Genomic DNA, 288,358 nt, shown 5'->3' on the forward strand with positions numbered 1-288,358 from the left:
CTCTGGGTCTCTCAGCTCATCAATAGTCCTCAGTTTCTTATCATTTGCTATACATGTCCTGTCCCCATTTGACTTCCCAAAATGTATCACTTTGCATTTGTCAGGCTTAAATTCCACCAGTTGGTGGTCCCACCAACTTCCCATCTGATACATACTCTGCTGCAGCCTTGTTACTTACATCCTTCATATACATGGAGTAAAAATCTTTTTGTTATTTCTCTGTCTAAATGTGCAATTTATAGTACTTTATAATAAATATTATGTACAGCAGTATAGTCAATATAACATAGAAATACAACTGTGTTAGCATGAATTAATCAATCAGTTGATGGCCTGGTGGAAGCAGCTGACCTGGTGCCTGTTGGTCCTGGTTTTTATGCTGTAGTAACGTTTCCCAGATGGTAATCACTGGAACAGTTTGTGGTTAGGGCGACTCTGGTCCCCAATGATCCTTTGGGCCTTTTTTACACACCTGTCTTTCTAAATGTCCTGAATAGTTCACATCTACAGATGTCCTGGGCTGTCCACACCACTCTGCAGAGTCCTGCGATTGAGGGAAGAGCATTTCCCATACCAGACAGTAATGCAGCCGGTCAAGATTCTCTCAATTGTGCACTTGTAGAAAGTTCTTAGGATTTGGGGACCCATCCCAACTTCAACCGTCTGAGGTGAAAGAGGCGCAGTTGTGCCTTTTTCACCACACAGCCAGTATGTACAGACCACGAGATCCTCAGCGATGTTTATGCCAAGGAACTTAAAGCCGTTCACCCTCTCAACCCTAGATCCGTTGATGTCAATAGGGGTTAGCTTGTCTCCATTCCTCCTGTAGTCCACAACCAGCTCCTTTGTTTTTGCGACATTACTTACTCTACTTTAAACACTTAAAATTTAACTCCTTAAAGATTATAAAGTGAAGGTTTTGTTTTAAGTACTAAACTTCTGTGTAGGCAACATACATTTAATTAAATGAGAATGGTTAGGATAATATGATACTTTACATTGGCAGTATGAGATCCTTGTCAATGCATGATGATTCCAGTTCATTGATTTTACATAGGCTCAGCTATATCACTTTAAGTAGCAATATTGAACTCAAAATTTCCAGTATATGTCAGAAGTTCTGTTAATTTTAAGTCACTAGTTACAATTAGTGAGGCTAGTTTGACATTTTGCCTCTAACATATCTATAATGTCTGCCTCTAACCAAACCCAAGTGACTGCTAATTCTTTCCATTATCTAAACCAGGGGTGTCAAACTCATTTTAGGTCACGGGCTGGATTGGGCAAAATGCAGCTTCATGCGGGCCGGATCAGTTGGGTGCGTGTGAACGCAGCTTTCATTGCCTCCATTTTTTCAGCCTGTTCTCATGTGTCTCAGTCTCTGCTATAACTACGAAGTGTTTCACTTCACAAATTCCGTTTCTTATGAAGAAGACTGCTGAGCAAGCATTATTTTTATGATTGGTATTAATTTACAGTTATAGGCTTCATATTGCCAGGCCATTAATAATTAAAATAATAGATCCATCTAAAATGATCTCGCGGGCCGGATATAATTGTACGCCGGGCCGGATATGGCCCGTGGGCCTTGAGTTTGACACCTGTGATATAAACTCTTCTTCATTACTAGGGTTAAATGCACTGGCCTGCAGTTACTGGGTTAATTCTTACACATTTTTTTGAACAAGTGTGTAGTATTTGCAATTGTCCAGACTTCAGACACTGTCCCTGAATACTCATTTATGGCCATTGCTCTTGCTTCCTTTGACAAACTAAAGTGCATCAGATTTGGATCATGTGATTAAAACCCCAGGCTGACCAACTGCAGCTGTTTTTTAGCACTTCCCCTATCAATTTTAGCCCATTCAAAACCTCACATAACTTCCTTTGTGGGGACTCCAGCAATATCCTCTTCCTTGGTATAGGCTGATATCAAAAGCTTGTTTAGTGTCTCAGCTATGCCTACCGATTCCACGAATAGATTTCCTTTTTTGGTCCCCGATCTCCTCTCACAATCCTTTTCCTACTCATACCTATTTTTGGATTTCATGTTTGTAGAGTCTTTTGCCATGTCATCTCAGTTCCTTTTTTAACTTCCTCATTGAAGTTTCAGTAATCAGGGTGGTTTTGACTCATGATAACAACTTTGCATATGTAATGTCTTTTTTTATAATTGTGTGGCCATTTGCAGAGCTCTGGCACAAAGCTCTCTACCCTTCTCCCAAGGTATCTAGATTCTAGCTAAAACATTTACTCCTAAAGACTGACTATTTATTCATTTAACACTTCGTCTGCATAGATTTGATCCCTGTTTTCCCAGGGCAGTTCATTATTCATCGTATTAAAACTATCCCCACTCCAATAGACATCTTTCATCTTTAATTTGGTTGCTAACACAAAGATTTGTGGTGTTGATAGTGAGGATTCTCCAAGAGGACCACAACCTTGTCATGGTTTGGAGGCTTCCAGTCTCAGTGATCTGGAGAGCTGTTAGCCGGAGTCAGGGCCTTCTGCTTTGGCCCTTGGTAGGGTCACTCATGCCATACAGGTCAAAGGGTAGAGGTTTGTCCAGTGGTACTGTAGGTTTGGGGGTTCTGCTCAGGGCTAACAACTCTGACTGGTAAACAAAATTGTTACAGAAACAGCAATGAAGAATCCTTCTGCATTGACGGTATTCCTGAGTCCCCACCCATGCTTGCTTGTCTGACAGTAGTGAAAACCAAGCTACTGACACGATGAAGGAAGCCCTGAACCCCGCCAGAGTTGGAGGACCTTCATTGCTGCCCTGAATGCCAGCAGCGAAACAGGGGGTAGATAAGATAAATAAGTGAGATAACATAGATCAGTAAGGATAATCTTAGGTTACAGAATGTTATTGATCTACTTCCTCAAGAGGCTAAAGAAATTTGGGATGTTTCTGCCAAACCTTATCAATTTTTATTGTGCAGCACAGAAAACATCCTATCAGGATGTATCATGATTTGGTAAGTTAACTGCTCTGCCCCTGACCTCAAGAAACTGCAAAGAGTTGTGGGACATCATGGACACTAGATTCCTCTCCATGGAATCAGACTCACTGGCACGTGTCATGAAATTTGTTAACTTAGCAGCAGTTCAATGCTGAAGCAGAGAAAAAAGATCAATTACAGTATATGTATGTATATTGAATAGATTAAAAATTGTGCAAAATAGAGAAATAATATATATTTAAAAAGTGTGGTACTGTTCAAGGGTTCAATGTCCATTTAGAAATCGGATGGCAGAGAGGAGAAGCTGTTCCTGAAGCGCTGAGTGTGTGGCCTCCTACCTGATGGTGAAAGTGAGGAAAGGGCATGCCCTGGGTGCTGGAGTTCCTTAATAATGGATGCTGCCTTTTTGAGACACTGCACCCTAAAGATGCCCTAAGTACTTCGTAGGCTAGTCCCCAAGATGAAACCAAATAGATTTACAACCCTCTGCAGTTTCTTTCCCATACCCTCTCACATCAGACAGTGACACAGCCTGTCAGAATCCTCTTGACGGTACATCTATAGAAGATTCTGAGTGTATTTGTTGACATGCCAAATCTCTTCAAATTCCAAATGAAGTATAGTCACTGTCTTGTCTTCTTTATAACTGCATTGATATGTTGGGACCTAGGAACTTGAAACTGCTCACTCTCTCCACTTCTGATCCCTCTATGAGGATTGCTATGTGTTCCTTCATCTTACCCTTCCTTAAGTCCACAATCAATTCTTTTGTCTTACTGATGTTGAGTGCCAGGTTGTTGCTGTGACACCACTCCACTAGTTGGCATATCTCACTCCTGTAAGCCCTCTCATTACCATCTGAGATTCTACCAACAATGGTTGTATCATCATCAAATTCATAGATGGTATTTGAGCTATGCCTAACCACATAGTCCTTAGTATCGAGAGAGTAGAGCAGTGGGCTAAGCACACACCCCTGAGGTGCACCAGTGTTAATCATCAGCAATGTTATCACCAATCTGCACAGAATGTTGTATTCTGGTTAGGAAGTCGGGGATCCAATTGCAGAGGGAGGTACAGAGGCCCAGGTTCTGCAACTTCTCAATGAGGATTGTGTGAATGATGGTATTAAATGCTGAGCTATAGTCAAGTTTATTTATATAGCATACTGAAAAACAACCCACGTTGACCAAAGTGCTGTACAGATTTGAGCAAATAGCTAAAATCATAAATACAAGAAACACAGACATAATCAACAAGGCAAACAGCTTATAGGCACAAAAGAAACAACACCAGGGCCTAGGCACAAGCCACAAATCAGCCACATCAGAAGGATTCAAATGCTAGTGAATAAAAGTAAGTTTTGAGCCTGGACTTAAAAGAGTCAATGGAGTGGGCAGATCTGATCGGAAGGGAAATGTTGTTCTACACTCTAGGGCAGGCATGGGCAAACTGCGGCCCGTTAAGCTTTTTAATCCGGCCCGCGGAACTTGATGAAATTATATTAATAAACCTTGTTACGTTTTTCCCCGCAATTCTGGCGTTTTCCCAATAGATGACGCACTCTATATACATTGACCTTTGTTGAGGTGCAGCGTATTACTCCACATTTGCGCTTTACTTTGTGACCTTGTGGCGACCCATTTCCTGGCACATTCGAACCCGCTCACAATTAGCCAGCGTTCCGGCTAAGGGAGATAGCCTGCGGGGATTTGCGAGCACAGAGCTTCGCACACTGGCGCTCTTTCACTGTTCTGTCATTGTGCGGGTCGTTGTTGAGTTTTGGCACAGGGGACAATTGAATAAGAAGGAGCAGGACAAGTAGACCTGCATCTCCTACCGTTTTTGAAATAAAGACAGTCAGGAGGAGAGTGATGATGATAATATCTTGAAGGATAACAGAATTTTCAATGCTTTAAAATAATAACTGTTACTATTAAAAAAAGCTGTATTTTATTCATTTAATTTTCAGTGTTTTAAGACATTTCAATAAATAGCTAAATACCATGGGACTTCAAAGACAGATATTTTGTTGTAATGCATTTGTTCATTTTCAATTGAAATTAAAGCCCATGTTTTCTACAGATCCCATGATATTTTATTTTTTCTTATGAGGTGTATTACCAAAACACTCCGTCCATCTGCTCCTGGTCCGGCCCCCCTGTCAAATTTTAGAACCCTTTGTGGCCCTCGTCAAAAAGTTTGCCCACCCCTGCTCTAGGGGCTACAATAGCAAAGGGGCATTCACCTGAGCTTAAGTTTAGATCGCGGGACAGCCAGGAGCCCCAAGTCAGCCCACCTGAGTGACCTGGAAGTAGAATAAGGGGTTAGAAAGTCTGTGATATAAGAGGTGGAGGGCAGCCAGCCCATTTAGGGCTTTATAAACAAACAGGAGAATCTTAAAATCAATTCTGAACTGTACTGGCAGCCAGTGGAGGGAGGCCAGGATAGGAGTGATATAGTCCCTCTTCCGGGCACTTGTCAGAAGCCTGGCTGTGGTATTTTGGATCAGTTGCAGACGGGACAGGATCGATGAACAGCATCCTGACGTAGGTGTTTGTGTTGTTCAGGTGGTCTAACACTGTGTGAAGAGCCATTGAAATTGTGTCTGCTGTTGACCTACTGTGGCGATAGGCAAATTGAAATGGGGCCAGGTCCTTGCTGAGGCAGGAGTTCAGTCTAGTCATGACCAACCTCTCAAAGACACAGCCTCATAAAGACCCTACCCATCCCAGATATTTTCACTTCTCCCCTCTCATCGGTCAGAAGACACAAAAGCCTATAAGCATATACCACCATGCTCAAGGACAGCTTCTATCTCACTGTTAGAAGACTATAGAATGGTTCCCTAGTAAATTAAAGCCAACACTCTTGACCTCTCAAACTACCTCGTTATGTTCTTGCATCTTATTGTCTACTTGCACTCTACTTTCCTTATAGCTGTTGCATTTTATTCTGCATTCTATTGTGCTACCTCAATGCACTGTGTAATGATCTGATCTGCATGAACTGTATGCGAGACAGGCTTTACATGTGACAATAAACCAATTCCATATTGATCAGGTGGTAAACTGAGCAGAATAGCAGCAAATAGAATTTAATCCCAATAAGTGTGAAACAATGAATTTTGTGTGTTCCAATAGGACATAAACCATTAATGGTCCAATGGTGTTCAGGGGAACTGACAGACTGTGATGCATATCCTTAAATTCCTAAAAAATGGCAGCATGTGCCAATGGGTTGGTGAAGAAACCACACAGGATGTCAGGGCATGCAATACAAGAGCAGGAAGGTCATTGAACAGGAGAAACAAACACAGCTGTACATGCTGCAAGCTGAAACAGAAACAAAAATGATGGAAGAATTTAGCCAGCCAACTTGTAGCTGTGGAAAGAGAAACCAGTAAATGTTCCAGGTTAGAGACTCTTCCTCAGAATTTGGGAGAAAATGGTCAGTGTGGCTAATGTGCAACTTTACAGAACTTTGGTTGCACTACGGCATGATATTATGTACAGCTCTGATCACAACACTACAGGAGGGATGTGAAACATAGGTCATAGGTTTAAGATGGAGGTAGAAGTTTAGTGGGAGATTTTACCCCTTCAGAATGGTTGGCATTTGGAAAACTCCACTGAAAAGGGGTGAACACAGTAACTTCTGCAACATTTAAGCAGGATCTGAATGAGCACTTGAATTGCCCAGGCAGAGAACGTCAAGTGCTGGTGAATGGGTTTGGTATAGACGGATACTCAATGAACAGGTACAAACAAGCTGGATGAACTCAGCAGGTCGGGCAGCATCCATTGAAATGAGCAGTCAACGTTTCGGGCCAAGACCCTTCGTCAGGACTGAAGGAGGGGGCAGGGACCCTATAAAGAAAGTGGGGGGAGGGTGGAAGGTGCCAGGTGAAAAACCAATCAGAGGAAAGATCAAGGGGTGGGGGAGAGGAAGCAGGGAGGGGATTGGCCAGAGCGGTGAAGAAGGAATGTAGGGGAAAGCACTATGGGTAGCAGAAGAAGGCAGAATCATGAGGTGATAGGCAGCTAGAAGAGAAGGCAGACTGAACAGCATTGACACACTGAGCTGAAGGAATTGTTTTTGTGCTGCCGAACTCCATGAAAAACAACAGAACAGTTACAGCCTGTCTCTGGGTAACAAACAGGTTCTGGTTTCAGCTTTCCAGTCTGAAAATACACAAAAATCACTCAATGGCAACAAACCTCCTGTATTATTAGGAGTGACACTGAAAACACAAAGATTGATAATAAATAAATAATAATAATAAATATATATATGAATATCATGAACTCCAGAAAGTCATTAAGAGGCAATATCAAACCAAGTTGGAAGCCCAGGCTAACCAGAGGGATGCCAGTAGACTTTGGCAGGGTCTAAATGAGATCACTGGGCGCAAAGAAAAGGCTGGGAATATCAATAACTGTAGCACTTCTCTTCCTGATGAACTTAACGTATTTTACGAAGATTCGAACAGAAGAGGAGCATCCAGCCCCTCTGAATGAACCGGACCTGGTGGCATCAAGATTCATCATCACTGAGGAAGACGTTAGAAGAGCCTTCCTGAAGATAAATCCAAGGAAGGCGACGGGCCCAGATGGCATCCCGGGACGGGACTGTGCAAGTGAGCTAGCTGGAGTGTTTGCTGACATCTTCAACTGCTCCCTGCTTTAGTCTAAGATCCTCTCGTGTTTTAAGAAGGCAACGATAATTCCGGTACCGAAGAAAAGCAAGGTGGCATGCCTAAATGACTTTCGACCTGTGTCTCTAACATCAAATGCTATGAAGTGCTTCGAGCGATTGGTTATGGCACACATCAACCATAACCTACCGGTCAACATCGACGCTTTGCAATTCGCCTATCGGAGCAACAGGTCAACGACAGATGCCATCTCTCTGGCACTACATTCCTTCTCAGAACACCTGGTGAATAAAGACGCATATGTAAGGCTACTTTTCATCGACTACAGCTCTGCCTTTAATACCATCATCCCAAATAAACTGATTCCGAAGCTCCGGAACCTGGGTCTTAGCACTCAGATCTGCAGCTGGATCTTCAACTTCCTCACAGACAGGACCCAGGCTGTAAAAATAGGGGACAAGCTCTCCTCTACAATCACTCTGAGCACCGGTGTCCCACAAGGCTGCGTACTCAGCCCCCTGCTGTACTCACTGTACACCCGTGATTGTGTAGCCAAGTTTCCATCAAACTCAATTTACAAATTTGCTGATGACACCACAGTTGTAGGTCATATCTTGGGCAATGATGAGCTGAGTACAGAGAGGAAATTAAGAACCTGGAGGGATGGTGTGAAGACAATAACCTATCCCTCAATATCAGCAAGAGGAAGGAATTGGTTGTTGACTTCAGAGGGAGTAACGGACCGCACAACCCCATCTACATAGGTGATGCGCAGGTGGAACAGGTCAAAAGCTTTAAGTTCTTCGGAGTGAATATCACAAATGACCTAACTTGGTCTAACCAAACAGAGTCCACTGCCAAGGAGGCCCACCAGCGCCTTTACTACCTCAAGAAGCTGAGGAAATTTGGTCTGGCCCCTAAAACCCTAATTTTTTTTAGGTGCACCATAGAAAGCATTCTTCTAGGGTGCAACACAACCTGGTATGGAAGTTGTCCTGTCCAAGACTGGAATAAGCTACAGAAGATCGTGAACATAGCCCAGCACATCACACAAACCAATTTTCCATCCTTGGACTCACTTTACACCACACACCATCAGAGCAGTGCTGCCAGAATGATCAAGGACAAGACCCACCCAGCCAACACTTTTTGTCTGGGAGAAGGTTCAGGAGCATTAAGACTCATACGGCCAGATTTGGGAACAGCTTCTTTCCCACTGTGATAAGACTGCTGAACAGATCCTGACCCAGATCTGGGCTGTACCTTCCAAATATCTGGACCTGACTTGCACTACCTTACTTTTCTTTTTCTAATTATGATTTATAATTTAAATTTTTATTGTATTTACTTCGATTTGTACAAACGTACTTCAGGGAGCGTGAAACGCAGAAACAAACGTCACTGTGATGATCGTATGAATTGTTTGGTGACAATAAAGTATAATAATAATACCTTTATAGAGGTATACAGAATCATAAAGAGCAGAGATATGGTGAACGCTCACAGTCTTTTCCCCAGCACAGAGGAGACTAAAAGTAAAGAAGGTTCAAGGAAAAGGATTTAAAACAAACTTGTGGAGCAACCTTTTCCATACACAGTTTGGTGAGTATTTGGAATGAGCTGCCAGAGGAAATGATAGGTACAGGGACAATTGCAGTGTTTAAGAGACACCGAGACAAGTGGATGGATAGGGAAGGTTGAGGATATGGGCCAAACAGGATGGACTCAGGAAGGCAACCTTGATTGCCCTACAGGAGTCGGGCTGAAGAGCCTGATTCCATGCTGAGTGACTCTATAACAATTACCAATAGTTGACAGAGAAAAATAAACTAATTCTTGTATAACAGTAGAAGTGCCTTGCTCTAAAATCTTATTTCTGCAGATTTGGTTGTTGCTCCATCGTACAGCATAGAAACACCCACGTCCTTTTCCAGAGCTCCGCAAACAAGTCCACCATGAGTGCTCTTGGTGATTTCCCAGAGTTTCAATCACTTCCTACAGCAGCTTGATGCTTTTTGATATTTGCTCGTCCACAATCCTCCGAATGAACTAACCACCGATTTGTTAGCATTACCCGAGCAGGGCGATTTAAAAAAATCAAAACGTTTTATTCATAATAAAAATAAGCTGTATAATGTATTTTCCTTCTTACATTCATAGACAGTGCTTTAAGCAGTGTGCTCTTTCATTTTTTAAAGCTAACGCCAGTGTTGCCAAGCATGTGGTCCTACTGTTACCATAATCGAGGGCTTCTTCACCCAACCTGGACCCTCCGTGTCCTGTAGCGAATGAACCCTTCCCCAGCGGGTGCATCAGCCGAGGATGTGCCAGTTGGCTGCACTCCTCCACAGACATCTCGCTACGCTGGCAGAACAAGTTTCGGGTAGACCAAAGACCGTCTTTCACCTAGTTGGTAATCTTCCAGCACTCTGTGTACATCCCTGGGTATAGCCGTAGATCAGAGTTGTTCGGGACGAACCGTGACCCAGGCCCTCGGCATCCTTCGCCACACGCCGGGGCACCCCGGACCAATACCCCAGCCACACTACTAACCAAACCCGCAAACTTCCGGTCGGCGCCCTCCCAACGGCCCTGGAGCGCGTGATGGAAGTGACGTCCATGGCGACCAATCGGAACAGAGCTTCGGGCGGACCAATGAGAGTGGGGAAGGTGGGACTGGGCACGGCGGAGAGCGGCGGTCGCCGTGCGAGCCGCGGCGGGAGGACGGCCGGTTCTGGTGAGGTAAAGAAATAGCGGTGTGCACTCGGGAGGGTTTGCTTGGTTGTTGGAGGCTGTGGCAGATGAGCATTCGGTCCGGCCGCAGCAGGTTGGCAGACTTTCGGCTTCAGTGGAAGAGTTTGACAGTTAAAGTGCGACCACAAACCCCAGGCCCGGTTTCGCCCGCACCGTCCCGAGTTAGTTCTTTAACAGATGTTGCCCCCACCCCGATTTATCCTTGGCTTGCGGGTGGCAATAACACATGCTTGCAGTTATATTTTGCTATTTTCCTGCTGCCTGCTGTTAAATTTGTCCCATTTGCCTCATAATGAATAGTGTACAATAATAAGACGTGTGGTTGTCGGTGTCTAGCTGCCTTCTTCCACACAAAGTTCACTCAGCTTGCAAGAGAACTGATGTTAAGATCTTTCCCTCCCCTTTCCCCCACCTATGGTTGTCAACTAGTCTGAAATGAAAGAACCCCAGGTCACTGTTGAGCCTTCAAGTATAGAAGAATTTGAAGTTTGGGCGCTGGAGTGGGGGGAATGCTGGGACTTTTGATCCAATGAATTGATTTCCTCAGTGTTTTCTTACCTCGCTGCCTCCGCCCGCCTCCCCCCCCCCCGGTGTGGTTCACTTATAATAATTATTAATGAAAATTATTATGTCGATTTTTATCATGTAAACATGACTGCAATTTAGCTTTCTTACCACCGGGGGCGTGTCGAGGCTTGCCAGATCTGCTGGACAAGCTGCAAGTTTGTATGGACTGCAGTAAATGTAGGAATTTGTAACGAAAGTTATTCAAAATTGCCCGCAGTTTCCGTTTTAAGATGAGTTCATTTTATAATTGGGAATGAGCTGTTCTGTCACACAGTTTGTAAGTTGAAACAATATAAAAATATGAAGCTGCTTTCTGTCATGTTAAAACATACTGTTTAGAAACTAAATGCACATGTAGTAAAAAGTTAATTTAGTGATACAAATAAGGGTAAAATAGCTGCGTACACATTGTTGTGAGAACACAAGGAAAGCAGTAGTTGTGTACAACAAGGAAAACTATTTTTTCTGCAATTTATGTAATGTTTTCACATGTGTGTAACAGTTTTTGACTTTTTGAAAAACTATTGGGTCAGGTGTTTGATTTCAAAGAATTTTTACAATAGTATCAAAATTGGTAGGGGATATTTGCATGGAAGAGGTAATGTTTAGAAATGGAGAAATGTAGCATTTCCTCAACTGAGTCAGTGATTTCAGTGTGTTGCACAGTTGTATGGATCTGGAAGATTTTTATTTTGTGTAGAAATCAGCTGAGAACTGTTGTGACAGTTGAAGCAGAACAAAGTTATTTGACCATCCTGGTCAGATAATACCAGTTAAAACAGAAATTCCTGAAAGAGAGAGGATTAATATTACAGGTTCCTAACTTCCGCAATCCTATTAAAGGGTTCCAGACCTCAAATGTTAATCCAATTCCTTACAACAGGTGCTGCCTGATGACCTAAATGTTTCCAGCATTTTCTGTTTGTTTTATATTTTCATCATTGACAATTTTTGAATTTTCAGGATTTAGTTGGTCTGACTGCAAGATTTTAAGTAGTTCAGATTCATCTACTTTTCACATGTATATAGAAACTTGCAGTGAAATGTGTCATCTGTGTGAACGAACACAACCTAACGTTGTGCTGGAGTAGCCAGCAAATGTCACCACACATTCCAGTGCCAATATAACAGGCCCATAGTGCTTTGCAGAGCAACACAAAACACAATAAGCACCAAGAGCCAAACAGGCCACTTCCTTACCCTCACACCGACCCACCCACACACATGGACCATCCTCCAACCCCCAGAACAGGCCTGTGAGCCTCTAGTCTCCAGCTATCGGGCTGCGACTTCTGGACTTCTGAACAATATTCTGCCTAAAATCTTGGGAATGAACTCCCGGACAAGCTGATGATGGGTCCCTGAACTCCAAGCCTCTGGCTCATCTCAATGGCCCTTGTGCTTTCTGCTTGCACAGACATCAGATCGTGGGACCCACTGACCCGAGACAGCCCAATGTCTATGGATGTCCTTCGTCACACATCCACATCGTTGACCTTAGAGCTTGGGTGGGGGCCTGGACACTGGATGTCCTTCGACCTGTATCCACATAAGTGGAGATCTGGATTCCAGATGTCCTTAGCCAGCTGTCCATGTCGCTGGCCTTTGGAGTGGAGATTGCTGCTCAGCACCATCGTGACTGGAAGATAATGCCTTCATTATATATGGTTGAGGCGAAGATCTTTTGTGTTTAGAATGTTGAAGGAATTTGATAGGATAGACAAGATAATAGGCCATTGGTCAGACTCTTAGCTGACCTGTCTCATGTCCTCCCTCTTTCCTTGTATCTTATTCCCTCCTGAGCACCTTTTTTTTGCCACTTACGTCCATGTTTTCCAGTTACATGGAGAATGTGCCAATTCCAAACAGCCTGTGCCAGAGTCAGGATTGAGTTTGGGCCCCTGCCAACAGAATTAACTACTTAGGTCCTGATGAAGGGTCTTGGCCCAAAACATTGATCATTCATTTCCATAGATGCTGCCTGACCTGCTGAGTTCCTGTAGCATTTTGCTTTGAATTTCCAGCATCTGCAGATTTTTAGATAATATTACACTTTAATTTTGATCTACCTAGACATGTTTAATTCTTCCAACATTTTACCCCTTTAATGCTGTTTTCCGATGCTTTCCATCCCTTGTTCCTTCACCTTAATAGGTCTCAGTTGGTCCATGGCTTCATAACTTCATAACCCTACTAAATCTTGGTACCTGTTTTTTTTTCCTCATAAACTTCATAACCCTACTAAATCTTGGCACCTGTAGCGTAATTTCTCTGTGCCCATTTTGATGTTTTTCTATGATAGTACAGAACAACTAATTTTATATTTGAATCAGAAAGTTAAAAGTTCAACAATGATCAAATCTACCTATACAAAAATAAGTTTTCTGGTTTGTTTTATTTTAAGAAAATAATGCACATGAAAAGTTTTGTCATCCAAAGCCTTTTGAGTTGGGAAAAATAATATACATCTTTAGGCCTAACTGCTTATTTAGTTATTTTAAGCATCATTGCTTAGTAACTGGTATCTGTTTTATGATTGATGTATAGAAGTTTGAAGTGATTTTGCAGTTTTCTCATTTGGACTGTGGCAAACATGTAAAACAGAACCATCAGCTAATCAAATAAGTTTCAGAATTGCTGTAAAACTGCACCAGTTCTAGATATGAAGTGATCTTCTTCCTCTTTAAAATATCTTCAGTTTCCTCTACCCCTCCCTTATAAGTTGAAGTGATTTGTCACTGTTACTAAGCAACAGCAAGTAGCATTTGTGTAGAATTTGTATACTATTTTGCCTGTACAAAAGAAGCTTACCTGCATTATATATTTTTTTAAATATGATGGACTAAAAGGAAAATGTTGACATTGGGCAATTAAAGGATTGTCAGGGAGGACAAGCAAATGAGTCCCAGAATTGATTTGCAGAAGGTGAATTCAGCTCTCACTGATGGGAAGAGAGTGAGAATGTCAGGTTGTAGGGCTGGACGAAGTTCAGATACAAGAAGGGGAATGTCTGTGAAGACCTCAAAGGTTTGGAGACTGGCACAATACTGTCTTCCCATAGCTGAATACTAAAGTAGTATTTCAAGCCTTGCTAAGAAATATTAGTGAAAAGGTTAGACTGATGGTATTTCTTCCAGAGGCATCCATTTGAGTTGAAGATGGGCTTCTTTCACCAATTTAAAGAGTGGATGACTCCTGTACATATTTTTCTTAAATGTGGAGCGCTGTTGCAATGGAACCACCATATGGAGTTGTCAAGGGAATATCTGAAGCAATGGTTGGATATCCAAGATGATAGAAAACCATATCTAGCTACATGGGTTTAACATGTATTTATACCCACTCACTCTCACTTTTCCTCACCCTTCTTTCCTCGCACATCAAGGTTACGAAACACTGAAGGTGTGAAAGATCTTTGGCTATTTCATGGAGCATACCACTTGGTTTAGAGTTTGTTAACAAGAATTGCAGCAGTGAATGAGAATTTATGACAAAGTCTGTACTTAAAAAGGTAATTTATTTTGTTTGGAAATGCATCTTGAAACATTGAGGTTATATAATGTACTAAATAAATTCAAATCTATCATTTAAGATTTCGCACGCTGAATTTAAAGGTAAAATACAACTAGAACAGGGCCCCTTTTGGTATCTCAGCTACACAAAGTTCTTCCACTACTTGATCTTTAACATCAATGAGGTGTATCAAGATTGCAGAAACAGATGGCTTACAAATTGGCAGTTGTGGATTGATGGGATCAGGAGATCACAAAATATTCACAGAAGTATTAACTGCAGTGAACATCAATTCCATAAATGCCCTGAGGTAATACCCGCTCTAACATAGAAATAAATCATCTTTAAGTTTGAGGTAAAGGTGATAAAATAACTCTTGTTTTCCCAGAGTGAGGGACTGTTGAGGTAATTGCACTAAACAACGGTCTTTACACATGAGGTAAATGTTATAATTAGAAGGCAAGAGAGTGTGTCAGTGAAACCCCTTTTCATTTTGAAAGCAGTTCAACTGGCTGCTTGGAATTTACCTGAAAATGTATTGCCCATAATATGACCGTTGGTTGTAATTCCCTGATATAAACAACAAATTTTACCACATATGCCAGTGCTATTAAACCTGATTCTGAGTCTGAACTCTTAATAATCACAGCCAAGTGAATGCTCATTTGGCAATAATTTGAGATTTCTGCTCTATAATTCCAAATTTCAGATAAGGTCTTGTGACTATATGCTCAAAATGCAAAACAAGTGTATCATTTGGAGTAATGTCAGTTGGGTGATGTCTGCATGTATGCTGGATCCACTAGCTGATGCAGGGAATTTACATATGACTTACTCCACCTAAAATTAATGTATTAATCAAAACAATCAGGTTTAGTATACTTTTCTTTTTCAATCTCTTTATTGAATTTCATATATATATAAAAAATAACATAATAATGAATAGATTATGAATACAATAGACTTGAAATTACATTGGTAATAAGATAATAATATCCTATTAAACATCAACAGAAAAGAGTACATTAATCAATCAAGTCTATTTAACTATATATGAAAAAAAACAAAAAAAATCGTCAAAAGAAAAAAAAATGAAAATATGTAAAAGAAAATATATATTGAGAAAAAAAAAGAACTAAACTAAAACTAACATGGGCAATAATAACAGTTTATAAGTATATGATAGTGTCAAAGAACTCCAGAACTCCATAGCTGAACAAGAATAAACAGAGAGAAGGTCTGGAAAAGGCCAAATTAATTCATATGAAAATGTCGAATAAACGGTCTCCAAGTTTCTTCAAATTTAATTGATGAGTCAAAAATAGTGCTTCTAATTTTTTCCAAACTCAGATATGAAATAGTTTGGGAAAACCACTGAGACGTGGTAGGAGGATTTACTTCTTTCCAGTTTTGTAATATAGACCTTCTGGCCATTAATGTTACAAAAGCAATCATTCGTCTGATTGAAGGGGAGAACTGGTTACCATCCTCAATTGGTATACCAAAAATTGCAGTAATAAAATGAGGTTGTAAATCAATATTCCAAATTGAGGAAATGGTAACAAATATGTCCTTCCAATAGTTATGTAAAGTGGGACATGACCAAAACATGTGGGTCAATGAAGCCACTTCTAAATGATACCTGTCACATTGAGGGTTAATATGAGAGTAGAATCGAGCAAGCTTATCTTTAGACATATAAGCTCTATGTACAATTTTAAATTGTATTAAAGCATGTTTAGCACATATAGAAGAGGAATTAACCATTTGTAAAATTTTTTCCCATTTATCTGTTGATATATTATATCGAAGTTCTTTTTCCCATTCTTGTTTAATTCTATCTGATATTTCTGGTTGTATCTTCATAATCATATTATAAATAAAAGCTACTAATCCCTTCTGACAAGGATTTAAGGTAAAAATCAAATCTGGGAAATCCATTGAAGTTGAATTGGGAAAAGATGGTAGAACTTTATGTAAGAAATTTCTGATTTGTAGATATCTGAAAAAATTAGATTTAGGTAATTTAAATTTGTTGGAAAGTTGGTCAAAAGACATCAAAGTATCTTCGAAAAAAAGATCACAAGAACATTTTATACCTTTCCTTTTCCATATGCTAAAAGCTTGATCTGTCAAGGAAGGTTTGAAAAAAAAATTAAATAAGATAGGGCTATCAAGAACAAAGTTTTTCAGAGTAAAAAACTTACGAAATTGAAACCAAATTCGTAATGTATGTTTGATAACAGGATTAGATATCTGTTTATTGAATTTAACTAAATCAGCAGGAAGAAAAGAACAGAGAATAGAGAATATCCCTTTACCTCACTGCATTCCAAATTTACCCATTGCGGGCACAATGGTGAATCCAAATCTAATTTCCAATACATTAGGTTACGAATATTATTCGCCCAATAGTAAAATCTAAAGTTAGGTAAAGCTAAACCACCATCTTTTTTAGATTTTTGTAATTGCCTTTTACTTAACCTGGGGTTTTTATTTTGCCACACAAATGAGGAAATTTTTGAGTCAATGTTGTCAAAAAAAGATTTAGGAATAAAAATTGGTAAGGCTTGAAATAAATATAAAAATTTCGGTAAAATCATCATTTTAATAGCATTAATCCGACCAATTAATGATATGAATAAGGGAGACCATCTTGTAGTAAGTTGTTGAATCTGATGAAGCATAGGTAAAAAATTCAGTCTAAATAAACCTTTATATTTCTTGGTAATTTTTATACCTAAATAGATAAAGTTATCAGTAACAACTTTAAATGGTATCCTGCCATTCAATAAAGTTTGCGCGTTTAAAGGAAATAATTCACTCTTATCCAAGTTTAATTTATAACCAGAAAAGCTACCAAATTGAGCCAACAAGGATAAAATAGTGGGAATAGACCTGTCAGGATCAGAAATATATAACAGCAAGTCATCAGCATAAAGTGATTATTTTGTATACCTTCTCATTACGGGTAATACCAAAAATATTAGGAGATTCACGAATAGTAATGGCTAAAGGTTCTAATGCGATATTAAATAATAAAGGACTTAAGGGACAACCTTGTCTCGTACCACGAGATAATTGGAAAAAAGAGGATCTATAATTATTTGTAAGAACAGAAGCAACAGGTTTATAATATATTAATTTAATCCATGATATGAAATTAGGACTAAAATTAAAATTTCTCAATGTATTAAATAAGTATGTCCATTCAACTCTATCAAAAGCTTTTTCAGCATCTAATGAGATAACACATTCTGGAATTGTGGGTGATGAAGTATAGATTATATTAATCAATTTTCTAACATTAAAAAAGGAATACCTATTCCTAATGAAACCAGTTTGATCTTCTGAAATAATTTGTGATAGTACCTTTTCTAATCTAATGGCTAAAATTTTTGGAAGAATCTTAGAATCTACATTTAATAATGATATAGGGCGATAAGATGCACATAAAGTAGGATCTTTATCTTTTTTTAAGAATTAGAGAGATAATAGCTTCATAAAAAGATTGAGGTAATCTCTTCTTAGCAAACGCATCATTAAAGATTTCACATAACCAAGGGGAAAGCAAAGAAGAAAAAGTTTTAAAAAATTCTACAATATAACCATCAGGGCCAGGAGCTTTCCCTGAATTCATTGATGAGATAGCCTCTCCTATTTCGGCCATAGAAATAGGAGCATCGAACAAGCTACGATCTTCATCTATCAGTTTAGGAATATTCAAATTGTTAAAAAAATTATCCATCATGGACAGGTCACCATCAAATTCTGATTGATATAAAGATTTATAAAAATCTTAAAGTGTTATTGATTTCTTTATGATCAGTAGTTAAATTGCCGTCTTGTTTACGAATTTTAATAATTTGTCGCTTAGTCGAAATAGTTTTTAATTGATTAGCTAACAGTTTACCAGTTCGATCACTATGAATATAGAATTGAGCCCTGGTCCTAATCAATTGAATTTCAATTGAAGAAGATAATAATAAACTATGTTCCATTTGAAGCTCAATTCTCTTCTTATAAAGTTCTTTGGTAGGAGTCACAGAGTAAATCTTATCAATTTCCTTAATTTTATCCACTAATAAAGCGATATCTAAATATCTTTGTTTTCTTTTACCAACGGAATATGAGATAATTTGTCCACGGATAAAAGCCTTAAAAGAGTCCCAAAGTATTCCTCTGTCAATCTCTTCAGTGTAGTTTGTTGAGAAAAACAAGTCAATTTGCTGTTTTATGTAGGTGATAAATTCTGGGTCTTGAAGCAAAGTAGTGTTAAGTCTCCAAGATCTAATATTATTGGAAAAGTCCGAAATCTTAATAGATAACTTCAAAGGTGCATGATCCGAAATAGTGATAGAATCATATTTACAATCAATAACATCCGTTAATAACCGATGATCAATAAGAAAATAGTAAATTCTAGAATAGCTATGATATACATGTGAAAAAAATGAAAATTCTTTATCTTTAGGGTTCAAAAACCGCCATATTTCAGTAATTTCCGAATCAACCATAAAAGAATTAATAAGTGAGGCTGATCTATTCGGAAGAGTTCGGATAGGTTTAGATCTATCCATCGAAGGATTCAAACAACAATTAAAATCTCCACCCATTATCAACATATATTCATTTAGATTAGGAAGGGAAGTAAATAAACGTTTAAAAAATTCAGGGCAGTCAAAGTTTGGAGCATAAATATTAACTAGAACCACTTTTCGATTAAAAAGTGAACCAGTTATCAACAAAAATCTGCCCTGTGGGTCAGAAATAGTTTCATGATGTGTAAACGAAATTGAGGGGTCTATAAAAATAGAGACACCCCTAATTTTGGCGGTACAATTCGAGTGAAATTGTTGACCCTTCCATAACCTTAAAAAAGCGCTGATTATCCTCACCCCTAATATGGGTCTCCTGTGCAAAAATAATATTAGGGTTCAATCTATGGAATACTTTAAATATTTTTTTACGTTTAATCGGTTGATTTAAACCATTGGTATTCCAAGAGATAAAGTTAATAGATTTATCCATCATGCCAATATTAGTTATGTATATCATAAAAGGTTAAAAAGACACATAACCCATAATTCAGGAAGAAGGAAAATTGATTCAGGAGCAACCGGAGAACATGACACCTCAACAATATTAATAATTTAAAGTCGGCCCATAGACTAAAAGCAAAAAAATAAAAAGCAAAAGTGTGAAAAAAGATCCCTCCCCCTCCCCCCACCCTTTGAAAGAAAGCCAAGCGGCAGGCGCATAATCTAATACTAACATTACCCCCATTTCAAGATGGCAGCTCCATAAAAAGATTAAAAAAAAACTATGTAACACCCAGATTTAAATATAGGGTTGCAAAAAAAATATATATCAATCAGAATGAAAAAACTAATATAATAAAACAAACAATCATTAATAAAAAAAAGTATAAACATTAAAATTTGAAAGTGTAATATACCTTTAAAAAAATTCCATATTCAAATACAAGAAAGATGACGTTTCAAAAGCAAAGGCTTAAGGGAAGAAGAAACGACATTTTGAAAAAGCCATATTACAAAATACAAATGTAAGTTCAGCAATCTATTAAAAAAATTAATAAGAAAAAGTTATCAAAATAGGATTAAAAAAAAGATTTAATAGACACTACAATATATAAAAGAAAAAGGACCAAAAAATCCAAAACATTCGTCCCATTTCTAAGTACAGGCAAACAAATAAGTGCTTACAGAAAGCAAAGTCTTATGGGAAGAAGAAACGACATCTTGAAAAAAAGTAAATCATTATTACAAAATATAAACGTGTATATCCGAAACAGAAAAATGAATAAAAAAAAAGATATTATAAAAATTGAAAAGAGCATCTATAGACAATGATGATAGTAAAAAAAAAAGAACCAGACCCGTAGATCAGGATAAGAAGTTATAACCCAGCTTCATAGGTTAAAACTTAAAATGAAATGGCATCCTCTCTCCGAAAAATCTTCAACATAACACGTAGTTCAAGTTGCACTAGAAGATCGATACTCTTCAATAAATTTCTTCGCTTCTTCCGGAGTGTTAAAAAGTTGCTGACTGTTGTCATTCAGCGTAATTCTAAGCTTCGCTGGATACATTAAAGCTTGTTTAAGTCCATTCGAATGAATCTCTGCCATCACTGGTTTAAAAGCGATTCTCGCTTTCATTACTTCGAATGAATAATCTTCAACAATTCGAAATGTGTTGGTATTGTAAGAAATCATACCTTTTTTACGAGCTAATCGAATTAAAAGCTCTTTCTCCCGAGGATAATGAAGGCGAACAATCACCACTCGTGGTTTACCAGACACAGCCGAAAATCTCGCTACTCTGTGAGCAAGATCGATAACAGGTTTAGCTTGCAAACCTTCACCACTGAAAATTTCCCACAGTAATTTAGAGAAAAATTCAGTTAAATCACCGGACTCAACTTTTTCGGGGAACCCGATGATTCGCAAATTCTACCTGCGAGATCGGTTTTCGAGATCAGTAATTTTAAACTTATACTGATCTACTGTTTTAACAGTCGATTGTATCTTCTTGTCCAGTGCTTCAATTGTACGTACTTTTTCACAAATTAATTTTTCAAGAGTCGTAAACTTATCTTCATGCCGCTGAATATCCGATGCCTGCGATTGAAGCTTAGTATCAAGCGATCTAACAACTCCTTCAAGTTCAGACATTTTCGTGGTAAGCTTGTTTTCCAAACTTGCCAGTTTACTTTCCAAACTTGTTGCTTTACTTTCCATTTTACTTTCCAGCTTGCTTTCCAAACTTGCAAGTTTAGCATCCAGTTTAACGTCCAGAAGATTAGAAATTGAGTCGATGGATAAAGGCTCCTTAGGCGATTTCTTGCTTGTAGCCATTTTAAGTTTGACAAAATTAGATCAAATATAGTTTTAGGAAAAAAAAAAGTTAATCGAAAATATCAACTCATATGATTAAATTCGAAAAGATTTGATTAAAGGGTGATTATAGTTGAAAAAGTGAAGAGCGCCTAAAAGGCAGATGTTTACGTCGCCATCTTGAAACTCCACCCCCCCAGGTTTAGTATCACTGGCATTTGACATGAAATTTGCTGTTTTGCGGCCACAATACATGATAAAAACTATAATTTGCGATAGGTATATATATTTATAAAATATAAATTATGCAAAAAGAGAGGAAAAAATAGTGAGGTAGTGTTCTTAGGTTGCCCATTCAGAAATCTAATGGTTGAGGGGAAGATGTTCCTGAAACATTGAGTGTCTGTTTGCAGGCTCCTAGTGCCTCCTTGATGGTAGCAACATCCTGGATGATGGCCATCCATAATGATGGGTGCTGTCTTTTTGAGACATTACCTTTTGAAGGTGTCATGGATGCTGCTGAGGCTAGTGTCTGGTTGAGCTGGCTGAGTTTACAATCTTCTGCAGCTTTTTCTGATCCTGTGTAGTGGCACATCCAGACCAGATGGTGTACCAGACACTTGCAGACTTGCTGTGACTTCCCCAGTGAACTTCATACTCATATACTCAAATCTGTTGGATTGGAACAGTTTAAAATCTACAAATCCAGTTAGTGGGTCTATTGTTCAAATGTTGCATTTACAGTAAGGCCTATTTACATTACCATGTGTAGGGAGAATCTCCTGCATTATTTAAAAGTGAGCAGATGAAACTTCAATGTCTTCATCTATATTTATTCCTCACTGAACACCACAAACAGGATGTTTTAATTTTTTTCTTCTCCATTGGTGTTTGAGGGACTTGGGTGTGAGCAAAATATCTTGTGTATTTATTTTACAATAAGACCACAACAATAAGAAATATTTAACATAACTGTATTGGAACATTCTTACAACATGGAAGGGAGATATTTAATTGAAGTCTTTCTCTTTGATATTGAGGATTCGTGTAATGAAGGAGCAGTAATTGATGGATGTAGTGAGGAAACAATTTCAGAGGGTTAATGATGATTCTGTGATTATACTTGTATTTATTTTGATTTGTAACTTTTTGTTGAACCATGGAGTTTGAAATAGTCCATTACTGTCTGTTCCTAATAATGAGGAGTAATTTAATTGTCAGATTCAGATTAATTTATTTAGCATGTATGCATTGATATATTGAAAATGTATCATGTGTGATAACAACCAACATATCCGAAGAATGTGCTGGGAGTGTCCCACAAGTTTTGCCACATTCTGTTGTCAACATAGCAGGTGCACAATGCTTGCCACAACAACACAAAACACAACAGGCCCCTTTCCTCTCTCTTATCCACTTACAGACCCACACATACAGACAGTCATCCAACCCCAGGAAAGGCCCTTGGGCCTCCAGAAGACTTGCTGACAATGGACTTCCCCAGTGAACTGCAGACTCATAGACCCAGGGGTTTTGGCCATTGAACTTCGACTTCTAGACTTCCTATCAATCTTCGGGCTTTGATCTTTGGTGTCGATGTTCAGAGTAGCCAAATATGGGACCTCGAACTCAAGACTTGTCAGTAATAGAACCCCAAACTCCAGAACTCAAATTCTGGACTTGCATACCTTGTGGAAATCTGTAGCTGTGGTGCCTCCAGATTGCATGGATATCCAATCCCAGGGCCCACTAACCTGGTGGGCCACCAGCCTTGTTCTTGCTGTCCTGCTCCACAGCATTTACCAGCCTAACTTCACAGATATCCTTTGTGCATATTCGCATTACTGGTCTTTGAATATGGAGCAGAGGCCTCGACTGTGTCCTTCATCCCATGTCAACTTCGTTAGTGTTCAAGTGGAGATCTTGACTCCAGATGTCCTGTGTCACCTGCCCACATTGCTGCTGGCTTTTGAAGGTGGAGTGGAGGCCTAGAATCCGGCCTGACCCCTGGAAACTTAAAAAAAAACACCTAAATCTAAACCACAGCCTTGATGGAGACTGCAGCTCGCCACTACCTTGACCAGAAATCTATGGGTTTGTAGCTTTATTTGAACCATGGAATTTGTAATCGTCCATTACTGTGTATTTCTATTGACGATCAATGACTTAATTGTTTCCCTTCCATGAATAAACGGATTTTGCTATATATACACTTTAGAATCACTATCACTTCCATTATTGTTCATACAATTGTCATTGGATTACATTGTAGTTATAGATATTTTTTATTCCGTTTTAATCTTTGCTAAGTCACTTGATTGCTTAATGCCTTAGAAAATTTACTACCATTTTGTTGGAAATGTAGAAAGTGCCATCATATGAAACACACGTACTTACAGGAAATTTACTAATGCCTGACAGAGAGCTGTACAAGCACTATGTCTAGAGATAGGTGACGCAAACTAAGTTAGAAAATGTTGAGCTTTCATTCATTTTACAGATTAAAATATATAAATAAGACATGGGCTTTGTGAAGTTTAACCTTACATTTTTTTTCAAGTGCATTTTAGAGCTTGAGTTCAAGCTGGTGCATGTAGTTGCTGGCTTCGCACTTCTGATAAGTGGTTATCACTTTGACACCAGGCACACAGTGGTCTAGATCATCTGGAAGCTAGTGACTGAGCATTTACTGTTTCACACCAGACAGGAAGGTTTAAAATGCTGTTTTAAAAAGGAGCTTGTGGAGTTTTGCATTGTTGGAAGCAGATAGTTGCTTTATTTGGCTGATTTGGATGTTTCATCCTCAGTCTTCTCCATTTATTTGTTCCCAATGTCCTTTTGGTGCTCATTTCTTTTATTGTTCCCTGGAGCACATTCTCACACAATTTCAGACAGCTTTGTGTGAATTAATAGGCCTCTTATTTACTGTTCCTCTTTCACATTACTAAATAATTCAGTGAAAAGACTTGGAGTGAATAGTACATTACCTATTTTGCTATAACATTAAAGAGATGAAATCAGTGAGGGTTTGTTGGACTATTCAGAAGTTGTCAGTCTTGTTATAGATTCAAAGTATTGTTTCTTGAAAAATGAGACATGGAAGAAAATTGTGAAATTGTCTACCATGGGCTTTCTAGTCATATTAGAAGAGGTAATTCAGAAATGGCAGCCATTTGCAAAATGCTTACTTTCAATGACCCTAAACTTATTTCAAGTTTGAGTGATTAGCAAATAACTTCTCTTTCAGACATTGGCATAGTAAAAACCAAGTTAAGCTCCTACAAAGTAAGATCAAGTGACATATGTGACAAGGCTTCACTCCCAGATGAGCTCAATGCCTTTTGTGTTCACTTTGACTGACAAAACATGGAGACAACTTCACAAACTCCCACAGCACCTGACAACCTTGTGATTTCAATTTCTGAGGCTGATGTGAGATCTGAGTGAACCCACAGAAAGCACCTGGCCCAGATGGAGTACCTAGCCAAGCACTGAAGTCCTGTGTGAATCAACAGACTGGAGTGTATTATGACATATTTAACATCTCGCTTCAGTAGTCTGAGGTGCTCATATGCTTCATTCATACTGTGCTCATGAAGATCATGGTAACCTGCCTCAATAACTATTGTCCAGCAGCACTTACATCCACTATGATGAAGTGCTTTGAGAGATTGATCATAAAACAGATCTACTTCTGCCTGAGGAGTAACTTGGATCTGCTCAATTTTCCTACTGCCATAACAAATCAACAGCAGATGCTTTTTCATTGGCTCTTCACTCAGATATGGAACATCTTTCAGTGAAGATGCATACATCAGAATGTTCTTCATTAAGGTCAGCTCTGCATGGAACACAATTATCCCCTTGAAACTAATCAATAAACTCCAAGACTTATGCCTCACTAACTCCTTGTGCAACTAGATCCTTGATTTCCTCACTTGCGAATCCCTGTCAGACCCACAGTCACCATCAGCTCAAGTGCACCACAGGCTGTGAGCTTGGCTCACTGCTCTTCTCACTTTATACTTATGACTATGAGGCTAAGTTAAACTCCAGTGCAGTATTTAAGTTTGCTGATGACACCACTGCTTTTGGCCAAATCAAAGATGGTGATGAATTGGCATATATATAGGAGGGAGATTGAAAATCCCATTGAATGGTGTCACATCAACAACCTTTCACTCAAACCAGAGAGCTGATTCTTGACTATAGGAGGAAGAAGCCAGAGGTCCATGAGCCAGTCTTCAGCAGGAGATCAGAGGTGGAGAGGGTTAGCAACTTTAAATACCTTGGCATTATCATTTCAGAGGATTTGTCCTGGGAGTAACATGTAAGTGCCATTACAAAGAAGGCCTCATATTTTCTTAGAAGTTTGTGCAGATTTGCTTGTCATCTAAAACTTTAACAGACTTCTATAGATGCACAGAGGAGAGTATCCTGAGTTGTTGCATCATGGCCTGGTATAGCAATCTCAATGTTCATGAATGGAAAAGCCTACAAACAGTAGTGGATAAAGCTTAGTACATCACAGAAAAAGCCCTCCCCACCTTTGAACACATCTACGAGGAGCGCTGCCATAAGAAAGCAATATGTGCTGCCATTGCGAAGGAGCATAGGGTCCCATACCACCAGGTTCAAGGACAGCTTTTCCATTCATGGCTGTTGGTGTTTCCATACCAGACCTTGAAGCAACCAGTCAGGATACTCTTTACGTTGCATATTTAGAAGTTTTTCCAGAATTTCAGATGACATTCCGAATCTGCACAAACTGCTTTTCACTGAATTTATTGTATTTCATTGTCCTACTGCGAATGCTTGTAAAAAAAAAGAATCTCAGTGGAGTATATGGTGACATATACATACCTTGACAATAAATTTACTTTGAACTTTGATCTTTAAATATTTCTTTCATATTAGAAATAGCTGGTAATTCACTGGAGTGAGTACCAAATACAGGTTGTAAACCCTTTATCGGAAATGTTTGGTGCCAGAAGTGTTTTGGATTTCAGATTTTTTCGGATTTTGGGAAGATTGAGGATGAGACCCAGGTCTGAATAGAAAATCCATTTACATTACCTATACAGTTTAAACATATGCCCTGAAGGTGGTTTTATTATAATATTTTTAATAATCTTGTATATGAAACAATAAGAGGTGCATTGAACCATTAGAAAGGTAAGCTATCAATACCGAGACTGCCTTGGTGGACGGTCAGTGTCTTCAGCAACTCTGAAATTGTGTTACTGGTGAGCAGTCTTTGTTATACATTTGAAATTCTGCAGATGCTGGAAATCTAAAGCAACACACTCGCAACACTGGAGGAACTCGGCAGGTCAGGTCGATGGAAAAAAGTAAAGTTGACGTTTTATGTCAGATCCTCCTTCAGGACTGAGAAAGAAGGGGAAAGATACCTGAAAAAAGAGGTGGGCGGAGGGGATGGAGGATAGCTAGAAGTGAACCCAAGTGCGAAAGAAAAGGAGGATGGTACCCAGCGGAAGGTGAGATGAGGTAAGGGGCTGGAGTGGGGAATAGGAGAAGAGGGGAGGGAAAGGGAATTTTTTTTAACTGGATGGAGAAATCGATATGCATGCGATCAGGTTGGAGGCTACCCAAGTGGAATATGAAGTGTTGCTCCTCCAACCTGAGAGTGGCTGTATTGTAGGACAAGAGGAGGACATGAACTGAGAGGTTGGAACACAAATGGGGATTGGAATTAAGATGGCTGACCACTGGGAAATTCCAATTTTTCTGTATGGAATGGAGATACTTGCCAAAGTGGTCTTCTGATTTACGTTGGGTCTCTCCAGTGTAGAGGATGCTGCATTGGGAGCACTGGACAACATCAACAGATGCAGGTGAAATGTTGCCTCACCTGGAAGGACTGTTTGGGGCTCTGAATGGAGGAACGTGAGAGGGTGAATGGGCAGTGTAGTATTTCTGTTGCTTGTAGGGATTTGTGCCGGGAGGGAGAGTAGTGGGGACGAACAAATGAGCAAGGTAACCAGGGAGGGAATGACCTTTGTAGAAAGCATGGAGTAGGGGAGGGAAAGGTGAAAATGAGTTTGGTGGAAGTTGTGGAGAATGATGTGTTGGATGTAGAAACTCATGGGGTGGTAGTTGAGGACGAGAGGAACTGCATCCCTGTTAAGATGGCAAGAGGATGGAATGAGTGTGGATGTCTGGGAAATGGAGGAGGTGGGGGCAGCATCAGTGGTGGAGGAAGGAAGACCCCATTGTTGAAGAAGGAAGACATCTTTAATGTCCTAGAAAGGAAAGCCATGTCATGGGAACAGATGCGGTAGAGACGAAGGAACTGAGAAAAGGGAATAGCATTTTTATAGGAGCCGGGTGGGAAGAGGTAGAGTCAAGATAGTGGGAATCGATAGGTTTTTTAAAAGATATCGGTAGATGGTTTGTCTCCAGAGATGGAGACCAAGAGATCTAGAGTGGGGAGAGATGTGTCTGAAATGGGCCAAGTGAACTTGAGGGCAGGGTGGAAGTTGGAAGACAAAGTTCATGAAATTGACGAGCTCAGCATGTATGCATGAAGGAGCACCAATGTAATTGGCATTGTAGCGCAGAGAGAGTTGGGGAGCATTAACAAGGAAGGATTATTATTAAGCTTGAACAGTGATATACTGTATATTCCAACAAGAGGTGGAATGCATCTGCTCATTAATGGATATTAAATATAACTTAGTTCATTCATATTTCTATCATGATCAAAGATTGCTTTCTGCTTTATACTTAGTGTTTACCAGTTTTAGCAAGGAACAAGCTAAGGTTCAGTTAATCTTTTCAAACTAATTTAAATAGGAATTGATCTGAAGATGTGATTCCCTGTAGTGGCTTTGCCCATGCATTGGAATATCACGACTGCAGTTTCTTAACTTTGTTTTTGATATGTGTTGCCCATTGACAAATATATGCGAAAGGAGTTGAAACACAAAAGAAGATTTTCTAACCTTTTATTGCTAGTGACCTAGGTCTCAATTCACCATTGTTTAATAAGTGTCTGTTATGTTTAAAATTTTTGGTTGTGAAGCCTAGCAGAACCATTGGCAAACTATTAGAACATAGAAAACCTGCAGTGCAATACAGGCCCTTCGGCCCACAAAGCTGTGCCAAACATGTCCTTACCTTAGAAATTACCTAGGGTTACCCATAGCCCTCTATTTTTCTGAGCTTCATGTACCTCTCCAGGAGTGTCTTAAAAGGCCCTATCGTATCTGCCTCCACCACCATCGCTGGCAGCCCATTCCACGTGCTCACCACTCTGTGTTTAAAAAAAACTTACCCCTGACATCTCCTCTACCTATTTCCAAGCACCTTAAAACTGTGCCCTCTCGTGCTAGCCATTCCAGCCCTGGGGAAAAAACCTCCATCATCTTATACACCTCCATCAGGTCACCTCTAATCCTCCGTCGCTCCAAGGAAAAAACGCTGAGTTCACTCAACCTATTCTCATAAGGCATGCTCCCCAATCCAGGCAACATCCTTGTAAATCTCCTCTGCACCCTCACATCCTTCCTGTAGTGAGGTGACCTGAACTGAGCACAGTACTCCCCCAAGTGGTGTCTGACCAGGGACCTGCTTAGTTGTAGCATTACCTCTCATAAGTGCTTAAGTTATCTTGTACTTTCAGAGCACTTTCCAGTGTGATTGAGTGCGGAAAAGATGGCATACTATCTTGTCTTCTGCAATTGCTAATAAATCACATTGATGTTTGCAAAGAATGAAGTTTTGCTCTGACATTCCCAAAGGGTAGAGATTTTATGTATTTTATTTAGAGGTGCAGTGCAGAACAGGACTTACTAGCCCATCGAGCTTCACACCCAGCTCCCCAACCATTTAATCCTAGCTTAATCATAGGACAATTTACAATGACTAATTAACCTACTAACAGGTATGACTGTGGGATGAAACCCAGGTGGTTATAGGAAGAATGTGCAAACTTTGTTACAGAAGACATTGGAGTGAACTCTTGACAACTTGAGCTGTAATAGTGTTGTGCTAATCGCTAGGCTATCAGAGCACCCTAAAAATGGAAATATGAGGGGTATGTATCAGGTAAATGCAAGCAGTTTTGTTCTACTGAGGTCGTGTGAAACTGGAAGTAGAGAATATACGTTAAGGGTGAACTATTTAAGGGGAATCTGAGGGACAACAACTTTATTCAGTGAGGAATACAAGTGTGGAATGAGTTGCAAGTGAAAGTGGTGGATGTAGGTTTGATTGCAATTTTTAAGAGATGTTTGGGTAAGTACAGTACACAGCTGGGAGGGGTATGGAAGGCTATAGTCCAGCTGCAGGTTAATACGAGACAGAAGAATGGCAGTTTGGCAAGGACTGGATGCAAGGGCCTATATCTCTATATATCTATAGATGCAGTGCTCTATGACTATGACTCTTTCAGCAAAAAAAATCAAGATATTAACTTAATCTAATAAGGATCAGGATAACATCAGTTCTGGACCTTGGATGAATGGAAAGTTAGGATTGAGCTACTGGATAAGTATAAGAATCACATTGATTTAATTGAAAACCAATACATATCAGGGTCAGATTTATTATCACTGACTTGTGTGGTGAAATTTGTTGTTGTGCATTAGGAGTACTGTACTAAGTTATAAAATCACTATAAATTAAAATAAATAGTGCACCAAAAAAAGGAAGTAGTGTTCGTAGGTTTGATACACTGTTCAGAAATCTGATAGTGTAGGGTGAAGAAGCTGTTCCTGCATCATTGTGTGTGCACCTTCCAATTCCTCTAACTCCTGCCCAATGGTAGTAATGTGGAAATGAAAAAGAATTTACAGTTAATTAATCTAGTTATAAAATAATAGTTTGCACATATATCCACTGCGGACAAAATAAAAGATTGGAATAATAGTATACCTTTAAATCTTTTCATACTTTCATGAAATTTAGTCCCTTTTTCTCTCATTTTAAATTGGATCCATAGTTCCAAAAAAGAAACTCCTCCATGTATGAAATAAGCCAAGTGCTATATTGTTCTAAATTAGAATTATTTCATTCACAAAGTGAGTTTCTAATATCATGTCATGTCAGTAACAAAAAGTTTTTTCAAATTGCTTATGACTCTGCCACTCTTGGCTTAATGAAGACCAGGTAATGTTTTGGTACTGATTCATTTATATACTTTTTCATTTAAAATAACATCTACTCTTGCATAAAGAATCAACTCTGAAATAGAACTGTTTATTCAGTGCGAGTGGAACTATTTGCAGTTTACTGCTCAAGATAAGCAGAGTTAGCATATTTTCTTTAAGTCAATTGAAACTTGGAGAGAGATAAAGATAGAGAATTGTTTAATCAGATGCTGTTAGCATTAAAGCTAAGGCAAGGTGTGAAAGGAAAGAGTTAATGGGGTTGATTTTGACTTTTGGGCGATCAACAGGCGGAGCACAGCCAGGAGCTCACCCGTTCCCACAGAGAAGAGGCAGCCACGAATTTCAGGCACCGGCCTCTAACATCAGGCCAGCAAGTTGTGGGCATCAAGCAGGCGTCCTGATGCAGTTCGCAGGAATAAGGCTGGCCAATATCGGACCACCTCAACTGCCGTCAAGGTATGTATGGGTGAGGTTGGATTCTTAGAGCAGCTGTAGCACAATTTATTTTGTGAGATCTTCCAGAGGAGACCATTTTACTTTATCAATCTCTTAAATTATGTTCACCAAGTTCAAGTTGATGATTGCCAAGCTGAGTTAAATGTATTTGGAGCCAAGGTATATTATTAGAATCAGGTTTATTGTTACTGAAATTTGTTGTTTTGTGGCTAGAGTACAGTGCAAGATACAAGAAGTTATTATAAGTTACAGTAATGAAATGGTGTAAAAAAAAGATTTCAAAGGTACATTTAATGTCAGAGAAATGTATACAATATAGTTCCTGAAATGCTTTTCTTTGCAACTATCCACAAAAACAGAGGAGTGCTCCAAAGAACAAATGACAGTTAAATGTTAGAACCCCAAAGTCCCCCCCAACTACCCCCTCCGACGCATAAGCAGCAGCAAAGCAACGATTCTCCCTCCCCCACCAGCAAAAATAAGCAGCGGCACCCACCATTGAGCACTCAAACATGCAGCAAAGCAACAGCAAAGACAAAGACTACTACTTGTTTACCCGGTATTCAATATACCACAGGCTCTCCCTCTCTCTCTCTTCCCCCCCGCCCCCCAATAAGGGAGAAAGAGGTGTCTCAGTTTCACATAACAAACTACTCGCTGATTTACAATGTTTTAAGTCCATTGTGTCACTTTTTCCAAGCTCTGTGCCCAGATATCTCGTGTCTCTGAGCACACAGCCAGAGATCTACCATCTCCCACGACACACCGATTTCCTGCTGGCACATGTCCATCCATCTCCAGAGCCACGAGATCCTGGAACTCTGAAGGCGAGCTAATCTCTTAGGCCGCATCCTTGGCATATTGAATAATGGCCAGTCTTGAAACCCTGAGAGTGGGTTCCATTCCTGCAAAGAACTGAAGTCAGCATGTAACTCCAACTCAGCGTCTTCAAAACAACCCTGAAAGGGGAAAATAGAGATATTAAAGATGGAAATAGGGTTGTTTCCAAAGATGCAAGCAAAGGAGTCGCCGTTAGGTGCCATTGTCTCCTCCTGAGCTCATAGTAATAGCAACGTAATACTTATGGTGTCACGGACCGTCGATAAATCTGATGGCAGACGGGAACAAGCAGTTCACTGCATTTAGTCCCTGATGAGAATAATGAGAAGAAGGCAAGTCCCTATTGGTAAGGCTCCTTAATGATGGATACTGTCTTCTTGAGCTGCCAACTTCCTGAGGTACTGTCTTTTGTAGATATCCTTGATGGTGGAGGGGGAGGATGTGGGAGGGGGCTTGTGACAGTGCTGGCTGACCCTCTGCATCTGTTTTTTATTCTGTGTTTTGGAGCCTCTATACTAGACAGTCAGAACCAGTCAGAATGCCTTCCACAGTTTATATGTAGAGATTTGCCAGTTCTTTGGTGATATACCAAATATCCTCAAACTCCTAGAGCCTTTGTGATTGCATCAGTGTTTTGGGCCAGGATAGATCCTCTGAGATGTTGACATCCAAGAACTTGAAGCTGCTCACCCTTTCCACTACTGACTCAATGAGGATTGGTGTGTTTTCTCCCATCGTCCCCTTCATGAAGTCCACAATAAGTTATTGTTTTTCTTCTTAGTTACTCAGAATCATGCTTTGATTCTCCACAGTTAACCTTCTGTTTATCAATGTATACCAGATACATGCGTAGAACATAGTAGTGCCCTTCTTTTGGAATTTTGACTACCTTGCTCTGAATCCTAACTTTGAGCTGGGAAATTCGTGGCATTCCAAGGCCCATTGCATGTCAGCAGGAAATTTCTTTTGCTGTTCATTGTGTGAAATGAAATAGTTGTCTTTATTTCCTGACTCTGATTCTGTGAAATGTTGATTCCAAAAGATGTTCATGAGAGGTGTGTCTAAAGCTACTGTGTATTCAGCTGACCTAGAAGAGATGAGCAAGATAATTATATCAGAAATTTCCACTTCTCAGTTTTCCTTTATTTTAAGAAGTGTCCAGTGTCCTGCTTTTATCTGGTATCCTTTATTATCAAGGTCACTAAATTTGCCTATGGTGTTAATTGAGAATAAATGGAAGATAAATTAAGGACTGTAAAGTAGTGGGTAGTCTCGGATTTTCCATCAAATCCCCATGTCCTTATTTGCAAATGAAAGTTAGATCATTGATAAAATCATAAGGAGACGTATATTTGACAAACTTGGTAGTCAGGTTTTAAGTCAGTTTTGTTTTTCCTGTGTAACTTTGATTTTTGGATATAAGAATTTTTATTTTATTATAATTTTAGATTGCATGAGGTATTAAACTGAATAAAGTTTAATTGAATATAAAAGAGATACATTCATTCATAATTGAACTGCAGATTTAGTTTGTCAAAATAGGGTAGATTGAAGTACATCTGTAATACGACAATATTTATCTTGGAACTTGACTGATCTGAACCTATACGACTGATTATCTTCATTTGATATTGCAGGTTAGCACAATGACTTCCTAGTGCCATAATTCTTGATTTGAATGTTTTTCACAACTTATTTACTGTATTCTGTTACATTTTTTGAACTACGGAATTGTATATCAATGAACAAAATGCAGCCTGCAGAAGACATCAGAACTTAAGACTGGGACCAAATAACTGAGTTGGATTATTTTTTTTTGCATTTGTTATAGTCTGTGCTGGGACAATAGACTGAAGTTTATGTAATCAGTAGGAAATGCAAAAAATTGGTTGAGATTGTCTTGTTTTTAATCTTCACTAGTAAAAGATAAATGATGGATATGCTTTGGTGGAAAAAAAAACATGTGTTTATGTAGGTTAACTGCCAAATGATGTGGCCGTTGTTTTAAGATGGTGTTTTGCATGCAGTTTGGATGTCATATTGATTTGTTTATGTGTTCCTGATCTGGTTTGGTAGATGAATATTGGTCACTATAACGAGAACTCTTTTGGATTTTTTTTTGCTTGACCACTCTGAATGACAGCACCTCAAGCAGCATTTTGCAGTAGTGGGAAAGAAGACTCTAAACCAAGTGAGCAAATTTATAAGGAACTTTAACTGGGCTGCACTACCAGTTTAATTTGTTGAAAAATTTGCATTACACAGGTTTGTTCTGTAGGCACAATATGAATTTTACTTTTAATGCACTGTTTTGTTCCTGCCTTTGTTTAATATGGACAAGCAATGCAAGGTAACCAATGGTGGAAGCAACTAAGGATTTAGAGTGCCAAGATCCAGCAATTCAAAAGGGAGCCCTTTGGTGTTTTCTATTGTCAGTGCAACACATCTAAGCAAGTTCAAAACGTCTCAGGATGGAGACATGTCAGCCAAACAGCGTTTGAAAGCCGCAAAAAAGATAGCTTTGTAATTAAATCAAAATAAATATTATTTGTACTAAAAATATTTACAAAAATAAACCACGCAATGCCTTTATTCTTACATTCATGGTCAATGCATTACACATCTATTACATTCCTTAAAAGCAATAGGACTGTTGCCACTCGTGGCCAGCTGGGGTAGTTCACTACTACAATAATTGAGGGACCTCCTCACCCAACCCAGCCCTTTTTTGTGAAGTAGTAGAAGAACCCTATACTGTGGTGGTCCGACACTGGGCCCTTGCCATGGCGGCACCAAGCCTCAATGTATCCCTCATCATGTACTCCTGCAGCCTGGAATGTGCTAGGAGCATTACTCTATGGACATCTGGATGTGCTGGCAGACCAACAAGTTCCAGGCAGACCGAGTTGATGATCTGCAGCAGCACTTGATGTCCCTGGAAATAGATCATAGTCTGTCACACAGCTGTTTGTGATTAAACATGACCCAAGCTCTTGCATCTTTCTCCACACTCCTTTCGTAAACTTATGGCCCATAAAGAGGTGAGCAACCATCTTGTCCCCACTCTAGTCATCCCAAGGGCAGTGCATGGTGAGAGTGATGGTCCAGGAAGGATCTGACTGGGGGTGTCCCTCTGACTGCCATCCATGCATGGTCTTGGTGCCTGTTGGTGAGGTCTCACAATAAGGCACTCTGCCAGATGATTCAGACAGTCTGCTCAGGGAATCAGCCCACTGTGTCCCTTGAGTTCACTTGCTGTGTCTGTAGGATGTTCTGGGCTGACGACTGCCTGATGGACCTGACGGTGTTGCTTCGGAAGAACATTTCTCTTCTGGAGCAGATTGTGTGACAACGCCCATTTGACTGGGATACTGCACAGCAATGGGACCAAACCCATCCTTTACAACACTGAAGACAAAGAACCTTGGCACGTAATTGTACTTGGTACCTACATACATGGGTTTCACACACAGCCCAATACAACCACTCATGATCTTGAGTGGTCATCATCTTGAGGCTGACATTGGGTACATTTCCCCTCCTGTTATCCAGAGACTTGTGCATCATTACCCGTCTGATCCATTCCATCTTGGATACATCAAGTGTACCTGAAGATGGCTCAGGTGATTTCCAAGCTAAAGCAGTGGAGGACACCTGATGACCCTGTTCTTCCCAGTTATTGAGAGGGAACATCTTCCTCAGAGCTGTCGTTTCCAGGTGTGATATGGACTGCACTACAGATATCTGCGTAGAGCAGTGGATGCAATTCCTGATACCCTCTCCAAAACCCATTTTGGAGAGCACACCCGTCATGTACATATGTGTATCCTGTCAAAGGCATTCTCTTGGTCCAAGCTGACCAGGCAGGCATTCACCTGCATGTAGGCAATGGTATTCCTGAGCAGCATGAGGTTATCAATAATTTTCCTACCAGGTACAGCACAGGTTTGATCCAGGTGGATCACCAGTCCCAGAGCAAATCGTTGCTTCAGAAAATATTCTGTTTTGTAATTTGAGAAGTGAGAATATTATTTTATGTAGTTTAATAATTTTGCTGATGATGTTATTGTTTTCCTATTTTTTGTGTTTGCTGTATCAGTTATTTTCTGGTTCTCTTTTAATAGTATTGAACAGAATGAACATATAAAGGTAACTTAAAATCATCTTTCAGCTGATGACAGTGATGTAGAGTTTGCTTATAGTTTCTGAAGGAAGTGATTCTTTTTATTCTATTTTTAATGAGGTGGCAAAGGTGGACTGCAGCTTTTGTGAAACAAAGTAGGCAGTTAAGTGATGGCCACACATAGTAGGAAGTGGAATACTGTGGTGGTTAGACTGGCATGGAAGACAAATATCCTTCCTTAAATCTGGTTCATGAGCTGGTTAGATTTTTAATGACAATCTCATAGTTTCAAGGTTACTTTGCCATTAGCAGTTTTCTCAGGGGTAAAAAAACTGCAGTTAAATTTTGGAACTCTTGAGGGAGCGTGAATTGATAGTCTCTGGGTTATTAATCTGCGTCTTGGAGTTTTTAGACAGCAGGACCATATATAGTTACTTCCAGCTCTGTCAGATGGCAAAGGTAAGTCTGTAACTGACAATGGCAGATGAATCATTGTGCAATGGTTATCTAAAGCAGGGGTTCCTAACCTTTTTTATGCCATGGACCCATACCATTAACTAAGGTTGAGAACCCCTAATCTAAAGTGTTTGACTGCTTTGCTGAATGGTTGTGCACGTTAATTGTGTCTGTCTTTCCCCTTCTCCCTCCCACCTTCTTCCCCCCAATCTATTTTCTCTTCCTTGCCTTTGTCCTCATCCCTGTGAACACTACCTTATTATTCCATTTTTGCACTATTTATGTGGTAATTTATATTATTTGTATGACTTTGCACTAGACTTCTGCTGCAAAACAACAAATTTCACATCATGTAAGACAACGATGATAAACCTGAGTCTGATTCTGACCAAGAGAACAGTTCAGTGATCAGGACTCTATTTCAGATGTCAGGATCTGGTGTATTGATTGTATTTAAAGAGGAATAAAATATAAAGTCAATAATATGAATACAAAGATTATGTTTAAACTTTGTACATCACTGTGTAAAGGAGAGCCTCAGGTCTCAGTTGCTGTACTGTGATGATTCTGATCACATCATAGATTAGAAAAGATTTATAAAGATTGCCTAAGATTTACTTGTATCTTAAAGAATTGAGAAAATCTTATATGAGTAGAGGTTGAAGGTTTTTTAAAAAATGCTCCTGGGAAAAGAGAAATTTCACAGGTGATTCAATCGTTTTAAGTTGATGAGAACTTTGAGAAGGAGAAGCACTATTTTTGTGATTGGCTGGGTTAATAAAATAGTGATAATCATACTTAATAACCAATGAACCATATTCATTTGAAACTGAAATTGACTTACAGATAGGGGACATAATCAAATAATAAAGCTGAGCATTTTCCCTATTGTTTTTTCAAACTTTATAGAGGTATATTTGATGGTTACAATTTGAAAACATAAATTTAAAAAGTGACTTTAAAAGTAGGATAAGGAGACATAACCAAATCAGTTACACGTGAAATTATTGATTGGGAAGCTTTTGATATAAAGGTTGATTGTATGGAGTAGTACTTTGAGGTAAGAATGGTAATGGGAAATAAAATTTGAAATGGAATAATTGAGTTCCAATTGGGTTAGGGAAGACCTAACCCTTTATGGATTGTGAGTCAAGATTGGTCTTTAGTGTTGAAGACCAAAATAGATGGAAAGCGCTTCCATGGTTTCTTAATTACCAAGTGTTCTGAAATGGAGTACTCCAAATCAATCTTTGAGGATTGATTTGTGATTACTTAATGTTAGCATGTTAAAAGGATATTTGCTATGGTGTCCGGCTGTGAGAATATTCAGCTGCCTGCTAAAGTATTAAATGAAAAGGGAAGACACCTTGTTCTACTTAACTCTTTCATCCAAAGATTTTAATTTCATAGAAAGCTCATTTCAGATTTGAAAACTAAAAGCTAGTAATAATTGTGCATGGTTAGGAGGGTGAGAGGGAGGGAGGGAAATAGTAAATATGATTGTCAAAAACAAATTAGAAATTAAGTAGGGTAAAATCTGAAATGAAAGTAATTAGAGTTGACAACCTGAGAATGGAAAAAGCAATCTAGATTTCAAACTGGCAGCATGCATGTAAGAAAATAGCTTGATGGATCAGATTTTGAAACTGTATATACTGTGAAGATGTTAAAGAATGTTCCAGTGTGCCATTGTTAAAATTTGTGGTTGTCACTTTAAATATAATTTACTTGTTTTTAACCCTTATCGAGTTTAATTATTAACTGCAATGTTTCCTGTGGCTGTCCTAGTAGCTGCTTAGAAGCTTGTGCACTTCCTGCATTTTCACGCTGGAGCTTGGTTCAGACTAAAATTTCAACAAAATAGTCATAGTATTATTGCCATGTAAATGGCATGGATCAACATTTACTGACCAAGTAACAATTCCATGTCAAATGTATATTGGTGTACTTTCACTACACTGAAGCTCCAGCTCTAACCTAATTTTTTTTATTGTGACAGAGGAGGTGCTGGAGCTGAGAAAATGGATAACTCTCCACTCAGAGGGGATCTAATGGCAACAGGACTCCATGAGAGGTGTGTATGTACATGTGGTTGCTTATCACTCAGTAAACATTTGGATGTGGTTTGAAAGTGGTTTTTAATGTCCACATATCCTTACTTGGCTCAGTGTTATTGGTAATTAGATCAGATCTTGGCTAGATGATTTTGTCAGGCTTGTGGTAAACATTTGAAGATCCAACAAAAGATAAAAATCAAGTCAGTAGGTTGCATTTTTCCTTGATTAGAATCCATAAGTAATGTGCAATTAGCTCACCAGTAAAATCATTGGCATCAACAAATAAACTCTTGAAGAGAATTGGTACTTGGATATTGGAAATAATGTATTAAATGCAGTCATGAAATGTGAATATCTTGCTTACAAATGAAAAACTGATGTTATATTTTTATGGTACAATGTGTGTCCTCAGAATATAATTTTCAAATACAGTTAGAAATGGCAACTAGTTTTACATACCAAAATGGAGACGAAGTGCTGAATAAAATAATTTTTATGGTCTTTATAATGGTAAATCGTTAATAAAGGAAAACTGATTACCTTCTATCTCCATTGAATTGGAAGGTTAACTTGGATAGAAATGTGGAGACAACTGCTTTGAGTTTGATAAGATTCATATAATTTCTTTGCAATTAAAGATTGATTTAATTAAACTTTGGAAATAATTCTGACAAATAAGCAACGTGATGTCCAATATACTTGAGTTGATTACTGAGTGAAGTATTCAAGTCTTCAATGAATTATATCACAGTTTCAAAAAGCACATAAAAGTATCTTGGCCATTTTCCTTTTGAGAGCCATCTGACATCTGTGTGCAACAGCAAGTGTTCAAACTGTTCATCATTCTCAATAAAAAGCTTTTGAAATAGTTGAGAATTGAGAGCTTGAGACTTGATTTTGAGACTTGGGACTGTGATAACAGTGTTTAATGATTTCTGCATCCAATCACTTAAGTTTTTTTGCAAAAAGTTCTTGACGGTGAATTACACAGTGAATGATAAAACATGTTAGATACAGCTTTTTACTAAAAAGTAATAAACTCACGGTAGCATCTGTCATTGATGGTACTCCATTTGTTGCACAAGCAAGAATGTTGGTGAGTGGGATGTCATTCTGTTTGAAAAATTCCTCAACCACCTGAAATTTTGATTTCCCCTTCATACTGTTTCCAGTCTTCTTGAAAATAAATCTTGAACCATGCTTCCATGTTTTGTGAAGCAAACATAACCAAGAAGCACAGATTTGTTGTCTGACAAAGTTAATTTGCCTAACTGCACAGCAAATTCTGTTGACCTAGGTATAATGCACAGTGTGTCTTCCACGTTCTCAGGCATTTCATTTATTCATCTTTGAACAGGATTGTCACCGACCAGAATCACTTTAATTATTTGGTCTGGTGACTTATGCAAAAGTGTACTCAGAAGCTCCCTTACTGCTAGCAGAATTAGTTTTTCTCCAATTCTACAGGACTGTACAGATTTAGCAAAGGGCAATGATGTATGAAGCATGCAGACCGTCACTGTTTTGTTGTGAAGTGCTGGTAAACATGTTTTGAGGTGTTTTCAGTTTCTGAATGATTTTATGAAGTGACTGAAAATAAACCAAGCTCTTGTTTGCTTTATCAGAGTGGTTTCTCTTCAAATTTTCAAGGAGCCTGGATAGTTTCATTGCCTCATTTGAAAAAACTTTCACACACCAGACACATTGGCTGCTTTTGGTTGCTTGGTGCTGGTATAAATCCATATTTCAGATACTTCACAGTATGCTGTCTACACTTATTTTACATTAGGTATGCTTCTGCCATTGTCATGGATTAACGATCATGGTTAATCACCTATTGTTTAAGTCCAACCCCAAGCACTACGATCAATAAAGGGGAAAGCTATGATGTAATAGCTCACGCAAAGCCTGACTTTGGCTGAAGGTACATAAAGTGAGACATCAATATTCCGTGGGTTAGAGAAATATATTTAAGAGCTTTCAAAAGGATGGATTCTGAGCGTTACCCCATTGAATGCCATACCCTAATTCACAGAAAATGCATCACTGGATGATTAGTGTAAGGAAATTGTACTGGCTAATACTGTAGCACAGTAGTGAATGGTAATAATGGGAAGGCTGGTCCCGGAAATAACACCACTACTTCAGTCCAGATTTCTCATGATGTGCCAAATACAGAAGTGTCACATTGCTTTTCAACAACAACAACAATAACAATGCTCAAGCAATTTTTCAGAGAATGATGGATTAGCAAGAGATGAGGTGATTACGTGATTATTGCAACCCATTTTGAGGCACTGGGGATTAAATGCTTATAATTAGTAATTAACTTAAATTATGCCTGTAATCCCTCTGCTGCCCCTTTGCTAAACTCCCACTGCCTCCAGGGGACAGTATTGTCCACTTTGGGAACCACTGGTCTAGATTTGCCAGACCTTTTGAATTCCTCTAGTATTTTGTCTGTTCATTAGCCAATCTGCTGTTCATGTTGCTTCGCCATTAAATATGATTACAGCTGATCTGCCTTCTGCTGCTTTCCTCAAAAACTTTTATTCTCCAAATATCTAAAATTCCTTTTGTCTCTTTCTTGAATATACTTAATCTCCACATCTCTCTTTGTAATAAATTCCTCAATTCACTAACCTCTGAGTAAAGAAATTTCTCCCCATCTCAACCCTAAATGGTTAATCCTGTAATCTTTGCTTTTATGCATTACCCAGGAACATTTTTTCCTGGAACATTAGAGATAGAGGGGGGTGATTTGATTACACTATGAGATAGAGTAAATGGAAGAATGTTTTTTCCCCACTGAGGTTGGGTGAAACTAAACTGGAAATCATAGGTTAATAGTGTAAGGTGAAATGTTTAAGGAGAACTTGAGGATGGTGTCAGTGTGAAATGAGTTGCCAGTGGAAGTGGTAGATGCAAGTTCGATTGCAATATTTAAGAGCATTTTGGAGTAAAAATCGGCTTTATTTGAAAAATAAAACTAAATAATTAGCTTCATTGAAACATGCAGTGAAATGTCTTTTTTTTGTCAACAACAACAGTCAGAGGGTGTAGCCTGCAAGTGTTGCTACACTTCTGGTGCTCACAACTCACTAACCCTAACTGTATGCTTTGGATTGGTACCTGTCTAGGCAGGATATGGAGAGCTAGAATGGCTAGATGACTACATGAATAATGAAAAGATATTTAAATAAAAAAAGAAAAAAATTATTAGTGGGCTTGATAGGTTTAATACAGATAATGGGGCATTTCCTGACTGGAACTTCTAGATCAAGAAGTTACAATTTCAGAAAAAGAACTGATATTGGGAGAAATTTCTTCATGCAGAGGGAGGTAAATCTTCAGTTCAGGTCAAGGCTAATCTTGTTGATTAGATTGTCCATATGATTTCTTCTTTGGACAGATATCGTGTATGTGCTTGCTATCTTATATGTGCTATATGTGCCTTGTGCTGTGTGTGTCTGTTGGTACTGTGTTTTACACCTTGACCCTAGACCTTGACAGGGTTTTGTTTGGGTATTCATGTGTGGTTGAATAACAGTTGAACTTGAACAATGGAGTAACATGCTGGACTAGGACTCTTGTTTTTGACAGCAATAACTTGCATCTGTGAACATAAACACAAACACACACAAAATGCTGGAAGAACTGAGCAAGTCAGGCAGCATCAATGCAGGGGATATTTTGGGCCGTGACCCTTCATCAATTCACAATTGAAAAATATTTAATTTTATGTAATAGAGAATTGTTTAAACAACTGACGCTGAAGCAAATACAGAGCTACTAAGAGACTATAAGGACTTGTGCAAAGAGTTGGGCTTTAATTCGATATTGGGTTGGTATATTTTACTTGCAGACTACTCTCTCATCTCATGTTCTAATATTGTCAGAATTCAACAGCGTACACAGGGTTTCTGCAGTGTCTCTGGTTTGCACTTATAGAGTTTTGTATGATTTAACTCATCATTGGCCATCACAATTGAAGATGGGCATGCAATTCTGTGAAAAGAAAACTGTAGATGCCGGAAATCTGAAACAAACAGAGTGCTAAAAACTTAGCAAGTCAGACTTTATCTGTGGAAACAGGTAATGTTGCCAGTCTGCAAACCTTCATTAGCACTGGAAAAGAGAGATGCAAGTTTGTTGGCAGTAGCAGGGAGTTAGGGACATTCTGAGAAATGGTCGCAGAACTGACTGAGATGTTGACTGGTTGTCTTTCTGTAGATGTTCGTTGCCTGATTTGCTGAGTTCTTGCAGCATTTTCCTTTCTTTTTTGCAGCCTCATGAATTTCCTGACATAATTAAAAGCCGTGATATGTGATTCAAAGGAACCTGTAATATTGCAGGGTGGTCTTAGCTGACAATAGTAGAATTTTTCTGGCTGAGCGTTTTAAAACTTTATAGGAGTATACCAGTCAGTGCCTCAAGTCCAGTTCCTCCAGTCTTGATGTGCTGCCTAACAAAAATCAGTCAAGCTCAGTTTTAAAAAAAATCTGCTCTGCATTTTCTGATGGCTACCTTTCAGCATCAGCATCAGTTTTTTGATTGGTGGGATTATAGAGTGGCAAACTGAAAACCCCTGCTCAATAACAGTGAGTGACAAATCAGATCTTTGATCAGAAGCTCAAATATAAATTAACATTCAATTGTTCGACATCTTTAACATGTGAAAGCGTCATTGATTCATAGAAATGTAAATCACCAAAGACAATCAGATCTAATTTGTGTTCCATGTTCACAGCAAGAAGAACTATTCAGAACCAGCTCTTGCTGTATTAGACTTGTAGGCTACAGTATATCCAAGTACTTTTTAAATGTTCAGAAGCCTTTATGTTTTAATTTCTGTCAAGCTAGCATATTGTAAACCTCACTCCTAGAGTATTTTCCCTTCTCATTCTTGAATATGATGAGGATTCAAATTAGCATGTACTGATTCTCTGTAATATTGTTGGTGAAACAAATTGAACTCAACTGACCTAATTGTGCCATGAGCTAACTAGCTTACAAAAGGTTAAAAAATCTAGGTAATGATATGAATCTAGAAGATTATAAGGCTAGCAGAAAGGAGCTTAAAAATGAAATTAGGAAAGTCAGAACGGGCCACGAGAAGGCCTTGGTGGACAGGTTTAAGGAAAACCCCAAGGCTTTCTTCAAGTATGTGAAAAGCAAGAGGATAAGATGTGAAAGAATAGGACCTATCAAGTGTAACAATGGAAAAGTGTGTATGAAATTGGAGGTACTTAATGAATACTCTGCTTCAGTATTCACTACGGAAAAGGGTCTTGGCGATTATAGAGATGACTTGCAGTGGACTGGAAAGCTTGAGAATGTAGATATTAAGAAAGGATGTTCTGGAGCTTTTGGAAAGTTTCAAGTTGGATAAGTCACCGGGACCAGATGGGAGGTGCCCCAGGGTACTGTGGGAAGTGAGGGAGGAGATTGCTGAGCCTTTGACATTGATTTTTGCATCATTAATGAGGACGGAGAGGTTCTGGAGGATTGGAGGGTTGCAGATCTTGTTCCCTTATTCAAAAAAGGAAGTAGGGACAGCCTGGGAAATTATAGGCCAGTGAGTCTTTCTTCAGTGGTTGGTAAATAGATGGAGAAGATCCTGAGAGGCAGGATTTATGAACATTTGGAGAAGCATAATATGATTAGGAATAGTCAGCATGGCTTTGTCAAAGGCAGGTCATGCCCTACACGCCTGATTGAATTTTTTGAGGATGTGACTAAAGACATTGATGAAGGTAGAGCCGTAGATGTAGTGTATATAGATTTTAGTGAAGCATTTGATAAGGTACACCGTGCAAGACTTATTGAGAAAGTAAGGAGGCATGGGGGCCTTGCTTGGTGGATCCAGAACTGGCTTGCCCATAGAAGGCAAAAAGTGGTTGTAGACAAGTCATATTCTGCATGGAGGTCAGTGACCAGTGGTGTGCCTTAAGGGATCTGTTCTGGGACCCCCTACTCTTCGTGATTTTTATAAATGACCTGGATGAGGAAGTGGAGGGATGGATTAGTAAATTTGCTGATGGCACAAAGGTTGGGGGTTTTGTGGAGGACTGTCAGAAGTTACAAGAGGACATCGAAAGGATATAAAACTGGGCTGAGAAGTGGCAGATAAAGTTCAACCCAGATAAGTGTAAGGTGGTCCATTTTGGTAGGTCAAGTATGATGGCAGAATATAGTATTAATGGTAAGACTCTTTCCAGTGTTGAGGATCAGAGGATCTTGGGGTCCAAGTCCATAGGACACTCAAAGCTGCTAAGCAGGTTGACTCTGTGGTTAAGAAGGCATACGGTGCATTGGCCTTCATCAATCATGGGATTGAGTTTAAGAGCCAAGAGGTAATGTTGCAGCTATATAGGAGCATGGTCAGACCCCACTTGGAGAACTGTGCTCAATTCTGGTCGCCTCGCTATTTGAAGGACATGGAAACCACAGAAAGGGTGCAGAGGAGATTTACAAGGATGTTGCCTGAATTGGGGAGCATGCCTTATGACAGGGGTCAGCAACCTTTACCACTGAAAGAGCCACTTGGACCCGTTTCCCACAGAAAAGAAAACACTGGGAGCCGCAAAACCCATTTGACATTTAAACTGAAATAACACTGCATACAACGTTTTGTTTTGCCTTTATGCTATGTATAAACAAACTATAATGTGTTGCATATATGAAATTGATGAACTCCTGCAGAGAAAACAAAATTACATTTCTGCATGCAACAAAAACATTTTGAACTCCGAAAAAAAGACGTTGGGTTGAAGGTTACTTTTAAGTAAAATACTCAACGTCTATTTGAGTCCTTCTTGTATTTATGAAAAACGCCAAACTTAAATTTGCCGCCAGCAGCAAACCAAAAATAACGTCAGCCAGCTGTCAACCTGAAAAATAAAAGGACTATTTCACTGAACAATGAAAACATATGAATATACGTAAAATAATAGGCAATTAAAATATTTATCATACTTGTTCAGGTTGACTCACACCCGACAATGCAGTCGTATTCAGTAGGGATGGATCGATGCTTAGGGGAGTGACCGGGAAGGATAATGTGTTTTTTTCCTCTCTGAACTCACAGAAGCGTTTCCCAAACGATGTTTGCATTGCGATGATTGCAGAATGTAAATACTCCGAATTTATCATGTCGTGACCTTGTTTGAACTCTTTCAAATTGGGGAAGTGAGACAATGTGCCTTTCTGTAAATCTCTGGCAAGCAACGTCAACTTGCGCTCGAATGCCAAAACATCCTCCAACATGTGCAGGGCTGTACGTCCTTACCCCGTTGAAGAGCTGTGTTCAGTGTGTTCAGGTGCGCTGTCATGTCTACCATGAAGTGTAGCTTTTCCAGCCACTCTGGCTGTTCCAGCTCAGGAAAGTTGAGCCCTTTGCTGCCCAGGAAAGTTTTCACTTCTTCCAGACACGCGACAAAGCGTTTCAGCACCTCCCCTCTGGACAGCCAGCGATAAAAACACGTTGTAGCGGTGTGCTACACGCAGTCAGTAAACTGCAGTCAAAGATAGCTTTATTCGAACTAAACAGCCTTGCTTTTAAGCCTCCCTCAACCCGCCCCCCCATGGGCGCGGATGCTGCAAAAGACACGTACTCACAAACCCCCGTAGGCTATCTCCCTTAGCCTGAACGCTGGCTAATAGTGAGCCGGTTCGGATGTGTCAGGAAATGGGTCGCCACAACGTCTTATTTAGATTGTACAAGATCACCATAATCTTCAAATTTAGATTTACATTTCAAAAACTAACAAACTAACATAAAATACATTTTAATTAAATACTGACCATGTAACGGTGTGCTACACGCAGCGCTAAAATTACGACACGGAGTCGGTAACTGCAGTCGAAGGAAAAAACTTTATTCGAAATCTTCAGCCTCACTTTTAAGCCTCCCTCAACCTGCCCCCCATGGCGCAGAGGCTCCAAAGCTCTGTGCTCGCAAACCCCCGTAGGCTATCTAATTGTGAGTCGGTTCGGATGTGCCAGGAAAAGGGTCGCCACAACCAATTATTTCCCAAAGCAGCAGGGAGCCGCAGCACAGACGTAAAAGAGCCACATGTGGCTCCGGAGCCGCGGGTTGCCGACCCCCGCCTTATGAGAACAGGTTGAGTGAACTCAGCCATTTTTCCTTGGAGTGACGGATGATGAGAGGTGACTCAATAGAGGTGTACAAGATATTGAAAGGCATTGATCATGTGGATATTCAGAGGATTTTCCCAAGGGCTGAAGTGGCTAGCACAAGAAGGCATAGTTATAAGGTGCTTGGAAGTAGGTACAGAGGAGATGTCAGGGGTAAGTTCTTTACGCAGAGTAGTGAGTGCGTGGAATGAGCTGCTGGCGGCAGTGGTGGAGGCAGAAACGATATGGTCTTTCAAGAGACTTCTGGATGGCTGCATGGAGCTTAGAAAAATAGAAGGCTATGAGTAAAGCATAGGTAATTCTAATTTAGGGACAGGTTTGGCACAACTTTGTGGGCCGAAGGGCTTGTATTGTGCTGTAGGTTTTCTATGTTTCTATGTTAAATTTATGCTCCTCTTCCCTCAACATTTCTCTGCTAAAGTCTTTCCTGTTAACGGTATCTATGGTAGTCCTAATTTTATTTCCTCTATTCACTCTTTTAACTGTCTCATTCTCACAGCAAACAACCCCACCCTTGCCAAATATACTTGAAAATATTGCACAACTCTGGCAAGATTCTCTTTAATCTCTTCTGAGGTCTCTGAATTGTCTCCCCATAATATTATGACCAAGCAATGTGAAGAACTCCAGCTGTTTTGATTCCTGCTTAATGCAATTATAGAAAATTCTTGAATTTTTTGCCTCAAGCCATTAAAGAAAAGTTCCTGAACATTGTTTTCACCACCTAACTAAACTAGTATGTTTCCTTTTTTCTTTTCCCTTCAGGAGCCTGTTGATTGCATTTCAAAAGTCCTTTCCTTCCTCTTTGTTGCAATTGTAAGCAGCTTTAAACTCTGCTCGCAAATTGCACTCTGCTAATGTAAACTTCGTTTTGTTAATCTAGAAAGTAAGCAAAAAGATCAATCCTTTTAACATGTATTCCAAATGTGATGGTCTGTGTGAAGGTATATTTAAATGGTGAGATAGCTTCGAGCTCTGGGGTGCAATGGAAGCAGAGTCTGAATATTTTTAAGACTTTTTATTTTTCAAGGGGATGAAAATTTACTATGGGTAAATGGGATGCACTGCTGTGCTTACAAGCAAAACAGCTATGATCTTATTGATTTGGCTTAAACTAAATACATGCATTCAGACTTGAGGAATCGATGAGGAAGCAATTCTGAGTTATTTTTTATGAGCAAGTGCTACATGTTCAGCTTCGGAAGTTTTATTCTTGGTCTGTCTCTATTGACAGACCAAGAATCAACTGCTATGTACAACATAGACATATAAAAATAATCTCTGGTAAGAGTGAGTTTTATTAAGAAGTAAAATATTAAAGGCTTTCAGCCGTCTGGAAGAAAAATAAGTTAGTCATGTCTTTGTTGTAAATGGGCAGTATCTGGTATTTTAAACAGTGAAGCCTAATTCTAGCTTCTCCCGCAACAGGAAACATCTACTTCACATCCACCCTGTTGAAACCCTATTGGTCGTCAACATTTCCTCATAAGACAGATTTCCTGTTCCAGGTATTGGTCAAGTAAACCTTTTCTGAACCACTTGATTTGCATTAACGTCCTTCCTTAAATAAGGACGTCGACATGTTACAGAGTACAAGCAGTAGGTATACGAATGAGATCTGTTTTTGCAAAGGCCTGTAAACTGGTTTTGTCCATAAGTTGAAAAAAATTTAATACGGTAACCATTCAGCTATAGTATTGGAGTGAATGCCATCAAAATCACCTAAGAATGATGTGAAAAAACAATTACTAGAAGTGGAGAGAAAGGAAACTAGCTCTGCCATCTGTAGAAACAAATTCTGTACATATATCAGACTTTTGAACTAACTTGGCAATATTATGGGAGCTTGTTCGTTTGAACAGGTGTCCATAAGTCAGGCAGTTGTAGCCCAGGGGCAGCCTGTTCTATGTGTAGTCTCAGTAGATACCTAATGATAAACAAAACCTCTTACTTTGATATTGAATACACCAAACAATAGCCATGATGTTCTGCTGTCTTTCCTATTTACTTGTTGAACCCATCCCTCTGTAATCCAAATCTCTATTTTCTCTCACCTTTTAGATAATATGCCTTGTTCTTAATTTTCCCCGCAATACTTTTCACATTTTTTTCCACATTATACTTCAATTGCAAGAACTTTCCCCACTCATTTGACCTAGATTTCTTTGTAGCATCCTCATATATTTTATGTCATTTGTAAATTTAGGTGGTACTTTTAATCAAGTTATTGATATAAATTGTACAAATCTGACTCTGTAGTACCAGTTTTTGTAGCACGCAGCTTCTTATACAGTGGCATGCAAATGTTTGGGCACACATGGTCAAAATTTCTGTTACTGTGAATAGCTAAGCAAGTAAAAGATGAACTGATTTCCAGAAGGCATAAAGTTAAAGATGATACACTTTTTTTAATATTTTAAGCAAGAAAACTTTTTTATTTCCATCTTTTACAGTTTCAAAATAGCAGAAAAGGAAAAGGGCCCAAAGCAAATGTTTGGGCACCTTGCAGGCAGTACTTAGTAACACCCCCTTTGGCAAGTATCACAGCTTGTTGATGCTTTTTGTAGCCAGTTAAGAGTCTTTCAATTCTTGTTTGGGGGATTTTTGCCTATCTTCCTTGGAAAAGGCTTCTAGTTCTGTGAGATTCTTGGGCTGCCTTGCATGCACTGCTCTTTTGAGGTCTATCCACAGATGCTCGATGATGTTTTGGTCAGCGACTGTGAGAGCCATGGCAAAACCTTCAGCTTGCGCCTCTTGAGGCAGTCCATTGTGGATTTTGAGATGTGTTTAGGATCATTATCCTGTTGTAGAATCCATTCTCTTTTCATCTTCAGCTTTTTCACTGACTGTGTGATGTTTGCTTCCAGAATTTACTGGTATTTAATTGAATTAATTCTTCCCTCTACCAGTGAAATGTTCCCCATGTCACTGGCTGCAACACAAGCCCAAAGCATGATGGATCCACCCCCGAGCTTAGCAGTTGGAGAGGTGTTCTTGTCATGAAATTCTGCACCCTTTTTTCTTCAAACATACCTTTGCTCATTGCAGCCAAAAAGTTCTAATCAAAAGGTTCAAAGGAACATCTAAACAAGCCTGATGCATTTTGGAAACAAGTCCTGTGGACTGATGAAGTTAAAATAGAACTTCTTGGCTGCAATGAGCAAAGGTATGTTTGGAGAAAAAAGGGTGCAGAATTTCATGAAAAGAACTCCTCGCCAACTGTTAAGTACAGGGATGGATCGATCATGCTTTGGGCTTGTGTTGCAGCCAGTGGCAGGGGGAACATTTACTAGTAGAGGGAAGAATGAATTCAATTAAATGCCAGTAAATTCTGGAAGCAAACATCACACTGTCTGTAAAAAAAAAAGCGGAAGATGAGAAGAGGATGGCTTCTACAACAGGATAATGATCCTAAACACACCTCAAAATCCACAATGGTTACCTCAAGAGGCACAAACTGAAGGTTTTGCTGTGGCCCTCACAGTCCCCTGACCTAAACAATCTCACAGAACTCAAAGCCTTTTGCAAGGAAGAATGGGCGAAAATCCCCCAAGCAAGAAATGAAAGACTCTTAATTGGCTACAGAAAGCATTTACAAGCTGTGATACTTGCCAAAGTGGGTGTTACTAAGTACTGCCATGCAGGGTGCCCAAACATTTGCTTTGGGCCCTTTTCCTTTTCTGTTATTTTGAAACTGTAAAAGATGGAAATTTAAAAAGTTTTCTTGCTTAAGATATTAAAGAAATGTGTCATCTTTAACTTTGTGCCTTCTGGAAATCAGTTCATCTTTGACTCACTTAGCTATTCACAGTAACAGAAATTTTGACCGGGGTGCCCAAACTTTTGCATGCCACTGTATCTTGCTACCCAGAGGGAAATAAACATTTGTCTGTTTCTTGCTGCTTATTTTGGAAATCAGATCAGATCTTAGCATTTGCAAATAAAAAGATGTTTTGGAATCTTCAATAATACATAAATAGCCTTTCCTGTAGATGTTACAAAGAATATTTGAGCATACTCTTTTGTAATGTCCAGTAAGTTTTCTTCCAAAGCAGTTTAAAGCCAATAAATTCCTTTCTGTAACAGTCATTGTTGTAATGTCACCTCCCAATTTTCTAATGGCAAACTCAGCAAACAGCAGTTCATCCAGCCTCTTGACCCTGCTGTGAGCTATGGGAGGTTCCTTGATATAGACTAAATGGCCATGAGTAACTGGAAATACAATTTGCAAATCATAATGATTTAGGTTATCCCCAGGGTTCTGATCCTGTGAACTCCACTTAACTCAAACAACTTGCAAGTTGGGAATGAGGCTGGAAGCAGAGATGCCTGCAGCAGTGGGCAAATCTATCCTGCTCATCTCCCAAATGTTTGCTTGTATGTATAGGCTACACCTAAGTTGGGTATTTGAAAGCTGGGGAAGAATTGTGTGATTCAGAAGGCATCTTGCACCTGCTGCGCCTGTCCTTTTCAGTGGTAGGTGACACGGGTCTTGGAAGGTGGATATCTGCAGTGCATTTGATAGATTGTACAAGTTGTTGTCATAGTGCACCAGGACGAAGGGAATGATTTTTATGTTGGTTAATACATTACCATTTGAATAAGCTACTTTATCCTGGACTGAAGCCAAGCAATGAGAATAAATGGATTTTTCTCAGATTGGATTAAAGTTGGCCTTTCAAGAAATGTCAGATAATGTAATGATGACCATGAGGCTCTCAGTTTGTTATAAATTCACTTGTCTTTAGTCTTCTGCCTTTATGTGACTGTAGACCAGTCCACGTTGATGGTCCTTAATTGCTCATTGTGAATGAATAAAGAAAGAAACACACTGTTGTTGGAAAAAGACATTAAATTGCAAGAGTCAGCACCTATTTCTCCTGTACTAAAACACAGTGAAAGAGCCAGGAAATGGGGTTATTCATATGAGTATGCTACAGTGGCTGGTCCAGGCTTCCTGTTTCTTATTTCTTGATTGTTTGCTTGTGTTTGGGGAATTTACATTCATGTAATTAACTACATTTTAAATATATAAATATATATACATCATTTGCTGATTTTTTTGATTACACAGAAATTGCATGCATTAAATTTGATGTGTGAAGTTTGATGCCATGTGTTTTTATGGATGTAATGTTTATTTTTCTCTGCCTTCTCTTCCTGGTGGAGTGTTCCTCTCTGGGTTACTGCAGGAGATGATTTAGATTTGTTGAATTCCTTTTGAATCTTGAAGGTTGTTATGGCATGTATGAACTTTTCTTTGAGGTTCATTGGGACAGCTGAGGAAGAAAGTGGATTTGGATTAATTTGGGAAATAAATGTAAGCTCAAATTCATGCCGATGAAAAGTAAAGCAAAGTTCAGAAAAGCAATAATTCAGTCTGTTTGGGTGGGCTTGGCAGGTGAGGGAAATTGCATTATGAATAGCACATCTAATAAATTGATAGTAGAAATAAATAGCTGTTGCACACAGGAGCTTTATTTTTACTTTGGGAGCTGGAAAGGAGTGTGATTTAAAAAATACCAACAATAAAAATGCTGATGTTGCATATTCTACTGCTACATGAGATGGTGGTGTGGGAAGGGGAGAGGGTGATGAAGGGATTATAAAAATGCCCCCTGACGTCAAAGGGAGCAGGTGCATAAGAATGCTGAAAGAGCGGTGACGGTAAGATGCATAAATGTGGAAACGGCACTGGATGATCCAGCAAAAGTGCAGAAATAGGATGGATGTAGTCAAGAACCAACTCAATTGAAAAAGAATCCTTTGGTAAGGGAACATGAGTTGTTGGAAACACTGGCACAGAAAATAGATTTATCAAAGCTGTTGGCATGGAGAGGATTAATGGAATAGAGACCTTGCAGGATACATGGTAGGAGAAGCAATGAGTGTCTGATATTAACAAGACAAAATTTACAGATGCTGGAAATCCAAGTAACACACACAAAATTCTGCAGGAAATCAGCAGGCTAAGCAGCTTCTATGGAAAAAAAAGTATAGCTGATGTTTTGGGCTGAAACCCTTTGGTAGGATTGGAGAAACAAAGTTGAGTAGATTTGAAAGGTGGGGGGAGTGCAGAGAGAATGTCAGGCAATAGGTGAAACTCAGAGGGGGAGGGATGAAGCAAAGAGCTAGGATGTTGATTGGTGGAAGAGATAAAAGGCTATGAAAGAAAGAAAAAGTAGAGGGGGGAGAGGATCACCAAAGGGATGCGATGGGTGGGCAACATGATAGAGGGACAAGGGGATGGGAAATGGTGAAAGGGTGGGGGTGGAGGGGAGGAGGCATTACTAGAAGTTTGAGAAAACAATGTTCATGCCATCAGGTTGGAGGCTACCCAAATGGAATATAAGGTGTTGTTCTTCCAACCTAAGCATGGCCATATCTTGACAGTCGAGGAGGCCACAGATGGATATATCAGAATGTCTGACATTAGTTGTTTATTTTACATATAAATTAACAACAGGTTTATTATCACTGACATGTTGTGAAATTTGTTGTTTAGCAGCAGCAATTCATGAAAGTGAAGAAGGCGAATGTAATGTTGGCATTCATTTCTAGAGGAACAGAGTATAGGAGCAGGGATGTGATGTTGAGGCTCTATAAGGCACTGCTAAGACCTCACTTGGAATACTGTGTGCAGTTTTGGGCTCCTTATTTAAGAAAGGATGTGCTAACATTGGAGAGGGTTCAGAGAAGATTCACTGGAATGATTCTGGGAATGAGAGGTTAACATATGAGGAACGTTTGACTGCACTTGGACTGTACTCCTTGGAGTTTAGAAGAATGAGGGGGGACCTCATAGAAACATTTTGAATGTTGAAAGGCATGGACAGAGTGGATGTGGCAAAGTTGTTTCCCATGGTGGGGGAGTCTCGTACAAGAGGACATGACTTGAGGATTGCAGGGTGCCCATTCAGAACAGAGATGTGAAAAAAAAATTTTAGACAGAGGGTGTTGAATTTGTTGCCACGGGCGGCAGTGGAGGCCAGTATGTTGGGTGTACTTAAGGCAGAGATTGATAGGTATCTGAGTAGTCAGGGCTTCAAAGGTTATAGTGAGAAGGTGGGGCAATGGGACTAAAGGGGAGATTGGATCAGCTCACGATGAAATGGCTGAGCAGACTCGGTGGGCTGAATGGCTGACTTCTGCTCCTTTGTCTTATGGTCTTACTATAAATTACAAAGGAAAAGTAAAAAAAAACTCATGCAAAAAGGAGGCTCAGTGGTTGATGGTGGAGGGGAAGATGGTGTTTCTGAAACATTGAGTGTTTACCTACAGGCTCCTGTACCTCTTTTCTAATGGTAGAAATGAGAAGAAGTATGTCCTGGATGGCAGGTGTCCTTCATGATGGATGCCATCTTTTTGAGGCATCAGTGGTGTTTTAGCTGTGCCTAGCCACACAAGCACACTGATTTTTACATAATGGAAATAGATTTCAGTGTAAAAGACCAAAACTTTGGTTGTTGAGGTGATAAAGCATTTTTAAAGGGAGAAATGCTAGAGGTTTGAACAGGGAACTTCAAAGTACAACTGTTCATGCTGGAGGAGTTGACTTCTGGTCTGGTCAGGCAGCCAAATGTGGGGGTCTCCGGTGATGAGTCTGATACAAGTTAATACTTAGGAAATCAGGCTTTGGATGATCTCATTTAAGAGATCGGAACAAATGAGATCAATAATGAGAGCATGGAAATAGTTAGGTATACTGATAACAAGTCACGCTTGAGGGTGGAGGCAGCAGGTGAACTAAGGCATCCAAAGTTGGGCAATGTGTTATTAGACAATTTCCAGTTATAGAGTACTGCAGTTACAGAGGAGAAAGCATTTAACCTATAAAGTTCCAAAATGCAACATACTAAATCCTACTTCCCTTCTGGTGCTACATTTTTGTCCAAGTATTCAACCCAACAGCTTTTGCTCTCATTAGCTCAAAGCTCTTAGATCAAAGTCAGTCTGGCAAACCTGGAGAAAATATATTCGAATCACCATTTTCAGTTTTCAAACTCTGTACCCAGCATTGTTGGAACAGTTTCTATTCTGTAAGCATCCAAACAATTTAATTTAATTTTTTTAATCATCAGTGCTATAATCAGCACCTTTTGGAAGAACTTGGTTAAGAAAGCATGAAATTCTGCAACTGTTCCAAATCCTATACTCTGGGACATTAGTTAACAGCCTATGCCCCAGAACACAGGTGGAGGACTCAAAGGCTCGAGTCCTGTACAGGCAACGGAGTGATGGAAATAAGCGTGGTTTATAATATATTCCAGTTTGAAATATTGGTACATGGAAAAATGGTTGGTGAACTGAAAAGATTAAGACTGGATCAAAAAAGAAAGGACATGGAGGCAGGATCCATATATTTCCTTACCATTTATATTTGGAGGATATGAGTAGATCAAAGGAGCAGTTGATCAGTGTGAGAACTTTTGTTTTGAACAGCTCTAACATTAAATTGTTTTTCTCAGAAATTCACTTCTCCTTTTTCTCTTGTTTCTATCAAACGAGCAAATTATGAGAACATTAAGCAGGAACTAGGGAGAGTTAATTGGGAACAGCTATTTTTGGACAAGTCCACATTTGATATGTGGAGGGTGTTTAACGACCAACGATACAGAGTACAGGGCAGGTATGTTCCAGTCAGAAGGTAGGACAAGGATGACAAGGTAACAGAACCTTGATGTCAACAGACTTGATAAATTTAGTCAAGAAGAAAAAAGAAAAGCTTGTGGAGGTTAGGAAGCTGGAATCAAGCAGAGCCCCCGAGGATCATAAAGAAACAGAAAAGAGCTCGAGGAGAATTGGAATGCCAGGAGGGGCCATAAAAGTCCTTGATAAGTGTGATTAAGGTGAATCCCAAAACATTTTTTATATATATATATACATACATACTTACACACACACACACACACACACACACAAAATAAGAGGATAACTAGTGAGAGTTTCAGATCACTCAAGGATAAAGGGATTTGGCGAATGTGAGTGAGGTTCGTAGTGAGTACTTTACATTGGTCTTTGCCAGTGAGAAGGATAGGGAGATCAGTGCTGAGTGCATTAATATGCTTTGGACATTACGAGGTAAAGGAGGAGATTGTGTTGGGTCTCTTAGAGTATTAGTGGATCAGACCCCAGGACCTAATTTGATATACAAACACAAGGAAATCTGCAGATGCTGGAAATTCAAGCAACACATTCAAAATGCTGGTCGAACACAGCAGGCCAGGCAGCATCTATAGGAAGAAGCATTGTCGATGTTTTGGGCCGAGACCCTTCGTCAGGACTAACTGAGAGAAAAGATAGTAAGAGATTTAAAAGTGGGAGAGGGAGGGGGAAATGCAAAATGATAGGAGAAGACTGGAGGGGGTGGGATGAAGCTAAGAGTTGGAAAGGTGATTGGCAAAAGGGATACAGAGCTGGAGAAGGGAAAGGATCATGGGACAGGAGGCCTCGGGAGAAAGAAGAGGGCAGCACCAGAGGGAGATGGAGAACAGGCAGAGTGATAGGCAAAGAGAGATTTGATATGCCCAGGTTATTGAAAGAGGTGAGTGAAAAGACTGCTGGAGCCTTGACCAATATCTTTGTGTCCTCTCTAGCCACAGGTGAGGTCCCAGAGGACTGGTAAGTACCTAATGTTGTTTCATTGTTCAAGAAAGGTACCAAGGATAATCCTGGAAGCAATAGACTGATGAGTCACATGCCAATGGTTAGGAAAGTCACTGCAGAGAACTCTTAGGGATAGGATTTATGAATATTTGGAAATCCAGAGCATAATTAGGGAGAGTCATTGTGGCTTTGTATGGGGCAAGGTGTGTCTTACTGATTTGATTGAATTTTTTGATGATGTAACAAGGATCATTGATGAAGATAGAGCTGTGGGTGCTGTGTACATGGATTTTAAGGAGGCTCATCCAGAAGATTAAGATGCATGGGATCAGTGTTCCCTCTAAGGTGTGTACATGTGTGCACACACAGAATCTTTTGCTACCAGCACACAAAAGATTGTCACCCTCTACCTTGTTGGCATGGTAAGTATATTTCACGATTGTACGCAATCATATTTCCTTTTCTGGTTTTTAATGCTGACGGTATTGACAACATGGAGTTTATGTTGATTTGTCTACAGATTTTAGAACTGGCTACTTTATACTGTTTATGTGAAGAAGTTATTGATTCACAATGTTGAATTCCAAAGAACCAAAGGGTGTGAAGCGCAAAAGAACTGCGAGTTTATCTAAAATGTAATGGCTTAATGAAACAGTAGAAACTGCTGCACAGAAAGCTCATGAGGTCAGGAACGTGAAGCTATGAGAATTATTTGTGTACAGTGCAGAAACTGGTGTTACCTGTATTATTGTTGTGATACAAAAGTTGCTGGAGAATTTGCTAGTGGGAAGAAGTGGTGTGACATTTGGAAACTTGACTTTTTAAAGTGTTAGCAAGCAAATCATATGTGAATGGTGTGCAAAAGCTCCAGTGATAAAATCCTTCATTATCCACTACATGCCTGCTACATATGTTTTGTGGGAGTGCAAATGAACAAGAGTGAAAACGATCAAACCCAGATGAGATCGAAGTTTTATTGAGAGTGTTTTGCTAGCTGTTAAAATGAATAGCTCTATATATAAAATTCAGTGTGTACATTTTGTCACTGGGCAAAAAATTGCAGCACAAAACATGCGCACACTGGTCATTACAAATTAGAGGGAACATTGCATGGGATCCATGATGAATTGGCTCTTTGGATTCAGAACTGGCTTCCTCATAGAAGACTAGTTAGTGATTGAAGGGACTGATTCTAGCTGGAGGTCTGTGAGTAGTGGTGTTCTGCAGGGTTCTGTACTGGGACCTCTGCTGTTTATGATGTTTTTTAAATGACAGATGAAAATGTACTGCAGATGGTTGGGTTAGTAAGCTTGCAGATGATGTGAAGATTGATGATGTTCTGGATGTCGTAGAAGACTGGCAAAAATACGGTGGTATATATATCATTTGCAGATATGGGTGGAAAAATGGCAGATGGAATTTAACCCGATCAAATGTGAAGTTTTGCACTTTGGTAGGTCAAATGCAAAGAGGTAGTGCAATGTTAGAGGATGCAAAAGGATTTGAGTACAGGAGCAGGGAGGTTCTACTGCAGTTGTACAAGGCCTTGGTGAGACCGTACCTAGAATATTGTGTGCAGTTTTGGTCCCTTAATCTGAGGAAAGACATTCTTGCCATAGAGGAAGTACAGAGAAGGTTCACCTGATTGATCCCTGGGATGGCAGGACTTTCATATGAAGAAAGACTGGATCGACTAGGCCAGGGGTCAGCAACCTTTACCACTGAAAGAGCCACTTGGACCCGTTTCCCACAGAAAAGAAAACACTGGGAGCCGCAAAACCCGTTTGACATTTAAAATGAAATAACACTGCATACAACGTTTTGTTTTGCCTTTATGCTATGTATAAACAAACTATAATGTGTTGCATTTATGAAATTGATGAACTCCTGCAGAGAAAACGAAATTACATTTCTGCATGCAACAGAAACATTTTGAACTCCGAAAAAAAGACGTTAGGTTAAAGGTTACTTTTAAGTAAAATACTCAACGTCTATTTGAGTCCTTCTTGTATTTATGAAAAACGCCAAACTTAAATTGTCCGCCAGCAGCAAATCAAAAATAACATCAGCCAGCTGTCAGCCTGAAAAATAAAAGGACTATTTCACTGAACAATGAAAACATATGAATATATGTAAAATAATAGGCAATTAAAATATTTATCATACTTGTTCAGGTTGACTCACACCTGACAATGCAGTCGTATTCAGTAGGGATGGATCGATGCTTAGGGGAGTGACCGGGAAGGATAATGTGTTTTTTTCCTCTCTGAACTCACAGAAGCGTTTCCCAAACGATGTTTGCATTGCGATGATTGCAGAATGTAAATACTCCGAATTTATCATGTCGTGACATTGTTTGAACTCTCTCAAATTGGGCAAGTGAGACAATGTGCCTTTCTGTAAATCTCTGGCAAGCAACGTCAACTTGCGCTCGAATGCCAAAACATCCTCCAACATGTGCAGGGCTGTACGTCCTTACCCCGTTGAAGAGCTGTGTTCAGCGTGTTCAGGTGCGCTGTCATGTCTACCATGAAGTGTAGCTTTTCCAGCCACTCTGGCTGTTCCAGCTCAGGAAAGTTGAGCCCTTTGCTGCCCAGGAAAGTTTTCACTTCTTCCAGACACGCGACAAAGCGTTTCAGCACCTCCCCTCTGGACAGCCAGCGATAAAAACACGTAGCGGTTGCTACACGCAGTCAGTAAACTGCAGTCAAAGATAGCTTTATTCGAACTAAACAGCCTTGCTTTTAAGCCTCCCTCAACCCGCCCCCCATGGGCGCGGATGCTGCAAAAGACACGTACTCACAAACCCCCGTAGGCTATCTCCCTTAGCCTGAACGCTGGCTAATTGTGAGCCGGTTCGGATGTGTCAGGAAATGGGTCACCACAACATCTTATTTAGATTGTACAAGATCACCATAATCTTCAAATTTAGATTTACATTTCAAAAACTAACAAACTAACATAAAATACATTTTAATTAAATACTGACCATGTAGCGGTGTGCTACACGCAGCGCTAAAATTACGACACGGAGTCGGTAACTGCAGTCGAAGGAAAAAACCTTATTCGAAATCTTCAGCCTCACTTTTAAGCCTCCCTCAACCTGCCCCCCCCCCCCCCCCCCCCATGGCGCAGAGGCTCCAAAGCTCTGTGCTCGCAAACCCCCGTAGCTATCTAATTGTGAGTTGGTTCGGATGTGCCAGGAAAAGGGTCGCCACAACCAATTATTTCCCAAAGTAACAGGGAGCCGCAGCACAGACGTAAAAGAGCCACATGTGGCTCCGGAGCCGCGGGTTGCCGACCCCCGGACTAGGCTTATACTCACTGGAATTTAGAAGATTGAGGGGGGATCTTATTGAAACGTATAAAATTCTAAAGGGATTGTACAGGCTAGATGCAGAAAGATTGTTTCCGATGTTGGGGAAGTCCAGAACGAGGGGTCACAGTTTAAGGATAAAGGGGAAGCCTTTTAGGACTGAGTTGAGGAAAAACTTCTTCACACACAGAGTGGTGAATCTGTGGAATTCTCTGCCACAGGAAACAGTTGAGGCCAGTTCATTGGCTATATTTAAGAGGAAGTTAGATAGGGCCCTTTTGACTAAAGGGATCGGGGGTATGGAGAGAAAGCAGGTACAGGGTTCTGAGTTGGATGATCAGCCAGTGATCATACTGAATGGCAGTGCAGGCTCGAAGGGCTGAATGACCTACTACTGCACCTATTTTCTATATTTCTATGTTAAGGGCAATCCTTTTAACAGTGTTGATGAACAGAAGGATCTTGGGGTACAAGTTCATTGCTCCCTGAAAGTGGCTATACAGGTCAATAGGGTGGTTAAGAAGGCATATGGCATGCTTGCCTTTAATAGTTGAGACATTGAGTTCAGAAGTCGTGAAGATATGTCAGAACTTTATAAAGCTCTAGTTAGGACGCATCTGGAGTATTGCGTATAGTTCTGGTTGCTCCATTATAGGAAGGATGTTGAGGCTTTGGAGAGGATGCAGAAGAGGTTTACCAGAACGTTACTTGGATGAGAGGTCATATGCTATAATTAGAGGTTGGATAAACTTGGGCTGTTTTCTCTGGAGTGGCAGAGGCTGAGGCGAGATCTGATAGAAGTTTCTATGAGTATGAGAACCGTAGATAGAGCAGATAGACAATATCTTTCTCCAAAAATATTAATGTCTAATACCGGAGGGGATGGATTTAAGATGGGGGGGGGGGGGGGTAATTTAAAAGGAGATGTGAAGGGCAAGTTTTTTTTTTAACACAGAGATTGTGCATGGAGTGCACTGCCTGAACTGGTGGTGGAGGCAGATACATTAGAGCCTTTTAAGAGGTGTTTAGATGGACACATGACTGAGAAAAATGGACGGATATGGACCTTGTGTAGGCGGAAGGGATTAGTTTAGTTGGGCATTTGATTACTAACTTAATTGGTTTGGCACAACATTGTGGACTGAAGGGCCTGTTCCTGTGCACTACTGTTCTGTGTTCTAAGAGCTGGGAGGAGGCTTGGGTACCTATCGTTAGTAACCAAAGGTTGTAATATGTTTCAAGTGAATTCACAGTATAATTTTTCAAAGGTCAATATATGCTGAGTTTTGGAGCTTAAGTTGAATGCGGCATTTTGGAGAAAATAAACTTTTTATGTAATTGCAGAAGAATTTGTGTTGCCGAAGTATTTTTAGTTTGAAGCAGATGGGAATATGCAATGAATCACAGGACTTGCAACTACAATTCCAAATCACTTTTACGCTGCAACAAGGGGAATGGAAACATTTCATTTCAAAACTTCAAAGAGGATCATAAACTTCACTGTTATTGTGAAGAAATTATTTTCCAACCATGATACAAGTCCCACTTCATTTCATGAAAACAAAAAAAATGCTGGAAACACTCAGCAGATTGACCTGAAATATTAACCATTTCTCCTCTACAGATGCTGTGTTAACTACTGACCAGTTGTGTTTATACGAGGGGTGATTGATAAGTTCGTGGTCTAAGGTAGAAGGAATCAATTTTAGAAAACCTAGCACTTATATTTTTCAACATGGTCCCCTCCTACATGTACACACTTAGTCCAGCAGTTGTGGAACATACGAATCCCTTTGTAGAAGTGATCCACAGCAGGGCTGATTGATAAGTTCATGGCCTAAGGTTGAAGGAGATGAGTTATTAACTTAAGACTTTCTGCATTATCACTGAAAGAGTTGAACTGCATGTGCATGTAACAAGAGTGTCTTGGACCTCCAGGTGGTCCACAGCAGGGGTATGTGATAAGTTTGTGGCCTAAGGTAGAAGGAGATGAGTTGTACAGCTCTCGTTACATGCACGTGCAGTTCAACTCTGAGTGAAAATGCAGGAAGTTTGAAGTTAATAACATCTCTTTCTACCTTTGGCCACAAACTTATCAATCACTCCATACTGTGGACCACTTCTGGAGGTCCAAGACGCCGACTTCTACAAAGAAGGGAAGCATTCTTCTAGGGTGCAACACAACCTGGTATGGAAGTTGTCCTGTCCAAGACTGGAAGAAGCTGCAGAAGATCGTGAACCTAGCCCAGCACATCACACAAACCAATCTTCCATCCTTGGACTCACTTTACACCGCACGCTGTCGGAGCAGTGCTGCCAGGATAATCAAGGACACGACCCACCCAGCCAACACACTTTTTGTCCCACTTCCCTCCGGGAGAAAGTTCAGGAGCTTGAAGATTCGTATGGCCAGATTTGGGAACAGCTTCTTTTCAACTGTGATAAGACTGCTGAATGGATCCTGACCCGGGTCTGGGACGTACCTTCCAAATATCTGGACCTGACTTGCATTACCTTACTTTCCCTTTTCTATTTTCTAATTATGATTTATAATTTAAATATTGCTGTAATGATTGTATGCTCTAGTATCAATTGTTTGGTGACAATAATGTAAAGTATACATGCTCTACGGCCACTGGACTAACTGTGTAAATGTAGGAAAAATAAATGTGATAGGTTTTCTAAAATTGACTCCTACCTTAGGCCACAAACTTATCAATCACCCCTCATAACTTAGATTGATTTTTTTTGTTTTTTTGTTTGCTCTTCAATTACCTGTTGCTGCTATCCAAATTCCTGAATGATTGTTCACCTGGGCAATGAGTAGTTTGGGACAAACTATTTTCTTGTACAGTAATGTTTACTAGGTTTCAGAGGTTTGGAGTTCAAGCAGTGTTACATCGTTTCTCCTTGTTCATCTCCAAGTACAGCATGCAGATTTTCCAGATGTGATAATAGAGTTGAGTGAATTGTCGTTAATGAAGATGTTCTTCCAGATATTGTTCATGCTGGCACAGCTGCAGTGCTCAGACGAAGTATTAAGTAGTTCAGTAAGGCAATAAGATTGGAGCAGAATTAAGCCATTCATCCTATCGAGTCTGCTCCCCCATTCCATCATAGCTGATTTATTATCCCTTGCAACCCCATACTACTTCTCCCCATAACCTTTGATGCCCTGACTAACCAAGAACCTATCAAACTCTGCTTTAAATATATTCAATGAATTGGTCTCCAGAGCCATCCATGACGATAAATTCCACAGATTTATCACTGGCTAAAGAAATTCCTTATCTCCGTTCTAAATGAATGTCCCTCTATTTTGAGACTCTGCCATGTGCTCTTAGATTCATTGACTATAGAAAACATCCTCTCTAGGCCTTTCAATATTCAATAGATTTCAGTGAGATTCCCCCCCCCCCCCCAACCCATTCTTCTAAACTCCAGTGAGTACAGGCCCAGAGCCATCAAATCTCCTCACCCATTAACCCTTTCATTTCAGGAATTATTCTCTGAATTGCTCTGGACCCTCTTGAATGCCAGCATGACTTTTCTTAGATAAGGGGCCCAAGACTGCACACGGTACTCCAAGTATGCCTTCACCAGTGCCTTATAAAGCCTCGGCATTTGTTATGTACTGCTCAGCTAGGTCTTCTAATATACAGTAACAAACTACAATAAATTCAGACGTGGATCAATTTATAGGTACATTTTATTACGTACTTGCAAGGGAAGTCTACTTCCGTAGGTTATCTTCTGGAAAATAGCTTCAGTCTTACAGCTCAAACAACCCATTTTTAGACTTTTACAGAGAACAGTAATTAGGTTGTTCCATTCCATAATGGCATTTCTCCGTTATCTTTAAGTGTCTCTGGTTCCTGGCATCTATTCTTCATTTAGTTCATTTGTCTTTACTGCCATGATAGCTATATTCTGATTTTTTTTTTGTTGTCAAATCATCTCCCCCACCATAAAAACTTGATAAAACACACAAAAACAAATTTCTTGTAAGCATCCATCCAAACCAGTAAAGCATTTTGGTATCTCACAGGTGCCATTTTGTCACATTGCATTTTACAAAAGTTATAAATTTATAAGGTCTTAAGTGTTACATTACATCCTTGCTTTTATATTCTACACAATTCAAAATGCATTTGCCTTCCTGACCACTATTCAACGTACAAGCTAACCTTTAGGGAATCCTGCACAAGGACTCCAAGTCCCTTTGCACCTCTGATCTTTGAATCTTTTCCCCTGTTTAGGAAATATTCTACATTTGTTTTCCTTCTAGCAAAGTGCATGACCATACACTTCCTTACACTATATTCCATCTGCCGCCTCTTTGTGCATTCTCCCAATCTGTCCAAGACTTTCAACTTCCTCAGCAGTACCTTCCCTTCCATCTTTCTTCATATCATCCCCAAACTTTGCCATGAAGCCATCAATTCTGTCATCCAAATCATTAACATATAACCTGAAAAGAAGTGGTCCGAGTACTGACCCCTGCAGACACCCATAGTTACTGGCAAACAACTAGAATATGCCTCCTTTATTTTGACTCTTTGCTTCCTGCCAGTCAGCCAATCTTCTATCCATGCAGTTATCTTTTAAGGGGCTTTTATCTTGTTATGTAGCTTCATGTGCAGCACCTTGTCAAAGGCCTTTTGAAAACCAAAGTGAGCAACATCCACTGTCTCTCTTTTGTCTATTCTGCCTGCTGTTTCCTCTAAGAATTTGAACAGATTTGCCAGGCAGAATTTTCCCTTATGGAAGCCATGCTGACTTTGCCATACACCTCCAAGTACTCTGAAATGTTAAAATTAATTATAGACTCCAACATCTTCCCAACCTCTGAAGTCCTGCTAACTGACCTATAATCTCTGCTTCCCTCCCTTCTTAAAGAGTGGAGTGATACTTTGCAATTCTCCAGTCTTCCAACCATTCCAGAATCTAGTGTTTCTGGAAAGATCATTACTAATGTCTGCACACTCTCTTCAACTACCTCTTTCAGAACTCCAAGGTGTAGTCCATCTGGTTTGTGTCATTGATCTACTTTCAGACCTTTCAGCTTTCTAAGCACCTTCTCCTTAGTAACAACGACTGCATTTACTTCTGCCTCCTGACACTGCTTGCGTCTTCAACAGAGAAGACCGATGCAAAATACTTAAGTTCATCTGCCATTTCTTTGTACCCCATTATTACTTCTCCAGGTCATTTCCCAGAGTCCAATGTACACTCTTACCTGTATGAGTTTTACAGTTCTTGTTACATGCACGTGCAGTTCAACTCTTTGAGTGATTATGCAGAAAGTTTGAAGTTAATAACTCATCAAGGGTGATTGATAAGTTTGTGGCCTAAGGTAGTAGGAGCTGATTTATTAACTTCAAACTTTCTGCATAATCACTCAGAGTTGAACTGCATGTGCATATAACGAGAGCTGTATAACTTATCTCCTTCTGCTTCAGGCCACAAACTTATCACCCATCTGTGGACACTTTCTGGAGGTCAAAGATCTGTATGCTGCACGACCGCTGGACTAAGTGTGTACATGTAGGAGGGGACTATGTTGAAAATTAAATGTGCTAGGTTTTCTAAAATTGACTTGTTCTACCCTAGGCCGCATAATCACCCTTCATACTATTCACCATTGGGAGGTGTCTTGATGAATGTGAGGTCAGAGTAAAACAGGCTGGTATGGAAGTTGTCAATGTTAAGAAAGAGGATTTGCTGGAACTTTTGGAAAACATTAAGATGTATAAGTTGCTGAGGCTGGAATGGGATATACTCCAGGTTACCGGGGAAGCAAGAGAGAGACTGCTGCAGCATTGGCAATGATCTTTGCATCCTTATTGCCCACAGGAGTACCACCAGAAGGTTAGACAATGGCAAATATTATGCCTTTGTTCAAGGAAGGTAAGAGGGATAATTCTGGGAGTTATAGAAAGTCATACATCAGTGGTGGGCAAACTATTGGAGACGATTCTTAGAGACAATTCTTAGAGACAGGATTTATGAACATTTGGAGAAGCATAGTCTGATTAGGGTTAGTCATCATGAATTTGTGACTGGCAAATGAGAGCCTGATTGGCATTTTGAGGAAGTGACAAAACAAATTAATGAAGACAAAGTGATGGATGTGGTGTATTTTATTTTAGTAAGGCTTTTGGCTTGGTTCCTCATGGTAGGCTCATTTGGAAAGTGAAGAGCCATAGCATCTTGGGAAACTTAATTGCATGGATTCAGAATTCACTTGCCCAAAGAAGGAAGAGTGTGGTAGCAGATGGTGCATATTCTGCTTGGAGGTAAGTGACCAGTGGTGTTCTGCAGGGATCTGTTCTGGGACCACTGCTTGTGATGATTTTCTGTAAATGACTTGGATGAGGAAGCAACAGAGTGAGATAGTAAGTTTGCAGATGACATAAAAGGGGGTGGTATTGTGGATAGTGTAGAAGGTTATTGTAGGTTTGTGCGGGATATTGAGGGATGCAAAGTTAGGCTGAGAAATGGCAGGTGAAGTGAAATCCAGAAATGTGTGAAGTGATACGGTTTGGATGGTTGAATTGAAGTCAGAATACAAGGTTAATGGCAGGTTTCTTAGTGTGGAGAAACAGAGGGATCTTGGGATCCAATCCCTCAAGTCCCTCAAAGTTGCCATGCATGTTGATGGGGTGGTGTTGGCCTTCATTAGTTGGGGGATTGAGTTCAAGAGCTGCAAAGTAATGTTGCAACTCTATATAACTCTGGTTAGACCACGCTTGGAGCATTGTGTTTAGTTCTGGTCACTTCATTATAGGAAGGATGTAGAAGCTTTTGAAAGGGTGCAGAGGGTGCTGCTTGGATTAGAGAACATGTCTTATGAGGAAAGGTTGAGCAAGCCTGGGCTTTTCTATTTGGAGTGAATGAGGATGAGAAGAAACTCATGAAGGTGTACAAGATGTTAGGAGACATAGATAGTGTACACCCAGCCCCCTTTTTCCCAAGGCAGCAATGGTGAAAACAAGACGACATACTTCAGATGATTGGAGGGGAGTATGCAGGGGTGGGTATCAGGCCATTTTTAAAATATATATACAGACAGTGGTAAATATGTGGAACACACTGCCAGTGATGATGGTGGAGACATTTATAGTAGATTGGCATGTGGATGAAAGAAAAATGGAGGGCTTGTGAGACGGAAGTGTGAGATAGATCCTGGAATGGGTTAAAAGGTCAGCACAACATCCTAGATGGAACTACTTCTGAGTGGATCTGCAATCTTTTCATTTGGAAGTTCATGAGACAAGCCAGTTTAGTGCTGGTATATCTTCCAAAATCAACTTTGGGTACTGTACTTGATAGCTACTTGTTTTTTTTTAAACCCAGTCCAACACACTGCATGATTTGTTAAGTTGATTTTACAAATTGCTTTCAGCTATGGCAATGACATCATGCCTCAGCTGCACAATGCTCTTGCTGTCATTTGGATTCTGTTTTTGAACATCAATATTTAGGCCCTTTGTTATTGACAGCCAAATAGTTATTCATTAGAGCTTCCTAAAGGGGCTGGTTGTTGTGGCTTCAAACAGGCAAAATGTGTATTCTCTGTCTCTTCCTCACATAATCCATTCTGAGGTGATTTGCATTGAATAATTTAATTAGGCACAATCCAGAAGTGTGCATAGTAATTCCACCATAAATGAAGTGGAATATTTCAAAGTCTTCAGAAAGACATCACTGGAGTTACTCAGGGAGTTACTAAGGGGGCAGGTATTAAGGAATGCCTTAAAAGAGGTTTGGGAGGGAATTCAAAAGTTTCAGGGCCCTGGCACCTATTGGCATGACAACCAACAGGGAGAACATGCACTTGAAATTTGGCAATGTGGACGTAGGATCAAAGGACATCTGAAGACTACATGCTTGACAGAGGGATATTGAAGAGCCTCCATTGATAGTGGGCTGTCACAGATTGGTCCCAGGATCAGATGTCTGTGCGAGTAGGAGGCACTGGGGTTGATCAGTCGGCACAACCGGAATCTGAACCTGGAGTTACAAGTCCTGTCGTCAGTCCAGGGATCATTACGTAAGATTGAAGTCTGAAGGCTGGAAACTAGAGATTAGAGGCCTGGAGGCCTTTCCTGGAATTGGAGGATGGTATATATGGGTAGGTGGGACAGAGGAAAGAAGCTTGTTTTTTTGTTGTTTTGTTGCTTGTTGTGTTATGTGTTCTGTTAAGCATTGTGGGCATGCAATGTTGGCGCTGGAACGTGTGCCAACATTTGCAAGCTGCAAGTATGTTGGTTGTTAATGCAAACAACGCATTTCACTGTATGTTTCAGTGTACACTTCTGATAAATAAATCTGAATATATAACATGCAGTATTAATTTTGTGGATGCCAAGTGCTAGAAATGGAATAGAGCTATTTTAAGTGTTGCAAGTCTATAGGAGTTTTTGTAGGGATTAGAAAAACAGGATAAGAATTTAAATATTGATTCTTTGCTTAACCTGGAACAAACATTTTGACTATGCCCTCTTGGTTACTGCTCAAGGTGAATTTTGTGGAGTTGAACTGTAGCATCACATCTGCATTTACCAAAAAGCTGAAGATGTTGGGAAATTTGAAATAAAAGCAAATGTTATAAATACTCACAAAGCGAGTTAACAGTTCAGATCGATAGCATTTCATTAGAACAACCTTAGTTTGGGCTGAGAAATTTTAGAAAGTGAAGTTGAAGCAGAAAGGTTTGAAAATATATTATTTCTGGATGCTTTCTCTTTTTTCCTGATTATCACTTTGAATAAATGTAATCTATATTGTTTTCCATGTACAGAATTGTTGATATGATGGGTATGCATATCAACGTTCAGATTAGAACAGGAATGGGATATTCAACTCTTCAAGCAAATTGTGCCATTTAATAACAGGCAACCTAATCTTGCTTCGCATCAATTCTACATCCTGATGATCCATAGTAACCTTTCATTCCCATGTCAAATATTTATCTATCTCTGTTTCAAAAAAAACTTACTTTTACTCCCAACTAATTTTCAACTCTGAGGTGAGAAATGCTTACCTAGATTGGAAAACTTGCTGTAAGGAACAGGATAGGTAAGCTACATTTCTTTCATTGATACACGGTAGGTTTAGATGAGATGTAAAAAAATAAATGAAGTAAACAAAAGGATTTCTTTCCCTTAAGAGGTATGAAAACCAAGGCTATAGACTTTAATGATAAAGATCTTTATGGTTTGCTAATGTATTATAACCCCCTAACAGGGCTGCCTGGTTCCTAGTGAGTGACATGGCAAAGTACAAGGCTGAAATGTTCGGGTTTGTTTTTGCAGAGAGCAGCTGATCTGTTTTTAAATATAAACTTTTTTGAAGTAACCAACAGAACAGAACTGGAAATGTTAAGAAGTAGCTGGTGATATGGAGTCCAGTAGCAAAAGGTTTTGAAGTCCATTGGGATTTATTTTGGTGGTTGTCATCTACCTTCATATTCTGTCCGCCAGAGAAAGCAGGATCTCCCAGTGGCCACACATTTTAATTCCACGTCCCATTCCCATTCTGATATGTCTATTCATGGCCTCCTCTACTGTCAAGGTGAAGCCACACTCAGGTTGGAGGAACAGCACCTTATATACTGGCTGGGTAGCTCCGACCTGATGACATGAAAATTGACTTCTCTAACTTCCATTAATTCCCCCCCCTCCCCTTCTTACCCCATCCCTGACATATTGTTTGTTTTTTTCTCTCTCTCTCTGCCCATCATTCTGCCTGTTCTCCATCTCCCTCTGGTGCTCCCCTTCCCCTTTTTTTCTCCCTAGGCCTCCCGTCCCATGATCCTCCCTTCTCCAGCTCTGTATCACTTTTGCCAATCACCTTTCCAGCTTTCAGCTTCATCCCACCCCCTCCAGTCTTCTCCTATCATTTCACATTTTCCCCTCCCCCTCCTACTTTCAAATCTCTTAGTATTTATCCTTTCAGTTAGTCCTGGAATGTCAACAGTGCTTCTCCCTGTAGATGTTGCCTGGCCTGCTGTGTTCCACCAGCATTTTGTGTGTGTTGTTTTACCTTCATATTAGTTGGGATCGTGATGTCATTTTTTGTTAAATTTTTCATTGTGTAACAATTGTGAATGGGTGGAATGGGACATGGAATGTATTATTAAATATATATTGTGCTGCTTCACATCGTGACACTGTTTTTGCAAAGTCTACCACTTATAGAATTGGAACACATTAATAATCACACAGACCCCTCCCTGGCTTGCTAACATGTTTGTTCACTGCTTTGTGCCAGCCGTCTCACCACCTTCTTCCCAAATTCCATTTCATTTACCTTTAAGACAGTACAAGAACAGACTTGTCAGAGTAGTAAACAGAAATAATATGGACTTGTAGAAATGATAAAAGTCAATTTGAGAAAGGTAATGCTAGGTGTTATTTTGGGTTTTGTGTAATACCTAACAGTTGACTTTAAAGAAACAGCATTTTGCCTACAGTAGTATCTGAGTTCTTGCACAATATTAAGGCTAATGAAGTATACAAAAAGAGGGGTGAAGTACCAAGTATGTGTTATACATTAAACATTAAGTGTTTAACATTAACATTTGTGGTTTTATTGGTTTGGTGCCTGGTTAGTCAGTGAGCACAAATGTAATGGATGAACAAGACCTTGAAATATGCTGATATGAAGGTACCCAGCAGAATTGGCCTTCACAGCTGCCTGTGGCAATGAATTCAACAGATTCACAACTCTCTGGCAAAAGAAATTGCTCCTCATCTCTGTTCTAAGGATGTCCATCTATTCTACGCTGTGTCCTCTGGGTCTTGGACTGTCCCACCATAGGAAACATTCTCTCCACGTCCATTCTATCGAGGCTTTTCACCATTTGTTAGGTGTCAATGAGATCACCCCTCATTCTTCTGAATTCCAGTGAATACAAACTCAGAACCATCAAGCGCTCTTCATATGACAACCCATTCAAATCTGGAATCATTTTTGTGAGCCTCCTTTGAACCCTCTCCAGTTTTAGCATATCCTTTCTAAAATAAGGAGCCCAAAACTGCTCACAGTGCTGTATATTCTAGTACTCTTGAACTGAATGCTGACATTGCACTTGTCTTCCTCACTGCAAGCTGAACCTGCAAACTAGCCTTTAGGGAATCCTGCACAGGATTGCACCTCCATTTTTTGTGTTTTCTCTCCATTTAGAAGTGGTCAACCCTTTCACTTTTTATGCCAAATACTTCACGACACTGTATTCCATCTACCATTTCTTTGCCCACTCTCCGAATCTGTCTGAATTCTGTAACCTCCCGACTTCCTCAAAACTGCCTGCCTCTCTATCTATCTTCATATCGTCTGCGAACTCTGCAACAAAGCCATCAATTTCATCATCCAAATCATTGACATATAATGTAAAAGGAATCGGATGAATACAGACCCTGGTGGAACACTACTAATCACTGGCAGCCAACCAGAAAAGGCTCCCTTTATTCCCACCCTTTGCCTCCTGCCAATCAGCCACTGATTTATCCTTGTAGAATCTTTCCTGTATACCATAGGCTCTTAGCTTGTTAAGCAGCCTCATTTGTGGCACCTTGTCAAAGGCCTTTCAAAAATTCAAATACACAACATCAACCAATAGTTCTTTGTCTGTCCTACTTTCTTTAAAGAATTCCAATGGTTGCAGTTATGATTCAAGGATCATATGCTGTCTTGCTTGCGCTGGAAGTGGAGAGGTATTCCTTTAACAGAGGTGACAATTAGTGTCTATGTGGAATCTAGTGTGACAGTTGCTAAAGCTGCTGTAGGAGCTACAGAAGTAACGGTGTGAGGAAATCATATAATGTATGTCAATCTTATGAGCAGCCCTGCTGCAGTTTTAATTGTTATGATTCCAACCAATGTCACATAAAAGGACTGTTTCCAGAAATCTGGGACATCAATCTGCACCAGGCCCTTCACATGTTAATCAAGGCAGCAGGCTAGTTGCTAGTTAGAGCTTGAGTTCTTCTCACAAGAGATGGAGAAATGAATTGTTCAACTTATTTTCCTATTATCCAAGTTTTAATATTTTTGTTGATTTGGGATGCAAATTAAAATGAAAAACAGAAATGGGGTTTAATGACAATGAAGCTGAATTTTTTCATCTTTGTGATGGGGATTATACATGAAGCCCATGGTGTTGTGATTTCTCTCTCTCCCCCCACCCCCAGCCCTCCCAAAGCTCAAGATCCTTCCTAAATCAGCTTCATTCAAATCGAGCCTACCTCATGAACTGTGGTTTGCACTGAACTGGAAATTGGTTTTAAATCTCAATTCGGTGTACTTTGGAAACTCTTGTCTGATGCTGACTTGTTTACATTTACTGTTCATGTGTTTTCAATAGTATTGATGATGGTTAAGCAAGATTTATCAAGTAATTTTATCGCAGGGATTGCTGCTTGTCTACTACATTATTTTTCCAATAAGCATTTTCATTTATTGTGTAGTGTCAAACGACATTTCATATTCACTTGTTAGGTGGAACGAGATCAATTTTCACCATTGTGTAATTTTTCAATGAAGAGAAAAAAAATGTGGGTAGTTTTCCAAAGAAAAATATTAACCAGTTTATATATTTTCTGTTACGTTGGATTACACTAATAGTTGCTATTAAGCAATGTTAGAATATAATTCTTTCAATCAATGTTTGCTTATCTAATGCCTTGATAAGTGGTTTGTTTCTGATTGCTAACTAACATGGACAAATTTTTCAAGTCAGGACAAAGTGAACAGATGCACATGTTTTCCTGTTTTTATTGCTTATTGAATCTTACTCTTGAGTTGAAATATCCTTCTGGTAGTTAATACAATACAGATGGGGAATAAATGAATGGCATCATATTAAGTGAATATTATTAAAATACAAGAATAATATCTGAAGCCAAAGACACTGAGGTTAAGGAACAATGTAAAATTTTGATTGCAGTTTGGGAGAGAAGTCTTTGTAAAGGGTTGTAGCTTAAAAGAGTGGATAAGTGGCAGAGCCAAGTTCCATGTGCATTGGTTGCATAAGAGAAGCAAAGGAGGAAGTGAATAAGAGCATATCATGTTTAGGAGGTTGGCAAGATTTCAGAAATCATCAAAAGGCAAGTAAACAAAAATTAAGTTCAAATAGATTGAGGATAAACTAACAAGTAATATAAAGCCAAGCAGATTCTACAAATATAAAATGAGCATTGGTAAAATAAATTTGAATCTTTAGAGAAAAAGATGGAATTAATAATAAGAAGAATGAATGTTTTAAATCTATGTTCAGGGCAGAAGATACTTAAAATTTCTTGTTACAGCTGTTGTTTCTTGAAACAGTTTTAAACGTCCCTCTCCTTTTATAACCTCATCTCATTTGAAAGTACTGATGTCAAGAAAATTAAGTTGTCATTCACACTGCATTTTCATCTATATTTCTGCAATAGATGTGTCTTGTCATGCCTTCAGCTCATCTATCTTGTACGATATACTTTTGTATTTCGGTTATACCATTAACACAGGGAATTTTTTTTGTCTCTTAGAACCTTTGTTTGTCCTGCCTTCCATTTTAAAATCTGTCTTACTTCTCTTGAAATGTTTTACAGCTTTCCATCATCTTGACGACCTAGTTTAAAGCATCTTCAGTGGTATCAGCAAATCTGACTTTTAACAGGATATTGTTACTAGAGAACTGTGAAATAAACAAAGGAAATTTCTGATAAGAGCAAAGTTATTAGCATGGAAATTCTGTTATTCAAGCAATAGCTGGGATCCAGTCATATAGAGGACACAGATTACCTAAATTACCTTTTAGTGGGCAGGGGTGGGCATAGGTTGAATACAGGTCTGAGGTTATGTGCAATTCTGGATTGTTAAGGAATGAGCTTGCGCAGGTGGAATGAGTACTAATGGGAGAACAGCATTGTAGCAATGATCATTATTGTTAAATCAGTCTTGGAGTAATGAGATGTTCAAGAAGGCAATTCCAGAACTTCAGGGTAAATGTGTTCCCACAAGAATATGGGTAGGCCAGCCAAATGTTGAGGCCCTTGTTAATTAAATCCATAGAAGACAGTAGCTAAAAAAAGAGGAGATTATGTACTATTATTAAAGCTGAATACAGTATACAGCTCGAAAAGAGGACAGAAAATATAGAGGCCAAATTAAAATAGAAATTAGCAAAGCCAAGATATGAAAAAATTGGCAAGTAAAATTGAAGAAAATTCAAAGATATTTTGCATGTATAAAAAGAACAAGAGTAACCAAAGAACAAATAGGTCTGTTTGGAACTGAAAAGGTAACCTGCATGCATGAGCAGGGATATGGGTAGGGATGACTGTGAATGCTTTGTAGTTGTCTACAAAAGAAGAGGGCAATGCTGAAAAGAAGGAAGTATAAAGTAGTTGAACATCTTTGAAATTGAATGAATCTCGAGACCTGGATAAAATATAACCCAGGCTGTTAAAGGGAGCAATGGAGAAAATTGCAGAAGCTTGTGAATTCATTTTTCCCATTTGGGCTGTGAATGTATCATCATTTTTCTACCATTCCTGGCTAAAGAAAATAATAGACAATAGGTGTAGGAATAGGCCATTCAGCCCTTCGAGCCAGCACCGCCATTCAATGTGATCATGGCTGATCATGCACAATCAGTACCCCGTTCCTGCCTTCTCCCCATATCCCTTGACTCTGCTATCTTTAAGAGCTGTATCTAACTCTCTCTTGAAAGCATTCAGAGAATTGGCCTCCACAGTCTTCTGAGGCAGAGCATTCCATAGATCCATAACTCTCTGGTGAAAAAGTTTTTCCTGAACTCCGTTCTGAATGGCCTACCCCTTATTCTTAAACTGTGGCTTCTGGTCCTGGACTCCGTCAATATCGGGAACATGTTTCCTGCCTCTAGCTTGTCCAATCCCTTAATAATCTTATGTTCCAATCAGATACACTCTCATCCTTCTAAATTCCAGTGTATACAAGCCCAGTCACTCCAATCTTTCAACAGTCCCACCATCCCAGGAATGAACGTTGTGAACCTACGCTGCACTCCCTCAATAGCAAGAATGTCCTTCCTCAAATTTGGAGACCAAAACTGAACACAATTCTCTAGGTGTGGTCTCACCAGGGCCCTGTACAACTGCAGAAGGACCTCTTTGCTCATATACTCAACTCCCCTTGTTATGAAGGCCAACGTGCCATTAGCTTTCTTCACTGCCGGCTGTACCTGCATGCTTATTTTTAGTGACTGATGTACAAGAACACCTAGATCTCGTTGTACTTCCCCTTTTCTGAACTTGACACCATTCAAATAGTAATCTGCCTTCCTGTTCTTGCCACCAAAGTGGATAACCTCATATTTATCCACATTAAACTGCATCTTCCCACTCACCCAACCTGTCCCAAGTCACCTTACATTCTCCTAACATCCTCCTCATATTTCACACTGCCACCCAGCTGTGTGTCGTCTGCAAATTTGCTAATGTTACTTTTAATCCCTTCATCTAAATCATTAATGTATATTGTAAATAGCTGCGGTCCCAGCACTGAGCCTTGCGGTACCCCGCTAGTCACTGCCTGCCATTCTGAAAAGGACCCGTTGATCCCTACTCTTTGATTCCTGTCTGCCAAACAATTTTCTATCCATGTTAGTACCCGACCCCAATACCATGTGCTCTAATTTTGCCCACTAATCTCCTATGTGGGACCTGATCAAAGGCTTTCTGAAAGATATGCTAACATACCAGTGTAAGTAAAGGAAGATCAGGACAAATTGCATAATTACTAGCCACTTAGTTTAATTTGAGTAGGCAAATTATTGGATTCAGTTCTGATGCCCTCATTTAGAAAGACAAGGGCAGTCAGAATGGATTTGTTAGGGAAGGTCATGTCAAACTGAATTAATTTGAAAAGATAGCAAAGAGAAGTAGATATGCTTGATGTAGTCCATACTGATTTAAGCAAAATTTGCGACAAAGTTCTCTATGAGAAGCTGGTCAAAAAAGTAAAGATATGTGAAATCCAAGAGGCTGTAGCAGAGAAAGAAAGAGATTAGCTCCGTGGAATGAAGCAGATGGTCATATTTGTGACTGGAAGGCTGTTACCAATGAGGTTCCACAGAGTTGGTACTGTATATCCATGTAGTGTAGATGATGAAATTTATAAATTTTATAAAAAATAGCTGTGTGGTTGACTATAGTTTGCAGGAAGATATAGATATTACCAATTAAGCAGAAAATTGACAAATGGAATTTAATTCAGAGAAGTGGTCGGGAAGTGTAACAAAACAAGGGAATGTGATAAATTGGAATAGTGGAGGAACAGGGTATATATCAAACACAAAGTACACTGCAGATGCTGTGGTCAAATCAATACGTACAAACAAGCTAGGGGAACTCTGCAGGTCGGGCAGCATCCATTGAAATGAATAGTCAACATTTCGGGCCGAGACCTGATGAAGGGTCTCAGCCTGAAAGGTTGACTGCTGGTTTCAACTATGCTGCCTGACCTGCTGAATTCCTCCAGCTTGTTTGTAAGGGTATATATCAGCATACTCATTAATGTAATACTTTCCTTTTGTTTTCTGAAGCATACTGTATATGCATGGAGAATTATTTAGTTTGAACTATACATGGCACTTGATAGGCCAAGTTTGGTTACTGGGGCATGGGAAATTATGATTTTGCTGATTCTTTGCAGTTGATTCACTGCACATTCAGTTGCTGTATTGGGTTGTATTTTTGAAATCTGCATTGAAAATGCAGTATGTTCCCTTTTAATATTTCTACTCTATGTAGTCCTTGGTGTCATTTCAGTTCTGTGGCACCTGACACCGAATGGTTAATAAGGCCAAAGTAGGACCTGCCGATTCCAGTGGCACAGGAGATGCTTGATGGTGCATGCATCAAAAAAGTTTGTGAAGTGTTGTGCTGCCCCTTGTAATGATATTGGGATATCTGCTGCCAGTGAGTGGGCTAGGAACTCCCAATACCATCTTGAATGCTCTGTCTTTGGTTTAAGTGTCACAACTCTTGAACTTCCACAAGACTGTAGATATTGTATTCTTTTTGAGGTTTTGAGAATACTTAAAACCACTCTGAAAAAGCACAATATCAATTAGCGTTAAAGCTTACAGCTACATATATCAAAAACTGCAGCTGATGGATATGTGAAAGTGAAAACAGAAATTGCTGGAAATATTCAACAGGCACAGTCACATTGTGGAAAGAAAACCAGACCTAAGATTTCAGGTCAGAAATATTTTGTTAGAATGGATTGTCTGAATTTTAATCTAGTTGATCCAATTTGCTGTTTTTTTTGTTGATAATTAGTAATCCAGTTTATAATGAATCATCTGTGATGGCATTTACAGATCAGCCTTCGCTATTTAAAATTTGCATAGGGCTTTTTAACCTAACCTGTGAACTTCCTAAATTTTTGGTCAAGATGGTGCTGAGCTGCAGTCTCCATCAAGGTTGTTGTGCAGCTTTAGTTGTTTTGTACAGATCGTTTTGGGGATCGGTGGGGAATGGTGTTAGGAGTTAGGTTAGGGTTTAGGGACAGGGACGTGGAGGAATTAGTCTGGAGTCTAGGTCTCCACTCCCCATTCAAAATTCAGCAGAATGGATGTGTGGTGAATGTTATCTGTGATTAGATGTTGGGCTGGCAAACCAGCAAGGATGAGGGCTGGTACTCCCCCTGCCTCCCCCCCCCCCCCCAGATTAGCAAGCTGCTTGCGTGTTCCTGAGATTGGAGTTTCATGTGGGAAGGAAGCACGATGGTGATATGCTTCCCCTCCCCCCCCCCCGAACACATGAATTGGTGAGTCTGGTGTTTGGGGTCCTCATTCGTCATCATCGGTGAGTCCTGGGGTTAATACCAAAGATCGAATGGAAGTCTGGAAGTCGAAGACCAATGGCTGGAACCCTGAATTTGTAAGTCCACTGGGGAAGTCAAAGGCCCAATGTTTGCACATCTACAAATCCACCAAAGACTGCAGACAGCATGTACTATGGATTGGAGGACTCCTACACCCTGCACCCTGGAATGTGTCATTCTGCAGTAGTCCCTTAAAGACATCTCACTGTGCTGAAAAACCAAAATGTTTTGGGCAGACCAAAGGTTGACTTTCACTGACCAGCAGTATTTGATGTCTGTTTCAGTATGTAATCCTGGGAAAGCCCATCGATAAGAGAGTCAATCCCTTATAACATATCTTCAGATCCTTGCATTCTTCTCCACATAATCTTAGCAAATCTGTAGTCTGTAAAGAGATGGGTGAATGTCTCTTTCCTACCATAGCTGTTCTGGGGACAGCATGTATTTGGCATGTTGGGATATCTGTACAGGAAGGCTATGACTGTGAGGGCCCCTCTCACTGCCAGACAAATGAGGTTTTGGTTCTTGTTAAGATTAAGTGGTGAGGCATTGAGGCATTCTGCTGGATGGTTAGAACCGTTTGCTCAGCAAGTGCCTCTCATGCTTTGTTCATTCACGATGGGAAAATGTCAAAAAGTGGCATTTGAGTCAAAGTTGTGTAGGGAACCATAATATATTAGGGTTTGCAAATTTAAACCAAACCCACTGAAGAAAGAGAGAGTCTGCAGATGTTGGAAATCCAAGAAACACACACAAAATGCTGGAGGAACTCAGCAGGCCAGGCAGCATCTATGGAAAAAGTAACGTTTCAGGCCGAAACCCTTTGACAGGACTGGAGAAAAAAAGCTGAGGAGTAGAAGTGGGGGGAAAGGTGGGAGAAGGGGAGAGAGTAACACCAGCCAATAGGTAAAACTTGGAGGGGGAGTAGGTGAAGCAAAGAGCTAGGAAGTTGATTGGTGAAAAAGACAGAAGGCCATGGAAGAAAGAAGGGGTGGGAGGGAGGAGCACCAGAGGGAGGCGATGGGCGAACAGAGAGATAACATGAGAGAGGGACAAGGGAATGGGAAATGGTGAATGGAGGGGGGGGGGGGTGGAGGCATTACTGGAAATTTGAGAAATCGATGTTCATACCATCAGTTTGGAGACTACCCAAACGGAATGTAAGGTATTGTTCCTTCAAACTAAGCATAGCCTTATCCTGACAGTGGAGGAGGCCATGGATGGACATATTGGAATGGGAAGTGGAATTAAAATGGGTGACCACTGGGAGATCCCACTTGTTCTGGCAGATGGAGCGTAAATTCTCACCAGAGCGGTCTCCCAATCTACGTTGGGTGTCACCGATGTAAAAGACGCCTCACCATGAGTACCCCAACAGACTCGCACGTGAAGTGTCGCCTCACCTGGAAGGACTGTTTGGGGCCCTGAATGGTAGTGAGGAAGGGGGTGTAGGGGCAGGTGAAGCACTTGTTTCGCTTGCAAGGAGAAGTGGCAGGAGGGAGATCAGTCGGGAAGGACGAATGGACAAGGGAGTCGCACAGGGAGCGATCCCTGTGGAAAACAGAAAGTGGGGGGGGGGGGAAGGAAATAATGTGTTTGGTGGTGGGATCCCGTTGGAGGTGGTGGAGGTTTCAGAGAATTATGTGCTGGATGTGGAGGCTGGTTGGGTGGTAGCTGAAGCCAAAAGGAACCCTAACCCTGGTAGGGTGGTGGTAAGATGGGGTAAGAGGAGTTGTGTGTGAAATGGAAGAGATGTGGTTGAGGGCAGTCTTCATGGTGGAAGAAGGGAAGCCCCTTTCTTTGAAAAAGGAGGATATCTCCTTCATTCTAGAATAAAAAGCCTCATCCTGAGAGCAGATGTGGAGATGGAGGAATTGAGAGAAGGGGATGGTGTTTTTACAAGTAGCAGGGTGGGATGAGGTATAGTCCAGGTAGCTGTGAGAGGACGTTGTGTTATAACAGACATCAGTGGATAAGCTGTCTCCGGAGATAGAGACGGTGAGTGATCTGTTTAGGGAATATATTGCCATCATTCAAAACAACCTCATGGATATTTTGCATTGTACTTGGTACTTTTCATTTATCTGCATCGTATGCTATAGTTTAGGTCACAATGCTATCATACATTTCAAGCATTTATAGCAATTGTAGCATTCAAAATGCATTGTTTTTCTTGCATTTCTGATGCTGTCATGATCCACATAACTAAAACAATTAAGCCTTGTTTTTCACTTCTGCAAAATCAGCAATTACTGGGAAAAAACATCTATTTTAAATTTCTGATTATCTCATCCTTTATCAAGCCTTAATTAGAAAATATCTATTGCTAGTGCATTTTTTTAATAAAATAAAGGGTATTGTATAAAGCTCACCAGGAGCCTGTGGCTGGTTGTGGTTTAGTTGCTGACAACTTTTGCTGTTTAGTTTTTTCCCTATCTCAGACAGATGTTCCCATTCCTGAGCAGGTTAAAAGGGACACTGGATAAAATTGAATTACCTAATTCTCCTCAATTATTTGTTTTCTTTGTTCAGGTATACTTCAAAAGTGAATCTCCTGTAAATCTCATTCAAATAAAATCTAATACATGATAGAGATGTGCACTGATGTTCTTGTATTATCATTGTTCTGTAACACTAAACAGCAGTATACTTTATCTGGAATAATAATTTTGTGTATATTTTAAAATTTGAAACAGAACAACGTAATTAATTGAAGTTCAAAAATCGAAGTAAATTTTATTATCAAAGTACATATGTTTCAGCATTTGTTTTCTTTTGGGCATGCACAGTATATCCATAGAATAGTAACTAACTGAATCAGTGAAAGATCAACCAGAGTGCAGAAGACAACAAACTGTGCAAATGCAAGTATAAATAAATAGCAACAAATAATGAGAATGTGAGATAATGAGAGAAAGGTTGCTTAATGTGAGATCATTGGTTGTGGGAACATTTCAATGATGGGACAAGTGAGTGTAGTTACCCCCTTTTATTCAGGAGCTGGACAGTTGAGGGTTAGTAACTGTTTTTGAACCTGATGGTGTGAGTGTTGAGGCTCTTGTGCCTTCTACCGGATGGCAACAGCGAGAAGAGGGCCTGGCCTGGTGGGGGGAGGGGTGGGGAAGGGATTTCTGATGATGGATACTGCTTTCTTACAGTGTTTCATGTAGATGTGCTCAGTTGTTGGGAGGGCTCAGTACTCATGATGTACTGAGTCAAATCTACTATCTTTTGTATGATTTTCCGTCCAAAGGCATTTATGTTTCCATACCAGGCTTCGATACAGCTTGTCGACACACTCTCCACTAAACAGCTGTGGAAGTTTGTGATTGCATGCTGGGTCCAGGACAGGTCCACTGAAATAGGAACACCCAGGAATTTAAAGTTGCTAACCCTCTCTGGCTCTGATTCTCTGATAAGAACTGGCTCATGGACCTCTGGTTTCCCTCTTGGGAAGTCTCCTTGGTCTTTCTGACATTGAGTGAAAGGTTGTTGTTATGATGCCACTCATCCAAATTTTCAATCTCCCTGTTGCAAGCTGATTCATCACCACCTTTGATTCGACCCACAACAGGGGTGTCATCAGCAAAATTGAATATGGCATTGGAGCTGTGCTTAGCTACATAGTCATGGGTGTAAAATGAGTAGAGCAGGAGGATTAGCACACAACTCTGTGGTGCACCTGTGCTGATAGAGATCGTGGAGGATATGTTGCTAATCCAAACTGACTGGAGTTACAGGTGAGGAAATTCAGGATCCAATTGCATAAGGAGGTCTTGAGGCCAAGGCCTTGAAGCTTATTGATTAATTTTGAAGGGATGATGGCATTGAATGCTGAGTTGTAGCTGATAAAGAGCATCCTGAAGTATGCAACTTTGCTGTCCAGATGTTCCAGGATTGAGTGAAGAGCTAATGATATGGCATATGCTGTGGACTTGTTCTCAGGCAGGAGATGATGTTTCATCACCACAATCTCAGAACATTTCATCACTGTGGATGTTACTGTTACTGGGCGATAGACATTGAGGCAGGTCATATACAGTAACTTAAAAAAAAATCTTTAACATTGTCATTATTTTTTTTCAGAAATTGTAAATCCTTCGCCTCCTTTTGCTTGTGTTAACTCTTGGATTTTTGATTTATGTGCCCCAGGGAACATGTCAAGTGAAGGTGATTGGAATTACTTTGAAGCTTTTGTTCTTGTAGATTTAGGGCATTGTATTCCTCCAAATTCCATCAAGAGATTCAGCTCATGTTCAGTTCAGGAAAGAAGATCCTTTTAGATAATGCTGTCATAACGTATGTAAACTGAGAAGTGTTGTCAATATAGGCAATTTATTCACTGCAAAGTCCTACAAGCAGCAAATTAAATAAATTGTATATAGTTTTTGTCAGATTCGGTGAAGTACAAATTTAGGCCAGTTCACAGAAACTTCCGATTAGTTTAGGCCAGGGGTCGGCAACCCGCGGCTCCGGAGCCGCATGCGCCTCTTTCATCTCTGTGCTGCGGCTCCCTGTGGCTTTGGAAAATAAATGATGAGTACTTAATTAAAATGTATTTTATGTTAGTTTGTTAGTTTTTGAAATGTAATTCTAAATTTGAAGATTATGGTGATCTTGTACAATCTAAATAAAACGAGTTTTTTGTCGCTATTAATATACGTCTCCACTGCCAATGCCTGACTCCCGCCAATGCACGATTTCTTTAATTTTTCGATCCAAGGTAGGCTAACTATGGAGAATTCTAAAAAAAGAAAAGTGACTGAAGAAAACAGAACGTTTAATGATACGTGGGCAGATTCATCTGCTTTCACTGCTGACGAGACTGGTTGACCGGAATGCTTAATATGCAATGAGAAACTAGCAAACAACAAAAAGTCAAAAGCCGCAAGACATTTCCAGAATAAACACGCAGCCTTTGCTCAAAAATATCCGGATGGAGATGAGAGAAAAAAGCCGTTTCGGAACTGATGCGGAAGGTTGATCTGAGCAAAAATCATTTCAAGAAGTGGCTGAAGTCTAGAAAATCAACTACATATGCTAGTTTTGTTGCCGCTCAGGAAATAGTTAGGCACGGGAAGCAGTTTATAGATGGTGAATATATAAAAGAGTCTTTCATTAAGATTTCAGAACATCTATTCACGGACTTGAAAAACAAGAGTGAAATTGTGCAGAAAATCAGGGATATGCCCCTCTCTGCAAAGACTGTCAAAGACAGAACTATAAAAATGGCAGAAGACATCACAAGACAGCAAATTAAAGACATCAATTCAGCTGTGGCCTACTCGATTGCCTGTGACGAGTCTAAAGACAAAGGTGATATTGAACAAATAGCGCTGTTCTGCCGGTATGTAAACTCTGCCGGGCCACAGGAAGAAATGATTGAGTTGATACCTTTAAAAGGCCAAACACGGGGGGGGGAGGGGGGGAGGACATCTGTGAGGCTTCCTTGAATTGCTTAAGAGCAAAAGGAATAAAGACCACCCACCTGGTGTCAGTAGGTACTGATGGGGCACCAAGTATGACAGGAGCGCACAAGGGATTTGTGGCTTTACTGCAGAAGTCGCTAGACAGAAAGCTGCTGACTTTTCACTGCATCTTGCACCAAGAGGCACTGTGCGCTCAAACATTTCCTCCGGAATGCACAGAAGTAATGGATGTTGTCATTCAGATTGTCAATAAAATAATGGCAAAAAGTTTAAATCAGCGTCAATTTCGTTTGTTACTGGACGAGCTGGAAAGCGCATATTCTGATCTCCTGCTGCACAACAAAGTCCGGTGGCTGTCAAGAGGGGAGGTGCTGAAACGCTTTGTCGCGTGTCTGGAAGAAGTGAAAACTTTCCTGTGCAGCAAAGGGCTCACCTTTCCTGAGCTGGAACAGCCAGAGTGGCTGGAAAAGCTACACTTCATGGTAGACAGCGCACCTGAACACGGTGAACACAGCTCTTCAGGGGAAAGGACGCACAGCCCTGCACATGTTGGAGGATGTTTTGACATTCGAGTGCAAGTTGACAGTGCTTGCCAGAGATTTACAGAAAGGCACATTGACTCACTTCCCCAATTTGAGAGAGTTCAAACAAGCTCACGACATGATAAATTTGGAGTACTTACATTCTGCAATCATTGCAAAGCAAACATCGTTTGGGAAACGCTTCTGTGAGTTCAGCGAGGGGAAAAAAACACATTATCCTTTCCGGTCACTCCCCTAAGCATCGATCCATCCCTACTGAATACGACTGCATTGGCAGGTGTGAGTCAACCTGATCTTGAGATGGAACTGGCCGACATAGCTGACAAAGACATATGGGTGTCCAAGTTTAGACGCTTGACAGCAGACCTTGAAGATGTTGCCCGTCAGAAGGCCGTTCTTGCTCAGGATTATAAATGGAGTGATATTGAAAACCTCCCTATACCGGACAAACTTGTGTTCGAAACATGGAATGCTATCCCTGACATTTATGTAAACATTAAAAAGTATGCGCTTGGAGTCCTGTCGATCTTTGGATCCACATATGTATGTGAGCAGGTGTTCTCCAACATGAACTTTATTAAAAACAAACATCGCGCACGCCTCACAGATGACAGCTTGCGATCCTGTGTAAAGATGAAGGTGACGTCATACAGCCCTGATGTGCAGATGCTGTGCGCTGAGGTCCAGGAGCAGAAATCCCATTAACCAAGTATGATAAATATTTTAATTGGCTATTATTTTACGTATATTCATATTTTTTAATTGTTCAGTGAAATAGTCCTTTTATTTTTCAGGTTGACAGCTGGCTGACATTATTTTTGGTTTGCTGCTGGCGGACAATTTCAGTTCGGCGTTTTTCATAAATACAAGAAGGACTCAAATAGACATTGAGTATTTTACTTAAAAGTAATCTTCAACCCAACGTCTTGTTTTCAGAGTTCAAAATGTTTTTGTTGCATGCAGAAATGTAATTTCATTTTCTCTGCAGGAGTTCATCGATTTCATAAATGCAACACATTATAGTTTGTTTATACATAGCATAAAGGCAAAAAAAAAAACATTGTATGCAGTGTTATTTCATTTTAAATGTCAAACGGGTTTTGTGGCTCCCAATGTTTTCTTTTCTGTGGGAAACGGGTCCAAATGACTCTTTCAGTGTTAAAGGTTGCCGACCCCGGTTTAGGCAATGTTTTCTACGTATCTGAGAGTGCAGATGTAACCCTGGTTTTACACTTCATCAAAATATGTCATCTCCATTGTTTTCGTCTTCTGACTTTTAATGGCGATTGGCAGTCCAAATTAAACATACATTACTGTCACCAACTAGACTGGAGTGTGGTGTAGAGAATTGGGAAATAAAACTCATTCTGGTTCTTTATCAAGTGAAAACTAAATTACCCCAAAAAGCCCTATAGATTGTAAATAATAAAAGACAATTCTGTGGATTAAATTAAAGCCACTTCCATAACTTAATAAAATTTTTAAATGAAAACTATGAACCCCCAAAGATAGTAGTGAAGCTTGCATTTTATTTCTTTGATCTCCATTGTTGATCTAACCCTCAGTGCACTGTGGAATTGTCAGTCAATACTATATAATAATAATTTGCTGATAAATTCCAGTTCAAACTAACTGGTAGCTTTAAGTGATCTTACCCCCAAAAAAATGGTAATTTTATGTTCGAGATCTGAATGCACATGCTGAGCCTTTGAGTTTAAATTTGCTCATTCTTATACACTTCAGTCTAATTGATATTTTATGCCTCATTCATTTTCTTGTTTCCTAACAATATGCACTGCTGCATATGTTTGCATATATTTTAGTTAAAATTTATATCTGGCTACCTCGGAATTTATTTGCTACTGTTTCAGCAGTTTCACTTTCAGGATTTAGTTATACTTCAGGAGTTGATGCACCAAGTAAAGCACCAAATACTTGAAATTGTAACATTAAGGATGAAATGATTTGAAGTGAGGTGATAAGATGAACTATAGGTGTATGCAGTAGAACTGTACTTAATACCTGATAGATAAGAGACTCAAAAGTCACTTAATTATCAAAACAAACCATGAATCCTGAGCCAGTAGTAGAATAAACAATTACGTAACTGTCGATATGATCATTCCATAAATTCCATTGAAATATTCAACCAAAAAATGTTACTGTTGGGGTTGGGAGTGGACATTGTAGCAGGGCAGCAATGAAATGTCAATGTTAAGAGATCCAGCATTTTCTTCACTTTTGGAAATTAATGTTTGACACATCCAATTTTAATAATTTTTGTGGTCATTATTGGAGGAAAAGAATTAATCTACAAACATAGGAACAGATAAAGGAGCATCTGAATCTTTCCATATGACCCACATAACTGAACTGCCTTGTGAATTCCATATGGACTTTTCCCAATCCCCTTGAAAGCCAAGCACTCCTGCATGAGAAGTCAAAAACAGATGAAAAAATACTGGCCATTTAAGTGATGAAAATCTTGAATTCTTGCCATCTTTTTAGTGCCACACAGTCATAGGTGTAAAGTGAGTAGAGCAGGGGCTAAGCACATGGCCCTATTGTTCACCTGTGCTGATGGAGGTCATGGAGGAGAAGTATCTCAAATCTATGGAAATGTTGCCTTTTTTTATACATGGTCATGTCAGCCAACCACTTCACTCAGAAATAGAATTAGTTCTCACTTGAAGGAATTCAGCATCACATCAAGAGCCAGTAGTCTGTGCCACTGGTCCATTGTACACAGGAAAAGAGAATCACCACCAGACATTCAACATAGTCATGCATTACAAAACTTGACTCTTGGACTAGTAGTCCTTCTGAATTTGTGTTTGTAGAAAATAATCTGACCATCAGCTCTGTTTCACTATTGTAAAAGCAGTTGCCACTGAAATTGGTGGGACTTGAAGGGAAAATACCTATTCCTTTCTCCATCTCTGATCCCATGGAAGGGAAGACATGAGATATGGTCTGTCTCTTATTGTTAAGTACTCATTGAACAGACTTCTGAAAAAACAATTAAAGGGCACATTTATTTTATAACATTATGCCATTTTTAAATTATGTTACTCTGAAATTGGCCACACTAAAGGCTTGAGTTAAAGCGATCAGAAGGAGCAGAAACAGAAAATTAGTGTGAAGTATGTCTTGGCTGTTTGTATTTACAATAATAAGCAGATGTGTTGTGAATGAAAACTGGTGAGTTTTTAGAGAAAAAAGGGAAAGATACATGAGAATAAGAGTAGAACAAAGAATTAAATACATGGGAACAGTGCTCAGGTTGTGACTTTCCATTGAAAACTCTAGGGATTATGCTTTATATTTGCCTGTACTAATGAATCTAAATGTGGTAATAAGAATTTAAAGGAAATTAATTATTGTTAGAAACATTTCACGGATCTTTTGATAGAACCTCAACGTTTTATTGAGAGCAGAATGCAGCCAGTGCTGGAAATCTGAAATAAAAAGAGTAAATTGAACACTATCTCAAAGTAAAATTTATTATTAAAGTACTTATACCATATAATCCCATGAAATTCATTTACTTGCAGACATTTGCAGTAGAGCAAAGAAATAAAATAGAATTGATGGAAAAAAAAGACTGCAAACAACCGAAGTGCAAAAGAAGACAAACTCTGCAAACAAAAAAAAGATAATAAATAAATAATCTGAGTTGTTGAAAGTGAGTCTATAGATTGTGGAATCAGTTCAGTGTTGAGGTGAGTGAGTTATCCACACTGGTTCAGGAACCTGATGGTTAAGTGATGTTAACCGTTCCTGAACCTGGTGGTGTGGAACCTAAAGCTCCTGTACCACCTCCCTAATGGCAGCTGTGAAAAGAGAGCATGGCCTGGATGATGGGGGCTTTTTTGATGGATGCTGCTTTTTTGTGGCAATGCGCCTTGTAGATGAGCTCAATGGTGAGGAGGGCTTTCCTGTGATGGACTGGGCTACATCCACTACTTTTATGGGCATTGGTGTTTCCATATCCCAACTGATTTAGCCAGTTAGGTTACTTTCCACTATGCATCGATAGAGATTTGTCAAAGTTTTGGTGACATGCCAATTCTTTGCAAATTTCTAAGAAAATAGAGGTGTTGTACTGCCTTATTTTGTGTCGGTGCTTATGTGCTAGTCCTACAACAGATCCTCTGACTCCCTCTACCTCTGATCCTCTGATGTGGACTGGCTCATGGACCACAGGTTTCCTCCTCCTGAAGTCAATAATCAACTCTTTGGTTTTGCTAACTTTGATTGAGAGGTTATTATTGTGGTATAATTGAGTCAGGTTCTCAGTCTGCCCCCTATAGTATTCATTACAGAAAGGGACCTTCGTGATTGTAGGGATGACTTGTGGCAGACTAAAGAACTTGAGCATATAGACATTAAGAAAAAGGATGTGCTGGAGCCTTTGGAAAGCATCAAAATGGATAAGTCACCAGGACTGGATGAGATGTACCCCAGGCTACTGTGGGAGGCAAGGGAGGAGATTGCTGAGCCTCTGGCGATGATTTTTGCATCATCAATGGGGATGGGAAAGGTTCTGGAAGATTGAAGGGTGGCAGATGTTGTTCCCTTATTCAAGAAAGGGAGTAGAGATAGCCCAAGAAATTATAGACCAGTGAGTCTTACCTCAGTGGTTGGTAAGTTGATGGAGAAGATTCTGAGAGGCAGGATTTATGAACATTTGGAGAGGCATAATATGATTAGGAATAGTAAGCATGGCTTTGTCAAAGGCAGGTCATGCCTTACAAGCCTGATTGAATTTTTTGAGGATGTGACTAAAGACATTGTTGAAGGTAGAGCTATAGATGTAGTGTATATGGATTTCAGCAGGGCATTTGATAAGGTACCCCATGCAAGGTTTATTGAGAAAGTAAGTCGGCATGGGATCCAAGGGGGCCTTGCTTTGTGGATCCAGAACTGGCTTGCCCACAGAAGGCAAAGAGTGGTTATAGATGGGTCATATTCTACATGGAGGTCAGTGACCAGTGGTGTGCCTCAGGGATCTGTTCTGGCACCCCTTTGTTTCATGATTTTTATAAATGACCTGGATGAGGAAGTGGAGGGATGGGTTAGTAAATTTGCTGGTGGCACAAAGGTTGGGGGTGTTGTGGATAGCGTGGAAGGCTGTCAGAGGTTACAACAGGCATCGATAGGATGTAAAACTGGATCGAGAAGTGGGAGATGGAGTTCAACCCAGATAAGTGTGAGGTGGTTCACTTTGATAGGTCAAATGTGATGGCAGAATACAGTATAGTATTAATGGTAAGACTGTTAGAAGTGTGGAGGATTGGAAGGATCGTAGGGTCCGAGTCTATAGGATACTCGAAAGCTGCTATTGCAGGTTGACTGTCATTAAGAAGGCATACTGTGCAATAGCCTTTATCAACCGTGGGGTTGAGTTCAAGAGCCGAGAGGTAATGTTGCAGGACCCTGATCAGACCCCATTTGGAGTTCTGTACTCAGTTCTGGTCACCTCACTGCAGGAAGGATGTGGAAACTATGGAAGAGGCGGAGGAGATTTACAAGGATGCTGCCTAGATTGGGGAGCATGCCTTATGAGAATAGGTTGAGTGAACTTGGCTTTTTCTCCTTGGAGTGATGAAGGATAAGAGGTGACTTGATAGAGGTGTGTAAGATGATGAGAGGCATTGACTGTGTGGATAGTCAGAGGCTTTTCCTATGGCTGATATGGCCAGCACGAGAGGGCACAGTTTTAAGGTACTTAGAAATAGCTACAGAGGAGATGTCAGGAAGTTTTTTACACAAATAGTGGTGAGTGCATGGAATGCACTGCCAGCAACGGAGGTGGAGGCAGATACAATGGACTTTAAGAGACTTTTGGATAGGTACATGGAGCTTAGAAAAAGAGGGCTATGGATAACCCTAGGTTATTTTTAAAGTAAGTACATGTTGGGCACAGCATTGTGGGCGAAGGGTCTGTATTGTGCTGTAGGTTTTCTATGTTCTGTGAAAATATACATAAACAAAGATGGACAAAATCAATATGCAAAGGAAGTCAAATTGTAATATGATAAAACCAAGGAATTTTAATTTACTGACCTTCTCTACTTCTATTCACCTAATTAGAACTGGCTTATGGAACTCCGGTTTATTCCTCATGCATATGATAATCATCTCTTTTGTTTTACTGACCAAATCTGTGGAGAGAGAAATAGTTAACATTTTAGGCCAATTACTTGATGTTCAAATGGAAGATCATAAGAGTCTTTATTTTTTCAGCAATGCTGCTTGAACTACTGCACACTTCCAAGATTCATCTGATCCTTTTAATGTTCTGATGTGTTTAGAGCTTTGAGTCAACTCTTACTGTGGAGTGCTGAGTGCTTACATACAAAATAATGGAATCCACTAATTCGGGTTAAACTGAGGGCCAATGTATGACAAATCACAATTTAGTAGCCCCCAGGATTGTATGACTGCAGTTGATCCTGAGTTAACTGTTTAGTAGTATGCCTGGATGATGCATGAAGCAACCAATTTGTCTAGATGGCGCTAGAAGCAAATTCATGTCAGTCAGCTGGAAAACAAATTTGGCTTGGCAGATTTTTTTTCTGAATTTTTCATTTCAAAAGTAATTGACTCATTTATTGAAATAATATGGAATAATAGACATCAGTCTTGGTGTCCTCTCCATTTTTAACTATCTAGTTCTATTTAAAACTAGAATAGAAAAAATTCAGTTTAAATGTGTAATGCATAAGATCATAAGCCCTAAGATATAGGAACAAAATTAGACATTTGTCCCACTGAGTCTGCTCCGCCATTCCATTGTTGCTGATTTATTATCCCTCCTAACCCCATTCTCTTGCCTTCTCCCCTTACCATTTGATCCTTACAAATCAAACCTCTGCTTCACTAATTTGGCCTCCAGGGCCATCTGTGTCAATGAATTCCATGGATTCACACCCTCTGGCTGAAGAGATTTCTCCTTATTTCTGTTTTAAAGAGATGACCTTGTATTCTCAGGCACTGCCCATTGGTCCTAGGTTCCTCTACTATAGGAAACACTCTCCATGTCCACTTTATCCAGCCCTTTCAATATAGTTTTAATGAGATCCTCCCCTCGTTCTTCTAAACTACAGCGAGTACAGGCTGAGAACATCAAACACTTCTCATATATTAACCCATTCATTCTCTGGATTATTTTTGCAAGCCTTGTCTGGAGACTCTCCAATGCCTGCACATCCTTTCTTGGATAAGGGGCCGAAAACTGCTCACAGTACAATCTGACCAATGCCTTATTAAGCCTCAGCATTACATCCTTGTTTTTATATTCCAGTCCTCTCGAAGTGAATATTAATAGTGCATTTGCCTTTCTTATCATCAACTCAGTCTGCAAGTTAACCTTTTCGGAATCCTGAATGAGGACTCCCAAGTATTAATAAATGGTTATTCATATAAAGGCAATAGGGATAACTGCTTGTTGTTGCAAGACCACAGTGACACTCTGAGATAAAAGATTAATGAGAATACAAGTAGAACCAAATAAATTGAAATTGTCCCCTTCTAATTCTGGCAATGATTTCCTTCTGAATTAAAATAACTAAAAAGAGTATATTCTCTTGATTTCTTCAAAACTGACCAAAACCCAATTTAGCATTTTCAAATTTAGAAAAGCCTCAGTGCAGGTGCTGCAGTTGTGTCCGGTATTGTTTGATTCCAGCATTTGTGCCATGTATTAATCAGAAGGTTTTAGGTCTAAGTGTACCCAAAAATATTTGACACTGAACTACAATTTTGAGAAAGTGTTATATTGATGGAGGTGTCCTATTTCAAATGTTGCACCAAGGACCTTTTACTCCATTCAGATAGATTTCATGGATCTCAGGGCTCTATCTTGACGAGCAAGGAAACTCTTGTTGGTGTTCTGACCAGTGTTTTCCCCTTGGCCATTGTTAGGCAATGCTAGGTTATTTAATCATTAATATATTGCTGTTATTAGGAAGGTGCAATGTATAATTTGCCTGCTGTATTATATATATCTTACAATGGTTTCTACATTTCAAATGCACCCTGTTGCACATAAAGCCTTTCTTTGTTCTGAGCAATGAACATTTGCATTCCATCTGACTGCCTGTGGGTGGAGACAGAGCCCCAGAGGTTCCACAACAGACAACAGTTTTTATGATAAAAGATTTTCAGAGAATGTTGAGAGGCTGGAGAGTTAAGAAAGAGTTCAAAATTCAAAGGTTATTTATTATCAAAGTATCTGTAAATTATACAACCTTGAGATTCGGCTACTTTCAAACAGCAACAAAAAAAGCCCAAAAAAAAATTTAGAGAAAAAGACCAACAAACACGCAATGTGCAGAGAGGAAAAAGAACACATCGTGCAAGCAACAGCATTCAGAATGAAAGTGAATCCATGGACTTGAAGCCCAGAGCAGCCAAAACAGGCCCATAGCTTCAACTTCATTTTATCACACAGCAGGGTAAATTGTCAAAGAACTCGTAGGCACGAAATTTGGAGCAGTCTCACAGCTTTCGCCTTAGTGCAGTGAAGAGCAGAGCAGATGTCACGGAGTAGCGAGCAGAACCAGCCTGATCTTCATCCTGACACCCTGCCTTTCTAAACCATCTGACCCAACATATGAATCATCCAAACACCGGGTTGTTCCCCACACTAGGATCCGGATCCTGTCGTTTAGATAGATCCTGGGCCTGGACCCTGTCACTGCATTTCAGCTTGTATCCAACCTTTCCAAATCAGCCTGGCACTTTGCTCAGCCCAATCTCGCTTTTGGTTTAGGTGGATGGGTTCCTACTTTTCTCTGCATTGCATGCCCCGGCTTCATCTCAACTCTCTCCGACCACTTTTCAAACGTGCCTGAACTTTGCATTGATTTTGCATCTCATCCACATGCCTCAATCCTCGTATTGCCTTGTCTTCGCTCACCACTTCATTATTTGCAGTGATAATTTACCACAATTTTCCACATAAAAGTGTTATTAATAAAGTATTTAATTGTATTTCTTGGTTTATGAACTGCCAGTAAGCTGTCGCCCATCTTCAGTGGTACATCTTAAACTGGAAGGTATTGTCCCAGGATGAAGTAACTCTGGACTGAAATGAGTTGGAATCTCTTCATTTGCCAAGATCTAAACAGGGTTAGAGACTTACAACTGAGGAAACAGACCCTTTGACCTTTTGTGATCATGCCATCAATTTTTGCATCCTAACCCTCTTCATTCTGCTCGCATTCCTACTTATCACTCATCAATATACTAGGGCTAATTTAGTGCCCAATTAGCCTACCAATTGGCATCCCTTTGGTATGTTAGAAGAAACTGCAACACCCAGAGGTATGTGGTCACAGGAAAGAGTTGCAAACTCCACACAGACAGTTGAGGCTTGGATTGACCCAAGCTGTTGGAGCTGTGTGGCAGTAGCTGTACCAGATGTGCTGCCCATAATCTTTGAAATAAGCTATTCTAGGGGATTCCCAATGCTCATTCGTTGAGTTTTATCAACATTCAGGACAATAAATTTTGAACATCCTTGTTTATGTGGGCTTTGCTTTCTCAAGAGTCTAATATCAGTTATAACTCTTCAGAAATGTCACAAGAAGCCTTATTTGCTCTTGTGTACACCCAATTTTTTTATGTTCTTAATTGAAGATCTAGAAAAATAATTCAATGTGAGTTGTGCCTTTTCCATTATTTGTGTAGAGTGGAATCTATTTTGGAAATGAATGTTGCCAGTGCAATTGGGTAAGGCCAGTTGAACAAGGCTCTGGGTAAACTCATCTTCAGATTGTACAATTTTCAGAATATGTCACATGCTGCAATTCCACCTTGAAGGCATTTAAAATTTCTTAAAAGTGATATGCCAAACATAACATTGGCCACTTTCTTTCCAGTATGCTCCAGCAGTGTATCTTATCCCTTGGTTAATAATTCAACTTTCAAAGGTTGAATAAACCAGTAACCTTCTGATTCAGAGACAAGAGTGATATCACGTTATTGAAGTTCATGGTCCAGAACTCTGTTTTGCAAGTGTAGTAAAACATTTTGTACCTCTCTATACTGTACCCTAGTCAGAATGGTGTATTGCTGTGGCTTGTACTGAGAATATACTTGAGACTGAATTAGGGGTGCATATAATAAAACATGATGTGAATTGAATTTACTTTGCATCAAAATTAAGAAGCTATAAATCCTGACCTGATAGCAATGCAAGGAGAACTATTTTGGCTCTGATTGTTTTTATATAAATAATTTGTATTGAAATTGATTCATATCATAAGATAAAAAAAGATTCACAGGGAATCTAGGTATTGAATTGTAGAAATGGGGTGTGTAGCGGTGAACAAAAAAATCTAAGTGGAATAGGCTTGAAGACCTTGAGGGATGTTATCAAAGTAAAATTTCAGAATGAACTAATTTACCTTGAAGAATTAAACTCCTTTATGTCAGTGTGATCATGTGAATAGAGCCTTTCCAATTGTTTGTTATGCGCCTTTTTTGAAGTTCAAAATACATTACACAGTTTCTCTCGTCAAATTAATTTATATTTTAATGACCAATGGCAATTTCTGACTTAGGACTGTGAGAATTCTATAACTGCTGTGGCTCAGCAGTATTCATTACGAAAATTATAATATTTTTACATTGCATGCCTTTCAGTCTCACTGTGTGTACATGAAATGATGCAATGGACCCTCTGTATTAACAAGTCAAATGCATAAAATGTCATGCTAAAGTTCCCTAACATGCAGAATGAATCCTTAGAGCAATTGAGTTTTAGATGAAATTGTTAGCATTGTGCACAAAAATGTTGTGCTTTGCAATATAATTGCTAACCATTTCATTTAAAGCTAGCCTTTATACCGCCTCTTATTTGGGTTCTGTCAGACTGTGGTCCAGCTCATGGTGCTAATATTCATAAAACTTAACAGGTTGCAAGAATTTAGTTTGATACATGACTAATGATATCAAGGATTTGTGCAGGAATTTCATACAAAGATGGTTGCCTGTTACTACTGCTAAGAGTTTGAGGAAATGATCTCTGTGCAACCACACAAATTTTCTCTTAGTGAAGATTCTAGAATGTGGAACAGTACAGCACAGGGATAGGTCCTGCAATATTGGGCTGAACTAATTAAATTAGTAATCAGATGCCCAACTGATCTCTTCTGCCTATACAATGCTCATATCCTTCCATTTCCTGCCAATCTAAGAGGTTACCAGACAGCATATTTCAGGTGCCCAACACACTCTGTAAAATTAAAGTCTGTCCCACATATCTCCTTTGAACTTACTTCCTTTGATTTTAAATACATGCCCTCTGGTACTATATATTTCAGCTTTGAGACAAAGATCTGACTGTCTCTCATAATTTTATAAAGCTCTATCAGGTCTTCCCTCAGCCTCCATTTTTTTTTAAAAAGATATATTTGATGTCCTTTTTTTTGCACCCTCTGTTATAAAACATTAAAACAGCCAATTGAGTGTATTTGAAGTGTAGCTGTTGAAGAGCAGTAAGAAATGATTGGTTAATTCACAGTTCCTACAAATGATAAATGCTTCATTGAAATTCATTTGGGAAATAAACATCAGCCAAGGCAGCAGGATAATTCTCTTGCTTCCTTAACATATAATACCTTGGGATCCTTCACAGTTAATTAAGAGAGCAGATTGGACTCAACAAAAGACCTAGCTCATGGCAGCTCTTTCTACTACATAGCCTCCAACCTACGTTATTGTTCAATTTTAACTATGGTTTAAAACCCATATATTTTTATGTAAAGGTGACACACAGAATGTTTGCAACTTACAATGCACAAGGGGACCATTCAGCCTATTGTGTTCATCTGACCAAAAATTAACTTCATTGGTAACCCCCCTTTCTTGGTTCACACTCCATTGCCAACCAGTCTCTGACTTCTCAATTTGTCCTGATAACAATAATTCTCTAACTCTGGTAAAATTGTCATCTCATTAGCATCCTTTCTAGTATAATCAAAATCCTTCTGCAGCTCAGAAAACAGAACACTGCTCTGTATGCTAACCATGGCTTAAACTGGATTATGTGTTTCCAATTTGACTTTGTGCTCTTATATTTTTCTCTTTGATCAATGCAGGGCAGTGTTTGATAAGCTTTACTGATCATCTTTTCTTTGAGCCCTGCTACCTTCTGTGGCACTTACAGTGTCCTACCATTGATTGTGATTATTCTTGAAGTAACAACCTAGATTAGTAGGCATAAATACTTGTGTGGGATGAAGGAAAATGGCCAGCATTGGTTGAGTATACACTGATAATCTTGACAGTTAATGTGGATTATATTAAGGAGGCAGACCAAGCTATGAGGGTGGATTTGGACATATGAGACATTTGAATTTGGGGCATTACTGGTCTGCGGGCAGAGTTAAGGAGCAATGTAGGGGGATGAAACTCAGCTCATATTGGGATACTGTCAGGAGCGTTTTAGGTGAGATAAATCTATTGAAGATGGAATGTGGACATTGAATGATAGAACAGGAGTATTGGACAAATGTGGAGGCTGCATGTGGATAGCTCAAGGTTCATACAGAAGAGGGAGGATGTCAGTTTAAGATGTGGTGGTCTTATGATCAGGAGGACGATACATTGGCCAATGGAAGGACAGAATTAGTAATGAGGAATCTTTGATTTTAAGTCAGGTAATATAATGGAACCCACAAATTCTTAATCTAGTGATTGAAAAATATTTAAGGGGTTAAGCACATGAATAAAGAAAGGAGAGTGTGGGAGAGGCCAATGTCAGGAACTTTCAAAATGGGCTAGAAATATCTGATAATGATCAGCATCACATATCCTGTCAAATTTTCCTGCCATCTTTTGTAGCATGGTGATAATTCCAGTAAGTCAGCATATTGCCAGTTTTCACCATTGCAGTTATTTCTAATAATGGTCTTGACATTGACAACAGTGGAGACACCGTAGTGCAGCCGGTAGGGTTGCTGCTTCATAGCTCAGTACTCGATTTGATCACGATCTTTATTTCTTTGTGTGGAGTTTCATATTTCCCTCTGTGTGGGTTTCCCCTGGGTGTCCCATTTTCTTCCTGCATCCCAAAGACCTGCAAGTTAAGTCATCCTTGGTGTGGGTGAGTATAGAATTGGAGTTGGGGGGCAATGTGGTGTTGATGGGAGTATGGGGAGAATAAAAGAGGAATATTGTAGGCCATTGTGGAATTGATGGGATGAAAGACTTGTTTCTATTCTGTATGACCCCATGATATTTGGATTGACTTTATTTCTTGCATCCTTCACATACATGAGGAGTAAAAATCTTTACGTTACGCCTCTGTCTAAATGTGCAATGTGAAATCATAGTAAATGATAATAAATTATACCAGTCAATGTAATATAGAGTACACTCTAATCAGCGTGAGTTAATCAGTCTGACGGCCTGGTGGAAGAAGCTGTCCCCAGAGCCTGTTGGTCTTGGCTTTTATGCTGTGGTACCATTTCCCAGATGGTAGCAGCTGGAATAGATTATGGTTGGGGTTACTCGGGTCCCCAATGATCCTATGGGCCCTTTTTACACACCTGTCCTTGTAAGTGTCCTGAATCATGGGAAGTTCACAACTACAGATATGCTGGACTATCCGTACCACTCTCTGCAGAGTCCTGTGATTAAGGGAGGTACAGTTCCCATACCAAGCAGTGATGCAGCCAGTCAGGATGCTCTCAGTTGTGCCTCTGTAGAAAATTCTTGGGATTTGGGGGCCTATAACAAACTTCCTTAACTCTGAATTGAAAGAGGTGCTGATGTGACCTTTTCACCACAAATCCGGTATGTACAGACCACGTGATGTGGATCTGTGGATGTGGATGCCGAGGAACCTAAAGCTGTTTACCCTCTCAAATCCAGATCCATTGATGTCAATGCCTGACTCCATTCTTCCTGTAATCCACAACCAGCTCCTTTGTTTTTGTGACATTGAGGTAGAGGTTGTTTTCTTGACACCACTGTGTCAGAGAGGTGACTTCTTCCCAGTAGGTTATGATGTTGTTGTTTGAGATAAGGCCTATCAGTGTACTGTCATCTGCAAATGTAATTAGCAAATTAGAGCTGTAGGTGATGATACAGTCATGGGTATACAGGGAGTAAAGGAGCAGACTCAGTATGCAGCTCTGAGGGGCTCCTGAATTGAGAATCAGCAGGTTGGAAGTGAGGGTGCCCACTATTACAACCACCTGGCAATCTGACAAGAAGTCCTGGATCCAGCTGCATAAAGCAGGGTCAAGTTCGAAGTCTCTAACTTTCTTGTCGAGCCTGAATGAAACTATGGTGTTGAATGCTGAACTGTAGTCCAAGAACAGCATTCTCACATAAGCATCCTTCTTCTTCAGATTTGTAAGGACGGTATGTGGATGATTGCATCGTCTGTCAATCGTTTGTGTCAGTAGGCGAATTGTAGGGGGCCCAGTCTGGGTAGTAGCAAGCTGAAGATGTAATCATTGACCAGCCTCTCAAACATTTGCTTATTATTGAGGTGAGTGCAACAGGACGCCAGTCATTCAGGCATGTTACCTTGGTCTTTTTTGGTACAGGGACAATGGTGGATAATTTGGAGCAGGAGGGCACTGTACACTGGGAGAGGGAGAGATTAAAAATGTCAATAAACACACCTGCTAGTTGTGCTGTGCACAACCTGAATACCTGCCCTGGGATGCAGTCTGGTCCACGTACACTTTGGAAGGACAAACTCCAAGGCAGAGTACAAAGTAAATGACAGAATACTTGGTAGTGTGGAGGTAGTGTGGAGGAGCAGGGGATCTGTGGGAACATGTCCACAGATCCCTGAAAGTTGCCTCACAGGTAGATAGAGTAGTTAAGAAAGCTTATGAGGTGTATGCTTTCATAAGTCGAGGGATAGAGTTTAAGAGTCGCAAGACAATGATGCAGCTCTATAAAACTCTGTTTAGGCCACACTTGGAGTACTGTGTCCAGTTCTGGTCGCTTCACTATTGGAAGGATGTGGAAGCGTTGGAAAGGGCACAGAGGAGATTTACCAGAATGCTGCCTGGTTTAGAGAGTATGGATTATGATCAGAGATTAAGGGAGCTAGGGCTTTACTCTTTGGAAAGGAGGATGAGAGGAGACATGATAGAGGTATACAAGGTATTAAGAGGAATAGATAGAGTGGACAGCGAGCACTTCTTCCCCAGGGCACCACTGCTCAATACAAGAGAACATGGCTTTAAGGTAAGGGGAGGAAAGTTCAAAGGGGATATTAGAGGAAGGTTTTTCACTCAGAGAGTGGTTGGTGCGTGGAATGCACTGCCTGAGTCTGTTGTGGAGGCAGATGGACCAGTGAAATTTAAGAGACTACTAGACAGGCATATGGAGGAATTTAAGGTGGGGGGGATATATGGGAGGCAGGGTTTAAGAGTCGGCACAACATTGTGGGCTGAAGGGCCTGTACTGTGCTATGTCTAGCCTGTCTCCATTCCTCTTGTAGTCCACAACCAGCTCCTTTGTTTTTGCGACGTCAAGGGTGAGGTTGTTTTCTTGTAATGACTTCTCTTTAGGCTGTCCCATTATTATTTGAGATTAGGCCAATCAGTTTAGTGTCATCAACAATTTAATTAGCAGATTGGAGGTGTGGGTGGCAATACAATATTGGTGTGCAGAGAGTAAAGGAGCGGGCTTAATACACAGCCCTGAGGGGCAACTGTGTTGATGGTCAGAGGGGCAGAGGTGAGGGAGCCCACTCTTGCCCCTGCTGGCAATCTGACGGAAAGTACAGGATCCAGCTACACAAGGCAGGGTGAAAGCTGAGGGCTGAGGTATCTGAGCTTCTTGTGGAGTCTGGAGGGAATTATGGTTTTAAATGCTGAACTGTAGTCCAAGAATGGCATTCTCACATAAGCATCCTTCTTCTCCAGGTACGTAAGGACAGTGTGTAGAGCTGTGGCTATTGTGCTATCTGTCGATCTGTTGTGTCGGTAGGCGAATTGTGGGGGGTCCAGTGTGGGTGGCAGCATGCTGCAGATGTAGTCCTAATGAGATTTTGAAATGATATCTGATGTTTAGTTCCATTTGTGTATTTTCACTTGTAATGCAACTTGATATTACTGATTCTTTTTTCACTTGGATATAAATTCACCTATAGACAACTATATTTAGGCACCCTCCATAGCACAGCATGTGGAAAACCTTTGAATCTACATAGCATGTTGCTTTTTTATTTTCAAATAAAGTTTTATGCAGTCATTGAAAAATAAAACCTTACAGATGTGGGAATGCTGAAATTCAAATTGAAAATGCTGGGGATACTCGGGTAGACAGTATCTGTGGAAAAAGAAACAAGTAGCATTTCAGATTGGATCTGAGTATTCTTAGGTTTTCTCTCATCAATGCACAAACTCTGTTATTGTGAACCATTCAATTTTTTCAAAATGACCAAAAAATATATGTTTGTAGCAATTAATTAGATAATTTACCTCAACATACTGTGTTTCTAGTATCTTTATTAGCAAATGAAGAATCAAAATAGTGAAAGCTGGGAAGATCTACCAGCTGTCAAATAGATTTGTGGACTGAGAAAAGTAGAATTAATATTTTACATCTGATAAAAGCTAAAGTTAACCCAGTTCTTGCCCTGGTTGGAAATTGATACACAGCACTTATTATTCTGATTAGTAGTTCATTACCAAATAACAATATTGAAATGTAATATATGAGAATTTGAATTTTTAGCATTGACTTTCACTGGACAGGAACACTTGAAAGCCACCTAGAACTTAAAATTAGTGTGTCAGTACCCAGATTCCCAAAAAACGCACACCACGTCAACCCAGTGATGTAAAACTACACTAATATGTATCATCAATTCTGTTTACTGTGCTTTATATCCATAGTAACACACAGCAAAGAACGTAGGAACATAGAAGAATAGAAACAAGAGTAGACCATTTGGCCCTTACAAATGGTTCTGCCATTTATTGTGATCAGGCTGATTATCTGTCTTAATATTGTGTTGCTACTTCATCCCATGAATGGGAGGGTTATAGAGGAGTATGGTCCAGGTGTAGGTTGATTGCACTAGGCAGAATAATAGGTTGGCATGGACTAGATGGACCTAAGGGCCTGTTTCTGTGCCATTGTGCTCTATGACTTGATTACTATAGGAGCTAAGCCATTTTGTTTGAAATTTTTCTCATTGATAATTGTAAGTGTTTGGTATCTTCTATATCAGTGGACTGTGAACAGCCAATAGCTGACAGATTTTTAGACATTTCAGTAAAGAAGACAACTTGGAGATCAAGCTGAAGGGCTGAGAATGATGGATGTTTGGCCTCAAGTGAAATAGAGGGTAAGAAGAATGAATGGCAAAGTCAGCTGTAATGTTAACTGAATATTAAAGCAAGCTTGAGGGGAAGTAGAAGCTGTTCTTCAATTGCTTATACCAACAAAGATGAACATATTTCATTCTTCCTTGCTGGAGAGAGAAGGCAGAGTGAGCACACTTTGACACTTTTTTGTAGTATCCTCCTACACTGATGGCGAGTCAGTTGTTCACATCCCACATCTAAACTGCAGTGCAATTCACAACATACCTGCAGCTGAGCTAGTGTCAGATAGTGAATGACTTCAGTTTCACTCTCATTCTACTCTTCAATAATTACCTGACTTAGCTGCAGTTCTTGACTATCTTTAAGTACAAGTGTAGGGAAAAGTTGGCTGAAGGCAGAGGGATAGCAGAATACCAAACAATATCCATTGATTGCTTTTTGAATCTAGTCATCTCCATTAATACATTGAGTTACTTGGCTTTTATTGTTTAGTGAATTCTGTAATTTCACCATTTGAGTGAAGACATTTGTCCTAACCTCATTCCAAGTGTCTTAATGTAAAAACAGGTAGAGAACCCTCATTATGAGCACCTGAGTCCTTATCTAATCAGTCCATTTTCATTCTTCCCTAATGACTAGAAATCTAGTCAACGAATCTCTCCTTGTATGGCAGTCCTGCCTTTCTTAAAATCTGTCTGGTGAACCTGTTTGCCCTGCCTTTTTTTTTCTCTCTTCAAGGGGAAGTTATATTTTAAAAAAAGCACCATAATCTCAAACGATTCTTGTAAAAGCTGTGGTCCTAAACCTTAGGGAATGTAGTTTATTGTCATGATTATGTAATGTGAAGTGAATTTGTAAATAACTTGGTGCAAAATTATCCAAATTAGAATTTGGATAAAGTATTTTTTTGCTACTGTTGCAGTACACCAGTAGATTTTAGTTTTGTTTCCTCTTACAGTTATTCTTATTTTAGTTGATGCATGCAGAGTGAGCTTTATTTGTTGACTGTACTGCTGGAGTAAGCCTTGTCTCAGTACTAACTATGTTTTCTCATTCATGGGTACAGGACTGATTGCTGCAACTTAATACAACAACATACCAGGATGTGTACTAGCCCAATGTCAGTGTTTGCTCATGAAAAGATGCGTTGTATTTCTGAAATCTGTATTCCTTGGTTAGCATTGTCACTACTCGTGAAAACGATTTCTCCTTAATTTTGCTTTATGCCTCTCTCTTGCCCATTATTCCACTGCCATTTAGGGCAATAATGAAAGTCTGTGGCGACCCACTTTCTGCGCAGGCAAACCGGCTCACAAATAGCCAGCGCGCGGGGAGAGACTTTGGTAATGCACCTCTGACGTCATTTCCGCCAGAGAGCACGGGCGCTAGGGATTAAATGCCAGCGCCGCGAAGTTTGAATAAACTAGTCTCGAAACGACTTACCGACTGCATGTCGTTATTTCAGCACTGTGTGTAGCGCATCGCTACATTGGTGACCCCGGCGGTCCAAACGGGATTTGGACCAAAGATGACCGACTCTTCATCTGTTCACGTAGTTTCGCTAAAACTGCCGACTTTCTGGACGCTGCTACCACGCGTGTGGTTCAGCCAAGCAGAAGCCCAGTTCCAGATTCGGCAGATATGCTCTGATTCCACGTGTCACTACCATGTGGTGAGCGCCCTTGACCAGGAGACGGCTGCCCAGGTTGCGGATTTCATACAGTCTCCCCCGGAAGAAGGCAAATATGAAGCATTCAAGGCGCTGCTCATTGGGACCTTTGGCTTCTCACGGAGTGAGCGGGGTGCCCGCCTGCTTCACCTGGATGGTTTGGGAGACAGACTGCCATCAGCATTGATGAACGAGATGCTGTCCCTGGCTGACGGACAGAAGCCCTGCCTCCTGGTCGAGCAAGCGTTCCCAGAGCAACTGCCCGAGGACATACATCTGCTGCTGGCCAATGCAGACTTCAGCGACCCCCGGAAGGTGGCGGCCCGGGCAGACGTGCTGTGGAAAGCCAAAAGGGAGAGCGTGGCGTCCGTCAGTCAGGTTACCATGCCACGCACCCAATAGCGGATCAGACCAGGCCTGGCAGGGAGGTGCACACAACACAGAGGCAGAAGTGAGGAGGCCAGCAAACAGTGGTGTTTTTACCACCAGTGGTGGGGCACAAAAGCCCGCCCTTCAAGGGCCAGAGCCAGGGCCAGCTGCCGCTAATGACTATGACGGCTGGCCACCAGGACAGCCTCTTGTACGTCTGGGACAAACAGTCAGGACGCCGCTTCTTGGTCGACACCGGAGCGGAGATCAGCGTCTTGCCCCCAATGGGGTATGACACCTGCAACAGGAAGCCAGGACCCACCCTGAGGGCCGCATACGGCAGCATGATACGGACCTACGGCACCCGCACAGTGCAGCTGCAGTTCGGCACCAGCCGGTTCACGTGGGACTTCACACTGGCCGCCGTGGCCCAACCACTCCTGGGGACGGACTTCTTGCGAGCTCACAGCCTGCTGGTCGACTTGCAAGGGAAAAGACTGGTACATGCTGAGACTTTCCAGACGTTCTCCCTGGGTGAAGCCAAGTTGCCGGCCCCACACCTGAAATCCATCACTCTGTCGGACAACAAATTCACCAGAATCCTGGCGGACTTTCCATTGATTCTGGCACTGCAGTTCATGGCAGCCATGCCCAGACACTGGGTACAGCACCACACCCCTCTACGCCCACGGACTAAGGGTCCCCCGGGAAAAGCTCCGCCTGGCAAAGGAGGAGTTCAAGAGGATGGAGGAATTGAGGATCGTACGGAGGTCCGACAGCCCATGGTCCTCCCCCCTGCACATGGTGCCCAAAGCAGCTGGGGATTGGAGACCATGCAGCAACTACTGCAGACTGAATGAGGCTACAACTCCAGACCGCTACCCCGTGCCGCACATACAGGACTTTGCAGCAAACCTGCATGGGGCAAGAATCTTTTCCAAAGTAGACTTCATCTGGGGGTACCATCAAATCCCAGTGCACCCTGAAGACATCCCCAAAACAGCATTCATCACCCCGTTCAGCCTGTTCGAGTTCCTCCGAATGCCGTTCGGCCTGAAGAATGCCGCACAGATGTTCCAGCGGCTAATCATTAGCGCTGTGGGACGTGACCTGGACTTTGCGTTCATCTATTTGGACGTCATCCTTATAGCCAGCAGTTGTCATCAGGAGCATCTGTCCCACCTCCGCCAGCTCTATTCCCGCCTGAGTGATTTCGGCCTCACGATCAACCCGGCCAAATGCCAGTTCGGTCTCGATAACATCGACTTCCTGGGCCACAGGATTACCAAAGATGGGGCAACACCTCTGCCCGTCAAGGTAGACGCTATCCGCCACTTTGCCTGGTCCAACATGGTCAAAGGCCTGCAGGAGTTCGTTGGTATGGTGAACTTCTACCACCGTTTCCTCCCCTCAGCAGCCCGTATCATGCACCCTTTGTATGCCCTGATATTGGGTAAAGGCAAGGACAATACTTGGGATGAGGAGGCCGCGGCTGCTTTCGTTAGAGCCTTGGCAGATGCTGGAATGCTGGTGCACCCCAGAATGGACATTCCGACCGCTCTCACGGTGGACGCATCTGACACAGCAGTCGGTGGGGTGCTGGAGCAGCTCATCGAGGGGCGCTGGCAACCCCTGGAGTTCTTCAGCAAGCACCTACGGCCACCTGAACTCAAGTACAGTGCTTTTGACCGGGAGCTGTTGGCACTATATCTGGCAATCTGGCATTTCAGGTACTTCTTAGAAGGCAGGCTGTTCACCGCGTTCACGGACCACAAACCGTTGACCTTTGCATTCATGAAGGTGAACGTGTCCGATCCCTGGTCTGGAAGGTGTCCGATCCCTGGTCTGCTCGCCAGCAGCGACATCTGTCCTACATCTCCGAGTACACGACGGACATCCAGCATGTCTCGGGGAAGGATAACGTCGTGGCGGACGCACTCTCCCAACCAGCTGTCCAGGCCCTGTCCCTGGGGTGGACTATGCAGCACTGGCGGAGGCGCAGCAGGCAGACGACGAGATGCCCAGCTACAGGACCCCAGTCTCGGGTTTGCAGCTGCAAGACTTTCTTGCTGTTCCAGTCTGTGGACATTGGGGGGTGTATCACCAGTTCTGGGGGTGGGGGGGGGTGGTTGTGTGGCGACTCACTTTCTGCGCAGGCGAACCGGCTCACAAATAGCCAGGTGATAGGACCCTCCTGTGCAACGTGGCTACCGGCCAACCTCGCCCCATCGTCCTGGCAGCCTGGAGGCGGCGTGTTTTTGACTCCGTACACGGTTTGGCGCACCTAGCTATCAGGACAACCTTCCGGCTGGTCTCCAGCAAGTTCGCGTGGCACGGATTTCACAAGCAGGTCAGTGAATGGGCCAGAACGTGTGCGCAGTGCCAAACAGCCAAGGTGCAGCGGAACACTAAAGCCCCGCCGCAGCAGTTTGAACCCACCCACCGGAGGTTCGACCACATCCATGTGGATATCATGGGCCCCCTACCAGTGTCCCGAGGAGCGCGGTACCTCCTAACTATGGTAGACCGGTTCACGAGGTGGCCAGAGGCAGTCCCGCTCACCGACAATCTGCTGATTCCTGCGCCCGAGCACTGATCGCAACCTGGGTAGCACGCTTTGGGGTACCGGCCCACATTACCTCGGACAGAGGCGCCTGGTTCACCTCCCGCCTGTGGTCAGCAGCGGCCAGCCTGTTGGGAACGCAGCTACACCACACTACTGCCTACCACCCACAGTTGAACGGACTGGTGGAACGCTTCCACCATCACTTGAAGTCGGCTCTCATGGCCTGCCTGAGAGGACCTAACTGGGTAGACGAGCTTCCCTGGGTCCTGCTTGGAATTTGCACAGCGCCCAATGAGGATCTGCACGCCTCGTCGGCCGAGTTGGTGTACGGCGCGCCCCTGACCGTCCCAGGAGAGTTCATACCAGCCCCAAGGGGGCAAGATGGAAAACCTGCAGCAGTCCTGGACAGGCTACGCGATAGGCTCGGCAACCTGGCCCCCGTACTGACTTCACAGCATGAGCCACGTACCCAAAGATCTGCGGAACTGTAAGTTTGTGTTTGTACGAAGGGGCAGACACCGGGCACTGCTACAGCGGACGGATGAGGGGCTATTCAAGGTGATCAACAACAACGGGTCCACGTATGTTCTGGACATTGGGGGGAAAGAGGAGGTTTTCACGGTGGACCGACTCAAACCAGCCCATGTGGACTTGGCGCAGCCGGTCGAGGTTCAGGCACCGCAGCACAGAGGCTGTTCCAGTCTGTGGACATTGGGGGGTGTATCACCAGTTCTGGGGGTGGGGGGTGTGGTTGTGTGGCGACTCACTTTCTGCGCAGGCGAACCGGCTCACAAATAGCCAGCGCACAGGGAGAGACTTTGGTAATGCACCCTCTGATGTCATTTCCGCCAGAGAGGGCGGGCGCTAGGGATTAAATGCTAGCGCCGCGAAGTTTGAGTAAGCTAGTCTCGGAACGACTTACCGACTGCGTGTCGTCTCTAGTTCTGTATGTAGTACATCGCTAGTCTTTCATCTCTGGTGGTGTTCAGGGCTTCCGACATCATAAGAGTAGCTTCCTTTTGGTTTTCACCAGTGTCAGGTTCAGATTGGAGACTCAAGAATACCATTGCACTCAGATGTACAAGGAATCTTCATTAGTAACAATTTTGTTTTACTAGTCAGGGTTGTTAGCCCTGAACTGAACCCTAGAACCTGGAAGACTGATGGCCCCTTATTAGAAACAAGAGAAAATGTGCAGATGCTGGAAATCCTAGCAAAGAAATACACCCACACACACACACACACACAACCAGGCCAGGCAGCATCTATGGAAAAGTGTGCAGTCGGCATTTTAGGCCACGACCCCTCAGCAGGACTGGAGGAAAAAAAGATTGAGGAATGAATTTAAAAGGTGTGGGAGGGGAGTAAGAAACACAAGCTGATAGGTGAAACTGGGAGGGGGAGGGGTGAAGTAAAGAGCTGGGAAATTGATTGGTGAAAGAGATACTGGGCTAGAAAAGGAGGAATCTAATAGAGGACAGAAGGCCATGGAAGAAAGAAAGGGGGCGTGGAGGTGCACCAGAGGGAGTTGATGGGCAGGCAAGGAGATAAGGTGAGAGAGGGAAAAGGGGATGGGGAATGGTGAAGGAGAGGTGGGAGCCCATCACTGGAAGTGCGTGAAATCTACGTTCATGTTTTCAGGTTGGAGGCTACTCAGACGGAATATAATGCATTATTTCTCCAAGTTGAGTGTGGCCTCATGGGGACAGTAGAGGAGGCCATGGATTGACATATCGGAATGGGAACTGGAATTAAAACGGGTGGCCACTGGGAGATCCTGCTTGTTCTGATGGGTGGAGCGTTGGTGCTTGGATGAGAGACATGCATGAAAGAGAAACCCCTTCCTTTGAAAAAGGAGGACATCTCCTTCATCCTGGAATTAAAAGCCATCCTGAGAGCAGATGCAGCAGAGATGAAGGAGTTGAGAGAAAGGGATGGTGTTTTTACAAATAACAGGGTGGGAGGAGGTATAGTCCAGGTAGCTGTAAGAGTCCATGAGTTTCTGATGGACAGCAGTAGGTAAGCTGTCTCCAGGGATGGAGACAGAGATCGAGAAAGGGGAGGGAGGTGTCGGAAGTGGTCCAGGTAAATTTGAGGGCAGCATGGAAACTGGAGGAACCCTATTTATCTGGCCTCTACCCCTTAACCTGTTTGGCATGGGTGACCTTACCAAGAGCCAAAGCAAAAAACCCTAACTCCAACCGATATAGTTCCTGGGATCATTGAGCCACGCAAGCCTTCAAACTCTATGACAAGGTTGTGGTTCTCGGAGGTGACCCTTAAGTAATGTCTAATGATTTGGAACATCTGTATAAAATATCATTATCATCTGATCTATAAAAAAGTAACCAACTTCTCTGATCTTTGCATTTAACTGAAACTAGTAAGATACAGGACCTTTTTTTTTATCACAGGGATTCTTGTGTCACTTTGCATTATGTTGTTTTGCTTGATCCATTGCTTCCAGTTTGTCTTATAACCTGTACAAAATTCTTACTCAAAAAATCATGCATTAAGTTCAGTTGTGATACACTTATTGTTAAGTCACTACAGAATTGAGATCTGTAACTTTTATCTGTCAATATTACAATCTAAGAAAGGAAATAATAGCAGAATGGGGAAGAAAATAATCCTTTTCACATTCAGGTTAGCTTTGGATGCAGCTTTTATGGGAGAAAGTTAGGTTGTAGAATCAGAATTGTGTTTTTGTTTTTATTGCAGTTTGATGGAATAAATGTATTCATAATACAGTAAGTATCCATGCCAAGTGGTTTTAGCCTTGCACCAGTGTTGAACATGTGCAGTGTGGATTCAGCTTCAAACTAACTTTGATATCAGGTCATGATCTAATACCAGATTTGAGACACACTTGCACTACGTTGTTTGTCTGGAGTGAATGAACTTCTCACTGGTACTGCAGTTGTAGTGTAAGTGTAAGTCCATTATAATTATAAATTGTTATAAATTTGCTGAAATTGTACTTTGTTTTTGTGTTATAATGATTTCTTGTATTGGTCCTGATTAGTATAAACATTTCTTTTAGGACCAGTGGCAGATCAAAATTGTGGCTTTCTATTTCAGTTTATATTTCACAATAGGTATGGAAGTGAATTGTTGGAAATTTCATAATTATATTCTTTATTTAAAGGTTAAACATACATTAAAGAAATGTCTTGCAAAATACTTGCAGTAATCGTGGCTTTTTAAAAGCCAGTTCAGAGAGCTACATATTAATATTTGACTAGCCTCATTCTTTAAAAGAAAACGATTACTGAATCTGTTACTTTGAAAGGGGTTGTAACATCCCTCAGAATATTATGTACTATTTTTCAAGTATCTGTAAGGCATTTATTTAGTTGTATGATGCTGAGTGTTTTCACCAACCTTTGGATCACAACAGACCACGGAACAGCAGAGTGGTCCCAGGAGGCCACCTGCTTGACCAACTGCTCCGCCACAACTTCAAGTGCTCGATGAGCTATTCGAGAGCCGTTGAATCAGATCGTTAACAGCACTGCTGATTGTGACTGCTGGAACATACTGCAAGCAATCCATGTTCCCTGCAGAAGAGACAGAATGAGAGCCATATCATACAGCATGTTGTAAAATACTCGGGTGTTTGAGGACGGTGCTCAGCAAGCGATAAGGAAAAAATAAAATCAAACTGAACAGATACTAGCCGACATCCAGGAAATTGGATCAGTTCTGTTTTTTTGATATCTTGGACGCTACATTATGGCTGTGTGATGGACTATTAGAATGAGGAAAGGCTTTTTATCACAATAGCATTGATGCTATGTTTGGATGGAGCTTTCACGGGAGAAAATCAGGCTGCTGAATTTGTTCCCTGATGTCTATTAACAGTGGCCCAGGGCTATGCTGAAATTTATATCCTATTTGTATTGTTGCAGTCCAAAAGAAGAATTTACAGAGGATGACAAGTGTATTCTGAGTAGGTATGTTGATGACTCAGTTAAATCACATGATCCTTTTGTGTTTTCTTTAATCTTCTCTGGAGCTATTCAAAAATAATCTTACTAAAATAATAGGTATAATCTGTGAATAATTTACTGCTTCATTGCAGAGTATTGTACAGGTGGTATTGTTTATTGCAGCCCTTATCTTATTCTGGCTGTGTACTGGTAAACAAAGCCCTGATGTGCTGCTTCTGAGAATCGGTCTGCGTGTTGCATCGGAGCTTTTCTTGAATACGGAGGCACTGCTATTGACTTAGCGTGATAGAAACCATATCTTGTATGTTCAGGGAAACAAAGGGATTGGAAAAAGAGAATGTCTTTCAACCCTCTTTCACCAAATACAGCAATCAAAAACATTAGCTTAAGAGCAGTGCCAGAATTATTCACGTGTTCTAAGCAGCAGCCACTGTGATCAGTCTTATCTGGTATGGAGCTCATAGCTGTAAGTCTGTTTTGGAAATGCTTGTCTCTGGTATCGTAGTACTTTTATAACACCATGCCATTGAAATGGAAAACGAGCAACACCGCTAACTGGAAATTCCCAGTTTCTATGCTTAAGCCATCTAGGACGGCAACACTGACTCCGGCATACATGTAAGTTTGCAAATGCCAGCTTCTGAAAACATTATATGGTTTTGCAAAGCGGGTGCTCTGTAGTATAACGTCAATTATTCATTAATACATGTTCTTGTATTAATTACTGGGTTGATGGATTAGTACTGATCAACCAAAATGTTTCAAATTGTAGTAACTGGATACACTTGGTGTGCTTTTTGTGAGGGTTTACATTGCTGGATACCATTTAAGGTTACAGGGAAATGTACTAACTGCATTTGCAATGTGCTGCATTGTGTAGCGTCTAACACTTCATTATTTATTGCAACAATGCTATTAATTCACTCTTACTGTTACTGGCCTCAATCCCTGCATTCCGTTTTTTAAATTTTAGTTTTATTTTACCACTTAATGCCACCAGGTGTCCTGGTTGAATTGTTGAATTGGTTTCTTTATCCTTACTCATCTTCTGACACGTTGTATCTTGCTGCTTTGGCACGTGTGCATGCGAGAATTAAAGTTAAAAGCACCTTGAATGAGTTTTTATTAAACATTATTTAAATTTTAAAAATCGTGGTTGGATGTGAATCCTTTGGAAAAGTCAAGCAGCAGATTTCTACTAATAATTATTTGCTGATATAGGGAAGAGATGTCATGGGGTCATGACAAAGTGTCAGGTAATTTCTTGTAAATCCTTGGCTCAGCTTTCTTTCCTGACTCTAAATGCTGAAGGCCGTGACTTTCCTTGGACTCAGTATGAACAGTGTATAATAAGTGGGAGCCAGTTTCCATGAAACTGGGTTATTTTGTTTCCAATTTGTGGTTTGATTGCATCAAACTAAACTCATAATTTATTTGAACAATTTGTTTTTTAATAACTGATGTTTTATGTACAAATTTCCAATGTAACATTTCCTCCTTTGGAAATCTATGCAATAATGTATTGATCTAGGTGTGCTGGTGAATAGCAGATTGCAATATAGGCTTTCTTCCTTGGAAATTTTGGGAATTATAGAAATTTTTTATTAACTGACAAAAAGAATGGTTTGGCATTCATTTCACTAATAATGATTAGATGTGCAAAGCAGAAGTTGGGAGATAGAAAAATATCATATGGTCCATATTTTTCTCTTATCAGATGTCACAACAAGGTTTCTATGTATAATTTAGTCCAATGCAACAAGAACACTTTTATTTGGGTTCTTTCCTTCCATAAATACAATGAAGGCACATCTTTCTAGGAGAAGAATATTGAACATAGATCCTTGGATATCAACTCATTCAAGTCAAGTTGATGGGAGTGTGTTACGTATGATTTGCCTGTGACTTGTGCTGAGGGCTATTTATGACTGCAGTGTACCAGGAAACAAAGCATGGGATTGAATTTTGACGGTCAGGTGGAAATCTCAGATGTTAAAAGAATGCACTGATAGAAGTCAGGCACATTGCTAAGACAGAGCTGGAAGCAGAGTTAAAATATTAAATTGGTGCAATACGAAAAGTAAGAAGTGTTTCCTGGGAACTAATCAGAATTGGTGCACTTGAGGACGCTGAATGACTTCAGTATCTATTTTTATTAAATAGTCCAATATCTAAAGCATTCAGTTATACCTACCATTGTTATACAGATAATACATGGCATGAACTGTAATGGCAATTTGCTGCTGTTAATTGACTGTACCTTTTAGACATCCACATTATGTTCTTTTGCAGCTCTATTATCTACAAGCTGTCAAACCAAAATAGGGTTTTTTTTTAATGCAAATGATTTATTGCTGTCAGTTCTTACACTCAACATTTAGTGATCCATGTGGCCTGATTGTGAAGAGAGTTATAGTATAAGCTTGAAGCATGAAGGGTCGGAATACTCTTCCTTGTTGGATTGATTGATGGTCCTACAGATTGTCAATCTTTCTTTCATACATAATGTCTTTCTTCTACATGTGCCAAATTAAAAACTGGAAAGCTTAACTTAGTGATTACTCTTTTCTGATATTTATTTGTGGAATATTCCAGGGGAAAACATTAAGATGATGTCCCTTTTATTTTCAAAACTGCCAATCCAGTGATTTTGGACTAGTGTGGAATATAAAGCGTGATGTATTTTGGTAATCAGACTCATGAATAATAATTAATTTGTCTTAAGTATACCTGCAGAATAGAGAAGGTTCTTTGATTCTTCTGTTTGTAGAAAAAAATGATGTTTTTCCCTTGGATTCAAATAATATTTTCAAACGAAGCAACACTGCTTATCTGTGAAATCTTGTAATCAAATCTTAGTTTAATATTTTTAAAACCCCGTTTTGGCAGCTCATAATAATGTGGGCTGCCTTAATGACTATCACCCGGTAGCACTCATATTGACAGTGATGAAATGCTTTGAGAGGTTGGTCATGACTAAACTGATCTCCTGCCTCAGCAAGGACCTGGACCCATTGCTGTTTGCCTATCGCCACAATAGGTCAATGGCAGACGCAATCTCAATGGCTCTCCACATAGCTTTAGACCAGCTGGACAGCACAAACACCTATGTCAGGATGCTGTTCCTCGACTGTAGCTCAGCATTTAATAACGTCATCCCCACAATCCTGATTGAGAAGTTGCTGAACCTGGGCCTCTGTAGCTCCCTCTGAAATTGGATCCTCGACTTCCTAACCGGATTGGCTATAACACATCCTCCTCGCTGACTATCAACACTGGTGCACCTCAGGGTTGTGTGCTTAGCCCACTGCTTTACTCTCTATATACACATGACTGTGAGGCTAGGCATAGCTCAAATACCATTTATAAATTTGTTGACGATACAACCATTGCTGATAGAATCTCAGGTGGCGATCAGAGGGTGTACAGGATATGCCAACTAGTGGAATGGTGCCACAGCAACTACCTGGCATTCAACATTAGTAAGACGAAAGAGCTGATTGTGGACTTCAGGAAGGGTAAGATGAAAGATCACTTACCAATCCCCTAGAGGGTTCAGAAGTGGAGAGACTGAGCAGCTTCAAGTTCTTGGGTATTAAGATGTCTGATGATTTAACCTGGTCCCAACATAATCGATGTTGTTGTAAAGAGGGCAGGACAGTGGCTATATGTTATTAGGTATAAGGCATTAGGCATGTCATTAGGTATTAGGTATGTTATTAGGTATAAGGTATTAGGCATGTCAACACATACTCAAAAACTTCTGTATTAGGCATTAGGCATGTCATTAGGTATTAGGTATGTTATTAGGTATAAGGTATTAGGCATGTCAACACATACTCAAAAACTTCTGTAGTTGTACAGTGGAGAGCATTCTGACAGGCTGCATCACTGTCTGGTATGGAGGGGCTACTGCACAGAACTGACAGAGGCTGCAGAAGGTTGTAAATTGAGTCAGCTCCGTCTTGGGTACTTGCCGACAAAGTACTCAGGACATCTTTAGGGAGCGGTGTCTTAGAAAGACAGCGTTCATCATTAAGTACCTTCAGCACCCAGGGCATGCCCTTTTCTCACTGTTACCATCAGGTAGGAGGTACATAAGCCTGAAGACACACATTCCGGGATTCAGGAACAGCTTCTTCCCTTCTGGCATCTGATTCCTAAATGGACATTGAAACTTTGGACATGACCTCACTTGCATTTAAATATACAGCATTTCTGTTTTTGCACATTTTTAAGTCTATTCAAAATACATAATTGATTTACTTGTTTATTATTATTCTTTATTTAATTTTTTTTCTCTGCTAGTTTATGTATTCCATTAAACTGCTGCTGCTAAGTTAACAAATTTTACGTCACATGCCGGTGATAATAAACTTGATTCTGATTGTGATTGTGATTTAAAAACATAAAACCAAGAGTTTATGACAAGATTCTACAATTAGGCAGTGTTGCTTTGTTTGCATTAACTATTTGCAGAATCTTGTGCATTCTGACATAAATCTTCTGTAATGAATTAATTTTGCCGTTAAGAATATCATGTCGTCTTTTGAAATGATTGAATAAGTTAATATTCTATGCTGAAGCTACAATTCTGCTAAATCAGTCAATCCATTGTTCTAATAGCACCTTAGTAGATGTAACAAGCCAGGACATGCTTTAGAGAAGCAGATCAAATATTCATCGGCACAGGTTGAGTACCTCTTAATCTGAAATTCCAAAATCCGAATACCTCTGAATTCCGAAATTTTTTTAGCACTGCCGTAACTTCACAAATAGAATTTTCCTTAAGGCACCACAAAGGTTCTCTGGCGATACACAGGCCTCTGCACACCACAGGCAGTTCTGAGAAGAGACCTCACTTATGTAGTGAACAGAAGCTAATAAAAAATAGAAAAATACTCATAAGCTGAAAAATGAATAACTCGATTGTGTATGGAAAGAGCGGATTTGTCAGTGTCACGTAAATATATGCAGCTGAATTTGATGGACCAAATGGCCTAATTCTGCTCCAAACAGCTTTTTGATCCAAATTTTGATACCAAACAGCTACTGACTGTTCACCTGGGTGGCCAAGGTAGTGGTAGCTTACTTTTCTGATGGTTCAATGTACACACTATTGTTTTATGTACAAAATTATTTTAAAAATCTATATAACACTACCTTCATGGTATATGTCTAAGCTGTATATGTAATGTAAATGGATTTCATGCCCAGGCTATCTTGTATATGTGCAAATATTCCAAAATCAAAAAAATCCAAAGTCCAAAGCACCTTTGGCACCAAGTGTCTTGAATAAGGATGGCCTGCAGAGGTGTACTGCAGAGGTGATCTGAATGATAGTTGCAGTCTAAACTGGAAAGAAATCAGGCAGCCTTTCATTGCTGTTCAAGTTACAGGAAACCTCACTGAGTATGTGCTGCTTGGGAACAAGGCTAATTATATGTGAAGTCCTCCAGTCAAATAGCCAACTCACCCTACAACAATTAATGTTTGAACAGAATCAAAAGATCAAAAAATAGAGTAAACTCTCTTTCTGCCAAAAGATATTGTCTTCCTACTCATAAAGAACTCCTCTCTGAGAATTATATTATCTATTCTATTTATCCATTGAAAGAAATACCTACAAGATTACATCATAATTCTTTCATATGTTTACTGCACAGAATCACTTCCATTTTGAACTGAAACCTTCATGAGCCAACGAGTTGCAAAATTGTAATTTCATTGCAGCAGTATATTCCTTAATGTTATAGATCATAGCACAAAATGTATTTGCTCTTAAGTCTTTATGTTTCTACTTTTTTCTATACTTTTGTGGCCTACATTTTGCTGTGCCATACATGCAAGGGAGCGTAGGTCAATTCTCAGTTAACCATCATTATCTACGGGGAGTGAGCCATTTATGCTTTGTGACAGAGCTTCCATCATCTTTATGCATTTTTCATGTATGTCTATTACTGTCTTTGTTATTAATACTGCATTGGCTCTGTTGGGTTAATGTTGAATCCCACTGGGCATGGAAAAAAGGAAAGAAATGTAAAGAAAAGGCAACCTGGTTACTGGATTACAAGCCAGTAACAACAAACATGAGGTTGCATGGAAATAAAACAATAAGAGTAATCTACACAGAGCATGAAGGTAGAGAAGAAAATAGACAATGGAAGGGCAAACAATAAACATTACTGCAAATGGCATTCAATCTGGGGAATTGCATAGTCAACTATGTTTCTTTGAGAAATCTGTATACTTTGTCAGACTAAGAGCTGTGGAGGAATTGTATGTTTGTATACCCAAGCTACTAAAAGTGACAGTCAATGGGTGTAAAATAGAACCAGAAGAGTGAGTGCAATCTTGATCTATTTTTAACTGCAGACATGCATTTTGGGCATTTGACAATAAAGTCAACTGCTGACCCGTGTAGAGTGCAGGTGCTTCAAATGTGGGAAGTGGTGACTAATTTCAGTTGGATCACAAGGAACAATACCTTCAGCTTGATGTTGAATTGCTTGGACCACTTACAAAACATACGTTATATTCTTTTCTGTTAGACAGTTGATATGGTGCTGTAGTGTAGGTTCAGAAATGATGCATGGTAAGAATGAACAGAATCTATTTTCTGTGTTCGAATTTCTTAAACAAAAGTATATCAACATAAAAATATATCTAATGCATTTGTAACTGAAATCAGTAAGCCCAACATATAGTGTTGTAAAACTCCAAAGTCATGCTCTTCCACGTGACTCTGGTTGCTCAGTCATTTGACTGTTCTAAGATCAAGATGGATAGAGTTTGTTCTGCAAGAATATGATGAAATCTGTATCAAAAGTAGAGCTGAGAAACCCATATCAGCTGTCAACTGTTTGAAGGGGGGGAGGGAAAGACCCAGAGAGCAGGATGGTCAATATTTGTTTATTTTTTCTGACACATGGCTGCACTGCTAGATCCATTTCAAACTGAGTAATCAGGTAAGCTGATGACACAATAGTAGCTGGCCTCGTCAACAACGATGATGAGACAATGTGCAGAGAAGAGATTGAGCAGCTGGTAGATTGGTGTGAGCACAGCAACACGAGTCTCAAAGTGGACCAGACCAAAGAGATGATTGTGGATTTTGGGAAGGTGCACTCCTCACTGCACATAAGCAGCTCCTCTGTGGAGAGAATTAGGATTACAGGTGTTCCCCGTTTTTTTGAACGTTCGCTTTATGAAACCTCGCTGTTACGAAAGACCTACATTAGTTACCTGTTTTCGCTAACAGAAGGTGTTTTCACTGTTACGGAAAAAGCTAGCGTGTGTAAAAAGGCAAGCGCGCGCCCAGCAGCCAAGCTCCTCCGCCAGAACGGCATTCTAGCCGGCATTGCTTAATCGTGCCTGTGAGCATTTGTGCTTTACCACGATTTATTTTGTGCATCTGTTAGCAAGATGAGTTCTAAGGTATCAGATAAGCCTAAAAGAGCACGTAAGGGTGTTACACTTAGCGTAAAACTAGACATAATTAAGCGTTTAATTCGTGGTGAAAAAAGTAAGGATATAGTGAGTTTGACTAAGGGTTTGTGGGAATTGATGATGTTGAAGAGGTTTGGACATCCCATGACCAAGAACTAAGAGATGAAGAGCTGATGAAAAGGGAAGGATAACAATTGAAGCCGAACACAGTAACGAACTGAACAAAGTGAAGTCGTCCAGGAACAGAACGTGAAACAATTACATGAGATTTTTGCTGCGATTGTCATGCTGCAATTACAGAGAAGTATGACTTTAATTTTGAAAGGGTATGTAGACTTAGGGCCTATTTGCAGGATGGTTTGAGTGCTTACAAAGAACAATATGATAGAAAAATGTGTGAGGCTAAGCAGGCAAGCATACTGTTGTTTATCAAGCCTTCCATATCAGCCATAACAGATGACGAAACTTGACCTTCGACATCCAGGCAGGCAGACATAGAAGAAGGTGACCTGCCTGCCGTGATGGAAGCAGACAACAATGAGATGACACCCCAGTCTCCTCTACCTCCCACCACCCGAACCTCTGACAACTCAGCCTAACACACCATCATCAGTGTGCTCACTGACTTCCCAATTCCGCTAAGTGAAACTACACATTATTTCTACTTTATATAGGCTCTGTATTTTTATGTGTTATTTGGTGGTAGCTTCATTGCTTAAAGGTTACTGGAAAGAGTGCTTCTGCCGGGAGCGCTTGCACCGTGTGTTTTTGCCACGAGTGCTGCCAAGAGTGCTTGTGTGAGATTTTTGCTGCGGTGGACAGTGCTGCAATAATTGCAGAAAAGTATTCCTACTTCGTATGGGCTGTGTATTTATCAGATCATTACTGGAGAAGTTTTTTCCCTTCTGCGGTCACTTTGCTGAACAGTTAACTGCCGGTTAACTGTCAGCTAACTATTACTTGGATTGCACTACTTGTATGTATGATCTATATTTTCATTTATATTTATCATTATTACTGATATGAGCAGAGAGACAACATCTGCCGGAAGTAAATTCCTTGTATGTGCACAGGTACTTGGCGATTAAAGTCTGATTCTGATTTACTAGATGTTACTGCTATTGTAGGTTTTATGTGTTATTTGGCATGATTTGGTAGGTTATTTTTTGGGTCTGCGAACGCTCATAAGTTTTTTCCATATAAATAAATGGTAATTGCTTCTTCACTTTATGACATTCCAGCTTACGAACTGTTTCATAGGAATACTCTACCTTTGAATAGCGGTGGAAACCTGTACTAAGTTTCTGGGCGATCTTACCTGTTCCTGCAGTACCACCTCTTCAGTCAAGAAAGCACAACCACATCTCCACTTCATGAGGATATTGAAGTGAGCAAGGAGCTCCTCCTTCTCCCCCCCCCCCATACGCCCCATTCTAACCAGTTTTTACAGGACCACCATTGAGAGTGCTGTGACTACCTGCATCACCGCCTGGTACGGGAACTGCAAAGCCTCTGACCGCAAGTTCTTAAAAAGAATTATGACCGGTTCATAGAGATCCCCCTCCACCCATCAGAATCTCTGCACGCCAGGCTGTTAGAATTCAACTTAACATCCCAACAATCCAACAATCCCATTCATCCAACAAACTCTTTGACCACTTACCATCAGGCAGGAGGTACCGTAGCGTTAACTCAAGGATTATTGGGATGGGATACAGTTTCTTCCCCCAGACCATAAGACTACCGAATTTCTTGCCACCATGCAGGTCTCAACATGCATGAAGTGCCAGTAGCATTATACTGTTTTCCTTTTAACTTGGCTTGTGAATGCATCTTATTATTTGTGGTAATATTACTTTATGTGTAGTGCACCTTGTTCTGGAGGAACGTTGTTTCATTTTACTGTATACATGTGTATGGTTGAATGACAATAAACCTGAATTTGAACTTTAAAGATGTGGTAAATGTGCATTAAGTTTTAAACTTCTGAGTGAGCTGGAGAAATGGCAAGAAACTATAGGGGTCTTTGTTTCTTAACTTTATTGCTGTACTCAACCTATCAATTCTTGTTTAAAAATTAGATCATTTGCTAATATATTATTATGTCTGCCGACTTGTAATGTTATTCATTCAGTGCTGGGTTTGTTTGATAATACTATTTAATCATAAATATGTTTTTGTTAGAAGTTCCTTACTTGGTGGAAAGTCCTTTAGTCTCTGTGCATTGATTGCATAGGACATCCAGAAAACCATAGATTCAAAAGTCAATCATATCCTGTGTTAGTTTACTGATATATTTTATACTCAATTTTCATTCATTAAATTGAGGTTTTCCCAATTTTTTGGCTATTTTCTCATATACAAATGTATAAAAATATCAGCATTGTGGAGTTGTTCTGGCATTAGGACAATTTTGGCAAACTCATTAATGAAGTTCTCTGCGGCTTTGTGATCAGCAGATGATTTAAAAATTCAGTGCCATTCCTTTTCTCAAATTTTTGCACCAGCCTGCTGAATATTCACAATAGCCTTCAATTTTCAGTTCATCTTGATCAATCTTTGCTTGTTTCATGATCTGCGTATTGTTAGTGGAATATGTTCACTCTGATGTTGATCTTTCAATACATGATCAAGATCTTAAGTTTTTTGCTTTCTGCAGTAGTTTTCTATTTTTTATTAACCTCTGTTCATTACATGTATGAGGTCACATCTCAGAATTGTCTGTGGTGTGCAGAGACTTGTGCATCACCTGCGAAGCTTCCTAGCATCTTGTGGAATTTTCCATTTGTGATGTCATGTCAGTGCTCAAACTTCGGGATTTCGGATTTTGGTTTTTCAGACAAGGAGTACTCAACCTAAAATAGCAAATAGAAATACGTGGTTAACTGTTTCTGGATAGCTCTAAAGCAGAGGAACTTCCATTGAATTTTTTTTTAATGTATTGATTTTGGTCAAGGTAATTTCTAACTTCATGCGATGTTGTATTCTTTAAAAATGGCACTGCTTATGATTGATGTTGACTTAATATATTCTGTCTCCCTGGATAGACTAACAAATATTGCCCTTTAAAAATATATTCTTGGAGAAATGCAAGACAATAATGTCATTAGGTTGCAGACTCTCAATGTCTGACAAAAATGAGATGTGTAAAGAATATAATAAAAAGACATTTATGACAAGGCAGTCATCCAGTTAACTGAACACTGCTGTGCCTATGCAGACTTTGTCAACAGTATGTTGTCGGCATCGCCATTCCAATAGGACTACATTCTCTTATGCTGAGTGACAGTGGGTTGTATTATCATTTTTTCTTCTCAGTTATGATGTTTGGTAATCAGTATAGCGTACTCAATGTCAAAAAAAAACTTAGGACACCCCTGTACAGTGCAGGCCCTTCAGCTCATGATGTTGTACTGACTTTTTAACCTACTCTGAGATTAATCTAACCTTTTCTTATACCAGATAGCCTTCCATTTTCCTTTCATCCATGTGCCTACCTAAGTGTCTCTTAAATGTTCCTAATATCTGCCCTTACATTCTACACATCCACCATTCACGGTGCATAATAAAACTTACCCACATTTTCCCCCATACTTTCTTTAATTCATTTTAAAATTATCCCACCTCGTGTTAGCTATTTCTGCCCTAGAAAAATGTCTCTAGCTGTCTAATCTATGCCTGTTAGCATCTTGTATACCTCTATCAAGTCACCTCTCATCTTCCTTCATTCCAAGGAGAAAAGCCCTAGCTTGTTCAATCTATCCTCATAAGAAATGCTCTCGAATCAGGCAGCATCATCACAGATTTCCTCTGCAGGCTTCCTAAAGCTTTTGCATCCTTTTATAACAACCAAAACTGAACACAATGCTCTAAGTGTGGTCTAACCAGTGTTTTAAGAAGCTGCAACATTACCTTCCAGCTGTTGAACTGAATATCCAAACTAATGCAGGTCAACACACCATATGCCTTCTTAATCACTCTCAACTTATTTGGCAACTTTGATCTGTGGGCATGGACTCCAAATTCCTCTGTTCCTCTTTGCTGCTAAGAGTCCTGTCATTAATCCTGTACTCTGCCTTCAATTTCTCAAAGTGCATTACTTCATACATTTCCAAATTGAACTTCCCAGCTCTGCATCCTATCAATGTCCCACAGTAACTTACAACAATGTTCTGTACTATCTGCAGCACTACCAAACTTTGTGTCACTGGCAAACTTACTAACACACCTTTCCACTCAAAACAGATCCCTGCAGAACACTATTGGTCACTGCCCTTCTGGCAGTGCACACTCCATCTGCTATCACCCTCTGCCTTCTGTGGGCAAGCCAATTCTGAATTCACGCAGTCAGGTTTCCCTAGATTCCATTGTTCCTGACTTTCTGAATGTGCCTACCATGGGGAAACATTGTCATAAACCTTACTAAAGTCCATATACGCCACACCCATTGTTGTTTTGTCACTTCCTCAAATAATTCAATAAGATTCCTGAGTCACAACCTGGCCCTCAGAAAGCCATGATAATTATTTCTAATGAGATTTTCCAAATGCTATAAATTGGTCTCTAAGAATTGTCTTTAATAATATTCCCACCACTGAGCTAAGACTTGCTGGTCTGTCATTCTCAGGGTTATCTTTGAACAAAGAAATAATATTTGCCAGCCTCAAATCTTCTGGTAGTACTTCATCTCTGGAGACAGACTGTCCACTGACATATTCTATAAACCCACTGACTCTCATAACTACCTTGACTATACCTGTTCCCACCCTGCCAAATGCAAAAATGCTATTCCATATTCCCAGTTCCTCCGCCTCCACCGCATTGGCTCCCAGGATGAGGCTTTCCGTTTCAGGATATCTCAAGTGTCCTCTTTCTTTAACGATCGTGATTTCCCTTCTGTCGTCATCAGTGATGCCCTCACCATCATCTCCTTCACTTCCTGCACTTTGGTCCTCATCCCATCCTCCCGTCACCACAACAGGGACCGAGTTCCTCTTGTCCTCACCTACTGCCCCACCAGCCTCCAGATCCAGCACATTATCCTCTGCAACTTCCGCCACCTTCAACAGGACCCCACAACTAAGCACATCTTTCCCTCTCTACCCCTCTCCACTTTCTGCAGGGATCGTTCCCTCCGCGGCTCCCTGGTCCACACGTCCCACCCCACATATCTCCCACCTGGCACTTATCCCTGCAAGAGTAAGTGCTACACCTATCCCTACACCTTATCTCTTACCACCATTCAGGGCCTCAAACAGTCCTTCCAGGTGAGGCAACATTTCACTTGTGAGTCTGTTGGGGTCATCTGTTGCATCTGGTGCGGCCTCCTCTACATCGGCGAAACCCAACACAGATTGGGGGACTGTTTTGTTGAGCACCTCTGCTCTGTCTGCCACAACAGACAGGATCTCCTGGTTGCCACCCACTTCAACTCTGCTTTACATTCCCATTCGGATATGTCCATACATGGCCTCCTCTACTACCATGATGAGGCCAAACTGAGGTTGGAGGAGCAACACCTCACTTACCATCTGGGTAGTCTCCAGCCCCTTGGTATGAGCATCAATTTCTCCAACTTCCGCTAATTCCCTCACCCTTCCCTTCCCCATCACAGTTTCACTCTGCCTCCTGCTCCAGCTGCCTATCACCTCTCTCATGATTCCGCTTTCTACTAGTATAATTGTTGCCTTTTTGAAGTAAGTGGAAACTTCCGGCCATAGCAGTGAGAGGTTGAAAATATCCTTGAATACTCCCGCCAGTTGGTTGGCACAGGTTTTCAGAGCCTTACCAGGTACTTCATCGGGACCTTCCACCTCTTTAATGGCAGCCTACCATCAGCCTCTGAGACGGAGATCACAGGGTCATCAGGTGCAGCAGGGATCTTCACAGCTGTAGTTGTGTTCTCCCTTTCAAAGCAGGCATAGATGGTGTTGAGTTCATCTGGTAGTGAAGCATTGCAACCATTCATGCTTTTGGGTTTCGCTTTGTAGGAAGTAATGTCTTGCAGACCCTGCCAGAGTTGCCGTGCATCCGATGTCAGCTGCAACCTCGTTGGAAACGCCAAACTACCTCTTTTACCTTCCTCCCTATCCCCTTTGAAACATCTAAATCCTGGAACATCAGCTGCCATTCCTGCCCTTGTTTCAGTAATGCCACAATGTCTACGTTCAATGTACTGATCCATGTTCTAAGTTCTTCACCCTTGTTTCTGATACAGGTAGTCCCCGAGTTATGGAACAACTCATACTTACGAACCGAAGAAGGAGAATGTAGTCCACCATTTTAAGTCGGATCACGACACCTTCTGCCATTTTAAGTTTTTGCCGTTGACACTGTGTTGAGTGTGTAACTTTGCATTTGGCTTAAATTTTTCTTAGCAGGTTTCACCCTGATCCCCCCCCTCCCCCTGTTCCATTCGGCTGGTGGCGCAGTGAGATCAGCACCAGGCTCAAAAATGGAGGTTCCCGATTTCAATCCAGTGACAGACCACTCCCGAGTTGATGTCGAGCTCGCAAATCGACCTTGTAACAAAAAAAAAACTGTCACCTCCGGTTTAAATTCCCATGCGGATTATTGAGGAGGATCAAATACCCAAACCCAGCACAGCTCCCACTTGTCCCATTTAATCTGTCTCAGTGCAGTGGACTTCAGCACACAGCTAATTCAGTGCAGTGGTCCTTAGGACCCAGTGGACCTCAGGAGCCGGCGGAGGTCGGGACTCGCCGCCTGCAATTCCTGTTGACAGGAAGCGATCGCAATTGAAAATAAAGTGGAAATAATAAGGGACTGCACTGAGACAGGTTAAATAAGGGACTTAAGCGTCCCTGTATTTTGGTATCCGCGGGGAGTCCTGGAACCAATCCCCCGCGGATAAGGAGGGCCGTCTGTACTATATACTATGACAAACGTTTGACTAACTGACGCTAAATAATACCGGATGTACTTGTTCTGACTTAGGTACAAATCTGACTTAAAAACAGACTCAGGAATGGAACTTGTTCGTAACCCGGGGTCTGCCTGTATTTCTTGCATTAAAATAGTCACATTTTAACCCAAACATGAGGAAATCTGCAGATGCTGGAAATTCAAACAGCACATACAAAATGCTGGTGGAACATAGCAGGCCAGGCGGCATCTATAAGGAGAAGCACTGTCAACGTTGCGGGCCGAGACCCTTCATCAGGACTAACTGAAAGGAAAGATAGTAAGTTACTATCTTTCCTTTCAGTTAGTCCTGACGAAGGGTCTCGGCCTGAAACATCGACAGTGCTTCACATTTTAACTCATCAAGCTGACTATAATTATGCCCTTTCCTCTGCCTACTCTTCCTCACAGCTTATCTGCTGCTGCATCTATGTTTACACCAACTGCTCCATCTTCTGACCTACTACTCTAGTTCCTATTCCCCTGCCAATCTAGTTGAAAGCCTTCCCAACAGCTTGAGTAAATATGCATGTGAGGATTTTGGTCCATCTAGAGTTCAGTTGTATTCCATCCCCCTTTTGTACCTTCCATCTTCCAACAGCATCCAAAGGCCATATATTTATTATTGAGGGGAATGGCCACAGGTTTTCTCTACACTATACGCCTGTTCCCTTCCACCTCCTGACAGTGACCAAGTTACCTACCACCAGCAACTTAGTTGTGACTGCTTGCCTGTAGCTCCTATCAATTACTTCCTCATTCTCCCAAATAAAGTTTATTGATCATTATAGAATGTCTCTATGGTGTTTCCTGCTCCTTCCTCTCTCCCATTCCCTTTTCCCAACCATGAAATCTCTTTCCCTGCCCTTTTCCCTCTCTCAGTCCACATTAGAGGCCTATATCAGAATCAGCTTTATCATGAAATTTGTTTTTTTGTTGTAGCAGTACAGTGCAATACATAAAATTATCAGTGTTGTGCAAAAGTATACACACACACACATATATATATACTCAAGACATTTTGCACAGTACTATACTTACAGATGTAACATTGAGGGAGACAGGAGTTCTTCCAGATCTCCTACATCTTGCAGGAGGAGCAATCCACTAACCTGGGATCCATTCTTACTACTCTAGCTAGGCACTAATTGAAAGAGAAACTTGATGGAAAGCTCATCTTAGTCTCTGCCTCTCTTCACCTAAGTCTCTTCAACCACAGCCTCAATTCCCAGCTCTGCCCAGTCACACCATGGCCACTCCCATAATGGCTGCCCCACTTAAACCTAACTTTTTGTTGGTCCTTGCTAATAATCCAAAAGATCTCAAGCTCTGTAGAAAATGCTGACAGGCCCTATTTTGCTTCTTAAATCTGGGGTTAGTTTCCACAAGTGAAATCCAAGACTCATTTTAATTGTAACAGAGTCCACAATTAATGATTGGTACAGCAGCTATAAATTATTTTTCTGATCCTAGTTTTGTTCTGTGTTCTAAAAATCCATATTTTCCTATCCAGCATGATTTTCATCTAAAACCATTTTCATGAAACAGTTCTGAATTGTTTCGTGCATTACAAACTTCCCAGACTTATTTTTCTCCCACAATATTCATTGCTTCAGAATCAGAATCCTTTATTATCGCCAAGTATGAGGACACATACAGGGAATTTGATGCCGGTTTCCTGAGCGCTCTCTGTAAAGAATTAAAAGCAAACAAAACAATAATCATAAACTATATACAATGAGGTCCACCTCATTGAACGTACAGGTGGACTTGATTTATAATAGACTAAAATTCAAGTGTTCATAAGACTGATGGCATACGGAAATAAACTGTTCTTGTACCTATTTGTCCTGGCATACAGTGATCTAAAGCGCCTACCAGAAGGAAGGAGTTGTAACAGGTGATGGGTTTACAATAATGCTGCTTGCTCGCTTCCTGACTCTAGATGCATATAAGTCCTGGATCAAGGGCAGCTTCACACCAATAATCCTTTCCGCAGCCCTGACAGTTCTTTGGAGTCTGTTCTTGTCTTGTTTGGTAGCTGATCCAAACCAGACAGTGATGGACAAACAGAGAACAGACTGGATTATTCCTGAATAGAACTGAATCAGCAGCTCCTGAGGCAGGTTGTACTTCCTGAGTTGATGTAGGAAATACAACCTCTGCTGAGCCTTTTTGATAAGAGTGTCCGAGTTGGGTGTCCACTTCGGGTCCTGCGAGATTGTGACACCCAGAAATCTGAAGGTCTCCACAGCCTACACAACACTGTTGAGTATCGTGATTTGGGGGCTCCTCCTGAAGTCCACTGCCATCTCCACAGTCTTGAGCGTATTTAGCTCAGATTGTTCTGACCACACCAGAGGGCCGGCTGTTCCACCTCCAGTCTGTATGCAGACTCATCACCATCGTGGATAAGGCCAATGACAGTTGTGTCGTCTGCAAACTTCAGGAGTTAACAGATGGATCCTGTGAGGTGCAGTCATTAGTATAAAGGGAGAAGAACAGTGGGGAGAGCACACATCCCTGGGGGGTACCGGTGCTGATTGTCCGGGTGCTAGAGATGATGCTTCCCAGCCTCACTTGCTGCACCCTCTCAGTCAGGAAGCTTGTGATCCACTGACAGATGGCAGGAGAGACAGTAAGCTGGGTGAGTGGAGTGAAGAATTTCTGGGACGATGGTGTTAAACGCCGAGCTGAAGTCAATAAACAGGACCCTCACAGAAGTTCCTGGGTTGTTGAGGTGTTGTAGAATGTAATGCAGTCCCATGTTGACTGCATCATCCACTGACCTATTTGCCCGATAAGCAAACTGCAGGGGGTCCAGCAGGGGGCCTATGATGTACTTCAGGTGAGCTAACACGAGTCTCTCAAAGGACTCATGACCACAAATTGTCAAAGCAACAGGCCTGTAGTCATTTAGTCCCTTGATAGTGGGTTTCTTAGGGACTGTAATGATAATGGAGTGCTTGAAGCAATGAGGAACTTCACACAGCTCCAATGATCTGTTGAAGATCTGTGTGTAGATGGGGGCCAGCTGATCAGCACAGGTCTTCAGGTAGGTGGGCGACACACCATCTGGGCCTGGTGCTTTCCTGGTCTTCTGCCTCTGGAACAGCTGACTCACCTCCCTCTCACAGATCCTAAGTGCAGATACAAGGGAGTTGAAGTGAAGGGGGCAAGGGGGAGCAGTTTTTGTAATGTGGGGTGAGAAAGTGGATGCAGAGATGTCAGGGTGATGGATGATGGGGTTTTCAGGTATGTCTGTGTTTTGGCTGGGGGGAATGAAGCAAGTCTATATAGAAGATTTTTCTGGATTTCAGACAGGTGATTTTATCACGGGCAAGCTTCTTGTGCTAAAAATATTTATTTTCTTTTAATTAAACTTTGGTCCATTAACGTAGTAATTGAAGCTGAATTTGCTGGGAGAAGAGAACAAGCATGCTATCACTTTTAGCCCTTGAAAACCAGCTAAACTTGGTTGAGCTGAGTATTAGCCACAAGAAAAAGGGTCTTGTGTTTCTGGAACAGCATGTATCAATCACGTTGCTGAATCCATTTTGGCATCCAGGTCTTGTGGTATTCTGTGTAAGTGGTTGATATAGATAAAGCAACTTATCTTTATGAACCTGCTGGTTAGTCGCATGCCATGTACTTCAGTTCACAGGATGTTTGCAACAAGAAGTATATCCATCAAATCTTTTAGTTGCTTACCACTGTTTGATTGGGGTGTAGAGTTATTTTGATATAATTGCCCATATACATGTAATAGTTTGTGAATTCTCCAGTAATCACAGTGCAGCTGCTTCTGTATTTTCTTGAAACTAAGTTTTCAGTAGCAGATGTGACACCACTTGACTCTGGCTATTTTTTCAGTTATTTGTTATCACTGGAATTTTTGGTTATTGCTAATCTGTGTTTGAGATGACTATGACTAATTTTTCCTTTGTCTGTCTTTCTCCAAGAAATTTTATGCCTCATTCTTGACTTCTGTACAACCTCTGAATCACAAGAGCATCAGGATCCAACACCACCAATTGTAATGCAAACACAAGGAAAGCTGCAGATGCTGGAAATTCAATCAACACACATAAAATGCTGGTGGAACGCAGCAGGCCAGGCAACATCTATAGGAAGAAGTACAGTCGACGTTTCGGGCCGAGACCCTTCATCAGGACTAACAGGAAGAAGAGATGTGGGAGGGGGAGGAGTGAAGATAAGAGCTGGAAAGTAGATTGGCAAAAGGGATACAGAGCTGGAGAAGGGAGAGGATCATGGGACAGGAGGCCTAGGGAGAAAGAAAGGGGGAGGGGAGCACCAGAGGGAGCAGGAGAGCAGGCAAGGAGTGATTGCGGGAGGGACAGAGAGAGAAAAGGAAAGGAAAAAAATCATAATAAATAAATAAGGGATGGGGTAAGAAGGGGAGGGGGGCATTAATGGAAGTTAGAGAAATCAATGTTCATGCCTTCAGGTTGGAGGCTACCCAGACAGAATATAAGGTGTTGTTACTCCAAGGTGGGAAGGGATGGGGGGGGAACGGATGGACTAGGGAGTCGCTTAGGGAGCGATCCCTGCGGAAAGCAGAAGGGGGGGGGAGGGAAAGATGTGCTTGGTGGTGGGATCCCGTTGGAGGTGGTGGAAGTTACGGAGAATTATATGTTGGACCCGGAGGGTGGTGGGATGGTAGGTGAGGACAAGGGGAACCTTATCCCTAGTGGGGTGGCAGGAGGATGGGGTGAGAGCATATGTGCGTAAAATGGGAGAGATGCATTTGAGAGCAGAGTTGATAGTGAAGGAAGGGAAGCCCCTTTCTTTAAAAAAGGAGGACATCCTCCCACTTTCAAAATCTCTTACTATCTCTTCTTTCAGTTAGTCATGAGGAAGGGTCTCGGCCCGAAACGTAGACTGTACTTCTTTCTATAGATGCTGCTTGGCCTGCTGTGTTCCACCAGCATTTTGTGTGTGTTGCCACCAATTGTAACTTGGCCTTTAAACATCTTAAATTTTGGGCAATTGATGCCCACAATTTAAGGGTTAACTGTGATTATCAACCCCGTTCCCCAATGCAAATAAATCTTACAGAAATTGAAGGTGATATTCATTGACTATACCATGTACACGCAATCCTCTTCTCTGTTTCTTGTTATGCCTTATGTAATAATAGTAACTAAAGAGGGCACTTCCCAATTGAACCAATGTGGTTGGAACACCAAAGTCCTGCAGGTTATTTTTAAAAGAGTAATATGATGGTAAAGGTGTTGACATTAGTCCTCCCCCCCCCCCCCCCCCCCCCGCCAATTGTCACCAATTTAGTAAGGTGCAAATTGCGCTAATAAACAGAAACGGGTTTGAATTTTAATGTGTGTGATTTTGACTAGCGCTCTGTAAATAATTGTTGATTTTTGTTCAGAAAAGTTTTTGGAGCGAAGTTTCACCATTGCTGCAACAAAACATCAGCCCCCTTCCTTTCCAGCCCTGAAGAAAAGGTCTCAGCCCCAAACATTGACTCTTCATTTCATAGATGCTGCCTCACCTGCTGAGTTCCTTCAGCATTTTGTGTGTGTTGCTCTGCATTTAGGGAAAGAAATGGTTGAAAGACAAGAAATTGCAGAAATTTAAAGATGGCAATAGAAAATCTGTTTAGGCCAGAAAGACATACGCAGTGGAAACAAGCAAAAACAAAGTGCTATGTTCACCTATGTTCTTGATGAAGGGTCTCGGCCCGAAACGTCGACAGTGCTTCTCCCTATAGATGTTGCCTGGCCTGCTGTGTTCCACCAGCGTTTTGTGTCTGCTGTTTGAATTTCCAGCATCTGCAGATTTCCTCGTGTTTGCTATGTTCACCGGTTAGCTGTAGAACAAGCATTTATTTATGTTTGTTCTTGAGCAAAATAATAAAAGACAAAACATAAAATCAGTAGCAAGGAACTTTGTACAGAATGTACATCTTTTTACAAAATACTTTTTGTGTTTAATTATTGCATTTATGAGTTAATATAACAACCTGTTTTCAGAAATCAAACTAATTTTTAAATTGGAATAGTGTGAAATTACATGCAAATTTCATTATTCACTGAAGAAAACTCTCCATTGTCAAAGTGAGTAGTGCTGCATCATGTATTGCAACAAACATGTAATTCTATAAATAGCATCCATATAAGCAATGTGATAAGAAATTGCTTTCCATATATTTCACGTCAATGTGCATGAAGCACATTTTTCAGGAAACAAAGTGGCAATTTGCTATGTAGAGATTTATTAAAGGTTCAAAGGTCCAATTTGATGTCAGAGAAATGTATACAATATACATCCTGAAATACTTTTGCTTCGCAAACATCCACAAAAACAGAGAAGTGCCCCAAAGAATGATTGACAGTTAAACTTGAGAACCCCAACATCCCCTCCCCCCAGCTTTCCCCTCCCATGCACAAGTGGTGGCAAGCTACAATCCCCCCTCCTCCCACCGGCAAAAAAAAAGCAGTATCAGGCCCACCACCGAGCACTCAAGTGTGAGCAAAGCAGTAGCAAGATACAGACTTGCAGTTACCCCAAAGACTTTGTGTTTTACCCGGCATTCAGCATACCACAGGCTCGCTCTCTCCCTAATAAGGGAGAGGGAGTGTCCCCATTTTCCAGCGAGTGGGGAGACGTAACAAACAACTCGCTGCTTTACGATGTTAAAAAGTCTGTTTCGTTTCCTTTATCGAGCTCTGTGCCTGAAGATTGCAAAGATCCCAAGTCTTCAGGCACATAGCAGCAGTGATACCGATCCTCGATCTGCCCGTTTCCAGAGCCCCAAGATGTTAGGCTTCCAAATATGAGCCAGACTCTCAGGCCGAACCCTTGGTGTGCTGAACAATAGCCAGTCCTGAAACCCCAAGTACAAGAGTCATTCCCACAAAGAACTAAAGTCGTTGTGTAACTCCAGGTCAGGATCTTCAAAAGAATCCTGAAAGGGAAAAATAGAGATATTAAAAATGGAAATGGAACTGTTTCCAAAGATGCCAGCAAAGGAGTCACCATTTAGCGCCATCTTAACTCCACCTCCCATCTCCGTTACCTACATATTATGTCTGTAATCTCAATCTTGATACCCTAATGAGTTTTTTTGCAATTGAGTCATATGGTTATAGAATCATCCAACATGGAATACAAGCCCTGAGGTAGTTCCATTTCTTTATTTGGCTCATAACCCCCTTCTATCCATGTGCCTGTCCAAATGTCTTTATATTATTGTAATTGTTGTCACTTCTACAACTTCCTTTGGTAGCATGTTCAATATACTCACCACCCTCTGTGTGGGGGGGGGGGGGGGAGAAAAGCTTGACTCTCAGGTCCTTTTTAAATCTTTTCCCTCTCACCTTAAACCTACAGTGTGTCCTCTCAACTCCAGAATAATTTTCCGTGTAAAGAGATTGTATTTGCTTGCTGAGCTGTGGATAAGAAATGCTGCAGCACAACTGATTCTGTATCAGTGCAGCAAATGTTCAATTTTGTTTATTCATTGTTTCATTGCTTCTTGGATTAAGTACTCAGAATAGACATAGCCAAAGATAATTTGTTGGAAAGTCGCTCTGATCCTCTACTTTTTGGTTGAAGTTGTCAGCCAGATGCTAGATATTTGAAAATATTCGCAGATAGTTTGCTTTAGGTTATTTTGGGATTTACATAGCTTCTCAGTGTTGATTCATTGGGTCATAACATTTGTGACAACAATTGATTTACCTTTTGATGCATACTAGATTGTACCAAGGCCTCGATTCCCTGAAACCATTCTTATCATTATCAGACTAGCTTCAGCAGAATGTTGTGCTCATCACCTTTGTAATGGCTGGCAATGTAATGAATATGATATCCAAAGTGTTTCTGTCTTTGAGATAAGCCTTCCATTTTAGTATGAAAGCTGGTGGAACTGATCACTATTTTGGCAATTGGTTAGAGCCTTTTATGGAAAAGATATGCCTTGAGTTATTTTTGTGATCTCTAGAAGAACGTCCTGTTCCTCCAAAATAATGTAGGTTTCATGGATCCTTGCTTTCTCATTATTATCAGTTATTTTCCTTTTTGTGGGCAAAGCTGGAAGATCATCTCTAATTGGATAAGATTTTCATGCAGATCACCTGAAGAATTTTCAAGGTCAGCAGTTATTTGTGCTAGAACGGTCAACCAAGTCAAAGTCAAAATTCATTCTGACTGTTCAGATCATTTGCACAATAGTGCGTTGATTTAATGCATTTACTAATACTGCCACCTGGTAGCTGTCCCTTTTTGTATATAGCAGCAGCATTGCAGAGGCTCTCTTACTAATTTTTCTTGTAAACTCAGAAAGAGGAGACTTCACCAAGGTGCCTTCCTTGGTACACTGATTGGAACCTGAATTTCAGCGATTTGTGTTGGTGGATCTGATTTTTTTTTTCTCTCACCTTCGGGTGAGTCAGAGAATTATTGTCGAGAATGGGAGGTACTGAAGCCATGCATTTGTGGTCATCAACTTACTGTTTGAATTCATGATGGATGGTGTCATGGAATGTGCACATTTGAAGTTTGATGTAAATCGTGGAAAATGAGTCTTCTGTTACTTTTGCTCTACCTGTAGTAATTGTTCCCTTGCCTAAGAATTCTCTCAACTTCTCTTGCTTTCTCATATAGCTTGTTGCTTATCTCTTTGGCCAAACATTTGGGTATCTATCTTACTGTGTCATTATATGGTTCAGTGTTAAATTTTGCCTGATTACACGTAGGCAAGGTTGATTGAGATGGTTTATCATATAGTTTGTTCAGTTGAGAAAAATAGATCTATTTTGTGGTCAGGCAACGGTATGCCTAGATGTTAGGATACAGAATTATAAGTAAAAACTGAAAACTAACATTTCCAGCACAAAACCATTCATCAGAACAGTTCTGACAGACTAAGGACTTGATGTTGACTCTTGCTTCTTTCTCCAAATATGGTGTTTCAACTTTTGGGCATCAGCAACCTTTGTAGATTATATTTTGCATTTTCTTCATACTTTGTGTGACTGTAGATCTACAAACAGACTTAATATTGCCTTTAAAAACAAACTCCTTTAAAGCAAATTTGTAAAAATAACGCAGGTCCAAGTCCTTTCCATGGAGTCACGATTAATAAATCTTAAACCATGATGCAAGAGTTTTGCCAAGGCACTGATTTCCTTGTGGATAATAGCAAGAGATGAAGTTGCTATTTTGTTGAGACCATTTTTTATGGGTTTTTTCTTATCTCTCCACACCCTGGGTAGAGCTTGCGGCAATTCTAGAGGAAAGTTTCGAGGAGTAATCTTTAACCTTTTCCTCAATCTGCATTATATTCTTTTGTTAAGAAAAAATATTGGAGACTGTAAAAGCTGTTTAATAGACAGCCTGTTTGCCTTGAGATTATCAACTAGTTGCAAGAAAGGAGGCAGGTCAGTAATGTGATGATAGGTCTAGAAATGTGTAAAGTTGCTAACCCATGTTACTGTAACCTGGTTTAAGACTTGATTATGTTCTGTATTTTATTCGGAGCAAGCATAGTTTGTAATTGCAGCTATGAATTAAGGTACTTAAGCCTATATATCATCAAGAATTTTAATTCTTTACAGTGTCTCTGAAATTTAAATCTTCACTGGGTTGCGCAGTGCAGTATCCATCAAGTTAGCTTGCTACTAAGGGAGTAATACTCTTTCCAATTAATTGAGGTGATGAGGACAAAATTAGTTGGTAAAAAGGATGCATTAATAGAAAGAATATTTCTAATTCAAATGAGAAATTGCATGGTAGCGTGGTGGTTAGCACAAAGCTTTACAGTGCAGGGTTCAATTCCGTTGCTGCCTGTAAGAAGTTTATATGTTCTCCCCATAACCACATCAGTTTCCTCTGGGTGCTCTGGTTTCCTCCCACAGTCCAAAGGTGTACTGGTTGCTGGCCGGCATGACTTGAAGAGCAGGAGGGGCCTGTTCTGTGCTGTATCTGAATAAGTAACATTTCCAATATATTCTATGTAGATGTAATATGTGAGGTGTTGCTTCTTTGTTGGTTATTTCTGGAGTTGTGTATAGTAGAATAACTTGAGATGCAAGGAAATGAAGCTTCCTTCTTCAAAACAGGTGTGAGTTTTATGTACATGATTTATTTTTGTCCCAAATATTGTTTTTGCACCTGCTGTAATCATCAGAGCAAAACAGAAATCATAAAACCTTTAAGACAGTTATCTTTGAAGTGCTTATGTATTGATGCAGAAAGCAACAGGGGATCATTAAACATCAAGGAAACGAATTCAGGCTTTGCCTAATGACATTTCTTTTATATTGAAGAAGCAGTTCTGCTAAAAGGAAATAAACAAGTACAAATATAAACTGGCGCGCTGCAGCATCCTAACTTTAAAACTTTATAAGTAATTTAGTTAAAATTTGCAGGAATGCCATTGTTTAGGAGAAAATGAGAAGGTATGTATGAGGTTTCTAAAAGTTGGATATCAGTGGCCTAGTATTTCAATTTGATAAGCTGGTGCAATTCATTGTTAATCCAATTTATAAGTAGCCCAATTTACCTACAGTTATTCAGTATCCTTTAGTGATGTGGAATACAAACAAAATTCTAGAGCTTGTAACACAAATGGAGACCATTTAGGTTTAGTTTTTTTCATCAGGTTTGCTAGCTCTATTTCTTCCTCTGATTTTCCCTTAATAGGTTTTTAAGAAATGTGTTCAATCACGGGATATAGGAATCACCGGCATGCCCATCTTCAATTGGCTGTCCCAGTTAGCTTCTAAATTGGGTGACTGTTACGTACCTACAGTTAGTTCCTATATTTATTTGGTCAGTCAAGGAGTGATGTCTGAAATAACGCATTGTTAATATTCTGGATTGGGACAGTCTTGTCCCCATGGAAGGCAGTTGGAAAGTGTATTTCACCACATCATGCTGTATATTCCAGTATTGCATTCAGCTCTGCAGTACATCTCAAGTGGTGACTCAGAAAGATATGAAAGCAATTGTGAAAACACATGCTAACATTTTGCTGAAACCACCTTGAGGTGCTCTTACTTGTCAGCACCCCTTAGCAATGCTGTAGGCTTGTGCTGTTCGCATTTCAAATACTAATCATGTCATTTATGCAAGCTTGTCAATGGAGTCAACATGGTATGGTGGAAAGAAAATGTATTTGTGTCACTGCATTTCACATGTGCTTTTACCAGGTTAGATTCTGACTGTGGTGTATCACTAGACTACAGTGATGCTGGCGGAAAGGGGAGGCAGGTGATACAAGAGCAACAACCAGTTTTGCTGTAGATACACGAGATAAGGATCGTGATGGGGCACATACGAGCAAGTATACATGTCGAATTGATTAGGGCATCATCTAGTGCCTGTAAGCATGCATAGATGCTTAAACCTGTGGTTTTCGGTATATCTGGTGAACATTTCTGTAATGACACTCACAGATCCGTTGATAATGCATCCTATGGTAGAAGCTTCCACTGGAAAAAGAATGGAAACTCCCCAGCATTTGGTAGATGCAATGGAAGTTCTAATGACTGCCATCTAAATTTCTTGCCTTATTGATTCTGTTACTTTCAGTGTCTTTGAAACAAAGATGACAGACTGATCATAGTTGACCTTCAGCAAATTGTTGGCCAGTTTATACACAGCTGCAGTGACTCTGTGGAGAAGGAAATGTTAACCCCATGCAATTGCCTGTTGTATAGATTGCTGCTATTGGTGAGCAAATACAGTTGGACCCACAATTACTTGGATTCACCCATGATGGCTTGACCCATCTACTAGCTTGACTGCAGACAAGGGGTGAAACCAGTGTATCATCAATCGTCAAGCAAAATTGAGCCCTAAGAGAATTCATAAGAATGACTGGGCAGTGATTGTAGTTAAATTTCTCATTCCTTTGACTGTATCAAAGATGATTCATTGTCTTGACAGCTGCACTCGTTAGTAGTAGAGAAGTGTGTTCAGTTTTTTTTTTGAACTGTAATGAATTTGACCTGATATGAGCTTTGCATATGGTTTAATAGCTTTGCATTGGTGCAAGTGGAGCATTTACATGCAGCCACTGTAATTAGTGAATTGAGAGATACTGGCAATTTTCTGATTAATGGTAATTTTGGGACTTTTTTTATTGGGAGAATGAGTAATGATATTGAACATTGGTGGAAATGGAGAATCGTCCATGCTGCAGATCACAATGCCTTGGTGTAATTTGATGGTAATTAGTTCCTAATTAATTCAAATGTTCACAAGGTCTTGCTGAATTTGGGTAAAAGTTGTGTCACTGTGCCCATTGCTGGTTAAATAGGGTCATCAAATGAATCTTAACATTAGCAACTCAGTGTTAACACTATGTCTGGAATAGACCACGCTGTAACCTACCTATTGTCTTCCTCATGCTTCTACTCTTGAACAGGGAGCATTAGATCACAGTTCTTAAAGAAGCTCAGGGTTTGCATTTAGAGCTCTGAGCACTGTATGGGAATAGCCAATGAGACTTTTTGAAAGGTTGCAATACTGGCAATGTCTTCTGCTTTACTCCAGTATAATAAGATAGAATACCTTTGTGTAGAGATTATCCTTGACACCTTGCTGTCGAGTACTGTAAATTTGGTCAAGCAGAGCATATATCATCCACTACTGTCTGGAGTTGTACTGAAGTTCACAAGTTCATGGTGATACTAACTTTCATCTCTAAAGACCGATAAATGCAAACAGCTAACAAATCTGACTGAGAAAACCTTACCTTTCGATTCAGTTAGAGGTGGAGCTTGTCTCCCAAAAAATCCCAGGCAGATTTCTTCTTGCCTTTTCTATCAAATTGGTCGTGTCTTTTGTCCCCCCTTTCTGATCCTTACCGTACTTCCATCATATAGCGAAAAAAGTCACCTTGACCTCAACCCTCACAAGCCTTCTAAGATTTTTCAAATGCAGAATTCATCCATATTGAGCTCTTTTCTAAGCGATTTCCCCCCCCCCCATAAAACTGCAAGCAATTAATGATCCCACTTGTAGGGCTGGAACTGTCTGTGATCATTCAGTAGCATATTAAACTATGTTTCTCGTTCCATAGATGTTGCCTAATCTCTGATCTCCAGTGTTTTTTATTTTTATCTCTGTTGTTGACATTATATGAATAGTGTATCCATTTTCTGTGCTGTGTCAAGCAGATGTTTAATGTGCATTGACATTCCTCCCTGTACTGCCTGCATACTTTGTACATCAACGTAATGTGCACACAGAAGTTTACAGTCCAAGTTATATTCTGTAGTTAGAAATTCCCAGTATAATTTGGGGTCAATTTTATAATTTAATCCAATCACTTTGTTGATAATAAATGCATACCAGATGAATGGATTTTTTATGTTTTGAATTCCAGTGCTTGTCTGTAGCCAGATTTTAAAAATATCAGTAAGACAGATTCCCACTGGCACTTTAGTCAAGGAAATATTGTTGAGGTATCCAGGTTTAAAAAAAAATGAAAACAGAGCTTTGCAGGGGAATATTAGTACTGATTTGTTTTCTATATACTCATTGGACTATTGAAACAAAGTAGAAACTTTTATTTACATGTTGTTAAGAAATGAGTTTAATTGTTCATCAAAAGACATAATGGAACATCAAATTTATTGGTTCACTGCTGGCATTGTTTCACTAATCATGTTCTATTAATCTACCTGTAGAAGAACGGATTTGACCATGGGGAGAATTAGTATATAGAATGAAGGATTTTATTTTTACTGCCCCGATGATCCCTCTAATGCCACTGCTATGTCTTTTTCCACCGCTACCACTACCCTGGCAGCACACTCCAGCCACCTACTATTCTCTGTGGGGGGTGGGGGAACCTTATCTTACGCAGCGCCTTTCATTTTTTTCCCCTTTTACCCTAGAATACTCCCCTTGAACATTTGACATTTCTGCCCTGTGGGGGGAAAAGGTTCCTCCCCCTGCACCCAGCTTCTGATGCTCTGGAGAAAACTATCCAAGTTTGTCAGACGGCTCCTTATAGTTCATACTCTGTGATCCAGGCAGCATCCTGACGAACCATTTCTTGATCCTCTGCAATTTGACAGAGACCATGTAAACAACATCCACTCATCAGTCATGTATGTCACTTCTTCAAAGAACTCAATCAAGTTTGTAAGATGTGACCAGCCCTACACAAAGCCATGTCAATTGTCCTTTATAACCACATGCATTTCCAAATGTGAAAAATCCCATCCCTTGGAATCCTCTCCAGTAGCTTCCCTATCACTGATGTGAGGCTCACTGTCCTGTAGTTTCCTGAGTTAACCCTAGTGCTCTTTATAAAGAAAGGAGTAATGCTGTCTGCTCTCCAGACCTCTGAGACTTCGCCTGTGCTTGGCATGGATACAAAGATCCTTGTCATGATTCCACCAGTCTCTTGCCTCTCAATGACTGGGGATAGATCCATCAAGCCCTGGGAACATATCTACTTTTGTGTTCTTCAGTAGATCTGACAACAGCACCTTCTGGATCTGTGCCTATAAAAAGTATTCACACCCCCCCCCCCACCCCACCCTGAAGTTTTCATGTTGTATTGTCTTACAACATTGAATCACAATGAATTTAATTTGGCTTTTTTGTACATTGACCAACAGAAAAAGACTCTTCCATGTCAAAGTGAAAACAGATCTTTAAAAGTGAGCTATTATTGTAAGATAATAAAACATGAAAACTTCCAAGGGGAGTGGTTGAACACTATTTGTAGGGACTGAATTTATGTACTGATATCACTACCTCATGTCCTTTTCCTTGGCGAAGTATTCGTTCAGTATCTCAGCTACACCTTCTGTCTCCAGGAATAAATTCCATCCTTGTTCTTCTGTGGGGGTATTTTCTCCCTAGCTACCCTCTTGTTTTAAATGTATGTTTAAAATGTCTTTGGATTTTCCTTAATCTCACTTGCCAAAGACATTCCATGATCCTGTTTAGCCATTCTAATCCCCGTTTTTGTTCTTTCCTGCTTTCCCTTTGTTTCCTGAGGGTTGTCTGATTTTTAGGTTCCTAATCATACATACTTTAGTGCACCAGTCCCATTGAGCCCATTTACCTGGCTCTGGCAGGCTTACGTAGCCTAACCCCATGCCTGCCTTTTATTCCCTCCACTTGATGACTTGTTGCTTTGGTTCCTATTGTATGTTCTCATTCACCGAAGTCATGGAGTTCACATATTGGCCTAAGTAAGTTCTAGTGCACCCTGAAATCAGTCATTTTGAAGTTACTAAAAGCAAGTGAGTAGGTTTGTCTTTTAAGTATAAAATCAGGAAGCTGATGGTACGCCTGTGGATCATCTTTCACCTGAACTTCTAACAAAAATACTCTGTCAATTGAAGATGTCAGAAGTAAAGGGGGTGTATTAATTAGTAATGGCAAATAATTTGAAAATTAAGTTGTTAGGGTTTGATAGTCAAAATAGTTTGTCCTTTTTTGTTTGCTCAAGGTAAGTATAACCGAATGACCATTTTGGATCCATGCATGTGAAATGTAGGTAGAAATCTTATAATGACATAGGAGACGAGCCAACGCACTATTTAGAATCAGAATTAGGTTTAGTATCACTGGCATATGTTGTAAAATATGTTGTTTTCAGCAACAGTACATTGTGCATATAGTATATATATTTCTATTACATATACATATTATATAGAAATATACTAAATGGAGAAATATATATAAAATAAAATAAGTAGTGCAAAAAGAGATAAAAGAAGAAATACATAGAGGTAATGTACAAGTCCATTTGGAACTCTGATGGCGGTACAGAATAAGCTATTCCTAAAATGTTGAGTCTGTGTCTTCAGGCTCCCGTACCTCCTCTTTGATAGTAGCAATGAGAAGAGGGTATATCCTGGGTGATTGGAGTCTTTACTGAGGGGCCACCTTTTGAAGATGTCCTCGATGCTGGGAGGCTCATTCCCATGATGGAGCTGGCAGAGTCTGCATCTGTCTGCATCTTATTTTGATAATGTGCAGTGGCCCCTCCATGCCAGACAGTGATGCAGCCAGATAGGATACTGTCCATGGAACATCCACAGAAATATGCAAGAGTCTTTGGTGACCGATCAAATCTCCTCAAACTCCCAATGTAATACAGCTGCTGGCATGCCTTCTTCTAAACTGCATCAATATGTTGGGTCCAGGATCGATCTTTAGAAATGTTGATAACCAGGAACTTAGAACTGCTCACCTTTTACACTACTGATCCCTTGATGAGGACTGGTGTGTGTTCCCTCGACGACTTCTTTCTTAAGTCCACAAACAGTTCCTTGGTCTTACTGACGTTGAGGGCAAGGTTGTTGTTTCAACACAACTCAGCCAGCTGATCTAGCTTACTGCTCTACACCTCCTTGCCAGCATCTCAAATTCTGGCAGCAATAGTTGTGTCAACAGCAAACTTATAGATGACATTTGAGCTGTGCCTAATTACACAGTAATGGGTGTAGAGCAGGTCGAGCAGAGGGTTAAGCACACATCCTTGAGGTGCGCCAGTGTTGATTGTCAGTGAGGAGGAGCTGTTTTTTCTGATCTGCACTGACTGGTTTCCCAATGAGGAAGTCAAGGATCCAGCTCCAGAGGGAGAAACAGGTCCCAGGTTTTGCAGCTTGTTGATTAGTACTAAAGGTATGACGCTGTGTACGCTAAGCTGTAATCAATTAACATCAGCCAGATGTAGGTATTGCTGTTGTCTAGGTGATCTAAATCCAAGTGGAGAGCCAGAGAGATTACATCTGCTGTTGACTTATTGTGGCGATGGTCAAATTGCAGTGGGTCTAGGTCCTTGTTAGGTAGGTGATGATTCTGATCATGCCGAACCTGTCGGGTAGATGCAAGTACAATTAAGTGATAGTCCTTGCGGCAGCTTACCCTGCTCTTGTTGAGAACTGATTATGATCATCTCCTTTTTGAAGCAGAATGGAACCTCCGACTGCAGCAGTGTGAGATTAAAGATGTCCTTGAACACCCTGCCAGTTGGTTGGCACAGTTTTTCAGTGCCCTACCAGGTACAACATCAGGGCCTGACATTTTGCAACAGTTCACCCTCATGAAATATTTTCAAATGTCATCCTCCGAGACAGATTACAGAGTCACAAGATGCTTCAGTGATTCAGACAGGTGTAATTTTATTCTCCCTTTCAAAGTGCACATAAAAGTTGTTCAGCTTATTGGTTGACATCTTCCAGATAACCCACAAAAGTATCTATTTTACTTCTTTTACATCTGTTTTACAACTTAAGTGTGTTTCTGGAACTAGTTGGAGTCTGCAACTTACAGTCTGGAGATCAACTGAATAATGTAGTGCTTTGCTGTCTTCAATAAGATTCTGGGAAGAAAGCACGTACTTAGATGGTCTCGATGCAAAGTAACTTGGAGATGGGGTGTGAGCCAATGTTTGGCTCCATTTCACCAATTAAAGCGTGAAGGAAAATTGAGGCATTGAGGCAAATGCAGAAGGTGAGTGAGAGGCCAGCACCAGCTGCCTGCCTTTTGTTCGCTGCTGGAGGAGGAGTCTAAGTGGTGTATTGCTCTGTGGCTCTCTGTGACAGGCACGTAGGCTTCTGCTGTCATGTAATCTCTCTCACTTTCAATGATGAAAGAGAGTGTTACTGTGGTTCTGCGTTTACGGATTAGAGTCTTGCATTTATGGACATGGTCTTGTGATTTTTATATTCTGCGTTTTTCACCCATTTATTTCCATTTTGTTGTGCAGGGGGACAGTGTTTGGGGTTAATGTTCTTGTTGCTTTCTGTTTTTTGTTTGGGGGATGGTCGATGTTCTTGTGTTTTGTATGGGGTTGGGAGTTTGGGGATCTATGTTCTTCCGTTTTGTGCAGGGGGAGGTGTGTTTGGGGGCTTGATGTTCGGGATGCCATTCTTTTTTGGGCTGGGGGAGGGTTTGATGCTTCTCTGAATGACTTTAATGCTCTTTCTTTGTTTCTTGGCTACCTGGGGAAGATGAATTTCATAGTTGTATATGGATGCATACTTTGATAATAAGTTAAACTATTGAACCTTTGAATGTACACTGCTACCAGGATGATGGTGGAAAGCTTCCTTGGCAGATAAAATGGACATCTCAACCGCTAGGTTGGAGATTGGGTGAGCAGGACTGAGACAGAACTGTCACATCTGTTCACTACAATGAGTGAATCATGAAGCATACTCTTCTCCTCTACTTTTAAAAGTCTCAACTGACCTGTCTTTGTGGAGAATGATGAAGCTGATGTCCAAAATGGCAATGGTGAGCCATATTTCTGTGATGCAAAGTATACAGCAGTCCCTGATGTCTCTCTGGTACTGTAATCTTGCAGTAGAAGATGGTTGAGAGTAGGGTTTTAAGGCCTCTGTGCTTCAATTGTACCAGTGGCCCAGCAAAGCATTGCAGCTTTTTTTTCTTAAAGGCGAACTGCACTTGCATACTGAGTCTGCTGTCCAGCTTTTGTTAATTTTAAGGATCAATAGCTTTTTTAAATGCCTTAAAATGATGTTGCTTATTGAAGTAGCGATGTCTGTGGCTGTGGATTTCAGCTGTAGTCGTCTTAAATGGGAATGTTTGATGATTCCCTTTGGAGATGCATGTAAAAAGTTGCCCCTTATTGGTGCCATCTTTAAAGCTGACTCCCAAGAAACCAATGTCATTAATCCATTTCTCCAACCCCACCTCCTTTCTTATTCCCAAACATATGTTTATCAGTTTGGCTGTGATTCTTCTTGCACAATAATTTACTTAACAGCATGTCTTTGTGATAAGGGTTAAAATAGTGCCACTTGGAGAGAAGATGTGCAGTTATGAAGAGAATGTGTGAACTCCATGCAGACAGTGCCCAAAGTAAAGATCAACTTGGCTTCCATGAGCTGTAACTGTGGTGTCATTATGCCACTGAAATTCATGGCAGAATGTTAAGCATATCTCCATAAATATTGACATGTATGATGTTCAAGTTGTTTTGGGGTTTATGGTGCTGTTGGTACATCTGAAATCTTCTTGTTTAGTATTTCCTGGTTTCCTTCATTTTATTGAAGCTGTCATTGTGGTTCCAATGTACAAGTTCATACGTTTCTCAGTATTAAATATAACCAATGTCAATGTTGAGCATAAATTTTGAAAACAACTTAAGAATTTCACTTACGTTGTTGCACGTGTTCATTGTGTGTTTAAAGCAATGTAAATCTCAGAAACATAGCCAGCTGTCTTGTTAATTAAAATATTTTGAAATAAAGAAAAATATTTCTTAAGTCTTTTCATAAAATTCAAATTGGCTAAATTTTGGAAGGATTATCATTTACATTACAACCTTTTGTTGTGTAACAGAATTCATGAAAACAAATGAGATCACAGATGGCTTGATGATAGACAGATTGGCAGAACATTTCAAAAGCCTTGGAAGAACTGGAAACTGAGTAGCAAGTTTGTTAAATTTTATAGGAGTTAAACAAAAATCCCCAGCAATAAATGAAGTAATCATCAAAATTGTTGGAATTTACATAATCTTGAATAGCATATAATGTAAGCAAAATAAGTAATACAATAAATGAAATGACTAAAAATGCAGATTGTGTTTTGTAATTTTGTGCAATAATACATTTGGAACATGCAGTGGACTGAATTGGTACTCTTTTAATTGAAATGAAAAGCAAGTGAGCTGAGGCTTTTGAGTGTTGTCTGACCAGTCCCTCAGTTGTCCAGTACGCATCTTCATCCTAACAATCTCCTGTAGAGTTCAATGCCCTGGAGAAATAATTTGGCTCTTGTGTCTGCAGCCAGCACTTGGCTACTGGTGGATTTTGAGTTATTGTATTTGAATGACAATGGTGGGAGCTGGCCATCAGACCCAGGCTATTTCATCTTAATCCTGGGTTTTGGAGTTAGATAATGGAGGAGCAAAATTAATTTTATTTTGTGATGTTGGGGGGGGGGGGGGGGGAAATCATCTGTACAAAATGATAGTGAGACCACAGGGCAAGAAAGGGAATTATTGGAAGTGCTCTGATCGGCCCAGTAACAAAGATGAGCGTCTCTGTCATAGGGGTCTGGACATTGAAGTGAGATATGCAAAGCAATTTTATTTTTTAAACCAGCCAAGCAATTCACAAGGAATCCAGGGAAAGATCTTATGGCAAACACAGGCACAAGTTTGAGTAGCTATCAAAGCTTTCCTGGGTTGGAGCCATGTTGTTATTGTTAGAAAGTTCCTGACTATGCAGGCCTTATCAATCACTGGGGCTAGCCTCCCCTTCGAAGAATATATCTGAGCTCCTTGCATCCAGTGGCACAGCAGCCTTCAAACTTGTTGACTTGTCTGTCAATGAAACACCTGTCCAATTAATTTGTGGCAGGTAAAGTGTGTTGTGAGAAACTAAGGTATATGGAAAAAAGATCAATGATTCAAAGGTTAGGTTGATGGAAAAGTTATATTTAATGTTATAACATATGTGGAAATGCACAACAAAGTTTAGTGGCATATGTAATTAAAAATGAAAAGGAAGATTAAATATTTCCACAATGCCACCTGTTCACTAAATTTGGGAATTTCATTGTTAGTGTTGAGAACAGCACAGCTGAAGTCTGGGAATGCAAACAAAGGCTGCATAAATAGTGGAAAAATATTGGATATTTTTAACTGCTGAATTAAGGAAGACAGTAAGAGGCTACTGGTGTTTGCTGGGAATAGAGGGTGAATATTCTCTTCAGTCCCTAGAAGGTTCTGCTTTCATTGAGATGATAGCTGATGTGCATTTTAATGAAGCATCAAACCATTTTGTTTCCAGGATGGATAGGATACATGGGGGCACAAAGTATTTCTCTGAATGTGAAGGGGAGTTTATTGGATTTGTAGCAGTTCAATTAAACCTTTTTCATGTCCATTTGCAAAAACAGATAAAATGTTAATAGACAGAGCAGTCTGATTGCTGCATAGAAATTTCACTCTCTATAATTAAACGTTGATGCGATGAGCTAACCTGGCAGGGTGAGCAATGTTTATTCTGCGTACTCGGTACTGAACAGAATTACAGGCATTTTCAGTGAGATCATGAAATTTTCTGCTTCAGTATTGTTCAGTGCAAGATACTTAGTGTAACATGTAAAAAAATGTCTGTCGCAGTACAAAATTCAAGCTCCAGAATTACAGAATAAGCTCTAAAACAGAGGCCTCAATACCTCGTAACTGCATCTGCAATGTTCTCACTTGCAGACCCCAGGTCGTTTGGATTAGCAACAGCATCTCCTCCACAATCTCCATTAGCACAGATGCACCACAAGCCTGTGAGCTTAGCCCCCAGATTTCATCGCTTTTTACCTATGACTGTGAGGCTGCTCCAATGCCATATTTAAATTTCCTGACATTGTTGGCTGAAACAGAGGTGCTGATAAATCAGTGAGCAGGCAGGAGGTTGAAAATCTGGCTGAATGGTGCCATTTTATCAACCTCTCACTCAATGTTAGCAAAGCCAAACAGCTGATTATCACTATAGGAGGAGGAAACTGGAGGCCCTCATCAGAGGATCAGAGGTGGAGAGGATCAGCAACTTTAAATTCCTCTGTGTTATTATTTCAGAGAATCTGTCCTTGGTCCAGCACATAACTGCCATTACAAAGAAGGCATGACAGCATCTCTCTTTTCAGAGTTCGGCATATCATCTAAAAATTTGACAAACTTCCACACGTGGGTAGTGGAGAGTATGTTAATTGGTTGCATCACGGTCTAGTATGGAAACACCAATACCTTTACAGAAAAGCTTACAAAAAGTAATGGATACAACCCAGTACATCACGGGTTGTGTTCTCTCCACCATTGAGCACATCTATATTGAACGCTGTTGCTGGAAAGTAGCATCGATCATCAAGGACCCCCACCATCTAGGCCATGCTGTCTTCTTGCTACTGCCATCAGGAAGGAGGTACAGGAGCCTCAGGTCCCATACCACCAGGTTCAGGAACAGTTATTTCCCCTCAACCATCAGGTCGTGAACCAGAAGGAATAACCACTCAACTTCAGTCGTCCCAACACGGAACTGATTCCAGAACCTATGGACTCGCATTCAAGGACTCTCAACACATGTTCTTTATTTATTAATTATTGTTATTTTGTTTCTTTCTCTCCTTGTATTTGCATAGTTTGTTGTCTTTTGCACTTCGGTTGTTTGTCTGATTTTGTTTAGTTTTACATTGATTCTGTTGTGTTTCTTTGTATTTAGTTTGTAGATGCCCACAAGAACATGAACCTCAGGGTTGTATATGGTGACAGATACAGTACAGTCGGTCCTCCTTATCCACAAGTTCTGCATGCGCGAATTCAACCAACTGTGAATCGAGAAAACCCAGAAATGCTCTTCCAGCACTTGTTATTCGAGCATGTACAGATTTTTTTTCTTGTTATTATTCCCTAAACACTGCAATATAACAACAATTTTACATAACATTTACACTGTATTAGGTATGATAAGTAATCTAGAGATAATTTAAAGTATACAGGAGGATGTGCGTAGGTTATCGTGGATTGGGCTCGAAAAAAAATTGGAAGTTCTCTTACTAAGTAAGTCGGAACTGGTACATCCGATATTATTTAGTGTCAGTTAGTCAAACGTTTGTCGTAGTATATATTTTTATCTTTCTATGCATATAAAACACTTAAGAACATATGTTTCAGCGCTGGGCTCCGAAGCGCGCTGTCCATCCGTCCCTGGTTGATGTGGGGGAATCAAAAACCCAAAACCCAATAATTAAACCACTGCGTTGCTTAGTAATAATTGTAACTTTCATCGGGGCAGGGCCTTTCTTATTTTATCCTTTAAAATTATTCCGATCGTTGACCGACTGTAGCCTAACGCTTTTCCAATGACCGATGGCGTTTCATCTCTTTCTGATTGCTTCATTATTTCCACTTAACTTTCAATCGTGATCGTGATTATTTTCATGAACAGAAACGCTTTGGATTCAGAGCTTCGCCGCTGGGACCTAATGTCCACCGCACGGAGACAGGTTAAATAAGGTCTGGGGTTCCGCTGGGTCCTGAGGTCCACCGCATTGAGACAGGTTGAATAAGGGACTTGAGCATTCACATTCCCAGAACCAGTCCCTCGTGGATAAGGAGGGCTGACTATACTGTGCAAAAGTCTTAGTCACCCTAGATTTTTAATATAAATTTTGTTTTAGATGCTTACTTTTTTTGCCTTCTGCATGAGTGTCTCAGTAGACAAGAGCAAATTTTAGATTTCCAAACACTAATTTCCCAAAGAATTAAATGTTACAGAGAAATTTTTGTATTTCAAGAAAATAACATATTAAATAAAAGACCATTTTTCAGATAAAAACTTCATTACTTTGTAGGTATCCAGCCCAGTGCATGATGAAACAAACAAGTGCTAATGATCAATGACATAATGAGTTGAATGAACTAAACTGATTAACTAAACAAATAGGTGTGGAACAAATCAAACTGGGTGAAGGACAGTCAAACTAAAAGGTGAAGGTGTGGCACATGTGGCAGGTTAGCTTTCAAATGATCAAGACAAGAGTGAGCATAGTAACAAGACACAAGGTGGTCATCCTGCATCAGCAAGGTCTTTCCAGAGCAGACATTTTGCAGATTTTCAAGATATGCTGTCCGAGCTCTTCTGAAGGAACACAAAGAAACAAGCAAGGTTGAGGACCAGAACTGCAGTGTTCAGCCATGGAATCTGAATGCAGCAGACTAGAGATAAATCAAACTGATGTCCCTTCTAAATCAGAAGTAGTTCAGCACCTCTAAGCTCTCAGAAACTACTGAAACCCAAGTCCACCCCTCTATAGTCCAGAGAAGTCCTATCATAAGCGGTTTTCGTGGAAGAGTTGTTGCCAAAAAACCATTCCTCTGAAGTGGAAACAAAGCCAAGAGACTTGCCTATGCATAAAAACACAAGGACTGGGGCACTGAACAAATGGCAGCAAGTGCTGTGGACTGACGAGTCAAAATTTGAAATTATTGGCTCAAGCAGGAGGCAGTTTGTCTGGAGAAAAGCTGGAGAGCGATGAGTGTCTGCAGTCAACAGTGAAGTGCGATAGAGGATCCTTGCAGGTTTGGGCTGCATTTCTGAAAATAGCGATGGTGATCTGGTCAGGATTATTGGAATCCTTAATGCTGAGAAGTACAAGCAGAATCTCGTTTATCACACAGTACCATCAGGGAGGCGTCTGATTGATTCCACCTTCACTCTGCAGCATGACAGTGACCCCAAAAATGTAGCCAAGGTCATAAAGAACTATCTTCACCAAAGAGAAATACAGGGTGTTCTGCAACAGATGGTATGGACTCCACATTGTCAAGGCTCTCTGGGATTACTTGGAGAGACTGAAGCAAGCGAGACTCCCAAAGTCTCCATAAGAACTGTGGCAAGATCTCCAAAAATGATTAGAACAACCTCTCAGCCAATTTTCTTATAACACTGCATGACAGTGTATGTCAGAGAATTGTTGCAGTTTTACTGGCAAAGAGTGCCACACCAAATACTGATTTGATTTAGGTTTTTTTCACTATTTACTGCTTTATAGTAATCTTTTAGATATTTAAAAAATTTTCATTTCATCATATAAAGCACCTTTTGCTTTATGAAATTTTTTTTTGCACGTTCCCAAGACTTTTGCACAGTAATGTATGTACTTTGATAGTGAATCTACTTTAAACTTTGAATTCTTTCTGATTTTTACATTGGCATTCTTTTAATTGTTCCATCAGTGAGTGCACTTTGGATTTCGCATTGTGTTTCACGTCCCACAGTTTATTTCCACGTACCATAGACACTTTGCTTGTACATTTCTGAGCTAGATTGTGCGGGCTGAGTCAAGTTGCCAACTCTGCTTCTGCCGACTCTGCAGTACCGCTCTACCTTAGCTGGATGAAAGGGTACTGTCTCCTTGGTCCCCAAACCGTGCAATTCAGCACTGGGTCCTGGATGAAAATAGCACATTGAATGGTGTAATGTAGAGACCACACCAAAATGTGGAGCCAATTTTGATTGTGGTTTTTTTCCTATTTATCTTTATAGATTTATTGAATTAAATTTAGGACTTGCGACATAGGATTTCATCCCATCGTTTTAGGATTCACTGAGCAGGGTCATAACTTTTTAGTAACTATCTAAAGTGGTGGTACATTATAGCTCTATTACCATGTATATGCTCATGGTCATACCTGTAGAATGTTAAAGTTCTGCTATAAGTAATAAAATAATCTCTCTGTAATCCCCCTTCATTTTTGTAATTTTGAAAGGAAAAAATACTTCCAATTGAAACTATTTTGGAATTATAGTCACAAGCTTTGTTCTCAATGCTCACTGCCACAGGTAAAATTATATAGATATTTTTTTCCTTTGTTTCCATGACACAGACAACTGATTAATGCAATGTAAAAATATTTTTTGCTAACAGTAAATAGTTATTTAAAATTCATCCATCATTTGCATTAAAATTTTAATCAATGAATCTAGAGTCCTGTTGGATCAAAGTTTTGGAGTCAACAAGATGGAAGGAAAGAGTAAAAAAAAACATAATTAATGATGTAAAGCAAAACCTGCTAATGGAATAAAAAATATTGCATCTCTACATAGCTTTTCTAAAGACCATTAGACATCCTACAGCAGTTCCTAGCCAATGAATTCCATTTTGAAATTGTGCATTACTGTAATGTAGCAAATGTGGTGCAAAATAAATCTGCAAACAAGTGAAATAGTATTTTTGCATTTAGGTACTTTTGGGATACAAGTATTGGCCAGAATTCTAGAGGACCCACTTCCATTTATTTTGAGAAGGTGCATTGAAAACTTTTATGTCCATTTGCAAAAGTCACATTTTAGCATCAGTTTTGAAAGGCAGTATCTTTGGCATTGCTGGGGGGCAGGGGTGCCCATAAGACTTGGGAACAGAATTAGGCCATTTGGCCCATTGATTTTGCTCCGCCATTCCATCAATGCAGATTTATTATCCTTCTCAACCCCATTCTCCTGCCTTCTCTCTGCAACCTTTGATGCCCTTGCATATCAAGAACCAATCAACCTCCATTTTAAATACTGTATACCCAACGATTTGACCTCCACAAGAGTCTTGCAATGAATTCCATAGATTTTCTACCCTCTAGCTAAAGAAGTTCCTCCTCATCTCTTTTAAAGGGATGTTTTTCTATTCTGAGGCTCTGCTTTCTGGCTCTGGTTTCCCTCACTATAGGCCTTTCAGTATTCAATAGGGTTGACAACGTCCTCATTGCTGCCCAGGTATTTCAGCCTCTGTAGTGAATGTTAATGCACTGAATTTCTCTGGCAGGATGAGCAATATTCACTCAGCGCATTAATTTCTGAACAAAACTATTGGCTGTTATTCTATGGTAGATTCATAAGATTTTGCTGCTCCACTTGTTGCAGTAAGTTCATTATGAAGGTTCAGAGGGAACTAATTAAACAATATAAAACAACTTCCCACTCCAGTCATTCACTCTTTTCCCCTCAATAAGTCAGTCAGAAGATATAAAATCTTGAAAACATGTACCACCAGGATCAAAGATAGCTTTTATCCTGCTCATTCTCTTGGACCAGACCTAGTATGCAATAACAATGAATTATTTTTCTTTTAGTCTACCTCATGGCTCTGGCACCTTATTTGTCTACTCGCACTGCACTTTCTCTGTAACTCTAACACCATATTCTGCATTCTATTATTGTCCTTTTGTCTGTACTAGCCAGCTGTACTGATGTATAAATGATCTGTATGGATGGCATGCAAAAAAAAGCTGTTCAGTGTATCTCAGTACATATGGCAATAATAAACCAATTAGCAATTATTTTATTGCAAAATTCTCAGCACTCATGCAATTCACTGTTAAAATTAAGTTAAATCAGTCAAAATTTGAAACTTGAAGCTCCATTATTATTGAATAAATTACAAATAATACTACATCGAGTTTCACTGGTTAGATGCATAACAGGTCTGTTGGAAACAAAATATTGTCGTTTGAATATGAAGTGCATAATCTGATGTGCACTGGAAATGTATGATCCATTGCCATCCACTAGAAAATAATTTTCTAATTTTTTACTGATATCTGTTTTACAGAGCAGCAAGATCATTTTAGGGTATTTGTAACCATCCATTAAGTTTTTGCTGTTTTGTTTGTACATTTTAAGACTTTTTAAAGCCATATCATTCAACAAAAGTGCTTTTTGCCATATGGCAATTATTTGCCATATGGATCGATACAGTATAATTCTTCAAAAGTAGTTCACTGTAACTGGCCTACAAAGCTTGTTATAAACACTTCCTAGAAAAGTCTTTGAATATAATTCCTTTTCTTCTCAGAGTCTGGTCATCTATGATTTAAGGAATTTACCTTGTATCTTTTGACACATCAGCTCCAGTTCTGTTTCTGCAGATGTGTACCAATCTGCTGAGTTGCTCCAGCATTTTCTGTTTTTAGTCTTACTCTGTCCCACACCCTTGCAGAATTTTTCAAGTTCAAGATACAGGGCTGATAAAAGGTATTCACCCCTCTTGGAAGTTTTCATGTTTTTTCATTGGCATTCATAGCAAAAGGATTTGAGTACAGGAGCAGGGAGGTTCTACTGCAGTTGTACAAGGCCTTGGTGAGACCGCATCTGGAATATTATGTGCAGTTTTGGTCCCCTAATCTGAGGAAAGATATTCTTGCCGTAGAGGGAGTACAGAGAAGGTTCACCAGATTGATTCCTGGGATGGCAGGACTTTCATATGAAGAAAAACTGGATAGACTAGGCTTATACTCACTGGATTGAGGGGGGATCTTATTGAAACGTATAAAATTCTAAAGGGATTGGACAGGCTAGATGCAGGAAGATTGTTTCCGATGTTGGGGAAGTCTAGAATGAGGGGTCACAGTTTAAGGATAAAGGGGAAGCCTTTTAGGACCGAGATGAGGTAAAACTTCTTCACACAGAGAATGGTGAATCTATGGAATTCTCTGCCACAGGAAACAGTTGAGGCTGGTTCATTGGCTATATTTAAGAGGAAGTTAGATATGGCCCTAGTGGCTAAAGGGATCAGGGGTATGGAGTGAAAGCAGGTACAGGGTTCTGAGTTGGATGATCAGCCATGATCATACTGAATGGCAGTGCAGGCTTGAAGGTCCGAAGGGCCTACTCCTGCACCTATTTTCTATGTTTCTATGTTTTATTGTTGTACAACATTGAATCACAGTAGATTTAATTTGTTTTTTTTTGACAGTGATCAACAGGAAAAGGTGCTTTCGTATCAAAGTGAAAACTGATTTCAGCAAAGTGATCAGAATTAATTCAAATATAAAATACAAAGTAATTGCATAAATATTCACCTTCAGTATGACACATTAAATCATCACCGGTGTAGCCAATTGGTTTTAGAAGTCACATAATTAGTTAAGTAGAGATTACCACGTGCTGTCAAGGAGTTTCAATTGATTATAGTAAAAATACATAAGTATCTGGATGGTCCAGCTGCTGGTGAGTCAGTATTCTGACAAAAGCTACATCAAGAAGACAAAAGAACACTCCAAGCAACTCTGCAAAAAAGTTACTGAAGAACACATTACAAGTGATGAATAGCAGAAAATTTCCAAGTCACTGAATATCTCTTGGAGTACTGTTAAGCCAATTATCAATAAATGGAAAGAATATGGCACTACTGTAAATCTATCTAGAACAGGCTATCCTCAAAAACTGAGTGACTGTGCAAGAAGGGGACTAGTGAGGGGACCACCAAAAGACCTATGAGAACTCTGGAGGAGTTTTAGGCTTTAGTGGCTGAAATGGGAGAGACTGTGCATACAACAACTGTTGCCTGGGTACTTCACCAGTCGCAGCTTTATAGGAGAGCGGCAAAGAGAAAACCACTGTTTTAAAAAAACTCACGCAAAATCTCAGCTAGACTTTGCCAGAAGACGTGGGAGACTCTGAAGTCAGCTAGAAGATAGTTCTATGGTCTGATGAAAACAAACTTGAGCTTTTTGGTCATCAGACTAAATGCTATGTTTGGTGTAAGCTAAACAAAGCACATAGTCAAAAACACTCCATTCCTACCATGAAGCATGGTGGTGGCTACATCATTCTCTGGGGATGCTTCACTGCATCAGGCCCTGGAAAGTAGAGGGCAAAATGAATGCAGCAAAATACAGAAAAATCCTGGAGGAAAACCTGATGCCGTCTGCAAGAGAACTGCATGTTGGGAGAAGATTTGTTTTATAGCAAGACAATGACACTAAACATAAAACCAAAGCTACACAGGAATGGCTTAAAAACAACAAAGTTAATGTCCTGGAGTGGCCATATCAGAGTCCAGACCTCAATCCAATTGAGAATTTGTGGCTGGACTTGAAAAGGGCTGTTCACGCAGTATCCCCATGCAATCTGACAAAGTTTGAACAGTTTTGTAAAGAAGAATGGGAAAAAATTGCAATGTCCAGTTATGCAAAGCTGATAGAGACCGATCCACACAGACTCAAGGCAGTAATTGCTGCCTAAGGTACATCTACTAAATACTGACTTAAAGGGGATGAATTCTTGTGCAATCAATTATTTTGTGTTGTATATTTGTAATTAACTTAGATCACTGTAGAGATCTGTTTTCACTTTGATGCAAAGGAATCTTTTTTGTTGATCAGTGTCAAAAGAAATCAAATTAAATTCCACTGTGATTCAGTGTTGTAAAACAATAAAAGATGAAAACTTCTAAGTGGAGTGAATACTTTTTATAAGCACTGTACATGTTTACAGCCAAACAAAGCAACGTTCCTCCGGACCAATGTGCACAACACAGTACATATAACTCAACACATGAGGTAATATTTTCACAAATAAATTAACATAGTAAAATTTCCAGAGGATTGTCATTTAACAGAAGGTGCATTTACAGCACAAGTTTAAAAAGTAAACAATACTACACCGCTGCACTTCATTTGTGATGAGAACTGGGTGGTGGTAGAGTTCAATATTTTTACAGCCTGGGGGAAGAAGCTGTTTCCCATCCTAATCGTCCAATATAGCAGGAAGATGGGACTTAATGTGATTCATAACCAGCCGCTCAAAGCACTTCATTATTGTGAGGACAGTGCCACTGGACGGTAGTCATTAAGGCAGGTTACTGTCACTCTTTTAGGCTCTGGGATGATGGTGGCTGCCTTGAAGTAAACTGTTCCAGAGCGATGTTGAAGATGTCTGTTAGAACCTCTGTTAAATAGGCTGCACAGTACCTCAGCACCTGACCAGGTATGTTTTCAAGCCCCGTAGCTTTACATGGGTTGGCCCTGGCTAGAGTCACATCAGCTCTAGCCAGTCAGAGTGCCTACTCCTCTGGCCCACCTTCCCTCGCTGGCACATTGTTCCGTGCATAAAAGATACCCAGCCTATCAGAAAGAGCGATGTCATTGTCATTGATGTGCAACGTGGACTTGTTGCCAATTATGGTCTGACTGCCTTGCCAAATGTACTTTGTCTCTGGTGACACAGAAATGGCTGGATATTCACTGTGAATATTCCCACTTTGTCTTCATGCAGGAAAGCGCAGCTGTTGCTGATCCAAGAACTGTCATATCCCCCAAACTGAAGGCCTCATTCTGATCTTTCAACAGTGCCCCAATCTCTGCTGTCAGCCATGGCTTCTGATTTGCCCTCATAGATACGTGTTTAATAGTGGTGATGTCCTCAATACATTTTTCACTATAGCCATCATAGATCCCACATATTCATCGACGTTAATGTGATGGTCAAGGGTAGCCATATGTTCTAGTCTGTGTTTTCAAAACTGTCCTACAATGCTGAGGTTTCTTGTTCTGGACAGGTCTTTATCTCCCTTCGAACTGGTTTGACTGTTTATTTTGTATGTAAGAATTAGCATAACAGGTAAAGTAGTCAGATTATCCAAGGTAGGAGTGTGGAGCATCCTTGTATGCAAAATGGATGTTGCTATAAGCCAGGTCTAATGTGTTCTCACCTCTGGTATTAAAGTCAACATACTGATTGAATTTAATCAGGACCACTCTTAAGTCGGCATTGGTGAAGTCGGTATAGAAACATCAGGGTACATGGCTTGGAGGTCACTGGGACCGTCGAGCTGACGCAGTGCTTACCCAGCATTAGCGTGGGGGGTGCAGGTGTATACAGCCATAATCACAATGGCACTGAACTCCCTTGGGAAATAGAAGGGCCTGCACTTAACTGTTAAAGACTGTGGGTCGTCACCTCTGAAGCATTCACACACCAGTTCTTATTATGTAGGTACTCAGCCTTCCTCTGTCGGTCTTGCCAAAGGTCATGGGATTTCTGTCTGGCTCAAAAGAGATAAAATTTCTAGGTGGATTGCTGCTGCTTGAAGTCATGTTTCTGTCAGAAGGAGCGCGCAGCTGTCCATTTAAAGCTGATTGAATCGCAGATGCAGGAAATTTACTATAGTTTCCAACAATCAAACTTTTTAAAGCAGAATCGATGGGAGAGCTGGCCTGAAGGGTTTCACCTTTAGTCTTGCACGAATACCAGCACACTTCCTGTGCTTCCGTTTTTCCACACAGCGCTTCTGACGCCTTCTTCCCTGGGTGGCATAGCAATGATATGTTATACAATAATCCTATGCTACACAGTTCCTCTCCTATCGAGCATCTTGCTACTGAAATAGACTTGCAGTACTTGGTGTTCTTAATATCCAGCAGTGTCTTGCTGTCCGAAGAAAGACATAAAGGACAAACAATTACACCATAAGCAACCAGGCATGCTGCCACCTTGCTGAGAAAAGCCACCTTTGCAAGCCTCTCCAAGAGCTCTACCAACCCTCCAACTGCAACCTGCTCCCAACAATCATTTCTGTAAGGAAGTTGGACTTTCCCATTTGAGGTATACCCTGTCTGCTTTGTAAAGATCCAGGAATATAAAGTCCTCTCTCATACATCATTTCTTCAACCACTCATCCATTTACCCTCCATTCATCTATTCATTCACTGATTTCCATACTTGATACAAAGAGTTTTGTGATCCTGGTATTCCTACATCTGTGGCAATATTTTTGCTAATTGTAATTGCAGTCAAGTAGAAATGTTGAAATACTACTTTATTGTTTGCGGAGAGTTTCACCAGTCACTGATTCTGGCAGTATATGTCATATGTTATAACTAATATGTCTGAGCAAAATACAAAGCTTCACTTTTATAAATTCTGCATTTGTGCTTGATGGAAATGCGGCATCATTTATTTTGATTTGGAATAAATAAAGCTTGTGTTTTGTTAATGAACCATTAAATAAACTTGCTTTACAGTTAATGAGGTAGGTGATGTGTTTTATTTAGTGTGTTATGTTCTGAAATGCATTGTTTGAGTCGTTGGGAAAAAGAAATTCAAATGTTCACAAAGAAATTAAACAGTCTTTAAAAATTTTCAGGATGACACTGAAGAAACTCAGAGGTAGGAGAACTTTCAAAATGTTAAGAGTTTGGTGGGTTGAAAGGCAGTTGTCTGTTTTCTATTATATTTATGCCATTTTTGCAACCAAGTTGAACCATGTGTGCTATTATAGTTTTGAATGCCAAAATCATTTGGCTGTTGAATAAAGAACGATGTGCTGCTCAAAGCACTTTCTGGGGCTGTTTGAGTAACATTCTTACTCCATAAGCACAATGTGCAGCTATCAAAAGCCCAAGGTCTTGTTCAGTCCTAGAACACCTACCATATAACCATCAAATAGTTTTATCTTCATCCTATATTATGCTGTCTTTCACATCATTGTTAGTACTGCTCATTTTAACTTACTAACAATTCAGTCACCATTATGCTCAACATTATCCAGGAATATTTTAGGCCATGAATATAATGGAGTCTTTAAATCAAGATGAAAGCTATTCAGTTAATCTTTCCTAGGTTGGGTTCTAAGACTTTATGGAGTGAATGAAACTGGATATGGCCTGTTGCTTTCCATGCCTGCATTCCCACACTCACCAGGCCCAGGTGAGGTAGACTGCTATTGCCAAGCCTTCACATCGAGACACGACTAGAAGCTGTTGAAATGTTCCGACAGCCTAGCCTTTGATAAATGGCAAGCTAGGGTTGGAGCTTTGCTTTCAGTAAAGACTTCAGAGGTATTTTTTATAGTTATTGTATATTAAAACCTATTAAAATTTCTGCATATATTATTTATTTTTAAGCTAAAAATTACAACATGTTAAACACTATTAATGAAAAGTATTAAAACATATGTTTAAAAGAATAAATAATATGCTGTACCTACAGTAATTCCTATGAATTTTCACATCTGGAATTGCATATAAATCAACAAGGTCTCTATCTATATGCCCTGTATGATTGGCGTAGGATCAGAGATTTAGATTCCATAGTATAATACCAGGGAATCCCTGCAAGATGGAGCTTCACTTTGAAGTCCCCATGCTATCTGTTGACAGAAATAGTCATCAATCACTCAGCATGCCTTGGACTTAATGCAGGTTCTCCCAAGTCTGGACCAAGATGCTGAATGCCAGCAGTTTCCTTTGGAGCGACTGGTCCCATTCAGCTCAATTTGTTTTTTTAACTTGAAAACCGAACTGCATCAAATAGGAGGAGAGTGTTAGATTTGTAGGAGATCATCATTACTGCTGAATTACCTTGAGTACGTGTCATGGTCACACCAAATGCTATTGGGGAAAACTGGTCATCCAGTGTACTTCACATTTTTTTTGAAGAAATGTATTTCACTGAAAACTCTGGTGAAAATAACATACTGGAAGCTATACCTTGATTTATTGTACTGTACCAACCTTTCAAGTGCCTGAAAGTTGCTCTGGTAACTTGGAATGAACCGATGAGCAGAACAACCATTATCATTCAGTGAGATCCAACCAGTAGACATGCTGTAATAAAACTGTGTATAATTAAACTGTGATGTCCTTTGGAAGAGGAGCATTGGACAGAACATCAGGGAACTTCCTTCTTTTCTTTAGCCAAGAAATAAGTCTACATTGGTTACTCGGTGTTAAAGTGTCAAAAGATTTGGAAAGTTTAGAAAATATGGCATTGTCAGTTTGCTTCATGATTCAGAAATGGTGTGCATTACTGATAACATTTAGATACATAATTGAGAGCTCATCTTCCTGCCCTTATAAACTCACTTGAATATTATATCTATCAATATGATTTCTAGGTATAGGTGTTGAATCTACTTGTAGATAGCTGAACTAGTGATTTGTGAGATCAAGATCTCAGATTTCAATGTAAGTGATCTGGAGAAGCTGCTGAATCACATCATCACAGGAAGAGTGTCCTCTTTTCCAATGAACCGCATTGACTCTCCAGGTTCATAGACTTCACTCGTTTCCTTATAAAACTGCATTCAGAAACTTTGATTGCACTCATTTTCGTACAATTAATGCCTGCGTTTTGGGAAAGTCTGCAATGCACACAAGTGCTCATGACAGCTCTGACAGCAGGCAAAGTTCAGTGTTGAGTAGAGAATTCCACTGACTTCTGAATCCAATGCTAAGGTAGAATGTGGAGTTGAGGATAATGATGACTTTGAATTTAACTGAAAGCAACTCAGGTGTACGCTTGAGTTTAAGAGTTGATATGGCCACAGATGTGAGTCAGTGCTATCTTGTAGGAGTGTAAACTGTGTATAGGTCTCTTCTGTGGGAACATTTCACCTAGGATGAAATGTTGTAGTTATGGGGATAAAATGGAGAGGCGAGGTTTCTTTTATCCTGTAGCAGAGGAAGGAGGGACTTGTGTAAGGTAGATAAAAAGCTGAGTATTAGATATGGTTGTAACTTTCAACTTTGCAATATTTTGGTATAGAATAGAACATCCCTTTTGAACAGCGATAAAGTGGAATTTCTTTAGTCAGAGAGTGGTGAATCTGTGGAATTTGTTACCGCATAAAGAATAGCTGAGGTTGATAGAACCTTGATTACTTAGGGTATTAAAGGTTTCAGGGAGAAGGAAGGAGAATAGGGTTGAGAGGGAAAATAAATCAGCTTTAATTGAATAACAGAGCAGACTCAATGGGACAAATGGCTTAATGCTACTCCTATTTCTTATGGTATTGCTCAAGAAAAATGTTCAGCTTTTTATACCTCTAAAAAAGGCTTTGCCAGGAGTTAGGCAGCTCCTTTTGTTCTCCCCTGCAGTGCCAGCCTGGAATGGAACTTGAGCTCATTTACTAAGCCAACACCAAGTTATCAGTTCATTTATCCATAGCACAAATATGTTTGCTAAGAGACTAAATAGAAGCAATATTTAGGAGTATGTATAGTTTTCTTCTTGTGAAAGAAATTAGATCCTGCAGCAATGAAATCTTATTTTTTTTATATAAAAAGACATCTGTGGTCAACACCATATTAACAGATAAATTCAGGGGTTATTTTTGTAACCATGTCAGTACAGGAGTGACTTAGCATTTATTATGGCATTGGACAGATATATTGAGAAACTATATTTTTCATTTTAAAAGGTAGTGTTTTTATGCAATAGATGCCTATATCAGCTAGTTAATGATCCCATGTCCTGGCTAGAATTAAATAAAACCATTTATTGTCGTGAAGGTGCGACAAATGAATGCTTGTTAACTGTGGAAACTAGTATTAGAATTAATTTGCTTTGTTCTGAATGATAGGATAAGATGCTGTTACAGATTTGTGTTATTTTTTGGTTTTGCTGCTGATGTACAGTTTATAGTAGAGATTCTGGTGCTTTATTTTTACATTTCTGCTGCTTATACTTCAAAGAGGGCATCTAACAATTTTATTTCCAAATCTAAATACAAATAAACTGACAACCAGATTTAACCATTAAACTTGTGTTACCAGTTATGGATAATTATAGCTTGGACACAATATTCTTTATGTATTAGGAATTTCAATTCCTGCTTCATGTAGAGATACTGGGAAGATTGTCCTTGATGTGTATAAACATCATCCAGAAAATATAGCTTCATTGTAGAATTATTTTACACAAAATCTCGATGCTTTGAAACAGAATATTTTTCTTGGTTTAAACCCAAAACTGTCTGGCAATTTTCTGTACATTGCTGCTACCTGAACAAATGACCCTTCGGTGCTGGTAAAGTCTTTGGTAATGCATTTGCACAGAGGAGCATATGATTAAGAGCATTTAGAAAATCTTTACAAGTAAACTAATTTCCATCAGTTCAGAGCTGAGGGAATCTTTCAGCTACAAGACTTCAGTAGAATGTCACAAGGTACAATCAGATTGTTCATGTGTGATTTCAGTAGACTTTGTTTCTAGCCCCTCGCTCTTGTCATGTTCAGTTTTTATTTTTTCTAGCAGCAGAAGTTTTGGAAATTTGTTGAACAGAAGAGTGAATCAGATTCATACTATGCCAATTAATTTACACAAATGCTTCTACCTTGTGAAAGCAGAGCACTTTGTATGAATCAGTATGTTGTGGAGCAGGCACTCAGTGGACAAGGCAGCATTGTGGAAGGCCTGGTCAGTGTGGTGAGGCTGCAGTGGTTGTTGGTGGATAGAGTGATACTAATTTTGCTTGCTCGACTGTAGCCAGCCAAGTAGAGGCTGTTGAAATTGAAGGCCTAAATGAAACCTGAATATTGGTGTCTGAAGTTTGGGTAGTTGAGCTCTGATTTGAGCAGAGGCTGCATGCCGAACTTGAAGGCATATTAACGCCCACTGATTGGTTAAAGAACAGTGTTTATTGACAAATGAGCCCTAACTGGGATAATTGGTGATGAATGATCACATCAACGGTCCAATCATTGCCGGGGCTTAGGGTGGATATTATACAACCTAAGACTTATGAGCAGAATGAGGCTATTTGGCTCATCTAGACTGCTAGCCATCCCATCATGTCTTGATTTATTATCCCCCCTCAGCTCCATCCCATAACCTTTGACACCCTGACTAATCAAGTACCTATCAACCTCCGCTTTAAGTATACCCAATGACTTGTCCGTCAAAGACATACATGGCACTGAATTCCACAGATTCACTACCCTCTGGCTGCATCAATTTTTTCTCATCTCTGTTCTAAATGGACATAACTTCTATTCTGAGGTTCCTTCCTCTTTCTTCTAAACTCCAGTGAGTACAGACCCAGTGCCATTAAGCGTACCTCATATGTTTACACTTCATTTCCTGTAATCATTCTTGTGAACCTCTTCTGGACCCTTTCGAATGCTAGTACATCTTAGACCAGGGCCCAAAATTTCTCACAATATATGAAGTGCAGTCTGACTAATGTCTTATAAAGTCTCAACAACACATCCTTGCTATTATGTTCTAATTCTCTTGAAATGAATGCTAACGTTGTGTATGCTTTCCTTACCACTGACCAAACCTGCAAGTTGACCTTTAGGGAATTCAGTATGAGGATTCCCAAATTCCTTTGCACCTCCTGATTTTAAAAAAATTCTCCCCATTTAGAAAATAGTCTCTGGCTTTATTCCTTCTATCAAAGTGCATGAACATACACTTACCAACACTTCATTCCATCTGCCACTTCTTTACCTGTTCTCCCTATCTGTCCAAGTCCTTCTGTAGACTCTCTACTTCATTAACAATACCTGCCCCTCCACCTATCTTTGTATCATCTACAACTTGGCCACAAAGGCATCAATTCCATCATCCAAATTATTGGCATAAAATGTGAAAAGAAGCAGTCCCAACAATGACCCTTGTGGAACACCACTAGCCACTGACAGCCAATCAGAAAATGCCTTTTTAATTCCCACTCTTTGTGTCCTGCCAGTCAGCCAATGCTCTATCCATGCTTGTATTTTTCCTGTAATACAATAGGCTCTTATCTTGTTAAGTAGTCTCATGTGCAACACCTTGTCAAAAGCCTTTTGAAAATCCAAGTGTACAACATTCACTGACTCTCCTTTGTCTAATGTGCTTGTTATTTCCTCAAAGAATTCAAACAGATTTGTCAGACAAGATTTTCCCTTGAGAAAACCATGCTGACTTTGGTTTTATTTTATTATGTGTCTCTAAGTACCCCGAAACCACATCCTCAATAGTGGACTCCAACATCTTCCAACCACTGAAGTCAGACTAACTAGCTTATAATGTTCTTTTTTTCTGCTTCCCTTCCTCTTTATTGTGTGGAGTGACACTTGCAGTTTTCCAATCCGAGAGATCCATTCCAGAATCTAGTGATTCCTGAAAGATCATGACTAATGTCTGCACAGTCTTTTCACCTACCTCTTTCAGAATCCTGGGCTATACACCATCTTGTCCAACTGACTTATCCACCTTCAGACCTTTCAGTTTTCCAAGCACCTTCTTAGTAATAGCAACTACACTCACTCTGCCCTTGACGTTTTTGAGTTTCTAGCATACTGCTAGTGTCTTCCACAGTGACACAAAATACTTAAATTCAACCACCATTTCTTTGACTGCATTATTACCTTTCCAGATCATTTTCCAGTGGACTAATATCCAACCTCTTTTACTCTTGAAATACCTGAAAAAAATGGTATCCTCTTTGTTATTGGCTGGCTTGCCATATTTCAGCTTTTCTTTCTTTATGGTTCTTTTTTGTTTTTTTTTTGTTTTTAAGAACTTCCTGATCCTCTTAACTTCCCACTTATTTTTGCTATATTATTTGGCCCCTCTTCTGCTTTTATTTTGTCTTTGACTTTGCTTGTTAGCCATGGTTGTGTCATCCTCCCTTTAGAATACTAATTCATCTTTGGTATGTATTTATCGTACACCTTACGCATTGCTCCCAGAAGCTTCAACCATTGCTGATCTGCCATCATTCCTATGACCTCTTCCCTTTTCTTACCTATGTCATCGATACCAATATGCTCACTCTCCTCCTTTCAAATGCTGTAGACCTGATACTTGACATTTCTGACGTTGGCACCTGGGAGGCAACGCACCATCATATTATAGGGTCATATAACCATCTAACAATTACAGCGCAGACCATAGTCATACAGCAGGAAGCTGCCCCTTCTTCCCAGTCATTTCATGCCAACTATGTTGCTTAGCAAGCTACTCCCATCTGCCAACATTTAATCTGCAGTGCTCTAAACATCTATCCATGTTCTTGTCTAGATAGCTTTTAAAAGTTGCTAATGTGCCTGCCTCTGCCACTATTTCTGGCAGCTGATTCCAAATGCTCACTAATCTTTGCATGAAGAAGCAAGCTGATCCCGAAGTTCCTTTTAAATCTGTCAATCCTGATTTTAAACACACGATCTGTTGTTTTTAGTGTCCACTGCCCTGGAAAAAGGCAATGCATTTTTACCCTGTGTGTGATCCTCATGATCCTCTATATCTCTACCGGGTGACCCTTCAATCTCCTGGATTCCAAGGGAATGAAGCACTAGTCAATGAAACTTTTCCTGGTAAGGAGGCCATATTGGAGACTCAAGGATGTCCTGTGGTTAGGAGAGTGAATTTCTACTTATGTTGAAGAGTTGGAATTGGGACCTCCAGTGTGTTTAATAACTGGACTGTCAGTGTGCCTCTGGAGTAGTATTGGTGGGTTAGGAGAATGGGAAGGTGAGTTTGTTGTCTAAGGAGTGTGAATGGTGGTGTGTTTGGTCATGAGGATATAAGATAAATAATAGGACGTGGTTATTGAAGTTCCAGGCCAGCACACACAATAATTTTGGCAGTTACCAACAGATAGTCTAATTTCTTCAGCAATGTTTCAGGAGTTTTGAATGGGAATTGCCATCTGATATGTGTGGTTTGAAAGCAGGAAGTGTCCAGTAAAGTTTAGGGTTTTGTGAAAGACATGGGGAAAGTCCATTTAGTGCTCAAATAAACTGCAATGTAATCACATTGTTAAATCTCAGCACTTTTTGTAAATCCTTGCGAGGTCAAAAAAGTCACCCTGGTACTGTACAAAGAATATTACATGTTACTATCATTAATGACACACAGTAAGCAAATGTAAAAATGACTTTGCTTATTAGATTACACCAATAATATTGAGGTGAGTAACAAGATCATCTGTTTGTTCCTTGATGAATGAGAATTTTTCGGAGAAATGAGTTTCAGTTGTACAGCATTGCTTCTGATTGAAGGAGGAATGTAGATCAGGTATGCCTATGATTTTGTTTTTAAGGCCACAATATTTGAGTCCTCAGACAAAGGGATGGTATCAAAGGATAATAAGATGGGAAAAGTAATATACTAATTTAAAAATGAAGGGACGATGGTCAGCCAATCCAATAACAGTGACAGGAAAACTTAACAATAATTTCTTGCAGAATTCTATTGAGATCTTGAAAAATGAGCTATTAGATAGAAGTTGGTGTGCATGGAAAGACAAATTATGTTTTACCAATGTGATATCCTTTGATAAAAGGGTAGCCAGGTTGACCTACTTATATGAACTTTAAAAATACCTTAGTCAGAAGTACCACCTCATATAATTTAAAGAGTTTGGGGTTAAAATAGCAATGTACTGTAGTGTGAATACAAAACCAATAAGGGTAGAAAACAAAGCAGCATTAAGTATCAGCCTCCATGCAGGCTGAGAGTGCTGTTGTAGTCTGGTAGACTAACCTTTACCTTGCTGAAGCCAGATGCCACCTCTTACCCTTTGAAAAGTACCCCAGTAAGGAGCATTTGGAAATTGTCTCCTGCATCATCACCAATATCATTGATTCTGGAGATCTCCCATCCACTGCCACCAATTTCATATTTCTCTTACCCCACAATGCTTGTTTTCCCAAAGTCATGGGATAGCAATGGACACCCGCATGGACTTTGGCTAGGCTGGCATTTTCTTTTACTACATAGAACAGTTCATGTTCCCGGCCTTCCCTTGTCATGCTCCTCAACTCTATTGCGCTACACTGAAGACTGCATTGGTGCTGCTTCATGCATCTATGCTACTCTCGTCAATTTCATCAACTTTGCCTCCAATTTCCATGCTGCCCTTAATTCACTTGTTCCACCTTGACACCTCTCTCTCCTTTCCTGATCTCTCTGCCTCCATCTCTGGAAACAAACTGTTTACTATGTCCTTGTAAATCTACTGATTGTCTTGTCTAATTTGACTATACCTCTTCCTATCCTGTCTCCTGTAAAAATGCTATTCCCTTTTCTCAGTTCCTTTGCCTCTGCTGCATCTGTTCCCAGCATGAGACTTTTCCTTTCCAGGACATCAGAGATGTATTCCTTCTTCAAACAATGGGGATTTCCTTCCTCCATCATTAATGATGTACTTACCTATATCTCCGTTTCCCAGACATCTGTGCCTACCCCGTCTTCCCACCATCTTAACAGCGAACCTTAACAGTGTTCCTTTTGTTCTCAGCTACCACCCTATGATCTCTGCATTCAACACATCATTCTCCCCTACTTCCACCACCTCTAATGGGATCATAGCACCAAACACATCTTTATAATCCTCCTGATCTCTGCTTTCTTCAGGGATTGCCTTGTTCAGTTCTCTCTCCCCACTAATCTTCCTACCAACACATATGTTTGCAAGTGGCCAAATTGCTACACCTGCCCATTCACTTCCTTCCTTGCCTCCATTCAGGACCCCAAATAATTGTTCCGGGTGTGGCAGTATTTCATCTGAGAATCTGTTGGGGTAATCTGTTGTATCCAGAACTTCAAATGCAGCCTCCTCTGCACTGGTGAGACCTGATGTAGATTGGTGGACCACCTTGTCAAGCACCGCCAAAAGTGGAATTTCCCAGTGGTCAACCATCTTAATTCCTATCCCATTCCCATTCCATGATGTGTCCACTCCCAGGGTAGAGAAGCAACACCACATATTCCGTCTAGGTAGCCTCCAACCTGATGGCATGAACATTGATTTCTTCTTCCTGTAATTTTTTCCCTCCCCCTTCCCTCTTCTTCTATTCCCCACTCTGGCCTCTTACCTCTTCTCTTCACCTGCCTATCATGTCACCCTGGTTCCTCTTCCTCTTCCTTTCTCTCATGGTCCACTCCCCTCTCCTATCTGATTCCTTCTTCTGTAGCCTTTACCTTTTCCCACCCACTTGGAGTCATCTATCACCTTCTAGCTAGTCCTCCTTCCCCTCCCCACTCTGTTTTATTCTAGCAGTTTTCCCCCTTCCTTTCCAGTCCTGAAGAAGGGTTTTAGCCCAAAACATCAACTTTTTTCTTTTCCACTGATACTGCCTGCTCTGCTGAATTCCTCCTGTATTTTGTGTGTGTTGTATCCATGGAAAGGAATAAACAGTCGATATTTAGGGCCAAGAACCTTCATCAGGATTGGAAAGGAAAAGAGAAGAAGCCAGAATGTGATGGGGAGAGGGGAAGGAGTATAAAATAGCAGCTGATAGCTGAACCCAGGGGAGGGGGAAGGTGGGTGGGTGAAGAGGGTACAATGAAGTGAGAAGCTGGGGGGTGATAGGTGGAAGAGTTGAGGGGCTGAAGAAGAAGGAATCTGATAACAGAGAACAATAGAACTTTGTGGGGAGGAGGGGAAAGAGGAGATGCATGAGAGGGAGGTGATTGGCAGATGAGGACAAGGGGTAAAATGGGAGCCAGGTTGTGGAATGGAAAAAGAGAAGAATGATGAAGGAGAAATAGAGGTGAGAGAGGAATTAAGTGCCATCAGGGAGGAGTGGACAAAGTAGTAACGTAGAGAGCAAACCCCACAGAAAGCAGACAATTGGAGGGTGGAGGAGAAAGATGTGTTTAGTGGTAGGATCCTATTGCAGTCAGTGGAAATTACAGAGAATGATGTGCTGGATGTGGAAGCTCGTGAGCTGGTAGTTAAGGACAAGGGGAGCTCAATCCCAGTTATGGTGATGGAACTGTCAAGTGAGAGGGAATGTCCAGGAAATAGAGAAGATGCGAGTGAGCGAAGGGTAGATAGTAGAGGAAGAGAAACTCATTCTTTGAAAAAAGAGACCATCGCAGATGTTCTGGAATGGAAAGCTTCATACTGACAACAGGTGCAGTAGTGATGGAGGAACTGAGAAAACTGAATAGCATTTTTACAAGTGACATACTGGGAAGAGGTATGGACAAGGTAGCTGTGACATTCAGAGATTGAGATAAGAGAAATTGAGTAAGGGGGAGAGATATCATAGATGGACCAAGTAAATTTGAGGACAGGAGGCAAAATTGATGAAATTGGATGAGCAATGAAGCAGTATGTCATCAATGTACCAATGTAGTCATCCATTGAAGGACTTGGGGAACGTTCTAGTGTAGGTTTGAAGCATGCATTGTTCCATGTAGCCAATGGAAAGTCAGGCATAGTTGGGGCCCACGTAGGTGGAGAAAATGGGAGGAACTGAAAGAGAAATTGTTGTGCTTGGGGACTGGTTCTTCCAGATGGAGGAGGATAACTAGTTGGGTCTTTTGTTGAGAAAGGAGCGGAGTTAATTCGGTCTGTTGTCTAGAAAGAAGTGGGAGAGATTTAAGGCCTTCTTGATGGGGGATTGAATTGTATTGGGACTGCGTATCCATGGTGAAAATGATCCTATCACGGCCAGGGAATCGAAAAGTTGTTGAGGTTGAGAGCATGTAAAGTTTTACGGACCTTGGTGGGAAGGGACACCCAAGAGAGATGGAATAGAGTTGAGGTACTTGGACATGTCTTCCACGTGGTGGGAGCAGCCAGAGACAGTGGGCCTACCTGGACAGTCAGGTTTGGGGATCTTGAGTAGGGGCTAGAAATGATCAGTGCTGGGTAAGGGAACTATGAGTTTGTTGGCAGTAGATGGAAGTTCTCCAAAGTTGATGATATCAGAGACATTTTCTGAAGGTCCTGAGTGGAGTCCTTTTCAAGGTAACAAGTATCTGAGAGTAGCCACCCGGACTCAGCAAGGTGGAGATCAAACTGCCACACTGCATCAGCACCCCATTTCTCTGCAGGTTTGATGGTAAGGTTGGGATTGGTACAGAGAGAGTGGAGGGAAGTCCTTTTATCCTTTTTAAAGGGTTACAGTTCGAGCAGCATAGAAGAGTGCAGAAGTTGAGCCAGTTGATTTTTTGTGGGCAATTGGAGATGAAAAGATCCAGATCAGGCAGAAAACCAGAGTGGGGTGCTCCAAGAAATGGAGAAGGGTTGGAGACAGGAAAGAAATGATCGTGTGGGCTGGGGAATTGGGTGTGGAATTCACTGAGGTGCTGGCAAAGGGGGACAGAGGGAAGCTCCTTACTGAGGGCAGAGGGGAAAGTCAGAGGGAATGGTGAAGACACTGCAGGGATTAGAGCTGGGATCAGAGGTGGGAGGAGAGTTGGTGGCATTAGATGAAGCTGAGGGTTAGGCTGTACAGAGAATGTAGGGTGGGATGAAGTTAGTCTCTGAGGACTCAGAGAGCAAAGGGGAACCTGAGAGACCCAGGACTAGAGAGGGGTGGTGGGAGAAGGCGAGCCCAGTGGCCCAGTGACAGTGTCTCAGCTTGGAGTTGGTGCCCAATGTCGGGGCAGGAACCAGAGCTAGAAGCTGCATATTTTGCAGTCTAGAGTGGTTCGAACCAGAGTTGGCACTGGTGGGAGCTGCATGACATCTTTGAAGCTGAAGTTGGCGTCAGTGGTATCTACAGTCTGGTGTCGTTCAGGGCCTCACCGTAGATGACCTGCCTGACCTGAGTTCCTCTAGCATTTTGTGCATGTTGCTCTTGATTGTGAGCATCAGCAGAAGCTCTTGTGCTTATTAAAGTTGTGACCTGGTTTTGAGTAATTTTGAAAGTTTGTGGGTTAAGTAAATACCAGAAAAAGTATTGAGGTGTTTGGTAAAGACAAATGGATGTAAGTTAGTGATCAGGTGAAACTGGATAGTCTAGACAGTGTCTGGCTGCAATGATCACCATTCTACACAGCAGCGTAAAAATCAGATGCTCGGTAATCTGGGATTCAGTTTTGGCTGTCCAAGAAGCTGCTGAATTAAAGAACCAGATCCACTTCATAACTGACCTCTCTCCTGGCTGGAGAATCTAATGCATTCAAATGAGGTTTTGTATGGATAGTTTCAGACAATTTGTTATGTCCTAAGTCAGTTAATGGCTTCTCAATGTAATCTTTTTAAATTTTTAAAAAATGTACTTAATGTTTGTTTCTGTTTACCCCATTACTTTGGTCATGTGTGATCAGAGAGCTGTATAGGTGGTCAGTGGGTGGGACCCTAAGTTATACTGCATAAGGCATTGTCACTAAAACAATTCATAGCAACCACTTTGGCAATAACATCTAACTTCCCAGAATGCTGGTTTAAAAAAAGTCTTGGGGGGGGGGGGGGGGTTCTTGCCTGATCCTATCCAAGGCAGATGTGCCTTGTTGATGGGACAAGTAAGGAGAGACTATATAAATTAAGGTTTTTAAAGGGCTGGAAGAATGAAGAAGCAGGAATATGTGCCTTTTTTTTTCTAAAAGCATAGAAATGAAATGCAAGGATGGATTATTATGTTGCAACCTACACACCAGAAAAGTTGTAATTTTGCAGGTTGTGATCTGGAATACTCTGCTTGCAATGATGGTGCAAGCAGAGCTAATAATAACATTCAGAAAAGGGTCTGGGGGAATTGATGAGAATATGGAGAGAATTAAGTAGTTTGAGTTGAATTGGTGTTATTATGGGTGCTTGATGGTCAGCATTTATTCGATGAGCTGAAGGGCCTACTTTCATCCTGTACCTCTCTGATCATGAGAAATGGACAAATAAATGAAGGGATAGTGTTCACACAACTTTGGGAAAGAGAGGGAAATTTAATTATATGGATGGCTTAACAAGGAGAAGGCCAAATAGCTTCCTGTAAGCTTGTTTTTTTTGGATAATTCCACAAATATTAGTAATATTGATTAACTGATGACACTTTATCTATCGTGGCATCACAGTAGCATTGTGGTTAACACAATGCTATTACAGCTTGGGGTGTCGGAGTTTAATTCCAGCGCCCTCTGTAAACAAAGTAGGTATGTTCCTTCCTCTGTGTGTGGATTTTACCTGGTTGCTGTGATTAGTCTAGGGCAGGGGTCAGCAACCTTTACCACTGAAAGAGCCACTTGGACCCGTTTCCCACAGAAAAGAAAACACTGGGAGCCGCAAAACCCGTTTGACATTTAAAATGAAATAACACTGCATACAACGTTTTGTTTTGCCTTTATGCTATGTATAAACAAACTATAATGTGTTGCATTTATGAAATTGATGAACTCCTGCAGAGAAAACAAAATTACATTTCTGCATGCAACAAAAACATTCTGAACTCCGAAAAAAAGACGTTGGGTTGAAGGTTACTTTTAAGTAAAATACTCAACGTCTATTTGAGTCCTTCTTGTATTTATGAAAAACGCCAAACTTAAATTTGCCGCCAGCAGCAAACCAAAAATAACGTCAGCCAGCTGTCAACCTGAAAAATAAAAGGACTATTTCACTGAACAATGAAAACATATGAATATACGTAAAATAATAGGCAATTAAAATATTTATCATACTTGGTCAGGTTGACTCACACCCGACAATGCAGTTGTATTCAGTAGGGATGGATCGATGCTTAGGGGAGTGACCGGGAAGGATAATGTGTTTTTTTCCTCTCTGAACTCACAGAAGCATTTCCCAAACGATGTTTGCATTGCGATGATTGCAGAATGTAAATACTCCGAATTTATCATGTCGTGACCTTGTTTGAATTCTCTCAAATTGGGGAAGTGAGATAATGTGCCTTTCTGTAAATCTCTGGCAAGCACTGTCAACTTGCGCTCGAATGCCAAAACATCCTCCAACATGTGCAGGGCTGTACGTCCTTACCCCTGAAGAGCTGTGTTCAGCGTGTTCAGGTGCGCTGTCATGTCTACCATGAAGTGTAGCTTTTTCAGCCACTCTGGCTGTTCCAGCTCAGGAAAGGTGAGCCCTTTGCTGCCCAGGAAAGTTTTCACTTCTTCCAGACACGCGACAAAGCGTTTCAGTACCTCCCCTCTGGACAGCCAGCGATAAAAACACGTTGTAGCAGTGTGCTACGCGCAGTCAGTAAACTGCAGTCAAAGATAGCTTTATTCGAACTAAACAGCCTTGCTTTTAAGCCTCCCTCAACCCGCCCCCCATAGGCGCGGATGCTGCAAAAGACACGTACTCACAAACCCCCATAGGCTATCTTCCTTAGCCTGAACGCTGGCTAATTGTGAGCCGGTTCGGATGTGCCAGGAAATGGGTCGCCACAACGTCTTATTTAGATTGTACAAGATCACCATAATCTTCAAATTTAGAATTACATTTCAAAAACTAACAAACTAACATAAAATACATTTTAATTAAATACTGACCAATTATTTCCCAAAGCCACAGGGAGCCGCAGCACAGACGTAAAAGAGCCACATGTGGCTCCGGAGCCGCGGGTTGCCGACCCCCGGTCTAGGGTTAAAAAGATGGTGGCTTCAAAAAGCTCAAAGGGTCAGAAGGGCCTGTTCTGCAATGTATCTCTAAATAAAATAAATGTGACTTATTGTATAATAATCTATTTATGTTAGTAGCAGTTACTGCAAAACTGCATTGTCTTTGATTATCTATCTAGATCAAAGCTTTTGTGGCTCATTTTGATTTATTTTTCTTTTATATTGAAGAAACATTTCATTATTCAGGAAGTAAAATGTCCAATCTTCTGATGTCGTGGGCTATTTGAATGCCTTTAGAAATCTTTGTTCTACGATCCTGGTGTTCAGATTTTCATTCTAATCATCTGGGAGGTATAGCCCTGAGGAAACTGCTTATCAAACCTTCAGGTTCTCAAAACTGAAACAAAGTCAGTTTCTGTGTGCAAATTTTAAATTAAATTAATTAATAAAAATAAAACTAATAGTTTAATAAATTAAATAATAACTAATTTGAAATGATTTATAGTAAAAAAGTTAAATATAAGTGGTCCAGGTATGATCTCCAGAAAGTCATCTCAAGTAAGAAATGGCAATTCCAGACCAAACTTGAATCACTGAAGGATGCCCAATGTCTTTGACAGGTCTTGAATGCTATCACCTCCTATAAAATGAAAGCAAGCTGCATAAGATGACAACAAGGCTTCACTCCCAGATGAACTCAATGCCTTTTATACTTGTTTTGACCATTAAAACATGGAGGCACCTTTACAAACTCCCAGAGCCTCTATAATTCTGTGATTTCAGTCTTTGAGGTCAACGTGAGAGCATTCTTCAGGAGGTTGAGCCCAGAGAAAGCATCTGGCCCTGACTGAGTACTAAAGACTAGTGCTGATCAACTGGTTAGTATGTCCATTAATATCTTTAACTTCTTGCTTTGGCAGTCTGAGGTACCCACCAGCTTCAAGCTGGCCTCAGTTATACGGGGGCCTAAGAAGAATGTGGTAACTTGCCTCAAAGATTGTCATCCAGTAGCACTGACATCCACTGTGATTAAGTGGTTTGAAATGTGGATGATGAAGCATATCAACTCCTGCCAGAGAAGCAACTTGGATCCACTCCAATCTGCCTACTGTCATAATGGGTCAATAGCGGATGCCATTTCATTGGCTCTTTACTTAGTCATGGAATACCTGGACAGTGAAGATACATGCATCAGGATGTGCTTCATTGTCTACAGATCAGCATTTAATACATCATCCCCTCAAAACTAGACAAAAAAGCTTCCAGTCCTAGGCCTCAATACCCCCTTGTGCAACCAGATCCTCGATTTTTCTCATTTGCAGACTTGGCAATGCAAGACTGTTTGCTTAGCTCCCTGCTCTGCTTGCTTTACATCTATGCACAGCTCCAATGCAATATTCAAGTTTGCCAAATCACTGTCATTGGCCGAATCATGGGTGATGACAAATCAGCATATAGGATGGGGATTAAAAATCTGGTTGAGTAGTGTCACAACAATAACCTCTTATTCAATGTCACATGACCAAGAAAATGATTATTGACCAGGTGGAGGAAAATAGAGGTTCATGAGCCTCATAAGGAAATAAGAAGTGGAAAGGGTCAGCAATTTAAAATTTCTTGGTGTTATCATTTCAAAGGATCTGTCCTGGGTCCAGCACATAATGGCCATTCCATAGAAGACAAGGTAGCACCTCTACTTTGTTAGAAGTTTACATAGATTCGGCATATTATCTAAAACTTCGGCAAACTTCTATAGATGTGTGGTGGAGAGTATATTGACTGAGTGCATCATGGCCTGGTATGGAAACACTAATGTCCTTATGGAAGAACCTACAAAAAAAAAGTAGTGGATATAGCCCAGTCCATCACAGGTAAAGCTGTCCCCACTATTAAGCACATTTACACAGCGCTGTCCCAGGTAAGCAGCATCCATCAAAGACCCCCACCCCAACATCCAGGTCATGCTGTCTTCTCATTGTTACCATCAGAAAGGAGGTACAGGAGCCTCAGGTCCCACACCACCAGGTTCAGGAACAGTTATTAGCCCTCAATCACTAGGCACTTGAACCAGAAGGAATAACTTCACTCAACCCATCAATGAACTGTTTCCACTGAACAGGACTAATTTTCAAGGATTCTTTATCACATGTTCTTGATATTTATTACTTGTTTATTTATTAGTATTTTTTTTATTTGCAAGGTTAGGTTTGTATTTGCACATTGCTTGTTGTCCGCCCTGTTTGGGGTGGTCTTTCATTGATTTTATCATGTTTCTTATATTTATTTTGATTGCCTGCAAGAAAATGAATCTCAGGGTTGTATATGGTGACATATATGCATGTACTACGATAATAAATTTACTTGTAGTTTGAACTTATTTATCTTGTTGGTTAGACTGCAAGGACTCATAAATAGTAGGCGGTAAATTAGATGTCCCTGAATTGAGTTTCAAGTTTCTTTTCCTTTTCACTGTCCTTTTGATGTTGGAAAATTTCTATGCAGCAATTTCCATTGCTGCTGCTTACACAAAATTGTTTAGTACCAATTTGCTTTTATTCTCACAACACATTGTTCCTGCTGATGTGCACTTTTTCAAAATGATAATTGAAAAAACTTGCTTAATGTACATAATCTTGGTATGATTTACACATTTTTAAAGCTGCATTATGGAATAATGTAAAAATGCTGAGCCGCTGAAAGACTAATTAGTTGGATCGCTATACTGCCTTCTGTGGTATACAGGGCAACTTTCATTTAATTTTATTGTATTAATTTGTTCATTACTCTCTTTGCAGATCTCTAGTTGAAGAGGAGGATCCTCATCTAAAAGTGTCTTTGGCAAGTGGAGACATGGGTGTGACAACCCATTTGCAGTCTTCAAAGACAGGCAATACTCGCTTCTTCACGAGCAATACCCATAGTTCTGCAGTGCTACAGGTATCCCATTTAGAAATAGTTTTCACCAATAATGGTCTAACATTTATTATTTATGACCTCTTCTGGAGAATATTTATCACTGCATATTTCCTTATTCTTGGATAACTTCAACTTCAGAATCAAAATCAGATTCATTATCACTGACAAACCTGTTGTTTTCTGGCATCCTCATAATGCACAGACATTAAAACTACTATGCATTACAAAATACATAAATAGCGTCAAAAAAGGAATAATAACGTTATGTTCATGGGCTCAAGAACAATTGAGAAATATGATGGAGGGAAAGAAGCTGAATTGTTGAGTGTGGGTCTTCAGGCTCCCTTACTTACCCTTCTCCCTGATGGTAGTACAGGTAGCCCCCGTTTTTCAAACGTTCACTTTACGACAGCTCGCTGTTACAAAAGACCTACATTGGTACCTGTTTTCGCTAACCAAAATGGATTTTCACTTTTACAAAGAAAAGACGCCCGCTTTATACGTGTGTTTACCCCAAGAAAGACTACCATGACCGTGAAGCCTTGTGCGGGCAGTTGCGTGTGTAGGCGTGTACGTGCCAATTTTTTTTCTCCAGATAGATTTTGGCTCACTGTCTTCCCGATTTTGATAAATGAAACTACACGGTACATACAATATTTCTACTTTATATAGGCTATGTATTTATCATATCATTCCTGCTTTTACTATAGATTTGTGTTATTTTGGGTCTAATGTATTATTTGGTATGATTTGGTAGGTTATTTTTTGGGTCTTGGAACGCTCAAAAATTTTTCCCATATAAATTAATGGTAATTGCTTCTTTGCTTTATGACATTTCGGCTTACAAACGGTTTCATAGGAGCACTCTACTTTCGGAAAATGAAGGAAACCTGTAATGAGAAAAGAGCATATCCTTGATGGAAGAAAGAGTTGTGCCATGATGGAGTTGGCTGTCTATAACCCTCTGCAACCTCTCGTGATTCTGTGCACTGGTGGCTTCATACCAGACTGTCATGTAACCAATCAGAATATTCTCCAGTATACATCTATAGAAATTTGTGAGATTCCTTGATAACATACCAAATCTCCTCAAATTCCTAACACGGTAGAACCAGTGGTGTGTGTTCTTTATGATTGCATCAATATATTGGGTCCAGGATTAATCCTTTGAGATATTGCCACCCAGAAACTTGAAGCTACTCACCCTTTCCACTGCAGACCTGTGAGGACCTGTCTGTGTTCTCCTAGTTTCCCTTTTACAAAGTCTACAATCAGCTCCTTGCTCTTGTTGATGTTAAGTTTGAGGTTGTTGTTACTATCTATCTCTATCAGTTATCTCAATCCTGTACCAACATCTGAGATTCTGCCAATAACAGTGGTATCATCTGCATACAGTGCCTTGTAAGATTATTCAGCCCCAACCCTTTATTCACATAAATGAGTATTACAACCAGGGATTATGATCAATTTAACTGAGAATTTTATTTGTGAATTGGATTTTATTTGCTCCCAATTCTTCTTCCACTACATTGACAACTGAATTGGTACTGCTTCACGCACCTATGCTGAGCTTATCAGTTTTATGAACATTGCCTCTAACTTCCACGCTGCCCTTAAAATCACTCCGTCCATTTCTGACTCCTCTCTCCCCTTACTCGATCTCTCTATCTCTGAAGACAAACTATCAAGCAACATCTTTTATAAACCTACTATTCCTATGGTTATCCTGACAATACCTCTTCCCATCTCATCTCTTTTAAAAATGCTATTATCTTGTCTCAGTTTCTTTGTCTTCATTGCATCTGTTCCCAGAATGTGGCTTTCCTTTCCAGGACATTGGTGTCCTCCTCCTTCAAAGAACGGGGTTTCCCTTCCTCCACCATTGATACTGCCCTCACCCACATCTCTTCCACTTCCTGAATATCTGTAGTCACCCCATCTTCCTGCTGCCTCAACAGTGATAGAGCGCCTCATGTACTTACCTACCACCTCATGAGCCTCCACATCTAATACTTCAATCTCCAAATCTATTGCCATCTCCTAAGCAATCCTACCACCAAAATATCTTTACCCTCCTCCCCCCCCCCCCCCCCCACTGCCCCATTTTCTGCAAGGAATGTTCCCTCTGTGATTCATTTGTCCATTTGTTCTTCCCCACTGGTCTCCCTCCCAGAACTTGTCCCTGCAAGCAGTCAAAGTCTTCCATTTAGGGCCCACAAAAAAGTCCTTTCAGGTGAGTTAACACTTCACCTGTGAATCTTCTGGGTTGTTTGTTGTGTCTGTTGCTTCTGATGCAGTCTCCTCTACATTGATGAGACCTGTTGTAAAACTGGGGGATCACTTCATTGAGCACCTCTGCATCCACCAAAAGCAGAACTTACTGGTGGCTGAACACTTTAATTCCCATTCCCATTCTGACATGTCGATCCATGGCTGCTTGTTGTACCACGATGAGGCCATCCTCAGGGTAAAGGAGCAACACCTTATATTCTGTTTGCATAGCCTCCAGCCTAATGGCATGAATAGCAACTAGTTTTGGAAAAAATTCCCTTCCTCTCCCCGTTCTATTTCCCACCCTTATTTCTTCGCACCTATCACCTCCATCCTTTTCTGCCCCCTCCATGCTTCCTTCTCTTTACCTTTCTCCTGTGGTTCACCTCCTCTCCTATCAGATTCCTTCCTCTCCAGTCCTTTACCTTTCCTATCTACCTAGCTTCACCTATCACCTAGCTATCCTCCATCCCCTCTCTACCTTTTCTTTCTGGCATCTTCCCCTTTCCTGAAGAATGGTCTCGGTCCATGTTGACTATTTATTCATTTCCATGGATGCAACTTCACCTGCTAAGCTCCCGCAGCATTTTTTGTGTGTTATTTTGGATTTCCAGCATCTGTTGAATTTCTCATGTTTGTGTTATACTGTCAATGGTTGTTTCAACTGTTTGAGAACTATAATGCATGTAGTTTAATTGTTTCCACATAACTGGGCTGTGCCTAGTTTGGTCTTTGTGATTCTGAATTGATCCCAGTGATTATATATTCATAAATCAATGTTTTCATTTGTTTCGTGTGTCACTTCTTTGAGCTTTTTAAGAAATAAGAAGTGCATCAAGGATGGCCAGGTGGGAATACCTTTCATTTAGAGGCACTTGCAGAAAACCCTTGCTTTTATTAAAAATCAAGAATAATACTTATAGGTGTGAAATCATAATGTAGCTACAGATACATGTGTCAAATGATCATTATTCAGAAGCAAATGTGCAGATTGGACTGTAATGTTGATAAAAGTTGTAAAATTTGTCCGTTGGTACTGGTTAGAAGCTGGATGTACAGGGATTGTGAAAGCATATTTCCAATTGAGTCTTTTGTGTTAATGCAAAACAGGACATGTATTTGTGTGTTTTTCTGGCAGTCGAATGAATTGTCTTTGGCTGTTCTGGAAAAATGCACAAGATGAGAGCTAAGGTCTTCGTGCTTTTTTGTTTACTATCTAATTCAATCACTCGACCAATTCCCTAATTTGATCTTGATACAAAATCAAGCAGTGGACAAGCTACAAGGCAACCCCAAAACATTTCTTGCATATCTTGAAAGGATTTCCTTTGCATCTTTGTTCAACATCAACTTTAAGGGATGCAGTGCCAGAGCCAGATCAGCTGAAGCTTTGCATAATACTGTATCATTCCTAAAAAAGGAGCATAACACTGAAATATTTGCATATATCCTGATATTTATAAAGGCTTTCATTTTCTCCTTGACTTGACTCTGAAATTTGCGCAGTATCCAAGTCTGTACATCCATGTGTGCGAGAATGGAGCATGCTTTTGATTCCCCATGCCACTGGATCAAGATCTCACTCTATTAAATCCCTAGCAACGCACATAAAATGTGGGAGGAACAGCAGGCCAGGCAGCATCTATGGAAAAGAGTAAACGGTCAACATTTTAGGCCGAGACCCTTCATCGAAAGGGGACCAATCTTCTTCCGGGCAGATTCACTAGAGCTGTTGGGAGTGGTTTAAACTAATATGGCAGGGGATGGGAACCAGTATGATGAAGCTGAGGATGAGCCGGTAGGTTTACACGTAGATGATGGGTATAACATGAATTTAAGGAAGGACAAGCCAATGACTGAGTACAAATGCAGTCAGAGCAAAGAGTTAAATGGTATCACAGGGGCAAAATTGAAAAGGGTGAAGAATGCAGGACTGAAGGTGCTGTATTTAAATGTGCAGAACATTTGGAATAAGGTGGGCGAGCTTATGGTTCAATTAGAGATTGGTCAGTGTGACGTTGTGGACATCACTGAATCATGACTGAAGGAATGCCATGATTGGGAGCTTAACATCAAAGGTTATACTTTGTATCAAAAGGACAGACAGAAAGGCATAGGTGGTGGTGTGGCTCTGTTGGTAGGAGATGGAATGGCATCTTTGGAAAGAGGTGGACAGGTCAGAGAATGTTGAAACTTTGTGATGGAGTTAAGATTGCAAGCATAAAAAAAACATCATTATGGGAATCATATATGGGCCTCCAAATCATAGCCAAGATTGCAAGGGGAGCTGGAAAAGGCATATAATAAGGGTAATGACACAACTGTAATCGGAAACTTCAATATGCAAGGTGGTTGGGAAAATCAGGTTGGTATTGGATCACAAGTGAGGGAATTCGTTAAATACCTATGAGATGGCTTTTTGGAGCAGCTTGTGCTTGAGCCTACTTAGGGAAAGGCTATCTTAGATTGGATGTTCTGTAATAACCCAGATCTTATGAAAAAGCTTAACGTAAAGGAACCCATAGGAGGCAGTGATCATAATATGTTTGAATTCACACTGCAATTTGAGGAGGAGAAACACAAGTCAAATGTATCAGTTTTATAATGGAATAAAGGGAATTACAGAGGCATGAGAGAGGAGCTTGCCCAGGTGGATTAGAGGGAGATATTGGTTGGGATGACGGCACAGCAGAGGTGACTGAAGTTGCGGAGAATAGTTCATAAGGCGCAGGATGAATAGGTCCCACAGGAAAAAGTTGTTCTCAAATGGCAGGGCTAGGCAACTGTGGCTGACAAGGGAAGTTCATAATTGCATAAAAGCAAAGGAAAGTGCATATAAAGTAGCAAAAGTGAGTGGGAAATTGGATGATTGGGAAGCAATTAAAATACAACAAAAGGCAACTAAAAAGGCTATAATAAGGGAAAAGGTGAAATATGAGGGCACAGACTAGCCAATAACATAAAGTATGATACCAAAAGTTTTTTTCAGTTACATAAAGAGTAAAAGGGAGGTAAGAGTTGATGTTGGACCACTGAAAAATGATGCTGGTGAGGTAGGAATGGGAGGGGGGGGGCAAATAAATGGCAGATGAACTTAATGGATGCTTTGCATTTGTCTTCACTATGAAAGACACTAGCAGTGTGCCAGAGGTCCATGAATGTCGGAGCAGGAGTGAGTGCCATTGCTATTACAAAGGAAAAAGTGCTAGGCAAACTCAAAAGTCTTAAACAACACACACAAAATGCTGGTGGAACACAGCAGGCCAGGCAGCATCTAAAAGGAGAAGCACTGTCAACGTTTCGGGCTGAGACCCTTTGTCAGGACTAACTGAAAGGAGAGCTACTAAGAGATTTGAAAGTAGTGGGGGGAGGGGGAAATGCGAAATGATAGGAGAAGACCATTCTCCTCTACCACCACTCTCCTCCGTCTAGCAGAATTAGTTCTTACTCTCAATAATTTCTCCTTTGGCACCTCCCACTTCCTCCAAACCAAGGGTGTAGCCATGGGCACCCATATGGGTCCCAGTTATGCTTGTCTTTTTGTTGGCTTTGTGGAACAGTCCATGTTCCAAGTCTATACGGGTATCCGACCCTGCTTTTCCTTCACTGCATCGATTGCATTGGTGCTGCCTCCTGCACGCATGCTGAGCTCGTTGACTTCATTGACTTTGCCTCCAACTTTCACCTGCCCTCAAATTTACCTGGTCAATTTCTAACACCTCCCTCCCCTTTCTTGATCTTTCTGTCTCCATCTCTGGAGACGGCTTATCTACTGATACCTACTATAAGCCTACAGATTCTCACAGCTACCTGGACTATTCCTCTTCCCACCCTGCAAAAATTCCTTCTCACAATTCCTCCGTCTCCGCCACATCTGCTCTCAGGATGAGGCTTTTCATTCCAGGATGAAGGAGGTGTCTTCCTTTTTTAAACAAAGGGGCTTCCCTTCTTCCACCATCAACTCTGCTCTCAAACGCATCTCTCCCATTTCCCGTACATCTGCCCTCACCCTATCCACCCACCACCCCACTCGGGATAGGGTTCCCCTTGTCCTCACCTACCACCCCACCAGCCTCCGTAACTTCCGCCACCTCCAACGGGATCCCACTACCCAGCACATCTTTCCCTCCCCCCCCCCCCTTTCTGCTTTCCTCAGGGATCACCCTACACGACTCCCTTGTCCACTCGTCCCGCCCATCCCTTCCCACCGATCTCCCTCCTGGCACTTATCCTTGTAAACGGATCAGGTGCTACACCTGCCCTTACACTTCCTCCCTCACCACCATTCAGGGCCCCAGACAGTCCTTCCAGGTGAGGCGACACTTCACCTCTGAGTCGGCTGGTGTGGTATACTGCATCTGGTGCTCCTGGTGTGGCCTTTTATATATTGTTGAGACCCGACGCGGACTGGGAGACCGTTTTGCTGAACACCTGCACTTGGTCCACCAGAGAAAGCAGGATCTCCCATTGGCCACACATTTTAATTCCATGTCCCATTACCGTTTTGTTATATCTATCAATGGCCTCCTCTACTGTCAAAATGAATCCAAACTCAGGTAGTGCCCCTCCTCCCCTTCTTACCCCATTCCTGACATATTTAGTAGTGTTTTTTTTCTCTCTCTCTGCCCATCACTCTGCCTGTTCTCCATGTCCCTCTGGTGCTTCCCCACCTCTTCCCTTTCTCCTGAAGCCTCCCGTCCCATGATCCTTTCCCTTCTCCACCTCTTTATCACTTTCGCCAATCATCTTTCCAGCATTTTAGCTTCATCCCACCTCCTCCGGTCTTCTCCCGTCATTTTGCATTTCCCCCTCCCCCCACTACTTTCAAATCTCTTAGTATCTCTCCTTTCAGTTAGTCCTGACGAACGGTCTCGGCCTGAAACGCCGACAGTGCTTCTCCTTATAGATGCTGTCTGGCCTGCTGTGTTCCACCAGCATTTTGTGTATGTTGTTTGAATTTCCAGCATCTGCAGATTTCCTCGTTTTTGTTCTCAAAGGTCTTAAAGGTAGATAAGTCACCTGGACTGGATGGACTACAAGGAGTGATTGATGTTCGTGGCCTAAGATAGGCGTCAATTTTAGAAAATCTAGCACATTTACTTTTCAACATAGACCCCTCCTACATTTACAGACAGTCCAGCGGTCATAGAGCATTTGGAACCCTTCTTTATAGAAGTTAGCGTCTTGGACCTCCTTAAATGGTCGACAGCAGGGGTGATTGATAAGTTTGTGGCTTAAGGTAGGAGATGAGTTATTAACTTCAAACTTTCTGCATTATCACTCAAAGAGTTAAACTGCAATGCATGTAACGAGAGCTGTTTAACTCAAAGGGCTGAAGAAGGGGGAATCTGATAGGAGAGAATGGAAGACCATGGAAGAAAAGGAAGTGGGAGGAGTACCAGAGGGTGGTGATGAGCAGGTAAGGAAGATAAGGTTTTGCTCCTCCAACCTGAGTGTGCCTCATAGTGGCAGTAGAGGAGGCCATGGATTAACATATCAGAATGGGAAGTAGAATTGAAATGAGTGGCTACTGGAGATCCAGCTTTTTGTGGCAGATGGACTGAAGGTGCTTGGCGAAGCAGTCTCCTAAGCTACATTGGGTCTCACCAATATATAGGAGGCCACACTGAGAGCACCAGATACGGTAGACCCCAACAGACTAGCAGGTGAAGTGTCACTTTATTTGGATGGACTGTTTGGGGCCATGAATGGTTGTTTGTCCAACCTGTTGTATGAAGTTTTCATCGTTCCAAAATGTTGTTAAAATACATTAGGACGGATAAGTCCCCGGGGCCTGATGGAATATTCCCCAGGCTGCTCCACGAGGCAACGGAAGAGATTGCTGAACCTCTGGCTAGGATCTTTATGTTCTCGTTGTCCACGGGAATGGTACCGGAGGATTGGAGGGAGGGGAATGTTGTCCCCTTGTTCAAAGAAGGTAGTACGGATAGTCCAGGTAATCACGTCTGTGGTGGGAAAACTGTTGGAAAAGCTTCTTAGAGATAGGATCTATGGGCATTTAGAGAATTATGGTCTGATCAGGGACAGTCAGCATGGCTTTGTGAAGGGCAGATCGTGCCTAACAAGCCTGATAGAGTTCTTTGAGGAGGTGACCAGGCATATAGATGAGGGTAGTGCAGTGGATGTGATCTACATGGATTTTAGTAAGGCATTTGAAAAGGTTTCACATGGTAGGCTTATTCAGAAAGTCAGAAGGCATGGGATCCAGGGAAGTTTGGCCAGGTGGATTCAGAATTGGCTTGCCTGCAGAAGGCAGAGGGTCATGGTGGAGGGAATACATTCAGATTGAAGGGTTGTGATTAGTGGTGTCCCACAAGGATCTGTTCTGGGACCTCTACTTTTTATGATTTTTATTAGCGACCTGGATGAGGGGGTAGAAGGGTGGGTTGGCAAATTTGCAGATGACACAAAGGTTGGTGGTGTTGTAGATAGTGTAGAGGATTGTCGAAGATTGCAGAGAAACATTGATAGGATGCAGAAGTGGGCTGAGAAGTGGCAGATGGAGTTCAACCCAGAGAAGTGTGAGGTGGTACACTTTGGAAGGACAAACTCCAAGGCAGAGTACAAAGTAAATGGCAGGATACTTGGTAGTGTGGAGGAGCAGAGGGATCTGGGGTACATGTCCACAGATCCCTGAAAGTTGCCTCACAGGTAGATAGAGTAGTTAAGAAAGCTTATGAGGTGTATGCTTTCATAAGTCGAGGGATAGAGTTTAAGAGTCGCAAGACGATGATGCAGTTCTATAAAACTCTGTTTAGGCCACACTTGGAGTACTGTGTCCAGTTCTGGTCGCCTCACTATTGGAAGGATGTGGAAGCGTTGGAAAGGACACAGAGGAGATTTACCAGGATGCTGCCTGGTTTAGAGAGTATGGATTATGATCAGAGATTAAGGGAGCTAGGGCTTTACTCTTTGGAGAGAAGGAGGATGAGAGGAGAAATGATAGAGGTGTACAAGATATTAAGAGGAATAGACAGAGTGGACAGCCAGCGCCTCTTCCCCAGGGCACCACCTCTCAGTACAAGAGGACGTGGCTTTAAGGTAAGGGGAGGGAAGTTCAAGGGGGATATTAGAGGAAGGTTTTTCACTCAGAGAGTGGTTGATGCACGGAATGGACTGCCTGAGTCAGTGGTGGAGGCAGATACACTAGTGAAGTTTAAGATACTACTAGACAGGTATGTGGAGGAATTTAAAGTGGGGGGTTATATGGGAGGCAGGGTTTGAGGGTCGGCACAACATTGTGGGCCAAAGGGCCTGTAATGTCCTGTACTGTTCTATGTTCTATTTCTTGGATGTACTGTGTATAACCATATAACAATTACAGCACAGAAACAGGCCATCTCAATCCTTCTAGTCCGTGCTGAGTGCTTACTCTCACCTAGTCCCACTGACCTTCACTCAGCCCATAACCCTCCATTCCTTTCCTGTCCATATACCTATCCAATTTTACTTTAAATGACAATACCGAACCTGCCTCTACCACTTCTACTGGAAGCTCGTTCCACACAGCTACCATTCTCTGAGTAAAGAAATTCCCCCTCATGTTACCCTAAACTTTTACCCCCTAACTCTCAACTCATGTCCTCTTGTTTGAATCTCCCCTAGTCTCAATGGAAAAAGCCTATCCACGTCAACTCTATCTATCCCCCTCATAATTTTAAATACCTCTATCAAGTCCCTCCTTCAACCTTTACGCTCCAAAGAATGAAGACCTAACTTGTTTAACCTTTCCCTGTAACTTAGGTGCTGAAACCCAGGTAACATTCTAGTAAATCTTTTCTGTACTCTCTCTATTTCGTTGACAGCTTTCCTATAATTCGGTGACCAGAACTGTACACAATACTCCCAAGTTTGGCTTCACCAATGCCTTGTACAATTTTAACATTACGTCCCAAGTCCTATACTCAATGATCTAATTTATAAAGGCCAGCATACCAAAAGCTTTCTTCACCACCCTATCCACATGAGATTCCACCTTCAGGGAACTATGCACCATTATTCCTAGATCACTTTGTTCTACTGCATTCTTCAATGCCCTGCCATTTATGATGTATGTCCTATTTGGATTATTCCTACCAAAATGTAGCACCTCACATTTATCAGCATTAAACTCCATCTGCCATCGTTCAGCCCACTCTTCTAACTGGCCTAAATCTCTCTGCAAACTTTAAAAACTTACTTCATTATCCACAACACCACCTACCTTAGTATCATCTGCATATTTACTAATTCAATTTACCACCCCATCATCCAGATCATTAATGTATATGTCAAACAACATTGGAGCCAGTACAGATCCCTGAGGCACACCACTAGTCAGGGGCCTCCAACCTGACAAACAGTTATCCACCACTATTCTCTGGCATCTCCCATCCAGCCACTGTATGCCTGCAGAAAATGTGCTACTACAGTCAAAGACATAGGATCACCAAGAAGAAATTGAAGGCAAATGATATGCTTTTACCACAACAGGGTTTGAGTACAGAAACATTTTCTACAATTAAACTGTATCTTAGTAATACTGTACCTGAAGAAATGTGAAATTTTTCCTTTTAAGAACAAATGTACTCACCCGCAGAGGAAACACAACAAAGGTTCACCAGACTGCTGTGTGTTGGCAGGGCTGTAGTAGGAGTGGAGAATAGCTCAACTCGATTACTCTATATTTTGTAATACTCTTGTGTACAGCAAACTATCTGCCCTCTGCACTATTTAGCCGACCCTCACCTAAGGTGCTAAATAGGAGAATGAAGGGAAGGTCAATAAGATGTAAAGCAGATGGCGGGGGAGATGATCATTGTACCCATTACTGTGTGATGCTATGTTAATTTTTCCCTTAAACTTTGTAGTTCTTGCAAGCAGATATTACTGAAGGGCTTCAGCCTTTACAGGGAAGTGGATCAGCAAGATCATGGAAGGCTAGACTCATGAGGAGTTTCTTTTGTGTGCTGTGACAGTGCTGGACCCTTATTGTGGTTGGGAGCTGGAAACAGGGAGTGATGCATGCTAAACTAACTTTCTCTAAAATTTCCTTAAGGGTAGTTTGTAATGGTTCATCATACTCAGTGAGCAATTGACCCCATTTTATATTATCAATTGATTGACTTCTTAGCAAACAGCAGATTTATTCTTTATAAGTATTTGGTTCTGTTAAAGATTCTCACAGGTTTCAAATGTATTCACTACGAACTATTTCTGGCATCTCCAGTGGCTGATGTGTCAACACTTGCAAATTCCATGGCATCAGTATAATTGGCCGTAATGATTTTTGTGAAAGTTGTTTTCAGTACTTGATGAATTGCAGCCAGTTCTCACCACTCTGTTCAGCTGCTTGGCTCTGTAATCAGGAAAGATCTGGAGGGAATACAATCGATTCTCTCATCTGAAGGAATACGAGACAGAGGAACTTTGCTGTCCAAAAGCTTTTAAGAACCAATAGAAGCATTTGCATTACTAGCTATCTGGTATTTCATTCCAACACATGGCTTGAGGCAGGACAACTATTTACCTCAGCATTGGATAAATTCAATGCAAATAGGAAAGGTGGGCTTTAAGGTCCCAATATACACTGTTCATCTTTATAGGTGATGATATTGATCATAGACACATTTTGGAGGCCCTAGTATGTTGTACTGAGTTCTTCAGAGAATTACAAATATATGATCTTTATTTTTGGAAGTATTGGCATTGATAAGGTATTGATCAGACCATATTATGATAAATTTTGGGCCTCTTATCTGACATTGAAGAAGGTCCAGAAGAGGTTCATGAGAATGATCCTGGGAATGAAAGAAATGACATATGAAGAGTGTTTGGCTCTGGACCTGTATTCACTGGAGTTTATAAAAAATGAAGTGGGTGGGGAGAGGAGGAATCTCACTGAAACCTGTTGAATATTTTAAGGCCTATATGGAGTGAACATGAAGTTGATGTGTCCTATATTGGGAGAGTCTAGGACCAGAGGACACAGCTTCTGAATACATGGATGTCCATTTAGAACAGAGATGAGGAGGAATTTCTTAAGCCAGTGTTATGAACCCCGTAACTGGAGAACTTACCAGCAAAGATAGAGAGGTCCGTTGAAGTCTGATGTCACTATTCTCAAACGTTTTATTCGTAAAGGGACACAAAAGTAGGGTTAATACATACATTCAGATAGTGCACATTGTCAACACTCAATCTAAAGCGCAGGTATAGTAATAATCATCATTAAGAAGTGAGCTCTGCTGATGTCTAGGGGTTAATAGATTGTCCGTTGGAAATATAAAAGTCACTCAGAAGGCTGCCGGCCTCAGCCCTTTGAAAATCGCTGGGTTTCACGTGAGGCGACCGAGAGAGAGAGATTGGGGGAGAAGAGAAAGAACTTGCCGAGTCTTGATGAATCTTCTGTGAAATCGGGGGAGCGTTGGTTTCCTCTCCCCGATGTTAGTTAAAAGCGGTTTTCTGTGATTCCAGCCACAAATTCCAATCCCGTTATCTAACGCACGTGGCTTCCTTCAGAATGGCATCCCGCTGCTGCGGGATCACTCTCTCGTGTCTCCTGGGTGCGTCTGAGGGGCTGTCCCCCTGAGACTCTCCTTTATACTTCCTCACGGGGTCGCAGGTGTCAATCAGGTTGGGATGATGCAATCTCTCTCTCAACAACCCCACCTTGCCCGAGGGCTTTTCACGTGGTCTCCATGAGACAATAGTTTCTGGCATCTTATTCTGTATCCCTGGTGGGACGTGCAATTTTTCACGTTTCTCTCTCTCTCACTTCCTGGGTCTACTGACCCCCCCCCCACCCCCCCAAACGGGTGCTCTTGCGATTCTCACAAAGGAGGGGGCTGGGATCATAACACCAGAAAGTGATCAATCTATGAAATTCATTACCACAGGTGGTTATGGAGGCCAAGTCATTTGGTATATTGAAAGCTGAGGTTCATAGGTTCTTGATTAGGAAGGGCATCAAAATTACATGGAGAAGGCAGGAAAATGGGGTTGAGAGGAATAATGAATCAGCCATGGAATGCTGAAGTAAACTCAATAGTTTGAATGGACTAATTCTGTTCCTATGTCTTATGATCTGTGGTCTTCCCTTTGCCATGGACGTGCAAAACTCTCCAAGTACAATTGTCTCTGATGTGCAATACCTTTGATCTAACCACACTCTTATTTCTAAGCTATATTGACTATTCTGTTGTTTATCTTACTGTACATACTATTTATTATAAATTACTATAAACTGCATATTACACATTCAGACAGTGATTTTTACTCATTTATGTGAAGGATGTAAGAAGTAGTTAATTCAATATAATTCAATTTCATTCATGTCAGAATCAGAATTAGGATTATTATCATTGACATATGTCATTAAATATGTTGCTTTTTAGCTGATTACAGTGACAAACATGAAAATTACGATAAGCTACAAACATGAATAGTGTAAAAGAGGAATAGTGAGAGTGTTCATGGATCATTCAGAAATCTAATGGCAGAGGGAACAAAGCTGTTCATAAAATGTTGAATATGCATCTATAATCTCCTGCATCACTTTCGTGATCATAGTGATGAGAAGAGGGCATGTCCTGGATGTTGAGGGTCCTTATTAATGAATGCTGCCTTTTTGAGGCACTGCTTTTTTAAGATGCCCTTGGTGATGGGGAGGGTTGTGGTCCATGAAAGAGCTGGCTGAGTGTATCACCCTCTGCAGCCTTGTTCAATTTTGTGCATTATACTTTCATTCCTGACTGTGATGCAACCAGTCAGAATGCTCTACCATACATCTGTAGAAATTTGCAAGAGTCTTTGGTGACCTTCCAAATATCCTCAAGTTCCTAATGAATCAGAAATGAAGTCGTATATCAATGTGTTGGGTCCAGGATAGATTTTCTGAAATGTTGACACCCAAGAACTTGAATCTATTCTCCCTTTCCAGTGCTGACCCCTCAAGAGAACTGGTATTTGTTCTCCTATCTTCCTCTTCCTGAAGTTCACTGTGAAATCATTGGACTTGCTGACATTAATTGTAAAATTGTTATTGTGGTATCACTCAGCCAGGTGACCCATCTTACTTCTGTACAGCACCTCATAAACTATCTGACATTCTGCCAACAACAGTGGTGTCATTAGCAAATTTACAGATGGTTTTTGAGCTGTGCCTAGCCACAGACATGAGTGTAGAGAGAGTAGAGCAGTGGGCAAAACACACATCTTAGAAGTGCTCTGTGTTGATAATCAGTATGTTATTACCAATGTGTACTGACTGTAGTCTCCAAATGAGTAAGTTAAGGATCCAGTTACAGAGGCCTTGTTGGTTATTAGTGAGGATATGATGGTGTTGAATGCTAACCTATAATCAATAAGCAGCAGCCTGACATATGTGTTGTTGTTGTCCAGGCCGAGGAGAGAGCTAGTGAGATTGTGTTTGCTGTAGATTTGTTGTAGCTGTAGGCAAATTTCATAAGTCCAGGTCCTTGCTCAGGCTGGAGTTAATTCTAGCCATAACAAAATCTCAAAACATACCAGCTCATAATCTGAGCTGGTGCTTAATGGTGTGAGGTTCAATGATGTGTATCCTTTCTCATTTGGAATGATTTCTTATCATTTCCTCCCTGAATAGAAGAGCACATCTATAGTGTGCGCATATGGAGATATTTGTAGCATACGTGCAAATATGATGAAATATTCATTGCAGAGATGGAAATGGTATGTGCAGTCAAATATTAAAACACCAGAGAAGTTCAGTCCTTCAGTGATACAAGTGCCAAAGGCTGGGCTACTTCATGTACCCATCATGTGAAAGATGGATGGATTTTCCTGTTTGATCATGTAGTTCTTGCAATTAGCCTAGAAGAGAAAAGAGGAGATTCTTTAAAATACATCAATGGCATGGTTAACTTAATTGATATCTGTTCACTTGTCTGTCTTTCAAGTTTTGTATGAATGCAGCTGTGTGTGCCTTTTGAGGGGTCTGAGTGTTACACATAAGGCAAGAACAGTAGTTGTAAGTGTTAGAACTCTTATTTTAAGATTTCAATAGTCCATTTTAATATCAGAGAATGTATACAATATATAACCTGAAATTCTTACTCTCCACGGACATCCTCAAAACAGAAGAAAACCCCCCAAAGAAGGAATGACAGAAAAAAAAATTAAGAACCCCAAAGCCCTCCTCCCCCTCCAACACACAAGCAGAGGCAAGCAGCATCAACCCTCCCTCTTCCTTACCTATCCTAGTGCAGCGGTTCCCAACTTTTTCTGTGCCCCACACCCCAAGTAAATATTTGATTCATGTTCTCACCCCCTACAAAAGTAATATCACATTTGAAGATGAAGAAGTCTATTTTCTAATTTTTGATCCACAAATTGAACCACATACAATACTGCGGGTGAACAAATTGAACTTAAAAAAATAAGCTTTTAACTCAGTGCATAAAATGCAAATATAAATTGAGCAATTAGATTCTAATTTATTCAGAAAAAATTGTAAACAGTAAATTGACGAGACTCCTCAACTCTGAGGTATAACTCCCAAGTAACACTGATGAGAATCCTCAACGCTGACTCGGGCAGCAGGAGACTGGAGTGAGTTTACATCTCTCTCGACTCGGGCAGCAGGAGACTGGAGTGTGCTTGGGACAAACGTTACTACCACTTCTCAAGGCACACTGGCAGCTGGCTGAGTGATGACTCGTGACTTGTCACTCATGCATGCAAGCCACTCTTTGTTGCACCCCAGGTTGGGAACCCCTGTCCTAGCATAAAGCATCAACACTCCCACCACCCACCACCCAATAGCAAAGCCCCCAAAGAAAGACCATGGTCTACAGTACATCAAAAACTAACTGTTCACTCCAACATATGAACATCCCACAGGTTTTCTCTCTCACTAACAAGGAAGAGACAGATATCTAATGAGGTCATAATTCTACTCATGGTTCTATTGATGACATTTCTCCAGTATCCTTCGAAAGTCAGAGAGAAAGAACTATTCTGTGCTCACCTTTCAACTCCTCAGTGTAACCTAGACCCTATGGCACCTCAACTAGAATATGGAGGTTATAGTTTGATAAGCAATGTTCAAGTTCCATCCGCTCCACAGCATATATCTTAACTACTTCTGCAGAAGCATCAGCAGCATACAATACTTGCAGAAGTGCTTTGGCTGATGGCTTTGCAGAGAGCCTGTCAGTTCTTTGAAACAGGCATTATGATCTCTAAAATTGTATTTATGCTGCACGGCATGAATCAGACCCAAACCACAGTCTGCTTTCACTGATGAGTAAAAGAACTTTGGAGCTCTGGTTTTAACAGAGAGCCAAGTTCTCATTAACAGCATTCTTGTCAATAGTATTCAACGTATGCCATGCTCATAATGAACTTAAAGCTGTCAAGATCTCATATGCTATCTACCCCTCTGCTTTACTTCTGTACTGAATTTTCTTCTGAAGCCTATGTCTAAAGTCAAAGTCACTTCAATCAGGAAAATATTTTTAAACTTGTTATTGAAATTGTATCCATAAATATTTAAAGTGTTTTAGATTAATATTATGGTGAAAGTGGCTGATACTTACTGAAATCTAACATGAAATTTGGAGTCCAGAAAGAATGACAAAGTATCTTACCTTTACTATTGTGAATGACCAGTGTCATTGAAGCTTTCTTCGAAAATTATATCCAAAATTATCTTTTTGGTTCAAGCTTTAATAAATATGATATAATGGAAGGACCAATTAAGCATGTCAGTGCTACCAATCTCAGTGTTAATGTTGTGGTTCGGAACTTGTCTGTTTATCTTAAATACACAACTCCAGCTGTTCTGAATTTCTTTTGAGGTAGTTGTTGAAATTGAAACATAAGTGTATTAGTGATAGGATATAGATCATGCACAGAAGGAATCGGGTGCAAATAATGGGCCATTCTTGCAAAATCTTGTTGGAAAGTTTCTAAGAAAATATTGATTCATCTCTCGTGTTATAAGTACTTAGACTCAGTAGATGAATGCATCTACTTCTGAGAATAGTTAGGATATAGAACTTATTACTGCATGGAGTAGCTGGGACTTTAAGCAAAAGTTTGGTTTCCCCTGGAAAAAATGATTTAGGAGGACATCCAAAATGTTGAAATGAAGCAAGAGGAAGTTTATTGGACATTAGCACCACTGTGGGTGTAAAGATCTTGATGACTACTTGCTTAAAAGTGTACACCTGGGTTTTAGACTCACTTTACAATTTAAATTGAAACATTACTGTCACCAGAATGGTAATTGCCTATTAATATCTCTGAAAGACTTTGCATTGGAAAATAAAATTGTTCCCACAAGTACAGAAAAATGTTTCTCCTGGAAGAGAGGTAACAGATCTGATCATTCATCTAATGGACACAGGAATAACTGATGGTAGTTGCTTTTATTTCTGACCAGAAGTTACATGGATTACTAGTATACTGCTACTTGTCTTTTCTCGGTTGACTGCCCTCCAAATGAAACCAGTCCTCATGACACTGCTGCGAGGTGGAAACTCCCAATCTTTGTTGGCATGCAGCCACACCATTCAGCGTGTCTGGTCTGCTGAAATATTGTGATGAAGCTGAACAACTGGATGACAAGAGACCTCTAGCTGAGTTGATTCTTGAGTTTCTCAGACCTGGTCTGAAATTCTGGTTTGAGGAGCGGGGAGATGGTTATGATGGGACGTGAATTACCCATATGGTTTGCTGAAGGTATTAGCCAGCAAGACAGAGTCATTGTGGATAAGCAATAAAATAAATTCACAAATGGCAGTAATTAGTCCTACTTCATTCACATGGGTACAACTCCACCCCTAAGGTATTTCTCAGTATGAGGCCATCCCCACCACTAAGAAATAATCCGGCTAAGAGATGTCACCAGTGTTTGTAAATCACTTCAGAATAGTGAGAGCGAGATCTGTGTGAGAGTGGGAGCCATTCCAAAGTGGATGTAAAGTTGAATTGGGCCAATTAAATGAAGTGAGGTTTAAGGGAAGTGGCCATTATTGGAGTGGGATAGGGTTAGATTGGAGAACTGGGGTGTTGGTTCAAGCCTTTGGCAAGGAGGGGCAGAGACCAAAGTCCCAAATGGTTTCAGAGGACTGGGAAATCACAATTGTCACTCTTTGCTTTAAGAAGGAATGGAGGCAAAGGAAAGGAAATTATAAGCCAATTAAGCTGACTTCAATGTTTGGCAAGATTTTTGAGTCCGTTATTAAGAATCAGGTTTCAGGATGCTTGAAGGCACATGATAAAATATGCCAAAGTCAACATGGTTTCCTTAAGGGGGAATCTTGTCTAACAAATCTGTTGAAATTCTTTTAGGAAATAACAGAATAGACAAAAGAGTCGATGGATGTTTATTTGGCTTTTCAGAAACATTTGACAAGGTGGCACACATGAGGCAGCTAAACCACACAGGAGCCTATGTTGTCGCAGGAGAGGTACTAGCATGGACAGAAGATTGGCTGACTGGCAGGAGGCAAAGAGCGGGAATAGAAGGGGCCTTTTCTGATTGGCTGTTGGTGAATAGTGGTGTTCCACAGGGATAATTTCTTTTCACATTATATGGTAATGATCTGGACGCTGGAATTGATAGCTTTGTAGCCAAGTTTGGGGATGACACAAAGATAGGTGCAGGGGCAAGTAGTGTTCAGGAAACAGAGAATCTACAAGATGACTTTGACAGATTGGGAGAATGGGCAAAGAAAAGGCAAATGGAATATAGTGTAGAGGAAGTGTATGGTTGTGCTCTTTGGTAGAAGAAATAAAGGCATAGACTCTTTTCTAAACAAGGAGCAAATGCAGAAATCAGAGGTGAAAAGGGACTTGGGAGTTCTAGTGCAGGATTCCATAATGTTTAACTTGCAGCTTGAGTCAGTAGTAAAGAAGGCAAATGCAATTTTAGCGTTCATTTTGAGAGGACTGAAATATATATAATGCTCAAGCTTTGTAAGGTATTGGTCAGACTGCATTTGGAATATTGTGAGTAGTTTTGAGCTCCGTATCTAAGAAAGGATGTGCTGACATTGGAAAGGGTCGAGGAGAGTCGAGGACTAGAGTGCACAGCCTCAGTACAAGGATGTCCCTTTAGAACAGAGATGAGGAATCTCTTTAGCCAGAGGGTGGTGAATGAATGGAGTTCTTTTGGTATGGACACCTTTGGAGGTGAAGTCATTGAGTATATTTAAAATAGAGGTTGATAGTTTCTTGATTAGACAGGCTGTCAGGGGTTATGTGGAGAAGGCAGGAGAATGAGGTTGAGAGGGATAATAAAATCAACCATGATGAAATGGTGGAGCAAACTCTATTGGTGAGTGGCCTAATTCTGCTCTTATGGTCTGGAAGTCAAACTTGAAACTTTCCTGTTTTGAAACTGTTAGGGGATGCCATTTAAGCTAAACTGACATTTTTTTCCTGGCATTTTCAGTTAGTAATGAAGGGACCAAGATTTTTTAAAATTAATTGTTTACAACTTGTAACCTGATTTTTGAAATATCTATATTTTGTAGGGATTTGACCAACTCCGAATTGAAGGTTTACTCTGCGATGTTACCTTGGTGCCAGGGGACGGTGATGAAGTATTTCCAGTCCATAGAGCAATGATGGCCTCCGCCAGTGACTATTTTAAGGCAATGTTCACAGGTAAACCACAGAGACATCATGGCGTATGTGAAATGTAAATTTATTATATAATCATTCGACAACCACACAAGTACTCAGAGCACCCTCCTGAAAATATTGAAAATCTTCACACCTGTATTTGCCTGCACATTTTTCTCAAAGAACTATAATGTCCTAGTTGCAATGCATATACAGTAAGCACTTTGTGTTTAACACACTAATACCTTTAGGATTCATAAACCACCAAGATTGCTTTGGAGTCAGCAGGAATTAAAAATCGATTTCTAAAAAACTGCTGTAAACAAATTTGCAAAGAACATGAAGACACAAGAGACTGCAGAGGAGGATCTCGACTGAAATAATTGACCATTTCTCTGATCCATGGATTCTGCTTGACCCACTGAGTTCCTCCAGCAGTTTGTTTCTTGCAAGAATTTTACTTGGATGTCAAAAAAAAGTTTAGAAAGCATTTTTAAACTTTTGCTTGTTACAAAATCATTTGAAGATTGGAAAGGGTGTTAACTAATGACAGCATTGAAGAGTATGTTTGCATGTCCACTTACTTTCTGTAGTTCATCTTTGAATCTGTGCCCACATCTCAGCTTTCTCTACTTCTCCCATCAATTCCCAGTCTCTTCTCATTGTTTTTATCCAATCACCTTCAAAGTCCTGGGTAAAGATATGGTTTCCATTTTGTCAGAACTTAACTTCTGAGCTACTGAAGAAATCAGTTTGTATTTGTATTAATCAATTTACACACCAACTGGGTTGATGCATTTGAAGATTACAGACCATAAGTTGTTCATGATATTAATCACAAATTTAATATTTCATTATTCCATGCAGTTAAAGTGGGCTCATCACTCATTTCTGTCTCACTGGAAATGTTTACTTGTTAATGTTTGGACTTACCAACCTGAGGTTCATTTGTTTCCTTTGGTCAGGTGGAATGAAAGAGCAGGACCTGATGTGCATTAAACTTCATGGAGTGAATCAGATAGGGCTTAAGAAAATTATTGATTTTATTTATACTGCAAAGCTCTCCCTGAACATGGACAATCTCCAAGATACTTTGGAAGCAGCTAGCTTTCTGCAAATTTTGCCTGTCTTGGATTTCTGTAAAGTATTCCTTATATCAGGGGTAAGTTTGTGCTTGATTTTTCCCCATTATTAAAGCATTTAGTTTGCATTTTCTTAATACATTTAATGTTTGTTACCAGATTGATTTTGAAGCTAATTCCTGCAGTTATTTAATGACTTTTGTCAGTTTTCTGTGGCAGATTTCAAATGGTTGTTGTGTATCATTTCTGAAAAAATAAAAATGGTCATCAGTTTCTGTTTTGTATTTATTACATTCATCTTGTTTTATTTATGAATCTTTTTTCACAATACCTAATTTTATCTGTTCAATATACTGAATAATGCCTCAGATTTCATTCGGAACTCTGGAGATTGTCTGCTGTCCAAAGCTAGTTATTTCAGATTCTTTTTCTAGAAATTAGATCGCTTTTATCTATTAAAATCTTGGTTCTGAAAACTTCTTCCAAATGGAACTGCTTCCAAATTGATGTCTGATAGTTTTACCTCATTCACTCAAGCTTCAGCACATAGCTCTTCTTAATATGTTAAAAATTAGCAAAATTAGCTCCTTTATTCTTAAAAATGTTTCCTTCATGTCCATGATACTCTACTGAAGTAAAGTGTGTTGCATGTGTTGTTCAGTAAGATTCTAGTGGACAGCTTCAAGAAGAAATAAGAACTATCTCTATCAGTTCTTAAGAAAATAGTTAAGTATTTTCACTGATTGAAACTGAAATGCATTTGTGTACAAAAACATATATCTACTTTATTCTTGGGAAAACTGGTTGATATGAAGAGTTTTGTTTCCTCAATACAACCCTCTTTCAATTTGATGAGAATTTTTATGAAAGTACTCAAAATCTAAACTTTAAATCAGGGAAATAAGAAGTAATATGCTTGACTTTTTTCCCCCCCTCAGGTATCACTTGAAAATTGTGTTGAGGTTGGAAGAATCGCCAATACCTATAACTTGACAGAAGTAGATAAATATGTAAATAACTTCATTTTGAAGAATTTCCCAGCACTGCTGAGTACTGGTGAATTTATGAAACTTCCGTTTGAGCGACTTGCCTTTGTGCTTTCAAGCAACAGCCTCAAAAATTGCACTGAACTTGAACTTTTCAAGTCTGCCTGCCGTTGGTTGAGATATGAGGACACACGGATGGATTTTGCCTCAAAGATAATGAAGAATGTTAGGTTTCCACTAATGTCACCACAGGAGTTAATTAATCATGTTCAAACAGTGGATTTCATGAGAACAGACAACATTTGTGTCAATCTATTATTGGAAGCCAGTAACTATCAGATGATGCCATACATGCAACCTGTTATGCAGTCTGAGAGAACCTGTATCCGTTCAGATAACACACACTTAGTAACCTTGGGTGGAGTACTGAGACAACAGCTGGTTGTGAGCAAAGAGCTAAGATTGTATGATGAAAAGGCCCATGAGTGGAAATCATTAGCTCCTATGGATGCACCAAGATACCAGCATGGCATTGCAGTGATCGGAAACTTCCTTTACGTTGTAGGTGGGCAGAGCAATTACGATACAAAAGGAAAGACTGCAGTTGACACTGTCTTCAGATATGACCCTCGGTACAACAAATGGATGCAAGTAGCATCCTTAAATGAAAAGCGTACTTTCTTCCACCTAAGTGCTCTAAAAGGACACCTTTACGCAGTCGGTGGTAGAAATGCAGCTGGAGAATTGGGTAAGTATTTTTTCCTCCTTGGGATTTCTAAGATTCTTCCTGTTGAGTGCCATGGTAGCATTGCGGCTAGTGCAACACTACTACAGTTTAAGGCGTTGGACTTCAGAGTTCAGTTCCGGCACTGTCTGTAAGGAGACTCTGTACGTCCTCCATGTCAAATGCACGGGTGCTCCAGTTTCCTTCTGTGTACCAGGTAAATTAATTGGTCATTGCAAATTGTCCTGTGATTAGGTTAGAGTTAAATTGTTGTCAGAGGTTTTTAGGGCAGCCTGGCTCGAAAGCCACACTGTATTACTAAATAAATAAAATCAATAGATACCAGTTATTTTATGAAGAAATTCCTTTTATACGAGGCTGTTCTATTGAAGCAGAAGAAATCTCCACAGCACATAAAGGTTTATGTGTTTGTCCACTGAGTGGGGTAAACACTAAACCTATTAGGTTGGTGTCATTATAAGGAGCTTCTATTCCTAATCTAATTTTAAATTATTAAATTGATCCGTAATGTAAGAAAAACTGTAAACTACATTAAGAAATATATCTTATAAAAGAGCAAAAAAGAAATAAAAAAATATTGATGCAGTGTACATAGATCCATTGTCCATTCAGAAATCTGATGGTGGAAGGGAAGAAGCTGTTCCTAAAATGTTGCACATGTGCCATCAGGCTCCTGTACCTCCTCCCGAATTGTAGCAATGAGAAGAGGGCATATCCTGGGTGATGGGCATCCTTCATGATGGATGCAGTCTTTTTCAGGCATTGCCTTTTCAAGATGTTCTTGATGCTGGGGAAGCTAATGCTTATGATGGAACTGGCTGAGTTCATAGCTTTCTGCAGCTTTTGTTGGTCATATGCAACGGCCCCTTCATATCAGATATAACCGGTTAGAATGCTTTCCACGATACATGTGTGAGTGTCATACCAAGTCTCCTTAAGCACGTAATAAAATATAGCCACAATTGTGTTTTCTTTGTAATTGCATCAATGTGTTGGGCCCAGATTAGATCTTCAGAGATGTTGACACTAAGGAACTTGAAAATGAATATCCTTTCCACTGCTGATCTCTCAGTAATGTAAGTGTACATAGGTTCATTGTCCAATCAGAAATCTGATGGTGGAAGGGGAAATGTGTGTTCTCTCGATTTCCCCTTCCTGATGTCCACAATCATTTCATTGGTCTTACTGATATTGAGTGCAAGGTTGTTGCAACTCCACTTAACTAGCTGATCTATCACATTTTTGTATGTCTCCTCACCACCATCTAAAGTTCAGCCAACAATAGTTGTGTCACTGGCAAACATATAGATGGCATCTTAGCTACACAGTTGTGGGTACAAAGAGAGTAGAGCAATATGCTAAGCACATATCCTTCGGGTGCACCAATGTTGATAGTCAATGAGAAGGAGATGTTATTTCAGATCTGCACTCTGGTCTCCCAGTGAGGAAGTCAAGGATCCAGTTGTAGAGAGAGGTACAGAGGCCCGGGTTTTAGAACTTGTTGATTAGTACTAAGGGTATGATGGTTTTGAATGCTGAGCTATAATCAATAAACAGAAGTATGACGTGCATATTGATATTGTCCAAGGCTGAGTGGAGAGCCAGAGAGATTACATCTGCTGTAGACCTATTGTAGTGCTAAGCAAATGGCAGTGGGTAAAAGTCCTTGCTTAGGCAGTTGATTCTGACCATGACCAACCTCTCAAAGCACTTTATCACAGTAGATGTGGGTGCAACTGGGTGGATCATCATTGAAGCAGTTCATCCAGCTCTTCTTGAACACTGGTATGATTTCGACATTTTGAAGCTGGTGGGAACTTCTGATTGCAGCAATGAGAGTTTGAAGATGTCGTTGCCCACTCCCACCAGTTGGTTGGTGCAGGTTCTTAGTGCCCTACCAGGTACACCATCAGGGCTGACACCTTGTGAGGGTTCACCCTTTTAAAAGATGTTTTTACATCAGCCTCTGAGAGAGATCAGAGTCATAAAATGCTACAGGGATTCACACAGGTGTAATTTTAGAGAGTCATGGAGAAGTACAGCAGGGGAACAGGCCTTTTGGCCCATCTAGTTTATGCCAAAAACTTTAAACTGCCTAATCCCATAGTCCTCCATACCCCTATTATCCATGTACCTATCCAAATTTCTCTTAAATGTTGAAATTGAGTTTGCATGGCAGCTTATTCGACACTCTCATGACCCTCTGAGTGAAGGAGTTTCCCCTCATGTTCTCCTTGTGAAGTTTTTCTCACATTTCACTCTTAAGACATGACCTCTGGTTGTAGTCCCACCCAACTTCTGTGGAAAAAGCCTGGTTGTATTTACCCTATCTGTACCTCTCATAGCTTTGTTTACCTTTGTCAAATCTCTTCTCAATCTTCTGCGTTCTAAAAAATAAAAGTCCTAATCTATTCAACCTTGTAACTCAGGTCCTCCAGACTCAGCAACCTCCTTGTAAATTTTCTCTGCACTCTTTCATCCTTGTTTACAACTTTCCTGTAGGTAGGTGACCAAAATTGCACACTCCAGATTAGTCCTCACCAATGTCTTATATAACTTCAACATAACTTTCTTTCTTCTGTACTTGACTTTGATTTACAAAGCCCAATGTGCCAAAGGCTTTCTTTACATCCTATCTAACTGTGATGCCACTTACAGCGAATTCCATACCTGTATTCCCAGGTCCCTTTGTTCTCCCACACTCCTTAGTGCCCTAATGTTCACTGTGCAAGACCTACCCTGGTTTGTCATACCGAAGTGCAAAACCTTGAACTTGTCTGTATTGAATTCCATCTGCCATTTTTCAACCCCTTTTTTCCAGTTGGCACAGATCCCTCTGCAAGTCATGATGGCCCTCCTCACTGTCCACTACATCCCCAATCTTGGTGTCATCTGCACATTTGCTGATGCAGTTAACCATATTATCATCCAGATCATTGATATAGATGACATAACAACAAAGGACCCAGCACCAATCCCTGAGGACCACCACTAATCAGAGAAGCAATCCTCTACAACCACTCTCTGGCTTCTACCGCAAAACCATTGTCTAGCCCAATTTACTACCTCGTCTTGAATGCTAAATGACTGAATCTTCTTGACCAGCCTCTCTTGAGGGACCTTGTCAAGTGCCTTGTCCACGTAGACACCATCCACAGCCTTGCCTTCATCCACTTCCCTGGTAACTTCTTGGAAAACACTATCGTATTGGTTAGACATGACCTACCATGCATGAAGCCATGCTGATTGTCTTTAATCAGTCCACGTCTATCCAAATATTTACATATCCATTCCCTTAGAATACCTTCCAATAACTTTCCCACAACTGATGTCAGACTCACTGGCCTATAATTTCTTGATTTCTGTTTAGAGCCTTTTTTAAACAGTGGAACAACACTGGCTATCCTCCAATCCTCTGTTACCTTTTTTGTTGTTAAAGATGTTTTAAATATCTCTGCTAGGGCCCCAGCAATTTCTGCACCTGCTTCCCGTAGGGTCAAAGGGACACCTTGTTAGATCCTGAATTGTCTCAGGTTAGCAAATACCTCCTCATCTGTAATCTGTACAGGGTCCATGAAGTTGATGCCACTTCTATAGACTCTGTATCTGTCTCCCAAGTAAATAAAGATGCGAAGGATGCATTTAAGATCCTCCAATCTAATATGGCTCCACACATGGATTACCATTCTGCTCATCCACTGGGCCCCATTTTGTCCCTAGCAATCCTTTTGCTGTTAACATACCTTTAGAATTCCTTAGGATTCTCTTTCACCTTGTCTCATAGAGAAACATCATGCCTTCTTTTAGCTTCTGATTTCTTTCTTAAGTGATTTCTTGTACTCCGTAACCTCATTAGTTCTAACTTGTCTGTACCTGTTATGCATCTCCTTTTTTCTCTTAACCAGGGCCTCAATATCTCTTGAAAACCAAGGTTCCCTCCACTTGTTACCTTTACCTTTTTTCTGACGGACAAATAGAAGCTTTGTACTGTCGTTCATTGTAGTCTTCATTCATTGCTGTCTTCACAATTGGTGTGGTTCATTGAACATAGAACACTTTAACACAAGAGCAGGTTCTTCATCCCATGATGAAGAACCTAACTAATTAATAACACCTAATCCCTTCTGCCTGTAAATGATTTTTACCTCTCTGTTCTCTGAATTACTCCAGCTGAGGTTTCACCTGTGTTTTACAAAGTTGGAGTATAACTTCTGTATTCAATGTCATAATGAAGGCCCTTATCCCATATACTTTAATATCCACCTGTGTTAACACCTTCAGGGATCCACAGATATGAATCCTAGGTCCTTGTGTTCCTCAATATTTCCTAAAACCCCACCATTCATGAAATATGCTCTATTCTATTGGTGCTCCCAAGACACACCACTTCACATTTGTCTGAATTAAACCCCAACTGTCACTTTATAGCCCATTTCACTAGCATATCGATATCTCTCTGCAACTTTAGACCACCTTCCACACTTCAATAACTCTTGCCAATCTTTGTGTCATCCACAAACACCCACATACAAATCCAGGTTATTCACATACATTGCAAACATTAAGGATCCCAGCATTGATCCTTATGGTAAACCACTAGTCACTGGTGTCCAGAGATAAAAACAGCTCTGTCCTATCACCCACTGTCTCCACACCCAAGCCAATTTTGCATCCAGTGTGCCAACTTGCCTTAGATCTCAAAGGCCCTAACTTTTTGAAGCATGTGGGACCCTGTTCTCTGATCACTGGAGGGATTGAGAGGTGTGGTCTTTGGTGATTTTTAGAGTGTAGTTCATGTTGCAAATCAGTGAATCTTTATTTTGGGATGCAAAAATTGGTGCCTGATCCTAGTTTCACTAAGTGGCCTAAATTGAAGGAATCAGAGGAATCTGTTTCTTATGGTGGTTGTACATAATTAAAGTAATTGAAAAAAAGATTGCAGAAATGGCACATTTGAAATTAGGACATAATGTAGACAGTCAGCATTGAACCCATTACCTAAAATTACTGGTAAGCTTACTAAAATCTTGGGATGCTTATGGTATTTATGTGCATGATTTCTCCTAATGCACAGAGTGCATGGAACGTTGCAAATTTCTGCCAAATGTAGAGCATTGGTGAACAAAGAAATTTGATGAAGTAAGGTTGAGAAACTATTTTGGATATTTTTAAAAAGATTCAAATAATAAAGAATTCACAAGCTTAAACTCTGAATAACAATAAGAATATTTAGGTGTAATTCAACCAGCTATGTATGAATAACATCTGAAAAAGGAAGGAAGCAGAATAGCATGTTTTTTTTTTGTATAGATGCCTACAGTTTGTATACCATGGGAATTTCAGGATGCTTTATGAATCCTAAGGAACCATGTACACAGGGTGTACCTACACCAGTGTGCCAACTTGCCTTAGATCTCAAAGGCCCTAACTTTTTGAAGCATGTGAAAATGGGTATTACAGAATAGCCAAGAGATTATACAACAGAAGGAGGTAATTCAGTGAGTTGAGTCTATATGTAAGAACAATTAAACTGGTCCTATTCCCTTGACCTTTCCCCTTAGCAAAATGTTCTTTTGAGATGTTTATAAAGTCAGAGCAATACAACATAGATGCAGACCCTTTACCCCAGTGAATCCATACTAACCGTGGTGCTTACCCAGCTAGTTACAGTTTCCAGTATTTGGCCTATAGCTCTTCGACTGCTGCCCCTTCACATACCTATCCAAATGCTTCTTTATAATACTATTGTAACTGCCTCATTCACTTTTTCTAACAGCTCATTCAATATATGCTTACCATCCTCTATGTGAAAAAGTTGACCCTCAGGTCCCTTTTAATTCCACCTTATCTATGCTTCTCATAATAAGCATTTCCCTATAACTCAGACCTTCTAGCCCTGGCAACATCCTAGTAAGTCACTTTAGCACCTTTTCCAGTTTAATCACATCTTTCCAACAACAGGATGGCCAAAATTGTACAATATTCCAAGTGCAGCCTCACCAATAACTTAGATGTTAGTAGTTTGATTGTCACTACTGTCAGTCATGCAAGTTCCAGATGGAGACTCAGGAATACCATCACGCTGTAGAAGGATTCTTTATTGCTGTTTCCATAACAGTTTTGTTTTTACCAGTCAAGGTTATTAGCCCTGGGCTAAAGCCCCCAAACCTGGAGGACTGGTGGACCACTCAGTCTGGCCTCTATCCATTGACTTGTTGAGCATAGGTGACCCTACCAAAAGCTAAAGCATAAAGCCCTGACACCAGCCATCATAGCTCTCTGGGTTATGGAGGCATGCAAGCCTCCTAAACCTGCAACATGGTTGTGGTCTTCTTGGAGGAATTCCATCTGTAGCCTCCAATGAAGTCCAAGGATGCAAAAGTCTGGACATTTATACACCATCATTTACAAATACCTCCTGCTTGGTAATATGAATTTCTTCCAAAACATCTCGACTAGTTTCTCTTATCTCTTGGTGCAGTCATGATTTTTTTCTGCAGTAAATACTGAGGAGAAATATTAAAGATCCCACCCATCTCCTGTGGCTCAAGACATAAGACAGTCATGTTGAGCTCTAAGGGGGACTTATTCTCTCCCTAGCCAACATTTTACTTTCCTTATAGTTATTGAAACTCTTAACCATAGCTGCCAGATCTATCTCATACTGATTAACAAGGAATTCATCTGGCATTGTCCTTAAGAGATCCTGCTGTCCACCAAATCACAATTGTTCTTCCCCCCCTTTTTCATGACATATGTCAGTGTTATTAAACTGAATCCGTATTACTATTCTCTGAAGTTTAAAATTATGCTTGATTTCCAGTCTATATTGACTTTAAACATTAACTCAGGTACCCTCCCTGCAAGTGCTGCCTAAGGTGATGAGTATTTCCAACATTTTGTGTTTTCATTTCTAGTTTTCAGCATCAGCTATTTTCATTTTTTGCTTTGTAGAGAAAGTTGCCCTGTCCTGAGCATAAAAGGAATATTTCTAATCAGTACTGTCCTACCATTAACTACTTGAATTATGTATGTGGCTATAGAGTCCCTCAGAGTGTCAAACATTTTAAGTCTCTTGCAGAGGTTCAATTAGTTTGAACTGAAACCATTTAATCATTGAAGAAGTTTAGATAGAATAGGACTACAGTGTACATGGAACAGAAACAGTATAGTACTAGACAGGACATTTGGCCCATGATGTGCCGATCTTTATGCCAGTTTATACTAAGTTACCTTATCATCAATATTCCTACATTTTGTTCATATTCATTTGTCTATCAAATCCTGTTTCTTGTGTAATTTATCAGTTTTATAAATTCACAAATGGGAAAATAGATCATAGTAACCTGCTCTCTCTCTCTACCCTATATCTCTCCTACTGGTCTTCCTAAATCTGACTACATAGCAGCCCCCATCACCATATTTTCCGCTCCTCCACCTACAGCACCAGTCCATCGCCAGCACACTCCTTGCATTAGATTGCCTCCTCATCCCTCCACTTGCCTTATTTGGTTCCATGCTCTAATTCCCTCTCCTGTCAGATTCCATCATCCAGAGGCTTTATTGCCTTCATCTGTTCCCATAATTGTCATATTTCCACCCTTCCCTCCCACTTGCCAATCATCCCTCCTTAACTGGGTCCAGTTATTGCTTGCCAGTTCTTGTTCCTCTCCTTCCCTTCACCTCTTTATTCTGGCTATCTCCCCTCTATTTTTCAGTCCAAATGCTGCCTGACTCACTGAGTTCCTCAAAGCAGTTTGTTTGTTTTTTTCAGGTTCCAGTATCTGCAGCCTCTTATGTCTCCAAAAACAGATCATGTTAAATATCATCCCTTCCTTAAAATGAATTTTATAAATAAACTGTCTTATCAAAGGAGACATATTACAGAGCATTTGTCAAAATAGTTATTAAAAATAAACTCAGTAGATAGCACTTCACATTGACAAATGTGAAAGCTTATAAATTACTTCAAGTTTTTTTTTACTTTCACTATTTTTCAATTTATTTTTGTGTATTTGAGGAGATTTCAATATTGTTAGAATGGAAAGAAGGTAGGCAGATGCCATAAATAACACTGACATTACAGGCAGAGACTTCACGTAGTATGAAATTGAAAGACATTCAATATAGATAACCAGGGCATTGGGGAAATCTTTTCAGAACAAGGAACAGATAACTAAATACATTTTAAAAAGAAAAAAGACAAAATATGCAAGGAAGCTAGAAAGGAAAGTAGGAAGAAATTAAAAAATAAACAGTAAGAGCTTTTGCTAAAATGTAAAAAGGAAGATAGCAACTAAAGTGAACTTTTATACCTTGGTGGAAAGATGGGGGAATTGATGTGAAACGGCAGAAATTCTATATTGTGGGATTCATAGAAGACACAAAACGTTTGATAGGTTATCAGGGGTCTATGGGAAGGTAGGAAATTAAAATGGTTCTTTTTTGGCTCATGATGGAGATTTAGGCAAACTCATGGGACAAAAGGCTGACCACTCTTTTGAATCCACCAGCCTGCATCCAGGGTTTTAAAAGAAATATTGCAGAAATAAAAGGATGCATTGATTGTACTCTGGTAAAATGTCTCTCAAGAACTGCTAATGTAACACCATCATTCTACAAATGTGGAAGGCAAGGCACAAAACTGTAGGACACTTAAAACAGACAACTGTCATTTGGAAAATACTGGAATCCATTACTAAAAATGTAATATGGGATATCTGGAAAATCCAATCAAATAGAACATGATTGTTTTGTAGCAGAGAAATCATTCATGACAGAATTTGTTAGGGTGAACTGAGGACATAACAAGAAGGATGGCAGTTAAAGGGGAGCCAGTGAGTATGTGTGTTTAGATTCAGGAAATCAATCAGTAATAGGGCACATGAGAAGTCAATGTGCAAGATGGAATTGTATGGGCTTGGGTATTATATGGTGAGATGGATAAGGAAATGACTAATTAACAGAAAACATACTCAGTATAATTGGGTAATTTTCTAATTGGCAATCATTAACTAGTGTGGTACAACAGTAATCAGAGTGAGGCTTCCTTTATTTACAATTCACATTAACGTCTTGAATAAGGGGACTGAATGCAAACCTAGAAGAATTTGCTGATGGTGCAAAAGCAACTGGGTTGGCAACTTGTGAGAAAGGCACAGGGAGCCTGTTAAGGAATATAAATAGATATAGTTAGTGGGCAAGTTGTCAGATGAAAATTTATGATTTCCACTTAGATAGAAAGAATTTGAAAAACATTTAAACAATGAGACCAAAAAAGTTGATGCACAGAAAGACTTAAAGAAATCCTGGTATATGAAACACAAAATAGTATGCAGTTAAAGCAGATGATTAAAAAGTAATGGAGTATCGGTATTTATTGGAGGGTGGGGTAGGAGAGGTATGAATTATACACACAGGAAAGTTATGATGCAACTTGACAGGGTGCTGGGAAGACCTCATCTGGAGCAGTATATAAAGTTATGATCTCCATCTGAATCAAAAATATATATGCATATTGGCTGTGCAAGATTGCTTCCTGAAATGAAAGGATTGTAGAATGAAGAAAGGTTGAGCAGGCTGGACCTACACTCATTACTCACTCCTGACCTCCGGACTTGTCTGTGTGGAATTTGCACATTCTCTGTAATCCTATTGATCTCACCAGATAGAGCAGTTTCCAAGCTATGTGCTAGTTGGTAGATTAATTGGTTATTTTAAATTGTCCCAACCATAACTGGTTGGAGGACAACCAGAATAAAATTGAAAAAAAGTGAAAGAAACTAGGTTATAAGGAACCGAGTTGTGGAATTGGATTGATGTGATTGTTCTAAGAGCTGCCATACCCTTGATGGGCCAAATAGCTGCCTTCTATGTCATAAGAAAATGTGACTTACAGCTTTTGTAATTAACTTTCAACAAAGAGTGTCGTGCTGAAGATGGAGAGTCCTTCAAGCATTAAAGGAACATTTCTAAGACAGACTTTTCACTGCTAGAGTAGAGTACCAATTATTGTCTTTTTTTAATCTTCTACCTTACTACCATAATTTCAGAAGAAAATGCAAAGTGTTTGAAATTGTGTTTTTAAAATAAATAGGTGGATGCAAACAAAGTTAAATAACCAACCATAGGTGTAAATAGCCTGGAGAGCTATATACCACATGGGATATGGAAAGGATCTACAGTGAATGAAATATGTATTTATGAAAAATAATTGCTATGTGTATTGTCAGTATTGATATTAATAATTGGGTATTTCTCTATAATTATAAATTATTGGAAACTAAAATGCCTCCATAATCAATATTGATAATGGCACAGCAATTTTTAATAAAACTTTACAATGATGAGCATTTTTGTAACATTTCATAACTGTTTCTCATTTCTTTACAACAGCTACTGTGGAATGCTACAATCCAAGAACTAATGAATGGAATTATGTGGCTAAAATGAATGAACCTCATTATGGACATGCTGGAACTGTTTATGGCAGCTACATGTATATTTCAGGTAGTTAATAGCTCCAATTACTATTTGGGAGATTTTTAGCAAACATAATTAATGTACCTTCAATGTTTCTTGACCTCCATAAATCAATATAGAATGTAGACCTCCAATATAATTTCGCTCTGCTGTGTCACAAGTTTGCATATTTGTACCACATGCCTAGTTTTAAGAGCCCCCACCAATGGACCTCATTCATTTGAGTTTGTATAAATACAGCCAACAGCTCAGTGAATGCAGCAAGATCCCAGAATAGAAAAGACAATTGTCACTGTGCTCCAAGTTATTGGAGTAAATCATGAATATCATATAACTACCTTGGGAATGGTAAGAGGATTGAAGATGTGCTCTAACAGACCAAAACTCAAGCTTTGTCAAATAGTCGTGTATTTGTTTGATTAGATCCCCATTAATCATTCTTTTATTGCTGTCCTGACATTTTATCACAGGTTTTCACATTCCTGTGTGGTGTAATATTGAAGTCAGTAGTCATGCTGAGTTCATGAATATACTGTAAAATTTGTAATCTTCATGCTTTCTATCCAACGTACCTGAGTCAGCTTTCATTTCAGACTTATTTGTCAGTAAGATCTGCAACTTTTTGATTGTCTGAATGTCTTTTATGCTCAATTTGATGCATGGAGCAATGTGCTGGTGAGGAAGGGCCCACCCCCCTGAGGAGCAGGCCATAGCTGATATGAGGAAGATCCTAGCCAGGATCAAACCACGTAAACCTACAGGGCCTGATAACATACCAATTGGGTGCTGAGGGACTCTGCAGCCTTGTTAACTGAGGTTCTAACAGACATCTTCAGCATCTCTGGAACAGTCAACTGTCCCCACATGCTTCAAGGCAACCACCATCATCCATCACCCAAGAGGCCGACAGTAATCTGGCTCAATGACTACCGCCCATTGACACTGACCTCAACAGTAATGAAGTACTTTGATCACATTAAATCCCATCTTTCTGCTACCTTGGACTATTAGGATGGGAAACAGCTTCTTCCCCCAGGCTGTGAAACTATTGAATTCTCTGCTTTGGGCGGCTGGTTATGAATCGCATTAAGTCCCATCTTGCTGATACATTAGATGTTTTCCAGATCGCTTTACAGTCAAATTGGTCCACTGATGATGCCATAGCCTCTGCACTCCACTCCAACCTGTCCCACCTAGAAAATGGTGCTTCATGTACTAGGATGCTGTTTGTGAACTTTAGCTCGACTTTATTCCTCTAAAGCTGATCAGTGTACTACCTTTGCTGAGTCTCAACAGCTCTCTCTGTGACTGGATCCTAGACTTCTTGACAGAAAGACCACAGTTAGTTGTGTTGGCAGAAACATCTTGAGTGAATATAGTGTGAATATGGCCACTCAATTCACAAGTGTGTTCTATATTAAAGCATTTCCCCTTTTACATTAACAATTCAAACCTTAAGTTCCTAATCTTATTTGATTATGAGATTAATATTATTTTATTATTAAGTTTGTCATTCCTGAAAACTGATCTGTTCATTTTAAGACACTGCTGCCGCCGCATTTGCCAGTTTCCTTTTTCTGTAAGAGAGGTAGCACACTAAACGTTAGTTATTCATTATTTGATTTGATCTGCAATTGCTTTAAGTAGTGTTAGCACCTTTGCAATCTGATTAGTTTATTCAAAGTTTAAGTACATTTATTATCAAAGAATGTATAAGTTATGCAACTTTGAGATTGCTTGTTTTATTGGTTAAAGTTTGGCGGGGTTGACTTTGATCCTATTTGATGGAACTTTATTGGTCTAATTTCAGGGCAATGTATGCTTCTTCCATGTGAGAAGCCAAGCACATTGATAATTCCTATAATTTCTGGGATTAAGGATGTGAATAGAACATTCAGCTTTCTTCTCTCTAACATGGGTTTAGATTGGACTCATGTCCAGCCTTTGGATTTCAAATGTGTTTCCACAGTATATGGTTATCAAAATTTCTGATTGGCTCCTACTTATACCATCCGTGGTTTGGCCCTTTTGAGCAGATGTGAAATCAACTTCAGGATTTTCATTGGTAACTCTTTTGATGGTTTTGCATCCATCTTGGGAGTTTTCCCAGACAACTGTGTGGACCTATTTGTCTTTTCAATACCTTGATTTTTTTTTAAACACATTATTGCTTTTTACAGAAATAGGTAACCAATATACTCTCTTCATTCAACTAAACAATGGCCTTAAGGCAATAAATCAGTAGGAACAACATACCACTTAGATTTTTGACAACTCAGAACTTTATTAATCTATTTAAAAGCTAGTGATTATTCCCCAATCTCTACCATCTTTTGAAAGAAAATGGTGCAAATTTCTACTGAGCTCTGTACTTTGAAGGATTTTCTGATTTCATCATCAATTGTTAGAAATTTGCAGCAGTCCATGAATAAGGAAGGAAGGTCAAGTTTAAAGAAATGTGAGGATATGATCTGCAGAATAGTGAAAGGGCAGGGATATATTTGATACACTACATGTTAATAATTGTATTAGGTAACAGTACATGGGATTATAATTATGCAAAATTGTTATATCTGAGGAGAGGATTAGTTAGCAACAAATCATAGCTAATGATAATCAGGTTATTAACAGTTTTCTAGTCAGCTGACTTGGGGAATGTGTACAGCAGCCTCAGTTGTTTGCAGTCTATATTAATAACTGGGATGAAGAGGTAAGTGTAAACAATTTGATGACACAAAGATAAGTGGAAAATATTCAGTTGTGAGGGGTTAGAAAGTTCCCAGAATGATGCAACGTTAGAGGATGCAAAAGGATTTGAGTACAGGAGCAGGGAGGTTCTACTGCAGTTGTACAAGGCCTGCTCCTGTACCCAAATCTTTTTGCTATGAATGCCAGCTTACCATTTGCCTTTTTCACCGCCTGCTGTACCTGCATGCCCACCTTCAATGACTGGTGTACAATGACACCCAGATCTCGTTGCACCTCCCCTTTTCCTAATCAGCTACCATTCAGATAATAATCTGTTTTCCTGTTCTTGCAACCAAAGTTGAAAACCTCACATTTATCCACATTAAATTGCATCTGCCATGAATTTGCCCACTCACCTAAACTATGCAAGTCACCCTGCATCCTCTTAGCATCCTCCTCACAGCTAACACCGCCGCCCAGCTTCGTGTCATCTGTAAACTTGGAGATGCTGCATTTAATTCCCTCGTCTAAATCATTAATATATATTGTAAACTGGGGTCCCAGTACTGATCCTTGCGGTACCCCACTAGTCACTGCCTGCCATTCTGAAAAGGTCCCGTTTACTCCCACTCTTTGTTTCCTGTCTGCCAATCAATTCTCTGTCCACATCAATACCATACCCCCAATACAGTGTGCTTTAAGTTTGCACACTAATCTCCTGTATGGGACCTTGTCAAAAGCCTATTGAAAATCTAAATATACCACATCCACTGGGTCTCCCCTATCCACTCTACTAGTTACATCTTCAAAAAATTCTATAAGATTCGTCAGATATGATTTTCCTTTCACAAATCCATGCTGACTTTGATGATTTCACCTCTTTCCAAATGTGCTGTTATCACATCTTTGATAACCGACTCTAGCATTTTCCCCCACCACCGATGTCAGACTAACCGGTCTATAATTCCCCATTTTTTCTCTCCTTTTTTAAAAAGTGGGGTTACATTAGCCACCCTCTAATCCTCAGGAACTAATCCAGAATCTAAGGAGTTTTGAAAAATTATCACTAATGCATCCACTATTTCTTGGGCTACTTCCTTAAGCACTCTGGGATGCAGACCATCTGGCCCTGGGGATTTACCTGCCTTTAATCCCTTCAATTTACCTGACACCACTTCCCTACTAACATGTATTTCCCTCAGTTCCTCCATCCCAGTAGACCCTCGGTCCCTTACTATTTCCGAAAGATTATTTATGTCCTCCTTAGTGAAGACAGAACCAAAGTAGTTATTCAGTTGGTCTGCCATGTCCTTGGTCCCTATGATCAATTCACCTGTTTCTGACTGTAAGGGACCTACATTTGTCTTAACCAATCTTTTTCTTTACACATATCTATAAAAGCTTTTACAGTCAGTTTTTATGTTCCCTGCCAGCTTTCTCTCATAATCTTTTTTCCCTTTCCTAATTAAGCCCTTTGTCCTCCTCTGCTGGTCTCTGAATTTTTCCCAGTCCTCAGGTGTGCCGCGTTTTTTTGCTAATTTATATGTTTCTTCTTTGGACTTGATACTATCCCTAATTTCCCTTGTCAGCCACGGGTGCACTACCTTCCCTGGTTTATTCTTTTGCCAAACTGGGATGAACAATTGTTGTAGTTCATCCATGTGATCTTTAAATACTTGCCATTGCATATCCACCATCAACCCTTTAAGTATCATTTGCCGGTCTATCCTAGCTAATTCACGTCTTATGCTTTCAAAGTTACCCCTCTTTAAGTTCAGAACCTTTGTTTCTGAATTAACTATGTCACTCTCCATCTTAATGAAGAATTCCACCATATTATGGTCACTCTTACCCAAGGGGCCTCGCACGACAAGATTGTTAACTAACCCTTCCTCATTGCTCAGTACCCAATCTAGAATGGCCTGCTCTCTAGTTGGTTCCTCTACATGTTGGTTCAGAAAACCATCCTGCATACATTCTAAGAAATCCTCTTCCTCAGCACCCTTACCAATTTGGTTCACCCAATCTATATGTAGATTAAAGTCACCCATTATAACTACTGTTAGGTGGCCTGTACACAACTCCCACCAGTGTTTTCTGCCCCTTAGTCTTAGTCCTTCCTTTCTATTGCGTTAATCTCCTCTCTAACCAGCAATGCTACCCCATCTCCTTTTCTTTCCTGTCTATCCCTCCTGGATGTTGAGCTCCCATCCTTGGTCACCCTGGAGCCATGTCTCTGTGATCCCAACTACATCATATTCATTAATAACTATCTGCTGCCTGCATAATCTCAACCTAACCCTAATGAAAGGCATGGGCCAGATTAACCTGGCTTCACCATGTGAGCCTATCCGCCATAGAGCCTCATACATCCCCACTCAAAACTCTGCAGTCTTACCTCTTCCAGCCACACATATACATCCAACAGCCCAAAACTCAAACCTAATCCTAAAGTACAAAAGAGGAACACACCCCCACAAACCCGAGGCATGTCCTGATTAACCCTGTCTTCAGCCCCACAAACCCTAAGCACACCCCAATTAACCCTTGCTAAACCCCCACAAACCCAATGTCCTATGTCAAGAGGGGCAAGATTCAACAAAGGCAAGTGTTGGACCTGGTTAATGAAGGCATGGGCCAGATCAAAGTGGCAGGGTCGCGTGAAACTGAATCTCAAGTGACGAGATCAAAAAGCACAAGAGGGCTGATTCGCCCACTGCCCGCATAATCTCACATTCAATTCATCCACCTTGTTATGAATGCTCCTCGCATTGTCACACAAAGCCTTCAGGCTTGTTTTTACAACACTCTTAACCCTTATACAATTATGTTGAAAAGTAGCCCTTTTTGCTTTTTGCCCTGGATTTGCCTGCCTGCCATTTTTACTTTTCACCTTACTACTTTTTGCTTCTACCCTCATTTTACACCCCTCTGTCTCTCTGCACTTGTTCCCATCCCCCTGCCACATTAGTTTAAATCCTCCTGAACAGCAGTAGCAAATGCTCCCCCTGGGACATTGGTTCCAGTCCAGCCCAGGTGCAGACCGTCCTGTTCATACCGGTCCCACCTCCCCCAGAACTGGTTCCAATGTCCCAGAAATTTGAATCCCTCCCCCTTGCACCATTTTTCAAGCCACGTATTCATCTGAAATATCATCCTATTTCTACTCTGACTAGCACGTGGCACTGGTAGTATTCCAGAAATTATTACCTTTGTGGTCCTACTTTTTAGTTTATCTCCTAACTCCCTAAATTCACCTTGTAGGACCTCATCACATTTTTTTGCCTATATTGTGAAGTGTAAGTGAAAATGTAAGTGTATATAGCTTTGAACATCTGAAGTTCTATTATGTGCAATTCGTGATATTGCTTTGAGTAACTTCACCAACTTAAGTAGCACACTCATAAAAATGGCTGCAGACTACTTTAAATCATATAGAAAGTAACTTGAAAGGATTTACGTCAAGTTAGCACAGAGTACTTTTGAGGAGAATTCAATACTACACTCTTTTCAGCTGAATGCATTACTTTCAATTCAGTGCATTTTTTGTTATGTACATGTGCATATCTATTTAGGGTGAAGTGTAAGTGAAAAGAAACGCAATGACTGCTAATCAGAACCATGGAATACATAAAATTGAATTCAGAAACCTACTGCATTGCTTTAACATTAGAACTGCTATTATCGTTGGTGCCAATGTGCACCACGACCACTAGCTGTTCACCCTTCCATTCCAGAATGTCCTGCAACCGCTCAGAGACATCCTTGATCCTTGCACCAGGGAGGCAACATACCATCCTGGAGTCTCATTTGCGGCCACAGAAACGCCTATCTATTCCCCTTACAATTGAATCCCCTATCACTATAGCTCTCCCACTCCTTTTCCTTCCCTCCTGTGCTACAGAGCCACCCATGGTGCCATGAACTTGGCTGCTGCTGCCTTCCCCTGATGAGATATCTCCCCCAACAGTATCCAAAACAGTATATCTGTTTAGGAGGGAGATTACCTCAGGGGACTCCTTCACTACCTGCCTACTTCTATGCTGTCTAGTGGCCACCCCTTCCCTTTCTGCCTGTGTGACCAACTCACTGAATGTGCTATTCACGACTTTCTCAGCATCGCGGATGCTCCAGTATGAATCCAATTGCAGCTCCAGACGCTCAATGCAGTCAGCCAGAAGCTGCAGCTGGACACACTTCCTGCACACATAGTTGTCAGGGACACTGGAAGTATCCCTGATTTCCCACATGCTGCAGGATGAACAAACCACAGAGCCAATCTCAGCTGCCATGACCTACCCAATACTTGCCTCAACTTTTCAAACTTTCTCCTTTTAAAGGAACTTACCCGGCTTTACCTCACTTGGAGCGAAGCTCGTCCTCAGCCTCTGCTCACCGAAGCTTCTCGAGACAAAGCCTTCCTACTCTGTCCCCCTCTACTCCGTCACCCGCTCAGTCTACTGTTCTCTTTAAATACTCCTGCTGCCTCACGGTCCGACTTACACGCACTTGCGCAGTCGTGCCCCGTTAAACTGCCGAAGAAAATCAATGGCTTTGCTGCGGAGAGAGAGAAAAGCACAAAGTTCCTTGGTGTGCACATAAACAACAGTCTAACCCAGGGGTGGGCAAACTTTTTGACTTGTGGGCCACAAAGGGTTCTAAAATTTGACAGGGGGGCCGGACCGGGAGCAGATGGACGGAGTGTTTTGGTAATACACCTCATAAGAGAAAATAAAATATCATGGGATATGTAGAAAACATGGGCTTTAATTTCAATTGAAAATGAACAAATGCATTACAACAAAATATCTGTCTTTGAAGTCCCATGGTATTTAGCTATTTATTGAAATGACTTTTAAAACACTGAAAATTAAATGAATAAAATATAGCTTTTTTAATAGTAACAGTTATTATTTTAAAGCACTGAAAATTCTGTTATCCTTCAAGATATTATCATCATCACTCTCCTCCTGACTGTCTTTATTTCAAAAACGGTAGGAGATGCAGGTCTACTTGTCCTGCTCCTTCTTATTCAATTGTCCCCTGTGCCAAAACTCAACAATGACCCGCACAATGACAGAACAGTGAGAGCACGCCAGTATGCGGAGCGCATTATTTAATCTGGAGCGCATTTTTTTATTTCGAGAACGTACGTGCACCTGCGCACTACTCATGTCCATCACTTAACAGAAATGACATGTAACATGTAAGGCTTATTGAAAAAAAATTTTCAAATGCATTTTTTACATAACACAACGAAGAAACTTATTTTTAATTTCAGTGGGAACAGTGTTGTTGGTCTCCCTTTTTAGCCAGCGCATCAAAGACTGGATTTAGTTTTGTTGTGGCGATTCTCAGGATGGATCTGAGGTGTTGGTCAGTTAACTTGGATCTGTGGCTGGCTTTGTTGATGTTCATGATGCTGAACGCCTGTTCACACAAATAGGTCGAGCCGAACAAAGAGTAAAGCGCAAATGTGGAGTAATACGCTGCACCTCAACAAAGGTCAATGTGTAGCGGTGTGCTACATGCAGCGCTAAAATTACGACACGGAGTCGGTAACTGCAGTCGAAGAAAAAAACTTTATTTGAAATCCCCAGCCTCACTTTTAAGGCTCCCTCAACCTGCCCCCCTGCGCAGAGGCTCCAAAGCTCTGTGCTCGCAAATCCCCACAGGCTATCTCCCTTAGCCGGAACGCTGGCTAATTGTGAGCCGGTTCGGATGTGCCAGGAAATGGGTTGCCACAAATGTATATAGAGTGCGTCATCTATTGGGAAAACGCCAGAATTGCGGGGAAAAAACGTTAACAAGGTTTATTAATATAATTTCATCAAGTTCTGCGGGCCGGATTAAAAAGCTTAACGGGCCGCATATGGCCCGCAGGCCGTAGTTTGCCCATGCCTGATCTAACCACAATACTTCTCAATAGTCAAGAAGTCATAGTAGTTTCTACATTTTCTGAGGAGATTGAAGCATGCAAGACTCCCCACCCCTATTCTGACAACTTTCTTCGGGAACACCATTGAAAGTGTCCTGTCTGGCTGTATCATTGTGTGGGACAGAAGCTGCAAGTCATCGGATCGCAAGATCCTACAGAGGATCATTGGAATCTCCCTCCCTCCTATTTGTGACATTTACCAGGAGCGTTGCAGACGAAGGACCAAAAGTATTGTTCAGAGTCTCCACCACCTGTCCCACAATCTCTTTGATCCACTGCCATCTGGAAAGAGGTACAGAAGCATCAGCACTAGGGCTGCCAAACTGAGCAACAGCTTCTTCCCTCAGGCTGTGAGACTCATGAATACCCTACCACCATTGAGATCTCAACATTAGGACAGCATGCTGTTTATTGTATACTGTTTACCTGTGCTGCATGCATTTTCAATTATATTTTATTAACTTAGTTATGGGAATACTTTGGTGATGTGCTGTGCAAGTTAAGTGTTTTGTGGGTGCATTGTGGCTGGAGGACCATTGTTTTGTTGTATATGTGAAGTCAAAAGACAATAAACTTGAATGTGGTAGGATTAGAGGGATGGTGACATTGATGAACACTTGATGGGAGGAACAGAGGGATGGGGAAGAGATCCATACTTGGTGTGGGATTATAGGGATGAGGTAGAGACATTTGCACTTGTGCAGAGATCGGGCATGCAGGGGAGGTACTGGTGTGACCAGATGATGGGAGTATTGGTGGAAATCTGATGCTTTCTTGTGGGGTCACTGAAGGATCAGAGCATAAGGACAAAATGCCAACAGTAGTGGGGACATTGCAGGTGTAGGGGGAGGTATAATAATGATTATGAATTGCTATGTATTATAATAAATTTATACGAACAATAACTAAGTTCCTGTAAAAAGTTCTGATTAATATAATTTATTGTAATATTTCATTTAAAGTTTTATATGGTAATGTTAGTTATGGTTATGGTGAAAATACCAGTGCTTGGTGACAGGATCAGAGGTGGGCAAAAGACTGGTAATTAAGATTGAAAGAGTTGGAGTCATACTGACAGTGTTATTAGAGGAAGGATGGAGAAACAATCGGAGACAGCTCAGCAAATGGCATTGGAATGATCAGGAATAACTGGCATTTGGTGTTAATCAGGGCCAACAGGATTGGAAATGGGGGAGGAAGGTGGTCAGAAAGAAGAATCAAAGCAGTCAATAGCCTTGAATATTATGACATGTTAAGTGATCCTCCTGGTTCTTTTTAAATATGTTCAACATTTCTACCTCAATTCTTCATTGCACAGTAAGATCCAGACCTTTAACCATTCCTTGAATGATTTTCCCCTCATTAATATTCCTGCTTGTGTCTCCTAGTTATTGTCCTCTACAAAGGAAAATACTAGATAAACTTTGAACTAAAATTCTTTGCTTAGCTTCTTGTCATAAAAGGGAGCAGTCTTTAGTTTTTAATGTAAATAGCAAGCAATAATCAGTTTGAAGTTGGAAGAGCAGCTGTGCTAACAGACACATTGTTTATAGAAAGCAGGATATTGGTTCATAGCACCTGGACTGACTTCTCAAGAGGTGCAGTATAAGACAACGAGTTATTTAATTTGGCTTGTTATAAACAGACAATGCTGGCTAAGTTATTTAATTCCAGGAAGCTTGCAGACCAAATGGATAATATAACTTAGCATAGCAAATGACGGTCCACAAATAAATTGGAAGGTTTATGTATTCAGGGAAGTTGGCTTCATAGTATTCATTGTAGGTACCTGGGAACTGTGTTTCCAAGAAGCTTTTAGATCATATGTGTAAAAATTGTATCTGAGGAATATGTACATGTGAAATTACCCAAGTTGCAGGAAACCCATATGTATGTAAGGACCAGTTCAGGCTTATTAGGAATGCTTAAAGAACATCAAGAAGTATGATAGACAGTGACGAGAATCCACTCCTCAAGCTTTGATTTTTGCGACACGGACATCATCTGCATTTCATTTATCTGCATCGTTGTTTTGTCTTTAGCCTATAGGAATTGTACCTGTATTTTGGAAATCCTGTTTTAATTTGTTTGTAATCTAGAAATGTTATTTTTATGATCGAATACCCTCAGTGAATTTTAAATATGTTTTTAAGAGCTTTGTCTGGCTGAAAAAGCGTGTATCACTAAAAATAAATGAACTGTGTTTAAACTACTTTGTTAGCTGGAAGTATCTTCTTGGTAAGGAGAGCGGGTTTCGCCACTCAAATAGTAGGCTTTGGCAGCTATTCTTGTCATGGAAGATCAACAAGGAAGTGTAGTTTTTGAAGAATAGGTAGTTTACAGTATTACCCCCCCCCCCCCCCCTTTAGTGAGTGTGCTCATGGCTATCTATATCTGATAGTGCTTAGGTATTTGAGTTTAGAACTTCACAGTCAGCAAATCCAGTATCATCACAGAAAAAAATGACTGAGTGGATGATCCAAATAAAAATGGCTAACAATGAAATAAAGAAATTATTGCGAAGAAAATAACAAACTAAGAGGGGAAATTAGCATTTTTGCTTGGAAAGTCAAACCCAGCCACAGTACCTTGAGAGCAAATAGACTTTTCATCTATTTCACTGCTGTTTATAGAATCTTGTAAACCAAACTGGTTAACACGAGGAAATCTGCATGATTTCTAAATATTGATAGTTACTGGATTTCAAGAGTACTTCATTGAATATAGAGCACCTTGGGAGAACCTAAAAGACATTAAATTAATGCCAATCTTTATTCCTATTTCTTTATTTTTCTACTTCGATTGTGTTTGTTAACTGTATTCAGGTTGATTCAGATTCAGTTTATTGTCATTTAGAAACCACAAATGCAATGCAGTTAAAAAATGAGACAACGTTCCTCCAGAATGATATCACAAAAGCATATGACAAAACAGACTACACTAGAAAATCCACATAACGTTTGGCTCTGATCTCTGATTAGCTAAATTCATCGGAGATTATTGTTCTGGCATTGCCTGTGAATCATCAGTAAATCGTCACCTCTTTCATCTTTGTATTTTGGTGAACCTTAATTCACAGTGAAACCCTAAATTATCCCAGAGTTCACACGCTTTACAAATACTGTCACGTTCTTCTTTTCACTGCTGTGTTCTTCCTGAAAATGTCACCATCCCTACTCCTGTCCTTCATGAACTACATCTCTTATTTGCTGTTATATTCCATAGAGATCATAAATATTGCCAACCTCATGGCTTTAATCTTAAATTGAATTAATCTCTGCCCTAAAGGAAAAAAATAAATGCAACACATCTACATTCAAGGATCCTGCAGTGTCAGGATATTAATTGAAAGTTCATTAAATATCCTGACACTGCAGATACTTGATGGGTGCCATGGCAGCATAGTTAGCACAACACTTTTGGAGTTCAGAGTTCAATTCCCATGTCATTCCCCATGGAATGCATGCGTTTTCTCCGGGCACTCCAGTTTCCTCCCACAGTCCATAGATGTACTGGTTAGTAGGTTAATAGGTCATTGTAAATTGTCCCATGATCAGGCTGGGGCCAAGTCGAGGGTTGTTGGGCAACTAGGGCTGGAAGAGCTTATTCCACTTTATATCTCAATAAATAATAAAAATGCAGGTTACCAGGAATTATAAAAAGGGCTAAATTGTGGATTTTTTGTCTTAAAATGATTAAAGGATTTCATTTGGTGAATGCAAAGACAAAATATCCCTTGATCAGGGGATCCTCAGTAAGGAGGGCACAGACAGTAGTGGCGGTCCAGAGTTCTTTCCCTTAGACAGTTGTTTAGCGCAGGTTAATTGAACACTTGTTGTTAATCTTGATTGACGTTTGGTAAGCAGTGATGTTCAGAATTATGGAATAAAGGCATGCAGATAATGAAAATACAATGATCTTTTTGAATGGTGGGCCAAATGCTAAATAACATAGCCCATTCATTTTGGCTGTGTTTTAATATTTATTGTCTTTTCATTGAGAAAACGTATTGATTCATTCACACTTTCAATTTTGTCGCCTGGATCTTATTTGAGCTTGTATTGAGTTTAGGATATTGTAATGCTACAAATCATTAAAGCTGCCCTTTTACACTCCAACATTTTCTAATTCCATCTCCTCCTATCCTTAGTTGAAGTCCCCCTTCAAAGTCTTGTTATCATTTTGACGTTCCAATGCATTTGTGATTGGTTTCCTGTGACCTACTCTTTCTAAACTTAAAAACACAAAATGCTGGCAGAACTCAGCAGGCCAGACAGTATCTATGGGAAGAGGTAGTGACGACGTTTCGGGCCAAAACCCTTCATCAGGAGTGAAGTAACATGGGATGGTGGAGAGGGGATAAGAAGTGGGGGGAGGGATGAAGTAGAGAGCTGGGAAGTGATAGGCTGGAGGAAAATGGGCTAGGGCAAAGGTAGAGCATTATGGAAATAAAAGAGAAAGAAAGGTAGGGCTGGGGGGAGATTATAGTGAAGGGGGAGAAAAGAGAGAAAAAGAACCAGACTAAAATAATAGATAGGGATGGGGGTAAGGGGGGGGGGGGGTAGGGCTATCAACAGAGGTCTGTGAGTTGAATGTTCATGCCGGCAGGCAGAAGGCTACCTAGGCGGGAGATAAGGTATTGCTCCATTGACCTGCGTGTGGCCTCATCTTGACGGTAGAGGAGGCCATGGACAGACATATCGGAGTGGGAGTGGTCTGTGGAGTTGAAGTGTATGGCCATAGAGAGATCCCGCCACTGCTTGAGGACTGAGCGCTGGTGTTCGGTGAAACGGTCTCCCAGTCTGCGGCAGGTCTCCCCAATGTATAAATAGCCACATTGGGAGCACCGGATGCAGTATATCACCCCAGTTGACTCGCAGGTGAAGTGGTGCCTCACTTAAAAGGACTGTCTGGGGCCTGGGGTGGTGGTGAGGGAAGAAGTGTGGGGGCAGGTATAGCACTTCTTCTGTTTGCAGGGATGAGTGAATGGTCAATGGGGGGGATGAACGGACAAGGGAGTTGCGTAGGGAGCAATCCCTGCGGAAAGCCAAGAGTGGATGGGAGGGGAAGACGTGGCTGGTGGTGGGATCATGTAGGAGGTGGCGGAAGTTACGGCGGATTATATGTTGGATCTATAGGCTGATAGGGTGATAGGTGAGGACCAGGGGGACCCTATCCCTGGTGGGCTGGTGGGGGGATGGGGTGAGGGCAGAGGTGCGTGAAATACGGGAGACACAATGGAGGGCAGAGTTGATAGTGGACGATATACTGGGGTGATTACTGCATCCGGTGCTCCCGATGTGGCCATTTATACATTGGGGAGACCCACCGCAGATTGGCATGAACATCCAACTCACAGACCTCCGTTGATACCCCTGCCCCCCCCCCCCTTACCCCCATCCCTATCTATTATTTTAGTCTGGTTCTCTTTCTCTCTCTTTTTTCCCCCCTCACTACAATCTCCCCCCCAGCCCTACCTTTCTTTCTCTTTTATTTCCCATAATTCTCCACCTTTCCCCTAGCCCATTTCCCTTCAGCCTATCACTTCCCAACTCTCTACTTCATCCCTTCCCCCACTTCTTATCCCCTCTCTACCATCCTATGTTACTTCATTCCTGATGAAGAGTTTCGGCCCGAAACGTCGTTACTACCTCCTCCCATAGATGCTGTCTGACCTGCTGAGTTTTGCCAGCATTTTGTGTTTTTATTTATTTCCAACATCTGCAGATTCACTCTTGTGTCTTTCTAAGTTTGCCACCTTGTTACTCACATCCAAACATTGAGTTTGCTGATTTAAGCAAGTTCCCTATTAGGCCAAGCGTTGATCTTAGAATTCTTGCCCTAATTTTCAAATCCCTCCATAGTTCTGTTCCTCAGTCTCCTCCATCTCTATTTTGTTTTCCAAAATCTCTCTTCCTCTTTTTATTATACTACCTAAAATCAAGTTCTTTGACTATCTGTTGGTAATCTGGCCTAATTTTTATATAAGAAAGCTTTACATCAATTTCTTTGTTGGACAATGCTCCTGTGAATAATTTGGTATTTATTTTATATATTGCTGCTTCTCAAAATAGAGGATAATTTTTGGAATTGCTCTCTTATTTTCTTGGTAGTGGTGAGGGAACTTTACAAAAGAAACCTTCTAATTGCTTCTAAATGTTCTTGTTCCACAGGTGGGATTACCCATGATACCTTTCAAAAAGAACTCATGTGCTTTGATCCTGACACAGACAAATGGACTCAGAAAGCTCCCATGACCACTGTTCGGGGATTGCATTGCATGTGCACAGTTGGAGATCGACTTTATGTCATTGGGGGGAATCACTTCAGAGGAACCAGTGATTACGATGATGTCTTGAGCTGTGAGTTCTACACCCCTGCCTTGGACCACTGGACCCCAATCGCAGCCATGTTGCGAGGGCAAAGTGATGTAGGTGTGGCAGTCTTTGAAAACAAGATCTACGTGGTGGGAGGGTATTCCTGGAACAACCGCTGCATGGTGGAGATAGTTCAGAAGTACGATCCTGAGAAAGATGAATGGCAGAAGGTCTTTGATCTCCCTGAGTCATTGGGAGGAATCAGAGCATGCACTCTTACAGTCTTTCCACCAGATGAGAATACTGGGTCACCTTCCCGAGAATCACCTCTATCTGCACCATAGAAAAAGGACACAACTGCTCTAATGTCAGCTTTTACAAAGAACTTATTTGCACTGCATCATAATTAATATCAAAGATTTTCTGCCTATTTTGCTCAGTAGTAACTATGGTAGGCGGTGACCTGAGTGTAATTACAGAAACAGTAGATCGAGTTATTTGTGCAGTACTGTCGGCATCGGTTGTCTGCCAGTTACAGGAGAGACATAACAAAATATATATGTCCAGGATTGAACTCTGTCTGAAATGTTCAATGATATAACTGTTATACAGTGTGTTCTTTTTCCCTTAGAGAGTTCCATTACAGAGGGTCTTCCTCTCATTTAAAATAGTCAAATAATTAACCTCTACATGCATATTCATTACCATGGGGTTCAAAACGTAAGAACTAATTTAATACAGTACATATAGATGTGGGAAGAAACCCCCTCATGTTGCTGTTTCCCATTAAAATACTGACTTTGATTAATCAGTTGCCCAACCTATTTGAAGTTGCTAAGCAAAACTCTTTTTGGTATCTTCAGTTGAACAGAACTCTGTTTGATTCCAGTGTGCAGTATTTGTGCTACCATCATTTCACCTGCTGAATTTGAAGAGTGGCCCAGTTTAATTTAACTCTGGTCAGCTCCAGCCTACTCCTCGTTTGCTGTACAGGCCACTAACCTGCTACGCCTGTACACCTTGTTTGATGAAGTTATTTAACCCACTTTGTGGTAACAATAGGAGAGCTGCTGCAGCTCAGTCAACATGAACTATGATGCTCAAAAGTTTTTTCTTCAATAAAAGTTTAATTGAATTCATCAGGTCATCATAATGTATAAATTGCATCCTTTCCAAAACAACTTATGTTTGCCTCTTTTGTCTTTAAAGTCATTGTCTGTTTTTAAAGGAATGTTCTGACAGTAAGTGAGAAGAGCAATGCACTACAGTCAGAATGCTGAAGGAATTAATGTTTTGTATTGAGATGATTCATACAAGTTCTTGTATTCTTTTGGTCATAAGATACTTATGTTTTATTTTTGTTAAAGTTGGGATAGCATTACATGAACACAGTAAGTTAATATGTGTTGTGCTTTCACTTTTAATGGGCGTACAGATAGATCTTAAAATCTTCCCATTTTTATTTTGATATACTGTACTAAACCAAGCTTAAAGAAACGCTCACCACAAAGATCATTGGCCTCATTGGCAGAGCACTGATTGACCTAATAGGTTATCTCAAGCAGAGAAATGCTGTAAAGCTTTTTAAAACCAAATTAAGCACGGCGGTATTCGAAGTGTTCATCCAGCTACTCAGTTCTGTAAGGGGATCCCCATGAGTCTGAAAGTTCACCAGATGCCTAAGGTATATTCTCTGTGTTGGTATTTTCAAGGTATCTCTTTTTTCAAGTAACCCACAAGAGTACAATAATATTCAAGTCAAGTCACTTTTATTGTCATTTCAACAGTTACTGCTGATGCAGTACATAGTAAAAATGAGACAATGTTTTTCAGGACCATGTTGTTACATGACACAGTACTAAAACTAGACTGAACTATGTAAAAAAAAACAACACAGAGAAAGCTACACTGGACTACAGACCTACACTGGACTGCACAAAAACAGTGCAGGCATTACAATAAATAATAAACAGGACAATAGGGCAAGGTGTCAGTCCAGGCTGTGGTTATTGAGGGGTCTGATAGCTTGGGGGAAGAAACTGTTAAGTAGTCTGGTCGTGAGAGCCCGAATGCTTCCGAGCCTTTTCCCGGACGGCAGGAGGGAGAAGAGATTGTATGAGGAGTGCATGGGGTCCTTCATAATGCTGTTTCCTTTGCAGATGCAGCGTGCAGTGTAAATGTCCGTGATGGCGGGAAGAGAGATCCCGATGATCTTTTCAACTGACCTCACTATCCACTGCAGGGTCTTGCGATCCGAGATGGTGCAATTTCCGAACCAGGCAGTGATGCAGCTGCTCAGGATGCTCTCAATACAACCCCTGTAGAATGTGATGAGTATGGTGGGTGGGAGATGGACTTTCCTCAGCCTTCACAGAAAGTAGAGACGCTGCTGGGCTTTCTCTGCTATGGAGCTGGTGTTGAGGGACCAGGTGAGATTCTCCGCCAGGTGAACACCAAGAAACTTGGTGCTCTTAATGATCTCTACTGAGGAGGCGTCGATGTTCAGCGGGGAGTGGTTGCTCCGTGCCTTCCTGAAGTCAACAACCATCTCTTTTGTTTTGTTTACATTAAGAGACAGGTTGTTGGCTCTGCACCAGTCCATTAGCCACTGCAGCTCCTCTCTGTAAGCTGACTCATCGTTCTTGCTGATGAGACCCACCACGGTCGTGTCATCGGTGAACTTGATGATATGGTTCGAGCTGTGTGTTGCAGCACAGTCGAGGGTCAGCAGAGTGAACAGCAGTGGACTGAGCACACAGCCCTACTGGGTGTTGTAATGGTGTTGGAGATGCTGCTCCCGATCCGGACTGACTGAGGTCTCCCAGTCAGGAAGTCTAAGATCCAGTTGCAGAGGGAGGTGTTCAAGCCCAGTAGGCTCAGCTTTCCAGTCAGTTTCTGAGGGATGATTGTGTTGAATGCTGAACTGAAGTCTATGAACAGCATCCAAACATTTGTGTCTTTTTTTGTCCAGGTGGGTTAGGGCCAGGTGGAGGGTGGTGGCAATGGCATTATCTGTTGAGTGGTTGGGACTGTACGCAAATTGCAGGGGGTCCAGTGAGGGGAGAGCAGGGTCTTGATATGCCCCATGACGAGCCTCTGGAAACACTTCATGATGATGGATGTAAGTGCAACGGGATGGTAGTCATTGAGGCAGGACACTGAAGACTTCTTCGGCACCAGGACGATGGTGGCGCTGCTCGGAGATATTGAAGATGTCAGTGAGAACTGATGACATAAGTGTTCTAATGTCTGCAGTAATCTCTGGATTAACTTCAAAATTTGTAGGGAGTTCACATGGAGATAAACCATTTAAAACAGAACTCAGAATTGCATGATTTCTAGGGCTAAGATCTGTGAACTTTGGGGTCACCTAGTTTACTCTCTCAGCATGGATGAGAATGCAACAATGTAACACCAGTGACTATAAATGGTCCAATGATGCACATATATATACTTTAAAGGTGGTTTTAATACTTTAAAGATTGCTCCCAAAAGAAAAATAAACTAGATATTTTAATATGGTTCATGCAGCCTACCATTTCCCCAAAAGAAGGATAATTTTTTTGTCTACAGTACTGTGCAAAAGTCTTAGGCATATGCAAAAAAAAATCTCTGAAGTGAAGATGCTTTCAAAAACTATGAAATGAAATATTAAATATTTAAAAATTACTGAACAGCTAAAAACTATATCAAATCTCCCTTTGCCTTTAAAGCTGCATCAATTCTCTTAGGTACACTGTCGTGTAGTTGTTTAAAAACATCGGGTGGTAAGTTTTCCCAAGCATCTTGAGGAATTTGTCACAGTACTTCTGCAGACTTTGCCTGTCTTGCTTGCTTCTGTCTCTCCAGGTAATCCCAGACAGCCTTGATGATGTTGAAATCAGGGCTCTGTGGACCATCTGTTGCAGGACTCCTTGTTCTTTTTTGCTGAAGATAGTTCTTTATAACCTTGGCTATGAGTTTGGGGTCATTATCCTGCTACAGAATGAAGCTGGGACCGATTAGTTGCCTCCCTGATAGTATATTGTGTGATGGATGGGAATCTGCTTGTATTTCTCAGCATTGAGGGTTTCATTAATTCTGACCAGATCACCAACAGTATTGGTATTAAAAAGGACTTCAGTTTGATGTGTCTCTCGTCTGATGCACTCAAGATTCTGTGGCCAATCACAATGTTTCTTGTCCTCAACCTTGCCCATTTCTTTGTGCTTTTGAAGAGCTTGATAAGCATGTCTTAAAACTCCTGTCTGCTTCAAAATTTCTGCTTCGGAGAGACCTTGTGACCACCTTGTGTCTTATTGCTTTGCTCACTCTTGCCATGGTGTAAGAATTGATGATTTGAAGGTTAATCTGTCGCATCTGCCACACCCTCACCTTTTAGTTTGGATGTCTGTCGCCCAGTTTGATTCCTTCTACATCTGTTTCTTTTTCAGTTAATCAGTTTAGTTCATTCAACTCATTATGTCATTGATCATTAGCACCTGTTTATCTTTGATTAATCATGCACTGGGCTACATATCCAAAAGTAATCTAGGTTTTATTTGAAAAGTAGTCTATTACTCAATGTATTATTTTCTTTAATTAATACATACATTTGTATAGTATTTAATTTTTTTGAAAGTGAATGCCTAAAATGAAATCTAAAATTTGCTCTTTTCTATTGACTCACTAATGCAGAAGATAAAAAATAAACATCTAAAACAAAATTTATTTCAAAAATCTGGACTAATGCATAGTACTGTACATTTGATTTTTATCTTGTGGTGTAGCATCAGTTAAGGGTCTGAATAATTGGTTTGCTTTTATCTAAACTGACCAGGCAGGAATCGAACTTCATTTAAAGGAATAAATTTGAAAATGGTTAAGAATTTCCAGGTTCTCTTCCACGGAAGCAATGTACTAAAACATGTGGCTCCATCTGTAGCTTTGCAAGATGTGAGTATACACTACAGGCAAATGGTGAAGAATGTGACCACAGATGAATCAGAGTATCAGGGTAATGAAGAGCAGGAAGCACTCTTGGTATGTAGATGTGAAAATGGTGTTACTATATGAACGTGTAGAGAGCCATGGGAGAAGGTCAGTGGTAGCTGTGTGAAAAATAATGATGATTAACAAATTAATTTTTTAATTAAGTTTTAAAGCAGTGATTTTGTATCTGACAGACTTCATTTATTACAACACAATTATATTCTCTAATTTTAGCATTGAAAATTATTGCTCCATTCATTATTTAATTAATAACTAATTTTGTTTAAAAAATATTCCAGTCAGTTGAACCATTCAATTCAATTATAGATGAATGTGACTTAATTCTATTTACTTCCTATAGCTCCTTTTCCCTTAATGCTCATACTTAACAAGATTATAAAACATAGGAGCAGAATTAGGCAATTTTGGTCCGTCAAGTCTGCTCCACCATTCAAACATGGCTGATCCCTTTTTTTCCCCCTCCTCAACCCATTCCCCAGCTTTCTCCCCATAACCTTTGATGCCATGTCCAATCAAGAACCTATCAAGCTTTGCCTTAAATACACCCAAAGACCTGGCCTCGTCAGCTGCCTGGGGCAATAATTCCCACAAATTTACCACCCTCTGGCTAAAGAAATTTCTCCGCATCTCTGCTTTAAATGGACACCCCTCTATCCTGAGGCTGTGCCCCCTTGACCTAGACTTCCTCACCATGGGAAGCATCCTTTCCACATCTACTCTAGGCTTTTCAATATTCAAAAGATTTCAATGTGATCCCCCCCCCCCCATCCTTCAAAATTACAACGCATACACCTGAACCATCAAATATTCCTCATGTGATAACCCTATCATTCCTGGATCATCCTTTTAAACTGCCTCAGGACCCTCTCCAATGCCAGCACACATTTTTGTAGATGAGGAGCTCAAAATTGTTCACAATACTCAAGGTGAAACCTCACCAGTGTCTCATAAAGTCTCGGCATCACATCTCTGTTCTTGTATTCAAGACCTCTTGAAATTAATGCTAACATTGCATTTGCCTTCCTCACCACTGACCCAACCTGCAAGTTAAACTTTAGGGTGTTCTGCACAGGGGCTCTGAAGTCCCTTTGCATCTCAGATTTTTGGACTTTCTCCCCATTTAGAAAATTTCTGCAGTTATTTCTACTACCAAAGTGCATGACCATGCACTTTCCAACATTGGATTTCATTTGTCACTTTCTTGCCCATTCTCCTAATCTGTCTAAGTCCTTTTGCAGCCTGTTTCTTCAACACTACCTGCCCATCCACCAACTTTCAGATCATCTGCAAACTTGGCAACAAAGTCATCTATTCCATCATCTAAATCATTGATATACAGTATAAAAAGAAGTGGTCCCAACATACCAACCCCTGCAGAACACCACTAGTCACTGGCAGCCAAACAGAAAAAGATCCTTTTATTCCCACTTGCTGCCTCCTACCTCTCGGCCAATGCTCTAACCATATTTGTAACTTTCTTGTAGCACCATGGGCTCTTATCTTGGTAAGCTGCCTCGTCTGGCACCTAGTCAAGGACCTTCTGTATGTCCAAATATACAACATACACTGCATCCCCTCAAAAAATGTCAACATGTGTGGCAGGCAAGATCTTCCCTTAAGGAATCTCTGCTGACATTGTCCTATCTTGTCTTGTGTCTCCCAAGTACTCCATAACCTTATCCTTAACAATTGACTCCAACATCTTCCCAGCCACTAAGGTCAGGCTAACTGGTCTATAATTTACTTTCTGCTGCCTTCCTCCTGTCTTAAAGTGTGGAGTGACATTTGCAGTTTTCCAGTCCTCTGGCACCATGATTTTTGAAAGAGTATTGCTAATGCCTCCACAATCTCTACTACTACTTCTTTGAGAACCCTAGGGTGCAGTTCATCTGGTCTGGGTGACTTGTGTATCATTTGGTCTTTCAGCTTTTTGAACATCTCCATTGCAATAGTAACTGCACTTACTTCTGTTCCTTCACACACGATAAAATCTGGCACACTGCTAGTGTCTTCCACAGTGAAGACAGATGCAAAGTACTCATTTAGTTCATCCACTGTCTCCTTGTCTGTCCCCCATTATTATTTTTCCAGCTTCATTTTCCCTCAGTCCTATATCCACTCTCACTTCTCTATTTTTTATATACTTGAAAAAGATTTTACTATCCCCTTTAATATTGTTTGCTAGCTTGCTTTCATATTTCATCTTTTCCCTTCTAATGATTCTTTTAGTTGCTCTCTGTAGGTTTTTAAAAGCTTCCCAATCCTCTAACTTTCTGCTAATTTTTGCTTTGTTGTATGCCCTCTCATTTTTACAATAGCTTTGACTTCCCTTGTCAGCCATGATTGTACAGTTTTGTCATTTCAGTATTTCTTCATTTTTGGAATACATCTGTCCTGCACCTTGCTCATTTCCCTAAAAACTCACACCATTGCTGCTCTGCTGTCAATTGCTGTCAGCTCCTTCCAATTTAATTTGGCCAACGCCTCTCTCGTATCACTGTAAAAACTTTACTCCACTGAAACACTGCTCCATCAGACTTTACTTTCTCTCTGTCAAGTTTCAAGTTGAACTTAATCATATTATGATCACTGGCTCCTAGGAGCTGTTTTACCTTAAACTCCCTAATCTCCTCTGGTTCATTACATGACACCCAATCCAGTATAGCTGAACCCTAGTAGGCTCAATGCAAACTGCTCTAAAAAGCCATCTCGTAGGCGTTCAACAAACTCACTCTTTTGAGATCCGTTACCAACCTGGTTTTCCCAATTGACCTGCATATTAAAATCCATGGCTATCATAACATTGCCCATTTGACATACTTTTTCTCTTTCCTGTTGTAATCTGTGGTCCACATCCCAGCTACTGCTAGGAGGCCTGCCATCAGGGTCTGTTTACCTTTCCAGTTTCTTAACTCAACTGGCAAGGAATCAATATCTTCTGATACTATGTCACATCTTTCTACTGATTTGATGCCATTTTTTTTACCAGCAGAGCCACTCCACCTTCACTGCCTTCCTTCCTATCCCTCTGATACAACTTGAAACCTTGTGGACATTCAGCTCCCAATTATAGCCATCCTTTAGCTATGATTCAGTGATGGCCACAACACATCATACCTGACAATCTGTAATAGCGCAAGAAAATTATCCACATTATTTCTTATACTCTGTGCATTGATTGTATAACACTTTGAGTGCTGTATTTCCAACCTGTTTTGAGTTTGCATCCCGAATGCACTGATACCCATCCTCTGGCTGCAATTTTGTCCTATCATCTACCTGCAGTTCCTGCAGTCTGACTGCAAGCTGTCTTTGCTTTTTTACTATCTGTCCTATCCTGAGTCCCTTTAATCTGGTACCCACCCCCTGCCAAATTAGTTAAAACCCTCCCCAATAGCTCTAGCAAACCTGCCCATGAGAATATTGGTCCCCCTCTGGTTCAAGTGCAACCCATCCCTTTTGTACAGGTCATCCCTACCCCAGAAGAGATCCTAATGATCCAAGAAACTGAAGCCCTGCCCCCTGCACCAGCTTCTCAGCCACGCATTTATCTGTCAAATCATACTGTTTCTACCCTCACTAGCACGTGGCACGGGTAGCAATCCAGTAATTACTATCCTGGAGGTCCTGCTTCTCAGCTTTCTACCTAACTCTCTAAATTCTCTTTTCAGGACTTCATTGCTTTTCCTTCCTCTGTCATTTGTACCAATATGTAGCAAGGCATCTGGCTGTTCTTCCCCCCCCCTCTCTAAAATGCTGTGGACACATTCCAACATGACCCTGGCACCTGGGAGGCAACATACCATCTTGGGTGTCCTGTTCACATCCACAGAATCTCCTGTCTGTTCCTCTGATTACTGAGTCCCCTATCACTACTGTTTCCCTCTTCTCCCTCTTTATCTTCTGCACCACAGACCCATGCTAAGTGTAAGTAACCTTGTCTCTGTGGCATTCCCCTGGGAGGTCATCCCCCACAAAAGTATCTAAAACTGTATACTTATTTTTGAGGGGAATGGCTTCAGGAGTGCATTGCGTTATTCACATTTACATTTGTCCTGACAGTCAGCCAGTTACTCACCTCCTGCAACTTCTGGGTGGCTAATTTCCTGTAACTCTGACCGATTATCTCCCCACTTTCCGTACAAGCTGAAGGCCGTCCAGCTGCTGCTCCAGATCTCTGACATTGTCTTCAAGGAACTGCAGCTGGATGTACTTCACACAGATGTAGTTCCCCAGGAGACTCTGGGTCTCCCAGGTCTCCAACGTCCAGCATGAAGAACACACAACAGCCATTTACTACAGCAAGAGAGAGAGAAAAAAGGGAACTTTAATGGAAACTTACCTAGAGCCAATGCCTCTTCTGAGCTGAAGCCTCTCATTCCTACTCTCTCCACTAGCCTGAGTCCAACAATGGGCACCCTGCTTTTCCCTTTTGTACCTTTATTTAAATTGCTCTGCTCTGCTCCCTCTGCTGATTGGACCTTAAGAATGTCCGAATGCCCGCTAAGCTCCCCTTTTAAACAAGTGTCACCGACCTGTGAGAAACCTCATCGCTGTGCTTTGCTCCGGCCACTGATTGGGCCTCTGGAATAAAAAGGGTTCTATTAAAACTTGAACATTCAATCATATTCCAAGATTTTAAGCCTTTTGGGGAAAAAAATAGATTTCTATTGCTCCTTGTAAAAAACTTGATTCTTAATTTCAATCCTGAGCCATGAATCTCCAATTTTAAGATTATGGTACCTTAATTCTGGATTCGCCATCAGAGGAAATATATTTTTTGCGCATCTTTCCTATCTAACCATTTGAACCACATCAGATGACCTGTAAACTTTTAAACTCTAAATAGAGTGCATTATTCAGTTGATGATACCTTCCCTTACCTTTAAACTCTGGTGAACCTATTTGAACTCCTATGAAGATCAACACATATCATTCTAGATATGCCTAGAGTTAAAAGCAGTTTTCCCACGTTTGACCAAGGCACTATACCACTTCCTTCCCATTGCCACTCGTTTGATGAAAAGGTCATTCCATTGGCCTTTTCCATTTCTTTTTACACCCACCTGTTACTTTTTAATGATCGTTCCCCTACAAGTCCCATATTTTCTATTAAGAAAATTAATTTAAGAATCATTAAGTTGCTTTCATGAGTTTAGCTTAACCATAAGTTACTGTAAATGACTGAATTGTATCTGAACATTTTGGCATATTTGATAAATGTAAATTAAGGCTTCATGCTAATGAGAAACACTGGGGAAGAAATCTGTTCATGATTGCTAGCATTATCTGATAAGATATGTGTATTGCATTTTGTTTGCAAATTTGATTCCTTGCAATCAATTTGCAAGTACAACACTTTACATTTAGTGTTTACAGCATCTAAGATGGAATTTCTATTCCATCCACTTTCAATTCAAATAACAAAGCAATTCCATGAAACGTGTTCCAGATCAATGTATATTTCTGGAGCAGGAGCACTTAATTGCAGCTGTTAAAAGAGACTTAAGGGCTGTGATTTCTAAACCTGGGACTATATTTATGGTAAACCTTTATACATCATTGTTACTGAAGGACATTAGGGCCTTGGGAAATGGACAAAGATTTGTTAAAAGGTTCTACCAAATACAAGAGAAGTTGCATAAGTAAAGCTGAGCATGTCATCCCACTGAAGTTTCATACACTGTGTTAGTAAAACAAGATGATAACTATTTTTATAATAAATCAGTTTCAATTTTCACTGGCTGGAAGATTAGTGTGCACAACAGTGGTTTTAAGTAATCATTAAAATAGCTGGGCCAAATTGAAATTGTGCTACGTTTTGTGATGTGGAGTGCATTCTCTGAAAGGCGGTAGGAACTTTCGTGTAGGGAATGGGGGTGTACTTAAAACAGACAAATCCATTGGGCAGTGAGAAGTTGTGTTTATGTTGTATTTTAACAGCAGGATGTCACAAGACAGCTACAGGAACATTGACAATGAAGAAATAAGAGATTGTTTAATGTCATTTTCTGTACACAAGTGTAAAGCAGAACAAAATAATTGGATCTAATTCAGCATATAAAGCACAAAAGATAAAAACACAATAACAAAAACATAATAAATATAAATACTTAAGATCGCTTATGTACGTGCATAGATTGATTGTACGTCCATAATGTGTCATTGGGCACAGCAGTGTCTGTAAATAAGGTGACTGACAAGAAATAATAAAGTAGTAGTGGTTGGGGCCATGGATGGGTGGGTTTATGGCTGGAGGTGTTAATCAGTCTTGCTGCTTAGGGAAAGTAACTGCTTTTGAATCTGGTGGTCCTGGCATCAGTGCTAAGTAGGCTCCCTAACAGGAGTGGGACAAACAGTCCATGAGTAGGGTGGGTGGGATCGTTTATGATGTTACTGAACTTTTCCAGCACCTTTCTATATATATATATATCTTTGATGCTGGGTAGGCTGGTGCCAGTGATGCATTGGGCAACTTTAGTTATCTGTTGTAGGGCCTCCCTTTCCGCCGCAATGCAGTTTCTGTAGTGTGCGGTGATGCAGCTTGTTAGGGTTCTGTCTACCGTAGAGTGACGTGATTGTGGATAAGCAAATTCCAACTCACTTCATCCTCCTCAGAAAGTGGAGGTGTTAGTGAGCTTTTAAGGTTACTTAGGATGTGTTCTGGGACCAAGAGAGGTTGTATGAAATATGCACTCCCATGAGTTTGAAACTGCTAGCAATTTTCACTGCCGAGCTACTGATGTAAAGTGTGGCGTGAATGGTGGAAGTTCTCTTCAAGTTGATGACCATCTCTTTTGCCTTGCTGACATTAATGATAAGGTTATTTGCCTGACACCAGGCCTCGCGCTCTTCCACCTCCCTCCTCTCTGTGGGCCATGTCATTGTTGATGGTGAACCACTGTTGTGGCATTGGTGAATTTGGCAATGTGAGTACTCAAGTATTTGATGTGCTGTCCTGTGCTGGGGGAGGGGCAACCGTGTTGAGGATGATGGGGAGGGAGGTGCTATTGTGCATCCTGACTATCTGAGATCTGTTTATTAGGAAGTCCCAACACCCAGTTGCACCATGGTGTATTTAGACTGAGGAGTTGGCATTTGTTCACCAAGATGTGTGGACAATAGTTTTGAATAATGAAACTGTGGGGAAGGTGGGCATAGTCTTTGTCAAAGAAGTAGATCTTAAATAATGTCTGGACTAAGATAAAGAGGTTTACAGATAAAATTCCGTATAGATTCAATTCTTGCAATTGAGGGCAAACATGCAATGATGGAAGGAATGAATTTGGGACACAGAATTGTCCCAATTCTGGAAGCAGCTACTGAAGGAATCACTAGGCTAAAAGAGAAAGCATGAAGAACTTGAAATTTAACTGGGATCCTTTACACAACTGTTACAGTATTTGAATCAAATCAGACAAGGGTGGTTTGATAATCTGCCCATTCTGTGTCCAGACAGGCTGGAGTTCAGAACAATATGTGGAATTTGACTAACATGTAAAATACTGAGTGATATTGTCAGGATGGATATGAATAGGATATGCCTTCTTGTGGGTGAAACTACAACTCGGAATCATTAATTTAAGTCAGAAATGAACTTCAGCAAGGCCTTTTGATGAGGTCCAGCATAGGAGATTGGTCAAGAAGGGTCAGTCACTTGGCATTCAGGATGAGGTATTGGAATAGGCATTGGCTTCGCAGGAGAAGCCAGAGAGTGGTATTAGATGGTTAGCTGTCTCACTGGAGGCCTGTGACTAGAGCTGTGCTGCAGGAATTGGTACTGGGTCTGCTGTTATTTGTCATCTGTATCAATGATCTGGATGATAATGTGCTAAATTTGATCAGTGAATTTGCAGATGACACCAAAATTGTGGTGTAGTAGACAGTGAGGAAGGCCATCGTTGTTTGCAGCGGAATTTGGACCAGCTGGAAAAAATTGGGCTGAAAATAGGCAATGGAATTTAATGCAGACATGTGAAATGTTGCACTTAGGGAGAATAAACCAGGATAGGTCTTGCACGGTGAGTGGTAGGGCACTGCAGAGTGCAGTAGAACAGAGGGATCTGGGAATATAGATTAATATTTCCTCAACAGTGGCATCACAAGTAAATATGGTTATAAATAGAGCTTTTGGCATATTGACTTTCATAAATCAGTGTATTGAGTACAGGAGTTGGGATGTTATCTTCAAGCTGTGTAAGATGTGGGTGAGACCCAATTTGGAGTATTGTGTGCAGTTCTGGTCACCAGCCGACAGAAAAGATATCAAAAAGACTGAAAGAGTGCAGAGAAAATTTACAAGGATGTTGCCCGGAACTGAGGATCTGAATTGTAGGAAAATGTTGAAAAGGTTAGAACTTGGTTCCCTTGAACATGGAGGAATGAAGAGAGATTTGATAGAGGTATACAAAATTGAGGGATGTAGATACAGTAAGTGAAGTCAGCTTTTCCCACTGATGTTGGGTGAGACTAGAACTAGCGGTCATGGATCAAGGGTGTAAGGTGAAATGCTTGAGGGGGAGCTTCTTGACTCAGAGGGTGGTGAGAGTGTGGAGTGAGTTGCCAGTGGAAGTGGTGGATACGGGTTTGACTTTGATAGCTACATGGATGGGAAGGGTATGGAGGACTATGGTCTGGGTGCAGGTCAATGAGACTAGGTAGTTTCTGTGCTGTATTCTATGACTATTCTGCAACCATAAGTCCTTTTTTCTCCTTACTCTTTTGGATTACTCTTCCTCAAATAGTGTGTTGAAATATTTTTAAGACAAAAATTTAGATTGATACTTGATAAGCAAGAGGGTGAAAGCTTACCACGAGTGGATGGGAATGCAAAATCAGTGTTACAGTCAGATTAGTCACGATCGTATTAAATGATAGAGCATGTCAAGTGGCCTAATTTTGCTTGTAATCTAATCTTAGGTCAGCAAGCAAAGGGTAATGGATTAACATGACTCAGTGGAAGTTGGGACATCGTGAAACAGACTTCTACACTATCAGATGTGGGAAAACCACTTGACAATTTAGAGAACAGAAAAAGTGATTTTGAACTAAGATTGGGTGTACTTGATGTAACATACAGTGTCTTTGGGTGGTTTTCCAGAGGGCATGGTTTGAGAATAAGGGGTAGGTCACTTAGGACAGAGTTAAGGAAAAACTTCTTCTCCCAGAGAGTCGTGGGGGTCTGGAATGCACTGCCTCAGAAGGTAGTGGAGGCCAATTCTCTGGATGCTTTCAAGAAGGAGCTAGATAGGTATCTTATGGATAGGGGAATCAAGGGATATGGGGACAAGGCAGGAACCAGGTATTGATAGTAGATGATCAGCCATGATCTCAAAATGGTGGTGTAGGCTCGAAGGGCCGAATGGTCTACTTCTGCACCTATTGTCTATTGTAAGTGAGAAATATAAAGTACTAAGGATCGATGCCTAGGGAACATAAAAGGTAATGGTGTGGTCAGGTAATGGTGTGTAATTCAGTATGATTATGTCACTATGATGGAGAGAGAAGAATGAGAGCAGTCCTATTTCTCATTCTTTATGAGAAAAGCTGGATAAAATGGAGGAAAAAATGGTGTGGTCAACCACATTTGTGTTATTTTGTCAAGGACAGAAACACAGGAGAGGGAAGCAAATAAATGTTCCTGGAAAGTCAAATGTGATGTTTGACATGGGAGAGTGAGGATGATTGGATTACTCTTGCAGAGCTAGCACACAAATGTTTTTTTGTGGTACTGTGATTTTGTTCCATAAATTGTCCATTTTTTCCCCTTTTCAAATAATAAATGCCTTCATTTTGCTTTAAATAATCACTACCGGTAGAACATGCCATCTTCTTTAACTCTTCTCTTCCCAGATTTCTCTCTTGGTCTCAAAAGACTAAAAAAGTTAAATGTATGTACTTGAATCAAATATGCTTCACTCATTGCCAATAAAAAGACCTTGATATCATTAAGAACAGGCACACATCAAGTGCTCAGAACCTCATTGCCTTTAACTGCATTGTGAAAAGTAGTCATTTCTATATTAATTTTCCACTCAATTCCCTAGTCCAGAAATACCAGTTGACTGTTTTGCCTCTGTGACAACCACAGATCATTTTAGCTACACCTCCCACTTTTTACTTGAACAGTAGGTGCTGGCAATGTAGGATGAGGGTGTGTCAACATTTCTGGGTGGATTGGAAATGCTGGCCAAACACAATATTCCATTTGACTTCCTTCCCTAAACCAGAGACACACTTCAACTATTCCTGGTCCTTTTACAATTTGTCTCCCTTTCCCTTTCTTTCTGTTAACCATCCCTTGCCTATAACTTGTACATGTCTATCAGACCATGATCGACCTGTACATTGAACTCCATCTGTATTTTTTTTGGCTCCATGTTCTTTTACGTTTGTATTTACTTCACAAGCCTTTTGAAGTTATTAATTAAGTGGCACCCTTTGTCTGGGAGGTGTTCTTCTATCAAACCTTGGTTCCTTTTCGTCTCGTTCTGAATTTAAGATTTCCAGGCTGTCCACCTTTCTCTGAGAAGTCCTCACCAATAGGACAAGTTCTTTCTTCCAACAAGTTGGGTTTTTTAAAATCCAAAATCAATTCATTGTTGTACAGCAGGCTTGGTTCACATGATCTATCCAGTAAAGTAGCTCCTGGAGTATCTGTAGAGTAATAGAGTACAACAGTGCAGTGTTATGAACCCCGTAACTGGGTGTCTTACCAGCAAAGATAGGAGTGTCCGTTGGAGTCTGGTGATACTATTTTCAACAGTATTTATTAGTAAAAATACACAAAAATAATATCAATGCAAATATACAGATAATATACATCATCAATACTAAACCTATAAGTGCGGGTATAATAATGATCAATAAGAAATAAGCCCTATCGTTGTCTAGGGGATAATGAATTGTCAGATGGAAATATAAAGTTCAGTTCAGTTCATGCAGGCTGCGGTAGTTGTTGGTCGCGGTGTCTCAATTGTTGGAGAGAGAGAGAACAGTAACAGCTATTGACTTGCCAACTTTCCTTTACGATCTTGATCCGTCGATGCGTTGTTGTGGCCATTCACTTATGACCCCTCCGTCCTTTAGCTAGACCGTTCTTCCGTGGAGGACTCGTCACCCAGGCAAGGGTGGACACACATACAAGCACCCACCGGTCTCGTAGCGTTTCTCCTGGTGCGTCTGAGGGGTGTTACCCCAGACCCCACTTTTATCCCCACTCACGAGGTCTCGGGTGTCAATCAGGTTGAGCTGATGCAACCCATCAAACCAGCCCACTCTGGTTGCCCCCGAGGGGTTTCAATGAATAGAACAGTACCTAGTACACAAACCTTCTCCAAAAGACAATAGCAGTAATCAATGGTTCCGTTCTCTTTTGTTAGCTGGAGACATTCCACTTTGTGTATCTCTGAGTTGTCTCTCTCATTAACTGACATGAGCTGTTTATCAATAACAACTGTATGGGCAGCTTTCCTGTGTCTCTCTCATCTCCCTTGATAACAGCATTCAAATAGTAGTGATCTGCGATTCTCCAAAGGGGGAGGGCATTGGTGATTCTGTACCCTCCTGCCCATCAGAGTTGTTCATCATTCGTAACAGCAGAAAAAGGCTGATTGGCCTATCTTGTCCATGCTGAACTGGTAATGTGTCTTGCCCATCAAGCTGCACTCTGACTATAGCCTCCCATCCATCTACCTATCCAAATTTAAAACTTGAAACCAAACCTACATCCACCACTTCTGGCAAATTGTTCCACATTCTCACAACCCTCGGAGTCAAGAAGTTCTCCCTTATGTTTCTCTTAAACATTTCACTTTTTACCCTTAACTGATGACCTCCAGTTCTAGTCTCATCCAACTTCATACGCTATCTTTGCCCCTCATACTCTATCAGATCCCCATTTTCTACACTCTAGGGCAGAAGCCCTAACCTATTCAACCTTTCCTTATAACTCATATCTTCACATTCTGCTAACACCCCTTTAAATTATCTCTGCACTCTTTCAATCTTACTTACTTCTTTCCTGTACTTGGGTGACCAAAACTGCACACAAATTGGCTTTCAAAGTCTTATACAACTTAAACGTAACATCCTAACTCTCATACTCAGTACTTAGATTTATGAAGGCCTTCTCCCCATAAGCTTTCACACCCTGATTAATCAAGAACCTATCAACCTCTGGGTCCACATCTGCCTGTGGCAATGAATTCCACAGATTCACCAGCCTTGGACTAAAGGATTCCTACTAATCTCCATTCCTGTGTTTCTGTGTTCTGAAGTTGTGCTCTCTGGTCCTAGACTCCCCCACTATTAGAGGCAATCTGTCTACATTTACCTTGTCTAGCTCTTTCAACATTTGATAAGTTTCAATGAGATCGCCCCCCCCACCCCACCATTTTAAGTTCCATTGAGCACAGCCATAGAGCTACCAAATGCTTCTCCTATGATAAGCCTTTCATTTTCAGAATCATTTTCGTAAACATCCTTTGAACTTTCTCCAATGTCAGAGCATCCTTCCCTTGTTAAGGGGCTCAAAACTGCGCACAATACACCAAGAGGCCTCCCCAGTACCTTATAAAGCCTCCGCTTTTCCTCCTTATTTTTATATTCCAGTCCTTTTGAAATAAATGCTAACACTGCATTTGCCATCTTCACCACTACCTCAATCTGCAAGTTAACTTTTAGGGAATCCTGCACAATGACTCTCAAGTCCCTTTGCACCTCAGTTTTTTGAATTTTCTGCACTTTTATTCTTTCAATCAACCTGCATGGCCATACACTTCCCGGCACTGTATTCTATCTGCCACTTCTTTGCCCATTCTCCTAACCTGTCTGTCCTTCTGCAGCCTCCTTGCTTCTTAAACACTACCTGTCCCTCCTCCTATCTTCATAGCGTATGCAAACTTGGCCACAGAGCCATCAATTCTGTCAACCAAGTCATTAGCATACAACATTAAAAGAAGCAATCCCAATACCGACCCTATAGAACACCACTAGTCATTGGCAGTCAATCAGGAAAGGCTCCCTTCATTCCCAATCTTTGTTTCCTGCCAATCAGCCAGTACTCTGTCTATGCTAGTATCTTTCCTGTAGTGCTATGAGCTGTTACCTTGCTAAGGTGCCTCATATGTGGCACCTTGTCAAAGGCCTTTTGAAAATCCAGGAAAACAGCATCCAGTAATTCTCATCAGTCTATCCTGCTTGTTATCTCCTCAAATAATTCCAACAGTTTTGCCAGGCAAGAGTTTCCCTGAAAGAAACCATGCTGACTTTAATATGTGCCTGTAAGTATCCCTAAAACCTCATCCATAATGTATTCTCATCCTTCCTAACCACTGAAGTCAAGGTAACTTGTGACTGTATCTACTTGTGATGTCCCTTCCAAAGAATTATGGTCTTGTATCCTTGGATCCCTCTGTTCTACTGCACTCACCTGGTTTGTCCTCCCAAAGTCCCTACCTTCTCACATCCCTCATGAGGAGGATTCTATTATACTACCTGGCAACCCCACTGCTCTACTGTGCAGTGATTTAAAAAAATATATTTTTAAAAATCTACCTTTAGCCTCCACATTCCCTCGGCAAAGCCTCTGTGCCAAAACCTGAATTCCTTACCCTAACACTTGCCACTCCCACAATAGCCGCTCTGCTTAAACCTAGTTTATTTTTATTGGCCTTAGCTAAATGCCTAATTATGTACACTCCAACATCAACATCTCCACAGGAACTGTGGTACGCAAAATGTCCTGACTGCCCCGCTTACTCCTTTTGAAATCTCTCTCCTGCTAACCAATCCAACGTTTCCTTGGGAATTGTGGAATGCAGAACGTTCCTTCTCTTTCAGATCTACCATTCTGACACCTCTTCTCATGGAGCTATACAGCATGGAAAATGCCCCTTGGGCCAACTCATCCACTCCAACCCAGTTGTGTCACAACCACCGATTCAGCAGTGCAGCAGATGTGGCATTGCGCTTATGAATATGTACCTGTCAGCTAATTATTATTTTATTGCGGCTTTGTTTTCCATTTGAGAGCTTTAGTTTGGCCTAGCCTTTATTGTTTTCTTTTCCCTCTAATTTTGTTTGCATTAAGGTCTGTGAACTATCAACCTGCTTCAGTATCTCTCACTCTGCACTTAGGTCATAGCCTGACCGGTGTGACAACAAGTTTCAGCCACACAAAGACAGACCCAGCACCTGACCTTGGGTCTGAGAATCATTGGTCAGGTAGGGGACAAGCTACAGGCAATTGAATCTGTTCTGAATGAAGTTACAGAAGCAACGAGGAAGATAATCTCATACTGACAAGTCCAGTCTCATCTGGAAGAACAGGTGACATCCCTAGTTGCAACGGTTGAACAGCTCATTGTAGACAATTGGACTTGGGTGTCTGATTTCTGCTTTCACATCCGCCGTCCACGAGCACACTATGGATGGCCAGTATCAGGTGACAGCCATTATCGTTCTCGCCAACGCAATTCAGCGGCCTCTAGCCACCTCAGTCCCACTTTCAGCATCGCACAAGTCCTACTTTTCTGCTACCTTGGCAATCTCTGCTACTATGTTCCCACTCCCTCGCCAGGACCCCTACAGACCCTGCCTTTGGATCCCCACAGACTCCCGTGTCTGTACAGGAACCAAGTATTCCACCACCAGACAGATACTCTGGTGATCCAGAGGGTTGCAGGAATTTTATTACCCCAAGCAAGCTGATATTCCAAGCTCTGCCTGGTCATCTTGATGATGTGTGCAAACTGGCTTACGTGATCAATTTCCTTGGTGGACCTCCACTCAGCCTGTTCAAAGCTTTATGGGAGCATGGATATCCTGCAGCCCAGTTGTTCCAACATTTCATGGCAGAGTTAAGGAGTGTTTTTGACCTTCCATTATAGAGTCAGGATGCTGCCCACTGACTCCTGGACCTGCACCAAGGTAGAGGAACAGTGAAAGTCTATGCAGTCAAATACTGCACACTTGCAGCAGAGACGGGATGGAATGAAAGCACTGCCTTCCACTGTCAACTGAATGCAGGGATCCAGCTTGAGATTGCTGTCTGGGACGAGCAGGATAGTCTGGATAACCTGATTAATCTGGCTATTCGAGTTGATGACCAGGTAACTGAGTGGCACAGGGAAAGAATGTTACAAACTTCCTACGAGTCATCTGATCAGTCTTTCCTCACCCTCTCTGCCTCCCTCACCAGCCAAGCAGTCAGTCCATGGGGGAACCTATGCAAGTAGAGTGCATGCACCTGTCTAATGAGGAATGACAGCGGCGCAGGAGAACAGGTTCCGGCCTCTGCTGTGCCGATACAGTACACTTGCAGGAGGCATGCTCCAAGCATCCAGTAAAAGAGGATACCCATCAGGAGGGAGGAGAGTCCTGACAGGTCAGTTCTCTCTTCAGTCAGCTTTCCCTAATTTTGTAATGCTCGCAGCTTCCTTGTCGTGGAGGTCTCAGACCCTTGAACTTAAGGCATTTAGTGACTCCGGTGCAGCCGGGAATCTCATGGACATCTCTCTAGCTCAAAGATGGGGATTTTCGGCTCAGGGTTTAAGAGAAAAGATTAGTGTCCAGGCGTTGGACGGTCAACCTCTGGGCACCAGGCAGGTCCATCTTTCCACCCAACCTCTCCAACTTGTGTTTGAAGAACTCTTTCTCTCTGGTTGAGTCGCCTGAACTGCCACTGGTACTTAGTCTCCCCGGTTACTCCTATGTAACCCACAGATCGATTGCTCTGAAAGTACTCCAAGAGTGGGGACCGGCATGCCTGTCTACCTGTCTGGGTCCAACTCAAGCTCCGTTCTGTGTCCCCTCCTGTGTCAGCTAAGGATGTGGGCCTGTCTGGGATTCCAGATGAATATGCAGATCTCCTTGAGGTCTTTGGTAAACAGAAGGCAACCACCCTGCTCCCACACCAGACACTTGACTGTTCCATAGACCTCCTACCTGGCACTAGTCCTCCCCCGGACCAGCAGCTTTCCCCCTCTTGTCTTAAAACAGTAGACATGGAGGAATATATCAAGGAGGCATTGGCCATGGGGTTTATCCATTGGTCAACCTCACCGGCAAGAGTAGGCTTTTTTGTGAACAAGAAAGATGGCAAGCTCCATCTCTGCATCGATTATCAGCCCCTGAACAACATCACTGTGAAGAACCACTACCCTCTTCCCTTGCTGGTGTCTGTGTTTGAACATCTCCAGGGAGCAACCATATTTTTCAAAACTGATCTGTGCAATGCTTACAATTTGATTCGTATAAGAGAAGGGAATGAGTGGAAAAAGGCTTTCAACACCCAATGGCCCCTGAGTATCTGGTGATGCCTATTGGTCTGGCCAATGCCCCCGCTGTGTTCCGGGCCTTGGTTAATGATGTGCTCAAGAACCTGCTGAACTAGTTTATGTATTTAAATAACATCTTTTTCTATTCCCGCTGTCATCAGGAACACATGCAGTGCGTCTGGAGAGTTTTCAGACGGCTTCTTGAAAATAGCCTCTATGCCAAACCTGAAAAATGTGAATTCCATGAAGACCAGGTGTCATTTTTGGGCAATATTCTTACCCTATCCAGTGTTCAAATGGACCCTAGTAAAGTTCAGGCTGTTACAAACTGTCTGAAATGACCTACAGTCAAACAGTTATGGAGCTTCATGGGGTTTGCGAACTTATATCGCCACTTCATCCAGAATTTCAGCTCTATCCTGGCTCCCTCAAATACCCTAACCAAGAAGACCTTGGCAGGATTCCATTGGACGGACGATGCCGACCAAGCATTTTCGGAGCTAAAGCGATGTTTCACCACTGCCCCACTGCTGCAACACCCAGACCCGTCTCAGCCATTCATTGTCGCAGTTGATGCATCTGATGTCAGCATTGGAGCTGTCCTTTCTCATCGTTTGCCTGTGGATAGCCAGCTGCACCCTTATGCCTTCCTTTCCCATTGCTTGACCCTGGCCAAGAAGAATTATGATGTTGGGAATCAGGAACTTCTGACTGTCAAGGAGACCTTGGAGGAATGGCAACACTGGCTGGAGGGGGCAGAACATCCTTTCTTGTTCTGGACAGATCAGAAGAACCTATCCTACGTTCAGGATGCAAAGAGACTCGACTATCATCAAGCCTGGTGGACTCTTCCTCACGTGGTTCAATTTCATCCTCACTTATTGTTCCGACAGCAAGAATACAAAAGCCACTGCTTTCTCAAGGCAGTTTGACAGATCTGAGAACAATGCCAATCCAGAGCCCATTCTTCCTCACTCGTGTGTTGCTGTTCTGGTGATCTGGGGAAAAGAAGCAGAGTTGAAGGCCACCAGCAGTCAGGCCCAGGCCCAGGTGGGAGATCTCCCAACCGGCAGTTTGTCCCTGCTGGAATGGGGTTACTCCTCCCATCTGGCTGGACATCTGAGAATTCAACAGACCCAGGAGCTTATAAAGAGTCAGTTTTAGTGGCCATCTATATCCCAGGTTGTCCATGACTTTGGATCTGCCTGCTCTACCTGCGCTCAGAACAAGACATCACACCAGCATCATGCGGGTCTGTTATGTCCACTGCCTATGCCCCACCGTCCCTGGTCTCACCTCTCAGTAGATTTCCTCACTGGGGGGCCCACCTAATGGAAACACCACAATTTTGGTTGTGGATCAATTTTCCAAGGCTCCTCACTTTATTGCCCTCCTCTAGCTCCCATCAGCTCATGAGATGGCCGCACATGGTTCAACATGATCGTGGACCACAGTTCACTTCCTGCCTTTTGGAAGGCTTTCTGATCTCTTGAAGGAGCCACGGCCAGGCTCTTTTCTGGATTCCACCCCCAATCTAATGGACAGATTGAGAGAATGAACCAGGAGTTGGAGACAACCCTGTGCTGCCTTGCTCATTCCAACCCCACATCCTGGAGCTCCCAATTCATTTGGGAAGAGATCACCCACAATAACCTTCAGTCGTCCTCCACCAGTATGTCTCACTTTGAATGCCAAAAGGGATCCTAGCCCCCTCTCTTCCCTGATCAGGTGATTGACGTAGGAGTTCCTGCCACTGAACAGCTGATCCAGTGCTACAATGACACCTGGAGACGAGCCAAAGCTTCTCTGCTGCACGCTCTGAAACAACATGCCCAGCAGGCTGATCAGCTCCATCAACAGGCAAGGCCTTTCAAGCCCAGAGATGGGGTCTAGTTGGCATCAAGGGATCTTCCCCAAAAGTCAAGAGCCGCAAATTGGCACCACGCTACATGTGACCATTTGTAGTGGAAAAGGCTGTTAACAAGGTGTCCTATAGATTGTATCTAACAGCATCACTGAAAATCCACCCAGTATTCTATATTTCCAAGCTCAAGCCAGTTACTACCTCTCCCCTGGCCCCAGTCACCCCACCTGCCCCCTCCTTCCTGCCTGGTAGATGGTTCTATTGTCTATACGGTGTGGCACCTCCTGTCATCTTGCTAGATACGTGGTAAGGTCCAGTACCTTATGGAGCGGGAAGGGTATGGTCCAGAAGAACGTACTTGGAGACGCCAAAGGACATCCTGGAAAAAAGATCTCATCCAGGACTTCCAGTGGACACACGTCTGTGACACCTAAGGAGGGGAGCCCTGTCACAACCATGGATTTGACAGCACAGCAGATATGACAATTGTGCTCGTGAATATGCATGTGTTAGATAATTATTATTTCATTGTAATGGTATTTAACTCCATTCTTTTTGTCTTTCTTCTTTTCATCTTAACTTCTTTTCCAGACTTGAGCAAAGCACTGCAATGTTTTGCTGCCTGCTTGCATTCAGCCTTGCCTGAGAAACTGGACTGTTGAGTCAACTGACTCTGACAACTTATGATATTCATTTTATACTTAGTTATTCACTTTAGCTGCAGTGTTGACTTCATTTTCCATTTGAGAAAGCCCTGTTTTGGCCCAGCATTTATTGTTTTCTTTTCCCTCTAACTCTGTTTGCATTAAAGTCTGTGAACTATCAACATGCTTCAGTCTCTCTTGCGCCACATTTGGGCCTTTCCAAACATAGTGACAAGATGTCTACTTGTGCAAGTCTCGTTTTCCTGCATTTGACCCATATACCTTGAAACCTTCCTTATCCATGCTGTCTAATTGTATTTGAACCATTGTAATTCTGCTTACTTCTATAGCTTCTTCTGGCTGGTTGTTCCACATACCCATCATCTTCTATGTGGAGAAGTTCCCCAGTTCTTCTTTTCCCTTCTCACATTATATCTATCACCTCTAATTTTAGATTTTCCTAGCCTGTGAAAAAGGCTATGACCATCCATCTGATCTAGGCACCATCCACCCCTCCATAATTTTATCTCCCTCTAAGTTCATTCCTCACCTCCGACCCAAATTTCAGTGTTTTAATCTTGTTCTTGCATTCCCCACTTTCCCTGTTTTTATCAGACAGCTCATCGATGTCACGCTGATTCTAATCAAGCTGAACTAACTCTCCTTGCTTTCATCCATCTGCAGCCTTTGACATCAAAGAAGCGAATTCCTTTTTTATTCACGACATGCAAAGTGTTTACACCCAACATCAAGCTTTTTTAATGTGTGACATGGAACCTGATCAACCCCTGCACAGCCCACTCACACAAACAGTATACATTCTTGTACAATTTTCTTTTGTTATTGCCTAAAGATCTAATCTTGGCCTCATTTATTTGATTTATGTGCTTTTCCTTGACAGAATTGTCTGAAAGCATTATGCCTGTTAACACATTTTTGCTTCATGAGCCAATTCTACCTCACCAACCTTTCTTCACTCCAATACTACCTTTGAACTCAACTCGGTATCTAGTACCAGCTGGAATCAAAAAGAGAAGTCACCTGTTCAACAGGGTGAAGCTGGCATCTCTGTGCAAACATTTTAAGGTGGTGGTAGGATGCAATGTAGAAGGAAGCTGGTCATCAGATCAGATCCATTCTGGCTCCCAGCAGAGCAATCCAATCAGTCTCATTCCCCTTCCCTTTCTTCCTGCAACTTATTGTGCTACCTATCAATTGCCTTTTGAAACTTTTTTTCCTGTTTGTATTGTAAGAGGTTTTTTATAGTGACTAATTACCTATCAATACATCCCCAAGGCGTAGAAGGAAACCCACAGAACATGCAAAATTCACAGAGACATATCCAAACCCAGATTATGAAACTGGGTGGCAAAAGTTGTTGAAAAGATGGGGTGTACAAAGGAGAAGAATGTTGTCCAATAATTTCAAGTTTAATGATCAAGGCACTGGATGCTTATATTATGTTGTCAAAAAATCCACTCAGCTTTATTAGACATAGCCCACCATTTACAAACCTATACTATCTCTAATGAGTTCAAATTGTTCTTGTAATCAATTGCTCCTCTTAATGAGAAATTGTCATAATTTTCCCACAACAAATTTTTCACAAGATGAGAATCACAATAAAATTAACTGTCAATAATCACCTTTTCATTCCTTCTCTTGTTTACCACTCACTGGCTGGTCGTATCTCTCCAACACATCATGGCTAATTCTTTAAGTCTTTCCACTTCCCATTTGTGGCTGAGAACTAGCGTAATGGAGTTGGGAGTTGCAGTGGAGTTGTCATCCAGAGGAATGAGTATTAAATCATAAACTTTTGTGAAAGTTTTATCTCATAAATCTTTATAATTATTTGTAGACTGGATAAAATATTGAATGTTTTTGCTTCGTAAGTGATATTTAAATTCATTGTCCATTTGGAGTTATTCAACATACCCTTTGTTTGCAGACCATTGCAGACAAGCTTTGTTGATGAATGAGCTTTGCTCTTGGGTTTTAAGAATGAGACCCTTATACACATTTTCCAATTATACTCTGCTGTTGATGAACTGCTTGTTCTAATCCTCTTTACATTAAGAAATGTTTGCACATCTTCCAGTGATACAGAAATAACCTACCCCTTTGTTTCTTCTGATGATATCTAATAATCAAGGCCAGTGCAAGTCTTTAACAAACATTAGAATAAAAATTTGGAGAGCCCCTTCTGTTTCATTACATCTGCATGCAAAAGATAAATTCCTGAAGCTGCTGTTTTAGTTTTAGACTCAAAAACGTTGACAGTGAAATCATTTAGATATTTTAGAACCTCACATTATTGTATGAAATTTAATTCTAAAACTAAAGCAGGAGCGAGAAGTTTTGAACAAATGCATCACCTATTCATGCATTGTAATCCCACATTGTGACTTCACAATTTCCCTGTGACCTCTCAGTGAAGTATCATTGTGCATAGAAGTCTTGAGTACTCTAACATAAGAAACAGTTAACATTTCAGGACTGTATTGTTAGTCAATTCTGATGAAGGATGATGAATGTGATGTGTGACCCTCTTCACGTTCTATAGTAGCTGCCCAACCTGTTGAGTTTGTCCAGTTTTTTATGTTTTTATTTATGTGAGGGAACACATTTTCTCACTTTTCTCATTCTAAAGTAAGGGCACTGATTTAAGATATTGAATAAGATGTGAGACCAGGAAACTTGCAATCACAAGCAAAACTGGCCTATTAGTAAACAATATACTTCAGAGTGCATTTTTGTTGGTATTTCTTATAACCTCAGAAAAGACATTGCCAGGCAATTAACCTTTTCCTCAATGTCAACAAGACTAAAGAGGATTATCGACTTCAAAAGAACTCACACCACTCCAACCCCTCTACATCAACACACAGCAGTGGAAACTGCCAGCACTTTCAAACTCATGGGAGTGCACATCTCACACAACCTCATATGGTCCCAGAACACATTGTGCACAACCATGAAAACTCACCAACGCCTCTCCTTTCTGAGGGGGCTGCAGAGAGCGGGACTGTGTTCATCTTTGCTTATGTACTTCTACGAATGTGCAGTGGAGAGCATCCCAACATACTGCATAGTATGGAAACTGCACTGCGGCAGACAGGAAGGCTCTACAATGGGTAGTCAAAACTGTCCAACGCATCACCTGCACTAGCCTTACCTGCTGTCAAGGACATATTTACAGAAAGGAACTGTAAAAAGGCTGGTAACATCATGAAGGATCCCACCAACCCTGCTCGTGTATAGTTTTTCCCATTCCCATTGGGGAGGAAGCTATGTAGTATCCATACCATTACCACCAGACTCAAAAATAATTACTTTTCCCAAGCAGTAAGACTGATCAACACCTCTATCCACTAACCCATCCCCCACACCCCCAACCACTACTTTATCATTTTCTGTCAGAGTCACTTTATGTACAAACATTCCTGTGCCTAGTGTCACTTTATGGACATACAGGCAAACTATCACTATAAGCTATCTTATATATTTATATTTAAAGTCTTTTTTATTATTATGTTCTTTATCTTGTGTTGTATTTGTGTTATATCAGATCTGGAGTAACAATTATTTTGTTCTCCTTTGCACCTGTGTACTGGAAATGACATTAAGCAGCCTTGAATCTTGAGTTGATGCAGTGCAGTTATTTCTAATGAAAGAAATACAGGTGGCAATTTGACCAGGTAAGCTGATTCAGTGATTATGATTAAGAAGTATTGGCAAGGAGAGTATAAAACTGCTTTTGTTTACTGTAAAGGCAACATTGCTTCTAACAATTCAGTGTTGTTTGCTGGCCTAATTTATTGCTCAAATCCACTGGGTGGGATTTGCGTTCACAGCCTTATGACTCCAGGCTGAGAGTGGTACCGATTTGACATGTTCAGTAGAACTAAGAAAATTTGCTCAAGTAGCAGCTCTTCACCAAGCATGAAAATAAGAGGACATTCAAAACAAAAATCCATTTATAGCAATATAACTTGCTCCCTGCATCAGCTGTGCACACATATGTATACACATCCTACATTAGGACCCACTGTTCCCTTACTGCACGCTTCCATAACACCTGATCTTTTTTTTTCAATTTCTTTAATGCTTTCAAGGAAGCATCAATAGATTGATGTGTTTCTAGAGCCAGGACCCAAAATAACATTCATTATTTATCAGTACTGCCTCTGAATACAACACTGAAATTATCTGGAACTTCATTAATAGTCTAGTGGAGCCGCTGAAGTTTATAAAAGATGGATTCTGGCTGGACTGAGTGACATTTTTTCTCTAATCCCTTTCTCTCACTACTACTCATAGCAAGCAAGGATCTATCATACTTTCTACTTGTAAGTAGCAACCTAGGACTTGATCCATAGGTTTTTGGAATTCAAAGTGAAGACATAATTGATTTTAAGTATTTAACAAGGATAGCTTCAAAGTCATTCCAGGGCTTTGGAAATTCCGTGGTGTTTACGATAGCCAATATAGAAACAAGCTTGCAAATAGACCTTAGCCTGGTTATCTTTGAGGATAGGAGGTTACTGATGCAACTTTTATAGAATATGCGACACTCGTCCCGTGGTTTTGTAAATAGAGACAGAAGCTTTAAGAACCAAAAGGTTGTACTAAATATTGGTAAATCACTGGAGCAGAGATGAGTAAGAAGAGATTAAAAGGAGATGTTCAAATTCACATAGGATCTTAAAAATTATTTTCATTGGCAACAGAATTGGAAATAAGAAGAGAGACTTTAAGAAGATTGGATGAAGATCCATTATGGAGATAGTTGTGTTCGGAGTTGACAAAATAGATGAAAAGAGGGTGTAAGTATTACTAGGCAAGGTGTTAATGATTTGAAGTATTGTAATTTGGGATGAACAACCTTTTTTTCTGGTATATGTTCCATATTGGACTCATTTTGTTCCTTGCAGTTAAGCATGAATTCTCTGGTTAGCTGCAATAATTCTCATAATACACACAACAGGAAATGCCAAGTTAGCTCCAAACACCATCAAATATCTATAGGTTGCATCCTCATGACAATAAAACAAATGGTTTCTGGATTGTATCTGTGGTGTTCAGCTGTTTTGAAGGGAGGAAGGAAAATCAATTCTGAATCATTTGGTTGAAAATTTTTCAGTGATGTGGGTTTACTTATAAAGGTTGACAATTATTGGTCAGCCATAATTACCCTTGATGTGATGGTGAACCACTAACTTCAACTCCATTTGTTCTGCTTTCTGGACAGTTGTGTTCATTTTGAATGACTTAATTACCATAGAAAAAGATAATACTATTTCCAAGGCTGGATGTGGAGAGGAACTTACAGGTGTTTTTTGTTTCCCCTGTACCCGACATCAGCTTTATTTGGTCTTGGGGACTCTGCATCTGGGCAGCTGCATGGTTGAAGTAACCTAGTTAAGTAAATCCAATGTTGGTTTACTTTGCAGAAGTGGCCTACTAGTATTGGGTTAGTGACTGTGTAGTATGGATTGGAGTACTATACATTTGCTTCCAAGGTAGCTGGGCTGTTGTTAGAGATGCATTCATTTAGAAAGTGTGGCACACTCCTGGCTTGTGCCTTGTGAGAGTGTGGAAAGAAATATGGTGTAAGGAGATGAGTTACTCACTACAGAATACCCAACCTTTTACCTTTTAAGGTATCTGGCAAGATCCACATGAGAGACCAATCTAATGGGAAAGTGCCTAGGGTAATTTGGCAAACTAGCTCTGAAATTGGTTTAGTGATAGGAGGCAGAAAATTATGGCTGAGGGTTCTTTTAGTGATTGGAAATCTGTAATGTGTGGTGTACCATGATGGGTCAGTGCTGGGATCCTTACTGTAGTTATATACAGGAACAATCTGGATGTGAATTTCAGAAATATTTGCAGTTGGCATGAAGATTGCTGATGTTGTGTGAAGTTGATGTTCTTCAGTTGCTGAATTATATTGAGTTGATATGATGGCAGATTGAATTTAATCCTTTAAAAATGAAGTAACATACTTTTAGAAGGACTAATATGACTGAGATATGCACATTGAATGGTATGGCCCAAGAAAGTACCAAAGAACAGAGGATTTCTATGTATGTGTCCAAGAATATCTGAAGGGAGCAGCCACCTGTAGGTAAGTTGGTTTACAACCTGTATTGGAGTCAGAATTATACAGCTTGGAAATGGGCCCTTCACTCCAAGGTGCATACCTAAGCTTGTCCTATTTGTCTGCTTTTGGCCTATAAACCTCCTTTCCTATCCATGAATGCATCTAGGTGTAACGTTCTTGGCTTCATTGGCCAGTGTGTAGAAACTTAGAGCAAGAAAATTGTCATACATCCATAACACAAAACATTGGTCAGTCCACAGCTGGAATGCAGTGTACATTCACTGCACTGTAGGAAGGGTATGATTGCACCAGGAGTGGCTGCAGAGGAGATTCACTAGTGTATTGCATGGACTGGAACGGCTGTGTTTTGCTTAGAGTAGAGGAGCCCAATGAGTGAGGGTGGGGCTTGACTGAAGCATACAAAATTATTTGGGTTATAGATATTGAAGAACTTCTCCATAGCAGAGTTATATGTTTTCTCAGTCTTCCTACACGTGGGCTTGGGCTGCTTCACTTGTTGTGGAGTTCTGGACATTGTGCACTTGCCAGTGAACTTCTTCACTTCCAGCCATCGCCGAGGACCATTTATGACTCCACATAACCAAACTTCAGTAGTTTTGAAATTTGTTTCTTTTCTTTGACTATTTTTATTTCTGATTGCCATAAAAAAACAGGTAGTCATTAATGATTTCCCTTTCTGTAGGTATCCAGCAAGAAAACAGGGCCTTCAGCCACTGAACCTATGCCAGCCATCAACCACCAATTCATCCTATATCAATCCCACTTTATCCTCTTTTCCATCTGTTATGAAGGTACCACAGCTCTGAGGGGCCGAAGGAGCGGGAGCAGCCCCCTCCTTCCAGAGAATCGCAAGATTGCTATTAATTCGGGACTCGGAAGTGAGAGACAATGCAACGGTTCTTGCCATTGTTCTTAGAGGCACCTGTGTGTCCCTACTACGTGAAAGCAACCATGGACATGAACACCCTCAGGCAAAGTGGGGGTGGAGATTGCATCCCCCTACTTTGATGGACAGCTACAACTCTGCAAGTAAAGATAAAAGCGGACTGCAGGAGGCAGTACCCTAGTGATGCACCAGAGGAACCTGCTCGCTTAACGCTCCCGGGAGAGCTGGAAGCCACTCCACGCCACGTGTGCTCCTAACTCCTTTGCCTGGGGAGCGGGTGGCTGATAATACCGAGAAGGACTTCGAACTAACAACAGGGAAACCAATGCTCCCCTGATTTAACGGAGTGGCTTCATAAAGACACGGGCAAGTTTTCTTTTCGTTTTCACCGATCCCTCTAAAACACGTGAAACCCAACAATTCCTCGAAAGGCTAAAGTCTGCAGACTTCTGAATGACTTTTTATATTTCTAATGGACAAAAATATTATCCCCTAGACATCAGCCGAGATGACTTCTTAATGATGATTATGACTATACCCGTGCTTTAGATTGAGTATTGGTGATGTGCATTATCTGAATGTTTGCATTAACCTTACTTTTGTGCCCCTTTATAAATAAAAACGTTTGAAAATAGTGACATCAGACTTCAACAGACCTCTCTATCTTTGTTGGTAAGTTCTCCAGTTACGGGAGACGTAACACATCAGTCTCCCCCAGATTCTACTACTCACTGACACACTCGGAACAAAGCACAATGTTAATTAACCCACAACCCACCACCTTTGGGAAACTGAACAACCAGGGGGAAAGCCCAAATGGTTACAGGAAGAACATGCAAATTCCATACCGGCAGCACTCAAGGTCGGGAACAAACCTTTTCAGCAGCGAATTAAATGAATGAATTTATTTGGAGTTCCAGTATCCTAGATTCCAAGTATTTCTTCTGATGGATGCATTAAAACTCTATGACTTTTATAATTCTAACACATTTTAATTTAACCTTTGCCAAATGAATCACTACACAGTTCACATCCTCTCCCACATTGCCAGCAACCCTTGGCTTGTAGAATGTTGAAGTCTTTGTAGATTTTCAGCAAGAAAATAAAGTATTCTCCTGGGAGTTAGATCTGGTCTTGAGCCACTATGATTGTATTATTTCAAGATTTTTCAACTCTAACAAAATGCTCATCATTTAAGCATAGTCAAAGTTAGAATGAAAGCAAAAAGCACCAATAATTGTCTTTTAGGCTAATGATCTAGTACCCCAGGGACTTGTGGATATTCTGCATTTGCTGTTAAAATGTGTATGCCATCAAAGCTTAAGGAGCTGAAAAGGAGGTTTTCTTTATGACAAGATTAGTGAAATGTTGGTTTCTTATCTATATCAGTCAACTAAATTTAGAAATTCATTGCAAGTTGCTTTTATGTGAAGATTAATTTGAAGCTGAGTGGAAAGCCACTGGAGTCTAATGAAATAACAAATGAGTCACAAATGATGCCAGTGAACAGAACTTCAAATGGGTACAATCCTATCCAGAAGTAATTAGAATGCTGGAATGCTAAAATAAAAAAAGGGGTAATGTTTGAAATACTCAGGAGACCAGGCAGGATTAGTGGATATGGAACAGAGATAATGCTTCAAATTGATGATCTGATGTTCTAATGGAGAGGTCATTTACTGTTCCTTTCCCCATGCTCTTCATTCACTCAGAAACTGTCTGGTCTGCTGAGTACTTCAAGCATTCTCTGATTACATGGTGGAAGTAAAATGATATGCTTAGCAGTAAAAAAAAATCCTTCTACTACTGTTGCAAACACTATGACCCTCTGCAGACTGACTTTTCTTATAGTAATGATCTGTCTTGCCTTTTGAAGTCCATGTTGACTAGGACAGGAGAATACCGTGGGAACTACTTCTGACAAGACTGCCTTTCACAGCAACAGCTCAGGATGTCTTCTTTGTTCTTCAGCCATCCATTCCCTTCCCTGAGTTTGGCAGTCTACTCTGATTTATCTTCATCCCTTTCTCTATATCCTTCACAATGAAGAGCTGCAAAATATTCTGCCCTGGAGGTATGATTACTATGCTAGAAAGATCCAGCATAGGTTGGAATCCCTGTTCCTCAAAATATTTCTGATCTTAAGCTGCAAGCGGCAGCTCCCCTGCTGAACTGCTTGTCCTTGGATTCCAGCATCTTGTGTGTTGATGAGGTATTTCTAGACCCAGTTTCTGTTATTGATATTGTTACATACTTTTTCACCTCCAGTAGTCCTAACTTTTATTTGTCTCATTACCCCTCTTATTCATGAGTTTGCCATTTATTATTTAATTTCACTTACATTCCACTCTATCTTTAATCCACTCCAACCTTCTCCAGTTGCATAAAACCTATTACGTATCCAGTGTATTCTAGTTCACATGGGCAATTATTCCCCAATACATCTTGGTTTCTCTGTGTGTTAGGAGCACTCTTTTCAATTTCAGGATTCTTCTATCTACAGTACTTTGCTTCTTTGTTGTAGGAACTGAAATTCTATGTCATACACTTCTGGATGACTAGAGAAACAACCGCATACTTATTTACAAAACCAAAACCATATTTGGTTGATATCGCTCTACCTCCTCCCTCTCTCTAACACCCCTCCCTCCATTGTCATTCCCCCTCTTTCCTCCTATTAACCCCTACTTCACCCCTCTCTTTCCCTTTCTACCCCCTGTATTCACTCTCTCCCACTCACTCCCCCATTCCACTCTATATTCTGCTAACCTACTTCCACTCTCCACCCAATATCTCCCCTTTCTCCCCTTATCTCTAGCCTCCCATCTCCAGCCCTCTCCCTAATTCCCCCTATCTCCCCCTCTTTCCTACTCACTAACCATCATTCCCCCTCCCCAGTCTTGCACCCCTCTCTTCCTCCTCTTGCTCCTCCTCTCCATATTTGCTCTCATATCCTCTGTATCTCCACTGTATCCCCTATCTTCCCTTATTCTGTCCCTTATCTTCCTGCTGTCACCCCCAACCTCTCTTCACTTCTCCTGCCTTCCTTCCTCTCCTTACACCCAGCTCACTCCTCTCCCTCTCCCTCCACCTTTGCCTTTCCACTCCCCTTCCCTCAATTCTACCCCTCACCCCTTCCTCCTCTATCTCCCTTTTCTACTCTCCCATCTCCTCCTCTCCACTCAACCACCCCTCACCCCCTCCCATTTCCCTCTTTTTCATCTCTCCTCCCCATCACCTCCCACTGCCCTGGCTCCCCACCTAACTCTCATTCTCTCTGTAAACTACCCCTCTCTCTCCACCTCTCACACCCTTACTCCCTTCTCTTCCCCTCTCTTCCTCCTTTCCCATCCCCTCTTTTGCATCTCCCCTATCTCTTACCTCCTTCCTCCTCTCCCTATCTCCACTCCCCCCTCCCTCCACTCTCTATCTCCGCTCTCTCCATCCCACTCCCCTCACCATCGCCCTTCTCTCCACCTCTTTCCTCCCTCTTGCCTTTTCTCTGCTCTTTCTCTCCCCTGCTCTTCCCATACTCCCCCTTCCCCTCCCTCTCTGCTCCCCTCCATTTGTCTCACCCCCTCTATACTTCTCTCCCCCTCCCCCTCTCTCACCCCATCTTTCTATCACACACCTATTTATTTCTGTTCCCATGCCTCCCTGCAACTGTAAACATATTTATCTTCTCTGTATCTTTCTCCACAGATGCTGCCTTCCCTGTAAAGTATCCCAGTGTTTTTGTTCTTGTTTGAAGTTTCTGGTGCCTGCAGTTTTTGACTTTCACTTTATGATTACAAGAAACATTTTTCTGTTCAATGATGTGGTGTTCATTCCTCTCTCTCCAACCTTTATGCCTTTTCTACTCATGGAATCAGTCTTTCCCTCTTTCCTTGTTTATCCATGGAACTCTACAACCCCTTTCACTTTTCTATGTTCCTGTCTCAGTGCCGAGCAATCATTGTCAAAATGTTCCAGTTCATTTGCATCTGATATTCTCCTCATTGTCTAAAAATGTTCAACTTTAGGGTTGAGGTGGATCACTGGTTATTGAGTTTAATATCAAGGGAAAGTATAAATTGCTTTTTTTCTATACAAAGTAGGTTCACTTATCAACTCTCAATCTTGGCCTCTGTGAAAGGGAAAACAACAGTATACAGGGGGTGTTTTGCTTTTATTTTATTTTTGCTGTCTTCCATCTGTCCATGGGTTTCTGGATCTTCTGGTTTCAGATCTGTTATAGAACAGGTGGGAGGGTGTCGCCAATGTTGTTTATCAGCTCTTGCTTCCGAGCACCAAAAGCTGAGCAATTGCTGTCAAGCAGTGCAGTGCCATTCACTGAAGGGCCTCTGGAGTGAAAGCCTTCCCTTCGTGAAGGTTCTGGGCACTACGTACCTGTGCTGTTCTTGTCAATGGTGCCTCTGATGTTACATCTGGGGTGTTACCTTCAGCATGCAGTTTCAGGGTTCTGTTTACCCACATTTTATTCTGAACTTTTATAGAAACATACAACACTGAAAAACTCTCTTTCAGTCCGCTCATCCAGAAGTGAGCCTGATGCCTATCCACACTAACCCTTTTTGTCCATCCTGAATACCCATACAAACATTGCAAATGTTGCACAAACCCCCTTCCCCCCTGTGTTACTGATACCTGACTTATGGATAAGTGGTTGAATGGGGCAAAACTGAGCTTTAGCAGAAAGGTAGGATTGTGTAATGCTGATGCTGCTTTCTTTTCTGGAAAGTCAAGTTGACTGGGAGGTTAATGATAATGGTGGATGGAATATAATGTGAAAAACTGTAAGGTGGGGAAAGAAAACAGAAATACTGACATTCAAAGAGGTCTGCAAGTCCTTGCAAACCAGTTTTTAGAAGCTGACATGTAGGTGAAGCAAACAGATGACTTTGGGTTTTAGTCTCCAGCTTTTGCAAAAAAAGATGCACCTGCTATAGAGGAAGTGGAGAGGAGTGGAGATTCACTAGATTGATTCCTGTATTGGTGGGGAGTGGTTAAGAGGGCAATGCCTCTAGTCTTCACTGTAAACAACAATGAGAAGTGACATTATTATACCATCATTATGTGCTGTTTCGTGTCACTTGGGCGATCATGGTTCACGAGCATGACTGATCTTATCAAATTTTTCTACAGAAGTGGTTTGCAATTGCCTTCTTCTGGTCAGTGTCCCCAGCCATTATCAATGTTCTTCAGAAATTGACTGCCTGATGTCAGTGATCACTTTACCAGGGCTTGTGATGTGCACCAGCTGCTCATACAAGTATCCACTACTTGCTCCAATGGCTTCACGTGACCCTGATTGGGGGGCTAAGCAAGTGCTGCACTTTGCCCAAAGGTGACCCACAGGCTAGCTGACGGAAGGAGCACCTTCAGTAAATACACATCTTCACCCCACCACCAAAACACCCCCTGCCAGCCGACCAGTCGCTCCAGCCCGGATCACTCCTCCCAGCTGCTCACTTCAGGCCCCGGAACCCGCCGCCCAGTTCGAAGCCGCTCTCAATTTCTACACATCAGCTCATACCCAGAGTGATCCATCCTTGCACTCACACCATTTGTATAGGCATCAAAACTCCACTGCATTAATTTCTCCCCTCCGAATGGCTCACTGCTTCTGAATTGATTCTGCAATGTACCAGCATGGTTGATCATCAAACTCACTTCGTCTTTGCTCACCTCCTGATTGCTTGCTAATTTACTTCAGGAAAGGTATTTTTAGTTGAAGTTCTCGCCGTTTGAGCTACCAGTGATATGCTGCTGTGGGAATGTGAAAACTCCCCACAAGCCGCAGTGGAGGTCAACGTTAAAACTATGACTCTGGAGTTGTGCAGCAATTTCATAAGTGACGAACCATCAATAACTCTGAGATGTGGGTTAAGGTAGGCTTTTATTAGCTGGAAGAAAGCACAAGCAGCAAGTGACCACCACACAACATCCTGGAGACTGAGGAAGGGACTGTGCCTCCAATTGCCTTTATACCGGGGTCTGTGGGAGGAGCCACCGGAGCAGTCAGCAGGGTGTCCAGACAGGTATATGTAGTTCACCACAATAAGGAATCGTGGTGTTTTATGCAGTATATGATGTCCACCACCTTATACTGGTTTCTGCCCCCCGCCCTTCCAGTGAAGGATCTCGGCTTGAGACATCGATTGTTGATTCCTCTCCACTGATGCTGCCTGACTTGCTGAGTTGCTGCAGCATTTGTGTGTGTCTGATACTATGCTGCTTGTCTCCATTTCTGGAGGTATTACCTATTGATAAAAACTTAAAGTCCATGTTAAAGAATTGCAGTGACGTGCTCAGGCCTTCATAAAGCACCAAGAATAAAAACTAAGTACATTTCTCATGAAATCTCAGGTTAAATGGGCCATATATGATCATCTTCAGCATTTTCACAGAAGCTCAATGGATCAGTATGTATGCATTATTCCAGCCATGAGGAAAATCGCAAAGATTTATTTTGAGGCTGCAACATTTGATGAAATCAGCAATGTCTCAGTACGGAGTAGAAGCAGACATTTGAATGTAATCTTGAATTCTAAATTCTCAGTTTTATGAGTGTTAATGGTCATTGTGATTGATTCATGGATGTTCTTAGAAATTCACACAAACCAATTGCGTGTAACCGCCCATTTCTCTATGACAGCATGAGACTAGGCTTATGGAAATTACTTTATGCATATAGAATTAAGTTGGTTGCAGTATGTTATGAGATTGTCTTGCTGGATTGACTTGTACCAAAAGTAACAAAAAACTTTTACTGTTTTTGTTATTAACTAGCATTTTCAGGATGATAACTCACGGACCAGTACTTATCCTGCACTGGGGGATGGGGACAAATTGATAAGGTCCTTCAGTAAACTGCTCACCTTCCAACTCCTGTTCATCTGTGCAGTTGGACCCTGCTGGAGAAGGGCCTTCAGCCTATGTATTTGGACTGAGGTGCTCTGACTGCCACTGAAGATTTCCAATGCAGGCAGATTTGGAAAACGAAAGCAGGAAGGAGCTGGCTTGGAACTTAGTTGGGAACTTGGCAAGGCTAGAAAGGGCAAGAAGGAGGAAAGAGAAGAAATAAGGGCAAGGTGGAAAGGTCAAATACTAGACAGCGTAGCTTTAAGGTGAAAGAGGAAAAGTTTGCAGGAGATGCATGAGGCAAGTGATTTATTGGCACTGAGGGCTAGGTGACAGGAACATGCTACCAGGGAGTGGTGAAAGCAGATGACAAGAGCAATGTTTGAGGTATATAGATAGATATGCAAAGGTATGAAATGGACCACGTGCAAGCAGATGTGTAGTTTAAATTGGCGTAATTGTCAGCATAGAAATGATGGTCTGAGCATATGATATTCGGGCATAATATTCCTGTGGTCAGTGGTCCATGAATGGTAGATGGTTTGAGCAAATAGGAGTCAAAGTTGGGAGTTCGACACCATAGGTCTACATTAACCTAAATTAATTGGAACAGTGAACAGGCACTGAGAATAAATGAGCTTGAAATCCAAAGACAGAAATGAGATGAGGGTCAGTTTATTCCAGAAAAAAAGAACTTAGAATATTGGGTGCTATTGCAATGCACAGAGAATGTGTTGGGCCAAGACCCGATAAGAAAAAAGGAGGGCAGAGGTTAGAATATAAGGATGGTGGGAGTGGTGTGTGGAGAGAGTGGGCAAGCTGGCAGGTGATAGGTAAATCCATGTGGGGTGGTGGAGGAAAGCAATGAGAAGCTGGGACGTGACTGGTGGAAGAGATGAAGGGTCTCAATCTGAAACATTGACTATTCTTATCTACAGATGCTGTCGGACCTGCTAAGTTCTTCCTGCATTTTGTGTGTTTTGCTTTGGATTTACAGCATCTGCAAATTTTCTTGTGTTTGTAAATAAGGAATCTAACAGAGTGCATTAGATCATGGAGTAAAAGGGAAGTGGAACACCAGACACAGGAATGGGAAGATCTTTTCCATTAATACCACTCAACATAATTTTAATGTTTTTTTATTTTGAAATGTTACACATGATGATGATAAGTTTTCCAGTAAACCAGCTAAGTTTAATGAGAATGTGGCAACCAGACCTGTGGTGAGTGGGAAGAATGTGGGAATCGAGTTGGATATTGAATTGTCAGAATTTTACTGTAATATAAAGATTATTATCTTAATTTTAAATGAAAAACTTTAGAAATAGGATGATGTATGCTCACCCCTGGTTCCTAGTTTCATTTACTGTTTTAATGGGAGGCAGGGAGTTTTGTTTGATATGTCACTGCTTTTGGACACCCACAATATGTTTTGATGCAGTCATGTGGAAGTTTTGTCTCTAAACAAGGGGGGTGATGGAAAAGGCTACTTTGAGATGTTGCTTATCCTAAATCAAAAATTCTTGAAGTGGGTTGCTAGTTAGTACAATACATAACATTGAAGAAGGATCTGATGACACTAGAGAGAGTGTAGAAAAGATCCACAGGAATATTGCTGGGACTGGAGGGCTTGAGTTACCAGGAGAGATGACGGGTTGGGCTGTTTTCCCTGATGCAAAGGACACTAACGGGTTGCCTTAAAGGGGTTTATTAAATCATTGAGCCAATCTAAGACAAATGGTCACAGTCTTTCTCAGGGTAGGGGAGTGCATAGGTTGAAGGTGAGAGGGGAAAGATTTAATGAAGACCCGTCGGGGAGGTTTTTCACACAGATGGTGATGGGTATATCATACAAGCTGCCAGAAGGAAGTGGTAGAGGTGGATACACTTATAACATTTAGATGTAATTTAGACAGGTACATGGTTCAGAGGGATACTGGCCAAGTGCAGGCAAGCTCAGGTTGGCAATTTGTTTGTCATGGACAAATTGGACTGCAAGGTCTGTTTAACAGAGAATGGTGCAAAAATCAGAAAACATCCAGTGAGCATCAGTTCTGTGAGCGAAAGTGCCTTATTATTGACAGAGGTCAGGGAGAATGGCCAATCTGGTTCAAGCTGACAGGAAGGTGACAGTAACTCAAATAACTGTGTTACAATAGAGATGTGCAGAAGCGTATCTCTGAAGGCACAACACATTGAACCTTGATGGGCTACAGCAGCAGAAGATCACAATGGATTCCACTCTTGTACCTAATAAAGTGGCCACTGAGTGCGTAATCCTGTTTAATTTATGACCACATCAATGCCGTTCAGCCTCTGACAACTGCCAGCAAGACAAACCCATCAGACTGTCTCCCTGCAACAATCTCTCTCTCACTTGTCCATTTGGCCTCTGTCCACTGAGACTAATCTCAAATGTCTATGTTGGGGTTGTATCCTTCAGTGCCTTGCCTATTTAATGCTTACTTACTGCTCCAAGCGCCACTAACATTTACTGAAACCATGAAGGCCCTCCATCTCTATCTGTATAGAACAATTCTTCATTGGGTTGTTGACCATGAGCTGAATCCCTGAATCTGGAGGAAGGACCGGTGGACCACTCTTAGTCTGGCCAAAGCTCAAGGCCCTGACTCTAGCCAATATAGCTCTCTGGATCATTGACCCTATGACAGGGTTGTAATCCTTTTGGATGTTGCCTATTTAGGTGTCTAAATGGCTGCTAAACATTGCAATTGTTATCTGATTCCTCCACCTCCTCTGACAGTGAGTTCCAAATATCAACCACTCTGTGTGTAAAGAAAAAGCTTATCATCAGATCCTCTTTAAACCCTCTTCCCCTCACATTAAACCTCTTGTTTTTGATGCCCTTGCCATGGAAACTTGCCTGCATGGAGGCAAGAGCTCCCGGTTGGAGAACTATAGAGATGGGAGAAAGTTGATGATCCCCCTGCAGGAAAGAAGCCAAGTATCCATGGCGTTCACCTGAGTGGCTGACATCATCAGCATGGTAAGGGCCAGTTACATAACCTCCTGCTATCCTCCTTGCTGCCCCAGTGACCATGACTAGGCAGTGAATATGGGTTATGGTTCGGGTGGGAGCCTCAGCTCATGAACATAGTTAATGAACAGGAGGAAAAGTGAACGAAAGTTTGATCAAAAGAAAGATTTGCTTTTATACAGTGGTGATAAGAGTGTGAAATAGTGAATGCAGTTGGCTAGCTAGAAATAGCAAGGTTTCTAAATAAAGAATAGTTAATATTGTGTTCAGCCTTGTAGTTGAAGCAATTCTTTTCAGCAAGGATGACTTTTCTGCAATTAACACTGTGGAGTTTTCACATCTACTAAGAGAGCCTGCAGCCCTTCAGATTTCAGTCTTGTTCCATGGGCAGCTCCTCTTACAGGACTCTCTCATCATACTTGGTACTTTGAAAGGTGAGAACGCTCTGCATCAGAAGAGGATGATTTAACCAGCACATTCAAGATAACAAAACTTCTCAAAGAGCTGTGTAAATTGGAGCTAGGACAGTTTTCTTTGGAGGAGGGAGGGCTGAGGTGATATCTGAAGAATGGGAAATGAAGAGGATCACTGCATCATGGGAGGCCATTCCATTTGTTGGAGGGGTTGAGAATGAAATGTTTTAGGTATGAAATAAAGGGGAAGGGAACTAAAAGTGAAATGAGGAACAGCTTTTTCACACCGTGTGATTTGAATCTTGATCACTCGTCCTATCAATATTGTATCTAAAAGGATTTAACATCCACGTAGAAAGAGCCAGAGTGGTAGAGGGCCAACATAGGCATGATGGGCCAAATCACTTCCAATGCTGTAACCATTTTATGATTCAATGATATACTGGCAAAGGTTAATGCTGATCCAGGTAACTAGATCATCAGCCAAAAAAACTGAACAAAGAGGTTGGTCTAGCAAAAGGAAAGAGAGGGACAGAGGTGAAGGAAAAGGTTTTGGGTGGGAATTCATGATGACCAATGAGTTATCTGCCAAAGGATGGTGTGGTTAAATTCAGGAACCAGAATTAGCAGAAAGTAAAGATGATGATGAGTTGGATGCAAGGATGAGGATCTTTAACATTAAACCTTTGTACAATGGAATTGCCATTATGCTAAGGTTCTTGTGGACAAAATGTTAATAAAGATGTTTAAATGTTGATAGAATTTAAATGTTAATATAAGATAATTAAATGCTAATACATAGTGTTTTTGTCACAATCCATCATGAGAAGTCAGAGCTATAATGAACTCTTCCCCATAGGTATTATGATGTGAAGGATTGCCATGGAGAAGGTGGATAGGGAGCCACAGTGGACACCACCTCAACACATGAGTACACCTGTGCTCTTCCACACCACTGCAAGCGATGGGCTAATTTTATTGTCCTGCTTATTATACTAATGAAGGAGGCCATATCACCTTTGGGTTCCTGCTAGTTCCCAGGGACAAAATCCCATAAATCCCATTCCTCCCCTTCTTACTGCCTGTATCATTGCATACTATCCTCTCTCACAAGTCCCCAACTCTCCTTTTATTCTGCCAGCAATCTTTGGGAAATAGGAGGAAGCTGGAGAAAACCAGCACAATCACAGGGAGGGCGTGCAAACTCCATGCAAACAGCACTCAGGGTCAGTATTGAACTGAGCTCCTGGGAGCTGAGAGACAATGGCTTTAACCACTGCACCATCATGCCATTGTTGGCTTTTGCAGGCACGGATCACAAAATACCTATTCCTTGCTTGACACTGGAAGCCAGCAGTGATGTAGTACATCGGGAAGATGTTGGTAGCAATACATTGATTTATCTCCCCGGCCATCCTGAAGCAGGTTAACTGTAAGAGCAAAGCTGATGGGTTGCACATTATTGCTGCAGTTTCTCTCAGTGAGACAGAGATGATCATTGTGAATGTTGCTGATGCCATCACATTCTCGAACGATGATGGAGAATTGTAAGCTGCATTGACTATGTTCAGGTTTCCGATGGACAGAGCTTCTGCTGGAATTGGTTGCTATCATGTTAAGATGCCAGCAAGACATTTTTCACCTAACATTTTGCTGATAAAGTGTGAAGTAAATGGGTTTAAAATCTGGGCACTCGTCTGAAGGCAACACTTCACTGTACTGCAATGTCATCTGAGCTAGTTACACAGATGGATTTAAGGGAATTAGTAATTAAAATCTTGGATTGAAGTTCAGGCCTATTAACTATTAATGTATGCATTTCCCAGCTTTTGATAGATTTCCATTCCTGAGAACTGTCCATAATGTCAGAACTTAAGAAATAAGAGCAGGAGTCGACCATCTAGCCCACTGAGCCTGTTCTGTCATTCAATAAAATTGCGCCTGATCTGACTGCGAATTCAGCTCCATCTACATGTCTTTCTCCATAACACAATTCCCCTGCTATGTAAAAGTCTAACTAACTGCGTCTGAAGCTTCATTAATGAGGCAGTTTCTATTGCTTCCCTGGGCAGAGAATTCCAGATTCACTACTTTCTGGGAAAAAGCTATTTCTCCTTGTTTCTGATGGTGGCAGCACAGACAGTTATGAACATGAAAGAAGCACATGGGATGCCTGCCTTTATTAGTTGGGTACATGATACATCTTTGTAAAACATTGATTGGGTTGTTATATGAAGTTCTGGTTGCCACACTGTTGGATGGACATGATTGCACCGGAGAAGCTGCAGAGGAGATTCACCAAGTTGTTGCCTGGGATGGAGTATTTCAAGAATTCAGTAGCAAGTAACCGGAAAGGAACAGAAACAGCTATAACAAGCAGGTACAGAAAGACTCAATGAGTGATCAAGTGAGTCTTCCCAGTGCTCCCCATTCTGCTTGGTTCAACCCAGCCCTGGATTACAGTGGTGCAGGACAGAGAGGACTCAGGGGTTGGGGAATGCTCTGTGTAAGTGGGGAGAAAAACATGTGGAAATGCCCCTATTCCAGTGCCACAACTGTCCCCATCTATCCTGTCTCCCTTGCTTGCTTGTTTGTGTGAGGTCAGGGCTCATAACTCAGGGAGGATCAGTATGTGCCTGAAGAAATATAAAAGACAAATTGTCCCTTAGCAAACTCTTATGAATTGAGAAAATCATTTGCAAATGAATTTAATTACTGCAGTGTACAAGTAAATGTAATCTTTAATCTGTGCAGTTAATACCTCATCTTTAATCATCTCTGATTTCTGCTTTCAGAGCCATTAAAGACAAAAAGCTTCCATTTTGATTTTTATTGACTCACTAAATTCTGTGCCCACATCTAATTATATTGGCATTAAGTTGCACAAGAGGGAGGCTAAAGGTTGGTGCATAACTCCATTCTCTCTGTGCAAAGGTTCTCTGCATGTTACAGATAACACTCATCAAGGAGACTTGCAGAGTGAATCTCGGACATTTTAGAGCAAAAAGCCCAAGTCCTGTTTTAGCAGCAGGAGAATAAACACCTCCAACTCCGCCCTTTGTGAGTTGGACACTGCCCTCATGAACACTAGAATACTACAGCACAGTACAGACCCTTCAGCCCGCGATGTTGTGCCAACCCATATATTCCTCTTTAAAAAGGTACTAAACCCACATTACCCTGTAACCCTCTATTTTTCTTTCATCCATGTGCCTGTCCATGAGGCTCTTAAATACCTCTAATGTTTTCGCCTCCACTACCATCCTTGGCAAGTCATTCCAGGCATTCACAACCCTCCGTGTAAAAAAAACTTACCCCTGATGTCTCCCCTAAACTTCCCTCCCTTAACTTTGTACATATGCCCTCTGGTGTTTGCTATTCATGCCCTGTGAAACAGGTACTGACTATCCACTCTATGTATACCTCTCATAATCTTATAGACCTCTATCAAGTCCCCTCTCATCTTTCTACGCTCCAAAGAGAAAAGTCCCAGATCTGCTAACCTTGCCTTATAAGACTTGTTTTCCAATCCAGACAACATCCTGGTAAATTTCTTATGTACCCTTTCCATAGCTTCCACATCCTTCCTATAATGAGGTGACCAGAACTGAACACAATACTCTAAGTGCAGTCTCACCAGCGATTTGTAGAGTTGCAACAAGACCTCTCTACTCTTGAACTCAATCCCCCTGTTAATGAAGCCTAGCAACCCATAGGCCTTCTTAACTATCCTATCAACCTGTGCAGCGACCTTGAGGGATGTATGGATTTGAACCCCAAGGTCCCTCTGTTCATCCACACCATTAACCCTGTATTCAGCCTTTTGCTTTGTCCTTCCAAAATGCATCACCTCACACTTATCGGGATTGAACTCCATCTGCCACTTTTCTGACCAACTCTGCATCCTGTCTGTATGCTCTTGTAACTTTCGACAACCTACAGCTGCATCCACAACTCCTCCAATCTTCATGTCATCTGCAAACTTACTCACCCATCCTTCCGCCTCTTCATCCAGGTCATTTATAAAAATCACAAAGAGCAGGGGTCCCAGGACAGATCTTTGTGGCACTCCACTAGTCACCGACCTCCAGGCAGAATACTTTCCTTCCACAACTACCCTCTGCTTTCTTCCTTTAAGCCAATTTTTTATCCAAACAGCCAAGGTTCCACTGATCCTATGCCTCATGACTTTCTGGATGAGTCTCTCATGGGGTACCTCATCAAATGTTTTGCTAAAATCCATGTAGACCACATCCACCACCCTACCCTCATTAATTTCTTTTGTTACTCCTTCAAAAAACTCAATTAGGTTTGTGAGGCATGACCTTCCCTTCACAAAGCCATGTTAACTATCCTTGAGTAGACAGTACTTCTCCTAATGCTGATAGATCCTATCCTTAAGAATCTTTTCCAATAGTTTGCAGACCATCGACGTAAGACTCACTGGTCTATAGTTCCCAGGGTTCTCCCTATTACCTTTTTTAAACAAGGGAACTACATTTGCCATTCTCCAATCCTCCGGCACCTTCCCTGCAGCCAAAGAGGATTCAAAGATCATAGCTATTGCTCCAGCAATCTCTTCTCTCACTTCCCACAGCAACCTGGGGTATATCACGTCTGGCCCTGGGGACAACATTCTTGATGTTTTGAAGAAGATCCAACACTACTTCTTCCTTAACCTCCACATTGTCCAGCACACAGGCCTGTTCTATTTCGACCTCATCCTGATCAAGATCTATTCCACTTGTGAATACTGAAGCAACGTATTCATTTAGGACCTCCCCAACTTCCTCCGCCTCCAAGCACATGTTGCCCTCTTTATCCTTTAGCGATCCTACCTTTATTCTTGTCATCCTTCTGTTTTTCACATATGCATAGAACGCCTTGGGGTTCTCCTTAATCCTACATGCCAAGACCTTTTCATGCCTCCTTCGTGCTCTCCTAACTCCTTTCTTAAGCTCCTTCCTGGCTATCCTATATTTCTCATGAGCCCCTCTTGCTTCTTGTATCTAACATATGCTTCCTTTTTCCTCTTGATGAGTTGCCTCATGTGTTTCATCAGCCACGGTTCCCTTTTCTTACCATTTTTTCCCTGTCTCGGTGGGACAAACATATCCTGAACACAGTGGTCCCTAAACTTCCTCCACATTACTTCTGTGCTTTCACTCTTGAACATCTGTTTCCAATTTACTCTCGCTAGTTCCTGCCTCATCCCTTTATAGTTACCCCTTCCCCAGTTAAACACTTTCCCATTTTGTCTGTTTTTATCCTTTTCCATAGCTATGCTGAAGCTAAGGGAGTTGTGGTCACTCTCACCAAAATGCTCCCCCACCAAGAGGTTTGCCACCTGACCAGGTCCATTACCCAGATCTAGATCCAGTATGGCCTCTCCTCTCGTCGGCCGGTCCACATACTGTGTCAGGAATCCTTCTTGAACACACCTGACAAATTCTGCCCCATCTATCCCCCTTGCAGTCAGGAGGTGCCAGTCAATATGAGGGAAGTTGAAATCACCAATAACTACAACCTTGTATTTCCTGCAAATTCTAAAATCTGCCTGCTCATCTGCTCCTCGGTGTCCCGATGACTAACTGGGGGCCTATAGACTATCCCAGCACAGTGATTGATCCCTTCCTATCTCTGACTTCCACCCACACCGACTCAGTGGACACTCTCTCTGCAGCACCCTCCCTTTCTGTAGCCATGATACTATCCCTGACCAGTAATGCTACTCCCACCCCCCCCCCTTTTCTACCTCCCATCCTATTCCTTTTAAAACACCAAAACCCTGGTACCTGCATCATCCAATCCTGCCCTTCCTCCAGCCAAGTTTCAGTAACGGCCACAACATCGTAGTTCCACATACTGATCCATGCTCCTGGAATGTGGAAGTTTCCTTGAGCTCTGTAAACAGAAATCACTAGAAACATTCAGCATTTTGGACAGCATCTATGTAGAGAGGAACAGTAAAATTTTTCAGGTTGAACATATATCAACTCATTTCCTACAGCACTACACTATAAACTGGAGCAATCAGTTCAGTTCAACAGAGTGTAGCCTTGATTTTGAATAACTCAATGAATCACTCAGAAACATAGAAAACCTACAGCACAATACAGGCCTTTTGGCCCACAATGCTGTGCCGAACATGTACTTACTTTAGAAATTACCTAGGGTTACCCATAGCCCTCTATTTTTCCCAGCTCCGTACCTATCCAGGAGTCTTTTAAAAGACCCTATCATAACTGCCTCCACCACCATTGCCAGCAGCCCATTCCATGCACTCACGACTCTCTGCATAAAAAAATTTACCCCTGACACCCCCTCTGTACCTGCTTTCAAGCACCTTAAAACTGTGCCTTCTCGTGTTAGCCATTTCAGCCCTGGGGAAAAGCCTCTGACTATCCACACGATCAATGCCTCTCATTATCTTATACACTTCTATCAGGTCACCTCTCATCCTCTATCGCTCCAAGGAAAAAAGGTTAATTTCACTCAACCTATTCTCATAAGGCATGTTCCCTAATCCAGGCAATATCCTTGTAAATCTCCTCTGCACCCTTTCTCTGGTTTCCACATCCTTCCTGTAGTGTGGCAACCAGAACTGAGCACAGTATTCCAATGGGGTCTGACCAGGGTCCTATATAGCTGCAACATTACCTCTCGGCTCCTAAACACAATCCCATGATTGATGAAGGTCAATACACCATTTGCCTCCTTAACCACACAGTTAACCAGCATAGTAGTTTGAGTGTCCTATGGACTCAGACCTCAAGATTCCTCTGATCCTCCACACTGCCAAGAGTCTTACCATTAATACTATATTCTTCCATCATTTTTGACCTACCAAAATGAACCATCTCACACTTTTCTAGGTTAAACTCCATCTGCCACTTCTCAGCCCAGTTTTGGACCCTACCGATGTCCCACTGTAACCTTTGACAACCCTCTACACTATCCAAAACACCCCCAACCTTTGTGTCATCAGCAAATTTACAAACCCATCCCTCCACTTCCTCATCCAGGTCATTGATAAAAATCATGAAGAGAAGAGGTCCCAGAACAGATCCTCAAGACACTCCACTGGTCACCGACGTCCATGCAGAACATGACCCATCTACAACTGCCTTTTGCCTTCTGTGGGCAAGCCAATTCTGAATCCACAAAGCAATGTCCCCTTGGATCCCATGCCTCCTTACTTTCTCAATAAGCCTTGCATGGTGTACCTTATCAGATGCTGTACTAAAATCCATATACACTACATCTACGGCTCTACCTTCATCAATATGTTTAGTCACATCCTCAAAAAATTCAATCAGACTCATAAGGCACGATCTGCCTTTAACAAATCCATGCTGACTATTCCTAATCATATTATACCTCTCCAAATGTTCATAAATCCTGCCTCTCAGGATCTTTTCCATCAACTTACCAACCACTGAAGTAAGACTCACTGGTCTATAATTTCCTAGGCTAACTCTACTCCCTTTCTTGAATTAGGGAACAACATCTGCAACCCTCCAATCCTCCGGAACCTCTCCCGTCCCCATTGTTGATGCAAAGGTCATTGCCTGAGGCTCAGCAATCTCCTCCCTCACCTTCCACCGTAGCCTGGGGTACATCTCATCTGCTCCCAGAGACTTACCTAACTTGATGCTTTCCAAAAGCTCAGCACATCCTCTTTCTTAATATCTATATGCTCAAGCTTTTCAGTCCGCTGTAAATCATCTCTATAATCACCTAGATCCTTTTCCATAGTGAATACTGAAGCAAAATAATTCATTAAGTACCTCTGCTATTTCCTCCGGTTCCATACACACTTTTCCACTGTCACACTTGATTGATCCTATTCTCTCACGTCTTATCCTCTTGCTCTTCACATACTTGTAGAATGCCTTGGGGCTTTTCTTAATCCTGCTCACCAAGGTCTTCTCATGGCCCCTTCTAGCTCTCTTAATTTCATTCTTAAATTCCTTCCTGCTAGCCTTATAATCTTCCAGATCTCAGTAATTACCTATTTTTTAAACTTCTCCAAACATAGGCATTCTCAACTTGTTCAAGAGTCATTCTATCCACACACACAACTGCAGAAGCACATGCAACCGTAAAACTTAACAGACCATAATCCCATTAACTTTCTAGTAACTCTGTCAAAACTATGCCCAAATATCTGGTATATTAAATATTAACTTTATTTTTTTAATTTGTCCTGCTGATGGGTTTTCTCCAGAAACGTTTACTCTTTTCCATAGATACTGCCTGGCATGTTAAGTTCTTCCAACATTTTGTGTGTGTTGCTTGGATTCCCAGCATCTGCGGATTTCTTGTTTATTTTTAATGTTTCCTGCCACTTTGGCTGGGCACAAATTTGAACTCCAACTGCTGACCCTTTACAGGTCAGTGAATTGTAAGCATAGAGTCATAATTGTAGGGAGATATAGCATGGGAACACTTCCTTCAGACACTGAGACCATGCTGACCATCAGCCACCCATTTACACACAACCTACGTAAATATTACTTTTGTACTCTGCATTTTCTCTCCATATTTCCTATCAGATGGTTCCCAACTTATGGCTTTTATATTCTGTGTTATCGCCCGTTCTTTCTCATCGATTTTTTGTGTGGGGGATGGAGGGAGTTTGGGGACCAACATTCTTGTTACATTTTGTGAGTGGAGAGGGTTTGAGGGCCAATGTTCTTGCATTATGTATGTGTGTGTGTGGGGGGGTGGTGTTTGATGATCATGTTGCCATTCTTTATTGTGTGGTGGGGGGGTGGGTTTGCAGTTTCTCTCTGAACTGACCTTTATGGTTTTCTTTATTCCATGGCTATCTGGGGAAGAAGTATCTTGGAGTTGTATACTGCCTACATACTTTGATAATCAGAAGCTTCAGGGGTTCATTTATTACATTTACAGCAGCTTATGAACCTACCAATCCACACATCTATGGATTGAGGGAGGAAGCCCATGTAGTCATGGGGAGAAGGTGCAGACTCCACAAAGACAGCACCGGAGGTCAGGATTGAACCTTGATTTCTGGCACTGTGAGGCAGCAGATTTACCAGCTGTGCCACTGCACAATATCCATCTTCTCCACTCTAGGTTCTGTGGATCCACCTAACAAGGCTTAAAGACTTCAGGAAGTGACCCTCTTTCATGGCCATCTCCAGGTCGATATTGATTAAGAATGCCAAGGAAAATAAACATGCGAAAGGCCCCAAAAATAATCCAAGTATCAAAGGTGAAGTCACTACATTGGAGCTAGTATTGTCTGTAGACTTGGGTGATATTCTCTGTGCAATGGCGATGAGGAGAATACCAAATTAGCATCATGTGAAGCTTAAATGGAGCTTACTTGTATCTGTCTTCATGCAGAGAAAGGAAACTTGTTGAAGTTAATCGGCTGCAGCCAGTCAAGGAAGAAGGGAAAGACGGTCATTGGATTGTGTTGCTTCTAGTTCTGTCACAGAACAGAGATCAATCACCTCAGATGCTGACCAGCTGAAGTCTATTGTGTCCACATCCCACACACTGACCTTGAGTGAAAGGCTTCAGGCAGCAGCAGAGGACGGTTCACTGGAATTTTCATCAGGAGCGGTGGGCTTTCCCAATTCTTCCTAGGAGGACTGCTACACCAGATTCTAACTGCAATCATCTTTACGACATGCAGGGTGTATTGTGAAGGCAGAGATGAGCCAATTAAATTGTGATTTATTGTGCATCTATCTAAGATGCTACGGGAATGACTATTAACACTATCCTAAAAGAAGTGCACATCAAATAAAGTTAAACATTGTTTCCAGTAAGCCCTGAGGGTGATTTTCCTGTCTTGGCTGTGAAATTGGCATGGAACAAATTGTGGGATGGGACTGCTGAGATAAATTCAGTACAGGACAGTTTGGGGTGGGTATGTGAGATACATTCAGTACAGGTCAGTTTGGAGTGGGTGTGTGAGATACATTCAGTACAAGTCAGTTTGGGGTGGGTGTGTGAGATACATTCAGTACAGGTCAATTTGGGGAGGGGTGGTTGAGATACATTCAGTACAGGACAGTTTGGGGAGGGGTTGGTGAGATACACTCAGTACAGGAGAGTTTGGGATTGATGAGATACATTCAGTACAAGACAGATTGGGGTGGTTGTGTGAGATACATTCAGTACAGGACAGTTTGTGGTTGGTGAGATACATTCAGTACAGGTCAGTTTGGGGTGGGTGTGTGAGATACATTCAGTACAGGACAGTTTGGGGTGGGTGTGTGAGATACATTCAGTACAGGTCAGTTTGGGATTGATGAGATACATTCAGTACAGGACAGTTTGGGGAGGGGTTGGTGAGATACACTCAGTACAGGAGAGTTTGGGATTGATATACATTCAGTACAGGTCAGTTTGGGGTGGGTGTGTGAGATACATTCAGTACAGGACAGTTAGGGGTGGTTGAGTGAGATACATTCAGTACAGGACAGTTTGTGCTTGGTGAGATACATTCAGTACAGGACAGTTTGTGGTGGGTGTGTGAGATACACTCAGTACAGGTCCGTTTGGGGAAGGGTTGTTGAGATACATTCAGTACAGGACAGTTTGGGGAGGGGTTGGTGAGATACACTCAGTACAGGAGAGTTTGGGATTGATGAGATACATTCAGTACAGGTCAGATTGGGGTGGTTGTGTGAGATACATTCAGTACAGGACAGTTTGTGGTTGGTGAGATACATTCAGTACAGTACAGTTTGGGGTGTGTGTGTGTGACATACATTCAGTCCAGGACAGTTTGGGGTGTGTGTGTGAAATACATTCAGTACAGATCAGTTTTGGGAGGTGTTGGTGAGATACATTCAGTACAGGTCAGTATGGAAAGGGGTTGGTGAGATACATTCAGTACAGGACAGTTTGGGGTGGGTGTGTGAGATACATTCACTACAGGTCAGTTTGGGGAGGGTGTGTGAGATACATTTAGTACAGGTCTGTTTGGGGTGGGAGTGTGAGATACATTCAGAACAGGTCAGTTTGGGGAGGGGTTGGTGAGATACATTTAGTACAGGTCTGCTTGGGGTGGGTGTGTGAGATACATTCAGTACAGTTCAGTTTGGGGAGGGGTTGGTGACATACATTTAGTACAGGTCTGTTTGGGGTGGGTGTGTGAGATACATTCTGTACAGGTCAGTTTGGGGAGGGTGTGTGAGATACATTCAGTACAGGTCAGTTTGGGGAGGGTGTGTGAGGTACATTCAGTACAGGACAATTTGGGCTGTGTGTGTGAGATACATTCAGTCCAGGACTGTTTGGGGTGGGTGTGTGAGATACATTCAGTACAGGACAGTTTGGGGTGGTTGTGTGAGATACATTCAGTACAGGTCAGTTTGGGGAGGGTGTGTGAGGTACATTCAGTACAGGACAGTTTGGGCTGTGTGTTTGAGATACATTCAGTACAGGACAGTTTGGGGTGGGTGTGTGAGATACATTCAGTCCAGGACAGCTTGGGCTGTGTGTGTGAGATACATTCAGTACAGGACAGTTTGGGGTGGTTGTGTGAGATACATTCCGTACAGGACAGTTTGGGGTGGGGTTGGTGAGATATAATCAGTATAGGACAGTTTGGGGTGGGTGTGAGAGATACATTCAGTACAGGACAGTTTGGGGTGGGGTTGGTGAGATACATTCAGTACAGGACAGTTAGGGGAGGGGTTGGTGAGATACCTTCAGTACAGGTCAGTTTGGGGTGGATGTGTGAGATACATTCCGTACTGGACAGTTTGGGGAGGGGTTGGTGAGCTACATTCAGTACAGGTCAGTTTTGGGTGTGTGCGTGAGAAACATTCAGCACAGATCAGTTTGGGGTGGGATTTGTGAGATACATTCAGTACTCGTCAGTTTGGGGTGGGTGTGTGAGATACATTCAGTCCAGGAGAGTTTGGGGTGGGTGTGTGAGATACATTCAGTACAGGTCAGTTTGGGGTGGGTTTGTGAGATACATTCAGTACAGGTCAGATTAGGGTGGGTGTGTGAGATACATTCATTGCAGGACAGTTTGGGGAGGGGTTGGTGAGATACATTCAGTACAGCTCAATTTGGGGAGGGGTTGGTGAGATACAGTCAGTACAGGACGGTTTGGTGAGGGTGTGTGAGATACATTCAGTACAGGTCAGTTTGGGTGGGTGTGTGAGATACATTCAGTACAGGACAGTTTGTGGTTGGTGAGATACATTCAGTACAGGTCAGTATGGGGAGGGGTTGGTGAGATACATTCTGTATAGGACAGTTTGGGGTGAGTGTGTGAGATTCATTCAGTACAGGACAGTTTGGGGAGGGGTTGGTGAGATACTTTCAGTAGAGGACAGTTTGGGAATGATGAGATAGATTCAGTACAGGACAGTTTGGGGTGGTTGTGTGAGATACATTCAGTACAGGACAGTTTGTGGTTGGTGAGATACATTCGGTACAGGACAGTTTGGTGTGGTTGTGTGAGATACATTCAGTGCAGGACTGTTTGGGGAGGAGTTGTTGAGATACATTCAGTACCGGATAGTTTGGGGAGGGGTTGGTGAGATAGATTCAGTACAGGACAGTTTGCGGAGGGTGTTTGAGATACATTCAGTAGAGGTCAGTTTGGGGAGGGGTTGGTGAGATACATTCAGTACAGCACAGATTGGGGTGGGTGTGTGAGATACATTCAGTACAGGTCAGTTCTGGGAAGTGTTGGTGAGATACATTCAGTACAGGTCAGTATGGAAAGGGGTTGGTGAGATACATTCAGTACAGGACAGTTTGGGGTGGGTGTGTGAGATACATTCAGTACAGCACAGATTGGGGTGGGTGTGTGAGATACATTCAGTACAGGTCAGTGTTGGGAGGTGTTGGTGAGATACATTCAGTACAGGTCAGTATGGAAAGGGGTTGGTGAGATACATTCAGTACAGTACAGTTTGGGGTGGGTGTGTGAGATACATTCACTACAGGTCAGTTTGGGGATGGTGTGTGAGATACATTTAGTACAGGTCTGTTTGGGGTGGGTGTGTGAGATACATTCAGAACAGGTCAGTTTGGGGAGGGGTTGGTGAGATACATTTAGTACAGGTCTGTTTGGGGTGGGTGTGTGAGATACATTCAGTACAGTTCAGTTTGGGGAGGGGTTGGTGACATACATTTAGTACAGGTCTGTTTGGGGTGGGTGTGTGAGATACATTCTGTACAGGTCAGTTTGGGGAGGGTGTGTGAGGTACATTCAGTACAGGACAATTTGGGCTGTGTGTGTGAGATACATTCAGTCCAGGACTGTTTGGGGTGGGTGTGTGAGATACATTCAGTACAGGACAGTTTGGGGTGGTTGTGTGAGATACATTCAGTACAGGTCAGTTTGGGGAGGGTGTGTGAGGTACATTCAGTACAGGACAGTTTGGGCTGTGTGTTTGAGATACATTCAGTACAGGACAGTTTGGGGTGGGTGTGTGAGATACATTCAGTCCAGGACAGCTTGGGCTGTGTGTGTGAGATACATTCAGTACAGGACAGTTTGGGGTGGTTGTGTGAGATACATTCCGTACAGGACAGTTTGGGGTGGGGTTGGTGAGATATAATCAGTATAGGACAGTTTGGGGTGGGTGTGAGAGATACATTCAGTACAGGACAGTTTGGGGTGGGGTTGGTGAGATACATTCAGTACAGGACAGTTTGGGGAGGGGTTGGTGAGATACCTTCAGTACAGGTCAGTTTGGGGTGGATGTGTGAGATACATTCCGTACTGGACAGTTTGGGGAGGGGTTGGTGAGCTACATTCAGTACAGGTCAGTTTTGGGTGTGTGCGTGAGAAACATTCAGCACAGATCAGTTTGGGGTGGGATTTGTGAGATACATTCAGTACTCGTCAGTTTGGGGTGGGTGTGTGAGATACATTCAGTCCAGGAGAGTTTGGGGTGGGTGTGTGAGATACATTCAGTACAGGTCAGTTTGGGGTGGGTTTGTGAGATACATTCAGTACAGGTCAGTTTAGGGTGGGTGTGTGAGATACATTCATTGCAGGACAGTTTGGGGAGGGGTTGGTGAGATACATTCAGTACAGCTCAATTTGGGGAGGGGTTGGTGAGATACAGTCAGTACAGGTCAGTATGGAAAGGGGTTGGTGAGATACATTCAGTACAGGACAGTTTGGGGTGGGTGTGTGAGATACATTCAGTACAGCACAGATTGGGGTGGGTGTGTGAGATACATTTAGTACAGGTCAGTTTGGGGAGGGGTTGGTGAGATACATTTAGTACAGGTCTGTTTGGGGTGGGTGTGTGAGATACATTCAGAACAGGTCAGTTTGGGGAGGGGTTGGTGAGATACATTTAGTACAGGTCTGTTTGGGGTGGGTGTGTGAGATACATTCAGTACAGTTCAGTTTGGGGAGGGGTTGGTGACATACATTTAGTACAGGTCTGTTTGGGGTGGGTGTGTGAGATACATTCTGTACAGGTCAGTTTGGGGAGGGTGTGTGAGGTACATTCAGTACAGGACAATTTGGGCTGTGTGTGTGAGATACATTCAGTCCAGGACTGTTTGGGGTTGGTGTGTGAGATACATTCAGTACAGGACAGTTTGGGGTGGTTGTGTGAGATACATTCAGTACAGGTCAGTTTGGGGAGGGTGTGTGAGGTACATTCAGTACAGGACAGTTTGGGCTGTGTGTTTGAGATACATTCAGTACAGGACAGTTTGGGGTGGGTGTGTGAGATACATTCAGTCCAGGACAGCTTGGGCTGTGTGTGTGAGATACATTCAGTACAGGACAGTTTGGGGTGGTTGTGTGAGATACATTCCGTACAGGACAGTTTGGGGTGGGGTTGGTGAGATATAATCAGTATAGGACAGTTTGGGGTGGGTGTGAGAGATACATTCAGTACAGGACAGTTTAGGGTGGGGTTGGTGAGATACATTCAGTACAGGACAGTTTGGGAGGGGTTGGTGAGATACCTTCAGTACAGGTCAGTTTGGGGTGGATGTGTGAGATACATTCCGTACTGGACAGTTTGGGGAGGGGTTGGTGAGCTACATTCAGTACAGGTCAGTTTTGGGTGTGTGCGTGAGAAACATTCAGCACAGATCAGTTTGGGGTGGGATTTGTGAGATACATTCAGTACTCGTCAGTTTGGGGTGGGTGTGTGAGATACATTCAGTCCAGGAGAGTTTGGGGTGGGTGTGTGAGATACATTCAGTACAGGTCAGTTTGGGGTGGGTTTGTGAGATACATTCAGTACAGGTCAGTTTGGGGTGGGTGTGTGAGATACATTCAGTACAGGACAGTTTGTGGTTGGTGAGATACATTCAGTACAGGTCAGTATGGGGAGGGGTTGGTGAGATACATTCTGTATAGGACAGTTTGGGGTGAGTGTGTGAGATTCATTCAGTACAGGACAGTTTGGGGAGGGGTTGGTGAGATACATTTAGTACAGGTCTGTTTGGGGTGGGTGTGTGAGATACATTCAGTACAGGTCAGTATGGAAAGGGGTTGGTGAGATACATTCAGTACAGGACAGTTTGGGGTGGGTGTGTGAGATACATTCACTACAGGTCAGTTTGGGGATGGTGTGTGAGATACATTTAGTACAGGTCTGTTTGGGGTGGGTGTGTGAGATACATTCAGAACAGGTCAGTTTGGGGAGGGGTTGGTGAGATACATTTAGTACAGGTCTGTTTGGGGTGGGTGTGTGAGATACATTCAGTACAGTTCAGTTTGGGGAGGGGTTGGTGACATACATTTAGTACAGGTCTGTTTGGGGTGGGTGTGTGAGATACATTCTGTACAGGTCAGTTTGGGGAGGGTGTGTGAGGTACATTCAGTACAGGACAATTTGGGCTGTGTGTGTGAGATACATTCAGTCCAGGACTGTTTGGGGTGGGTGTGTGAGATACATTCAGTACAGGACAGTTTGGGGTGGTTGTGTGAGATACATTCAGTACAGGTCAGTTTGGGGAGGGTGTGTGAGGTACATTCAGTACAGGACAGTTTGGGCTGTGTGTTTGAGATACATTCAGTACAGGACAGTTTGGGGTGGGTGTGTGAGATACATTCAGTCCAGGACAGCTTGGGCTGTGTGTGTGAGATACATTCAGTACAGGACAGTTTGGGGTGGTTGTGTGAGATACATTCCGTACAGGACAGTTTGGGGTGGGGTTGGTGAGATATAATCAGTATAGGACAGTTTGGGGTGGGTGTGAGAGATACATTTAGTACAGGTCTGTTTGGGGTGGGTGTGTGAGATACATTCAGAACAGGTCAGTTTGGGGAGGGGTTGGTGAGATACATTTAGTACAGGTCTGTTTGGGGTGGGTGTGTGAGATACATTCAGTACAGTTCAGTTTGGGGAGGGGTTGGTGACATACATTTAGTACAGGTCTGTTTGGGGTGGGTGTGTGAGATACATTCTGTACAGGTCAGTTTGGGGAGGGTGTGTGAGGTACATTCAGTACAGGACAATTTGGGCTGTGTGTGTGAGATACATTCAGTCCAGGACTGTTTGGGGTGGGTGTGTGAGATACATTCAGTACAGGACAGTTTGGGGTGGTTGTGTGAGATACATTCAGTACAGGTCAGTTTGGGGAGGGTGTGTGAGGTACATTCAGTACAGGACAGTTTGGGCTGTGTGTTTGAGATACATTCAGTACAGGACAGTTTGGGGTGGGTGTGTGAGATACATTCAGTCCAGGACAGCTTGGGCTGTGTGTGTGAGATACATTCAGTACAGGACAGTTTGGGGTGGTTGTGTGAGATACATTCCGTACAGGACAGTTTGGGGTGGGGTTGGTGAGATATAATCAGTATAGGACAGTTTGGGGTGGGTGTGAGAGATACATTCAGTACAGGACAGTTTAGGGTGGGGTTGGTGAGATACATTCAGTACAGGACAGTTTGGGGAGGGGTTGGTGAGATACCTTCAGTACAGGTCAGTTTGGGGTGGATGTGTGAGATACATTCCGTACTGGACAGTTTGGGGAGGGGTTGGTGAGCTACATTCAGTACAGGTCAGTTTTGGGTGTGTGCGTGAGAAACATTCAGCACAGATCAGTTTGGGGTGGGATTTGTGAAATACATTCAGTACTCGTCAGTTTGGGGTGGGTGTGTGAGATACATTCAGTCCAGGAGAGTTTGGGGTGGGTGTGTGAGATACATTCAGTACAGGTCAGTTTGGGGTGGGTTTGTGAGATACATTCAGTACAGGTCAGTTTGGGGTGGGTGTGTGAGATACATTCAGTACAGGACAGTTTGTGGTTGGTGAGATACATTCAGTACAGGTCAGTATGGGGAGGGGTTGGTGAGATACATTCAGTACAGGACAGTTTGGGGAGGGGTTGGTGAGATACATTCAGTACAGGTCAGTATGGAAAGGGGTTGGTGAGATACATTCAGTACAGGACAGTTTGGGGTGGGTGTGTGAGATACATTCACTACAGGTCAGTTTGGGGATGGTGTGTGAGATACATTTAGTACAGGTCTGTTTGGGGTGGGTGTGTGAGATACCTTCAGAACAGGTCAGTTTGGGGAGGGGTTGGTGAGATACATTTAGTACAGGTCTGTTTGGGGTGGGTGTGTGAGATACATTCATTACAGTTCAGTTTGGGGAGGGGTTGGTGACATACATTTAGTACAGGTCTGTTTGGGGTGGGTGTGTGAGATACATTCTGTACAGGTCAGTTTGGGGAGGGTGTGTGAGGTACATTCAGTACAGGACAATTTGGGCTGTGTGTGTGAGATACATTCAGTCCAGGACTGTTTGGGGTGGGTGTGTGAGATACATTCAGTACAGGACAGTTTGGGGTGGTTGTGTGAGATACATTCAGTACAGGTCAGTTTGGGGAGGGTGTGTGAGGTACATTCAGTACAGGACAGTTTGGGCTGTGTGTTTGAGATACATTCAGTACAGGACAGTTTGGGGTGGGTGTGTGAGATACATTCAGTCCAGGACAGCTTGGGCTGTGTGTGTGAGATACATTCAGTACAGGACAGTTTGGGGTGGTTGTGTGAGATACATTCCGTACAGGACAGTTTGGGGTGGGGTTGGTGAGATATAATCAGTATAGGACAGTTTGGGGTGGGTGTGAGAGATACATTCAGTACAGGACAGTTTGGGGTGGGGTTGGTGAGATACATTCAGTACAGGACAGTTTGGGGAGGGGTTGGTGAGATACCTTCAGTACAGGTCAGTTTGGGGTGGATGTGTGAGATATATTCCGTACTGGACAGTTTGGGGAGGGGTTGGTGAGCTACATTCAGTACAGGTCAGTTTTGGGTGTGTGCGTGAGAAACATTCAGCACAGATCAGTTTGGGGTGGGATTTGTGAGATACATTCAGTACTCGTCAGTTTGGGGTGGGTGTGTGAGATACATTCAGTCCAGGAGAGTTTGGGGTGGGTGTGTGAGATACATTCAGTACAGGTCAGTTTGGGGTGGGTTTGTGAGATACATTCAGTACAGGTCAGTTTAGGGTGGGTGTGTGAGATACATTCATTGCAGGACAGTTTGGGGAGGGGTTGGTGAGATACATTCAGTACAGCTCAATTTGGGGAGGGGTTGGTGAGATACAGTCAGTACAGGTCAGTATGGAAAGGGGTTGGTGAGATACATTCAGTACAGGACAGTTTGGGGTGGCTGTGTGAGATACATTCAGTACAGCACAGATTGGGGTGGGTGTGTGAGATACATTCAGTACAGGTCAGTTTTGGGAGGTGTTGGTGAGATACATTCAGTACAGGTCAGTATGGAAAGGGGTTGGTGAGATACATTCAGTACAGGTCAGTATGGAAAGGGGTTGGTGAGATACATTCAGTACAGGACAGTTTGGGGTGGGTGTGTGAGATACATTCACTACAGGTCAGTTTGGGGATGGTGTGTGAGATACATTTAGTACAGGTCTGTTTGGGGTGGGTGTGTGAGATACATTCAGAACAGGTCAGTTTGGGGAGGGGTTGGTGAGATACATTTAGTACAGGTCTGTTTGGGGTGGGTGTGTGAGATACATTCAGTACAGTTCAGTTTGGGGAGGGGTTGGTGACATACATTTAGTACAGGTCTGTTTGGGGTGGGTGTGTGAGATACATTCTGTACAGGTCAGTTTGGGGAGGGTGTGTGAGGTACATTCAGTACAGGACAATTTGGGCTGTGTGTGTGAGATACATTCAGTCCAGGACTGTTTGGGGTGGGTGTGTGAGATACATTCAGTACAGGACAGTTTGGGGTGGTTGTGTGAGATACATTCAGTACAGGTCAGTTTGGGGAGGGTGTGTGAGGTACATTCAGTACAGGACAGTTTGGGCTGTGTGTTTGAGATACATTCAGTACAGGACAGTTTGGGGTGGGTGTGTGAGATACATTCAGTCCAGGACAGCTTGGGCTGTGTGTGTGAGATACATTCAGTACAGGACAGTTTGGGGTGGTTGTGTGAGATACATTCCGTACAGGACAGTTTGGGGTGGGGTTGGTGAGATATAATCAGTATAGGACAGTTTGGGGTGGGTGTGAGAGATACATTCAGTACAGGACAGTTTAGGGTGGGGTTGGTGAGATACATTCAGTACAGGACAGTTTGGGGAGGGGTTGGTGAGATACCTTCAGTACAGGTCAGTTTGGGGTGGATGTGTGAGATACATTCCGTACTGGACAGTTTGGGGAGGGGTTGGTGAGCTACATTCAGTACAGGTCAGTTTTGGGTGTGTGCGTGAGAAACATTCAGCACAGATCAGTTTGGGGTGGGATTTGTGAGATACATTCAGTACTCGTCAGTTTGGGGTGGGTGTGTGAGATACATTCAGTACAGGAGAGTTTGGGGTGGGTGTGTGAGATACATTCAGTACAGGTCAGTTTGGGGTGGGTTTGTGAGATACATTCAGTACAGGTCAGTTTGGGGTGGGTGTGTGAGATACATTCAGTACAGGACAGTTTGTGGTTGGTGAGATACATTCAGTACAGGTCAGTATGGGGAGGGGTTGGTGAGATACATTCTGTATAGGACAGTTTGGGGTGAGTGTGTGAGATTCATTCAGTACAGGACAGTTTGGGGAGGGGTTGGTGAGATACTTTCAGTAGAGGACAGTTTGGGAATGATGAGATAGATTCAGTACAGGACAGTTTGGGGTGGTTGTGTGAGATACATTCAGTACAGGACAGTTTGTGTTTGGTGAGATACATTCGGTACAGGACAGTTTGGTGTGGTTGTGTGAGATACATTCAGTGCCGGACTGTTTGGGGAGGAGTTGTTGAGATACATTCAGTACCGGATAGTTTGGGGAGGGGTTGGTGAGATAGATTCAGTACAGGACAGTTTGCGGAGGGTGTTTGAGATACATTCAGTAGAGGTCAGTTTGGGGAGGGGTTGGTGAGATACATTCAGTACAGCACAGATTGGGGTGGGTGTGTGAGATACATTCAGTACAGGTCAGTTCTGGGAAGTGTTGGTGAGATACATTCAGTACAGGTCAGTATGGAAAGGGGTTGGTGAGATACATTCAGTACAGGACAGTTTGGGGTGGGTGTGTGAGATACATTCAGTACAGCACAGATTGGGGTGGGTGTGTGAGATACATTCAGTACAGGTCAGTTTTGGGAGGTGTTGGTGAGATACATTCAGTACAGGTCAGTATGGAAAGGGGTTGGTGAGATACATTCAGTACAGGACAGTTTGGGGTGGGTGTGTGAGATACATTCACTACAGGTCAGTTTGGGGATGGTGTGTGAGATACATTTAGTACAGGTCTGTTTGGGGTGGGTGTGTGAGATACATTCAGAACAGGTCAGTTTGGGGAGGGGTTGGTGAGATACATTTAGTACAGGTCTGTTTGGGGTGGGTGTGTGAGATACATTCAGTACAGTTCAGTTTGGGGAGGGGTTGGTGACATACATTTAGTACAGGTCTGTTTGGGGTGGGTGTGTGAGATACATTCTGTACAGGTCAGTTTGGGGAGGGTGTGTGAGGTACATTCAGTACAGGACAATTTGGGCTGTGTGTGTGAGATACATTCAGTCCAGGACTGTTTGGGGTGGGTGGGTGAGATACATTCAGTACAGGACAGTTTGGGGTGGTTGTGTGAGATACATTCAGTACAGGTCAGTTTGGGGAGGGTGTGTGAGGTACATTCAGTACAGGACAGTTTGGGGTGGTTGTGTGAGATACATTCCGTACAGGACAGTTTGGGGTGGGGTTGGTGAGATATAATCAGTATAGGACAGTTTGGGGTGGGTGTGAGAGATACATTCAGTACAGGACAGTTTAGGGTGGGGTTGGTGAGATACATTCAGTACAGGACTGTTTGGGGAGGGGTTGGTGAGATACCTTCAGTACAGGTCAGTTTGGGGTGGATGTGTGAGATACATTCCGTACTGGACAGTTTGGGGAGGGGTTGGTGAGCTACATTCAGTACAGGTCAGTTTTGGGTGTGTGCGTGAGAAACATTCAGCTCAGATCAGTTTGGGGTGGGATTTGTGAGATACATTCAGTACTCGTCAGTTTGGGGTGGGTGTGTGAGATACATTCAGTCCAGGAGAGTTTGGGGTGGGTGTGTGAGATACATTCAGTACAGGTCAGTTTGGGGTGGGTTTGTGAGATACATTCAGTACAGGTCAGTTTGGGGTGGGTGTGTGAGAGACATTCAGTACAGGACAGTTTGTGGTTGGTGAGATACATTCAGTACAGGTCAGTATGGGGAGGGGTTGGTGAGATACATTCAGTACAGGACAGTTTGGGGAGGGGTTGGTGAGATACATTCAGTACTCGTCAGTTTGGGGTGGGTGTGTGAGATACATTCAGTCCAGGAGAGTTTGGGGTGGGTGTGTGAGATACATTCAGTACAGGTCAGTTTGGGGTGGGTTTGTGAGATACATTCAGTACAGGTCAGTTTAGGGTGGGTGTGTGAGATACATTCATTGCAGGACAGTTTGGGGAGGGGTTGGTGAGATACATTCAGTACAGCTCAATTTGGGGAGGGGTTGGTGAGATACAGTCAGTACAGGTCAGTATGGAAAGGGGTTGGTGAGATACATTCAGTACAGGACAGTTTGGGGTGGGTGTGTGAGATACATTCAGTACAGCACAGATTGGGGTGGGTGTGTGAGATACATTCAGTACAGGTCAGTTTTGGGAGGTGTTGGTGAGATACATTCAGTACAGGTCAGTATGGAAAGGGGTTGGTGAGATACATTCAGTACAGGTCAGTATGGAAAGGGGTTGGTGAGATACATTCAGTACAGGACAGTTTGGGGTGGGTGTGTGAGATACATTCACTACAGGTCAGTTTGGGGATGGTGTGTGAGATACATTTAGTACAGGTCTGTTTGGGGTGGGTGTGTGAGATACATTCAGAACAGGTCAGTTTGGGGAGGGGTTGGTGAGATACATTTAGTACAGGTCTGTTTGGGGTGGGTGTGTGAGATACATTCAGTACAGTTCAGTTTGGGGAGGGGTTGGTGACATACATTTAGTACAGGTCTGTTTGGGGTGGGTGTGTGAGATACATTCTGTACAGGTCAGTTTGGGGAGGGTGTGTGAGGTACATTCAGTACAGGACAATTTGGGCTGTGTGTGTGAGATACATTCAGTCCAGGACTGTTTGGGGTGGGTGTGTGAGATACATTCAGTACAGGACAGTTTGGGGTGGTTGTGTGAGATACATTCAGTACAGGTCAGTTTGGGGAGGGTGTGTGAGGTACATTCAGTACAGGACAGTTTGGGCTGTGTGTTTGAGATACATTCAGTACAGGACAGTTTGGGGTGGGTGTGTGAGATACATTCAGTCCAGGACAGCTTGGGCTGTGTGTGTGAGATACATTCAGTACAGGACAGTTTGGGGTGGTTGTGTGAGATACATTCCGTACAGGACAGTTTGGGGTGGGGTTGGTGAGATATAATCAGTATAGGACAGTTTGGGGTGGGTGTGAGAGATACATTCAGTACAGGACAGTTTAGGGTGGGGTTGGTGAGATACATTCAGTACAGGACAGTTTGGGGAGGGGTTGGTGAGATACCTTCAGTACAGGTCAGTTTGGGGTGGATGTGTGAGATACATTCCGTACTGGACAGTTTGGGGAGGGGTTGGTGAGCTACATTCAGTACAGGTCAGTTTTGGGTGTGTGCGTGAGAAACATTCAGCACAGATCAGTTTGGGGTGGGATTTGTGAGATACATTCAGTACTCGTCAGTTTGGGGTGGGTGTGTGAGATACATTCAGTACAGGAGAGTTTGGGGTGGGTGTGTGAGATACATTCAGTACAGGTCAGTTTGGGGTGGGTTTGTGAGATACATTCAGTACAGGTCAGTTTGGGGTGGGTGTGTGAGATACATTCAGTACAGGACAGTTTGTGGTTGGTGAGATACATTCAGTACAGGTCAGTATGGGGAGGGGTTGGTGAGATACATTCTGTATAGGACAGTTTGGGGTGAGTGTGTGAGATTCATTCAGTACAGGACAGTTTGGGGAGGGGTTGGTGAGATACTTTCAGTAGAGGACAGTTTGGGAATGATGAGATAGATTCAGTACAGGACAGTTTGGGGTGGTTGTGTGAGATACATTCAGTACAGGACAGTTTGTGTTTGGTGAGATACATTCGGTACAGGACAGTTTGGTGTGGTTGTGTGAGATACATTCAGTGCAGGACTGTTTGGGGAGGAGTTGTTGAGATACATTCAGTACCGGATAGTTTGGGGAGGGGTTGGTGAGATAGATTCAGTACAGGACAGTTTGCGGAGGGTGTTTGAGATACATTCAGTAGAGGTCAGTTTGGGGAGGGGTTGGTGAGATACATTCAGTACAGCACAGATTGGGGTGGGTGTGTGAGATACATTCAGTACAGGTCAGTTCTGGGAAGTGTTGGTGAGATACATTCAGTACAGGTCAGTATGGAAAGGGGTTGGTGAGATACATTCAGTACAGGACAGTTTGGGGTGGGTGTGTGAGATACATTCAGTACAGCACAGATTGGGGTGGGTGTGTGAGATACATTCAGTACAGGTCAGTTTTGGGAGGTGTTGGTGAGATACATTCAGTACAGGTCAGTATGGAAAGGGGTTGGTGAGATACATTCAGTACAGGACAGTTTGGGGTGGGTGTGTGAGATACATTCACTACAGGTCAGTTTGGGGATGGTGTGTGAGATACATTTAGTACAGGTCTGTTTGGGGTGGGTGTGTGAGATACATTCAGAACAGGTCAGTTTGGGGAGGGGTTGGTGAGATACATTTAGTACAGGTCTGTTTGGGGTGGGTGTGTGAGATACATTCAGTACAGTTCAGTTTGGGGAGGGGTTGGTGACATACATTTAGTACAGGTCTGTTTGGGGTGGGTGTGTGAGATACATTCTGTACAGGTCAGTTTGGGGAGGGTGTGTGAGGTACATTCAGTACAGGACAATTTGGGCTGTGTGTGTGAGATACATTCAGTCCAGGACTGTTTGGGGTGGGTGTGTGAGATACATTCAGTACAGGACAGTTTGGGGTGGTTGTGTGAGATACATTCAGTACAGGTCAGTTTGGGGAGGGTGTGTGAGGTACATTCAGTACAGGACAGTTTGGGGTGGTTGTGTGAGATACATTCCGTACAGGACAGTTTGGGGTGGGGTTGGTGAGATATAATCAGTATAGGACAGTTTGGGGTGGGTGTGAGAGATACATTCAGTACAGGACAGTTTAGGGTGGGGTTGGTGAGATACATTCAGTACAGGACTGTTTGGGGAGGGGTTGGTGAGATACCTTCAGTACAGGTCAGTTTGGGGTGGATGTGTGAGATACATTCCGTACTGGACAGTTTGGGGAGGGGTTGGTGAGCTACATTCAGTACAGGTCAGTTTTGGGTGTGTGCGTGAGAAACATTCAGCTCAGATCAGTTTGGGGTGGGATTTGTGAGATACATTCAGTACTCGTCAGTTTGGGGTGGGTGTGTGAGATACATTCAGTCCAGGAGAGTTTGGGGTGGGTGTGTGAGATACATTCAGTACAGGTCAGTTTGGGGTGGGTTTGTGAGATACATTCAGTACAGGTCAGTTTGGGGTGGGTGTGTGAGAGACATTCAGTACAGGACAGTTTGTGGTTGGTGAGATACATTCAGTACAGGTCAGTATGGGGAGGGGTTGGTGAGATACATTCAGTACAGGACAGTTTGGGGAGGGGTTGGTGAGATACATTCAGTACAGGTCAGTATGGAAAGGGGTTGGTGAGATACATTCAGTACAGGACAGTTTGGGGTGGGTGTGTGAGATACATTCACTACAGGTCAGTTTGGGGATGGTGTGTGAGATACATTTAGTACAGGTCTGTTTGGGGTGGGTGTGTGAGATACCTTCAGAACAGGTCAGTTTGGGGAGGGGTTGGTGAGATACATTTAGTACAGGTCTGTTTGGGGTGGGAGTGTGAGATACATTCAGTACAGTTCAGTTTGGGG

The 288,358-nt window shown here is 41.2% G+C and overlaps 1 protein-coding gene across 7 annotated transcripts; it reads left to right on the forward strand.

The window, feature by feature from the left end:
• Positions 1-10,277: 10,277 nt before the first annotated feature.
• On the forward strand, positions 10,278-223,036 carry klhl13 (kelch-like family member 13). 7 transcript variants are annotated; one of them, XM_059977417.1, is made up of 9 exons: positions 10,290-10,368; positions 30,741-30,909; positions 38,328-38,402; positions 173,644-173,785; positions 193,561-193,693; positions 194,617-194,813; positions 195,672-196,467; positions 206,860-206,973; positions 221,746-223,036. In XM_059977417.1, exons 2-9 carry the CDS (start codon positions 30,854-30,856, stop codon positions 222,231-222,233), a joined length of 2,001 nt encoding a protein of 666 aa, XP_059833400.1. In that variant the 5' UTR covers positions 10,290-10,368; positions 30,741-30,853; the 3' UTR covers positions 222,234-223,036. The 7 variants fall into 7 exon arrangements, with proteins under 7 accessions (XP_059833403.1, XP_059833400.1, XP_059833399.1 ...); XM_059977416.1 differs by having other exon boundaries at positions 10,314-10,363; XM_059977418.1 differs by lacking the exon at positions 10,290-10,368 and adding an exon at positions 14,351-14,458.
• Positions 223,037-288,358: the final 65,322 nt, after the last annotated feature.

The sequence above is a fragment of the Hypanus sabinus genome, chromosome 8 (assembly GCF_030144855.1).
Source record: "Hypanus sabinus isolate sHypSab1 chromosome 8, sHypSab1.hap1, whole genome shotgun sequence".
Classification (NCBI taxonomy): Eukaryota; Metazoa; Chordata; class Chondrichthyes; order Myliobatiformes; family Dasyatidae; genus Hypanus; species Hypanus sabinus.

What these genes read in the sequence shown, in the direction of transcription:
- klhl13 (XM_059977417.1), top strand. Translation starts at nt 30,854, where the DNA reads ATGCAGTTCGCAGGAATAAGGCTGGCCAATATCGGACCACCTCAACTG. An exon ending in TTTTAAGGCAATGTTCACAG is followed by an intron (nt 193,694 to 194,616) that starts GTAAACCACAGA and finishes TCCTTTGGTCAG; the next exon opens with GTGGAATGAAAGAGCAGGAC. An exon ending in AAATGCAGCTGGAGAATTGG is followed by an intron (nt 196,468 to 206,859) that starts GTAAGTATTTTT and finishes TCTTTACAACAG; the next exon opens with CTACTGTGGAATGCTACAAT.